Here is a 285,079-nt window from a genome sequence, read left to right as displayed (position 1 = left end):
GTATTGCCCAGGAGGCCAAATATGAACACCAAAGAGTAGAGTGTTGGCACCACATGGGAATAGAATTCTTGGGAAACAGGAGTTTCTTCGGGTTGCGGCGCGTCATCATAGTCAAATGGGGTTGTATAATCTATACCTATGGAACCGTCCATCTTCCTGTTTCCTGTGAAAGAAGAATGTATTTATAGGATATGGATACTACAGTCAAAAACATAATTAAATTAGAATGTGTGCATCAAATATGCATTAAAAGTGTGGTGATTATATAACACTGAATGTTTCAAAAGAGAGAAGGACGTTTCTAGATGATGCTTGAAACACCTGTGCATCTGATTGGCTTCTCCTTCTGAATGCCTTTGCTGGTAATGATGGCTGAGATAACACTGGAAATCTTCCACTGTGTTGCAGAATCAAGTTACCTTCAGAAGAGGAGGGTCAAATCTTTAAAAACAACCGTGGACATCATTTTAGCAACAATAAGACATGAAGTATATACTACAGATGAGAAAGGTCCAAGAAGGAGCCAGCATGGTTGAGTAGCAATGTCAAGGAACCTATAAAAGAGGAAGAGGAAGTCTTCCTCCAGCCTTCTTCAGAATCTGTCTCAGTGACACATGCTTTCTTGTTTGGTGTCTCCCAGCAGCAGGTAAACAAGTCAACAAGGAAGGGTGGTGTGCAGAGCAGCTGGGTGGGCAGCTGTGCCTACAGCCTCTGGCTGCCACAGCAGTGCCCCCCCCCCTCTGCCCGTCACCCAGAGCAACTGATCCCCCATCTCCCCTACATCTGGTCCTGGCATTTGGATGGAAGATCACCAAGGAATACCAGAGTTGCTACAAAGAGACAAGCATAGTCTACTCAAACCATCTATGCCTGTTTCTTGTCTTAAAACCCTACAGAATCACCTTAGGTCAGCTGTGGCTTGATGGCAAAAAAAGGTAGACAACAGATGAAATCCTAGAGCAAATTGACAGATTTCCTAGGGCTAGACAGCATTTCTCAGCCACTTTAAGAATGCCTAGGTATACTATGTCACTCCCTCCCCCAGTTTTATGCAAAGGGGACTGATTTTATTGATATAGCACATTTTAGTTCAAACAAAATTCAGATGTCAAATTATAAATATATGCATCAGCCTTCTGCAGAGAGAATACATAGATGGAGGAGACCTGGAATACATCATGTATTTAAATTGGCAACACTTTTTTTAAAAAAATAAAGAGACACATTAAAGTTTTTCATTACACATTCAGGTGGTTCCAACAATGAAAAGGGTTTCCAGATCCAATTTTGTTGCTAGTGGAATAACCCAGCCAGCATTCTGATTACTTCTTGAGTGGAGTCAGTTACTCAGTCAAACAATCAGGGGAGGGGTGGGGGGAAGCACTCAGGAGGTGGCATGACCCCAGCGCCATATAAATTTAACTTGTGCTGGGAGAAGGGATGTTTATCATGGCATTTATCAAAACATCAAGGCAGGTATGGCAGTGCCAGGGAGCAAGCAACATGGCAGCACGACAAACAGGTGCCAGTGCAGCTGCTGTGGTGGAGCACCACTGGTGAGGAATTTGCACCAGTGCAAAGAGGGGTTTTCTGGGGAACAGAGCCAACATTAGTTGGCTCCCTATGCCCTGTCAGGCCAGGAACACCCATTTTCATGAATACAAAGTTACACTAGCAGCCTATAGAGCCCCCCATTGGCACAGCCATGTCTCCAGGGCTCTAGGCAACTCTGGAACTCACCCTAGGCACTGACCAATGGAGCAGGGGCAGAAGGCAGCCAAGTCTCCTCAGGAGCACCCAACAGCGGAGCCCCCTCCCCCACTTTCAAAAGCACTGGTCCCTCCACACAGGTAGATCACATGGCTTAGGATGCTGTCCAAAATCCACCAGAAGTGCAGACTTAGGACAAGCACAGGGCACCCTTAGTGACAGAACATAAACATGGAGGGTGCACATTCTGCCACCAGTCCAACATAAGGTACTGGGGGCATGTACCTTGGACAGTGGGCCAGCACCTAGCACCACAGATCTAACACAGGGCACAACACCTCTTCATAGACAGCAAAGTCCATACCCCCAGTGTGGACAAGCTCTCCCAAAAGGGTTTCATTTGCAGGTCGGGGTTCTGATCAGAAGTTTTGTGTTTGCTCTCTCTTTTTTCATCTTTACTTCATTAATCATCCAGTGTTTTTTTTTAAAAAAAAAACTGATTTTAAAATAACAAAGGAAGACAAATTCAGGGAAAGTGATTTGATAAAAACTACAGGAGGGTATCCTCCCTGGTCCTGCTGCAGCAGCCAAAATAACAACAAAGAGTCTCTAGGGGCACTTTAAGGACTTAAACATTTTGTGGCTTTAATCTTTAGAGCCCACATCACGAAGCACATCAGGCTCTAAAAAATTTATGCCAGGATAACATTAGTCAGTCTTTAAGGCACCACAAGACTCTCTATCATTTGATCAAAAGTGCTTCACGAGACCATCTTTGAGCTGACAGAACCCAAATGCAACGTATTTTGAAAAAATTACATCACAAATTGCTTTGGTTCACAAAAGGAAAAAAAACACCTTGATTTGTCTCTCCCCATTGGGTGTAGCACACCTATAAGGGGTGCTTGGGAGAGCGTGAACCACCCGGTGCACTTGGAGCTGAGTCTTGAGGGGTTAATGTGTGAAGTGATGGCGAAGGGACATTTCCAGGGCGTTCAGGAGGGCATGGTGGGGGCACAGCCTGTCTTCACATGAGTGGAGCATGGCAGAGGTGCAGGGCGCACGCTTGCCCCAAGCGCAGTTCCCCCTCGCTACAGCTCTGTTTCTCCCAGAATATTACTGTTAGTTTACTCAAAGTTCCATAATTTTATCTTTAATGTAATTTGCCTTCTTCTGGGAAGAGTTTTGAGATTATCTTTGAACTCTATTTGAAGGTGACAGGTGGGAAAAGGGTAATCATCTACCCTTTTCCAGTCTGTCAGCTTCCAATACAGTTGCCAACACCAAGTTGGGAAATGCCTGGAGATTGTGGGGGTGGGGCCTGAAGAAAGTGGTATTTGGGGAGGGGACAACAGGGCTTCAGTGAGGTATAATGCCATAGGCTCCACCTTCCAAAGCCGCCATTTTCTTCAGGTGAACTGATCTGGGTTGCCTAGAGATCAGCTGTAATAGTGAGGAAACTCCAGTCACCCGCTGGAGGTTGGCAACCCTACCTTCAAACAGTATAGTCATACAAAAAGTTTGGACAGTTCAAATCATAAGTGAAGTTTGTTTTACATGACCAGAAAACTATGAAGTTGCACATGTCTGTATGTGTGTTTCACAAAATGTTATACAGTACTCAAGATTTTTTTATTACTCCTTTAGAAGAGTTTGGATTTATACCCCCCCTTCCCTCCTGTGAGGAGACTCAAAGGAGCTTACAACCTCCTTTCCCTTCCCCACCCCACAACAAACACCCTGTAAGGTAGGTAGGGCTGAGAGAGCTCTGAAGAGCTGTGATTCGCCCAAGGTCACCTAGCTGGTGTGTGTTGGAGTGCACAGGCTAATCCAGTTCCCCAGATAAGCCTCCACAGCTCTAGTGGCAGAGCGGGGAATCAAATCCAGTTCTCCGGATTAGAGTGCACTTGCTCTTAAACACTACGCCACTGCTGCCCACCTTTGTCCTTCCAGTGGTGGTTACTTTAGTCACATTCTCCCAACCACTTACCTTATAATTAGTAAAAATCAAGTTCAGGCGGTGAGGATTCAAGGACCTTGGTATCAGAACTGTCAGCAGCTAAGGCTGTTGCAATTGAAATATTTGCCAAATCAGATGGTTTTAAGACAGCGAAGACTTTGGAGCAGTTGCTCAAGAAATACCTAGGGCAACCTTCAGTTTTCTCAGAAGTCAGATTGTAACCACTGATGGCATTTGAGCACATGAATTCTGCAAACAGAAAGGATGCAAGTCACTCAGATTAATGCACAACCGATATGAGGGTTGCAGTGTGATCGAATAGCAAAGATGAGATGATTCAGGACAGGGACCAGTTCTAGAAATGGCTTTGAGACAAATGGCTAGAGTTTTTGACACTAGTGGCTAATTTTACTTGGGGCTTCTATTGCCACAGCTAAGTTTAAAGCCAGCTGTTTATTACATACATACAACAATATAATCATTGTACTGTTATAGCCAGAGGCTGTAGAGAACGGCGCAGTGCTGTGCAGAGTTACTCCAGTCTAAACTCATTAAAATGAATGGGCTTAGAATGGATCACCTCTCCTTAGCAATGTACAAGGTTGGCCTTGCTGGCAAATAAAGGCAGTGGAAACTTCTAAACTGGTATCTCTAACCATCTTTTGTTTCCTTTTGGTGCTTTTTCACAAAGGAAGTGTTTGCGAACATGAAACACTACCCAAAGATTTTGGTAAGGAATGACCCAACCCATTTATTTTCCATTGTCCCTTATGTGAACCTGTGCTCTCCACCTGGTTGAACTAGAGGAGAAGAGTTCCTGTTCCTTTAGATACCTTTTTATTTTATTTTTAGAACAAAACAATGGTCAGGAGGGAGAGTCCCTCTCTCTTGTCTACTTCTTGCCTATTTCTACTCCTTAAGAACATAAGAAAGAGCCTGCTGGATCAGACCAGAGTCCATCTAGTCCAGCACTCTGCTACTCGCAGTGGCCCACCAGGTGCCTTTGGGAGCTCACATGCAGGATGTGAAAGAAATGGCCTTCTTCTTCTGCTGCTCCCAAGCATCTGGTCTGCTAAGGCATTTGCAATCTCAAGGAGATTGCAATCAAGGAGGATCAAGATTGGTAACCATAGATCGATTTCTCCTCCATAAATCTGTCCAAGCCACTTTTAAAGCTATCCAGGTTAGTGGCCATCACCAACTCCTGTGGCAACATATTCCAAACACCAATCACACGTTGCGTGAAGAAATGTTTCCTTGTATTAGTCCTAATTCTTCTCCCCAGCAGTTTCAATGTATGCCCCCTGGTTTTAGTATTGTGAGAGAGAAAAATTTCTCTGTGTCAACATTTTCTACCCCATGCATAATGTTATAGACTTCAATCATATCCCCACTCAAATGTCTCCTCTCCAAATTAAAGAGTCCCAACGCTGCAGCCTCTCTTCATAAGGAAGGTGCTCCAATCCCTCAATCATCCTCGTTGCCCTTCTCTGGACTTTTTCTATCTCTTTTTCACAGCTGCCATGCGTTGAGTTGACATTCCCATGGAACTATCAACTATGACACCCAAATCCCTTTCCTGGTCTGTGACTGATAGCACTGACCCTGTGTATGTGAAGTTTGGATTTTTTGCCCCTATGTGCATCACTTAACATTTTGCTACATTGAACTGCATTTGCCATTTCTCAGCCCACTCATCTAATTTATAAAGGTCCGCTTGGAGCTCTTCGCAATCCTTTGTGGTTCTCACCACCCTACATAATTTGGTATCATCCGCAAACTTGGCCACCACGCTACCCACACCTACTTCCAGGTCATTTATGCTATGTATTTACTCCTTAGTTCTGCTCTTTCACCCACCCACAACTTCTCCTCCTCTTCACCACAATTCTGATCCCGCACTCTAATCTCTCTACTCTGGTGAGCAATAAATAAATAAATATAGGAATAGCAACGCTCATGCTTGTGTTTCGGTATCGCAATAGTCTCTTTCTCCTCCTCAACAGTCCGTCCCCAGGATTCTAACCCATTGACAATGTCTGACTGGGAGCATTCTCAATATATGGCAAATAGATGGGATATTGGGAACTGGCTTTTATTGAAGAGATATGTTTATTAATGTCATGGAAATGCTTACATAAAGGGAATTCTCACTTAAATTAATAGTAGCTCTGTTTAACTTTGGGATGTTGGCATAAAAAGACTTTTGCAATCCATACCTCATTCAAATCTGTTATACAGCTGTAAATAACTATATGTAGAAACCACTCAACTCTAATGGAGCTTTATTAGGTTAAAATAAAAGTAGAATGATTTGTGATTTTCACTTTGCTTATTCACCAGAACCAAGGCAGCAACAACATTTAACATTCTGTAACTTTTATATCAATTGCATCAATCCTATTGTTACTTGGTTAGATGCTTATAAAGTTAGTATGCTTTGGAGAAAGTCTGAAATTTAAATTTATTGTTCTTTTCATTCTACTCATGTAAAAATTACTGGTTTATTGAATTGTTCAGTAAAATGTGTTCTGTTTTATTCCAGATTCTGACTCTTTACTCATTCAAAAAACTGTTTCTTTCTGACTCTTTATATGAGCTACATCCCAAAACAACTGTTTCTGAGCGGCTTATTCATAATGCATTATTATCCTTTATCCATGAAAATGAAAATAATCAAAGGATAAAAAACTCACCAACCTAGAAAGCTTCACATAGATGAGAAAAGAAAGACTCTGGTTTTGTGGCTTAGTCAGATGTTCTATGCAAGTGTTACTGGACAAGGAAACATAAGCACTTCCTGCAAAGTTACAGTCACACATCTTCACTAAATATTTTGCAAGGGTGAAAGAGGAAAGAAGAACAATTATTTTTTGATATCCTCCTTTGCAAATAATATGAAATGTGGCACCCTGTGATACCAGTCAGGTTATGGACAGCAAGTACGTTATTTATTTTATTTTATTAGTTTCATATGCAGCTCTTCTCATGATGGGGAAGCAGCAGAGAGCATCTTCCCTGCTGGAAGTTGCATGGAAGAGAATGGATGGATAAAATGGTGGATTCAGCAAAGACATATAGGCCTATCTCGGTTTCCAGAAATGTAGCAATTCCCACTACCACACGATCTCCATTGCGGGTCTCTCCTGATTGGCTGGCGTGCCATGTTGGGGCGGGACCTTTTTGGGGTGGAAAATTTTCCCCTGCTACTTGCAGCCTGAGGTTCGCTCGTTTGCAAGGATGAATGTTTAAGCGCTTAAGCGTGTTTTCGCTCATTTGGAAAGGTGAACGGTTAATCGTTTAAGCCGTTTTTTATTCTTCTATGCTAACATTCCTCGCCGAGACCAACAGCAAAATTGAAACCCAGAAGAGGCTTTGCACGTATTGCTCAGCGCCCACCGAGATCTGATTGGTTGCTAGACTTTCATCACGCTCCACGGCGGGAATTTTAAACACAGATTGGACTCCTGTTCCTCCCCACGAAACTGGATCAAAAGCGTGCTAAGAGGAAAAGTTGTACTTGCAAGCAGGTTCTGCCAGGACGCAGGATAAGGGGGAGAATGAGCGCCAGAAACGGGATGAATCCCTGTTCGTCGCTCAAGCAGTGGGGAGTTCTTGTTGAAACCTTGATATTTTGTGTGAATATCACGCGATTAATTAACCGTGGGGGATCGACCATAGTGTCCTTTTATGTAGTGTTTCTCCAGCTTGAACCAGTTAATTTCAGTGAGCGTAGACTGGTTGAACTCTTCATGGGACTGTACTGCAAAAATTGCAAAATCCTCAGATATATTAGGCGTATCTTTCTTCTTCTTTCTGAGCTTGGCTCTTGCGAATTTAGGGAGTGGGGTTTCAGTCCTATTTTGTATAAAAGGGAAGAAAGTATGTGATGAAGCTTTGTGGTTGAGGTTCTTTACAACTATAAGCAAAAAAAAAGTGCTGTGTCAGCACTACCAGTAACTATGTTTACTGCTTTTAAGCACTATACATGCTCTATTCACCTTGTTGAGATTATATAGGAGTTTTATGGAAATCCAATCAGCATCTCCATCCATCTTGCAATTTTTTTAGTGTTCAGTGCAAGTAATGGTACCCCAGTGAATAAATTTGTGAATGCTTAACTCTTTGGCTTTCGAAAACTCTTGCTTATTTAGGAATCTCAGAGCAACTGATGGCCAGTTGGATGCTCAAGCCTGGAAATTTACTAGGAAATGCTTCCCACTGAGTGGGTCCAGCTGTTTTAACCTGAAGCAAAGCACAGCCACTAAATGCAGAAATGCACAAACAAGAGGAGGCTTGACTCTTCTGCATCCCACCAATCGCTCAGACTGCAAACGAGTTTGGAATGGGGTTTGACCTGTGGGTGTTGCAAATTCCCTTTGATCAATGTTAATAAATAATAGAATGAAGTCATTTTATTTACCAACTGAAGTGTCTGTTTTCTTTCTCCTGCATCTGCAGGCACATAAATACATAGGAACAATTTTGTGTCGTTCTCTGCTACTGCTACTGCTGCAGCTGCCAGCGGAGCACAGTCGCAATGGTCTTCCATGTCGCAGTTTCCCAGGCTCAGTACCTCAGCAGCAGCCACCACCACCCCTTCTTACGGCCACCAGGAATTTTCTAAGTTTGAAAAACCTGATGCATAGATTGTTACAATGCTATAATCATATTCAACTGCCATTATTATTTTTTTAAGCCTGATTAAGGGAAGAAATGGCTGCTGAGGGGACATGGATGGGGAAATTTCTTCTGTGTGGCCAGGACTAGGAAAATCTGAACGTTCCCAGCCACATGGCAACCATCCAGCCTTCGCTATGAGCATGCCCAAAACTTTGTAGCAAGACAAATTTGTAAAAGACTGGAGGAAAGCTGGAGGAAATCCTGGGGCTGTATATAAGAGTGGACTATATATAAAGTAATTAAACAAAATTTTCAAAGCACAGCAACTAAACTATATGTCAAGGGTAGATTTGGAGGAATAACTACCCTGGAGAAAGACTCCCACTAGCCCAATCTGCCCTGGTCCCACCCTCACACCCCGGAGGACGAGGAAGAAGGAACCTGTCCAGCCTGCCCCCCCACCCCCCTGCATGCCTTGGCTGGGTTCCCCCACTGCTTCCTTCACCTCAGCCAAGCATCTCCTTTCCTACACTGCATGGGGCTGGTTAGGGCTGGGTACCTTCTTCCCCTTGCCACAGGGACTAGGCTGGTCCAGGAACCCCTTCCCCATTTTAAGATTGCCTGCTCAGGGCAGTGGTGATTCACAAACATCCCACAGATGGCAAGAGCGACCACACTCTTGAGACCAGGGTGACCCGGGGGTGGGTAGGCATCTAGGTCATCGGCCCACTGGAACTCTTCCCAGTTTCTTTAATGCCCCACCTTCCCTGGCCAGATGCTTAAAAGGTTGCTGCCAGAGGCATTTGTATATTCACTTCTGGAACATCCATTGTTTGCTTCTTATGCTTTGTGTCTCGGTGCCAACAAACCATCTAGTCCCTGTGCCTATTAAATTCTTCTGTGCAGGATGCTGACAACAAGATCTTTATATCATGGTCTGAGAGATGAGGTCTTAGGATCAATTTTAGAAACTTTTTTCTCTTCTTTTAGCATCCAGTGATACTAACCAGTGTTAGCTGTAGTGCCGCTGCTGTTGTCTTTGAAAGATTCTCTGCATAGTCACCTTCCACCACTGCTGCTGCCCATTAGCTAGCCTTTAAGGATTCATTTGTCCCCATTACCACTGGAACTGTCTGTTCTCTTCTGCTGATGTGGCCATTGATCCCTGAAGGGGTGGACACATCTTAGTTTGGTGAGAAGAGCGTAGAGGTTTTTATTAAGCAGAAGAGTGGTGAAGAAGGGGGTGTTTCTGTTCCAAACCATCAGTTGTTTTTCTTCCTCTGAGGTTCCAGAGGCAGGTTTAGCAAAGAAAACATGCACCTGGAATCCCACAGTTCCCCTTCCCCAAATGTTTCCAGTTCCCCTTCCCCAAATGATTTCCTCTTTTAAGAGTCTGTTTGTCATTCAGTGAATGGTCATGATATCCATCCTAAGCTTCATAATGCTTGCTGAATAAATGGGTCATTCAGCAGAGATTCAGTCTACACCCTGCCATAGAACTCTGACCAAAGAAGGTATTTCAACTAAAGACTATGGGCTGGATCCAGATTAAAATTTCCATCAACAGAATGAACTTCTGGCCTCTCGCCTGACTGGCCATGCCAGCAGGGGCTGATGGGAATTGAAGTCCATGAACATCTGAAGTGCCAGAGTTGGACACCACTGTTGTAGATGGTTTCTTTACTTATATGTTAAGGGTAGGGTGTCCACTGCTGTGAGGTTCTTGTAACACAATAATCCCTCTTCTCTGTTTTAATTTGCTTTGGGGTTGCAGCTCAAAGCCCCCTTTATGTGAGAACTGCTGGGTACTTTGTAGTTGAAGTACCATCTGGCTTACCAGAAACCCCCCAGCCTAAATATAACTGTCCTCATGAGTGCATGTCTGATCTCTTGGAGCTTGCTTTTGAGCCTTCTTGCATGTCTGGGGCTCTTCGACCTTTGTAGTTATGGTGAAGTTCTTGGACGGGTGGAGATGGGGGTGGGGCATTGTCATAATTCTCTTCCAATGTTGCATAAGTATTCTGTGCTGTTGCAAAACTCAACAGAGATGTGTGAGTGTGAAAATGTTGCTCAACTATACCCCAGGAGACAGCCCAATGTAACGATAACTCTCTCAATCCATATGTTGAAACGTTCTCCATTTTAGTTTAAAGGTCGACTTCTTCCCAAATTTAGATGTGAATGAATCATAGAGTTGGAAGAGACCTCAAGGGCCATCAAGTCCAAACCCCTGCAATGCAGGAACACACAATCAAAGCACTCCTGACAGATGGCCATCGAGCCTCTCTTAAAAAACTTCCAAAGAAGTAGACTCCACCACACTCTGAGGTAGTGCATTCCACTGTTGAACAGCCCTTACAGTCAGGAAGTTTTTCCTGATGTTTAGGTGGAATCTCTTTTCCTTCACCTTGTTCCCATTATTCCTGGTCCTAGTCTCTGGAGCAGCAGAAAACAAGTTTGCTCCGTGACCAACGTGACATCCCTTCAAATATCTAAACATGGCTATCATGCCACCTCTTAACCTTCTCTTCACTAAACTAAACATATCCAGCTCTCTAAGTCTCTTCTCTTAGGGCATGGATAGATTCATGTATGAGGATAGATATATTGCTTTGGGGGATTGCCAAATGCCTATTTAAGTGAAAAGTGTAATTGCCTGTAAACCAAGTACCTTTTCTCTTACTGATAGCGGAGCCAGAAGTGAATTTATTCCACTTCTGGATTTTGTTCTGAATAAAGATTGACCAATGTTTTATTTCTGTACTAGATAGGTAGGAGTCAACTGTATTAGATAGAAAATAGGATTTATAGTTATCTTCTGTACCCTCTGTATTTGCATCCGCATGGAACCTCCTTGGCTCAAGGCTGTAATCCACCCCTGCTCCACCTGAGCCTGTCCCTTTCACTTGTAAAGGTCCTTGATGGACGCAAACAAAAGGGGATCCCGGAACAAGCGCCTCACCCCGCCTAATCTCGCCAGCAGGCAGATAAGGGGGCCATCGTCATCAAGTTTCGTTTCCCGACCCCAAACACCCAAGGGACTCTTTGTGTTCTTCCTGCCAGTGCATACGTCATTGCCTCGCCCTACTCCAGCCGCGAAATCCAAGAAGGGGATGCCCATCGAACTCTGATTGGTTCCCCTGCACTGCAAATGCATGATTGGTTACTGTGTATTTTGTTAATGAATGATGGTGGGCTGTCTTGTGTTCTCCTGGACTCCTGACGGGAGAAAATGTATTTAAGATGTTGTAAAGCTGCTACGCAGCGCAGTTGCCGTGGAGCGGAGGTGCTGACACTTAGGTCAGCATCTCAATAAAACCTTCTTTATTCATTATACTCGCTGTGTCGGGTCCCGTTTGTGTTCCCCTGCGCTGCCGAGAGCTGGGTGTTCTGGAGCTAATAAAAGTTACCAGGCAGAGCGGTAACATTACCTGTATAACATTTGATAGGGAGTATCCCTTGGGTGAGGGGTTTAATCAGTCCCTGCAGATTTAATACAAATTAGATGGGAGGTTACAAATAATGAACTGGATCATAGAATGATAAAGAGAATAAACACATGATAATAAGGAAAAGAAAGCATATAACGTACAAAACTAAAATGAACTGGTTTGAAACAAGCCCTTACTGAGAACAGCATGGATGTGCTAAATATTACAGTTGAGTGGTAAGATTGCAGCTCCCAGCCTGCTGGATCTCTTGAGAAATGCAGAAGTCGCAGGAAGTGGTAGAACTGTAACTGTACTGTTTGGCTTTGATTTTTATCCATCTGTTCAAATGGTAGAGTCACAATCTAAGCTACTCATTCATCCATGCATACTGAATATGCCTACTAAGAGCGATAAGAAGTCATCAGTGGATCTCCCATAAAGTTGCCACCTTCCAGGAGGGGGCAGGAGTTCTCCCAGATTTACAACTGATCTCCAAATTTCAGAGATAAGTTCCCCTGGAGGAAAGGGAATATTTCAGCATAGCAACGCAGAGGCTCTGTGTATATGTGAACAGTTCTGTTTGCAGAGTTCCATGGAAATAAGGGCTTTTCTCATTCAATGCAATGCCAATTCTGTACTTTCATTTGCATCCCAGCCTATTCACCTTCCTGTGAATAGAGGTAAATGTTTTAATTATATAAGGCATCACTGTGAGCTCCTTTACATTTCCCACAATCGCTGGGTGGCAGAACAAAGGGCCTTTCCCCACTTTTCCCTTGGCCGCCGTCACTGCGCGCAATTCCCAGCCCGCGGCATCCCTGGTGAGCGTCTGGGTGTCCCCACGACCCCGCGCTCTGCGTGGGGTCATCAAAAGGCGCCCTTTGGAAGAGCGCCAGAGATGCCTCGCGCTGAGGGGGCTCGACAGCAGCAGCGTCGGGGCGGCTGCGCTGTCGCCGCCCCTCTCGTGGGGAGTGCCAGGGGACCCCGCGCTACTCTCCTCAAGTAGCGCGGGTCTTAAGGTAAGTGGGGAAAGGCCCAAAGTTGGAAATCCAGGCTTTCTCCAATTTTTAAGAGGTTTTAATTTTATTTTATTACAAGAAACTTGGTCCCCCATGCCAATCCAGCTTCCTGGATACCTTTCCTTTTGTCTACATGCCTATAAATCCAATGCAGCGGGGAGATACCAAGCTGGGTTGGTTATAACGATTGATGTTGGTTTGAACCTTTGCATAACTGAGTTGCATCCCTGTCACAAATTGACTCAAGCCATCCTGGTTAAGGGAAAATCTTTTAATTTTATATTAACAAATGTGTATCTTCCTCCTAGTCTTGCCAGAGACACTCTCCAGACACAATGGTTATACCTCTTTAACTATCTAAAGAGCCTTGAAGCACAGCATCCCGGGGTCACAATAATACTCATGGGTGACCTCAATGCCAGAGTGGGTGGGAATGAGCAGGATTTTCTTGTGTCCCTGGGGTTAGATAAGGAATTGCTCCCAGAGCTTCTTCTTGCTCCAAGAAACTCTCGCGATCATTCAACCAACCAGGCTGGGAAAAAACTAATTACACTCTCTACCCACTTCAATTTATTAATTCTCAACAGGCTCCTTAGATTTGATCGATCTGGGGAGTTTACCTTTGCATTTCATAAGGGCAGCAGCGTGTTAGACTACGCCTTAATATCCTCCAACTGCCTGGAGTGGGTAAAAGACTTCCACATCATGTTTCACTATCTGAGTGACCATTTCCCCCTCTCCACTACAATTGTCCCTTTCAATCAAACTGACTTCCCATGTGAATTGGCTGATATTGATTCTATTGAATATTTGTCCAGGGGTTGTTGGTACGATTCCTCTGCAACTAGACTTTGGGATCTGCTTTATTCAGAAGAACTGCTGGCAATTAGATCTAGTATCTTGGGAATTGAGGATCCCAGCCTGATGTGTAGCCAGTATGTGCTCCTCACCCAGAAACTTAGGGATACCTTTTGTGGGAGACCAAAGAGGAGCCCTAATCAACAAATTGCCCAGATCAACTTTGGATTCTGTGATACCTGTAGATTATTAAAACGATCTATAGGGGACCTTTATAATAAATACAGAACATGTAATTGGAGTGCCCTACCTCCATCTTATTTCACATTGAAAAAACAACTAGCCTTACAGATCAAAAATAACAGGACGGAAATCATCAAACGCCACTAGAATTCCCTCATTACGGCAACTAGAAATAACTACTCTAGAAAATTCTGGATGATGGTTTCTGGAGCCCTCTGTCCCAACAGTACGAACACAGCCTGCATCTCTAGGGCTAAGTGGTTTAACCACTTCCATGAAATCTTTAATGAAGGGTTGGATAGTGTTGACCAAGGGTTACAGTTGGGAGGAACCAATTGGCCCCCTGTCTCTATACCTGAAGTTGTGCGCCTTATCGGTAATCTTAAGGGTCATAAGGCTGCTGGGCCCGATGCCTTGCCCGCTGAAGTGTTCAAATACTTTGCTGACTGGTGGGAACCTCTCTTGGCTTCTCTACTCTGGTTGATCAGTATGGGATGGTTCCATCTGTTTGGACAAATGCGGTCATTGTACTCATTTTTAAAAAGGGTGACCAGGCCCTCCCTTCTAACTATCGTCCAATCAGCCTCCTCTCCATTGTAGGGAAACTCTATGCCAAATATCTCCTGGAGAAGTTGGATATATGGATCATCGAAAAGAAGATTCTTGGCCCTGAACAGATTGGGTTCCAAAAGGGCAAGTCTACCCTAGACCACTGCCTTGTCCTGAACACTTTAATTTCTAAGTTCAAGGCTAATAAGACCCATCTCTATGCAGCCTTTATCGATTTGTGTGGGGCTTTCGATTCAGTCTCTAGAGCCCTTCTTTGGGCCAAATTGGAAAAAATGGGGATCAATAATAGATTATGGTATTTAATCCAAGTTCTCCATTCCAACACATTCTGTCAAATCAAGTGTGATTCAAATGGTATGCTAACCTCTAAAATTCCAGTCCTTAAAGGTGTCAAGCAGGGCTATGTTTTGGCCCCGACCCTTTTCAAGCTTTTTTTTTGAATGATTTGGCCCCCACTCTTACAAAGTTGAACTCTCATTGCCCCGCTTTAGCTAGGAGGAAAACTCCCTTATTATTTGCAGATGACGCTGTATTACTATCTAGGACAAGAGTGGGATTAAAAAGACTTCTAAAGGGCTGCTTCGACTACTGTACCCGTAACAATCTCCACCTTAATTATGAAAAAACAAGATTCTTGACTTCACCCACAGGTGGAGGCCGGGTAGATGGGAGTTGAACAATAATCTTGTCGAACAAGTAAAAAGTTTTAGGTATCTTGGCCTTAACTTCCACCATCAAGCTTCTTGGGCTACCCATAGAAGTCGAGCTATCGCAGCTGGTAAATTAAGCGCTATGGCCATTGCCAGGTTTTTTTTTTACGGGAAAGGCCATGGATATGTCCCAGCAGCAATCCAGGCCTTCAATGCCAAGGTCATTCAGCAATTATTATGCGGCATCCCAATTTGGATTGGTGCTTGGAACGGCAAAGTGGAACGTGTGCAGTCACGGTTCCTTTATAAAATCCTCAGCCTTCCCCACTTGGTTCCCTATGCCGTTATTTGTTTAGAAACTGGCCAACCGCGATTGGTGATGAGAACCTGGTGCACCACCTTCAAATTTTGGGTGCGTACTTGTTTCAATCCCAACCTGAATAGTCTCTCTTACCATGCTCTTTCAGTTATACATTCCACCAAATGGTAGCACAGGATTGAAAACAAGTTGAGTGACCTGGCGATAACAACTGATGATATAGCTATGCTTACTGAAAGGGAGGCAATCAAAAAAAGACTCCTTGATTTGGATTACAGGGAATTGTTAAACGAGGCCAATAAATTTTGTTCTCCCTCCCTTTCGGGTATCCCATTGAATAATTCAACTATGATATCTGCAACTGTTAATAGAGCCTAAATGGCGACGGGCTATATCACAAGCTCGTTGCAACGTTCTACCTTCTGCTCTTCGACAAGGAAGAAGCTTGGGGCTCCAGCACCACGAGAGGAAATATATTTGTGATCTTGCTTGTGAAGAGACTGTTTGGCATGTCTTATTACAGTGTCCCTTGTATGCGTCTGATAGAGCCAAGTACCTAGCCCCCTTGTTGGTAGACCAAGTTGAGGCAAGCGACGCACAAAAAACTGTATTTCTCCTTAATAATGAGAACAATGCGACGTTGGAGGCCGTAGCAAAATTTCTGGTATTGTTATTTCAATATGATCTTAACCACTCCTTCCTACCAGTATTCTTGTTCTGTTGCTTCTTATGTCAATAAAGGTTATGAAAATGAAAATGAAATTTCCCACAATCAAACAAGTTTTTTCATACATTTCTAACATGAGTCTATTTGTAGCTGAAGGCTGCCTTACATATTGTATTGCAGAAAATTCAAGCTCACTCAAGGGCATGTTACATTCAATCAGAGCCGAGCTTTCAGTATGTGTACCTATTGTGGGCCCATGGCTGATTCCCCACAGTCAATTAATTGTGTGATACTCCAGCAAAATATCAAGGATTCAGGAAGAACTCCCCACTGCCTGACCAACGAACAAGGATTCATCCAGGTTCTGGCACTCATTCTCCCCCTTATCCCGCATCTTTGCCGAACCTGCTTGAAAGTACTACTTTTTAAAAAAACACATCTTTGATCCAGTTTGGAGGGGAGGATCGGGGATCTAATCCTGGTTCAAATTTCCCGCCATGGAGCGTGACACAAATGCCTTACAACCAATCAGTCCATGTGTTGCTGTTCTCGCGAGAGCACGAGAGAACTATAACCAACCAGAAACTTGGTTGGAGGAGACGTGCTGACGTGCTGACGTGTTGAAGTCATAATGTGAGCACGTTTTTGCAGGAGACAAAAAAGGCTCCACCCCAACATGGAACAGCCAATCAGGAGAGACCCGCCAAGCCGATCACGTGGTAGTGGGGATTGTTACATTTCTTGAATCTGAGATAGGCCTAGATGTCTTCACTGGAAACATGCTGCAGTGGGGAGGTTGAAACCTCGATGAAAAGGTGCAGTTTATTTTCAAACTTGGTTTGATCCAGATTGAATTTCCCGGTGGGGATTCGGCCCATGTGTTAAAAAACCTGTTTGCCATGCTCACATTTTATATGTTAAGGTGAACTGTTTAAGAATCACATGTGTCCACCTCTGTGAAGCAATGTGTGAAAGATAATGAAAATCATTATTTGATCATTTCATGTTACTTAGAAAGACCTAGAAAGACAGAGAAATATCAGACTGAATAATCAACCAAGCAGGAAGAACTATGTGTCAACATCCTTCTTAAATAACAGATTCGATCATAAGTCAACAGATGTTACTTCTTGAGTGCAGCTGCCTCTGAAAGCTTCAGATAACTGTCTCTTCCCTCTCTTCCGCCCCAGAACATCTACCATGCTAAGAATTTATCTGATCCCATTCTCTTTAATAGTAGTCTGGGCCAGTCCACATAGCAGGCTCACTTTATGGATACTGTTGTGCAACTACACAAGTGATAGATAAGCGATGGTCTTAGAATGGAAATTTACTGATTACATTGGCATGCCTCATACTTAGATCACACCACATGATCTACCACCGTCTGAGATATAATTGCACTGTTCCCATACAGCCCTGAAATATGGATTTCTCACACAATGAAAAAGTTCCAAAGTTGGACTAATATCCAGAAACAGCCCACTACATGTTAAGGACCAAAACAGAAACTGGTGGAAAACCATTTGCTGTCTTAGCGAAAACCATTCCAACATATCACAAGAGATCTACAATCTACCTTAGAAGGTCATTCCTCACAGCCCCCCTAATCTAAAAGATACTTGCCACCAGCTATGGACCATCCATCAGAAACTATTAGCCCAGAGGACAGACCCAGGTGTTGTTTGCATCCACATATCAAATCAGGCCAGTTTGGTGGCCAGTGCTGTCATGTTGCAGCTGACTTGATGACCCCCTTAGGGCTTACAAGCAACCCTGGACTTCCTTGGTGGTCTCCTGTCCAAGTACTAACCAGGGCCAACCCTGCTTAGCTATATCAGGTTAGCCAGGATCTTCCAGGTTAGCCAGTCAATCCAAGGACTTTCTTGGTGGTCTTCCAATAAAGTACTAATGAAGCACTCACTAGGGCTAGGCCAACCTTGCTTAACTTCCAATTGATGAAACTGAGTTAATAGTTTGGGCCATCTAGTTCAGGGCAGGCAATATTATTCCAGGACTTAATAACATCAGTCATTTTATTTGATTGTGTGCACCTGCATTGCAGGGGATTGGACTTGACGGCCCTTGGGGTCTCTTCCAACTCTATGATTCTATGTTTCCAGCTAGGGTACATTAACCTATTATTGAAAGATATGCAGATATGGCTATCCACTCATGTGATCTATACATCCATCTGTCAATAATGTACCTGTGACTTTATATAAGATGCTGGTGAGTCTTTATGCCACAAAAAAAATTGGACCCAGATCTGAAATGGAAAATGGCAACTTTCAGAAACTGAAAGGAGAACATTTCAACCTACCAACAAATTCTGCTGATGACCTGAAAGTCACTGTTCTTCTACAAAAGGGAGATCCTAGCATAGAACTGCCAAATTAGAATCATCAGTAAAAAACCTTAATTAAAATAATGCTGTTGTTTTCCATTACAGGTATTAAACTAGTCAGAAACATCTATACTCTTTTCCACCAAAAGATGACAGTACATTTGTATATTAATCTGGCATCTCCTAGGCCAGTGATGGCGAACCTATGGCATGGGTGCCAGAGGTGGCACTCGGAGCCCTCTCTGTGGGCACGCGCCCACAGAGTTCATCATGTGGGGGGCAGAAAATCACCCTCCACACACACACACACACACACACACACACATCTAGGCTGGCCTGGGCCACTAAGCACGACGTGCGCGTACCGCGGTGAGCAGGGAGGACTCGGCAGACGGGCCTGTGCTTCAGGTGGCTGCTGCCTGGGGCAGGGGGGGGGATAGGAGGCAGAGATGCTAAAGAGGCACAGAGTGGTGCACATGCACGGGACTTGCTGGACGCTAGAGCAGGCTGGCCCCTGCTCGAGCGGCTGGTGCGGAGGAAGAGGGAGCCAATTTTTTTTTTCTAAACTAAAACCTCAGCATTCAGGTTAAATTGCCGGGTTGGCACTTTGCGATAAATAAGTGGGGTTGGGTTGCAATTTGGGCACTCAGTCTCAAAAAGGTTCACCATCACTCTCCTAGGCCTTCTTTGTAGCAGAATGCTCCATGGGGGTTCTGCTACAAAGAAGGTCCAGGAATGGCAGATTAATATACAAATATATTGTCATCTTTTGGTGGAAGAGTATACGGAGAGTCAGTGTGGTAAAGTGCTTAAGAGTGTTGGACTAGTATTTGGAAAACCCAGGCTTGCATCCCCACTCATGCCATGAAAGCTTTCTGGTGACCTTGGGCCAGTCATACTCTTTCAGGGTAACCTACCTCACAAGGTTGTTGTGAGGATAAAATGTGAGGATAAAATGGAGAAGAGGAAAATGCTGGAAGCTGCTTTGGGTCCCCCCTGGGGAGAAAGGTGTGGTATAAATCAAATAAATGAATAAAAATGAGAAGAGACTGATGCTCTTATGGAATTATTGTTTTCTTTATGTTACGATATTACTGAGCCTTGATGCTATGGACTGTATTTCTTTAATTTCATTCCTTTAGAACCCATAGCTAACCTTGCTTCTCCTATATATATCAGACAGCTGAAAGCACACTTTGTGCACCTGATGAAATGGACTTTTATCAAGTACCTGTCAGTTTTTAGGGTGCTAGAAGGTTCCTTCTTCCAGAACCCCAAGGCAGTAGCCACATAGGGACAGCAGAGGGAGCACCAAGATCTCTTTCCTGCAGCACACTTGATGCTGCCAACCTAATCAACAGATCTGTTCCGCCACCTTTTTGCAAGTGGTTTTGGTTTTTACCTTCCTGTGAGGTGTTCTGAAGATTTTGCTCTGATCTGTGGCTCTTTCTCTTTCGTAGCCTTTTTCTCACATTGCTTTTCTCTCTCATAGAAGCCAAACACAAATTGACTCACTTAAACTCTGAAAGAATCAAGCCATAACGCTGGGCAGGAATTAAGACTTGGATAGGTGAGCAGACAATTCAAGAAGGAGCTGTTTGTAGAATGCATGGATTGTCCAACATGTCCATGGATTTTCCAACATCCAATGCAGCTGACGAAAATGACACAAGGGAAAGGGTTCAATGTCTCTTCAGTACCGCTTCCATAAACAAAGTAGCCCGACTGAGCTGCTTTGAAATAAAAAAAACTAAACAAACCACAGGAGGGGAAGGAGGGGGAGGGGTGGCATGCAAGTGAAAGGGAGGGAGGGAGGGGTGGCATGCAATGGATGGCAGGGAGGGGGAACTAGGTAGGGAATTAGACTGATCAATGACACATCTAGTTTTTATTCAAAGGTAATGGCAAACTGCAGGCACCAGGTCATTACTAACCTATGGGGTAATGTCAAACCACAGTGTTTACTAGGCAGACTATATTTACAAGAGGTTTGTCATGGTCTTCCCCAGTCATTTACCCCCAACATGCTGGGTACTCATTTTTCCAGCCTCAGAAGGATGGAAGACCGAGTCAGCCTTGAACTTATTTTATTTTACTAGTTTCCATTTCATTGGATTAGGTTTTTTGAGTTCTCTTATGAAGTCTTCTGGATTACAACAGGAAAAGGCAATCTGTGATAAAGGATGGTATGGGATGTTATTACAGTGGAATGGTTTCTCACAATCTTTTTTTAAAGAGTAAATAATCTTTTCTATTTAAATGTTCCTACATCTTGTAAAAAAACAAAACAACAACAGCAGTTATGTGGTTTGTGTCTTGTAAGTTCCTTCGAAACTGAGTCATACTGAAATTTGTCCCGACCTATTTTCAGTGGTTTTGCTTCTTCTATTCCTTTGAAACTGACTCATATGTAAAATGCTTAACTTGTTTCTATATACATACTTATACATATTATTTTTGTAACTCTTCTTTGTCTGTAAAAGATAACTTGAAAGAGTTTATAGGAGTGTCACACATTAAATAAAACATTTGATTATATCAGTTTTAATGAACTGGTCAGTGCAATCCAAAGTAGAGTTAAACCTTTTTAATTCTATTGAAATCAAAACACTTTAAAAGTTTGAACTTTCCTAGGATTGTGCAGTAAATTAGTATAAATTTAAATCAGAATAAAAACAAAAGGCCCACATTATTTGTTTTCATGAGGCAAACATATTCCTTCTTGTGTAACAGAGGTGTCTTCTCAAATGGTGACTATAAGTTGCCCTTTTTGCACAAACATTTTTTGGAAATTTGTTAACTTGTCTGATTGATTGGGAGCACATTATTAATCAAAGGAGTTTAATCAACATGCAACAAAACAGCTGTTCACAATGCAGGGACAATAGTCAGCCACTGTAGAACAACTAAACGTTGACTCAACACAAGATAGCAACTATTTTGTTTTTGAAGAACAAATGAATTTTTCTTTTGAAGATAATATGTTGAATCCCATCATTTAATAGCCAAACCTTCCTCTGACCTAAGATTTGGATCCAACCCAATATCTGTAAATTAGGGGTCCTCAACCTATGGGTATTTTTGAACTTTTAAGAACAGAAAGTAGGCAGTACAACAAAATGGCTGCCATGAGGCTGTGTCCAGTCACAAAATATTGAGAGGCTCCAAAAAATGTTAGCAGGTTTTAACCCAAGTATCCGCCTATGATGGTGACAACTCTATCCAAAGGATACTCCCTGCAAATACAGGGGTGATAGCTCTAGGGCTGTTTTGAGAGATGTCCTTCTCTAGTAAAGTTAAGGAAAACTTCTGTTGGCTTGTTGCTTTGCAGAAAAAGCAACTGCTTGCCACAAAAAAACCCTAGTAGACAGCCATATGCCCACAGATACTGCTGGGGGGTGGACAATGCTGTAAATTAACCTCACATTGAAGGGATGTCATGTTGGTGAGGGAGCAAGCTTGTTTTCTGCTGCTCCAGAGACTAGGGCCGTTTCCGCACGGGCGGAATATGGCGGCCTGGGGACGGCAAAAACACCGTCCCCAGGCCGCCATTTGCACAGGGGGCGCAGCTGCCCTCGCGCCGCCCGACCGGCGCAAAGCCAGCATTTCCCAACCTCGCTCGGGGAGCCGGGTTGTTAAGCCACCCGGCTTGAAACTGCTACCCGTGCTGACGGCAAGCGGCTCAAAGGCATGCTCCTCCCTCCCTTCCTTACCACTGGTCTCCCGCCCTCCGGCTGGCGTCGCGGGGCAGGAACCTCCCCTACCCTCTCGCAGGCGCTGAAACGAGCCTGGGGCAGGGGAGGCGTGTCCCCAGGCCCCGGCGACGCGCCAGAGGGCCGCAGGAACGGTGAGTCCACCAGGCGACGGCGCCCAGCGGCGCCGTCTTCCCGGCTCTTTCTGGGACCGTCCATGCGGACTACGCCCGTCCATGCGGACTACGCCGACCCGGCCACTTCCGCCTCCGTGAGGAAGCGGCCTAGGACCAGGAGTAATGGGTTCAAGGTGAAGGAAAAAAGATTCCACCTAAACAACAGGGAAAACTTTCTGACAGTAAGGGGTGTTCAACAGTGGAATGCACTACCTTGGAGTGTGGTAGAATCTCCTTTGGAGGTTTTTAATAAGAGGCTCGATGGCAATCTGTCAGGAGTGCTTTGGTTGTGTGTTCCTGCTTTGCGGGGGGTTGGACTTGATGGCCCTTGGGGTCTCTTCCAACTCTATGATTCTATGATTATTTAATGATTTCATTAATTCCTGACTTTCTCTTAGGAGTCAAGTGAATATTTGGGGCTATCTAATTCAATTTCACAACAACCAAATGAGGTTAGTCTGAGAAACAACGCACTGGACATGATCAATGTTTTTAGTCTCACCCAATTCCCCTCAACACTACAATCCTCACCTCATGTGACTTTTGTATGTGCAGATCCTATGACTTTCAGCAAAGTCTTTTGGACTAGTTTAACCTCTATATTTTCTCACCACTAAAAAGCTGGTTTGATTCAACCCAGCGACTTTCTAAAGGCCTGTGGCTGAAACTTGATTTGAGTGACATCTTGAAAAGGCTATTGCAGAATTAGGATAGTACAAAACAGATTCATAATGTAAATCAAGGAGGAAAGGTTTAGGGCTTTTTAATGCAGAGGAAAGATAATTTAAGGGAGACAACATAAAAGCTTTGTAAGAGTCTTTAAAAGCTTTGTAAAACAATGCAGGGGAGAAACTGGATAGAAAGAATGTTTAGTCCAACTGAATAAAGCAGGGACATTCATCGAAGTTAATCTAATGAAGTCAGTTTAGGACAATGGAAAGGAAATATTCCACCCTTTGACATTAGGGGTCCTCAACCTATGGGTATTTTTGAGAATGTGATAGGTCACAGGACATCACAGGACATCAATGCAGATCATGTTATTTAAAAAAAGATAGATTCATGGGGAGTAGCAGTCTTTCAATAACTATGGGCTATTATGACTTACTGTAGCTTCTATATTCAGAGGCAGTAAACGTGGAAGGCCACTGCTGTGTGATTTACATACCTTCTTGGGGCATATGGTTGATAACTGTATGAAACATTATGACCTGGATGACCACTGATCAAGCAGAGTTCTTCTTCCTATTCATTATCTGTCTGCCCTTCTGGTTTAATTCTCCCATTTGATTTTATTACTTGCCATTTAAAACTGAAATTGCTCTTACTGATATTGCTTTCGAAACTCACAATGCTGAAAAAAATGGAACATTTTGATCTTAAAACTGAATGAGGCCAATAGTACCTGATAGGGATCTCAGTGCATTATCTCTAGGCTTTGCATTCAAATTTACCAAATGATTGCACAACCTAACCACTGAACCAAAAAGGTTATCCCATTTGCTGTAATAATTCAGATGTATTTATTAAGCACATTTTCCCAATAACTTGTTACTATGGCACAAGACTGAGTATGTTTGTCAAAAGATTGACATAGAGATGCTCAATTATTCAACATCCCTGCTTATATCCTGCTTGCAAATGCCAAGTATTCCATGAACTATTTGGCTGCATCCAAGCAGATAACGTGCATTGCAGAAAAAGACAACTGAATGCAGGATTACATGTTTCTTTCTCTTCGCTGCAATCCCCACTCATCACATCTGGGACCAGTTTTTTGCTGCCGCTTGCCATGTTGACGCCTGCACTGGGGCCTATCCAGAACTGGAAAAGGGGAGGCTTCGTTTCCCCCTGCTGCTGCCCCAAAGCAACAGCCAATCAGAACACGAGACACTGGGGATGTTTGTGCATGCGCTGTGTAAATACTTTACACTTTTTACACTTGCTGTGTAAATACAAAAGACCCGGGCTCGTGCAAAACAAACTGGAGTATTTCCTCCCAGTCTTCACTGGATTCCTTCGCAGAAACAGGCAGCCATGCGAAGAGAGAAACCGGGATAAAACAGACTCAGATTGTAAGATACTGATTGTAACCTGGTATAATTGTGAACTGCAGAAACGGCCAGAGTTGTATTTATTTTGTGGATATGATTTGAAGGGGAAAATTCATTTAGAAAAGGATTACACTGGCAGGCATATGCATTTCAAAACTGTTTTTAATTTTTAAAAGTTTGTCAGGTTTTGAAGTACTGCATAATGGGAATACACCTTTAAATTGGAGACTCTTAACTTAATCATGGCTGGCTAGCCTAGGCCACAGTATCTTCTGCTAAACGTCCCTTACGGAAATGTGATTTTGAACTTAAAAATGGAGATATGCATATATAGAGCTATCTCTTAAACAGGAATGGGTTTTAAGCAATTGCTTCCAAATTATCTCCCTTCAGGAAACAATTTATGCATCGCCCTGCCCATTGAGGAACCCCGAAGGGCCTGCCACATAATCTGTGGCATTTTTGGAGGGACCACATGGGTCACTTGGTCTTAACATCACCCCTTGTGAACATAGTGTATGCAGTATAACAGCCTGGCTCAAACACATTCCTCTTGCTGCAGATTACATGAGAAAATAAATGATGAACAGAAAGCTGTTTATCAGGAAAACTTTTGACTCCCATTATTTAGTGCTTTTTGTTCTTTAAAAAAAACACCAAAACTCAGTATATACAATTGCACTGATTTTCACCACTTCCCCCCTCAGGACTTGGGGAACAGTTCCTCCCCCTTCCCCTGGTCTTTGGTACTCAATATCAGAGAGTATCACCACTAAAATGTCTTGTGGTTATTGATTTCTACATCACTGAATCTCTTCTAGGGAGCCCAGAATTCCCTGAAATTCGATTTGGAGACTGCTTGTTTAAAAAATTGTATGAAATGCCAGAGTAGCAATGTTCAAAGTGAAGATGCTGAGGTAAGTAAATCACACTTTCGGCTTATCAAAAAGAAGAGTAAAACTTTGATGCATGGTGAACAAATCCTCCAGCAAGAATATTTACTGCAACAGCACATGGATGTGAAATTTCACTACCCCATTTGCCGATCGTGTATTCGTCACAGTAACAAGTTTTACTGTTTGATCAGAGAGGCTGTCATTGTCTACCTGCTGCAGAAGTGTGTGAGGCTAATAAGGATGAACATGACTGAAATTTCATACTACAATGACACATTCACACCATCTGATTTTGACGACAATTCAAATGCAAATTGGTGTGAAATGGATGACACCTACCGTTTTAGTGCCATGTTCACGGGCATCCTGTACTCTTTGATTTTCCTTCTCAGTCTGCTAGGAAATAGCCTCGTCTTATGGATCATCGTGAAATATGAAAACATCACATCCTTAACAAACCTCTTCATGGTTAATCTTTGCATCGCGGACTTGGCTTTCGCTTGCACGCTACCCTTCTGGATTGTCTACTATTATTACGAATGGAGCCTTGGTGATTTTCTCTGCAAGGCTGTCAGTGCTATCTTCTCTATTAGCTACTACTGCAGTGTTATCTTTCTGACCTTAATGACAATCTTCCGATGCCTGTCTGTGGTAGATCCCTTGTCCACTTTGAGATCACCCACAAAAAAGCGTGGCATTCTGGTGAGCTTGGTCGTTTGGATCATCGGTGTGCTGGTCGTGATCCCTGAAATAATTTATACTGAAGTTGTAACCAACAATGGCCAACAACAGTGTGAGTACATAAAGCCCATATGGAAGTGGGTAGAGCTGTATCAGCAAATTGCTTTCTTTCTGTGCTCCTTTTTCACCATTTCTATTTGTTACATCCGGATGCTTAAGATTCTGCTGGGATCAAGGACTCAAAAGAGGTACAGAACTGTGAGACTCATATTTGCCATTGTGCTTGTCTTTTTCCTCAGCTGGGCACCTTACAATGTGCTTGGTTTCCTATATTTTTCATCAACTACGCGGAAGATCGAACTGGATTGTGAATCCCTTAATCAACTTTTCTTTGCTTTTGACATCAGCCGCAAAATTGCCTTCTGCCACTCCTGTCTCAACCCAGTGCTCTATGTCTTTGTTGGGGTGAAATTCAGAAGGCACCTGAAACTCTTGTTCAAGAAGTACTATTCTTGCCACAGCAGGATTGAACCCTACCCAAGAGCTCATTCTTGGCACATTGGCCTGTATGAGGATGCGTCCATGTACTGAAGATAATGCTGCTGAGCAGGTGAAGTCACCTGAATTGCACCACCGTCTTGGAAATACTCTTCATTTTTTTCAATATTTCACTGCGAAGAGCATAAAATGACCTCGCCTTGAGAGAGAAGACAGACAATGATCATCTGCGTTGCTTGGAGCCCATCTATTTAATTCACGAATAAGACATTTTCAAGCTAATAGATGGGGGGTGGGGCGTTCTATTTTTACTCCTACTAAAAATTTCAGATGCTTGCAGAACTCTATGTGAAAGGGTAAGGAGCAACCTTTTTAAAAAACAGAATATGGGTAGGTTTTTTGTTTTAAATGAATCACATAGCATATTGCTCAAATCTCTAAAATGTTTTAATGATTGACAGTGGATTCCTTTCTAAAGCCAATGACTTCACTGTACTTCAACTGCGCTGTTAAGTATCACGGGACTGATGTACTTGTCTCAGATATTGTCTTGCCACACACGCTTGTATGTATATATCCCAACAAAACTATACACACTATTAAAATACCCAAACTGTATCCATATTTTGCATGCAAAAATTATAGCAAGCATAACTATGTTTCTATGCTGTATGTGCATCAGTGAATCGGAATGCAGGTTGACATTTTCTGTAACACTTAAACAAAGGAGAAATCAGCTACAATTTTGCAGCAGAGTAACTGAATCATATATTGTATTAATTAATTTTCTGCTTCTGAATGGCCTGTTGAGTTGTAATGAAAACCAAAGTGGACTGAACTGAGCCTGCAAAACAACGTGGAATTTCCCCCCAAGATGTTCTAGTTCCATCGTTCCACAATGGCACTGCATATATACAGTTCCTCACAAATCCATAGAAATTATTTTGTTTTGTATAGTTCTGCTTTTATCTTACAAATGTTGAGATCTACCATTTGAAACATTGTTTTTAATTTCAGATTTTAGTGTTTTCAGTCTTTACTTCGTTGTGTATAGGGTTTTAAAAAATACATTGCTGACTAATGTAATTAACAACTGTTTGAAGTCTAGTAGGAAAAAACCACTTGCATTGATTGCTCTGTTCCTAATAAAGTTGCTGAAACTCAAAATAATTGATGTGATCTCTGCAAACTTCCAAGCAGTCTTCTGTGTGGTTACGAGTGTATAACTACCTAGGAGTATATAACTACCTTACATTAATCATAAACAATAAAAACACTATGGCCCATTTTGCACAACACAAAATGTTTTGAGGTCTCAAAATATTTTCTGCAGGATTTCAGCACAGGTTTTAAAACGTTTGGGAAACATTTCATATTTCCTCAAAACGTTTTATTCCAAAAATGCTAAACTAGTGATTTTTTCCCCTGACAATGTTTTGAAAATGTTTCCTGTTTGCTGTGCAGTGAGCAGAAAACGTTTTAATCTCCCCCACCTTACTTTACAGCTCATTTTTGTTTTGTTGCGCCCACCATTTTGTGCTGCTTGTGATTCTGCATGCTGGCCACTATTTAGAGGGTTTTTCCCAGGGATATTTTCTCTGCTGGAATCGCTGCTGGGTGACATGAATCAATTCAACTTTGCCTGCTGATTTCGGCAATGTGTCACTTTCCCTTTTTAAAATTGTCAGAGAGGTATCTTTGAAGCTACGGAGCCTCAAGAAGACTGCATATATGCCAATTCTTGTATCATGTACTGAATTTTTTTAAAAGGGGAAAGCAATATGTTGCCAAAATCGGCAGTCAAAGCTGAGTTGATTCATATATTTAAATCAGTGAAACATCACCCAGTAGCGAAGCCAGCAGAGGAAATGCCCCTGGAAAAAATTCTGCAAATGGCCGGTGGCACAGAGAACTGCAAGCAGTACAAAATGGTAGTTGCAACAAAACAAAAGTGAGCTTTAAAATCAGGTGGAAGGCAGGAAAAAAGATTTTTGCCTGAAACAATTTTTCTGTGCTATGTGGACAAAAAAACCCCAAAACGTTTGTTTAAAAAACGTTTCCCAAATGTTTTAAGTGCTTCAGGTGGAAATGGCCTGTGGCAGTGGTGTCCTTTTGGATTTCAGTAAAGGGGGGGGGGGGTGTCAAAGAATCCCATGAGTGTTGCAGCAAGATTTACAGTGTGATCTTAGACATAATCTTAGAAATATTCAGTATTAATCTGAAAAAAGCACACTCCACTAAGGATGTTTATTACTGTATATTTCTTCAAATCAACATAAATGTTACCAGTGGATGTCAGTCACACAATGTTTTGTTTTAGTCTTTTCAATTAAACGATTGATGTCTGTACACAGTCTTTTCAATTAAACGATTGAGGCACATGACTGTACACAGGTTTAAGAGGCACATGCCACTCAGTGACCTGTTAAGTTACTTAATAAACAGAAACAATAAGCTGACCGGAGAGAGCGGTAGGTGCTCCTATGAAAGAATCATATTTGGTCTGAATCCCAGCTGAGACAGGTAAACCTAACATGCTATCCTGTATGGAATAGGGAGAAAGCCAGCATCAGAAATTCCTGCCAGAATATGCAGTTTGATGAAGCCTTGTTCCCATTACAACTTTGTCAATCACATCTCCCAAATGTCAAATTGCCTGTTGCTCAAGATGAAATTATGCTACACGTGGGGAATGGAACCAGTGTAGGACAGCTGCTTAGTTTTTAAAAAAATACACACAATCAAATAGTCAGGTCAGAAGGTGGACCAAACCATATGAAGGAAACATTAGCCTTTGAACTTTATGAGAGTTAAAAGTACATGTTTGAAAAGCAGAACAAACAAACAAAAACAAACAAAAACAAACAAAAAACAAACATGACAATCCATTTTCTAATGGGAAACAAAAACAGTAACTTGTGGTTGCTTGGCAGACTATCTGTAGTGTTTAGAGAATAAGATGTGGGGAGAGAGAGAACTGGTTCAAATCTTCACTTTCCTATGAAGTTTGCTAAAATGGCCTTGGACTGATATTTCTCAGTCTAACCACACAGGGATGTTGAGAGGAGGAGAGGGCGATATAAGCCACCCTGGAGAAATAGTGAGATACAAATATAACAGACACAGAGATTCCACAGTTTTAGATCAAGCAGTGTTGGACTAGTGGTTTATGGACTAACTTATACAGAGTCAATGCAACTACATCAGTTTTCCAAGTAGACTTTTGGAGTCACATATTTTGAGAGAGGGCAGTGCGATCCATTTAATGGATAGCCAAAAATTCCTGATTCAGGGCATGGTTCCAACTGAGTTGGTGGGACATTTTGTAAGTGATGAGCAAGGAGTGTGTTTTCTACTTCAAAGTAGAAATGGCACAATGCCCATAAGACATTTAGTAGCTAAGAGTTACAAGGATTAGCCAGTATTGGTTGAGACTAGATAAAGTGTTGTTAAGGGTGAAAATCTAAAGGTTGCTTCAATTAGCTCAAGCTATGTATATTTAAAGGCTAATAAATATTAACTTCTCCTCCTTCCCTGATGACAAACTATATTATAATGAACATACAGGAAGAATAAGGGAGGGGGAAAGCATACCAAGCAGGAACATGCAGATAGGTGGAACAAAAAGTCTGTGACTCACCCTTGGCCAATGGGGGAATGGAGAGGGCTTTTCTCGGTCAGGAATAATCTATATATATAAAAAGCTAACAGTGTTTTTGTTGATGACAGTATACCTCAGTAACTGCTGGGCCAATTCCTCTGAAAATTCCCAGCCACTATAGTCAGCCAGGCGAGAGTGTTTTTAGATGTTCACATACCTGAAATTTCACACCTGGCCCAGGTAAAACGCCTTTCTCCTGGCACTCCATGGAGAAGGACATCCAGCTGCCTGTGTGTAACTGTCACTTTTAGAATGTTCGTGCTGCTTAGAAGGTTTACTCAGATGGCCAAATATGAGCAGTGGAAACAGTACATAGGCAGTAACTCCAGTGGAAGTGAAACACATACACACACATATACACCAGAGAGAGGGGAAGGAGGGAGGGAGAGGGAGGGGTGGCATGCAAGGGAAGAGAGGGAGGGAGAGGAAAGGGACGGAGGGGGAGGCATGCAAGGGAAGAGAAGTGAGAAAAGGGAGACAGTAAGGGGTGGCATGCAAGGGAGGGGAGGCAGGGGGCCCAGCATCTTGATATGACCCACCCACCCTAGCGGAGGGAAAGGGAAGGGAGGGAGGGGGAGGGGTGGAATACAAGGGAAGAGAAGTGAGGGAGGGAAGAGAGTGAGGGGCGACATGCAAGGGATGGGAGGGAGGAGCCAGGCACCCTAGATTCCCTGAATACTGCGGTTACAGTTAAGAAAACCAGGCACGCATTACTCAGGAGTAAGCTCGGTACAGCAACTGTGACATACTTTGAATGGCTGCTTCGCGCCCCCCTCAGAGGGTTTCCTCAGAGCGGCACCATTGCCACCAACCAAACTTGTTCCCAGGTAAAGGATCATGACCAGCCAGCCTAGATGTGTGGGAGGGGTGCCTTTCCATTCCCCCCCCCAAGGAATGCGGGCACACACATCAATGACATCGCACAGTATCAGGCTGCGTGTTTGCATGAGCACGTATTGCTGGCCTCTGCAATTGATTTGCTGCTACTGTTCCTTTTCCATTTCACCACAATAAGCCACAGCAACGCGTGGCCGGGCCTTGCTAGTAGGCTATAAATTACCATGTCTGGAATGTTTCGGCGGAGTCTGCCCCGTTTAGGGATGGCTCAACTTTCTCTGCAAATAAAGCTATTATAAAATTTGTTCTGTTGGCTAGATGTTTGGTAAGAGAGAAAGTTGGGCACAACATAGGGACAGAACTGGGCACCAGAGCCATGGTTAGCTTCAGAAGTTAATAAGATGGGGCAGATGAGACAGAGAGAGGATTTTCATATAATTTAACAGTTCCAGAGATCCATGGTTTGGGATTGAAGCAGAATATAAAGGAAAGTTGTTTTAGATAGCCCAAGCATCTGGGAGAGATAGGCTTTTAGACAGTGCTGGGGTGGAGTCAGCAGTTGTGGTCCACATTGGCACCAACGACATTGGGAAATGTAGCCGGGAGGTTCTGGAAGCTAAATTTAGGCTGCTAGGAAACAGGTTGAAGTCCAGGACCTCCAAGGTGGCATTCTCAGAAATGCTACCCGTTCCACAGCACTTAGGCCGAGCTAGGCAAAGCCCAGGAGATACAGAGTCTCAATCTCGTGGATGAGAAGGTGGTGTAATAGGCAGAGGGTTTCCAGATTTGTCCAGGAACTGGGGAACCTTTTGGGACCAGAAAGGTAGGCCTGTACAAATGGGACAGAGCTTCATCTTAACCAAAGAGGAACCAGGCTGCTGGCGCTCAACTGATTAAAAAAGGTGTAGAACAGCTTTTTTTTTTAAACTGCAGTCACTGGGGGAGAGAGAAGCCGACAGGAGCTAGAGGTGACTTAGGTTCGGAATACAGTATCTATGGGGATGCAGACAGAGAGGAGGTTTTTCTAAATCAACCACATACATGAGGAACATAGCAATGTGCATGTGACAAGGGATAGATGTCTACAAAGACTTTTAGAGGGGTAAAGCACACATAAATCCCAGGTTGGGACAGAGACAGAGGTATACAGGTGTCTCTATGCTAATGAAGTAGAAGCATTAGACCTAAAAAATGGGGGGGAGCTAGAGTACAGAGTTTTGAAGGAGGACTTTTTGATATGGAAGTGGAGCATTACAGAGACATGGTGGAATGAGGGAGAACCAGTGGGATGCTGTTATACCAGGCCTACAGAGGCTCTATAGGAAGGATAGGACAGAGCATTGGGGATGGAGTTGCCCTTTACATCAAAGAGAGCATAGTGTCACATAAAATAGACAATGCAGGGGGAGCTGGTTCCCCTACAGAATCACTGTGGATATCAATACCAGGTGTGAAGGACAGTTTAATATTAGGAATATATTATCGTCCCCCTGACCAAAGTGCACAAGAGGATTCTGAGATGGAAAAAAAAAAAGAAATTAGAGAGGCCAACAAAAGAAACAAAAATGCTTAGTGGTAGTATGGGTGATTTTAACTATCCCCATATAAACTGGAAAAATGCATGTTCAGGTCCATAGTAAGGGAAGGCATTCCCTGGATATGCTAAATGACTGTGGCTTAGGAGCAGATGGTTGTGGAACCAACCAGGGGAGAGGAGTGATCTAGAATCCTAATTCTATGTGGGACCCAGGACCTGGTGCAGGAGAGTCCCAGTGTTGTTGAGCCGATAGGGGAACAACTGACTCCCTGACAATGCTGTCAGATTCAAGTATCTCTAGCTTATGCAGAACAAGTGGCAACTACTAATGTAGTTACATTAAAAGCCTTCAGAGGAAATTTCTCTCAAAAGAGATTAGAGGGGGGGATGAGTCATGCTTGGGGGGAGGCTGAAAGGGAGAAAATCAAGAGAGTCAAAACTATCACTTGGGATGCTTGGAGGTTATTTAAAAACACAGGAATAAAGGCCCAGCTGGAATGTGGTCGACCGGCTAGAAAAGGCAGCACCGAGTCCAGAAGAAAGCGACCAGAGGTAACAAGAGTTGGTGAGGAAATTAGCAGAAAAAAGAAAAATGTCTTTTGAAAATGGAGAGTCCAGTTTGGCTGATGAAGGAGAATATGAGAGGGAACACAAATGGTGGCAAAATGGAGAAGCAAAGTTAGCAGCTGTAAAGAAGGGAGGCAAAAAAAAAGGATTATGAGGAACACATGGCTCGCAGAACATCAAGACCAGCAACAAACAGTTCTTCAAAGTACACATCAAAGCAGGGAAAGCCAGCAAGGGAAGCGGTAGGCCGTTAGATGACAAAGGAACAAAGGGTGTGCTAAAGAGATTGGCAGGGAGATTGCAGAGAAGCTGAATGAATTCTTTGCATCTGTCTTCCCTTGGGAAGGAGGGTGAGGGAACATTCCTGCACTTGAACCAAGCTTCTTAGGAGTGCGAATCCGAGGGAACTAGTGAGAGATAGTGATAGACAAGGAAGAAGTTCTGGCAGCCATTGATAAACTGACTGGCCCAGATTGCATTCACCCAAGAGTTCTTAAAGAGCTCAAGCATGAAATTGCTGATCTTCTCACTTTAATATGCAACTTATCCCTGAAATCAGGCTACCCATCCACTGAAGACTGGAAGATGGTAATGTCACACCAATCTTTTAAGAAAGAAAGGATCTAGGGGGGACCGAGGGAAATTACAGACCCAGTCAGTTTGACACTTATCTGTTCCCTGTAGGTAAATTGGTAGAATCTATCATTAAAGAATAAAATTATAAAACATGTAGACAAACAAGACCTGCTGAGGAAGAGTCCAGCATATGTAAACTTTTACAAAAAAAAAAAAAAAAAAATCTGTCTTACAAACTTACTAGAGTTCTTTGAGGGGGTGTAAACAGGCATGAGGGACAGGGGTGAACGGTGGACGTATTGTCTACTTGGATTTCCAAAAGGCTTTTGACAAAGTTCCTCACCAGAGACTGTTGAGAAAACTCCAGCAATGAAGAAGGGAATAAGAGGAAGTCCTCCTATGGATTAAAAACTGGTTGAGAAACAGGAAAAACAAAGAGTGGAGTGTAAATGGGAAGTTCTCACAATGGAGAGATGTAGGGAGTGGTGTCCCCCAAGGAGATCCGTTTTGGGACCAGTGCTCTTTAACCCTATTCATAAATGACCTGGAAGTAGGGGTGGGTAAGCGTGGTGGCCAAGTTTGCAGATGACCACCAGAATTATGTAGGGTGGTAGAGAACCACAAAAGGTTATGTGAAGAGCTCCAAGCGGACCTTGATAGAAATTAGGTGGAAGTGGGCTCCAGAAATGGCAAATGCAGTTCAATGTAGCTTAAAAATGTAAAGTGATGCACATAGAGGGCAAAAAATCCAAACTTCACATACACGCTACAGGGGTCAGTGCTATCAGTCACTGAACCAGGAAAGAGGATTTAGGCGTCTTAGTTGAGGAAATAGTTCCATGAGAATGTCAACTCAATGCATGGCAGCTGTAGAAAAAAGACAAAACTCTATGCTGGGGATCATTAGAAAAGGAATTGATAATAAAACTGCAAAGATTGTCATGCCCTTATATAAAGCAGTGAATGCGACCGCTTTACTTGGAGTACTAATGTCCAGTTCACAATTGGTCGCTTGCATCTCTCAAAGGATATTGAGGAGATAGAAAAAGTGCAGAGAAGGGCAACAAGGATGATTGAGGGACTGGAGCACCTTCCCTATGAGGGAGAAGGCTGCAGCGTTTGGGACTCTTTGGTTTTGGAGAGGCCCGGCTGAGGGGGGATATGATTGCAGAAGTCTACAAAAATTATGCATGGGGTAGAAAATGTTGACCAGAGAGAAATTTTTCTCTCTTTCTCTAACTCTACTAGAACCAGGGGGCATTCATTGAAAATGCTGGGGGGAAGGAAATTAGGACTAATAAAAGGAAAACACTTCTTCCATAGCGTGTGATTGGTGTTTGGAATATGCTACCACAGGAGGTGGTGATGGCCACTAACCTGGATAGCTTTAAAAGGGGCTTGGACAGATTTATGGAGGAGAAGTCGATTTATGGCTACCAATCTTGATCCTCTTTGATCTGAGATTGCAAATGCCTTAACAGACCAGGTGATCGGGAGCAACAGCCGCAGAAGGCCATTGCTTTCACATCCTACATGTGAGCTCCCAAAGGCACCTGGTGGGCCACTGCGAGTAGCAGAGAGCTGGACTAGATGGACTTTGGTCTGATCCAGCTGGCTTGTTCTTATGTTCTTATGTTCTTATGTTCTTATGTTCTTATGAGAGGCAATACCCCCCTAGTAGAACTGTTATAGAGAATGACTTTGTCCTTTAATTACAGAGAACAGGAGATAAGAAAAGAAACTGGCATGAGATTTGGTTGCTTACATGAATCATCCAGGCAGAGAGTTTATTTGCATACTTTACTGCCTCTCTCCTTCATGTAAGAGAGTCCACTGAAGGGGGTTTGCTTTCTGTGGCCCAAAATACTAAAGCTGCACCTTGTCAAAGCTTTGTTTTCGCAAAGACTTTGTCTTCCATTAACTAAGGCTCATTCCGCACATGCAGAATAATGCACTTTCAAACTGCTTTCAGTGCTCTTTGAAACAGTGCGGAATAGCAAAATCCACTTGCAAACAGTTGTGAAAGTGATTTGAAAACGCATTATTTTGCCTGTGCGGAAGGGGCCTAAGATTGGCCAAATGTTAGTGTTTTATTTGAAACAGCATCAATAAAGTTACCGTGATTGTACCAAATTATCACAAGACACAAAAAGAGAAGTCTCTTTAAGACTAGTGAACCAGGCAAATCAAAATGAAAACAGACTTCAGGAAGTGTTTGTGGGGAATTTTTACTTGTTTATATACAATGAAAACAAAGAAAGAAAGATGTGGAAATGAAAGCAAACAGTGACTGAATTATCACTTCTACTAAATGGAATGGGAAGCTTTGGCATGTTCCTCAGAGCTGGGGGAAAAAAAGAAAGAAACTGTTTCATAAAGTCCAAGGCTAAAAAAGACATTGTACTTTGTATTGTCGAAGGCTTTCACGGCCGGATTCAACTGGTTCTGGTGGGTTTTCTGGGCGGTGTGGCTGTGGTCTGGTAGATTTTGTTCCTAACGTTTTGTCTGCATCTGTGGCTGGAATCTTCAGAGGTGTATCACAGAGAAAAGTCTGTTTCACACTGTGTCTGGGGGCCAGTTCCACTTACCGGAGCCATATATGGCAGCAGCCCTGGGGGGGGCAGCAAAGCCGTGCCAAGGAAGACGTTCCTTCCCAGGCTACTTCTAAAAGGCAGCTTAGCGCCGACTGGCTCCCCTCCACCACCCAGGGTGGCGTCAGGCAACCTCTCAAAACCTCCCTCCTGGAGAAGAGGTAATATTGGGAGAATAGAACAGCATGTTCCCACATGGCGCTTGGTCGCGACCGGGGATGAGCCTTGTTGTGGAGCTTCAGCACCTTTGGCTCCTTTGGTGGCTCTCCTCCACCCCCCACCCTGCGCCACAGTTTCCTTCCCCCAGCCGCTCACCTCCTCCTCCTCCTCCTCCAGCAGTTGGCGTGCCCGGCCCAGGATGGAGTACAGGAGGATGAGGCTTCCCTCCCTGACCCAGTCCTGGGCCAGGTGGGACACATTGCCCCATGCTGCCTGGGCGAAGGTGTCTTTCTGCTTCTGGGTGAGGTGTCCCAGGAACACCTGCAATCAAGAAGTCACCCTTTGAGTCCTCTCCTGTCCTGCCCCAGCAGAAGCTGTGGAGGGGGAACTGCCCTGGCCTCCCTCCCCGGACAGCCAGGCTCTTGCCTGGATTCTTTGGCCTGCCTCCTGCCCTTTCCAAATGGAGGCCTGAAACTCCCTGAGGCAGGGACACCCCTCTTCTCTTCCAGGCAGGGCCAGGCATTTTGAGGGGACACGGAATTCAGACCAGAGTCCAGGGATGGCCCTCGGGGTGCCCTTGCTAAGGCCAAGGGAGAAGGCAATTTATCTCTTTGGCCTTCCTTGCCCTGGGGGGGGGGGGAATCCAGAGGCCCCTCTTGGCCCTTCCCTTTCACGAGAGTGCCTTCCAGCACCGCCAGAGACCCTGCTTACCTCACCCACACGGCGATGGTGCAAGTAGCCCTCCTTCCAGGACTGCCCTGGGTTAGCTTCCCAGCGGGGGCCCCTGGTCTTCTTGCGGAGCCCTGAGAAGAGGAAAGGAGGGGTGACCTGGGTTGCCTCACACACGGCAGCCGGCCTTCTTTCTGGCTGCTCGGTTCGAGGTCTCTCTCTCGCCTCAGCAGGGAAATGCCCTTGAGACGAGAGCCTCTCGGCCCAACCCAGACCTCCCGCCTCGCCATGGCAGTGAGGGGAGCGCAGCCGAGTATTCCACTGTGTTCACCAGCCCTTTCAGGTGGGCATATGTGATGGGGCTGTGGGGACTAGTGGGAAGAGCACCATGGGAAGAACTGTGACGATGTGAAGGGAGGAGACCTCCAGCAAGAAGTGGGGCCAGAGGACGTGACCCAGTTCCAGTGAGGTCAGAAAGGTGGGGACCGGCTTCCGGCAAAGACAGCGGGCCTCATCCTGCCCTGGTAATTTACCCCGCTAGCACTGCAGCAGCCTGTGCAGCTGGCCCAGGGTCTCCCTGACCTGTGCCCGGATCCCGGTGTTTGGGTCGACCATGGAGACAGCCAGCTGCACCAGCAGGTTCCCCAGGGCAGCGCTGTCCTGGATCTTGAAGGACAAGGAGAGAAGGAATGGCTCGCTGATCCACGGGGAGAAGAGCAGCTCTGACCAGTTAGCTTTCTGCCTCCTAGTCCCGCCTGTCCACAGCGTGGGGAGAGGCAAGAACACGAAGGCATAGGTGGGAGACGCTCTGGCCCCCAAGGGACACTGGCTCGCCTGAGAGGTGGGCAGGAGACCCAGGGAGACCCCCTTGCACAAGGGGCAGCTGGAGACAAGGAATCCGCAGGGTGGGAGATGGGGGTGGAGGCAGAGAGGCTGGAGTGGGGGCCCATGAAATTCCCCAGCTGAACCCACCCCCAGTGGGGGAGAAATAAGACCCCCATCTCTCGCCAGCCAGTCCAGCACCATCTGCTTGCTTCAGCCCCCTCCCCCATCTTGCCCCGGCCCCCTGCCACAGTATTCCTCTTAGCAGAGAGGGGAGGATGCCCCATGGTCGGTTGGGGGAAGCCTGAAGGCCCAGTCCTCAGCTCCCCAAATGGAAGGCCCAGTCCTCCCCTCCCCAAATGGAAGCAAAGGAGCTTGGGATTCCCCCCTTCTCTTGCTTTGCTTGGTGGCCCTTGGAGAGGCGGGTGGGGGACTCACCTTGAAGGAGGAGAACCCAGGCTGACCCGACCAAGAATGCAGGGGGGGGGAGGCCTTGAGCTGCTGAGGAGAGGCTGACCCCCCCTGGATCGGGTGGCAGGACGGCTGGTCTGCTTCCAGTAGGCCAGGTGCTGTGGAAGCAAGCAGCGTGTTATTCAGCAGGGGCTCTGCCCCTGTGGGGTTGCTGCCTGCAGCCATTCTGACTTTGTGTTCTCAAGCAGGCGGATGGGGGGTGCTGGTTCTTTCCGACAGGAGGTCTCCCTGAGAGGAAAGGGTCACTCTCCACCAGCCAGAATCCGGGGGCCCATTTCAACCCTCTGCAAAGTGCAGCTTGGACTGGACCGCTCCACGCTGCTGGTGGGGGACTGCGTGTGCGGATAGTCCTCAATCCAGGGACGTTCTCCAAATCCCACACCAGAGCGCATTGCTGTCCCCAGGAGGGCCGGCAGGGGGATTCCACTGAAATGAAGAAACCTGATTGGATGCTGGCCATCAGGCACCCAGCAAGGAGGAATTCCTGAACCAGCAGCCGAGATGGGGTCCCAGTGGGAGTGCAGTACGGTTTCTGCTGACACCAAGGAGCCACCACCTCCTGCTTGCCACTGCACCTCCCTTCAGCCCCACCTAGTCTTCTCCACACTTACTTCCAGGAGGCCCACCACGTGCCCTGCAGACTGGTCCTCCCTCAGCAGCTGCTCCAGCATTTCCCGGAGGCCCTTCTCGGCCCTTTCCTGGAGCTCCTGAAAGGAAGGTGGAGCTGGTGTGGGTGTGCTGAATCCACCGCCCTCCTGGAAGACCAGCCTGTTCCCCTCCTGCTGCAAGCAGGCCCGAGCCTTCTGGACCCAAAGAGCGATACTGTCCCAGTGGCCTTTCCTGCCTTGCCTGAGCTGCTCCTCAGCACTCCAGGAAAGACCTGGCCCCAGGCCCCCAAGACCGGCAGGCCACTGTGCCACGCCTTGACAAGGAGATCAGTCGGCACTGAACTTACCAGATGGTGGGGCTGGTTTGGGCCTAGGCTCCCGCTCACTATGAGCCGGACAGCCCAGGTCACGATGGAGCTCCTCAGATCAGGGCTTAGTGGAGGCTGGAACTGGCTGTCAGGAGGGAAGGACAGTTATCAGATTCCACACCATAAGGGAGGGAAAGTCATCCCCAAACCTTGTTCCCGGTCCCTGACGCCCCCTTCTCCCGGGCCCCAGATGCGCAAACTCAGAGTGCGGAGGCCTGGGGGAGGGTACTAGCTCCAGTCTGTCCTATCTGTGTGCAAATCTTCTCATGTTCGGGGGGTCCCTTTCATTCTCCCTCAGACTGTGGAGACCCCCCCGACCAACCTCTTCCTTTCAGGGGATCTCTCTTCTTTCCTGGCTCTGCCCACCGTCCGGCAGCCCTGAGGTCTCCTGCTTCATTCAGGCCTCACCCAGCTCCTTCCCGTCCAACTACTGTGGACAACGGTGCTCTCCGAAAAGACATATCAGCTTTTTGATGGTTGCCATGGCCTCCACGAAGGTCTCTGAGAGGTCGAAGAAGTCCTCCACCATGATTTACTGGGAGTGAGCAAGGGGCAAAGCAGAGGGTCAGGGCTCCTTGGGCACCATCAGCCTTTTCCTGCCCCCACATTCCCTCCCTCCCTCCCTCGTGCAACCCCGGACTGAGCACAAGTCCTCGGAGCAGAAAGGCTCCAGGTGGCTCAGCCTTCCACCAAGGCAATCGGGAAAGGCCCAGTCGGTGAAGCGTCTGCCAGCCACTGACACAACCCTGTAAAACAGCCTCCAACTGGAGGCTGAAGGCAAGGAAGCCTTTCCCCCAGGGCCCTCACGGGATCTTCCTCCCGGCCCTTCCCGCTGCCCTCGGTCTCGCTCACCAGGATCTCCTCCCCGATGGCCTGCTTGCTGAAGGGGAGGGTGCAAAGGCCCCTCCCCTTGCAGGCCTGGCACACACCCCTCACTGCCTGGAGGAAGGCCAGCTCCTGGTTGGGCCCCCGCAAGGAGAAAGAGGGGTGTCGTTAGCAGGGCGAGGGGAGCCCCCAGGTCCCTGCTGCATGGCAGGGGGTAGGAGCTGCGTTTCCACCACAACGTGTAGAAGTCGTCAGCATCACTGGAAACGAATTCGTCCCCGTTCTCTGGAAGGCTGCCTGGCTCAGTCGGGATTGCCTGGGGGCTGATGGCCCAGTGTGCCCTGCCGGCCTTTGGGGAGAGCCTTGACAGACGCTCAGAGCACAGGGTGTCCTGGACAGACAGCAGCCCTCTGGAAGCAAATACCCCAGCCCAGAGGAAGGGAGTGGAGCCCCTCTGAGGGGCCTGCTGAATCACTGGGAACAGCCCTTGTCCCCTTTGCCATGGGAGGTTTACCTTCTTGCCGCTCAGGTGGCCGGCCACAACCAGTGCTGGTGGGGCGGCAGCTGAGGAGAGAGCACAGGGAGGACACAGGGTTGGCTTTGGGACTCCTTCTTCCCCCCCCCCCCCCCCCCGAGCCCTGTCAGCCAGGCTCCCGGACTGGTGATGGGTTTCCAGCGAGTGCTTGAGAGGCCCTGAGGGGCGATCTCCACCCAGAAGTTGGCAGGGGGAATAGCTCCCTGTCGGGCCAATTGGACCTGTTGCTGGTGGCAGCTTTAGGCACGATAGGCCTGGCTTCTCCCTGGGGTCTTGGGTCAGCTCATGGGTGTGGCTGATTTCAGCCCCTCTCACCCCACAGGACCCTGAGGGAGATGGCTGGGGATGCTCTCACTCCACAAGCCGGTTCGTCGCTTCCATCTCCCCACCCTGCCAGCAATGCCACATGCGCCTGGAACGTGTCCTCACCTGCATCCTCCTGTCTGCTCTCTGTCGGGGCCAGAGGGGCAACCTTCCCCCTTGAAAATCTGGCCCGAAGGTGTTGGACCCTGGAAGAGAGCACAGAGAAGGTGAGGAGTGGGCCCCGTGGCCTCCTGTGGCTCCCGCTCTCCAGCCCTGTTTTGTGGACACAGCTCGGCTGCCCTGTGGATGGTTTCCAGTGGGCATCTAATGGGGATTTTGCTGGAATCTGTGGTTTGGGGGCTGTGGGATCCCTCCACACACCAGAAGGCAGGGACAGCAGCAGGAAGCTCCCCCCCCCTTCACAGTGGCCTGCTAGTTTCCAGCAGACCCCATTCCCTCAGGGGTCTCACTCGCCTTTCGGGCAGCTTCCTAGGTACTTACATTTTCAGGTGTTTCAGGAGCATTTTTCTTTCTAACTAACTCACTAATTACCTAACTCACTAACTAACAAATTTTAAACTGAAAACGTATTTACAAAATATACACAATGTACACTAAATATACACTAAAATTCAAAAACACTAAGGAAAAAACTACGCTAATAAATTCAAACAACAAACAAACCAAGAAGAAACTAACTACACTAATAAAATACAAACAACAAACAAAGAAGAAACTAATAAAATGCAAACAAAGAAACAGAATTCCCAGAAACCAACAAAACAACTCCTCCTCCTTCACTAAACAATCAACAACTAACGACAAACACCTCCTGCACCTCTGCCACTTACAAACCCACAGAGGTCACCAACCCAGGCTCAAGGGGTCCAAGAGGGAGGAGACCAGCGGGGTGAGGTGTCCTTCCAGTGTGTCCCGTCGCTTAGCAACTGGGCTCCACCTGCCTGGCTTTTCCTCCCCCCAGCGGGGGGGGGGGCTTTGGGGGCAGGAGGGATCCAGTGATTGGGGGGCGGGTGGGGGTGAGGCAGCCAGATCTCCACCCAACACAGATCCCGAGTTGTTGAATGAGACCTTTCTTTTGACCGCCCAAGCCCACAGCACAAAGCACAAGCCATTTGACTTCAGCAGGATCAGAGGCCCCCAACAGAGCAGACAATTCAACCCTTCCTCCAAGCCTGGGGGGAAAGAGGCCTTTTGGCCTGGCCCTGAAGGCGTGCAAAGAAGGCAGCCGAGCCTCATGGGGGGTGGGGGGGCTGCCACCCCTGAAGAAGCGCTGTTTCTAGTCCTCACCCAGCTCACTCAAAGGCCGGGGGCTGGGGGTGGGGGGTGGGGCAGAGCATAGACAGCAAGGCTTGAGAGGCAGACTTGCAAGAGCTCAACATGGGCCCCAAAGAGACACTGCCAGTCAATGATGGCCTTGGGGGGACCAGTGGCCCCACTCCCTATGGGTTCATGCTTGTGCTTGGGATTCCAGCCCTGCCAAGTGGCTCTAGCCCCCAGAACTGGGTCTCCAGGAACTCAGCAATGGCTGCTTCCTTGAACTTCGGCTATCCCTTTTCATTGGCAACATTGCCCGTTTTTTGCTACTTGTCCCTAGTGAAACTGGATCTTGATTTTGTCTCTGTGTTGCTTTGGGGAGGATTTGAAGGGCTGTATTTCCTTGAATGGTTAGCAAAAAGATGAGAACTTTGCTGTTTTTCTTTCATTCCCTCCATAAACACTGACCTGGCTACAATCCCATTGGTGGTCTTCGACTTTGAGCTCCTAGAATCATAAGAGTTGGAAGAGACCACAACTACCCTCATGTCCAACCCCCTGCCATGCACAGATACACTATCAGAGCACTCCTGGCAGATGGCCATCCAGTTTCTTTTGAAAAACCTCCAAAGAAGAAGAGTCCACCACAGTCTGAGTCAGAGTTTTCCACTACTGAACAGCCCTTACTGTCAAGAAGTCCTTCCAAATATTTACATGGGATCTCTTTTCTCACCATTTGAATCTACTAATCTGTGTCCTAGTCTCTGGAATTGCAGAAAACGAGCTTGTTCTATCTTCTACATGAGCCAGTGTATGTGTGCAAGGAGAGTTGAGCAATTGTACCTTTTCGCCAGGAGGGGGCACGACTGGCTGCTTTTGCTGCATTTGGACCGACACACCAGCGCAGAACTGACAAGCTTGTAGATGTGTGGCTGGGTGGAGGTACCTTTGGCGGTTTTTTTCCACATGGTGTCTTGCTGCCATCTGCACCTGGGTCATTGGGAGCAGTCCTTACCTAAACTGTTCATGTTGCCTCTGTGTTGACACCTCCTCCCAGGTTTCCAGGTTGGGTGGGGGGCGGGGGAAACGACACCTCCACCTGTTTGGGTGGCACATTTATTTTGTTCTACCCAGGCATCCTTTCCAAGACCCTGGAAAGGCCCTCTGAGCCAGTCCTAGTAGGCAGCATTGCAGGGAGGAACCTGTTTTAAGTCCTGCTCCTTTCTCAGGCTGTGCTGCCTGCTCTTTTGAGTTGCCAGCTCAGGGGCACAAACAGGTTCTTACAGCCCTTGCTATTTTGCAACTGCCAGACGAGAGGATCTTCCGCTGGGCCGGGGCCATCCTCACAGTCCCTCTCCCTGTCACATCAAGGGGTCTCCAGTGAGAAAGGTTGCCCAGAAGTCCACATTGCCAGTGTCTCTATGTGGCTACCCCCTGGTTTGAGTTGCCAACTCAGTGGCACAAACAGTGATGAGTTGCTCTTAAGTCTATGATAAATAAACATTGGCATATCATTTCACAGATTTCAGGTTGCACTATACCTCCACACATCGCCCATAGACGTGCTGGTAATAGAAAACAACTTTATTTTATTTTATTTTTATTTATTTATGGGATTTTTATACCGCCCAACCCCCGGAGGGATCAGATATAAGACAAGAAGAAAAGAAAATACCTAACCTTATTGGACACTACAAATGTGGTAAATGTAACTTATGTAGCTTATCATATAATACCAAAGAAATAAGAGACCCTCTTCACAGAAATCGTTTGTGGAGAATTGAACATTTCTCAAACTGTAACTCAAGTCAATGTGTTTGTGTGCGCCTGTCAATTACCATATGTTGGGATGACCACGAGATGTCTGATTAGAAATTTATTTATTTATTGATCTACTCATGAATGTATTGTATTTTATAGGCTTCCCATGTTGACTTAAGGAAAAGGCATGTTCAGTATTATATACATATTAAAAATGGGCAAGCAAATGCGCTGAAGAAATTATATTGAAAATGCAGTCTAGCGCGCAACACATTCTGCCGCTCGCCACTCTGGCTGCTTTTTGCCGTTCCTGGCAGCCTCTGATCGTTTGCCTTCTACTAATTGGATACACCTGAGCACGTCTGCGACAGGATGCCTAGCATTCACTAATGATTTGTAACTGTGAGTACGGCATGACGTCTATGGACTGCATTGTCCTCTTTCTAGTAGCCTAGCTTGAATATATGTGGACATCAAGCTATGGACTTTTTCTATATACAACCCAAGAATCTTTACCACATTGAAAAATATTGATGAGGATTTTGCCCGTTCTTTAGACGATGAACATTGGTTACACAATGACCTTGTTGAGTTGTCTCTCCCATTACTTTAATTATTGTTTTTCATATATATAGTCACGTAGATAATTGTACATATATTCTTTCATGCATGTTACACGATAGTGTTGATATAATATGTAGTTGTTTATTTAATTTTATTATACATGAATTGCACAATACAATATATGCCTTGCAGATTTATATACAGCATGTTGTTTTGATTTCGATAGGGAGAGAAAACCACAAGCTATTGTAGAGGGATGTTATGAGGATTGTTCAGGGCCTGACTGTCCATTATACGGACATAGTTTTTGTTCCTGACACTCCTGAAAAAGGCAGGCCTAATAATTGATGGGCTAATAGTACCAATCTAAAGTGAGTTACACCCTTCTGAAATCAATGGGCTTGAAAGGATGTAACTTTGTTTATGATTACTCTGTGAGCACAAATTACAGACACATATGACCAAAGGCCTCTTGAAGGATCTGGATAATACCCAAGGATTTTGTAATGTGCATCAGTCTGGAAGCTAGGACAACAAAAGGAGAGAGCAAATAAACACAGATTTTAAGCAAAAGAAAGAAAAGCTGACAAAGTAGAGAGAGACTGATGAACTGTGACTGAAAGACATTGTAACTGAAAGCTGAAGTCTAACCTTCACCAGTGGTCATTGGGAATAACTGCAATTTGGGGTTTGGGGTTAATTGTGTTTATTGTGATTCCAGTTACTTTGTTTTGTTTTTCTGATGATGTTAATTATTAAGAAGTAAAATAACAACTGAAGGCTAGATTGCCTGTCATCTTTTAGAAATGGCTGGGAAACTAAGTCATCATAGGGAAACTGTGCGGGTCTCAAAGGATAGAGGAAGACAGCCGTTTTCCTTCTATTCCATTCCTATCCTGAGCTTGATGATGCTTAGTGTGTCATCCCGCTCCTTTTTCTCTGCTTTTTCCAACCCAAGTTAGACTGGTGTTTATTGCCAAGCTATCAAGGCTGCTGAGCCAAACCATACTTCCCTTTCAGCTCCTGAAGCCAAACCTCACTTCCCTCTCATGGTACTGAAAGCAGCAACAAAAAATTACCGAGAAAATTTAATTTATGACAGTTGTCACATGGTCTTGCTTTCAAATCAAATGATAGTGTCCCAAAAGCCCACAGAATTAATTTCCTTACATCGTTTATGAGACAATATAGGCCACATCAAATTATATAGCTAAAATAATATATTTGTAAATCTTGTGTGTCTTCCGTATCCTTCAGCTCTCTGGTCCCAGATAGTGTAGGGCTTCATGGGTAAAACATATTTGAATTTGCTTGAAAATAAACTGAGATATGATGCCAAATTTGCATCAGCTGAAGTTGCCAAACAGTCTTCATGAGCGCTACATGTACACTGCAGATTGGATATAAACCTCGTGGATCTTTGTTAAAGTAACTTTGATGATCTGGCATGCATTCAACTGGCTCACACATAACTGGGAGCCATGAACAGGCAGTGGGTAGAGCATAAAAATTTATGATTTATATCCAATATAATTATGCATGATTAGATTGATAATTAAATCATCCCATATGCTTTACACCCAATGTGGTTTCTAAACCCCATGGTTCTGTGGGTAAAGCATGACCAGGGAAACCACAGAGACATCAGTTAATGATCCTTGATTTTCTCCCATACAAGTAGAAACATGCTTATGAACAAGAATGCCTTTATTTACATTTGCACACATTCCAGAGCTCATCCTGAGGGGTAGCTAGGGCTTATTTTCATTCACAGTATTCATGCTGTCTCCTGGAGAGTTCTTCCAGTGGTTGATTCCTCTATAATTCTTCTCTTTTCTTAATAAGAAAAATTTAAGTCACCTTGATCAATAGACTGTATTTTATGCGAATGCTTAAATATCTTCCACTGACTTCAACTGAACATATTTCTGAATAAATGTACTTAGGACAGCAACTCCTGTCCCCAATATCTGAAAGCTACAGAAACTTTTACACTTCCTAGATAACTTACAGCCCTCCATTTCAAGAACTGTAAAGGCTTGGGGCTTCTCTGCTATGCCCTGAAACATCTCCATCCACCCCCGCCCGCAGGTTATTGTAGTGCACATGTAGCCTACTGAAGAATTCTGAGGAACAGGAAAGCTTTCTCAAAGCTTCTTGACAATTTGACTGTTGCTCATAAAAATGTATTACGTTTCTGGTTGTTTTTGTTTCTGTCATCTCTCTCTCCACCACTCTTTTTCGTTTTAGCTATCCAACCTGATGAAGACTTCAGCCTTCACTCCAAAGCTTGCTCATGGTTCTGCAACATAAATAAAACAAATAAATAAATAAAACAAAAGATACCACACAGCTGCAGTTTTTGGAAGTGTACAATTTTGCAGTGCCATCCTAAATAAAGTTACATCCATTTTAGTGGATTTACAAGGGTGCGGTTCTCTTCAGGAGTGCACTGTTAGTGGCAATTTTTCATGATTCGTCCTGTAGAACTGTGGTGAGGAAGGAGACAGCACCTTGGCCAGCGACCCTTCTTTCTCCTTTCCTCCTGCCTTCAACTATCAGTACATCTTACTGTCGGTTGCAGAGGGGAAAAAAGCCTTGTTTAAGCAACCGTTTAAATTTCCAGTGGGAAGCCTTGTTAATCTGTAGCAATAAATCAGAACTGGAGACTTTTCAGGCGCCCCTGGACGAGAGTTTTGGTGAAGCCCCTCTTTTCACGGTTGCAAAAACGCGTTCATTTGGCAATCTGTATTGCGTGTGAACAACCTTCCGGAATTGATCGTGTCTTCCTTAAAGCAGAGCATAGCCGCACTGAATCATGGGAGATGCAGGCCTCCGGGAATCATGGGAGTTGTAGTAAGCTACCCGGAGCATTTCCCTATGTAATGGCTGCCTGACGTTTAAGGTAATGTACTTTTATTATTTCGGTGGGATATTGCTGGGTTTCTCCGCCGCCTCTTCTGGTCCCGGCAGGTTTCCAAAGCAACGCGGCGGCCTCTCTGGAAAGCGGCTGCTGAGGGCGGATGAGTTTTGCGGCCGACCGAGCTGTAGAAAAAGAGTTCCCGAGAAAGAAAAAAGTAACTTTTCTGCACTTGTTGCATCTCTTTTCCAGCGAACCGTTGCATGTTTTTGTTCCTGTTTCCGAGAGATCCACAGCCAGGCTGTCCAAATGACCCCACTTCAGAAAAACAGAATGCTTAGCATAATACATTCTTAACCGTTTCTCTTGCGTATCGTTGCACGTTGGGGGAGAGAAGCCCGAGGCTGCGTTGGGCTGCACAAAGACCTGTCCAAGTGGGTCACAATCTTTTGCTTTTTATTCTACCCCCATGAAAAGCGACCCGAAGTGTTGCATAATGAGGGCTGAGAAAACCGCTCACTGCTCCAACTTTTTATATTATACAAAACAAAACAAGAGGGAGTGAGATAGGATAGGTAACCCCCCTAATCAATCAATCCATCCATCCATCTATCTATCGTCTGTCTGTCTGTCTGTCCATCCTGATATAAATGGGTGCTCCCTGTTCTTTAGAGGGACTTTTTCAGTTCCATAGAAGTTCTCCCTCACCCCTCCGTGCACTTTGCAAGAACAGCTGTTTTCTCTCTTATTTTGGCTAGCAGCCCAAGCCTAGGCATGCTTCCTCAAAAGTAAGCCCTGCTGTGGTCAATGAGTCTTCCTCACAAGTAAATATTTGTTGAACTGCTGTTAAATGCCTTGGACCATCTCTCTCCCAGCGCTCACTGACTTATCTCCTTGGCTTTCTTGTGCCGCATATCATCTTACTGCAGCGGAACAACTGTTGCCCTAGCTGCTCCCCTCTGTTCACGCCGCCGACCAGCATACAAGCCTGTCAGGTGCACCCAGAGTGACAAGCCAAATCTAGATGTCATATGCATTGAGAACACTGCTTTGGAGGTAACAAAGTCGCCTTTCGCAATCATTTTGTCGGAAGTATCATTGAACCTAAAACAGTTCTTCTGCCACAGACATTTCAATGCTGACATGTAAACAGTCATCAGTTTCCTAATCCCACAAGCCTAGTTTCCTGCAGGCAGAAATGTGGGGCAAGTCCCTGCCCCCAGTGAAATTACCATATGAAGGAATGTGTCTCTGCCACTCCCATCAGTTTTGTTCTTATGATTCATGTCTGATATGCAAGTGCAAAAACAATAATTTTGGTGGACTTTTATGACCAGTTTACGTGTAGGTTGAGTTTTATTTTTTATCAGCTGGCTTGCCGAGTTAGTCGGTAGCAGTGAAATAAAATGGGCATCCTATGGCACCTTACGGACTCATAAAATTTATCTGAGCATAAGTTTCAAGTTTCAGATGCACAAGGGGTTACACTGTTGAAGGGAATATAAAGGCTTATCCTGGAACACATTTTGTTAGGGTGAAATGCCATTAGAGGCCTATTTTGTTTTGCCTTTTTTCTGCAAATCCCTGCTGATTCCCCCCTCCTACCTCTTGTGTGGCTACATTTGGTGTAAATAGAAAAAGACTGTGGAAATCAGTTGATGCCCCACAGTCTGAACAATATCTGAGGCCCAAGTCTACCTCCTTCTTAATATAGACTTCTGACTCGGCTCTTCCATTTCAGATTCTCAAATTCACTTTGCTGTCACAAATGAAAAATTAAGAATTCCAGACTCGTGATGATAGAGGAATGATTCGTTATTTATTGGTGTGCACTGTTTATTTCCTGTATATAGCTAAGTGTATAACAACTGTTGTTCAGTCATAGTGTAACAATACAAAAGTTCATTTCAATGCTGTGTCAAAACAATTAAGAAGTAGAAGAAGAAGAGTTTGGATTTATATCCCCCCTTTCTGTCCTATGGGAGACTCAAAGGGGCTTACAACCTCCTTGCCCTTCCCCCCTCACAACAAACACCCTGTGAGGTAGGTGGGGCTGAGAGAGCTCCGGAAAGCTGTGACTAGCCCAAGGTCACCCAGCTGGCATGTGTGGGAGTGCACAGGCTAATCTGAATTCCCCAGATAAGCCTCCACAACTCAAGCGACAGAGCTGGGAATCAAACCCGGTTCCTCCAGATCAGAGTGCACCTGCTCTTAGCCACTACGCCACTGCTGCTCCTTTTTTAAATGAAAAATTCCAATCCAAACAGACATCAGGAGCTTTTTATAATACTGTTTGGTATGATTACATCACTGTTTAATTTTTGTAGCTTCTGTTTTGCATTTGTTCTGTAATTGGAATGATGGCCTATGGTCTATTCAAAAATGTTTTGTAGTGATGTATCATATCAATTACCTCCAGTTCCCAAAAATATTTAGCTACATCAAGGGATATTTCCTTTCTATATTTATATCTGTCAGAAAATCAGGAGCAAGTAAAGCCTGTAGAAAGCTCAGTAATAAGGAAACAGGTTGATACAGAGATTAATTTAAAACTGGGATGATCAATTATATAGCAAAGCAAATTTTAAAGGGGCAGTGCACTGAAACACTAAAATTGTCAGGTAAGATCAAACAAAAAGGCACATCCGAAGGGAAGTTTATCAGTTTCACTACAAATTGGAGAGAATTCCATAGTTCAGGGGCCACCTTTGAAAAGACCTGTGTCAATATTCCTCACCAGAGACTATTGAGAAAACTCAGCAATCAAGGAATAAGAGGGGAAGTACTCCTATGGATTAAAAACTGGTTGAGAATCAGGAACAAAAGGGTGTGTGTAAATGGGAAGTTCTCACAATGGAGAGATATAGGGAGTGGTGGCCCCCAAGGATCCGTTTTGGGACCAGTGCTCTTTAACCTATTCATGAGTGACCTGGAAGTATCTCAAAAAGGATATCGAAGAGATAGAAAAAGTGCAGAGAAGGGCAACAAGGATGATTGAGGGATTGGAGCACCTTCCTTATGAGGAGAAGCTGCAACGTTTGGGACACTTTAGTTTGGAGAGGAGATGTCTGAGGGGGGATACGATTGAAGTCTATAAAATTATACATGGGGTAGTAAATGTTGACAGAGATAAATTTTTTCTCTCTTTCTCACAATACTAGAACCAGGGGGCATACATTGAAAATGCTGGGGGGAAGAATTAGGACTAATAAAAGGAAACATTTCTTCACGCAACGCGTGATTGGTGTTTGGAATATGCTGCCACAGGAGGTGGTGATGGCCACTAACCTGGATAGCTTTAAAAGGGGCTTGGACAGATTTATGGTGGAGAAGTCGATCTATGGCTACCAATCTTGATCCTCCTTGATCTGAGATTGCAAATGCCTTAGCAGATTAGGTGCTTGGAAGAAGCAGCAGGAGAAGGCCATTGCTTTCACATCCTGCATGTGAGCTCCCAAAGGCACCTGGTGGGCCACTGTGAGTAGCAGATTGCTGGACTAGATGGACTCTGGTCTGATCAGGCAGGCTTGTTCTTATGTTAAATAGCAATCTAAACTCTATATATAACTCTATGGAATCTGAATTCCATAGTTTGGGGCCACCCTTGAAAAGGTTTGGGTCAATAACAATCTGAACTCCTAAATTTAGCAGGCTGTGGAACAGGGCCCAAGGAACATATATTTATTTATTGACTTTGTTTATACTTTTGTCCCCAGCAGGGACTCACATTCTCAGCTTCTTTACTTTATCCTTGCAAGAACCATGTGAGGTAGGTTAGGCTAAGAGTGGGCAACCGGCCAAGAGTCACCCAGCAAGCTTCCATGGCAGAGTGAAGAATTGAACCTGGTTCTCATAGATCTAGTCTAACACATTTAGCCATTATACCATGCTAGCTGTCTCTCTGAATGTCTGGAGTGGGGCTTATATCAAATAAGGTGTTTGCTCAAGGGCCAGACTGCATAGGACTTTGAGGACTATAGAACCCCCTTAAAATGTGGTTGGGAAATATCTATGCCACCCTTTTTCAGTTGGGGAGGCTGGGAAGGTAAGTAGAAGAGAGCAAATGCAGCCAGCTGCTACATCATCCCCTCAGGGAAGGAAAAGGAAGGGCAGCAAGTGCTTGCACAGCCTGCCATGTCAGGCTGGTTATGAATTGGGAGGGGGGGGTAGGCTGTGGAGCTGGTGGGGCTTTAAAAGTGGGCCCATGAGAGATCTCGACCTCACTCCCTCAGGACGATGGTGGCTTGCCTACCCACCCTCCCTTTTGTTGCAGTGGTATTCCTTTATGTTATGTTTACTGGATTACGTTGTTTGTCACTTTTGCCTTGTCATGTTGATGGATTATGTTGCATATAATGTTTTTCGGTCATGGCTTGGTGAGTTTGTGATGTTGCTTTTCTGCCTCAACTTGGCATAAAAGGTTGGGCATCAGAACAGATCCTTTTGGACATCAGAACAGATCCTTTTGGGCTCAGCTGTGCCTGCGTGCCTGCCTCCCCATAAGTGGGAGCCCCAATAAGGAGCCTTAGGTGTGTAGTCAGCCACATGACCAAGTGAGGACAGCTGACTGGCCATACTTCCAGGTGGCAAGACGACCAAGGAAAGACTGGTGCCCACATGGTTCGCATTTTCCTTACCCCTCCATGGGTTTTCTCTCCCAACAGGCAGCCTGGGGAGGGGGTTCATCAGGCAACAGGTGGGTTGCCCCTTGCCAGGATCTGCCCCCATGCTGCACCTCTGCTCCTTCACATGAAATTTAATAAATTAGCTGTGGCCAGCAAATTTTATCAAATGAGAAGCAGGTCTGCGTGGTTTTTCCCATCTGACTCCTCACCACCCATCCCTCCTTCAACCTACAACATATTCCCCGTTTTTGCAAATGCAAGTGGAGCAGAGAAGTGGCCAGCCATTGATTGGCACTCCCCTCACGCAGGACATTTTAGTAAATTGGATGTAACTGCTACACCATCCACCAAATGAGCTGGGCATCCTTTTCGCTTATGCTTTCTCAGTGCTTTCTCCCAATCTACAAGCAGATCTGTGAAGCTCTTCAAGTGGCTTTTATGTGCAATGTGAAGATGTTCTGCAAAAATGGCAGCATCAACTTGTGAATTAGTTTAGAACAAACATTGTTAAAATGGTGCAAAGGAAGTTATACTGGTTGCGGTTGCTGTGTTAATCCTTCCCTCACAAAAATGGAGAGGAGTTATGGTAGAACTGAAATTTTGTGGTAAACCTGTGTTAGTATAAGTAGGACAGATTTTGATCTGCAGAAAAAAGTTAAGATCAATTAGAGCAATTTCTGAGGTGGAAAAATAGAGGGAAAGTGATTGGGTGCTTAATGTAACTGACTTTCTGGAGGAATGATTAGAGGTAGATTGAATCACCTGTAGTGAGTTGATGGCACTTTACACACATACAAGCTAGCCCGGATCTTCTCTTCAGTCAGCAGCCGCTCTACAACCCAGTAATTCCTTTCGAAGTACACTAAACTCACATATATGCTGTATGCAGCATATCAAACAGTGTGCTTATTTGTATATGCTGGTCTCTGACTGTAATCGAAATAAATACAGTAAACTCACACATCAGCAGATGAATCTGTCTTTTACTGAATCCAACCATTGGTCTATCCAGGTCAGTGCTGTCTCCTCAGCCTGGCCATTGCTCTCCAGTCTCAATCAGCGGTCTTTCCCATCATCTACTAGAACTGGTATTGAAGATGTGACCTTCTGCATGTCAAGCCAATGTTCTACCATGGCCCCTTCCCACTCAGAATAAAAAAGACAGTCCACAACTGTATAGCCCTAACAATTTCACAAGGGCAGGGAAGCCCCAGTGACCATGGTGCTCTTGCAATGGTACTCTTGCACAGCTGGGATCCACTTTCTCCCTTCCTCTCCCACATAGTGGCCAGCAGGGTTTCAGGGAAAGGAAAGTAGACCTTCAACTCTGTGTTCCAGCCACTCTTGGTGTTGTCTGTCTGGAGCATTATAGCAGGGACAGAAGTTGAAAGCTTGCTTTCGTCAGATGGTGCCATTTCTTCCATCTACAGGAGGTTGTCTGTGGCTCAGCCCTAGAGCTTCTGCCTTGTATGCGGATGGTCCCTCCCAACCCTCATCATCTCCAGTTCAGAAAAGGAAGAGATGGTAAATAACGTGGAAGACCTCTGCCTGGGACCCTGGGAAGCTGCAGGCAGTGCTTGACTGCATAGACCACTGGTTTGGCCTTATAGGCAGTTTCATGTGTTCCACCTACCAAGTGTTCTGTGTGAATCATGTGGGCTGGGATGCCTTGAGAGCTCTAGATAAATTAGGAGATAAAGACAGTGCTTACAGGGGCTAAACTGATTGAAGAAAGTCCTAGGGACAGAAAGGTAGCAAAGTGGATACTGGAAAAAGAACTACACAGGTAGCATCATATTTAGCATCCTCCCTAATGAGATAGGAATACACTAGGAAAACAGGAATGTTTGCACTAGGAAAACCGGAATACAAATTCTGCTTGTGACCTGTGCCACCACTCCCTCTGTTTAACCCTGAATCCAGTCACAGCTGATGTGTCCCATACTGATCAAAACATTCCAGTGTTATACTTGGTATTCAGTAGGCAATAATTGTCAGTGAAAAGTTTTAAGGAAGGAGGGCATGGGGACCATAGATGAGTGATAGAACACAGTCGTGAGATCTTTCCCCTTCCTTTAAGGACCACCTACTCCCGTATGAACCTAGCCACCCACTGGAGTTTCCAATCTCCAGATGATGGCTGGAGATCTCCCAGAATTACAAGTGGTCTCCACTTGACAGAGATCAGTTCTCCTGGTGAAAATAACTGCTTTGGAAAGTGGTTTCTGTAGTATTATACTCTGCTGAGGACCCTTCCCTCTCCAAACCCCACCTTCCCCAGGCTCTGTTCCAAAAATCTCCAGGAATTTCTCAGTGAAGAGCTGACAGCCCTGCCAACCACTGTGGTCAGCTTGGGGCCCATTGTTTTGGTGCCCTCACCATCTGAGGCTAGATGGATGACAACGTGAGAAAGGGCCTTTTCGGTTGTGGCACCAACATTATGGAATTCTCTCCCCAGGGAGATCCGTCTGACCCCCTCCTTCCGCCAGTGGATAGAGACTAATCTGTTTTGTCTGGCATTTCTTCACTCAGCCTCCTTCCAGTGTATGCATTTTAATTGTGCCTGTGATTTATTTACTTGTTGCTTGTAACTGTTTTTGCAGTCTGCATTTTTAAAGTTTGTTTTAATGTTTTCAGTTGTCCATGACCTAAGCTGGAGGGAAAGGCAGCATAAAAATGTTTAAAGTAAATAAGAATAAATGGATGAAATATCCCTGGCAGCCACTTTGCCAGTAAAAGCTTCCTCAAGCCTGCCTCTTCTCCCCCTCCTCCCTATTGTGGCACTTTGCCCATTTTTGGCTTTCCCGCACAGCTGGGCTGGCTTAGCTGTGTGGTGTAAATGTCTTGCTCTGGCATGACTGCAATGCATGGTCCGATTGCTGTATGCCAGCGCAGTCAGTCTTACGTGCAATCCATTCCTGTCCGTGTGACATAGCAGAGGCTAAGATCATGCTCTTAATTTGGACTGTAAAAGTGAGCTGGCTATGAATAGTTTCTCTGTGAACTTTAGCTTTGGTGTGGTTGTTGAGGTGGGTCTTGAAATGAAGCAAGTGGGAAGTGAAGGAAGACAATAATTTTGCAGACATTAACAAAGTAAGAATCGCTGTGATGCTGTGTTGTCCCTAGTTGTTTGGAAACATATTTTAATCCTAACCTTTTTGCTATTGAGTGGCTTGGGAGGATGGGTGGATCATGAAAGCAAATGCCTTTCAGGGCACTGCTTCACCCTGTAAGCATTTTGCTGCCAATGATCCATCATTCATGGACTGCTGTTACATCTGCTGTGCACAAGTGTTTAACGGACACCATCCTAACTCAGCACATATCAGCAGTGAGTCCCATGGAATTCAACAAGACTCATTCCCTAGTTAGGGTACTTAAGACTGCTGTCAAAACTGCTTTAGGTTTTTGTTTGGGTCATTTTAAATGCTAAATTTCAGTTCTTATCAACAATCCGTTAAAAATCTACTTGTGTAAATTATCAAATTATTCATCAGCATCATCAACAACATCAAATCCATTATGTTAAGTAGCATATCGGGCAACAAGTGTTCTCCAGCATTTCCGGTCTTGGGCTAATGTTTCAGCCTCTTCCCATGCACATTAACAAATTAACAATGGTCCACTTTTTCTTCTTCTTTGGAGAGGCGGCAAATGAATGGATGACCAGATGGTCATGTCTGAACAAGGAAGCCCAAAATAAAAATAACACCAGAGTAATAATATAAAAGCCAGGGAAGCTGCACTTAAATTAGGGACTCATTTTTGTCAATTAATACAAATATGTAGCTTTAAGATATCATTTGGATCCATCCTGTTGATCAAAGCATCCTGTTGATCAAAGCAAAGATGAAGCTGGGTTACTAAAAATCAGATGTTTTTTGTTGGGATTTAAAAATCCAGAACACCACAGCACTACCCACTTGCTGCAGATGCAGTGAACTTAAGTTTTCTTTTCTTTGGATTCACAGATGCTGCAAAGACACTAACCTAATGCTCATCAGGAACACAAGTTCTGTCTTCTTTACGTAGCTGGTTGAAAAAGTGGACGTTGCAGCCCCACAACACCTTTGAGTCCAATTATGGCAGCAAGTAGTGGAGAAAGTCAGCTGCAGAGGATTATCCGAGATTTGCAGGGTAAAACGTTGTTGGCGTGTCAATTTACTCATTCTCCGTGGCATTGCTGTGTCTTGTTTTAAAAAAGAGTAACTGAAAGTAACCAACCAAGGCTTATTTGCATATTATTTCCACCAATGGGCAATCACTTTAAATAGTTCCATTTGCTGGCTATTACAACCCAACCAGTGGCTGGATTGCTAAAATGTGGCTCGTGGCACAGGGATCTGATTCACAGATTAGCTGTTTTCTCCAGCCTACCTACAAATGCCTATTTTTAAAAAAGAATGTGGAGAAAATCTGTATGTTGAGTGGTTACCTTCCATTTTCAGCAGCAGAGTAATTGGTGTCTCTCTTGAGGTTGCTGAGAACCATTATGAATTACCAGGCAAAGATTCCTTTGGGGGCGCTTATGCCACCCCAAATGTCATTATGCAGACAAATCTCATGATTTGCAGTGCATGAATAGGATTATAATAGGTGATCTGTGTGTGTAAAATACATTTTACTCTGTTACTCATACAATTTATGTATATATGCATGTGTGTATATGTATGTGTACACACACACACACACACACACACACACACACACACACACACATCAGTGAACTCAGATCCCATCCCTCCCCTCCAGTTTATCCTTACCATGCTAGCCTTGAGACTCAGAGGTACGTTGTAGAGAGAGATAGTGACGTTACATTACCCCTTTCCTTCCTCTCAATAAAAAGGCCACTGATCTTACAGTTGACACTTTGTCCAGGTCACCTGGCCTAGTCATAGCCCTTTTCAGGAGTTACAGTGAAAGCATTTACAATCCATGTACAGGGCAGTTTTGATTTTTCTTTACATGTGTATTGAGTAATTCTCATGTTACATTAAATGCATGTACAGTTGAACATGTGACTTAAATCCCAAATATATCTAGATATTGACACCTGGTTTCAGTTTCTTAAAAACAGATGTCCACACATACAGGCAGGCTATATGTGTGTTCCCTGTAACACATGAGTGTTGAGGTCTTCTAGAATGCCCTTCCTTTTATTTCAGTGGCCCTGGACCTTCGGAAAGAAACACTGGCTTGGGCATTTCCATCATCCCTATTCTATGCTAGACAGGATAGAGAAAAATTTACATTTTAATCTGTAACTTAGCAGCCTTTTTTTCTTGGTGATTTAAATCACTGATTTAAGTTGTGTGGATTTAAAATCAGTTCACCCAGGTGTTAACACTCCTGATAAATAGTCTGATGAGATATGAAGGTTTCTCGATGTATTTTAAGTTGGATTCACTCCAGAAAAAATTAATCATTTACAGAAAAGGAGTTCCTCTATAGTTCTAGGAGATACAGCATGAACTTTATAGACAGATACATAATTTCATCGTATGGATCTGTTGGTCTGCTACTAGAGACCAGGAATTGATTTACCGGTATGTGGCATCTTAGGTACCTATTTGTTCACACAAGTGATCAACTTCTGGGAGCAGAGTGAACTCTGAAGCCAGAAATCCATGTTCTATTGTGACTAATAATGTATGCATTTCTTCCCTGTACATTATTCCAAGACTTTTGTTTCGCTGCTGTATTTTATTTCAGAGCAGGGCTGTATATCCCATACTAAAACAAAAATAAAATACAATTCTACAAGATGCTGAATCCTCAGCCTTTGTCATTTTCACCCAGCGATGTAGATGTTTGCTTTGTATGAGTTATTATGCACAGTTTTACTCTTTTGCAAGTTTCATCCTGATTTTGCCAGTCGTTGGGATGCACAGAGGTCAGAATCCACTTCCGCAGCTACTGAAATTCTTATTCCACCATACCTGGCTTATGAGATTTTACATCCAGTAACATGTCCTTTCATTTCTTCTGACTCATGTGGAATCCTACATAACAGCCCTGGCCTAAGAAGTTATATGTGAATGCTGTACAACAGTTCTTTAAAAACAAAACAAAAGGATCATATCCTTGGGTTTACTAACACATCAGTTATTCATATTGCTCCTGTTTCCACCCTGTGCAATGTGATTTGTAATGTCATCCAAAGATGCTGTGACGGAACTGAGCAAAGAATTTTCAGGAACGGGAGAACCAATCACAGATGACTGCGTCAGCTTGCACAAGTTTTCCTATAAGCTTGAGTATCTTTTGCAGGTAAGCAATGTTCCCATTTATAGAAGTAGACTTTGTTTCTTAAGCAAAGTTGGGAGTAGCTAAGGTCAATTCTGATGGAATCTGTGCTAACAAATAATTTTCAGGGGACTATTCAAGGAAACCCACACATATCAATGTATTTAAATGGTGTTTTGGCCAAGGAGAATTTTTTATTAACATGAATACCTTGCATAACTTGATTCTGGAAGCCACTTCAGCTCAGAGACTTAAGTACTGATATGAGCTGTAAATACTCTTTTATAAGGGAAGAATTGAAACTGTTAGCTCACATCCCGTCACTCTTTTATCTTGTAATGTTTATGCAGAGAAAGAACTCTGTTTGATGAATTACTCACCAAAAGTTATGCTTTTCCCTTTTCTGCTGCAAAGTTTGACCAAAAGGAAAAGTCTACCTTACTGGGAAACAGGAAAGACTATTGGGATTATTTCTGTGACTGCCTGGCAAAGGTTAAAGGAACAAATGATGGAATACGCTTTGTCAAGTCTATTTCAGAAGTAAGTGATACAGATCCATTGGCTATTGTGGTTAGTCTCTCATTCTGGTATCCCAGAATAATAGTGGTGCAGAAATCCAAGTGGTGCAGAATTCAAGTACAGGATGGGTGTGTCCCCCAGGCTATGTTACATGAATCCCTTCACTAATTCTAGCAGCCTCTCCTTTTTGTACAGGAGATCTCAGTACATCTGGAGTATGTCTAGTACTCCCAAGTATGTAGAGGGTTTACCACAGCACTGATCAGTCCTCTTAATCCAAGCATTTGGAACAGCAGCTTTTGTGAAGAGAAAAGACAAATACCTATGTTAATGTGTGTCATGTATTTGTTTATAGTAGTTTAGTCCAGCAAAATGAACAGTCATGCTCGAAGCATTTCTCTTTGCATTCATGAGAATTCTGAATTGGGAATCCCCGGTCTGCTTTCACTTATGCAGGGGCCACTGCTGCTTGTGCGAGGTTTCATCTGATGCCCTCCTCCCCACCTTGGCTCCTACACCACACACCACTCTGTTCCCCAGCTCTTGCGGAAAGTGGGAGTGAGGAAGTCTGTTCCAATTGTGTACCTCTCTGGTGCTTTGGATTCAGCCCACTCTAAGTCAATCCCGTGGGAAATTTCTGCCTTTCAGTCAATGGAACAGGATTTTGTTATCTTCCTGTTGCAGCCCAAAATTATTCCTGTTCTGGGGGGAAAGGGGACCCCAATAACGCATGAGGTATGAATGATTGGTCTGTAAACAGAGGGGAGGATTGGCAAAAATCACCTCTCCCCTCCAATCCATTAGTGAAAATTTACCACAAAATCCAGCCTGCTGTTTTTCTATTTTTTCCTTCAGAGTACATATATTTTTTTCTTCACATGAGCTGTCCTGACAGTGCCTTGGTATATATTCATGCAAAGAAATGTAACATGAACCAGCAATCAGTCAGCTATTCCCATGATGGTCTTAGGTGGAATATGCACCAAATATAGGAAATGCTGTCAGCCGTATTCATGATCATATTCCTGATATGCCCACATATTTCATTTATTCGTGTGTGTGTGTGCCCAGGTATGATTATACCTTCTCTAATGTACAGAAGATAATGTGAGAGCTGGCACTTAGTGGCCTCCCTATGCATGTTGGCCTTGAATGTTGATATGAGCAGAAGGCTGATGTGGCAGTAGTTTTCCCAGAGATGGCTCTCGCACCTGCTTCCCCACCTTGCTCTTCCACTTTGTGCCAGAACCGAAGTGTGGATTTCTCCCACCTTGATGGCACCAGCCCCAGAAGCCAATAGGAAACCACTGTTAATGATACCACCCTGCAGAGCAAAGTTGGATGCCTTCCTCCAACCTAAGTGGCTGCTCCATTGGAGGAAGAGCCACTTCAGTGGGAGTAAGGCACCATAGGCTGGAGGAAGTTCTTTTAAGCCTAGGGTTGGATACTCCCCAGTGCTGGTTTGTTGCCAGTTACAAAAAACCCCTCAAAAAACAGGTAGAACATTGTTTGCTGTACTTTATTCCTCATGCGTTCATTATAAACACTGCAAATTCTACTTTTACTCAGCTTGCATCGTTCTGTGCCAAGGTTTTTGTTTAATCTTAACTGAGTCATAATAAACTTCCTGAAAACCAATACAAAATAGCTTAAGTCTTTTCCCCGCTTCAAAACACATTTGATTTTAAGCAATAGAATAGTTCCTGCAAGACTGTTCATTGTTGTACTTGGCTCAGATGCAAGCAGAACTAAGGTTATATATCCTAAAGAAGTCGAAAAGGTTTGCCTAAATGCATGGGTTTGTTGACAGTCATGACAGGGAAGGGATGACGCACTTTCCCCCCTTCAGTCAAGACAACCCATGTCTGACCTGCCTCTTATTTTGTTACCTGTTCTTCTTCACAGAGAGGCAGGGGTAGAACCGCGGCTCTCAGATGTTTCAGGGTCCATAATTCCTATCAGCCTCTGTCATCCCCACGGCACTTGGCCAATTAGGCGCATGCTGGTAGAAACTGATAAGGAGAATTGTAGTTCCTGAACATCTGGAGAGCCGCAGGTTCCCTACCCCTGTTCTAGAGGCAATTCTTGACTAACTCTGAAATGCTAAAATGTAGCTTCACTTGAATTCAAAGATGTTCAGAGGCAGAAATCACTTGTAGAAGATGAGATTTGGGATGAACATTGTCACCAGTTAACAAACTTGAAGGAGATTTCTCACCTGAAATTTTCCTTCTCTTCATTATCTTCTCAGTCAATGCAGTTACTTTACTGCAGCGCTTTAGTGGACCTGACAAGGGCCAAAAGGCAGGGGATAAATGTTGTTTGAAAAATTAACATTTTGACTGTTCTCTGTGAGGGTGTTCTAAACTTGATGGAAGCTTCCAAGTCTTTTGATGTTTTCAAACGTTCATAATCTTTCTACGTTTCCTTCATGAGGTCCACCATATCTGCTTTAGGACCCTTGATGAAATTTTTTATTAAGCAATTGGCCAGATCCTTGCATCTTGCCTTTCTTCTTCCACCATCACAGCACTCAAAGCATTCATTTCTGTTTCTTTGATTTTCTGACATCTTGGTCTCAAAGCCCTTGTGTGTACTTATGCAATATAAACCATAGATTGAATCCAGAAGTTCTAGCCATGCCAGGAACCTTCCTCGGGTGGAACACAATCTCGAGCCCTGGAAGAAAGCCCTGTTGTTAATAGAATGGAACCTTTGGATCCAACTCTCTGCATTCATCACATATAAAATAACCTTGCTTCTTATTTTTCCCAGCCCCCAAATCAGGAAGACAAGGCATGCTAGGTGTAAGGATCTGTTACCCCAGTCATCAACAAGACTCAGGAAGATGTCAAGAGCTTAATTGGAACTGTGTCAGCCCAGGCTCAGATAGCTGAAACTGGGATTTAGCTCCCTGACCTCTAGTATATACCTTACAGTTCAGTTCAACCCATAAATCCACCCACCTTCACATTCCCGTAATATCAGCATGTGAAAGGACGGTGAGAATGGCAGTATTGTTTGGGACAGGCCGCTCACTCCTCCAGGAAGGCAGATAGGAGCAAGCGGTTAAGCTCTATTGAACTAGTTTCATGCAAGCAGGGGGGAGGCCTCCATAGCCTTGAGCAATGATAATGGCTGGGCCATCTGTGGCTGAGATGTAGACGTGTGAGCTGGCAGGCCCAGGATGACGCAAGCCTGACACTTGGACACTGACAGTGTAGAAACTCATGTGGTCAATAATCCATTTTCATATAAAACCAGAGGAGACTTTACCTGTTGGCTGCTGACTTCTAGAGCTATATGATGACTAGCTGGGATGATTTAGCAAGCATTAAGCATGGTTCTGGCATGTGCATAGTTTATCAAAGTACATTGTTTGTCATCCTTTTCTTTTTTCCTCTCCAGCTAAGAACATCCCTTGGTAAGGGAAGGGCATTTATACGTTACTCCTTAATGCACCAAAGGCTTGCAGACACTCTGCAACAATGTTTCATGAACACCAAAGTAACTAGGTAATAAATGTTATTTTATTCGGTATTGTTGTGACAGTACCATGAAATCATGGTTTATGAGAATGGAAGAGCTTATGGTCTGTGTACCGTAAATAACAACAAAAAGGTAAATGTCTATTGTTGTTTTATTGCCAAATGACCTTGAACACCACTCAGAGCCCTTCAGGGGTTGCACGGTCTATCAAGTTTAATTAATTAATTAATCAATCAATCAATCAATTAATTAATTAATAAGATAGAGCACTGTTAAAGACGTTAACTAGTTTGCAGAGAGTTAAACTAGTTTGCTGAGCACATGCTTTTTAGAGGAAGAAGAGTTTGGATTTATATCCCACTTTTCTCAACTAAGAAGTCTCAACGAAGCGTGCCAACTTCTTTCCCTTCCTCTCCTCGCAACAGATCCCTTGTGAGGTGGGTACAGGGGCATAGGGGGAGAAAATGGCACAGGGGCAAAACGTGAGGTAAATTTAGCTGACAGTATGTTATCACTGTTCCTGACTGTTAATGGATAAATTTTTGAACAGTAGAACAGATTTACTTCTTACCCTTTCAGTAATGTTCCTTATATTACATCTTTGAGAAAATATGTGAATAATGGCTGTGTGTCCAGAACTAAATCTTACAATATGCAGAACAGAGAGAAAATGGGTTAGCAGCAATGATTTCTATAGGAAAGTTAATTCTAAACTTAGAGGTGCTTACATCATGCTGTCAGAGGGAACATTTTGACAGAGTCATATGAATTTCAGATTACTGAACTTGTGTAAGATGGGAACACTCAAAGCGCTCCTGGATTTCACAATGTGGGCCCCTGACACTATCTAATCTTTCTGAAATTGCTTTAGAGAGAATCTCAAAAATGGTATTTTATCTTTTAAATTTAAGATAGATGAGAGATTATATGTATGTTTTTGTGTTTCTGATTACATTGAGATGCAGGTATTTTGTGTTATCGTGCCTCTGTCATATTTAATCATTTCAAGAGTGACTAGAGTGGTTTTAAGTAAAAATATTAGAAAATAACATGAGTAGTCTTTGACTGGGATACAAGGCTTTTGTTTGACACCAGGAATAAACAAACTTTTAAATTTTGTTCAGTCAGAGGAGTGATAACATGTAGATGTGGACATAGGAAAGAATAATCATGTCAGTTTAGCCCTGTGGTTTACTGCTTAATGCATTGCTTTGGAATAGACAAAGAGACTCTAAGGCCCCTTCCGCACATGCAGAATAATGCACTTCCAGTCCACTTTCACAATTGCTTGAAAGTGAATTTTGCTATTGCGCACAGTAAAATCCAGCTACAAAGTGCATTGAAAGTGGATTGAAAGTACTTTATTCTGCATATGTGGAAGGGGCCTTAGTTTCCATGTGCTTTAAAGGGAATGCTTCCCTTATGGGGGAGAGAGTGACTGACCCAAGGTCACCCAGCAAGTTGAATAGCAGACTGCCAATTCGAACCCTAGTCTGACTCTGCAACCACCGCATCACACTGGCTCTCACTACTGTGTCATTGTGATGGTGCTGCACAACTTTTACTTGCTAAATCTATAAATCTATAACTAGTGTTCTCCGTTCTTCCCCTCTGGGGCATATTATGAACTTTCTGGGGCATATTATGAACTTTCACTTTTCAGTTTCTTTGTTACTTTGAAAGATTCTAACCTCTGCTGCAGTATGCTCCCTTTCCAGAGCGTACAAGAAACAGTTGAAAAGGCAGTGGACATCAGCCCAGCAAAAATTAGTCTAAGTCCTCTTCCATCGTTTTCAGTAGAGATCAGTGGCTGCTAACTGTTGTTGTCTGTGTGCTCTTTAGAGAAATTGGTTTTATTTCAAATGTCTGCTTGGACGAGATAGAAAGATTGCAATCCCATTGAAACTGCATACTTTTTAAAAGTTTGGGCTCTTCCAGGGGGAACAAATGAAAACCATCCCCTGTTAGTGGAAATGTTAGGTGGGCCCCAAGCCTATACCCCATTTTGTTCCACAATCAGAATGAAGAAGGAACGATGGTGGTAATTTTTAGCTGAAGTTTAGCCATTGTCTGCTTTTTGCTTATTAATCATGATGTCCATCTTTGTGTCTTTAGTGACTGGTACTATGCAAGAAGTCCTTTCCTGAATGCTAAACTGAGTTCTGATATTGTTGGGCATCTCTACGAACTAACTGAGGTTCAGTTTGACCTGGCATCTAGAGGCTACGACTTAGACACAGCATGGCCCACCTTTGCCAGGTAATATAAAATAGTTAGGTCTAAAGTACTCCTTGTCTAAATTAGAAACCTGTATTTTATAACCTGTATTTTTAAATCAAGCATGGTCTTTTTGTACTACGTTAAAACTCATAAATTGGTAACTGGATAAGGCTGGTAGAACTATGGCATGGCCTCTTTTGGAGTACTGGGTACAGTTCTGGTTGCTGTATCACAAAATGATAATGCAAAGCTGGGAAGAATATGGAAGAGAGCAACCAAGATGATTAAGGGGTTGAACATAAGAGGAGTTGGCTGGTGTGGGTTTTCTTGGCTGTGTGGCCGTGGTCTAGTAGTTTTTGCTCCTAAAGTTTCACCCACATCTGTGGCTGGCATCTTCAGAGGCATGGCATGGTAAGATTCAGGGAGGACAGGTCCATAAATGGTTACTAGCTATTCTGACTAGAAAGCAATAATCATGTCCAGAGTGAGTAAATCCCTAGAAGGCAACACCAGAAGTATGCTCTGGCCTCTGAGTCCATGTTGTTGACCCTCCAGGGCAGTTGGTTAAACATGATGCTATTCCTGATGGAACACTGGTCTGATCCAGTAGGGTGCTTATGTTTGATGAGAATCCTCAGATTTTGGCATGCTTTAAGAGATAGCCCTTAGAGAGCTTCTTTCTATCCCTCTGTTCTTGTGAATGGTATCCAGTTAAAAAGTTATCTCAAGTAACCTTAAAAGTTATGTTAGAACGTAGCAATAAGTCAAAAAAATGCTAAACCAGAGCACTGGTTTAGTGTGCTTTTGACGTCCCTATTTTGTGTGGTACATTCCAGTTTTATAGAGTACCATTTTATAAAGGCATCTGACCCATCAGATTTCACAACTGTAGTTGGGTGCTGCAGAGCAAGGCACCTTGCCTGAGCCTTCTCAACTGAAGTGGGGAATCACCTATATTGACTGGATGGTTCACAGTGATCCTGCAGTAGCCTCAGTCACCAAGAAGAAACCAGCATAGACTGAATCACCGCTGCTACTCTGGGATTATTTGTACCTTTTGCCTTCTGTTTTCAGGAGGACTTTGTCTTCATATGGCTCCTCTGCCTACCTGTGGAAGCCTCCAAGCCGCAGTTCAAGCATGAGTAGTTTGGTGAGCAGCTACTTACAGGTAATTGTGTTTACACACGAGTGCATGCGCAACCGACGAATGCACGTGCGAAAAATGAGCACTCGTCCTTCCTGATTATGCCCACATTAGGTAAAGTCCTGCCTGGGTTTGGGGGCATGATTTCCACTTTCAAGTATGTGTAGCTTATGACTCTGGTCTTTCTGAATGTCTTAGGTTTTACCGCAGTATTTTTGCCTACTGCTTCTTAACATCTTGGTTTTGGTGGTTGGATTTTTATCTGCTTTTATCAGTTTTTTTCTGCTTAGCTGTGATGTTGCATTGGTGTGTTAGTCTTCCTGTGAGCTGCCTTGAGTGGTTTTGTGGCATTCAGTGTGAATGTTCTAAGTACTAATAATACTTCTTTAGAACAGCAGCATTGTTCTGTCCTGACCCTTATGCATACCATCAGATTTTTTTTTCAGTTAAATGCACATATATTTATAATCCTTTCAAAACAGGTGATCAGCTAGCTACAGGCATAATATATTAAGAAAGCAATTCTCAACATGTCTACTCAGGATCCTCCCCAGGCCTATCCAATGGGCCTTATTCACAGAGAAGAGTTCTTGGGATGACTCAGGCCCCTTCCGCACACGCAAAATAACGCGTTTTCAAACCACTTTCACAACTGTTTGCAAGTGGATTTTACTATTCCGCACAGCTTCAAAGAGTACTGAAAGCAGTTTGAAAGTGCATTATTCTGCATGTGCAGAATGAGCCTGAGTTACAGTGCAATACTAATCAGAGTTACTCCCTCTCAGCCTGTTGGCTTCTGTAGATTTAGAAGGGTGTAACTGCTCATGGGGGTATCCTTCAGTGTAACTTTGTTTATATAATATTCTTTCATCCTTTTCTTTATTCTATTAAATTTTCATCTTGTCTATGTCATTTCTTTATGACTCATTGTTTGCACTGTTTCAATTCACACACACCACATACTCTGATACAACATATATTATATGTACATAACCTGTGGGAAATAGAATTCCCTATAACAAAGAGAAAAGACTGGATAATTTAGTGTTCTGAAATGTCATGAACCGTTCCTAGCTTTCATGCCAGAGTTCTGATATTCTCCTTTTTCATGGATTTAAATAATAATCTTATTCTGTACTTGTCAAGTACATTATTGGCAAGTTATCCTTTGAAATGCCCTCACATGAATAGTTCAGACTAGCCTGATCTTGTCAGATCTCACAAGCTGAGCAGAGTCAACCCTGGCACGTATTTGGATGGGAGACCTTCAAGGAATACCAGGGTTGTGGCAAGGAGACAGGCTGTGGCAAACCACCTCTGAATGTCCCTTGCCTTGAAACCCCACTAGGGATCACCATAAGTCAATGTGACTTGATGGCAAAAAAATATATTCGAAACTAGAAGTATCTGGCACATTCTGATATTTTTGCAAAAACCAACCTTACAGCTAGCAATGTTCAGAACAATAGTATTTCTTGCTTTCTAGGAACTAACTTAAGTCAGTGGACAGATCTGAGAGTCAAAGGTTAAGGTAGTTTTCCGCATTGTAAAGATAACATTCTCTTATCAGTTCCCCAGACTATTTGGATTTCTTACACAACCGTCATCAATGGGCAAGGTGCCCGATGGCCCACCCATGTTCCCTATACATTGCAGACCCGGGGGCAGGGAAAGGAGCAGGGCAAGGGAAGAATCAATACATCACACACAACAGCTTGAGGAGAAATAGACCACAGCTTTAATGAACAAAGTTGCAGAAGCATCAGAGCAGCATAGGGATGGATCCAGCATTGGGTGGCCCTTTGCCATCTGATATACCACACCCCACAGTCCGCTTGCTGGGTGAGAAAGTGCAGAGTAGCAAGCTGCAGGAACTCACAAACTAATGTGCTTGTGACCTGGTGGTGACAGCCCATGAACCAGGCATGCTGCTGAATATCTCTACCCACCCACCCCGACCCTGTAAAGGAGTCCCCAAAATGGGGGGCAGGCTTGCAGGCACAGCCTCCCGCCACTAATGGAGCAGTCCCGGTGCCCAAACCTCCAACCCAGCCATGACAAAAAACGGAGGACAGAGGCAAATGAACCAAAATAGACCTGGAGCTGAATGAGTGGAAGGACCCAGCAGCTGCCTGGCTAAGTAATACAGGGGAAGGACAACCTGCATAGTTAGGCTCACCTGGAACTCCACACCCTCTCCCAGGCCAGCTGTGGCCACCTGATGCCACCTGGGCTGTGGGACCCTTTCTCATTCCAGGCTGCAGGCTGCCAACACAGAGCTGGCATCATTGGCCTCTTTCTGCCCATTCTCGGGCAATTATTATCATAAATTGCGATAAGTTAGTCTGTAAGGTGTTTATAGCATTGTACAATTTGTCCGTTGGATTTTTAAGAAGGGGAAATTAGGTGGAAGAAAAAATGGAATTTACCTCTGTGCACGCATTTTGATTGGTTATGTGAGTTTCATAGGTATCTGAGCTCATTGTGTATTCCCTGTTTAGTTCTATATTGATGGGACCCTATGTCAAAGTCCTAGGTGTCTCATGCTCACTTTACCTGAATGCTGTGGGGATTTTCCAGATAGTTAAACAGAGATTCTTTATTAGCTGATCCATGATTTTTGGAAAGTATAGCTCTGAACAATGTTATCCTTGTAACTCAAGCCTTTGATTTTCCTCTTATTCCTCTTAGACCCCAGAGATGCCTTCCAGTCCTAACGGGAATAACTTTGTAAACACAGAACCCCTCGAGGGCCTTGACGAGATGCGTGCAGAGCTTGATCAGGCGTTGCTGCAGCAGAAGGAGCTTCAGGATCGGATCCAGCACGTGGAGAAGGAAAACCGGGAGCTCCAAGCAGCCGTCAGCCTTGAGAAAGGGCAAACACAGGCTGAGAGGGAAAAGGTCAGCAGCCTCAGCCAAGAGAACTCCAGGCTGACGAAAATGCTGGTAGAGCTCGAGAAACAACGTGAAATCTCTCACTGCACTCAGGACACTGTCCAAGACCTGCAAAAGTGCTTGCGGGCCTTGGAACTGAATTCCCAGGAAAAGCAAAAAGAATACTCTGCAAGACTCGAGGAACTGGCATCCACTAAAAAGGACTCTGACTCCAAGCTGCTTCTTTTGAACAAGGAGCTGGAGAGCGTCAGGACTGCAGTCCGCACAAAGGAGGCCTCGATCAGTGAGCTGACGACCAAACTGAAGTCAGCAGAGCAGAAGAACGAAGAGCTCATTTCCCAAAATAGTGCGTTTCTGGATGAGAGAAGTCAGCAGGCTGCCAGGCAAAAAGAGTCCATGCTGAAGACTGAGGAGTTACTGGATAAGCTTCACAGAGTGGAACAGGAGAAAGCTGACATTCAGCAGCTGTACAGAGAACACCTTGCTCATCTTAAAATCGTGGAAGAGCAACTGAGCCTGAAAGAGGAGGTGCAGAAGGAGCTCGAGTCAAAACTGAACAGCATGCCGGGAACAGGAGCAAAGGAGAAGGTTGACCTTGAGAAGGAGCCGGCAGCAGAAGGCACAGAGATCGCAAACCTTCAGATGCAACTGGAAAATTCATTAGCTCAGGTAAAGTCCTTGGAAAAAAATCTTGAGGAGGAAAGGAAAGAGAGAGAGAGACTTGAGGAGGACTTCACCTGTAGGAGAACGACCATGGAACAGGAAGCAAAGAACTTGACGGAACAACTTGAGCTGCTGGAAAACCGCCTATCCCACCTAAGTGAATATGTGGCAGAATTAGAGGAGCAAAAAACAGAACTCATTTCTGACGGAACCTTTCTCGTCCAAACAATAGAAAGCATGGAGACGAAGGCAAAGCAGCAAAATTCCTCATGGGCAGACGCCTGTGAGGAAAACAAGAAGCTGAAACAGACCAATCAGCAGTTAGAAGACAGACAAAAGGAGTTGGACACTTCTAAATCTTCATTGGAGGCTGAGTTTGCCAAACTGACAGCTTCTGAGAAAGAGCTGCGAGGTGAGATATATGATGCCGTGGTGTCTGTAGACGAAAAGGAAAAGAAAATCCGAGAACAGAACAGGCAGCTGGCTGAAAACCTGCAGAATGCCACTAAACAAAACCAAGTTCTGCAAGAAAAGTTGCACAACATGGAGTCCGATTACCAAAAACTGATAGAGAGAGAAGAAACAATCAAGAAGACCTTGGCTGTGCTGCAAGCAGAGCAAGATAATACCAAAGAGCAAGGCCTGAAAATGGAAAAGGGGTTGGCCTCCTTAAAACACTATAAGGAGTCTCTCCGGCTGCAGCTGAAGGAGAAGGATGATGTTTTGCAAGACTTGGAGAGCCAGCTCAAGCTGCATCAAGAAGAGGCAGAGAGGTACAAAAGAAAAGCAGATGCCCTTGAGGCAGAAAAGGCAGCTATGGAAAAAACTTCCGTCCCTCAGACTGATTCTGCCACTTCTGCGAGGCTGGGTCTGGAAGAAGCGGCCTGTGAGGAGAAAGAAGCCAAAGACCTGAAGGTGAGGCTGGCTCTTTCTGAGGAGCAGCTTCGAATCAACCAAGCAGAGGTGTTGAGGCTCCAGGCTGAACGTATGGACCTTCATGCCAGGCTTCAGCAAGCGACTGCAGAGAAGCAGACGCTGCAAGGCAGGCTGGATGTTGGAGAGACTCTTCTGAGTGAGCAAAAGGCATTGGCCCAGCAGCTGAAAGAGCAAAATGAACTCCTTAACAGAACCCACGTGCAGGAGCTGCTGGAGTGCCGAAATCGAGAGGAAATGCTGAAAGACGAGAGGGACAAGGGAGCCCACCAAAAGGCCGAGCTGGAGAAGAACTTGCTGGGCCTCACCGAGGAATTGTCTAAGGCCAAGCAGTGTTTGGAAGCGTTTAACGCGGAGAACATGGAAATCAAGGAGCTTCTCCACAGGACCAACACCGAAATGGCTGAACTCGGCATTCAGATCTGCACCCTAACATCCGAAAAGTCAGAAGCTGAAGAAAAGCTGTCTTGTGTCACTGGTAAACTCCAGGCTGCCGAAGCAATGGTAGCCAAAGAACGAGAGACTCTGCAGCTCGACCTTTCAAGGCTCAGCCGGGAGAACCAAGAGCTCCAAGAGAAACTCGAGGAATGGAAGAGCTGCGCGGCGGCTGTGCCTACCCTGCAAACTCAGCTGGAGATGGCGGAGCAACAGGCCCAGAGTTTGCAAGAGAGCAGGAAAGAGGAGCTTTCTGCAGTGAAATTTCAGCTGAGCACAGAAATTATAAATTATGAGACAAAATTTAAGGTAAAGGAACAATCTCATCCTTTCATGATGTAACGGTTGTTTCAGTGGGCACCATCATTGTGACTATTCCAAAATGCTGTTCAGCATATCATTTTTAAAGCACTGGCTTTAAAGCATTGGCTTTTGTCCCACCCTTCTGCTCAGCTGTCATGAGGAGACTTCCTCAGTTTGCAAGAGGCACTTTTCGCTGGAGGACAGCACCGTGGGTAGAAGAGCACAAAGGCCGGACAAAAGCTGGTGTTTTGAAAAACAAAAAAATTAGAGAATGTTCTCTTGATGAACACTGTTTGCCGAAAGCTGAGGGTTACTTCTTTCACAGATGTGCCATAGAAACTCAGGGAATTACGGGGAATTTTTTTTTTCACACTTCACAAGCATGAAACTGCAACCACAGTATTGTCAGTAAACAATGTTTCAATCCAGCTGTGTTTAAGGAACTGAGAGGCCTCTAATGTGTTGGTGGAGGAACATTAGTGTAGAAGCGGAAAAGCACCATTTTGAATAACCTGAAACTGGGATTTCAGTTGAGGGAAGAACCATACTTTGGTCTGTGGTTTAGCTCCTCTTTTTCCAGAGATTTCTCTTTAACATTTTCAAAAGGCTAGCAATTGTACGGGAGGACCACAAAACCAAAATTTATAAACTTAAGACATGTAAAATCTTTCTTGGGGGGTTTGTGAAGCAATTGTAAACCTATAGTGTGATATACGCATTTGCTCTTAGCAATACTGTGAATACGTGTGGGTTTAAGTCATTTGCCTGAAGATTTTTCAGGATATAAGCCTGAGGAAATCTGTAGGAGGAGATATGTAGGGTAAAGTTCGAAAGCAGGACAGATGGTCCTGTGTCACTGATATGTTACTCTTAGCCAGCGTTTCACAGTACCCCTTTCCAAGGCCACTGATTCAGTGAACTCAGAAAGGTGTACCATGTTTCCCCAAAAATAAGACAGGGTCTTATAATATTTTTTGCTTCAAAAGATGCATTAGGGCTTATTTTCAGGAGATGTATTTTTCCCCCCATGATTTTGTGCCCCCCCACATGACCAGATCAAGTGCACTGGGGAATCTGTAACTAGGGCTTATTTTTGGAGTAGGGCTTATATTTCAAGCATCCTCCAAAAATCCTGAAAAATCATGCTAGGGCTTATTTTCGGGGTAGGGCTTATTTTCGGGAAACAGGGTAATTCTGATATTGGATGATCAAAATAGAAGAAGCCAGGAGTTCTTTCTGCCTTCACGTTATTTCCTCCAACCTAGAAACTCATCCCCTCATACCAGACATTGGTCTGTCTGTTTCACTGTCTCTCCTTCTGTCCCTACATCCAGGAGTATTCTGCCTACCATTTACAACCATGGCTTTGGAAATAGGATATCTTCTATTTAACTACTCAGATTTATTTTGCTTAGACCCTCTCCTCGTCCTTTTTTATGTCATGAGAGGTGATAGAGTTTAAGGCTGCCTGTATATTATTTTCCTTCCGTTGTTAGGCTCTGTACAGCGCAGTAGCTCTTTGTATATCTTGAGACCGGCTAGTGTGGCTCAATTATGCTTTCTTTTAGTCCTTTGTGGGAATGCACGGTGGCTTTGCAGGGGTTATTTTGGGTGTGTAAAAAGGCATTCTGCACATGCTCAGACTGCATCATCAGGCACGCAAGACAATTTGTAAGGAATGGACAGGCGCCAGGTCAGGTGAGCCAGGGTGCTTGTTTTTTCTTCCCGCTGCTCCCCTTTTGGTGGCCTGACAATTCTAACAGCAGTTTCTTCTCTGCAAACAGAGCAGGGAATCCTGAGAATAGAATAAGTCTCAGATTTTTGGCCAAATGCTGTTACTTGCTACCGCTAACATGTAGGGGAAGAGAAGGCAAAGAAAAAAGAGGGAAAGGAGCAAAGGAGAACAAGTAATGGGAAAAGGCATAAGAAAATTAAGCTCAGTTGCTAAGAGGTTAACTCTCTTGGCTGTTTCCTTTCCCTCCCTATCCTTTGCTACATCTGGGGGTGGGGAGGGGGGGCTGTTTGTACAAGGATAGAAACCTTTCTTTAAAGCGAATGCTGAGAATTCAGAGCGGGGAGACTATATTTGTGGGGAAGGGACTGCCAGCCCCACATGTCCTTGTAGCTACAGACCTGGCTGGACAGTACCAGAATCAGAATTCTGCCCTGGATGGGCCATTGGCTTGATCCATCAGAGCTACTCACGTAAGAACTAAAACAGTTACTTTATCCTTGCTATTAGGATTCCCCTGAGTTTTACTTCCTCATCAGTTTCTGACAGGTTACAATATCCTCACTATAAACTGATCGTGAGAGGGAGAGCAGGAAGGGATGTGCCAGCGCCCAGCTCTTGTGGCCTTTTCTTATATGCCCACAACAATGCCAATCACCACTTTGGGATCAGGGAGGAATTTTCTTCCAGGCCGGTGGGCCCAGGGGTACCTTCCTTCTCCATGTTTCTACCTTTCCTCCCTTCTTTATGTGGCTTATTTTTTTTTTATTTATTGTCTTCACTGATTTGTGAATCTTATTGTACCAGGCTACTTCCATTTTGAAATGTTGGTTAGAATAGCATAAAACATAACCAAAACATAGTATGATTCCTGCTCAACAAAGCAAATCAGGTGTTTCTCGACTGTTTGTCCACCGAAATGGTTTTCCTCAAGTAGGACAAAATTATTTTAGGTGTGGTGCCAGTGGACTGGTCTACACAAACTTACAGTTTAAGAATTGTAGGGGAACCGGGTAGCCTTCTGTTCCATATCTGAGCTCCACACATGCAAGTTATCCAGTGATCACTGGTACCCTGCATAAAGTCTACCAAAACTGGCCACATAATTTGGGTCTACTTAGCTTTTATTCGAACTGTGTCTGTACAGGTGGGGGTGGATAGTCCCAGAGACAAGAAGAGGGCCTACTTTAAGCAAGGTGAGAAGAGAGGCCCTGATCCCACTTCCCTCATGTGTAACTGGTATGATCATCTGAACTAGTCCACTGAATTCCAGTTTCCATTGAAGACAACCTCAGAAATCTTGGTAAAGGAACAGTTATAAAGTATGTCAGTCTTTTGGAGGCCTCCGTTTGTTTATTTACTCTTTGTTATACTTGGTTCCAATACTTGCACTCAGATTTACAGCATTGCCTCTTCACACACACACAGACCCAATATGACATTTCAGCAGATTAATAATTTTTACAGTGGAAATGAGAACGCCTGTTTTAAAATGATAATTGCTAATTAGCGTTTAATGGATCCTTTCAGGCCATCAGTGAAGAATGTGAAAACTTAAAGCGGCAAGTTGAAGAGCCCAGCCGGCGAGCAGATGCTGCGGAAGAGGCACTCAAAGACTTGCAGGTTAGCCCTTGACCCCGATACAAGAAGAACGTGTCAACAACCATTTAAATTTGACACTCTAAAGCAAGCAGACCATCTGGCACAGCTCTCTTTCTCTCTTTGAGCCTGGTCATGTGCTTCAGCAATCATATCCAACAGCAGCCATAGATGAGGAAGCTTAATGCAGGACCTGAGAACACCAGACAAAAAATATGGAAGTCTATGCCCTCGTTCTGCACTTGTTCTTGACTACGTCTTCAGAGTTTTCATCTTAGAAGTGTTTTGCGGCAAGATCCAGTGGGTTAAAGTAGTTAGAGTATTTGACTAGACCAGAAAAATCCAGGTTACACTCTGTATTCAGCCTTATGTTCTTCCCTGGGTGACCTTGAGTCTGTTCCTGTCTTGGCCTCCTCAGCCTCACACTCTTCCATGGAATGCATGCTGTTATCCCCTGACTTCCCACGTGAAAATTTCTCACACCTGAGCATAAACCACTTTTTAAAATTGCAAGTAGTGTAAGTCACAATTTGGGGTTCAGGATGTTTAAATAACTTCTGTCATAGGTGCCCTGCTGGTCTAAGGGTGCTAAACGTAGTCTTTGTCCTGTAAAGAGTCTTTGCAAGTTGCATAGAACTTTGCATCTCACATCTCACAGGGTTGGCTCATCATGCACACCCAGACTACCCTGGGGGTACGGTTGATCCCCCTTCTCTGTTCATAATGTAGGGAATGTAACCAGTCTCCAACTAGCTTTTCTCTAACCTAGGGAGTCTTCCAACAATTTCAGTGGTTCTTCTCCCAAAGACTTCTTAGATGGAGGAAGGCTTCACCCATGAGCTGAAAGGAAAGGTGGATATACATATTTTAATCAATCAGTCAATATATTTTGGGCATGAAGTAGTAGGATGGGGTAGGATCCACTCCAATGGAAGTCCAAAACAGTAGAGAGTTAGAGACTGACAAACTCATGCAGACTTTCCATTATTTTGGGCTCTGACTACCCAAATGTCCCTTGAGTTCCATAGCATCATTACTTCGAATAATAGTGGCTACTGCAATATAGCAGATACTTTAATGTGGATTTTTGCGCTTATTTTGGGTAAATGTGAGAAGACCTTATGTTTTTTGGAACATCTACAAGGTTTGTGTTTTAGACCCTCAGTATTTAGGCCCTCAACTTGCCAAGAGTGCCCTGAAACTGAGTTATGTCTTAGTTTATTGGTAAACTTGAATTATCTTCATAATGAAATAATATTCTGAATAAAAAGCAAATAGCACTTGTTAGACAGTTCTTACAGTTTGTTTTTCTTTTGTAAGGCCATCAAAAGAGACCTAATTCACGAACTAGACCTTGCCATGGATCAAGTGACAGAATACAAAACTGCTAAGCAAAAAAAAGAGGAGGAGGTGGAGCAATTGAAAGCAGACCTGGAAAGGTTAGACTGTGACTTTGCATGATTTGAATGTTCTTTGACTGTGATTGTAAATTGGTACATATGGCAAAAATCAAGCTTTTCATCAAAACAAACAGAATATAAACAGGATACAGGACACTGCAAATTGAATGAATTGAATGAATATTCTTCAGCTCCTTCCAGAGGCGTTCCAGGGGTAAATGGCGCCCAGAAACAAATTGTGTCCAGGAGGCCCCCCCAGCCTCTGCCCACCTGCTCTTGATGCCCCCAGGCTCCACCCCCACTGCCCTCGACCCCGCCCACGTCACCATGGACATGGGCAAGGTCTAGGGTGCCCACCTCCCCCCCAGACTCGCCCTGCCGGCTGGGCTCCCAGCCGGCAGCCAGCAGGCTCTTCTGACCTCCCCTCCAGGCAGGCCAGAAGAGACTTCAATCCCAGCCTCAGAGACCTTCTTTTATAAGCACTGAGGCCGGGGGGTGGGGCTTGGGGATCAGGAAGGGGTTGGGGCACGCAAAAACGAGGAGACAGCAGGACTTCCTGGTCATGTGGGGGGCTGATTTTGCGCCCCTCACATGACCAGAAGAGTGCCCCTTGTCCCTAGGTAGATACGCCACTGGCTCCTTCCCTACATGGTGTTGATGTCTGTGGTGGCTAAGAAAGAATAAGGGGTTTTATAGTCCTGGAAAACCTCTATCATAGATGCTGTGGTCATACCACAGGAACACAAAATAGAATATCGGGTGCAGTATTCACTGCCTCGAGAATCACTGCTTTCCAGTTTGTTGTTTGAAGTCTCCAACCCTTAAAGGTTGTGAAAACAATCTTGCAAGTGTGTGGGTAGTTCTGTGAAATCTCAGAAACCATAGTATGGCTGAACATGATGTCCTGTTGTCAGCTTTGTATTGTATAGTCTTGTATAGTCTTAGGCCTTCCCAATATAGAGTATAAAATAAAAAATAGATTAAAACCCCCGATATAAGTTACAAAGAAGTAGAAAATCAACAATCACAAGGCTGCCACTTAAAATTCTTCTCAGTAGTTGAATAGACAAGTGTTGAAACACTTTTAACGGTGCAACGTTATGCTAACAGGAACTGCTTTCTTGATGCATCCTTGTTTCTGCTGCTTTCTTGATGCATCCTTGTTTCTGATCATGGGGGCTGCCAGTGCAAACAGGGCTATCCCATAGGATGCACAATGTCTGAAAGAAAAAGTTTAGTTTATCGAATTCAGAATAAAACTATATCCCATTTAAAATCCTGGAAAGAAATTTAAACCTCCGTTCTACATACAGAGGGCAATCCAAGACATAGTGAGGTAGATCTTTTCACGGACACAGAGACACTGTTCCAGTGGTTTTTGAGAGTAGCGTCTGGCTAAGTACTCCGTCAGCATTGATTGGAAACATGATGATGTTAGTGCCTTTCTGGTGTTACTTTGTGAGATATCCACCAGATAAGATGGTCTGAGGTGATCTATTTTTATTACTCCATGCCAGAGAGAGAATTTGGATTATATTTTTATCAATTAAGATGTCACCCTTGGTCCCAATTACGCAGGTCAGAATTATACACTGACGCGTGCATTAAATAATCTAGGATGGTATAATTGAACAGAACGAGATTGAAAAAGTCAGCACAGATCTTAACATTAGCTAACACTATCTGGAAACTTTGGTTATTAAGCAAGTCCACATTTGCTGCTCTTTTTTTCTTCCATAATTTTAAGATGACCAAGTGGGCATGGGCTTTAATTGATGGCATTGATCCACTTGATATTTCCCATCAGATGTGCTGATGGCATGGTCTGGAAGTGTAAGATTTAATACTTTCCCCCAATTGAAATTCTGAGTAGTGTGCAAGTCCTTTAAATATCTTTGCTGCATTTCAATCAACTTGAGAGAACCAAGGGGGTTAATTGATGTCCATGTTCTATTGACTGAGTGCCAGATGCTGAAGAGGGGAACATCTGGAGTAGGCTGTTGGCTTCATGCCCTTCCTATGGACTTCCTGGAGGCATCTCATTGGCCACCGTGGGAAACGGGGTAGTAGACTGGCAGTCCTTTGATCAAATCTAGTTGGGCTTTTATTAAGTTCCTAGCACATGACTATTACCTGGTCAGTTTTAATCAGCATGCTACATTTCGCAACCATGAACTATATCAGGATGAATGTTTCTTTTTTCTCACTTCACTGATGCTGACTTTTTCTCGGTGTCTCATTTCCCTTGTGAAACTACCCTGTTCTCAGATTAATGTTGTGCCTTCCTCATTGTTAGCTGCTGCCTTTGGTTTCAGTGTGCTGACCCCTTTTTCACTGGGTGATTTGGAAACTAAAATTGATTTTTTTACTTCAGAAATCTCATAATATCCCTTTAATGTTGATTTAAGTATTAATTGTAGGAAAATAATTTGGTAACCATACCCAAGATAACAAGGGCCTAATGGATTGGTGATGGTTGACTGCATTCTCATTGATTCTATTTCCATAGAATTCTGCTTAGATCAAAACACGCAAGAGGGAAAGATGTTTGGATGCAGAGATGCAATGGAGCAAATCCAGCATTAAAATGGGGGGAGAGATTTCCATGAATGAAGGCCTTCCCATGGCTGGTCTAGATAGAATTCTTAAGTTGTCTCTCTTCTCAGGCATCGCTCAGCCCTTCCACTTTCTTGACTGACATTTTTGTTTTCCAGGTTGATACAGTAAACTAGTGCCATTGCATCCATGAGTTACATATGCATCTTCTATATTGCTTCATAATGCTAGTTATTTCAAGTCTTTAAAATCCAACTCGACAACAGCATGGATTGATAATAGCTGTGTTTGTCACCATTTCTGTCAATTTTCTGTCATTGTTACTAAGTGATTTCTGTCATTATTACTATGCAAGGGAAAACTTGAATAAAACTTAATTTGTATTTAAACAGGGCCCAGGAGGAGGTTAATAAGGCAAATGAGCAGATTCAGGATTACTATGAGAAACTTGGCAAGATGAGGTCAGAACGGGACAGCAGTGACCAGAAGCTGTTGGCTGAACTAGACGATCTTACTAGAACAAAGCAGTTCCTTGAAGAACGGTTAATTGAACTTCTCAGGTTAGTAGAGTGGGTTTTTTACATAGAAACTGGAGGAGAGTATGGATTCCCTTGAAAGTCTCCATGCATCTCCCATTTATCTCTGATTTCGAAGTCCAGTTTCCCAAACAGATAATGAAAACCATAGAGTGAGACCAGGAACAAAGGATAGGCAATGTCCTGTGTATCAGGAGGAACCCCCCAGGCAGGCAGAAGAAAATATCTTTCCTCTTTCAAGCCCCTCTTGTGACAAAAAGAAATTTAAAAGGGGAGGTGGGTACTGTGGTTTGTGCATGAGTCGGGGATGGGTTATGGCCTGAATTTGCTCAGGCACCCAAACCTCACAAGCATCTGGCCATCCTTTTGGTCACAGTAACATTGAATGCCAAAACAATGAAGGGAAGTTGCACCATGCGACTTCAGCTGAGATCCCAGGGGGCAGTGAGGGTGTGCTGGACATGCTGGGCAGAACAGGGTGATGGTCTGAGGGGATTTAAAGAATGGGAAGAGGATAAGGGAATGAGTACGTGGAGAACTCCGTTGCTGAAGGGGAACAGTGAATGCTTTGGGGAAAAGGAAACGGAAGGAGGAACAAGAAGGGTGGGGGGAAGGGAGAAAGTGAGGATCAGGAAAGGTGAAGGATGCTGTCTTAACAGTGCTGATGGACATGATGTGGGGAGAATAAAGGCATGCCGTGGGGAATGGCAAAGTGGATGGCTAGGGAAGTGGTAGAGTAAAAGAGAGGGGAATGACGGAAGGAGAAAAGAAAAAGGAACCCTGTAGAAAAAAAGAAAGGGAGGCAGAGATCTAGTTGTAGAAAAGAATTATTTGTAACTTCCTATCAGTGCTGTAACTGATGTCCCATCCTGCAGTTTGCAATGGAACTGAATATAATGGGTACATGAAAGGCAAGCTGAGAACAATCTGCAGCACTTTGCCGCATGTCCCAGCTTGTTCTGCTTCCTGTGCAAGCTGCAATTGGTTTTCCACCATTGTCACCTCTTTCTCAGTAATGGTATCACACCAGGCTTTTGAAATGTGTTTCTTTGCCACATTTTGGACAACAGCTTACATACTTGTCAAATCCTGTGGTTTGTGGGTCACACTTGACATTTTAACCTGCAGACAAATAGTTTTCCCCTCTGATACTATTTAGTTAGCACAAAAAGGCAAAATATATTTGTATGTGCATTTGTAAGATATATACATCCCATCCTTTTGTGTATGGTTTTTACTCACCTTTATAGATTTATTCTTGCTAACTTTTTAAAAGTGTTTTCTTGGCCTGAAATGTTATGGAGGGGCTGATCTTTTCATTGTTCATGACCATGATTCCGAGGGCTGTTCCACACATTATGTATACACATTACTGACTTGTAGCTACTAGAAGTGAAGCATGCCTGTATACAGTGATTTCATCTCAGGTGGAAATAGATGGCAGGAGACATAGTAGTTCCTATATCCTCAGCACTGTTTTTCACTTGTGAAACCAGTCATTTAAAAGTAGCCCTAAATGAAGAAGATCATGTAAGGACCACAGTATATACCCTTGGTGGCGAACCTTTGGCACTCCAGATGTTATGGACTACAATTCCCATCAGCCCCTGCCAGCATGGCCAATTGGCCATGCTGGCAGGGGCTGATGGGAATTGTAGTCCATAACATCTGGAGTGCCAAAGGTTCGCCATCACGGGTATATACTAAACTTAGGATGACATTTTTTTTAACAAAAGGTTTTTAAAAAAACTTGCATTCCATAATGCATTTTATTTATTTATGTGTTTATTAATCACACTTTTGAAAGGGACAAAGATGCTCTTTGGCAGAAGTCTGATGCTCTGGAATTCCAGCAGAAGCTCACAGCTGAGCGGAGGTGGTTGGGGGATGCAGAGGTCAGCTGCTGTCAAGACTGTCAAAAGGAATTTGGCTGGATGAATCGCCGACACCACTGCAGGTCAGTAAGGGCAGGTTGACTTGTGAACCTTCGCCATTAGACAAGTGGTTAATAGTTGGCACTCGTAACAATTGCATATTTTCACAAAGTTAATTTTATCACACCTTGTTAAGGTAAGAAGGGGAGAAATGGTGCCTTCCCTTGCTAGGGAACTCTCTTGAAACTACCCTGGTAACCCACTGCTGCCACTCAGGACCTCCTGAGAACTTCTAGACTGTCCCACTGAGAAGACCCTCCTCCAGTGCTTATCACCAGTCTCTCATCATTCAATCTAGCACATGGTGACGAGATTAAGAGAAATACCCTAGAGAAATAAGTTCTACAAAGCAAAGTAAAAATAAAGTCTTTTAAAAAGATTTATTGTAAAAAAAAGAAAACAAAAGGGAAAGAGTGGTTGGATTCAACGGGGGGTGGGGCATACAAAATACAGAGGAAAGCACAAAGCAACAACAGCACAGAGATACTCAAATGAAAAGCAATACACTAACTAAGCTAAACATATTACTTATGCTGTAGCTGGTTCCTCAGAGCCTGTACAGCGTTCCTTGCGGTAACAAGAAGTTGAAGAGGTCCTTAACCTCTTCATTGTTTCCCTGAAGACTAAAAACAGGTTTTCCTTTTCTTCCACTAACCACTAGCATGGATGTTCTTCTAGACATAGAATTCCAACAGTTTGGTAAGGCTAATATATCAAGGGGAAAATACATGGTTTATTTCTAGAACATATTTTCCAGGTAGAGCATTCCATCACTGTACTGATAGTTAATAACTGAACTCGTGCTAAAGGGAACATCCTGACTCAAGACTGTTAATGTGTCCCATGTTTTGGTGCCTTTCTTATGAGATTGTAGATGTAGACTCAATCAATACTTTCAGACCAATTTTTCTCATCAGTGCTCTTAGTTTCGACTTTAGTTACCGTATATACTCGTGTATAAGTCGACCCGCATATAAGTCGAGGCACCTAATTTTACCACAAAAAGCTGGGAAAACTTATTGACTCACGTATAAGTCGAGGGTGGGAAATGCAGCAGCTGCTGGTAAATTTCAAATATAAAAATAGATACCAATAAAATTACATCAATTGAGGCATCAGTAGGTTAAATGTTTTTGAATATTTATTTCAAAGAAAAACAGTAAACTGGCTCTGTAAGTGAAAAAGAGGGTCAACAAGAACAATATGGTATCAACAATAACTTTAAAAGTACAAAAACCTTAGCTCAGTCAGCAACCAAGCTAAAACACAAGACTTAAAATCCTTCAAAACTGGATTCCTCATCATCATCTGTATGTCCAAAAGTAACTCAACTTAGATTTTAAGAGGGATATTATCAGAAATGGAAAATCTACTATTAGCTTCCATTGTAAACAATGGGGGATGGGGCACCCTTTTGGGGATCAATAACTTTGGATCCCCTGACCCAAACTTCACCAAACCTGGCTGGTATCATAAAGAGACTCTCCTATGGACCCTCAAAAGGGTAGCCCCATGTACTAATAACTCCCATTGAAAACAATGGGGAATGGGGCACCTCCTTTGGGGGTCCATAACTTTGGACCCCTGGAACCAAACTTTACCAAACTTGGCTGGTTTCATCAGGAGTGTCTTTTGAGGGTACCCTGAAAATTTGGTGTTGCTAGCATAAAAACTGCGCCCCCTGCTGGCCGGCAAAGTAAAAACACACAAAAAATTTTAATGACCCGCATATAAGTCGAGGGGAGCTTTTTCAGCATTAAAAATGTGCTGAAAAATTCGACTTATACATGAGTATATATGGTAAGTGAATCTTCATGAAATACCTTCACTTGTATTGAAATTCTGCAGTCGCATAATAGCTTAATTAATTGAATAAGAGGTTCAAGACAATGTAATTAATTGACTGAAAAGCCTTTAATGGCTTTGACAGCCTTAGTTAAACCTGATGAAGCCTGAGGGACCTTTTGTATTCTGGAGTAAATATATCATGATGATGGTATGTCTTACTGTTATAAGAACTTAGAAGACAGGAGATTTCAACATGTACCCAATTTCCCTGGGCAGCATCCCCTCCCCCTCCCGGCCCCCAAGTGCACTTTGCATTTTGAGTGAGTTCATGTGCATAAGTGAGAGATGGGTTGTTTGGTCAAGAAGGACATATTTATTTGGAGAAGTGAATGTAATATGGCATCTTGAATGTATATACGTTTAAATTAGCTTAATGCTTTGCCATTTATTTAAAAGAGAAGCCTGAAATATCTGATGCAATATTACTGAGAACATGAGGATTTCTTTAATAAGTGTGACTTCATTATGTCAAAAACTGCAGCCTTTAAATGCTTTCATTTAGCAATCGCATGGAGGACCATTTCTTTTGTTTCAAAAATTACCATTGCTTTTAGACTTTGCGGATGCATTTTCTGCTACTACTGCTGCAACAACTATGCTATGTCAAAACACACTGGTAAGAAGGAGCGCTGCTGTCGAGAGTGCCTGAAGAAATCAAATGCTGTCAGCAGTGACTCTGGAGCAAATGCCAGTCAAGAAGAACCTCCGAGTCTGTTCAGCTCACCATTATCTCTGGTTCGTAAAGTTATGGGTGAGTTCCCTTCTCTATAGTCATCGGAGTCAGTTCCCCTGTAGATCTTTTATGGCTGTGCAGAGGCATAGCTGGGCCAGAGTGCGCCCGGTGCGCACTCTGCCCCCCCCCCCCCCCCCCCCCCCCCCCCACACACTTACTTTAGCAAACCAAGCAGGCTGGAGAACAGGCCTGCCTGTTCTGGTGGAAACTACATTTCCCAGGGTCTCCTGGGAAATGTAGTTCCCACCAAATCCTTTGTAGCCTGGAAGGGAACAGGCAGGCCTGTTCTCCAGCCTGCACTGTTTGCTAAAGTAAGTGGGGGGGGTGCCATGGGGGGGAATCATGCCCACCCCCCCGCGACACCCCCCCGACACAAACTTACTTTAGCAAACCGGGCAGGCTGGAGAACAGGCCTGCCAGCGTGGGAACTACATTTCCCAGGACACCCTGGGAAATGTAGTTCCCACCAGAACAGGCAGCCCTGTTCTCCTTCCTGGTCTGTTTGCTAAAGTAAGTGTGTGGGGGGCACTGTGGGGTGGGCACTGTGGGGGGGGGAAATCACACCCTCCCCCCGCCCCCCCCCCCCCCACAAACTTACTTTAGTAAACCAAGCAGGCTGGAGACACAGGACTGCCTGTGTGGGAACTACATTTCCCAGGAGACCCTGGGAAATGTAGTTCTCACCAGAACAGGCAGCCCTGTTCTCCTTCCTGCACGGTTTGCTAAAGTAAGTTTGGGGGGGGGGCGCAGGGGGGAAGGGTCAGGGGGAATATTCCGCCCCCCACGTGACCCAAGCCCATGCGCCCGGTGCTTGGCGCACCCCGCCCCCATGTCCTCTGGCTGTGTGAGAATCTTACATAATATTCCACCCCTGTCTGCTCAGCATTCTCAGTATTGTAGAACTAACCAGGAGTAGTCTCTCATAAGGAAATTGCAGTGGCATTATACAAATCCAAATGATCGCATTCTGAAGCAACTTCTACTGGGTTGGATCCCATCACTTCTTTTGCTCTCTCTCACCTTGTTTCCTCCTTTTTACACCCCCCTTCCCCAATCCCATATGCCTTTTGTCCATGCAATTCTCCTGGTCCTCAAAATAGCCCTTTTGGGTTTTTCAAAAAGGACCCTTCCTCCCATTTTCACCCAAGAAAAGTTGGTTGGATCCAGCCCATTTTCTTTAAGCAGAGGCCTTGTAATATGAACGCACTGTTATGTGTCATTTGGTTGGTCCTCACAAGAGGTATTGTGTGAACTGCATTCCAGGTTTTTGATTATAGTGAATAGCTGTGATACAAATATGAAATGATAGAGTAAAATGTAAAATGATAGAGTAGCAGCTTTGGGAGAAAGTAATGCACCTACCACTAAAGTCCTGAGGCACAAGTCAAATGAAATCTTCCGACCTGGCCAAATTTCTGTGAGAAATCAATTTGGCCAGTTAAATTGTGGCTTCTTTCCTTTGCCCTGCTGTCTCTTATTCTAAGATTGCAGTGCTGCAGATTGATTGTGAGTAATGTGCCTTTGCACAAGAGCATCAAAAAGATAGGTGCTCAGTGATATCTCATGCTTATACCATTCACAGTTATGCTGCATCAAATAGGCTTATATACAGGATGGGCAGAGGCATAGCTGCAAGGGGAAGGGGGGGTGCGCAACGCATCGAGGAGTGCCCCTGTGGGGGTGTGGTGAGAGCATTCTGGGGTGGGGCGGGGGTGCTCTGAGGCGGGGCGGGGCAGAGGACGCACCAGTGCACCGGGTGCTTTCCCCCTTTGCTACGCCTCTGGATGGGGGTGAGTCAGGGTAGGCTACTCAGAAATAGATTCTGCCTTGGCAAGAATCTCATTTTTCCCCCTTAATTCCAATTCAGGTGAATTTGATTACAGTGTTTCTCTGAAGGACAGGTGGATGGATTCTCATGTAGCCAGATTTTGTTCTTGCATGGTAAACTGCCAGAATACAGAATTCTAACTTTGAACAGATAACATTGTCAGGGATTCAGAGTCTTTCCAGTTCTATGAACGCTGTAAAATGTTAACCGCTTGCCTTTTGACGATATTATATCTCCTTTCCCTCTTTTTTTGGTACAGTTACAACTGAAGCTTCTAAGCCCCCAGATGATGCCCCATTTGATATAATCACAGATGAAGAAGTGGGCCAATTACAAGAAGAGGATTCTGCCCATAATGAAAGCCAAACTGAAGAAGAATCCCTGGACCGTAGTATGACAGATCTGTGAGTAAACATGATTAAAACTAAGTCACTAAGGAATCAGACATGATGAAGGAAGCTCTGGGCTTCCAATCTCCCCCCCCCCCCATGCTGTTCCCCCCTCTGCAAATCCACCCCCCCCAAGTTATTGTAAATGTTTTTCCCTTCCAACAAGTGCCAGAATTAAAAATGATGTCAGGTAGGGGCATTTTCAGGGCAGAACTGAAGAGCTCAGGAAAGATAAACTAACAACCCCGCCTTCTAGAGCAAATGGCTCCCAACTTCAGCCTTCCACATGAACTTGGCAAAGATAGGTTTGATAAATTAGTTGGGCAGCCCCATCTAAATGGCGGGGGGGGGGGCACAAGGGCTTAGGGGAGCAGTGTAGCCATGTTGGCACATTTGCCCTCCCTTTGGAGTTATTATACATTATTTACTTTAGAGCACAGACCCAAGCCAGGTCAATTGCATCAGCTTTGTCTCTGAATTAGCAATTTAATGTTAAGGTGCAGATGCACTGGGTCCACAGTTAGGAGCAAGTGAAATTAACAAGGGAAGCTGCTTTTGCAGGAGAAAATTTGCGAGGGGCTGCCGCAGTAATGATTGCGTGTTGCTGCAGCTTGTTTATGTTCCTTCCGGTGATGGTGCCTGCTCCAAGAGTTGTTTTGGCTTCCATATTGCGTTGGTTGTTCTCAATAACAGAAATAAAGGGGGAGACATTTTTTAATTGTTGCTTCAAAATGTAACTGTGCAGTAACACTAGAGCCTTTACATTTAAAAAAAAGTGGATGGGGGGGGGGGCTGGGGGCTGGGTAGTTCCCAGGGGTGGAGCCAACATCAGTTGGCTTCCATCCAGGCTTTAGTCCAGGAATTGTGTAACTCCATTCTGTCCTTTGGAGGGCTTTCCAGGCAGCCAGGGTTTTTTTTTTTTTTTGGTTTTGCTGCCTCCTCGCAGCACCTTCTGGAGGTGGCATGGTAGCCCTGTGGATTGGACTGTAAATTTCATTTAACAGAAGGCCCTTCTGTTAGCAGAACAGAACTTTTCCTGTCTCCCACTGGAACCCACTGATCTCCCCCCAATCCTTCTTTTGGGGAAGGGGGACCCCCAGGAACAGCAGGAGTCTAATTGGAACCTGTAACAGGAATCAGTGCGTGGGGGACACCCCCTTCCCCCATAAACATACTTTCTGCTAACAGAAAATTTGGTCTGAATCTAAAGGTTGTGAACCCAAAGGTTAGGGTTGTGAAATGGGGCTGTGATCAGAGCTGTCCTGGCTGAGAAGATCTTTGTGTGAGACTTTGGTGGTTCCTGCTGGGTTCAGTGGCCAAATAGTTGGCTGCACTTAGCAATTGTGCATTTATTCAAATATTCTCAGCAGAAGGCAGAACTAAATCAAAAAGAACTACATAATGCCACACCACACTTTGGCTTTCCAGGAATGTTTAATGCTAAAAAAATCCATACTGTAAGCATCTTTAAGATTACAAGACTCATGCTTAATTAACCTTGGGCTATAAAAGGAGATACACTATACATTTCAGTATGATCTTAGTATTGGAGTCCCTCATGAAGCTGCACAATCAGTCCTCAGATGATGTCCATAGCAGGACTGCCATGGGATTAATAAACACCCTTGTCATAACGTAAGAAAAGCTTTCACAGAGACCAAAATGAAGCCATGCTCAGGACATTGGGGCATGAGCCTTTTCTGCACGGCCAGAGCAGCGGCTTCCCACCAGCTTTATTTATTTATTCCGCACGGAGCCAGGGTGTTTGCGAGGCACTTACCTTACCTTCCTGCGCAGCTCTGGATGGCTGGAAAGACACACCCACGCTGCTTCCCGTGGGTCGGAGGGCAGCATGGGTGTGTCTTTCCAGCCGTCCAGAGTTGCACAGGAAGGAAAGGTAAGTGCCTCGCAATCACCGGAGGGGCCAAAAGTGGCGCCCTCCCTCCGGTGCGGTTCACACCGCGCCAGTGAAAAGATGCCGCTTTTGGAAAAACTCACTCTCTGAGTGAGTTTCAAAAGGGTCCTTTTCCCTCCATTTCGAGGGCCTGCACACTGTGCGAACAGCGCCCCAGGAACAGTGTTTTTTCCAGCCTTACAGTGGATGTAGGCTTGTTTCTTCTACGTTGTTTGAAGCGGTGTAGGTTTTTGAGCTGTTGTCTTCAGTTGTTTGCCATTGCTTTGCCATTTGTCGATGTTTGGCACACCAAATGTTTGTAAGTATTTTCTTCAAATTCGCCCGAAACTTCACTCCAATGAAAAAATAGAGGACAGGGTTGAGACAGCTGTGGAAATAGGCAATTGCTTCCGTTATGATCAGTGCGTATTCGTAATAGCGGCTGAGGAGGACATGCCGGTCTATGACACGAATCAGTTTCAGCAAGTTGTAGGGTGCCTGCGTGCAAATAAATGTCACAACAATAGCAAATATTATTTTGACTGACTTGTGCTTGTGGAAACCCTTTGCTTTGAGCAAAGTGTGTATAATGGTTAAGTAGCAAAAAAGCATGACGAGCATCGGGCAGAAGAATCCGAGAGCCATTTGAGTGATTTCAATGGATTGTTCCATGTGAAGTGTAGAGTAATTTGCATGGCACACTGCTTTGTCATACCTGGCCTCGGTGCTGTACATGAATTGGGGCAAAGCAAAGGCCATGGAAACAACCCAGAGAAAAACGCAGATTGCTTTGCCCCACATTGTCCTTTTGGATTGGCTGATATGGACTTTGGCGGCTTGGACAACTGCGAAATACCTCTCGATAGTCACACAAGTGAGGGTCAACATAGAGCCATACAGATTCAAGGTGTAGAAGCCTCGGATGACTTGACATGCCAAAGTGCCAAAGATCCACTCCTGAGCGGCAGAGTAGGCCCAGAATGGCAGCGTGCCAAGGAAGCATAAGTCTGCTGTGGCCAAGCTTACTAAAAAGACATCTGTTACTGTCTTCACTTTCTGATGGAAAACAAACACAATGAGAACCAGCGTGTTCCCAGACACTCCAAAGATGCAAGCAGATGTGTACATGCAGATTAGGAAGAGTTTGCTAAACCGGAGAAAGAACTCATCCTCATAGTCGTCTCTGGACACTGAGCTGAGGTACGCGTAATAATCCTCATCGGTGCTCATGCCTGTAATCACATACATTTGAAAAAGTAGCTTGTTAGACTGTTCCTAGAGCTGCAAAACTCTTCATGTTACTGTTTCGGCAATACAGCTATGCCAGCAATAACTTGTGTTTTGTGTGTCTTGTCTTTCACTGAGGCAGTGCATTTTTCTTTTGGGGTTAAATATACAGAAGAATTGAAGCCACACATTTGACCACATTTTGAATACAACGGGGGCGTTTATATAGAGTACTGCAGCTCTTGCAAATACTGGGTTGGGTCCAGATTAAATTTGCTATTAGAGGAAATGGGGGCAATTTCTCCCCTCTTAACCCTGCCCCCTAATTTGTACCTTATACTGCACTGCAGGCCCCTGTCCCCCAGGAACTGCATTATAGAGAGATCATTGGTCTACAGAAAAAAAAAAGGGGGGGGGGTAGACAGGAAAGTTATGTTCTGCCGATTTAGATCCCTTTCATTAGTTGGAACTTTACCTGACTCCAGTACATTTTCATTAGCTGTAGGAACAAGCCAAATTACTTATATTCAAGCAGTAGCCCCTGAACTGACTCAAATCTGTGGTGTGCATACACATTCAATTGGACTTTAACTCCCTTGATGTCCTCTCTGGAGGCTGTCAGTCTTGGGTGGGGGAGGATATGTGGTTAGGTAATATTTTGATAAATGTTTTATTGTGTTTTATTATTTTTTGATGATGTGGAGCAGTCTGATGTTTTTATTGTAGTTTTGTGTTCTGTTGCAGTTTTCAATTTTGTAAGCCACCCTGAGACCTCCGTATAAAGCAGAATATAGGTAGGTAGGTAGGTAGGTAGGTAGGTAGGTAGGTAGGTAGGTAGGTAGGTAGGTAGGTAGGTAGGTAGGTAGGTAGGTAGGTAGGTAGGTAGGTAGGTAGGTAGGTAGGTGGGTGGGTGGGTGGGTGGGTGGGTGGGTGGGTGGGTGGATGGATGGATGGATGGATGGATGGATGGATGGATGGATGGATGGATGGATGGATGGATGGATGGATGGATGGATGGATGGATGGATGGATGGATGGATGGATGGATGGATAGATGGATAGATGGATAGATGGATAGATGGATAGATGGATAGATAGTAAATACATATCTAATTGAATTAAGGAAGTTCACAACCTCTAGAAAGAACAAAGACTCTTATCTCATCTCTCTTTTTATTCCAAGGTGTATGATTGTGTGAAGAATAGCAAGGTGGCAGCCTCTATGAGGAGTTGGGGGATGTTCATGGTTCCATGGATATACCCTGTTCTAGTACAGTCAGGGAATGTACGTGACTATGTCTTGCAGTAAGGCCAGGAGTGTCCAACTCTGGAGTTCCCGATGTTCATGAACTACAATTCCCATCAACCCCTGCCAGCATGGCCAATTGGCCATGCTGGCAGGGACTGATGGGAATTGTAGTCCATGAAGATCTGGGGCACCAGAGTTGGACACCCCTGAGTTTGGCAAAGAGTACAGTGGCAGGATAATACCTCTGAAATTATATCCCATTGCTAAGGCCCCTTTGGGAGAGCCTGTGGCTCAGTAATAGAGTATCTGTTTGGCCTGCAAAAGGCCACAGGTTCAATCCCTGGCACCTCAGTTTTAAAGGACTAGTTAGTAGCTGATGCGAGAGACCTCTGCCTGAGATCACAGAGAGCTGCTGCCAGACCAAGCAGTCGATATTGACCTTGAGAGACCACTGGACTGATTCACCATTCACATGATAGTAACCGGTGATTTGAAATATGGTGAAGTTCAGTGTCAGCATTGTGATTTCCCTTGTTTTTGTACATCTCTCAAATGTTAGTGTGTTCATTCATCTATATAGTAGAGTTGGGGTGGCCAATCTATGGTTGTCCAGATGTTCATGGACTACAATTCCCATCAGCCCCCGCCAACAGGGCCAATTGGAGCAACATAGGTTGGCCACCCTTGTAGTAGAGGGATGTTATTCAGAAAGTGTCCGAGGTGGCATATTTCCTGGAATGTTACACAGCATCATGTGAAGACTGGCCCATGAGATGAAGATGCTGGTAGCCACATCAAACAGCAGCGAGAAGAAAAGCATGTGACATGTTCTATGCAAGGAAGGAGTGAAGGGAGAAAGGACAATCACTTCATGGAGCCTACTTATGAATCGATCAAGCTCTTTTCAGATTTCTCAGAATCCTGTGTTTAACTCAAGAGCAGACACTGGTATACATTCTTCCTACAACTTAAGATGCATTACTGCAGTTTTGCTAATTCACATCACAATACTCAGGTCTATGTTTTGATCAGTTCATTTATACCCCACCTTTTTCCCCATTAGGATCCAAAGCAGCTTACATCATTCTCCCTTCCTCCATTTTATATTCACAAGAACCTTTTGAGGCAGGTTATGCTGAAAGAGTGTGACCGTCCCAAGATTACCCAGTAAGCTTCCGTGGCATGAGTGAACTGGTATTCCTGATACTCTTAACTGGTGCTCCAATACTCTTAACTACTTAATCTTTTTGAGTCTCCATGTATGTATCTGAGTTGCAGTCTCTTTGGATCATGCGTGTTTGTGTATGTTGTGTTTTTGATTTTTGAGCGGTTAGAAAGGGAGATTTTGCTTTTCTAATAACTGAGTTTCCATTGCCACCAGAGACTTCCATCTCCCAAATTCCCTCCAATTTCTAAACTGTTTTTAAAGTAGTTTGGTCTTTATTTGGAGGCCTTTATTTGTGGGGAATTGTTCAGATATTTCTGACAGCTCTCCTTTGATTAGGTTGGGAATATACTTCATAGATTATGCTTTGGACATACCCCAGTTTTCTGCAGCCTTCTCAAATGTAGCTAAGAACATTTGAGGATCATCCCCTTATATACATTAGGTGAAATCTTTAGTTGTTATTTTACGAGGTCTCAGGCTTTCTAACAGCATTTTCTCTTATGTCAACTGTTTCTCCTTCCATCTGTCTTCAAACTGGAGTCTTTCCTTCTCTAATTCCAATGTTTCTTGTTCTAGTTTCAGTTCTCAACCCCACTCTAATTCTTCACGTTATATTTGTTCAGTTTCAAAAGCTTTCATATTGTTTTGTTGCACCAGTATTTCTACAAATACAAGGTCTGTTGATGTTACCTCTGGACTTTTTACAACCCCTGCATTACCCTTATTTTAAACTATAAAATCTGTCGGTATTTTTCTTAGCTCATCTGCAGATTTTCCCTCAATTCCTTAATTTTCTCAATTGGCACAATCTGACTGAATGTTTACTGACTGTAAGCCTTGAGGGTGAAACTTTCTCAGTTGTACTAGTAACCATAAAAATTGGATCACGTTCATATCCTTTTATTCTCTCTCTCTATTTTCTTATCTCCCTGCTGTGGCACCACCTGTTGCATTGTTGACTTCTGAGAGGTTAGAAAGGGAGATCTCACTTTTCTCTAATTTTCTAACAACTGGATTTCCACTGTCACCAGAGGCATCTGTCTCACCAACCTGCCGCTATCCTTGTTAATCAATACATCAGTAGAATGTTTATTCCTGGTCTGCTAGTAGTGTGACAGAAAGGTCAACATGTACGTGGAGTTAGAGGGATGCCTCTGAAGATCCTTTTCTAAAATAAAGAGAAGTTTTAGAACTAAATAAAATGAAGTCCTTATTTCTCCTTATGCTTCCTGGTAGTATGCTGGATGTCTTCAGTCAGGTACCTTTCTAAATTCCAATTCACGTTGTTGCCAAATATTTCAGCTATAATATGCCTAGACTAGTGGGTGAGGAATTAGCCAATTCACTCAGGATTCTACTTTTCACTCACACACACCCTCACACCGCTATACACACAGCCTACTGTGATTTTATCTTCATGCACTTGTATGAGCCCCAAAATCAGGGAGCTCGTTTTTCTACCAAACTAACATTTTTTCTATCAGTTTTCTCAGCCTTTCTCTCCACACCTTTCTCTCATCTCCCTTTCCCAGAATCTATATTTTAACCTCCCTCTTCAACAGCCTCTCCACTCCCTGTTTTTATCTCTCCAATTATCTCTCTCTCTCTCTCTCTCTCTCTCTCTCTCTCTCTCTCTCTTTCTCACTCACTCTCTCTCTCTCTCTCTCTCTCTCCCCACAAGCAGTCAGCAGGGACCTTGCCAGCCCCTTCTCCCCCTCCTTTCTTACCTCTAGAATTCCAATTTTAGGAGCATAATCCACATACACTTCACTTGAAAAACAACAACACTGAATGATTAACTAATAAACATTTTGGAAGTCAATAATCATTATATATGTGTTCATCCTGTAAACTGTGCAGCCTTTGTGGGGAGAGGGGTGGTTTATGCAACAAGAGAAACTCTGCCTTGTGAATGGCAAACTCATCTGTCCAATCCCTTCTCCTTCTTTTAAGATATTGCCCGGGCAGTGGGCACTTGCTTAGAAAACTCTATCAACCATTACAGCGGCTAGATTTTTTTCTCTTATTGAAAACAAAATGAAACAGTCAGCTTGTGAAGATGCTAATATTTATAGCTAATTCCAAATTATGTGCTTGAACATCACTTGCCGGGAATCACAGGATATACGCAGCAGCAATAATAATCTGCAAGTTCTGGGGCCCTTTTCTCATACTGGATGCTGCCTCCATCAAGCTCTCTGAATCCTCCCACTTCTTTCTCAGTTCATCATTTCTCTCTGCTGTTTCTCATTGCTGCTAGCATCTTGGTCGTAGCTACCAGTCTACAGATTATATTTTATGCATTCAGGTATAGCAACTGGGACCCAGGCCACCACCACCAGCTAGCAGAAACACCCAGTTACGGGGTGTGAAGTGAGGGTATAGATCCGTGGTAGCGAACCTATGGCACTCCAGATGTTCATGGATTACAATTCCCATCAGCCCCTGCCAGCACGATGATGAGAATTGTAGTCCAAGAACATCTGGAGTGCCATATGTTCGCCACCACTAATATAGGTTGCCAACTGCCCAGTTTGAATGGGAGAAGAAATTCTTCAGATACTTAGCTGATAGCAATCCTGATAAGGTAATACTGTACTAACACATTTTAACTTCAGATTCTCTTTTAGTTGTGCTCTGATGACACCTTCTTTGAACTGATATTGGGGATTAAGTTACTAGAAGAGACCTAGTTGCACCATTTGACTTGGTTTGGGGGCGTATTCATAGCAAGATTGCTTTCAGATGGCTTATAAGCATGCCCTAACAAAAGATGACTAATACTTTCTGTTTTCTAAACAATATAAAAGATCATAGTTAAAAGGCAGTTGCAGCCAAGAAAACCATTCCAGTATTGAACAAAACAGCCTTACTTTATAAGCAGGGCTAGGCAGAAGCAGCAGTCTCCTGAGTTCCAAGAAAGATGCTTTCTCCTGGACTCTGAAACAAATATAATATGTCTCAAACTGAACACATCATAGCAGAGTAATAGGGAATAAAACTTAACATAGTAATCTGATTGGAGCTCAATGAAGTAGCCAATTAGAAAGGAAATAGTCTCTTGGGCGAACCATTTTTTGTAGCTACACTGTTTAGTGCTATGAAATTGAAGAAATCTTTAAGCAGGTCACTGGAGACCAAGGGGAAATTATGCAGGAATGGGGCAAGCATGCATAGCTAGGAACTGAGATGGCAGCATGCAGAAAAACTGAGAGAGGATCAATAAGAGTTAAGGAGCAAGATTGGAAGAAAACACAGATGTGTGCAAGGCAAAAAAACACTGGGGGCTGGGAGAGGCATGAGAAAGGGAGCAGGGCACCTAAAGCCCAGCAATAGGGAAGGGCCAATCCTTGATGACAAATCCGCCTGCCAATATTTTAGGCCATCTTTTTATTTATTGTTAAGAAAAAAAAATCAGCCAAGCCAGCACTATAGATGTGAACAACTTTTATCTTCCTAATACTTTCTATGGTGAGTGCTGGGGCTTTTTTTATTCGTCCGGTTCACAGAAGAAGTGCCTGAAGTCCAAACTAAGACACCTGTCCAGGTCACAAAAGATTAACAAAAAGAACAGTGTAATGGGAAGAAAAATGTCTGGTCCTATTAAATGTGAACCTGAAAAATACACACACCCAAAGGTGCATGCTCCTAATGTATGCTACCCTGAGCTCCTTGGAAGAAGACTGGGATAGAAATGTTTCTTTTAAAAAGTAGATTCCTACCAACAGAGTTATTTTGTTAATTATTCTATAAAGTAGGGTCTCACAGCGGCTTCTATCTCAAGTTTAAATATCCTGATAGGGTCAGTCTTCAGTTTGAATGGGTGATCCTCAGAGGATAAAATAGGGAAGGCGGGCTGGCTTCCCACTTTGAAGGGAATTAAGAGAAGTGGTATCTTAGCCAGCATCAGAGGCTGTTTATTGCATTGCATAATTTTGTAGGGACAGACAATAGCAAGGGAATAACAATACCTATGTGCAGATTTGTGAGGCCAGGATACATGACTCCAGAAAATGCTCCAAATGCTGTGTGTGTTCTGACCAGACACTGTTTAAGAAAGCATTAGATAAACATCTGCACAGCAACCGACCCACCGACATAGGTACGCTTTTTGAAAGATGCTTGGAAAGTGTAAAAGAGGAAATATCAAAATGTGGAATCAAAGAAAAAAGGAAACAGATCCCTCATTCGAAACACAACAGGCTTGATAGAAGAACTGACTATGTCTTGCAAAGACTTCTGTCTATCCTGTGTATATGTTATAATTTTCAGTTTGAAGCAGGAAGAGATAGACGCTTACCTTGCAGTGGGGGAGTTGTAACTACATGCCAATCACAGTCTGGTTATGTAAGTAGCACAGGGTATTTATATGAATTGATATCTCTGGAGTTTCCTGTTTTGTTTTTTAAATAGCAACACACAAGAAGAGGTGGGGGGGGGGGTCCAAAAGTTTGTTTCCAACACCAGACGGCTACTAATCAAAGTAAACCTATTTGTCATTTGAATAGGATACCCCGATGGCTCTTGTGTCTTCCAATTCTATGATCCTAGGAGTATATATTTCAAGACATAATCCTATGTATGATTGAGTACTTGTATGTTAAATATATTTGCTGCACATCTTCAGCAATAAAAAAAGTTACGCAATATTGAAACACAGCTCAAACAAGGAAGATTTTAGATTTCTTGTAAGAGTTTCCTACATGATTGAGGTTTCTTACATGATAGAAGTTTATAAAATTATGCATGAGGTGGATAAAGTTGACAGAGAAAACCTTTTCTCCCTCTCCTTATAGCTTTAGAATTAAGTTTTAGGACAGCAAATTCATGAAGGACAGCCAGAAGTATTTTTTCACTCAATATGTAATTAAATCATGCAGCTCACTGCCAATGCATGTAGAGATGGCCACAAGCATAAATTACTTTAAAAGGGATGTAGACAGATTTAGCCGTAGTGACTAAGGAGCCTTCACAGTCAATGGCAGTAAACCTCAGGACATCAGTGCTATGAGCTGGCATCGTTGCACACACCCACCCCTCGCCCCCTTGGTGTTTTGTCTCTGCCTCCAAGGCAATTAGACGGCCACTGTGTATACTAGGATGCTGGATTAGATGGACCATTCATCTTGTCCATTAGGGCTCTTTTTATTTACTTGTTTACATTCTTCATACTTTGATCCTTTTCAGTCTGGCTTCCAAACCCGATACAGGCAGAAAGTGCCTTGGTCATTCTGACAGATGACCTATACCAGTCAGCAAAGAGGAGGGTCTATCCTGTTCCGTTCTCTGCAGCTTCTCTCAGCAGCTTAAAACCATTGAATCAGATCCCAAGCAAAACTTCCGCATATGCAACATCTCTTGCTCAAGAAAAAGCACTAAAATTGCTCTTCACTGTCTGCTTGCTCTTCAGTGAAAGCAGTTGTATGCCTACTGCCTTTCTCACATGCAAAAGACCTAACACAAGGTATTTCTTCCAATACTGCTTCAAAAGTGAAATAATCTGACTCATCCTTTACACATACCACCATACCCAAACTGTTATTTGTTAAAACTAGCATTGCAGCCACTGAGCAAATAGAACAGTGGTGGCGAACCTATGGCACGGTGCCAGAGGTGGCACTCAGAGCCGTCTCTGTGGGCACACGCAAACAGAGTGCCCCCCCCCCCCTCTAGGCTGGCCTGGGCCACTGGGCTCAATTATTAGCATTAAACCTAAGACCTAGTTTTGGGGAAGCAGTGTAGGTAACCCTGTTAAGCGCTGTTAAACCCCACTGATTTTCATGCAAAGAACAAAAGCGCAGTCCTTTACCTGGGAGTAAGCTCGGTTGCTGGCAATAGGGCTTGCTTCTGAGTAAACCCTCCTAGGGTCGTAATTCACCCGTTGGAAGAGATGCACGGTTGCTTCAAAACAAAGCCACCGACTACCACCAAGCTTACTCCTGAGTAACGCATGCCTTGGAGCCAACCGTTTTTTCTAAACTAAAACCTCAGTATTCAGGTTAAATTGCCGTGTTGGCACTTTGAGATAAATAAGTGGGTTTTGGGTTGCAGTTTGGGCACTCGGTCTCGAAAAGGTTCACCATCACTGAAATAGAACCTTTCACTTACACGTTGCTGGATACAACTCATTGAGATCAGCATGCTGTTAAAACTCATTTTTGCTCCTGTTTGTTCTTCCTTTTATTTTAGGGGCAGGATGCCTGCACCTGGGCTCTGCTGGGAGAGAGCTTAAGCCAGCCTATGGCTGCAGTTACAGGACCAGCTGAGATTTGCACTTTCATGGTTCTGTCTTTGCCAGGTCTCTCCCCAGAAAAGATGGCTGCCTTTTCTAGGACATTTTACTGTGCTGGCATTTCTGAATTGCATCAGTGGGCTGAGATCAGAGAAACTGCAGGGCAGACGTTGATGGACATATTTCCCCCCAGCAGGCGTTCAAGAAATAGAATTAAGCAGTGCTTTTTCCACCATGGAGATGATGTGAAAATCACCTGTTGAATTTCTACCTACCGTGCAGATTTTAAATGCACACTTTGGGGACCTTTAGTGCTCCAATGACAAGGATAGAGAGAAATCAAGAGAATTCACTGCCAGAAGGAAGGGTGGATTTAGCCTGTGGCATCAATATCATTGTTGCCCTGGTCTTATCAAGGGAGTTGAATGTTCCTTCTCCCCTCTTCCCCATCTCTACCTGCACAAAAATGAGGACGTCCATCTTGCTGCAGTCTGAAGTGGTTCAACCTGGTGAAAATCAGGCCACAGATGTACCACAGTGCTGACCTATTTTTCTTCTTTAGTTGTCACCTTTTGACGAGACACATTTGATCTTTCCCTGTGATTACTTACTGTGGGTTTTAAAAAAACCCACAGGCTCTGTCTGTTCATCATCACCTTTCTTCTTTCTTGGTTGAGCTTGACATTTCAGAGTGCAGCTGATAGTGCTTGCATAGGCAGAACATTTCTTGGAATGAATGTAAGAGGTCTGAATGCTGACACAGTCTTGAAAGGGTCCATTTCTCAAAAGCTGAATCAGTAAAACCAATGTGAATGGAAAATAAACCATTATTGCAATCTGATGAATGTGGGGCGGAGGGGAGGTGGCATAGTCAGATTCTGACTGATATAGGTCATTTATTTTAAAAAGTGGGCGGCTACTGCAAAATCTTCCACTGTTGATTTTTTTTTCCTGTCAGGTTGCAGCCAATTTATGACAACACCATAAGGCAAGGGACAAACATAGGTGGTTTGCCATTGTCTTCCTCTGCATAGCAACCCTGGTATTCTCAGGGCTCCCATCTAAATACCAAGCAAGTTCCCCAATTTGACAAGTTTGGGGTAGCCTGAGCTGTTTAGGTCAGGGCTCCAAAGCTGATACTATTATATTCAGTATATTTTATGTTCACATCCTCACTTAGGCCCCTTCCACACATGCAGAATAATCTGTGCAGAATAGCTAAATCCACTTGCAAACAATAGTGAAAGTGGACTGCATGTGCGGAAGGGGCCATAGGGACACATGATGATGGACAGGTTCTGATGAGCCGCAGTTTACTGAGATTTCCTTGGGTATTTTCACTGTGTGTGGATTTTTCTCTCCTACATGGATATGTGGTTACCGCAATAACTAGCTGCCAAGCACCAGTGTATCCTCAGTGCCACAAATTGTACTTCTTAGAAAAAACAAGGGGGAAAATGGAAGTGGCAGGCCAGTCATTGAGAAAAAATGTATACTGTATAAGCAGACTCAGTTGGGGCATATGGAGGAGCATATACAGGCAGACACACGGACTTGACAGTTTGTCCTATAAGCATGAGCAAACCTAACTTCCAAATACATTTGTTAGGATCTGTCTCAGTGCCTTGTTTCTTTTCTGTAAATATTAACACTTTATTATATTTTCCTGCATCTACTGTATTCACTTTGTCAGCTCACTTCAGAGTTACAACCTAATAGTACCTAATAGTTCATCCATTCCCCAAAAATCCAGTTCAACATCCGCAAAAAAACAACAACCCCACCTCCACTGAGGATCTAACTGGTCCAGCTACTAAAGAATGTTGTTTGATTATGATCTGAAGATTCTAACCTGCTTTTCTGACAACTGGTGTTAAAATAAGTTTAGAGAATCTATAGATTAATTTTTTCTAAGATGTAGAAGTTGGATGTATTGTTGAAAGCACAAATATGAATGGGAATCAGTTATTGGAGTTTGCAATGTGTCCATTTCCAAAATGTTTAATGATCTTTTTTTCCCTCTTTTTTCCACCCAGAAACAGCACCTACAATTCTTCCACTTTTGATGAATCTGAAGAATTACAAATGGCCCAAGATGCAGAGATCTGCTTGCTGAAGTCAGGAGAACTGATGTAAGTAAAACCCCATTGCTAAGTTTCTTTTGTATCCTGCATATGTGAACAGGATTCTAGTGGGCTTCTAGGGTTGTTGGTCACAAACAGATGGCAAAAATCTAATTCTAAGAGCATCAAACCTGGAGATCTTTCAAATAACACAGAGCTCATCAACATATCATCTCCCTTTTTTAGAAATAATGCAGTTTTTATGCTTGGCACTTGCTGTTTCTTATTTACTTATTTATAACTTTTCTTTCTTGCTAAGACGCCAGGTAAATGACAAAATATTGCAAACAAAGAAAAAGAAACCTGTCTAAAGCATGACATACCAGTAATGCAGGAAATGGATTATAAAGACAGAAGACAATATTGTAAAAAGGAACGTGATACCTGTAATACTGCAATAAACTGCAATCCAATTCCCTTATATAAGCATCATCTCAAACTGTTTAATTATACAGCTGTTCTAATTCCTTTATTTAAAAATGCCTTCCTGAACATTTCTGTTTTGTACATCCTATTAAATATTTGGAGATTGTTTACATTGATGTAGCCCCACCAACTTCCATGAGAAACCACTGCTTAATGATAGAGGGTTATAAGTAGAAAGAAAGAACCAGTTTTCCACATAGAAATGCAAGCCCTTGCACAAGCCATGGGCAAAGTTAAATATGTGAAACAGCCTTCCAGATGCAAAATCCATTCTCTGGTTATTTCTTGATTTTCTTTGCATGGGAGTCTTGCACGATGGAAGAAAATGTCTTCCATGCACTCAGAAATACATTTCTGAACATGAAAGAGGATTTTAGGCTCTCCATCAAAGGTGTTTTGGGGCCAAACTGCATGTTCCAAAGTACAGGTGTCCCTCACAGAGATTTGCAATCATTTTGCAGCTGTGAGTTCCCAGTGGGAATTGCATTTTAAAGAACCACAGGCTCCTGCCTCCCTCTCATGTCATTGCCTGAGCCAAAATGGCATCAGGGGAAGGGTTCTTTCCCTTATCATGAGGATGCCAAATACACAATGCTTTCATGTCCAGGCCCTCCAAAGGAAAAATAATGTCCCCTCCCAACAACATTTTAGCTCAGGGAAATGTCATGCTTTTAAATTGAGTTCTTGCTGGGTACTTGCAACTATGATACGGTGCTAATCCCGATAGCAAACTCATCTACATAGTAACATGTAGTTTGGCCTTTTGACAATGTGGATGATTAGTTGATGAAGCGAAGCAACACAGGGGCAAGCCAGGGTCATGCACTGTTGTAGGGTGGATGCGGTATTTGTTTCCAGTAGGTTTCAATTGGAGTAAATGCATAGTGTTGCAGTATAAGATGGAGGAAAATGGATTTAAACACACTCCTCATCTCAAGGTGAACACTCATAGCCACTCTTACCATATAAGGATGTTGTGAAGATAAAATGGGATAATCCTACCTATAGCAAGTTATATGTTGCTTGGAAAAAGGGTGTTCTCTAATGCAATAAGTTAAAGAAGTAGTAAACACAAAGTCCTTGTTCTAGCAATTGTGAAGGGCAACTTAAAATAATAGAGTCATAACACATCAGAGAAGCACTTGTTATTTTGGTTTGCCTTTAATCAGGTATGTCTCTCATTTGCCATGCTCCACCAGTGGTGCACATTCTCTTTAAATAGTGTCTTCCTGTCACATTCTATTTGTTGTGAGGTTTATACCTTATGAAGTAGCATCTGTGGACTCTTTTGCACTGTAGGAGATAGTTTGTGGTTGCCTATAAATAGGTTTGCCAACTCTGGCTTGGTAAATGTTGGGAGATTAGGGGTGGAGACAAGGGAGGGCAAGATTTGGGGGTAGATCAGGGGTCTGCAACCTGTGGCTCTCCAGATGTTCATGGACTACAATTCCCATCAGTCCCTGCCAGCATGGGCTGATGGGAATTGTAGTCCATGAACATCTGGAGAGCCACAGGTTGCAGACCCCTGGGCTAGATGAACCCCAGTGGGATATAATATCACATAGACCACCCTCCAAAGCAACCAAGTAACTGATCTCTGTACTCTTGGATAAGTTGCAGTTCTGGGGGATCTCCACGCCCCACTCCATGGATGTTGGCAACCCAGTCTATAAATGCTTTAAATAAATAGACAGGAATGTTGATATAAGAAAAAAAATAGCAAGCATGTCTCTTGTTTCATTAGTTCATGTGTATGATCAGTTACATTTTGTGCTTTCACATACTGTTTCCACCCCATGTCCTCCCCACCCCAGGATAAAGCTGCCCTTTACTGTGGAAGAGATTTTAAATTTTGGAGAAGCTAATCGGGAGCTGTTCATTAAATCAAACACCTTCAGCATTATTCCCATCACAGTTGAAGAACCTGGCCTTGCAATAAGTTGGATGTTTTCATCTGAGCCCAAGAGTATATCATTCAGTGTGGTGTATCAAGAATCAGAAGAAGCCCCACTGGATCAGTGTAAAGTAAGGCAGTATCTTCAGAAAAGAATTATTTTATTTGGAGTTTGTTTTCTTTGGAGTTGTTCAACTCTGGGCTGGGAAATTCCTGGAGATTTAGGGGTAGATCTGGGGCGGGGTGGGGGGGGGAGGTTCCACCCTCCAGTGAAGCCAGTTTCCTCCAGGGGAACTGACCTTTGAAACGTAGGCCCCTTCCGCACACGCAGAATAATGCGTTTTCAAACCACTTTCACAACTGTTTGCAAGTGGATTTTGCTATTCCGCACAGCTTCAAAGAGCATTGAAAGCAGTTTGAAAGTGCATTATTCTGCATGTGCGGAAGGAGCCGTAGAGATCAGTTATAATTCTGGGATGTCTCTAAGATCCAGCCATTCAAAAGAAAAACCCTACTATGATGCACCAATTTAATTCTGATAAATTATTGCAATATATAACAATTCACCTAAGAGCCTGTTTTTTAGTGGGTGAAATTACTTTTGCTCGGTTGACAGAGGCTGAGGCCTCCAGGCAGAATCATTCAAGCTTTGCTCCGGTGTGTGATTTGTAGGTTCTTATCCCTATGACGCGCTGCAATTCTCATAAGGAAACCATCAGAGGGAACGTGAAAGTCAGGAACTCCGGGATCTACATGCTTATATTTGACAACACTTTCTCTAGGTAGGTGCAGCTGGACATGCAGTGGTGAAATTAGTAACTCTGTGTCCCTTGTGAGAGATCTCAACCTTGCTACTTGCAAATTGGTGTTAAGACTTATTTTGTGTTCTCTGCCTTGTAGCAAGAAATTTAATAACAGCCCAATCCAGAGAGGTGGGGGCCAAGTGGAGTCTTGGAAGCAGCACGTCCTTGCGCCAATGTGGACGCTCATGCTCACCCCACCGATATAAGGGGCAAACATGCAGGCGGGCGGCTGCTGCACAGCTCCATGGTGCCCAAACCCCGAAGAGTGTGTTGCCTTGCAGTTCTACCAATATACGATGCCATGACATCAAAACAGGGGGAGGGTTGGAAGTGTTCCCGGGGTGGTGCCACCTTTAGTTGGTTTCCACTGGGCTTTCAGCCTGGGAACGCCCCCCCTCCCTGGCCACAGACTTAACGCCACAAGAAAGGGTGGCATAAGTCCTCTTGAGCAATGTTTTTTTTAGCCAGCTGAGGTTTTCTTTTTTTGTTGGATCATTTTGTTTTTGTTTGTTTGTTGGCCTTCCTGCACTGCCTGAAGCCAGTTTGGACTGGCCTTTGCACATTCTGGATTGAGCTGTTAAACTTGCATATAGCACCACTTTAAGTATACAACTCAGCCCAAACTTCAAAGGTAATGATACTGCAAGTGCCTGCTTGGCAGAGATTTATATGTTCTTCTGCATAAGTTCTTGGATGCTTTTTAAAAATTATTATTTTATTTTATAAAAGCAGCTACATTCAGCAGTCTGAAGGGAAGACCCACTCAGTGGGAAGAGAAATCCTTGACTTTTCCCCATAGTATTTTCTGCCAAAGCATGTTTTTGGCTCCTACACAGCCTCTTTTTTTCCTCAGCGGGGAAAGCATTCTGGGATAAAAGCAACTTGCTGAGGCTAGAGATTGACCCAAGGGGAAAAGAAGCCGCTCTTGACCCTCAGATGGCCCCTCAGATGTTCCATTTTGTAAAAAATAAAAGTAACTTTTAAAACTGTGTACAGTTCTAGAGGCCTCACTTCAAAAAGGATGTGGGCAGAATGCAGGTCTGAGGAGAGCAATGAGAATGATCAGGGGTCTGGAGACCAAGCCCCAGGAGGAAAGGCTGAGGAACCTGGCAGTGTTCAGTCTGGAAGAGAGGAGGTTGCGGGGGAACATGATCGCTCACTCCAAGTATTTGAAAGGCTATCAGGAAGCTGTTCCTGTTGGCTGCAAAGGAGGGGTGTGCGTGTGCATGTGCTGTCAAGTCACAGCTGACATATGGCAACCTTGTTGGGTTTTCAAGGTAACTATATGTTCAGAGGTGGTTTGCCAGTGCCTGTCTCTGTGCGGGCTGAGTTTTGAGGGAACTGTGACTGGCCCAAGGTCACCCAGCAGGCTTCATGTAGAAGAGTGGTGAATCAAACGCAGCTCTCCAGACTAGCGTCAGTCTCTCTTAATCACTACATCCCGCTGGCAGCAGAGGATAGAACTCACAATAATGGGAAGAAAGAAAAAAATGTTCACAGTGATAATAGTTCAGCAATGGAACTGCTGTCTGGGGAGATGGTGAGCTCTGGCAGTCATCAAGCAACGGCTGGAATGCTCTAATCCAGGGTGTCCAATTCTGGTGCTTGAGATGTTCATGGACTACAATTCCCATCAGCCCCTGCTGGCATGCCCTAAAGCACAGGTGGCAAACTCGTGGCCCTCCAGATGTTATGGACTACAGTTCCCATCATCCCTGCCAGCATGATGCTGGCAGGGGATGATGGGAACTGTAGTCCATAACATCTGGAGGGCTGCGAGTTTGACACCTATGGCCTAGAGGAATTGGACTAGATGGCCTGTATGGCCCCTTCCAATGCTATGATTCTGTGAGGGAGGAGGAAAAATGGAGTGAGATAGAAGAGGCTCTGAGAGACAAATGTAGGTGTACCTCTGCTTAATGGGTTAAATACAGGAATACTGACCAGGAACTGATCGGATCTTAAAAGATTTTGTTCTCTCACAATTTAAGCTCAGCTGATGTTCCTTCTGTTTTTTTCCCTCCAGGTTTATCTCCAAAAAAGTATTTTACCACTTAACACTTCAACGACCAGTGATTTATGATGGAAGTGATTTTCCATAACCTTGGATATAGGCAATATTTACATACAGTATCTTTGTTCAAATTATATTTTTAAGAAACACTGTACATATGAACACTAAGAACAGATGTATTTGAAACCCTGTTACATCTATGCAATAATTCTAAAACTGCACTTACATGTTGGTACACATATAGTGGAAAGTACCTTTATTACTAACACTAATGATTCTGGACTATGTGCCAAAGTTCAAAAGCCATTTTGTTTATTTAAATTAAAACCAAAACAAAAAAAGCTATGCAATGCACACTTGATACATAAATGACTCTGAACCCAGATACATCGTTTTCAAAGAGCTAGGAAATGCTTTTGATTTAACCAATGTAGGTTGAAAAAATATGTATATTTTTAAAAGTTTTAAGCCCTGTTCCTTCTGCTATTTATTTTTAATTTTGCAAAAGGGATGAAATAAAAATTCAGCTCCACAAAATCAAAAGGTAGTTCAACATGCACTGATTCACTCCGAATATGCCCTACTTGCATCCTAGTGGCAATTGGATAGTCGGCAATTTGTGGATAATAATCTCAGTGGTGTTTTGCAAACTGATTGATTTTATTACCTAGCCACTGTGATATTCACATAATACACATGGGCAAAAAACAGGCTGTGAATCAATGTCTATTTAGGCAGCTTGGGGTCTTTATGGCCATTCATGTTGTTAAATCCACCCAGTAATGGAGATCAGTAGCCCATTAAATACAAAGTGGGAGACTCGTTCATGAAACACTTATTTTTAGAGATGGCAGAGTATTTTGCTGTTAATTTTTAAGTCAGGATTAATATAGGAGTCAATGTGAATAGCTTCATTATTGGGAAAGTATTGTGTAATTTTATCAAGAGAGGGATTTTTTTTTTCATCATTGACTTTTGCAGCCTAATTTTAAGTCTATGAATATTTTATCCTGACTGTTACTCTAGCATGGTTTGGGGGCACTGGTTAGCAAATACACCAATTAAAATGTGTAAGATTAGAGCACTGAAAACCATATCCATAACAGTAATAGTATCAAATGAATAGGAATATTTGCTTTCCTAATAGCTATAACAGAAGGTAACTTGGTTGAACTTCCAGACATGTCAACTGAAACATTGGGCCACTACAAACCTATTACTGACACCTAGTGTACACTGAGTTGAATACACTTGAAATAAATCAGAGCAGTAGTTCAAATTACTATATCTAGCTATGGTCTGAAGGCCAGTTGAGAGATTCCAATTTGGAATTCCTTGTAAAAAGGATTCAAAAATATTTGCTTCAAATCTTTCTAAAACATTTAGACAGGTTTGTGCCTATCTGGAAATGAATGAAGTCATCCCATACTTCTGAAACAAGACAATTTTTACACCGACTTTTCAAAGAAACAATTTCATTCTGTTTTTGTAAGGAAGAGTTTAACATGTTTGTATTTTTTTTCCAAATATTTCAACTTGTATTTTTAAAACTTTTCCCACTGGGAATAATTGTCATAAGAGTTAATGATTTCCTGTAAGGAATATTCAGTATTTATAAGTTTGCTAATGCTTAGACACAAACTTTGTAAAGTACTTCTTGAATCTGAGTGCGTCAGGGGATCATTGCTGTGATGCCAGAAGACCTGATGTATATCTATGAAGATGCTGCGGAATTTTTAAATAGCTTACATACGATGCAATTTTTAAGCAATAATATATCGGGTCCAGATGAAGACCTGCTATATCACATGTTCATCGTTTGGATGACTGCTGCAGCTATCAAGCCTACAAGCTTTTTTCCTCCTGCAAGGACACTATAAGCAAGCTTCAGAAAAAGATACATTTCAAAACTTGTGTCATTTTTTACTTTCTTAGAAACAGATAAATTGTAAGACCACCCTAACTGGAAAAAGCAGATGTTTATCCTAAATGATTGACAAGAGAGAAAGATGCTGTTTTTCACTATTGTCAAAAAGGTGATATATGATGTAGGAATTTAATGCTACTATACACAAGAACTATAGCAAATTCCCACCCACACCCTTGCCATCCAGTTTTTGTAACTACCATAGCAACTTAAGGCAGGCAACACATATGATACAAAGCCATCTGTGTTGCACCTACGATGTATACTGTCAGTGCAGAGAATCTGGGATGGGGATGGGTGCTTAGTGAATTGTATGAAATTACAAGTAATACCTAGGCAGGTTTTGAATCTTGGACTGTGGGGTGAAAGAGTGTCACTTATGCCATTTTGATGCAATCCTAAATGGATCTGTGGCATACCCAGCATTATATTTTTAATGTGTTTGAAATAGATTGTATCAAAGGCAACATAATAGAAAGTATGCATTTGCCATGTGATTATCAAATGGCGTTTTTACTGAATGGCTAGTTATATTTTCTTTGCATTTGAGAAATAAGAATTTATTTTATTTCTTTAATTAACCTGAATTTATTTAACTAACCTGAAATACTGTTTGCCATGGACTGTGCAATATCAAATGGATTTTGGATTGAAATCCGCTTACTATTTTGGTTGTGGTTTCCTAGTCTATTTTATGATGGTTTTTGGATAGAATGGCTAATTGTTGCAAAGGTGTCTTATTCAAATTGACATGAAGGGGATTTGTCAAACATTATACTTCTAATACATTATTTTAAATATACAATATACAGTTGTCTGGATATTTTTGCCTATATTTTATTTTAAACTTCTGTTTCAGATAATTACACTTTCAACTATGATCTGTGGATATATTAAGAAATCAGTAAATTATGATCAGTATTATTAGTAAAGAAATTTTGATTGTGCTGTGAATTTATCATCACCAGCAAGGATGTGGGTAAGGCACAGTCCTTGTAAATTCTGTTGGAAGAACAACATTCTAGAAACAGAGAACAAGACACAGCATAGTGATATTCTCTCTTGCTCTGAATAACCAGTGTTGTGCTGTTACCATTGCAAATGGGGTGTGTTGAAATATTGTACCAAAATTATCAAGGCTGCTAAGCCCCACCATCCTCCAGCTATAAAAAGAAGGCTGCTGCAGCCAGAGGAAAAGAGATCTGACCAGGTCTGAGGTGTCAGTTGCTCAGCCCTGCCTTCCTCTGTGCATGAGGCATTGAAAAAACTTTTTTGCCTATTAGCAGAGCCTTGTCATATGAGATTGTTAATGTGGGGCTCATTTATTTACTTCATTTATATCTTGCCTTTCCGTTTGGGCTGCTGCTGTACTTGTAGAGTGCTCTGACCTGGTTAGCCCCAGGCTAGCCTGATCTCTCAGATCCTAAACAGGATTTGCCCCTTGTTGAATGGGAGACCTCCAAGGAATATCAAAATTCTTGGCTCACACTTTTTGCAACTTATTGGGCTTGCTGGACAGCACCACGTGTATTCTCTCTTCTCCCCCAATCCTGCCAGAAGTAAAGAGTGTCAGGAAAGAAAAGGGGAAGCCCTTCCAGCATATGCACAGCGATCCCGAATCTAATCTTAGTTCTTTAAAATCGCCGGGTCTTTTTCACGCGTGTAAACAGACGAACCGTTTCGAGAAGAGTTAACCTATTGAAAGCCAACCTTTTTTTGCAACCAAATCGCAAAAAACTTTTGGTAATCTCAAAGGGCTTTCGAGGTAGCATGGAAAGAGAGGTGGATTGCCATTGTCTGCCTCCGTTTAGCGAACCTAGACTTGCTCGGCGGTCTCCGCCCAAGTGCTAACCAGGATCGACCCTGCCTACTCCATCAGATCTGACGAGACCAGCAGAACAGCCTAACGTACTTTCAATCCAGGGCGAGGACTCGCCTTCCAGCCTGGCAAAAACACTTCCTAAGTAAACCGGAAACCATATTAACGCATGCGCGTGCCTTTGCATCAATCAGACGGTTTACCTGCTCTATAGCCTTCACTTCCGATCACGTGACAGAGACATCTGCCAATGAAGTTTCACGAAGCGCGGACGCGAGGGTGCCGTTTCGTCGCTATGGCAACCGTGGTCCTGTAAATCAACCATCCTCCACGTCTTCGCTTAGCCTAGGCCGGTCATCATGGTGAGCTCAGATCTCTTCACTCCCGCCTGTTGTCGCAGGTATCCCGCCGTGGGTAGGCCTGTGCCGGCAATTGCAGGCATAGACTGACTCGGTCTTAGAGGCGGCCCCCCTCCTTCTCCTCCTCCTCCGGCCGTTGGAGACCGTTAGGAGGCCTCCATGTAGTCCCCGGTCAAGCTTGCGCTGATCTTGGGCTTCCCCCGTCTTCCCCATCACGCACTTTCCAATGTAAAGATGCCACTCACTATCACTCTTTTTGCCTTGCAAACCGCTGTCTGGCCCCTTCCGCACATGCAGAATGATGCACTTTCAGTCCACTTTCACAATTGCTTGAAAGTGGATTTTGCTGTTCCTCACAGTAAAATCCAACTGCAAAGTGCATTGAAAGTGGACTGAAAGTTCATTATTCTGCATGTGCTGAAGGGGACTCTGTGAAGCCACGCAGAATTTTGCTCAAACCATCAATGGACTGGTTTGTTGTTTGTTCATTGCCGGGCTTGGCTGCGGTGGAGAACTCGGCAGCAGAGAATTTGCCTTCCCCACGGAAGGTCCTCGGGCTGAATCCCAGGTTATCTCTTGCAGTTAAAAGAATGATGTGGGACAGAATCTCTGCCTGAGGGAAAAAAGCTGCTTTTCAGAGTGGGAAATGCTGGCTTTGATAGATCAGTAGGCAACTTTTTTTTTTAATATGCAAGGAGAGGGGTTTTTTAATGGAAAGGAACATTGACAGCTAGATACCACCTGTGATCTGGTTGTCTGTCCCACCACATCGTGGCACTGCCACCTCATTCCCTTTTGTGTACACACCAGACCTGCTCAGTTCACTGGGGATTACTTTCAAATAAGAGCCAAGCACAGGTCATTACAGCCTGTGTGCAGTGTTTCGCATGAGCAAAGCATTCTGAAGTTCATTCAAGCATTTTTTCTTGATTTTGTTACTTTACCCTTGTTTCTTTCCCAAAAACGTGTTGCTATTACTTGAACAACAATGAGGCTTAATGGTATGGTATGGTATATGGAATTTATATACCGCCCTCCCCTGAAAGGCTCAGGGCGGTGCACAACAATATAATAACAACATAAATAAATATAACATCGTAGAACAACCATCAATAACATAGGGTCAATAAACATATCATGAATCATAACATAGCATCATAAATATAACATCATACAACAACTGTCAACTCTCAAAGACCAAAATTTTTAATACCTGGCTGGACTGTAGGGGTAGATACCTCTTTGCCAGAGAACAGGGCAGGGGGTTAAGCCCAGCAGGTTTGGAAGTCTTAGGGGGAGGGGGCTGAACCCAGAAATTTTTGCTCAGTTTAGAAGTGCAGAAAACCAGGACTGCTATTTCAGCCTAAGTTGGAGGCCAGCTCCTTACACTGGAGGAAGGCTTCAAACTTGAGCCCCAAGGAAAGGTGGGGCATAAACATTTTAATAAATACATAAATAAACACACTTTGTCCCGCAGAGTGGTAGGATTGGATAGGATCCACCTCACTAGCTGAGGAGATTAAATTTGGCATCGTCCCATACTTTTGTGGCAACCCATCTAAAAGAAAAATAACCTGACTGGTATAAAATTTCTGAACAACTAAGCGCTTAAGCAGCCGAAAGAAAAAGTCCAAACTGATAACTATAATCTCTCTCAAAAAAAGATGTTAGTAGGATTGTATATTTCTCCACAGAACTCAAAATGTCGGTCCTTCTTTGTTGTAGATTGCTTCATCTGGGTCCTAGTGCCCACCTCGCACTGTATTTTTTGAAAGTAAAAATACATATTGGCATTTAGTTTAATTATACAGCGTTGGCCATGTTCAATAACGCACAAAATAATGGTTTTGACAAAAGCAGTGTGTAAAAATGAATGATAATTCTTATGTTCATTCAGGACTATGTTCTAATGCAGAAGCATACGATTTTCTTGACCACAGTACCTCAACGGACTGTACTAACATCTTTTTCTGAGACAGAGCATAAACATCACTGTTGGTTGCCCCTAATCTGAGGGGCAAATCTACACCACAGACTAAATAAGGCTTAAAACTCATTCTCTCTCCACAGAGAATTGACAAGGGGAACTGACTTTGGATTCTTATTCTCTTTCTTAAATAATTTTTATTGTATCATTTGAATTTTACAGTTTATAGTAATTCCCTTCTTCATACATTTTCAAACAATACTTTTTCCTCCTTTTCTCCCTCCCCCCATTACTTCTTCTTCATAGTTTTGTCACACAAACAGCAGTAAGTTCGTTCTCTGTAGCCTCTTCTCCCATATCTCTTCATTGACTCGAGCTTCTTTCAATTGGATTCTTATTCTCAGCCCCTTCTGTACACCGGACCAGTGTGTCTAGGAATGACACTTGAAAGCATAAAAGCAAAAATAAGGACCATTCTGCATCAATAAATAATTTCACATTAATTTGTGAGGTGTTTTTAATGCTGGTTTGAAGGTGGTCTTTGTTTTTTTTTTATTAATTGTGATATCTTTGTTTGCTATATTGTAAGTCATACTTCCTTTTACTATCCTAAAAAAAGCATGAATACAAAGGCTTAAACACCACATGTAAATCTACTTTAATGGTAGTATTGATTCATGGCAAATGATAAGCTAAAATGTTTTTTATTGGTTGACCAGTTGGAGGCCATATATTTAACCAGATAATTGATTTCCATGTATAAAAGTAAGCACGTTTCTTTAGTTGGGAAAACTTTCACTGCTTTAATTATATTAATTAAAGCATCTTAAAAATCAGCGAATAAATCAACTGTAAAACACTGCTTTTCAGCATACCTTTTCCTTTCATAGGCAGAGCTGGGCCTCAATGACCACCATCAGAATGAAGTGATCAACTACATGCGATTTGCACGCTCTAAGCGTGGCCTGCGTCTTAAGACAGTGGACTCTTGTTTTCAGGACCTTAAGGATAGCAGGTACTTTAAGGATGAAGTGATATGAAAACTAACTCAAAGGAAAGCTTTAGCCCCAAACGACAGCTGCCATTCCAAATATTGCGGGGTCTTCTGGAAGAGCAATAAGTGATGTGAAAGGGCCTGCCATGAAATATATAAATCAGGCATAGTCCCTTTATGTCCTTTGCATGTGTTTCACTGCTTCAGCAGGGAAAGGTAGGGTATAAATATAATAACATTAAAATTTTTAAAATTTTCTCAACCCAACTTATTTAGAAGAACAAGTCTAGTAAAAGTTTAACTGCCAATTATCTTGCCATATTTTTTTTTAAAGAAATCATATTCTTAAGGCCTCTTCTAATATTTTTAATTCCTGGAATGGTTCTTTTAACAGTCCTGTCTTTTTTGTTTTTGGGATGATTTTTTTCTGCTCAGGCTTGTGGAAGAGACGTTCACAATCGATGAAGTGTCAGACATGCTGGATGGCTTGCGGACTGTGGTACACAGTGAAGTTGAGTCAGAACTTATTAATACAGCATACACAAATGTGTTACTTCTGCGCCAACTCTTTTCCCAAGCTGAGAAGTGGTATCTTAAGCTACAGACCGACATTTCTGAGCTGGAAAATAGGTAACTATATTAATCACAGAGAACAAATTGCATTAGCTTAGAAAGGCTCTATTGAGAATGATATATTTTAACACTTGAAGTGTTTGTCCTGTTCCAGGAGTTTTGTTAAGTGACACTTTAAATATTAAAAGTAAATTTTAACATAGGAAAACGAATTTGTCTTATGGGAAATTTTTGTCCATCTGAGATTGTCTGAACATGATTTGTTGATAGTATTTTCCATGTATGATGTAGAGTTAATTTTTTCCATTTTCTGTTATTTACTGTGAAAAATGTAATATAGGAATTTCATTTAATGCGAATACTTAAAATGATTTTTGTAATTTTTTTAAGGAACTTATTAGAACAAGTTGCAGAGTTTGAAAAGGCCGAATTTGTATCTTCAACTAAGAAGGTTTGTGTCTAATGTATTGTCGAAGGCTTTCACGGCCGGAATCACTTGGGTGCTGTGTGGTTTCCGGGCTGTATGGCCGTGTTCTAGCAGCATTCTCTCCTGACGTTTCGCCTGCATCTGTGGCTGGCATCTTCAGAGGATCTGATGTGGGAAAGCAAGTGGATCTCAATTGAGATCAAAGATCTCAATTCTGATTCAGAAATCATCATTCTACCAGCAGATAAAGGTAATGCCACGGTTATCATGGAAACAGACCAATACAAAGGAAAAATCAGACAACTTTTGGACCCCACAACATACAAAAAGTTAAAACAGGACTCTACCAACAAAATCACCAGGAAAACCAACACCTTGATTAAAAACTCCTCAATTGATCCAATCATTCGCAAACGTCTCTGCAAATCTGAAGCTCACCCTCCTAGACTCTATGGACTCCCAAAAATCCACAAGGACTCCACACCACTCAGACCTATTGTGAGTGCAATTGGATCTCCTACATATGATTTGGCAAAGTTTCTGGCCACACAACTGCAAATCCATATTGGTCTTACTACACATTACATTAAGGACTCAACTCACTTCATTGAAAAAATCAGCTAACTCAAACTCAACCCCAATGACAAACTGATCAGTTTTGATGTGGTGTCCCTATTCACCAAGGTCCCCATAGCAGACACCATGACACTCATTAACCAGAAATTCCCAAAAGACATCACAGCCCTGTTTCAACATTGTCTCACTACCAGTTACTTCCAGTGGGATAATGAATACTATGAACAGAAAGATGGGGTAGCCATGGGTAGCCCTCTTAGCCCTGTAATAGCAAATTTTTATATGGAACATTTTGAGAAACAAGCCCTGAAAACAGCACCAAAAAAAGCCTACCATATGGTTCCATTATGTGGATGACACATTCACCATTTGGAGCCACGGAGAAGAAGAACTAAACAAGTTCCTGGACCATATCAACAAGATCCACCCAAACATCCAATTTACTATGGAGAAAGAAAATGAAGGAAAACTGCCATTTTTAGATGTTTTAGTCATCCGCAAACCAAACCAGCAATTGGGACACACAGTATACAGAAAACCTACTCACACAGACAGATATCTACACAAAAACTCCAATCACCATCCAGGCCAAAAAAGGAGCACCATAAAACTTTGGTACATCACAAGAAACAGAATTTGTGAACCTCACCTCCTACAAGATGAATTGAATCACCTAAACAGGGCTCTACAGGCTAATGGTTACTCTAATACAGAAATCAGAAGGGCTGCAAGATCAAGAACAAACCACATGAACAAAGATAAAGAGCCATCTAGAGGGAAGGTGTTCTTACCATACATCAAGGGAACCACTGATCGCATAGGAAAACTGATGAAGAAGCACAACCTACAAACAATCTACAGACCCACTAAGAAAATTCAACAGATGCTACGTTCAGCAAAGGATAAGAGGGATCTTTTAGCTACTGCAGGAGTCTATCGCATACCATGCAGCTGTGGACAAGTCTACATAGGAACCACCAAACGCAGCGCACAGACCCACGATCAAAGAACACGAAGGCACTGCAGACTATTTCAGCCAAAAAAATCAGCAATAGCAGAACACATGATAAACCAACCTGGACATAGAATATTATTTGAAAAAACAGAAATTCTGGACCACTCTGAAAGCCACTACGTCAGACTACACAGAGAAGCAATTGAAATCCATAAGCACATGGACAATTTTAACAGGAAGGAAGAAACTATGAAAATGAACAGAACTTGGCTGCCAGTGTTGAAAAAATACTAGGGTCAAGACTGTGTCAAACCAGCTCCACACAAACACAGGATGACCATAGACAAAAGAAACAAAGGCCAGGATACTTCTATTCAGATGCTCCCACCAGTGACCTTGCTATCTACAGGGTTACTCCCAGGCTATAGTCTTCATTGTTACTCATACTTCTATTCAGATGCCCTCAACTATTGACCTGGTTGCCGCCTTTGTTACTCACAGACAAGGTTTCCCCACCCACCCTGGACACTCCTACAGATATATACTCCACTTGCTTTCCCACATCAGATCCTCTGAAGATGCCAGCCACAGATGCAGGCGAAACGTCAGGAGAGAATGCTGCTAGAACACGGCCATACAGCCCGGAAACCACACAGCACCCAAGGTTTGTGTCTGTTTTGAACACTATGTCCAAATGAACTTCAAGCTGTTATGGCTTTGAGTTAAAGGAAAGTGACAAACCAGAGAGAACTTGCTTAGAGCAGGGATTCTCAGTTCTCAGCATAGTTAGTCCCCGTGAATCAAGGCATCTCTTCATGCCTTTACCTATATAACAACTGTCACAGATCCTCCACAGATCCTCTAATCAATCCCTACAGCAAGAGATCCTGCTCAGCAAAACATTGGTGCGTATCTCCCATCCCCTACTCTCCAACTGTGAAGTCAGGATATTTCTCATGTTGTGCTGATATTTGTGAAAGGCAGAAGCAATGAGAGATAGAGGCTCATTCCGCACATGCAGAATAATGCACTTTCAAACTGCTTTCAGTGCTCTTTCAAGCTGTGCGGAATAGCAAAATCCACTTGCAAACAGTTGTGAAAGTGGTTTGAAAGCACATTATTTTGCGTGTGCAAAGGGGGCCAGAGAGAGCCTCGCTGGTTCTCCCTCCTTCAAAGCCCAGACACCCTTATGAGAATGACCATTGGTGTAATCTGCATTTTAGAGAAAAAGAAAAAAATTGTCCCAGAGAATTGGGGAGAAAGCCGTGGAGGGTCAATGTTTGGCAAGCAAAACAGAGTTTCCATTGTGAAACTGGACAAGATGGCAGTTGGGAATTCTGTTAATGTAGCACCAGCAACTCAAACTGTGACACTTGAGAAAAGCAGAGATTAGTGGGAGACAGTCCAGTGAGATCCGGGACTCTTGTAGGTAGCCAGAGAAAAGAAAGGGCACATGTGAGCTGGACACTGCTGTTAAAGGGGCTAAGATCTTTGCCCAGGACTAAGCCTGGGAAGGAGGACATTGAGGCTGGGTGCTTGCAACCTTCTTCCCTCTAACTGAGGCTCCAGAGTGGAGAGTATTCTGCTTCCCACCTTACCTTCCTTACCAGAAACCATCTCATTCTCTGCTGTATACAAAGGATTTTTGGGGAAGGGAGATGTTTGGCAATTACAAATAATGCCTTCGTAATAAGTAAAGCCACAAACAGCCACAGATTATTTGTCTAGCAGCCTTTTTCAGTTCCCTTTAACCTGAACAGCAGGCAGATTTGAAGGATACAGTATTTTGAGGAGGGAAAAGTGGAAAGAAGCAATTGACATATAATCAAAACCCTTGCAGCAATAAATATCAGCTTTCCTTTCCAGTGGTAAATTACTAACATGAGCCCTGAAAAATTGTTTTTTATATACTTATTAGTTAGAAATAGCAGTTTTCCTGCTAGAATTTAGGAAATAATAATTGCTATTGTGTTGTCAGAAAGAAAATATGTATTTGTTAATTAATTCCATTTCTGTGACTTTTTCATTTCTGTGATTTTTGTAGCCCAATCCTGAGCAGGTTAAACCGAAACTTACTCCATTGCATGAAGGAGCATCAGAATTGCTACAAAAGGTAAGAGTACCGTTGCTTATTTATGGAGTCAGCTGAGCCTGTCGTACACATTATTTCTATCTCTGTTTAGAAGTTACCATAACGTAATGCAATTGCATAAAAAGTCAAAGGAACTGTTTTAAAAATCACTGATCTGTATTCAAAGTACCGTAAACAGAGTTCTGAGAAGAGCATTTGTTGTCCATCCCTCTCACAAACTGGAGCCCCACTCTGCACAGACTGTAGTGAAATGGGCAAATTGGTGAAACTATCTGTTTTTAGTAAATGAGATGAATTCGTAGAATGTCACAGATCAATGGTAAGATTTAAGATTTAACCATAAATTATGAAAGGAAAAGATTGTAAAAATAATAAATAATTTAAGATAACTCTGAAAACTAGGATTCTTTTTAAAAGCAAACATTCTTTTTTCTCCATCCCCAGTCCACAGTCTGTGTAAATCAGAAACCTCTGAGTCACTGGTGAATCCAATCCAGTTACATATCACATGATATACCTCAGGAACCCATAAACATGTTAGTTCTCCTGCAGCTTTTCTCTGTCCCTTGTACCAGGGCTTCGGATAAGCAAATGTTAGAGTTCCAGCATAGCCAAAGCTGCCATCTTTGAGTTTCATTTTACATATGTACGTATTAGTGAAACTAGATAGCATGTATCTTTGGAAGAAATGTGGGGGAAGAAACTGGAATGTATTTAAAGACAATGTTTTGTAGTAGAAACTGGGGGCAAGACGTAGAGCAGTTTAGATAAACATATTGCAGTCCTAGATTAAGTAAGGGACATTCTTCCACCAACAGTTGCACATTGATGTTTTGGTCATTTCCCTGGGTACACTCTGTAGAGTTAAATGGACATAGAAGGGAGAGGGAAATAGCGGTAGATTTTGGATGCCAGTTTTGTCTGCGATGTCCAGAAAAAACATTTCTATAAACTCAGTCCTTTAAAATAACCTAGGTCAGTGGTGGCGAACCTATGGCACAGGTGCCAGAGGTGGCACTCAGAGCCCTCTCAGTGGGCATGCGCAAACAGAGTCGCCCCCCCACATCTAGGCTGGCCTGGGCCGCTGAGCTCAATTATTAGCATTAAACCTAAGACCTAGTTTTGGGGAAGCAATGTAGGTAACCCTGTTAAGTGCTGTTAAACCCCACTGATTTTCATGCAAAGAACAAAAGCGCAATCCATAACCTGGGAGTAAGCTTGATTGCTGGCAATGGGGCTTGGTTCTGAGTAAACGCTCCTAGGAGCGTGATTCACCCATTAGAAGAGTTGCACGGTTGCTTCAAAGCAAAGCCACTGACTATCACCAAGCTTACTCCCAAGTAACGCACGCCTCAGAGCCAACTGTTTTTTCTAAACTAAAACCTCAGTATTCAGGTTAAATTGCCATGTTGGCACTGTGCGATAAATAAGTGGGTTTTGGGTTGCAGTTTGGGCACTCGGTCTCGAAAAGGTTCGCTATCACTGACTTAGGTACTAAATAAGCATTTTAATTTATGACTTAACATGGGCTTAGTATTATGAAAATGACATGATGAAAAAGCCGTCATTGTCTAATAGTTGTTGGGGTATGGAAAGCAGATTTTTAAAACATATTTGCCGTCATTTGACACATTAGATATTGCAACATATTTATTAGTATAGGAATATAATCACGTTAAAGCTAACTTTTTGATTATCCTCAGGAAATTGCGAGACTTCAAGAAGAAAACGAAAAATTGAAGACTAGATTAAAGACAATAGAAGGGCAGGTAAATTCAATAGCAGAACAATCTTAAACCTTCTTACCCTCTAATATGGCCATTGAGTCAGTGGTTTAGAAGGGGGTAACTCTGCTTAGCATCGTTCTGTGAGATAGTGAAATATGCATACAAAAGAACCATAATTTTGTTCCTTCTATAAAAATATTACGATTTTAATGTTCAAATCTGTTACAGGCTATGAATGCACTAGATGAAAAATCAAAATTTGAGAAGGCTCTGCAAGATCTACAGATAGTTCAAGCAGATCAAAAGGTAAAATTGGGCCCTTCAGAGTATAGATCAGGGGTCCCCAAACTACGGCCCGGGGGCCAAATGTGGCCCCCTGAGGGCATTTATCTGGCCCGCCAGGCATGGCGGCAATGGCTCCATTCATGTGCAGTGGGGGCTCGAGGGAGAGGAGGAACCGGCCCCAACGGCTGTTGACTGCAGTTACATGATGGCACCCCCAAATCTCCATGAATTTTCTGACCCAGAGTTGGAAACCTTACATGTGGCAACGCCTGCTCCGCCCTTCCCTCTTGGCTACTCCATGTGTTGCTCTCAGGCTTTCTGTTCCGCCTCACTCCCATTGGCATCAGCCAGGCTGGTGAATCGCTCGCTGGCTGCTAGGGAGGAAAGAACCCAGGAAGATACCTGATCCTGGGTTAGATGGAATGCTTCATTGGGAAAGTTCTGCTGTTTTTTTTACAGGGGAAGGTATTTCACAACCTCCCCAACAATATTTGGAGCCCACCCTGTAGTTGACATACTTTGGTCACTGTTCTAAAAATAGACCATGACAGAAAGGCTGAAAGGTGAAATCAAACATTTTACAATCATTTGTGCATAGGAATTTGTTCATAGTTTTTTTTAGTCTGGCCCTCCAACAGTCTGAGGGACAGTGAACTGGCCCCCTGATTAAAAAGTTTGGGGACCCCTGGTATAGATACTGCTTCTTTGCACATGTTGCTACACACATAAAGAGGCTCTTGGGTATTACAGCATAGCAGTAGCCTGTAATAAGGCTTTCAAGTGGATGAATTCTAAAATAAAAAATATTTTGTTTGATTTATGTCATCAGTATTATAAAATGGGCATTCGGATATCTCTCAGTTTTATAAGATTTTATACTTTATTTCATGCCATTTTTCATTCTTTTAATTCAAGTTTCTTTTTGTTTTTCTTTCTAACATGACTTGTGGTATGTATTCTTTAAGACAATATAATTAGTGTTCGTAATCTGTCGTTTTCATAGAGCAGTGTTGTTCCGCTGGGGGTAGTATTTTTTGTTCACAGAAGAAATTACTTGAAGAACTTGTACAACTTTTCAGTGCTTTTTTAAAATTCCCCAAGCTAGCAATGGTCTAGTTCTGAGCTATAGTTTAAGATAAATTAAAAGAACATCTGTGATCAACTTAACTTTCAATTATTATTTGTATACCATTTTGTTAAAGCCATTGCAGTTTGCTAGCTCTAAAATATTTACACTGAATCCATTTATCATCCAACCCTCATTTTCCATATTATAAATAAATCCCAATAAATTGATTTCATGGCAGTTAATTCCCATGCAAGTAGATAGGCTTAGATTTGAAGCTTCAAATGTCTCATTTGGATTGTCAATAGAATTTCTCATGGCATTTTTACCAAGAGTAACAGAGTGAACTCAGCATGCACTAGTTATAGCTATTGAGAAATACTGAATGGTACTCTTGATTCTGTGGAACTAATAAATGAATTCTAAATCATTAGAGCTACCATTTTACTTTCAGGTTGGTATTTGAGCTCATTTTTTAAAAATTTAACAAGAATGCATACCTGAATTCTTGTCTTGCCTTTTAACTCCAAGTGACTTCTGTCTGTAATAGAAGCATTCCTATTCTCAAGCAACAGTTCCTGACTCTAGTTGAAGGAGGCATTGGTTCAAGTAATTTCTTCTGTAAACAATTTTGATTTCTTAGTTCACGTATAATGCCCATGCTCACAATGAACAAAAACTACAACATAAGTATATACTTCCTAGTTTCATTCAGTAAGCAAGGAACTCCTTTTGTTTCACTCAGATACCTTGGGGTATAGCAGGAAGCTGTTTATGAGGGGGGGGTCCCGCCCTCCTAACCCAACTATTGTCAAGGGCATCTAGGCACCTTGTTGCCTGATGGCCTCAGGAATGGTAGAGAGGGGTTGACAGTTACACACACACACACACACACACACACACACACACAAAACCCTTCATGTGAATTTCTGTAGTATTTTTAATAAAAATTGTGTTCTTATGTTTCTTTATTTCTCTTTTCAGTTTGACATAACTCAGGATATTAGTGAACTAGAAAATACAGTGGCTGCTCTGAAATGCCAGTATGAAAAAACTTTGAATGACAGTAGTGCAAACCAAAAATCCTTGGAAGATAATCTGGTGACAACAAAGCATGAACTTCTTAAAGTGCAGGACCAACTAACCATGGCAGAAAAGGTCAGTGGTCATTCCGTTGCATAGCTGTGGTCACTGTTATCTTTTTTAACAATTCAGAGTTCTCTAACATAAGAAGAAGCAGGCAGTGTTAGTGAAGGGGGATACAGAATGTTTCCTTTATTTCACAAGAATAGTATGATCTGCATGAAGGACCATAATAGAATATCTTTTTTTTTTGCTTAGATATTGCTTGGCCTTTGCAGACTGGGATCTGATTAGAGTTAAGCAGCTAGCTAGCTCCAGTTGTCTTTGGAAAGAGTGGCTTTTGAATTTACAAATTTTACAAATTGGGGTTTTTTTTAATCATGTGATGGAAATTTTAGAAGGAATGCCATTTTGAAGGAAAGCTCTGCACTTAGCTGAGTGGAGTAATAGGATACAACTCACTGGCCTCTGTTTGTTTGTACATACCCCATTTTTCTGCCCAGACGGGAATCAAAGCAGCTTACAACACCATTGTCCCCTCTTCCACTATGTCCTCATGACAACACCCTGGTAAAGCAGGTTGGACTTAGACAGGGTGACTGGCCCAAGGTTATCCATTGAGCTTCCAAGGCAGAGCAGAGGATTCAAGCGTCTGTCTCCTGGATAGTAGTCCAACACTATACCAAGTTGTCCTTATTCAAGAATCAACAGAATTTAATCCTAAATTCCTCTAATTTAGAATTAAAGATTTGAAAAGTTTCACTCAGATTAAAAATGCACTTTTAAAAGATTTCAGATAACCTTTATTGGCACAGTATAAAGATTTAAAATGAAATACAAAAATTAAAAGACAAAATGCAAAGCAAAATTAAGATTGTCTGTTTTTGACCGTGCATAAAAACATGGCCGTTTGCTCTAGAGCATCCCTGGATTCATTATTTAACAGATAAACAGTCTTCTGCTGGTTTGTCCAGCACTCTAAGCCCATCAATAAGGTTGAGAAGAACTTTGTTCTGGCCCGGTTATGAAGGGGGCAATATGGTGTACAGTTTCTACCGTTTTCAACGTTCAGATGCAAAAACGCTCGCTAAGGGGTGTTTTCGAGCCTCTTCCATCCCTCAAAGCAGAAGGAACATGCACTTAAAAAGTAGTTTGGAGGATCAGGAAAATTCTGCAGGCTTTCAGATTCTGCCCCCTTTCACTAAATGCAGAGTACTGTAATTCCATTTCTGTTTCTTAGTAATTTTTTTTTTGCCATTACATCCAAACCAGTTAAGCGATGGCTTTTACAAACCATAGTTTGCCTGGAAACCAAAATTGTTTTCTCATTTTGAACACATCTCCTTTTGAACACAGTTCTGATCCCCAGGGTAACAGGGTGAGCTGAGTGATTTGGCCACTGTGGTGAACATTTTATAGAAGATGCATGCAAGGTAATTAAATTTCCAACGCAGTCGCTCTGTGGGTTTGTTTATACAGTGTACAATTCTGTGTATATTTGTCTTGTATTTGAAACTGAATAATGGTGAATTGAATGTGACACAGTTCTTGTTTGAAAGTTGAAAACTACTCAGTGTGTGCATGTTTCTGATGAACAGGAATTGGAAAAGAAGTTCCAACAAACAGCTGCCTACCGCAACATGAAAGAGATTCTCACAAAGAAGAACGAACAAATAAAGGAGTTAAGGAAGAAGCTTTCAAAGTTAGTGGTTCTATCTTACCGTGCCCTTTCTACGTTGCTGTCCAAACTCTCAAGAGCTAAAAAATTTAAGTCAATTAAAAATGAGACTTGGATCATGAAATACTACTTCTCATGCACCAGAGAATTTGCATAATTTTACTGAAAAAATTAACAGTAGATCCTCATGCTGTGTTGCAAGTTCCAAGATATCTGAAAGACCCATCTTTTTGCCTATGTTCCTGGGAATTACAATCACAAAGAGTTCCTGGGAATTAAGACTGCCTGGGAATTAAGATCGCAAGGAGATGCCCTCCTGACTGTCTCACCAATTAAAGACTTTCATTTGCTGGATAAGTGCTAAACATTTCAGACACACAAATAGTGGGAGGGATAATGAGAATTAGTGAGGGAACACCAAACCAAAGCAAAGTCTTGACGCTCTGGTGGAAGGCAGTGATAGAGGGAGACAAATGAATCTCCCTGTAGAGGGAGTTCCAATGTTTTGACCCATGACCAAGAAGGCCCTTTCTCAGATTGCCACCCATCTAGCCTTGGGTGGTGGAGCCACTTGAACCAGGGCCGCTAGAGATTGCTGGAGTGGTTGGATAGGTCTTTAAAATATGCTGGCCATATGGGCTTTAAAAATCAGAACCAGCACTTTGTATTGAGCCTGGAAGCAAATTGGGAGCTGGTATGGATGGAATAAATGGGAGTGAACAGTCTTCAGCAACAGCCATATGTACAGTGCGTTGCTGTAATCTAAGTGTTACCATGGCATGCACTACGATGGCAAGATATTTGCTGCCCATGTTGGTTATTATGTAAGAATATCCAGGGGGAATAGTCATGGGTGACCAGCAAATTGAAAATTATGAATTGTATGTAATTGCCAATGTCCTATGACATCACACAATATAATCTGAAATTTTGTTTATTTCAAAGGATAGATTATTGTTATATTTTAATTTTCTCTATTGTAGATATGAGTCAGATGACTAAGATGTGAAGAGTACTCAGTCTGCTAAGAAGCTGCCACAAAAGAAATTGGAAAACACGATCAATTTTTTCATGATTGCAACTTCATGCATTCTAATGGATTCATTTCCTGTTGTTTTAAAACAATGTTTTATTGTTAGGAAGCAGTTAATAAGCATTGAAAGAAAAGGAAGATGTAGCCTTGTTTTCTCTGTTACTTTGTTTATTGCAAGCAAAAAGTCAGCCAGGTTTTTTGGTAGAGTTTTATTTTTTAAGTGAATGATTAAAAGCTGAGGCATAAGGAGTTCATTCCCTGGATTTCAAATATGGCTTTTATTTATTTTTTCACAATTGTAGTCACAGAAGCAAAGTCACCAAGCTAATTCTGTACTATAGTTTCTTAATTCAGTATAAGCATTATTGGCTCAGTAATTCTCAGTAAAAGATCTGCACTGAAAAGAAAGGACAATGTATTTGCTGTGTAGCAGGAATTGTTTCCTCGTTAGTTAACATTAGTACTCAAATCTCACGTCTTACATTTCTAGTGGAATTTCTTGTCTTAAGAGAGGGTTTTTGCCCTTAAGTCCTTATAATAAAGTTTTAAGGAACAAGCTCCCGATATAGCCTGCTGCACGTCTTTCATGCATTTCACCCAGCAATGTACACAGACTTTCTGGTGAAGCCCCAGCAAAAGGAACAGGGTGCGTGCAGCAGCCATTCCAGCAACATTCAGTAGAATTATTTGGTTTGCTCCAGATTTATTAAGTGGGCAGCAGACTATAAGAAGCCAAATTTCTGTAGGATTTATGTAGCTTTTCTTTTTTTGTGGTGATGTGATTACTTCCCTAAGGCACTCTCAGTCTATATTTAGTCTGTATTTAGCCTCCTTGGTTTTGTCTGTCAGTCTGTGTTATGGTATATTTTGTCTTTATAACATATATGCCAATATGCAATAAAAGTCTTTATTGAAATTTTCTGTTTTGATTACGTGGCTTCTTTACTGGAAGTAAACTGGGACTACATGATTCAAGTCTCTTTGTCTCTTGAAAAATGGTGGGAGTGGAGTGGTTTGTATGTTAACTAATAACTGCTTAGTAACATCTCTTGACCTTATCTGTGAAACAAAAGCAAATCCTGTTGAGATTGGATTGGGATCTCTTTCCATATCGTTTTACTAATGCACCTGTGAATTCTTACTATGTTTGCATAAATGACCAGGACTATATAAAGAGAAGTCAGTGAAAGGAGGAAGGCAGCGATCCAGGAGGTCTGTAGAGACAGGAGAACCAGGAATAGAGAGCATAAGAAGAAATGTGGACTGACACGGCGCTAGAGCTCTGAACAGGCCTCCTTTCACTGTATCCACTTTCAGTGGGTACCTTTCTTCAGAACTACTAGAGATGGAAGCCTGTCTCTCCTCCTGGCAAACTATGATCTATGTAAAATTAGTTTAATATCAGTAGCTGATGAATTCTTAAATTCTGTGTGAATCGTTGGGTTGGATGTTTAAAAGACTGTTGTTTAGACCATGCTAGAGCATAAGCCATAAGTGGAAGAAATAGTTGGTATCACACTAAATGTTCTTAAATTGCCACGCAGCATCCTGTTCATCAAGAAAATGTAGAAAACTCCAAACAGTTTCAGATATATCTTCCTCCCCCACCCCCACCCCTCCTCCCAAGTTAAGTGAGGTTCTCAGGATGCATTTTTCAGGAAAGGTCTGTGGGGGGTGGGGAGTTAAATAGAACAGTGGGGACAGAAAATAACAGGCAAGAAAATGGTGGAAGGACACCATGTAAATCGAGGTGAGTGCTACTGGTGAAGAGTTGTTGGAAATGATAGTGTTGGAAGAGCCCTGAAAGTGTTGGGTGTGTGTTTCTTTAATTGAGAGGTAAGTCACAGAAGAAGGGGGAAGAAAGAAATAATTGGCTGGCAATAGAGGGAGTAAAGGGATGGAGCTTAGAAAGATATAACTCAAGCAGGCGGTGTAATTAGTGGAGAGAGTCTGGCAGTTAGAGGGAGAACAATGGTTGAGGGTGGAAAGAAGTGACCTAACAGCAGTATGAAATGAACACTTTAGACAATCTGGAGAGCCAATTTCTGTTTGACCCCTGTCCTGTGTTACATAAAGCCTTAAACTGTCTAAAGTTTACATGTAGGAGACATTGGGAGACCAGAAAGGGAGTCAGATGCAAAGATGGTCACAGCAGAATAAGATAAAGTGAATCCTTAGGCCAAATCCCCACTGGGAAATTATATCTAGATAAAACCAAATTTCAAAATAAACTGCACCTTTTCATTGAGGTTTCAACCTCCCCACCACAGAATGTTTCTACTGAAGACATCTAGGCCTATCGGATGCAAGAAATGTTACAATCCCCACTACCACGTGATCGGCTTGGCGGGTCTGTCCTGATTGGCTGTCGTGCTGTGTTGCGGCGGGAACTTTTTTTCATGAAAAAACGTGCTCATATCAGCATGTCAGCATGGTATCCCCACCCAAGCTTCTTTCTTCTGATTGGTTATTGTGAGACCTGCACTGTAGGGTCTCGTTAGCGCCTAGTTTTAAATTTATTTCCTGTTTGGATTGGGACAGAGTGCTTATTTCTGCTAAGGCAGTGTAAAGTTTGTTCAGAGGGCTACTCTTGTACAGCTCATAGTTGGCATAGAGGGAGACTCTCTGCTTTATACAATTTACAGTTGGCACAGTTGGCATAGAGGGAGAACCTCATTTGCAGGACTTAACATACCTCTGGATCTTGACATGACAGAGCTGCTGGTCCTGATCCTTCCGTTCTCCTGTTAGATTGTCAGATCGGTTCTCGTTTCCTCGTACTCACGTTCACTTGAACCAAAAGCAAAACCAAAACCAAAAAAAAGTCTGTGCGTGCATCACGCACAACCCGCCACACACTGATTGGCTGTAAGGCATTTGCGTCACTCTCTATGGTGGGAAATTTGAACCAAGATTAGACACACACCCCCATCCTCCCCTCCAAACTGGATTGGAGACATGTTTTTTTTTTAAAGTTCACTTTCAAGCAGGTTCGGCAAAAACACGGGGAGCGCCAGAACCAGGATGAATCTGTGTTCGGCGGTTTGACTGGGGAGATCTCGATGAAACCTGGATAAATCGGGTCAGTGTCACGAGATTAATCACCAGTGGGGATATCGCCTTAGTTGAAGGACAGAGTGAGACAGTAGATGGAAACAAAAGTGAAATAAGTTTACCTCAGTCAGAAATCATTGCCAAATATTGTTCTATTCACTTTAGAAATAAGAACTATGACCTCATTACTTTTTTAAAGAAAGAAAGAAAAATAAAGTTTTAATTGATTTAATTTGGAAGCCTGCACTAGAGAAAATTACAAGGGGTTGCTTGAGAATTCGGACACATTAATTTGGGAGAAGTTCAAAAGAAAAGGGCTTGAAATTAACTTCCTGGTGACTGCATTAAATTCCTTTGACGGGTAAGAGGGAAAAAGTGTTCTCAAATCATACGTGACCCCATAGCAAGAAAAAAGGGGCTGTCACAAGCCCTACTGGATCAAAATGGGCATCCTGTTACCAAAAGTGGTTTGGCCAGAAGTGTCTGTGAAGCCCACGAGCAAGGCAGGAAGACAATCATATCATCATAGAGTTGGAAGAGACCATAAGGGTCATCCAGTTCAACCCCCCCTGCCATGCAGGAACACACAATCAAAGCACTCCTGACAGATGGCCATCCAGCTCATGTTTAAAAACCTCCAACTAAGGAGACGCCACCACATTTGAAGGTCATGCATTCAACTGTCAAGCAGCCCTTACCATCAGGAAATTCTTCCTAATGTTTAGGTGAAATCTCTTTTCCTGTACCTTGAACCCATTAATTTTTGTCCTAATCTCTGAAGCAGTCGAAAACAAGATTGTTCCATCTTCAACATGAACATCCCTTGAAATATTTAAACATGGCTATCAGGTCACCCCTTAACCTTCTCTTCTCCAGACTAAAACATATCTGGTTTCCTAAGTTTCTCCTCATAGAGAATGGATTCTTTTACCATTTTGGTTGCCCTCCTCTGGACATGCTCCCACTTATCAATATCCTTCCTGAACTGTGGGGCTCCTATTGGCTTTCCCCTATTGATTGCCTTCCAGCCAACTGATATTCAACAATATGCTGCCACATAATATGAAGGTTACATTTCACTATGCTGGCCAGGAACTGTTGATAGACCTACCCTGTAATGCTAAGAAGAGTAACTCCATGCTAAATCCATTGACATCAGTGGACTTTGAACATTGTAGTTCTGTTTAGAGAGTTCTGCTAATCTCCCTGAGTGAGTCTCCTTTTAAAGTTGTCTGTAACAACAAGACTTGATGCTATACAGAATAATACCTTTTCTAGGCATCAGCTAGAAGTACTTAATGTTTCATTAATATCTAATGCTTCAAAAACACAAGGAAAGTGAAAGGTTAAACTCTTTGGTGAAGTAAGGCATACATAGTTAGAAAAATGATACAAAACAAACACAAAATAATTTCTTCTCTGTGGCCACCATGCATTAGCACTAATTCTGAGTTGTTTTCATGAAGTACAGCTACTTCAGTTCACTAGTTGTGCCAGATAGTGGAAAAATACTTGTAGGAAAATAATATTTTTCTCCTGCAAGCTGCTTTTGCATTTGTGAAATGAAGCATGTTTTCTGCCAAATTTAGCTGTTAGACATTTCTTGTTAACTGTGATAAAATCAGCAACCAATCTTGGTTCAGTAGGTGGTCCCTAATTGCAAAGATCAGAGAATACATCAACATCCTGGAGTTTAAACATCCTGCTTCCAAGTCAACTTTTCTAAAATGTATACACCAACATAGGTACCTACTGTCATTTTAAAAACGCAGCATCATGTAATCTTTACCAGAGAAAGGCTCCCATGTTATAAAGTCGAACTAGTTTCAATTAGTGAGGATGGTAACACAATGGCTACTGTCTACAGTGTTCCATGCCAATTTAAAAACTACTGCAAGTCCTGGGAACCTGCAATTGGGTAGAATCTGATACTTTAAAGCTCAGGATAAATTGTGGAATGTATATCCACTCAAAACACCACCACAGTTTTACCTGGATCATTCCCTTTCCTTTTTTAGTTCATTTTGAAAGTGTGTGGACTAACGTGCACTTTGGAACTTTGGGATAATGATAAGGACAAAGAAATGAGTCTACCATAAACACTACAGATCACATCTGGAAGTGAGTTCAAAGGACAGACTTCTGCTTCTTGAACACGGTATGGCAGATTACCTAAATTCAAAGAATGCTTTTTATTTTTGGTATCATTAAATTTCTATATTCATCTTATTATTTTGAACAGCCATGGATAATCTATGGTTTACAAGGCTTCTTCTTACTTGACACACTGAGAAACAGTGACCACTGTAGAGACAGGGACTTCCCAATTGTGATTCCTGGGACTATGTTAGCATAGCCCCCACCAGTAGTTAGTTCATTGGTTGACTTTAGTTACCATCTCTCAGCTTCAACCCCTATATGAAAAAGAGGATAATATTTATGGTACTTCACAGAGGTATGTTTTTTTTAAGGATTACTATCTATGTGTGCAAAGTGCTTTGAACTGTTCCCAAAAGTACCGTATGGTTGTTTCTACAATGGAGCTCTTAGTGTTTGGTACCCCCATCCCTGCCATGAACCACACCAGAATGTTTTTTAAACATTAGCATACCATTTTAAAGAATAGCATATAAAGCTTAAGAACATAAGAAAGAGCCTGCTGGACCAGACCAGAGTCCATCTGGTCCAGCACTCTGCTACTCGCAGTGGCCCACCAGATGCCTTTGGGAGCTCACATGCAGGATGTGAAAGCAATGGCCTTCTGCTGCTGCTGCTCCCAAGCACCTGGTCTGCTAACAGTTACAGTTTGTATCTAAATCTGACAGAAAGCTGCAAGATCAGTTGCAATAATAAACACAACTAAAATAACTTGCAGGAGGAACAGCAGAAAGTAAAACTACAGGAGTTATGTCTAACGTCCTGGACAATAATAATTTTTCCTAGCTTTCCAAGAAAAATAATTTGGTGGGCTTTCAGTAATACAATGTAGTGCAAGGAAGATGCTATCACAGAAAAGGTCCTCCTTCCAGGGCATGCAACTCCAGTTTGGCTTCTGCAGGAACCTTAAACTGGCCTCCATGGTAACATGGCAAGTTACTCAGCCTATCTTTATCATATACAGTCATGTTAACAAAGCACTTGTCTCAAGCCATATGGTATTTCCTAGAACATGAGTCTGACACTGGTCTTCTAAGGCTGGGCCAAAAGCCGTGTGAAAACGGTGTGAAAATGGTGTAGAAGAGTTTAAAACGGTGTAAAAGGGTTTATACTGTTTTCACTCCGTTTTCACACTGCTGTTTTTGGCCCATGCGGAATCATCCTAAGTTCACATTTCATCAGGTCTTCTCTATAGTTTAATTACATCCAGGTTTCTGCTGTATCCAGTTGTTTAAAAGCAATCACTGCTGCAGGACAACTGAATCACCATAATGAAATGTGCAAGAATTGTTTTGTTCCCACGAGTCAAAACTGCAAGAGAAAAGCTATTACCTCCAAAGCTGGAATTTTGCCAGGTTTATAAAGTTACTGTCCCTATTCTAGTAAACAGTACCTTTATTGGTCTTTAATCAAGCAGTTAAACTTCGCCCTTTTACACTATGTATAATTACAGGTACAGGAAGGAGAACAGTCAATGTTACAGCAAAAGAGAAACGGGTCTCAGTTCTTGGAGCTAGCTGGCAAAGGAAACAAGGGCCTCTTCTGCAGGCAGAATAATACACTTTCAATCCACTTTCAATGCACTTTGCAGCTGGATTTTACTGTGCGGAACAGCGGAACAGCAAAATCCACTTGCAAACCATTGTGAAAGTGAATTGAAAGTGCATTATTCTGCATGTGTGGAAGGGGCCTAGGAAATAATGAAATAAATGTCTTGGGGACAGGGGCAGAGTGGGAAGTTAACTTGGCTCAGGGGAGAGGCAACCTGAGTGGCCCCTGCAAATAGTTCAAGGCATCACTGCAGGAGCACTTGGTTCAGACCTACCAATGTGAAAGGAGTCCTCACAGGAGAACTTTCCAGCTCAAACCAACTGAGCGATTCACAGATGCAGGTGTCGTTCGGTTAATCTTTATCTCTTCAAGGCTTTTTCCCAGACTGGCACTGAATTCAAATTAACTCCAGCTGTGGAATATTCATTTTAATTCTGCAAAAGGGATGAAATAAAAATCCAGCCCCACAACATCAAAAAGTAGTTCAATGTGCACTGATTCACCCTACACACATCCTAGTAGCAATTAGACAGCGGACAAATTGTAGATAATAATAACAGACATGTTTTGCAAATCGGTTGATCTCACTACCTAGTCACTGTGATGTTTGATGTTCACATAATACACATGTGCAGGAAACAGGCTGTAAATCAACACCTATTTAGTCAGCTTGGAGTCTTCATGGGCATTCATTTGCATTTGATAAAAAAGGTCACTGATTTCTGTTGATTCAGGACAACCATTTTTCAGGAAGGTAATTTGCAAATTGAATTAATTATTTGTAAGGTGGTGAGTGCATTAACCCAAACCATGCTGTGCTGAGAGCCATATCACAAATTATTAAAAACAAGATGTCTTGCCTGCTCCTTGACAGGTAGGAGTAGCCAAAACCCCATGTGTTGTTCCTGGTATTAACTTGTGCAATGTTTTTAACCTGAAGCCAGCATGGGGCACGAAATACCCAAAGGTTAGCTCTTTCCCAGAAACAGCCAGTCAAACCCACTTTGTCCAGAATGCCTGCATGATTGACAGGAGAAGAGCCCGCCCTCTTTACTCCCCACTCAGTGCCAACCAATTGGATTCAAAGGATTGAATGGACTGCTGAAGCAGGGGGAAAAAACAGTCAACAAACTGCAGTCTCACAGGAAAGTTGGGTTTGAAGGGAAAGGGATGGGAGGTATCCTGACAAGACAGGCCATCCGATAGGGAATGTATTATTTTTAACAGGCAGAGTTTGGATGCTGTTCCTTGATAAAAACAGTGAATTGTTAAAGCTTAGTTATTGTCTTTAAGTCTGACATGCTGAAAGAACCAACACTGTAACCATTAGCTATAATGCATCTCAAAACTCTGGGAACCGTGTCAGCTTTCATACTAGAGTGGGAAGGCATTACAGGTCACAAGGTAAATTAATGTATATGGTTTCTTATATGTGACTCCCATGCAGTGGTGGGATTCAGCAGGTTCGCACCACTTTGGCAGAACCGGCTTGTTAAAATGGTGCTTGTAAACAACCAGTTGTTAAATTATTTGAATCCCACCACCGGAACCAGTTGTTAAATTATTTGAATCCCACCACAGCTCCCATTGTTATCCTCAACCCATATATTTATTTATTTATTATTAAACTTTTATACCGCCCCATCCTCTAGGGTGCTTGTATATCCCACTACATATTCTGTTGGATCCAGAGAAAAAGGATCCTGATTTTAGAGGGTAGCCACGTTGGTCTGCCATAGAACAACTAGTCAAGAGCAGTAACACCTCAAGAGATTGACAAGATTTTCAGGTAGAAGCTTGCACAAGCCTGTTGGTACTCAAATCTAGGAGTCTTGATTTGGAACTGATGTCCTCTCTGGTAGAGGATTACGGAATTCTGTGTGTGTAAAAGAAGATACGCTAATAAACAAAGTCCACTTTATCTCACACACCTAAAGTTAGCAGTGCACCTGGTATAGTAATATAACAGAAGGGGGGTAAGGGGGGGGCAAAGTGGTATAAAATAAGATAATAAGAGGTTGTGATAGCTGGTTTTAACAGTTTGATCTCTCTCTCTCTCTCTCTCTCTCTGTGTCTGTCTATCTACCAGCATTCCCCACTTTACAAAGTGCCTGTTAATAAGATTAGTAATTTAAAAGCTCGCTGGCAATTGGCAAGCATGTTTCCTTTAAGAGTTGGATTGGCGCTGTGTCTCCAGCCGGGCTTGAAGAGTACCTGAAGGAGTGACGGCAAAACCCATTTCACTTCAGCCAGTGGAAATGGAGAAGACCAGGCCATTATGGGACAACCCTTTCCAGTTTGTGTTTGCCTGCATCTCTTATGCAGTAGGACTGGGGAACGTATGGAGGTTTCCTTATTTGTGTCAGATGTATGGAGGAGGTAAGTGGAGTTAAAGTTTCTTGATTGCCTCTGGACACAGAACAAGGGGGCATCTCCCTTTATTACTTTTTTTAAAGCCCGGTTTGTCTTTTTCAGAATAGTTCTGGGTGCTCAATAAACTCCCTTCTCTGGAGAAAATAACAGCTGCTTTCATATTTTGTGGAGGCAAGAACAATGCAGAAGATCCTACTCTTAATATGCTGTCCATTTCCCTGTTTGATATCGATGAATGTCCTGTTAGACTGCCAGCTTGTGGACAAGATTTGATCTTTTCCATTTTTTTCAAAGCAAGTTGTTTTTCTGAAAACTTCTCCCACTCCATATGGAGGGAGACTGTTCAACAAATAGTGCGATGTACTAGAAATCAATTCCATTTCTTGTTGTTTTATAGAAACACAGGATTGGAAAAACTTCTAAACAGAGAATTCCTTTTACTAACAAAATTAATCATAGTCATGATTAATCATAGTCACGGAAACAACTGTAATAAATGCATTTCTGTTATATTGGCCAAAATGTAAACCAATGAAAATACCACCCTATAAAAACTGTGCACAAACACCTAATACAGCACATGGGAAACTGCTTTGGAGTCAGACCATAGTCAGTCCTGTTCAGCATTGCCAGCTGGGATTAGCAGTGGCTCTCCAGAGTCTCAGGCTCATTCCGCACATGCAGAATAATGCACTTTCAAACTGCTTTCAATGCTCTTTGAAGCTGTGTGGAATGGCAAAATCCACTTGCAAACAGTTGTGAAAGTGGTTTGAAAACACATTATGTGTGTGCGGAAGGGGCCTCGGAAACAGAACAATCTATCTCAATATCTGTAATCCAGGATTGTTCATTGGAGCAGCAAGTTAGTGAACAGAGGGCTCTACAGCCCTGGATGCGGAATATATCTCATATGAATCTCATCGCATTTTCACGTGGCCTTGGCTAAAGGGTTACAAAATGGTGTAAAATAAAGTAAAAATATTTTTTATAACTCAGTTAAAATTCCCAGAATCCCCTACTTCTTTCACCACCAAGCTTCTTCAGAGGAATCTGTAATGTATAATATGCAAGTATGTTACTGAGTTCTCATACATAATGCTTATTTAGTTAAAATGCATAAATATATAAATCCCATTGCATTAAGCATCCCATTGCAATTTGTACAGTAAAATATCAGCCACTTACAAAACTGCTAGAACTTATGATAGTGTCCCTTTTATTTTCTCCTTGTCTTGGAAAATGGGAGTATGTACCACCCTAATTTGGACAGAGGCTGTGCCCTCTCCTGATCTCATGTGGGTGACAAATGAGATGCATTGATTCCACTCAAGGCTATGAAGGTGCATTGTAATGCAACGCCAGCATGAAAAGGAAGAACTGTCTTTGACTAATCCTATGAAACTGCCCCTTCATATCTACACTTTTCTGCTTATCCTTCTCCTCCATCACCTCCCTTCCTGAGTCTTCCAATCCCATTCCTCCAAGTGTCTCTCTGTATATGTCAGGGGACTTCAGAAAGGATGGAACACTGCTTCTTGCCCCCCTCCCCACTGTATGTCTGTCCAAGGTGCAGCTGGGCCACACAGGAGCAGAAACTGGGAGCAGGGACTCAAAGGATAAGAAGAGGAAATAAAGAGACAAGCCAGAAGTTCAAGAACACCCCATTTATTAACAGTTTTGTTCAAAATCTGAACGTGTCACCATTTTCAATATTTTGAGCATATGTTCTTCAGGTGAATCTGAAGATCTGAAGACATGCCCAGGTTGCTCACAACAATAAAAAAACATTTTTCTCAAGTCGTTTCCTAGGTGGCAGCTACAACAAGCACCTGTGGTTCCTACATTTTTGCTCCGCTGGCTCTTTCATGGTTCTCCAGGAGGAGGCCTACCACTGCAGGAAGATGCCAACATTAGAGAAACAAAGTATAGGCCTGTGATGGCGAACCTTTTCGAGACCGAGTGCCCAAACTGCAACCCAAAACCCACTTATTGCAAAGTGCCAACACGGGAATTTAACCTGAATACTGAGGTTTTAGTTTAGAAAAAACGGTTGGCTCCGAGGTGCGCATTACTCGGGAGTAAGCTTGGTGAAGCAACCATGCAATGCTTCGAATGGGTGAATCACAAACCTAGGAGGGTTTATTCAGAAGCAAGCCCCATTGCTAGCAACCGAGTTTACTCCCAGATAAAGGATCATGCCCAGGCCAGTCTAGATGTGTGGAAGTGGGGTGATTTTCCGTCCCGCCACATGATGGACTCTGTGCACACGTGCCCACAGAAGGGCTCTGAGTGCCACCTCTGGCACCCGTGCCATAGATTCACCACCACTGGTATAGGCACTAGTTCAGTACTTTTACATTTTCTTTCACCAGTTTATCACCTGGAAACTGAGCAATACATTCCTCCAAATGGTTTCCCCAAATGGTTACATCTTGTTGATTGTGCTTTTTTGTTGTGGGTTCAACCATTTGATTTGATTTTTGCTGTACTCTGAGGGATGCAAGTTAAACGTGCTTCCTTCCTTGGGTGATTCAGGCCATTGGGAACTGCTAGTTCCCATCTTTTGTTTCTTTTTTCATATTAGAATTTGTCATGACTGGCTCAAGGTCATGCAGTGAGCTTCATAACTGAGGGATAATTTCAGTCCTGATCTTCCCAGTTTTCATCTGACACACCTGTTTACTACATGGATAAGTCAATTCATACATTACAAAGTTCACAGGGCAAACAGTCTCTTGACCTTAACTGGAAGCTCCTTCTCCCGCCCAACAAAGTGCTTGCTTGTGGTGCTGAGTGAAGAAGTGCTTTTTAAGTTGGGTCTTACTGATGTATCCGTCTGTGAGTCTGGTTGTGCACCCGCACATGTGGGGTGTATTTTGTAGATTGGGTCATAGGCTCATTCCGCACATGCAGAATAACGCACTTTCAAACTGCTTTCAGTGCTCTTTGAAGCTGTGCGGAATAGCAAAATCCACTTGCAAACAGTTGTGAAAGTGGTTTGAAAACGCATTATTTTGCGTGTGCGGAAGGGGCCCTAGTTTCCCAAGGGCTTCTGTTAGTAAAAGGCACTGCTGCAATGCCATGGCTGCTAGGACCTTGAGAATCCCCTTTGCCTGGAAGAAGTTACCTAACTTCTAAACAAAGAGTCTGTTAATAAAGGCACAGCCAGGAGGCAACAAAATAATTCCCAAGGGGGGGGGAAAACAGATTATGGCTAAGCGTCCACTTCTCTGCATCAGTTGCTGTGTTTTCACTGCCTGTTCTAAACAGTCACTGCTGCAAAGAATGTTAATACAGGAGATTAAATACTAAATAATAGATATTTACATAAATATTTTGGCCTGATGTAAAAAGAAAACTGGGAAACACTTCACATACACACACACACACACAACATGTTTTCAGTTTAGTCAGCAGGTCTCTCAGAGGTGATTGCAAAGTCAAACTCAGGGGCTTTTAGCACAATAATGTTTTCCTGAGCGTCACTGGAGTGTCTGGCCCCTTCCACAAATGCACTTTCAATCCGCTTTCAATACACTTTGCCGCTGTGCAAAATAGCAAAATCCTCTTGCAAACAACTGTGAAAGTAGATTGAAAGTGCATTATTCTGCATGTGCGGAAGGGGCCTCTGTGCCACACAGAGATGCTCTTGAAATGGTATCCTTCATAGCAACCTTCCCCTTATGTCATGGTGTGATCAAGAAGTGTAGGGGTCCCCAAATGTGCAACCACACACAAAAAGTGCAGACCCAGGGGGCGGGATTTAAGTCTCTGGCTTTGATGCATCCACATTACCAATTTTGAAGATTTTCTTCCATGCCATGCAGCCATGGATGTGACGCTAAGCAACAGCACCTGTGCACACACCCAAGGAAAATGCAAAGTAGCAGACTGCAATCATATACCAAATTTTCATCTAAAAAAGCCTTTATTCCAGTTACATCCATAATATGTACTCTAGCCCTGAGACCAATCCCATTTACTGGAGGGATTCATCGCTGGCTACATGGTCAGATTGTCACCAAAGTCTGACCTATTTCATTGATAAGGTTTCTATCGATCTCTCAGTTCTGGTTGTGATGCATAGGTACAGATTTCTGAGGAACTGAAACTGTTCTGATAAGATAAAACAAAAGTCTAGCAGCACTGTAAAAAACAACAATATTTTATTTATTCTATTAGAACTAAAAGGTTGGTTCAGACAATCAGGAGTTACCTTCTTTTTCGGATTCAAAGCCCCATGCAGGATGTAGTGAGACCTGAGGATAAAACAGTTTAGAGATGGGGTGCTGTGTTGTTTCTGGGCTGTATGGCCTTGTTCTAGCAGCATTCAGATCCTCTGAAGATGCCAGCCACAGATGCAGGTGAAACGGCAGGAGAGAATACTGCTAGAACACGGCCATACAGCCCGGAAACCACACAGCACCCCAGTGATTCCGGCCGTGAAAGCCTTCTACAATACAGTTTAGGGATGATAATTTTGGGTAAGAAAACAGCTGGAGGGAGCATAATTAAACTATATCATCTCTTCCCAGGACTGGGAAATTGACCTAGGGCCAAGCTGGTCTGATCTGGATACTCCCTGGATGGCCTCATCTTATTAGATCTTAGAAACTAAGCAGGGTCAGCCCTGGCTGGTATTTGGATGGCCAACCTCCAAGGAACACCTCAGTTGTGACACGGAGGCAGGCAACGGCAAACCACCTCCAAACGTTTCCAGCCTCGAAAAACCCCACCAGGGTCCCCATGTCAGATGTGGTTTGACGGCACACACACAAAAAGAGACAAGCTAAGCTGAGTACTTGCAGGGCTGCGAAGGGGGGCTCAGTTTGGACTTGGCTCCTCTTGTACCACTGCCAGTATTGAGCCAACAGCCACTGTGTGCTGCTGGCCAGATCTGAACTGTGGCCCCCTACAGCTCTGGACTCATAGAGCTCAGCTGAACATGCTTCCAGCTAGCAGCAATCCCTCAGGCAGGGGTCCACCAAGGAACTTTCCCTCTCAGCTGAATAGTGAGTCTGCCCTTCCATAAGGTGCTCTCTCCCCTTTTAAGTGGCTTCTGCAGCAGTTATGTTCAACTAAAAAGAAGCACAGAACTTGATATAACAAAACATCCCCCCCTAGCTTCCAAGTCCTGTCTTTCAAGTGGCACAGGACTCTTTTTTCTTCTTCCCTTGGCTACCTTTTAATGTTCTTGTGACATTTAGTTACAGTTCAACAGCTGCTCAGCCTGAACTGTGTGAAAGACTCTACTTAATCACATTCTCTTTCTGAAGTTTCCCTGTCACTCCTTCACTACTAGCTGCACTGAGGCATCAAGCCAAGAAAGTGGGTTCCAAGCATTCTTCCGGTCTCTTAATTGTCTTGAAATGGATTGCTGCTGTTATGATGATCAGGAGAAGATTCAGACATTAAAAAGAACCCTGGAGTTCACTGAGTAGTACAAACAATGCTGGAGGGGATGCTAGACTTGGACCTGAATTGGAGGACCAATCACAACCAGAGATAGTGGCTTGATGGAAGAACCCCTACCTGTTGACATCATTTCCTTGGTCAAATGGCACTGCCATCAGCACTGGCAGGACCATTAAGTATTATGATTGCATATGGTTTTTCTCTATGTATTTTAGTTCTTGCTTATCTTTTATTTATTTTAAACTACAAAAATAAATCACAACGAAGAGTCTATTGCACTTAACAGGAAACAAAACCAAACTGCTCTCAATTTTCAAAATCATAAGTAACTCTTTCAATGTCTTGTGATCTCTGCAATAATGTTAACTTTGACTGTTTCCGTTTATCTTTTATTTTATTTAATGAAATATTCTTTGTTGGCTTGAGCTTTGATTTCCATACCTTAGCAAAGACACCAACTTTGCTGCTAATCATAGAGTCAAAGTGTTGGAAGAGACCACCAGGGCCATCAAGTCCAACCCCCTGCGATGCAGGATTACACAATCAAAATACCCTTGACAGATGACTATCCAGGCTCTGTTTAAAAACCTCCGAAGAAGGAGGCTCTACCACCTTCTGAGGCAGTGTATTCCACTATCAAACAGCCCTTACTGTCAGGAAGTTATTCCTAATGTTTAAGTGGAATCTCTTTTCCTGTACCTTGAATCCATTACTCCTTGTCCTAATCTCTGGAGCAGCAGAAAACAAGCTTGCTCTATCTTCAACATGGTATCCCTTCAAATATTTAAACATGGCTATCATGTCATCCCTTAACGTTCTCTTCTCCAGACTGAACATTCCTAGCTCCCTAAGCCTCTCCTCAGAGGGCATGGAATCCAGACCTTTCAGAATTTTGTTGCCCTCCTCTGGACCCATTCCAGCTTGTTAATATCCTGCTTGAATTGAGGTGCCCAGAACTGAACACAGTATTCCAGGTGAGGTCTGGCCAGTGCAGAACAGAGTGGTACTATTACATCCCTTGATCTGAACAATATACTCCTTTTGATGTAGCCCAGCTATGCTGACTCATGTTCAATTTGTGATCTAATGGAACTCCCAGATCCTTTTCGCATGCACTGTTGTCAAGCCAGGTGTCACCCATCATATATCTGTGCATTTCATTTTTTCTGCTTAAGTGTAGTATTTTACATTTATATACCGTAATAGTAGGTATAGTGCTACACTCTGGTATTATTTGGGATCAGGGAGGGATGGGTGTAGAGCAGGGGCTTAAGCTGACAGGAGTGCTGTTAACTACCTGATGGAAGTAAGGAGCTTATGAATAGATGCCAGAGTCATGTCCTGTTTGTTCCAGAAGGATAGCCGAGCTCCTGCGAGGCCAAGGTGACTTACCTTCCAGGGGTGACTGGCAGAGGGGGTGTTCACAATGTGCTCTCTTTACTTCTTTACACCTAGCTTTTAAATTGCTAATATTAAAAAATTCCAGAAGTGCATGCAGAATTATTCCAGTCTAAATCTATTGATTTCCTTGGGCTTAGACTGGAGTAACTCTGCATAGAATTGCATTACAAATCCAAGTTTGTTGCATGTGATCCTTTGCTTCCCTTGCAGGTGGATTCCTAGTGCCTTATTTAATTATGTTAATTGTGGAAGGGATGCCATTGATATACTTGGAATTGGCAGTGGGACAGCGCATGCGTCAAGGAAGCATTGGGGCATGGAAAGCAATAAGTCCTTACCTCTGTGGTGTTGGTGAGTTCTCATTAGTCTTACTTTTCTGGTCCCCTGGTTCCTATAGAATTCTTCTTGATTCCCTAAGGCACAGGTGTCAAATTCGCGGCCCTCCAGATGTTGCGGACTGCACTTCCCATCATCCCCTGCCAGCATCATGCTGGCAGGGGATGATGGGAACTGTAGTCCATAACATCTGGAGGGCCACGAGTTTGACACCTATGCCCTAAGGAATGGCTCAGCCTTCCCAGATTGTCAAGACTCTGTTGAGCGTGTGCAGAACGTATCACCCTATCTTTCAGATGTGGGGTCTGGAGTTCTCCCAGAATTAAAAATGATCTCCAGGCTACAGAGATTTTTTTACCTGAATAAAATAGCAGCTTTGGAGGGTAGAGCTGATGGTACCACAAAGGTGAAGTCCTTGTGGTGAGAGCCTGGTTGGGTGATAAGACATTTTCTTGGCCTTTACCTCTTCCTGACCTTCTAAAAGACTTGGATTCAAAGCACTCTTTTTTGTGGGTATTGTGACCCTGTTCAAAACAAACATTCCTAGTCCCTCATCCAACCTAAGAATAGCTTTCAGGAATCTTGTTGGAACATCTTGTTGGAACTGAGCTTTGTGATTGTCCATTACTTACTTCAAACAAGCATTCAGGGGGAGAAAAAACAACTTATCTTCAGCTTGCTGAGACCCTTTCTGTATAACACATAATAATTCCAGTCAAATTATCAATGCAAGACAAATCGACTACTTGTTCAGGAAAATTTCCCCTGGCACAAATCTGTCTAAGCAGGATCCTATGATGTTTTTCGGGCAGGTTAATTTACCAGCTCTTAGAAGTACTCATCTCTTTTGATCTCACAGGTGCACTGTGTATTCAATGCCTTTTGGAGTATACTCAGTCTTTTTCAGGCTGCTTCTTGGATTTCTTTTAAAATTTAGAAACTATTTTTTCATACATACCCAGAGAGTCCCTTGAATATGTAGAAATCCTTTCTTTGGCTGCAGATTACTTTCTTTTGAACCCCTTCAGACAAGCACTCAGCCAAAACAGTATTTGAAACTTTCAGAAATATGCTCTGACTTGTCGAAGGCTTTCACGGCTGGATTCAACTGGTTGTTGTGAGTTGATGCCAGCCACAGATGCCAGCCACAGATGCAGGCGAAACGTTAGGAACAAGATCTACCTGACCACGGCCACAAAGCCCGGAAAACTCACAACAACCAGGTTCTGACTTGTTTATGAAAGGCCTACAAGAATGGAGCCTGGCATGCTTAGCAAGGCAGTGAGCTCAACAGCCGGAAAAAAAATAACTCTCCACCATCACTGTTGTAACTTCAGTGAATGAGGCCATGTGGGACCAGACTTCAGTTGCTGATCCACAGGTCTGGAGAATAAGTATGGGCAAGCAGGCATGGAGAAGTGGTTAGAATGTTGGCCTAGGACCTGGGAGAAGTAAGTCTGAATCCCTGCTCTGCCATGGGAACCTGTCAAGTGACCTTGGGCCCATTATACTTTTAGTATGACCCTTTTGGGTCTATCAGACTCTCAGTATGACCTGTAACCTATTCACAGTGAAGGTGAAGTGGAGAAGAGAAGAAAAACATGATAAGATGCTTCAGGTCCCCCAAAAGCAGTACATAAATTCATTAAATAAATAAGCAGCAATAAGTTCTGAGAGATGATTCAGGTGAAGATGATTTCAGGTGAAGGCCAGTGTTCCTGACTTTATGTCTTTGTATTTTCAGGAATTGCCAGCGTAGTTGTGTCCTTTTTCCTCTCTATGTACTACAATGTCATAAACGCTTGGGCTCTCTGGTACCTCTTCCATTCGTTCCAGGTGAGAAATAGAATACTATCTATAAAGTGCACACAACTGTCTTCCTTCCGTCCAAGATTGGGATTATGAACAGCTCAGCAAACGTGTCTTCTTTCAGCATAGACACCTGGAGAACCTGCAATATAAAAGGGGCCACTAAAATGGCTCAGTGGTAGCGCTTTGTGTGCGGCAGGTCCCCAGGTTCAATCCCAGCATCTCTAGTTAAAAAGGAGTTTGTGAAAGATTTCAATCTGAAGCACTGGAGAACTGCTGCTAGGCAGACAATACTGACCAAGGGTCAAGGTTCTTGTTCAGTATAAGTACAAAAAAAATCTTTATTGGCATAACATGTTGAGGTGTGAGTAGCACGAATACTGAATTTAAAGAAAGTTATCCTTGCCATCTATGAATAGTTATACATACCAGCGTCACAGATCATGTATAAAAAACAGATAATGTGAATTAAAAATTTAACAGTTCAGATGTAAAACAAAAGAATTATGAGTCAAGGTACAATTCAATTAAGATCAATTAAGATCAAAATCCGAGTTTAGTATATTTGTTGCAGATCCCTAGTTTCAGCAGGTTTACTAAAAAAGGCATTACCTTCCCCGTGATCTATCTAAGGTGGTATATAATAATTAATAATACAGGGTAATTGAAGTTCAGTATAAGGCAGATTCTTGTATTGATACTATCATATGTTTAGTTGTCTAATTATATTTTTCAAAGTAAGGCACTGTCGCTTATCCAAATATTGCCTCTATATCCAAATATCACTATATCCAAATATTGCCTCTGAATTGAGTATTTGCCAGAAATACTAGTTGTTTGTTATGCTGCGATCTCTAGGTTAGAATGGGGCTTCCTGATATTGATTCATCAAGGTCAATAATATCGCGTACTTTGTCTGATAACTGAACGCAGGACAGAATTGCCCATATGTAGCTAGCTGTCTACTCCTGGTTTACTGACAGGAAATCTAGGAGAGATCTTCAGGAAAGAGAGCTTCAAAGAGCTCTGATGCTTTTTGAAAGCATAAAGGTTGAACAAATTGAAGTCAGCAACATCTCAATATTAGAATATGAATGTTTATATTGTGATATTTTATACTGTGATCTAATGATTGCACTAGAATATGTCAGTGGGCGCTGAATTCAGATAATCTCATCCTTCGTTTTTATTAGAAAGCAAGTTTCTAGCCCTTCTTGATGCAAATAACATTCTCCAAAATGTTTAGCTAAAGTTTGTTTGGAAAGAAAACCAATTATATGTTTAGTATAGAATACTGGCATACAATATTTTGGATTTTATGTATTCTATTTTTAATTTGCACGAGCCACTTTATAGATCTATGTTAAGCTGAAAAGCAAGTTTTATTTATTTTGAACAAGGAAATAGCCTTGCAAAAATGTTTCTAATCTCTTTCAGGATAACAGTAAAATAAAAGTATTTTCCAATAGGCTGTAATTTTTTTCCCTATAGGCATGCACTGGGTTTTATTGATGAGGAGTATCCTTTATAATGTTCTTGAGGTGTTAGAATTGCATAATGACACTTGAACATGAGGTAATATATAACAGCACTAGCAATATACAATCTAACAAGCAACTTGTTAACTTGTAGCACTGACACTGTGACCCCATCCTCAACCCAACCCTCAAAATCAGCACCTACCTTGAAAACACCTTCATCTATGTAGATTTTGTTTTTCAGTTAGTTTCTAGAAATGCTTTTCATAAGCTCAGGGACTAGAAGCAACTCATCTTGCCTGAGTTTAGAGGATGTTTGTCTATCAAAGACTCATAAGAGTGGGAGAATTAACAGAACTTTCAGTTCAACCTGGATCAATCTTGTAAAATCCTTCTGCTGCGGTTTCTCTGAATTGTTGGGTACCATTAGAGTTACCAGTTTCTGTTTGATGCCTGGAGATGTCCCAGCATTACAATGGATCTGCAGTCAGCAGAGACAGTTCCTGTGGGAAAAAAACTGCTGCACTGGCGGGTGGATCCTATGATATTATCTCTCACTAAGGTCCCTCCCTTCACCAATCTCTGCCCCCCAGGCTTCTCCCCCATTTCAGTGGTGTGATTCAGCAGGTTCGCACCACTTCGGCAGAACCAGTTGTTAAAATGGTGCTTGTAACAGTTGTTAAATTATTTGAATCCCACCCCTTCCCATATTGCTAGGAATTTCCCCATGTGGAATTGGCAACCAGAGTTACTGTGAAGGTAAAGATTATGAATGAAATAATGCAGTTTGACTCTGTGTTGTTGCATCTATTCCTGAAAAGCATTCCTTGGAATCCCTTCTGATGGTGTAGGAAAATGCAAGCTCCTAGACTATGCATGATTTTTCATCAGGCAGTTGATTGAGGGGAAGTAGAGAGCTAATCACAAAAATTCCTAACTTTTCAAACAATCATTGCACACTTTGTTGATTAATAGAATTCTGTGGTCAAAATAATGTATTGTATCATCTATGTTTGAAGAGGCAGAGATTTGTGATTAGAACTCATAAGAGCTAAATATATTTGGTTTAATATGTAACTTTTGTTCTGTATATTCCTGTGAGTCATTTCCATTTCCTCCTGCCCAGTTCAGAAGGCAGCCAAACTCAAAAGTCTGTATATTCTCACACCATCAGAAGTTAATCTAAGAATGCCGTCATTTTATGCAAATTGAATTATAACCAGTGTCAGAATATGCAGATTGTCTAGACTTCATAGATTCCATTGCAGGGAGATTGTTCAATGCGTAGTGAAGGATTTATGGTTCACTCCCAAAGTTGATATGGGATGCTGCATTTCATCCAAATTCATCTAACCAGCATTCTTTGCATGACTGCTAACCTCAGTCAACGAATTTACGGGAAAGTGAGCATTCATATCTGCTTTTTATCACAAGGATCCTTTGCCGTGGGCACATTGTCCACTGAATATTAACCAGACTGATTATCTGGAGGAATGTGAGAAGGCATCGTCCACTCAGTACTTTTGGTACAGGAAAACCCTGAATATTTCTCCATCCATTGAGGAAAGTGGGAGCATCCAATGGGAGCAAGCAGGTTGTCTTATCCTGGCATGGCTGGTGGTCTATCTGTGCATTCTCAGAGGAACAGAGTCCACAGGAAAGGTAAGAAGAGTACTGCGACTGATTTAAATTCTAATGAGGACTTGCAGTGATCAGCTTTAGCAGACATGAAGCAAATTAAAATCAGTTTGGATTTAATTCTTCTCTTCCAAAGAAACACCACTTTGTCGTTTGAGTAAAAAATGCAGGAACCCTGATCTGATGATGATTTAAAGGTGACAAAGCTAATGCAAAAGGTAGCATCTCTTGGTTCACAAGAAGCTTCCATGAATTTAAGCAGGGGGCCCTGATATGTACACTCAGTCAAGAGAAATTGTCACCTCTGTCACAATCAACCTGTCAGTTAAACATCAGCGTATGGCCATGTTGTAAATTTGAAGCAATAGCCTGTTTCCTGATATGTCATCTATGTGTTAAAGAATAACATGGGGAGAGTTCTGTATCAAGGACTTAGAATTCTTCTGCTGTTCCCAAGATAAGATTTCACCTTGAGATTTCACCTTTGTATTTCAAAATGATCTGGCTTAACTGCCTTCAGGGATGTCAGATTGGAGGGAAGAATCTTGCTCCTCTTTGAGAATCATCTTTTGGATCATGTTCTTGATTGGCTTATTATCTATCAGCGGTCCAGTTTCCTAAAAGTTAACTTATAACCATCTGGCGCAAGTTTTTCCAAGCCACCAGGACCAGTGATGGGCCAGGGACCATCTTTCTGCCTCTCCCACCTACTGCTTTGATACTTCTGCAGCTTTGCAGCTTTTGCAACTGGCTTGCCTTCATGTATGCAAGTGTTGGTCAGGAAGTTAGATTTTGTTATTTTATTGCACCTGCTAGTCTTTTGCCTTCTGCTTAAGCCTCAATCATTTCTTTAATCTTTTCAAATCAAGCCTGTTGCTTTTATTGGTGTGTTCTACTGTGTATGTGGGAGTCCAAACTCAGTTTAGGTCAAATTGTCAGAAGGAGACTTATTCCAGGGTTCCAGGTTTGAAGTCAGAGAAATAAAATCACCTTTGCAAGGACTTGGTGGGTTGGAAACTCCCATCTTTGGCACATACATACCAAAAAATGCACGTGCAGCTCAGTTTCTTTCAGTATAATGTAAGGGGCACGCTGCATGCAAACAGAGCTATGTACTCACTTGAGCATACCTGGATCTCTCTATTAGAGTGGAGGAAGATTAACAGTGTACTAATAAACTCTCAACATCTACTAAACGTTCAAAATTTGAAATATGGCTTTCTGGGCATGTGCTTTCACAGGTGAATTTGAAGCATGACAATTTTGCCTCCTAAATATTACTTCAGCAGTAACACAGAGCAGTTCTTCCTTCCTCTTAAAATCCATGACTTCTGTCTGCCTCGTGGACTCAAAAGATTATACAGAAAAGAATGGTTGTTTGACAGTAAAGAGGCCTGAAGCCTTTTATGGGTTGAACTCATCTCCAGAGTTAGAGCATGAACACACACAAGATCCTCAAACTCCACTCTAAAGCAGAACAGTTGCTTAACATTTAAAATCCACATCCCACTTTGGTGTAATGGTTAAGAGCTGTGGACTCTAACCTGAAAAACCAGGTTGAATTCCTTACTCTTGCATATGAGGGGTGGACTCTTAACTGGTAAACTGGATTTGTTTCCTCACTCCTATACATGAAACCTTGCTAAATGACCTTGGGCTAGTCACAGTTGTCTCAGAACTCTCAGCCCTACCTACCTCACAACGTATCCAATGTGGAGAGGGGAAGGAGTTTGTAAGCCACTTTAAGACTCCTTAATGGTAAAGAAAAGCAGGGTATACATTCAAACTCTTCCTCTTCTAGGTTTAAGTGGTGGCGTGTGACTAGTAAGTGTAGCTTGTTGGTGATTTCTTTGCAGGTTGTGTATGTGACAGCTTCTTTGCCCTATGCAGTCCTCATCGTATACTTAATCAGAGGTCTGACACTCCATGGAGCTGCAAATGGACTGACGTACATGTTTACACCAAAGGTATGCACTCTGTCAGTTGCTTGACAAATGTTAGAAAACCTTTCAACACAATAAAAAGATACCTTTCACCCCTGTGTGTTTCTTGTACTAGACATTTAGGCCTATGAAAGAGCCAGAAAACCTATCATTCATATAATTATAACCCCACTAGAAAAGAAAATAAGATAACAATAGATGAAATTATCTGAAAACAACCTGGTTTTCTCTTCCCTGGCATCCTTACACCATCTAGTGATGTCTGCAGAAACGAGAGACTTGATAGATGTATACATGGAGGTCTCTCATCCATTTACTTCTATTCGTGGACAGAACCGCATTCTCTACAGATGTGAAATGGAACAGCAGAAATGCACCAGAGCTCTGTGTATACATGTGGAGCATGTACAGGGTTCTGGATCAAAACAATTGATTTGGCACATTAATGTCCTGGTTGCCAACACAAAGTCAGAAGAACTGAAATATGTTTTTAAAATTATATGAGCTAAATACATGGGATCTGCTCTAACATTCATCGATTTTAACCTGGGATTACTTTAATTTTGCATGGCACTTTGAAATGTAATTCTCTGGGGGGAAAATCTTATATACATAGAGGTTCTTATATTGCAGTGGTCTGACTCAGACCTTCTCCTTGCAACAAGATCTAATGAGTTCAGTTATAGGGAATATTATTGAATGGCAAGGCCAGAAGCAGAATTATGCTGAGACCTAAAAGGAAGGAGGGATTTACTGTTGAGTTGGAATGAAGAACTGCAGATTCTCACAATACTTGCTCACAACGCTGAGACATCTGGGACCAGCTTGATTTTATTGGTAGTAAGGTTGCCGTTCTAGTTCAGACTGGTTTGGGAATGAGACCCATTGGACACAGTGGTATTTTCATCCAAGTAAATGTTCATAGGATCAGGCTGTCAACAGCCACTTCAGAAGTAGTCAATTTTACCAGATAGGGAAAGCAGGTTGGCTTCCTGTTACTCATTCTCTAGTCTACATCCATTAAATTGCAGTGATCTGACCTACAGGCACATTGAGAAGATCAGTCTCTGTACAATAATGCCAGTCTCTTTTTTATGGGCCTTACAGCTAGAGCAACTGGCAAACCCCAAGACGTGGATTAATGCAGCCACCCAGATCTTCTTCTCTCTGGGGCTTGGCTTTGGAAGCCTCATCGCTTTTGCCAGCTACAACGAACCAAACAACAACTGCGAGCGACACGCCATCATTGTCTCGTTAATCAACAGCAGCACCTCTATCTTTGCCAGCATTGTAACTTTCTCTATTTATGGCTTTAAGGCAACCTACAACTACGAGAGCTGCTTAAGCAAGTAAGGTTTTTATTTCAATTCCCTGCTTTATATCTGCAAGTGAAAAGGTGTTGTGATTAGCCTGACTGTTGTTTGTTTATCAACAAGATGGCGACACAAACAAAACCAATGGGGGGGGGGATGGGTTTCCACCATCTAATTTGGAGCCCTGGCATGAGATGTTGGAAAGGCAGCCAAATATGCAACGAACCCTTTCAAGATGAGATACCCACTTTCTTAATCAAAGTGTTACACTAATGATTCATTCCGAACTAGTTCCAACCCTTGTGGGTGCTTTCAAATATTGCAAATGCTTACTGAATTGGCCCAGTATGAGGGCTCCTAAAGATGATTTTGCCACACACAGACCCAAAAAGTTTATACATGGTTTTTTTCTGACCATTTTTGAGCCAAGATAGACACTGATAAGAAAGAGCCTGCTGGACCAGACCAGAGTCCATCTAGTCCAGCACTCTGCTACTCGCAGTGGCCCACCAGATGCCTTTGGGAGCTCACATGCAGGATGTGAAAGCAATGGCCTTCTGCTGCTGCTGCTCCCGAGCACCTGGTCTGCTAAGGCATTTGCAATCTCAAATCAAGGAGGATCAAGATTGGTAGCCATAGATCGACTTCTCCATAAATCTGCACAAACCCCTTTTAAAACTATCCAGGTTAGTGGCCATCACCACTAGTGGACATAAAACTGAGATGATCTGCATCTCAATTTTAATTTATGGTTTTCTTTCTTTTTTTAGAAGTCATCGGATCATTTTGTGGTACAAAAACTACTTTATTTGCTTAGTGTCCAAATTAATTCTGTTGACAGGGTGATCTTGCTGCTTATAAATGCTTTCGAACTGGAAGAAGGATCAATAACAGCAACAAACCTTGAAGATATGAAAAGTTATCTAGCGTCTGCTCATCCCAGTGAATATGCAGAACTGTTTCCACAGATAAGGAACTGCAGCTTGGAAGCTGAATTAAATACAGTGAGCTTTTAAATATCTCTCTATAAATGATTTGAACAGAGGAAAACTTTATTTTCAGGCTGTTAATGCATCATGGAAATCAGTTATGGTTGGTGACGCATGCTCTGCATTTATTATGGAGTATCTGCCATCTAACTTTTCTGTGACTCACAAATTTAACTAAGGACCTTTTCTATGCAAATACAACCTGAGACCAGTTTTGTGATGTATAGAAGTATTCTTAAAGCTGCAACTGTAGGCTTGGATGGCAGAGATTTTTCTTTTGTTAGCATCAACCATTCACATGCCGTTATACAAGTTTATTTATCACAGTGTATCTGTGTATGTAGGAGAGTTTGCAACAATGCTCATGCAAAGTTTTGGGCACAATCCAGCAAAAATTAGTGCCCTATAAAAAGGGGCACATTAAATGCTCAACCCCATTTATTTCAATGATGTTTGTTATCATTGCATTGTATCATTAATGTGGAAACAGGCTGACATGGAACCTGACAAAAGAGCACTATGTATATGGATTGCAAATCCAATCTGTTCTCAAGAGTAGAATATTAATCACTGATGGGTAAGTGTGTTGCGAATCGGATTCTCAGCTAGAGTTTTGATCCACAATAATAAAAACAGTAGCCACCAGTTCTTTTTGGCAGGTATTCCTCCTCCACCCCTCAAAGGATGTTTTGAGCATGGCAATGCATTATCCATAATTTTGCTGTTTGGTCTTTCTTTCTCCTGGGCAGGCAGTCCAAGGGACTGGATTGGCATTCATAGTCTATTCTGAAGCAATCAAGAACATGGAGGTCTCACAGCTGTATTCAGTGCTCTATTTCATCATGTTGCTGATGTTGGGGATAGGCAGCATGCTGGGGAACACGGCAGCCATCCTCACGCCTTTGACCGACAGTGAATTCCTTTCAACCCACTTGCCCAAAGAGGTGATCTCAGGTAAGCCAGTTATTTCCTAAACATACCCCAAACAGTGAAAGTCAACTAGGTGACCAGGTACAAATGGATACCTTTGAAACTGTAAGGGAATGTTGAGGGATAACGCTGCCACATGTGTAGCCCCCTAATTGTATGCGCGACCACAGTGGCACTTCCAGACACCTCCTCTTTAAGAATGTGGAAGCCATTCCACCTATGAGTCTCTTGCGCTTGGCAAAAGACAGTCATGCAGCTTGACACCAAGATCTTCCACAGTTCCAAAATGGTCTTTTTTCTGTATGTCTCCTTTCACTTTTGAAAGAGGTACCGGCATGAATGTAATGTTAATAACTCTGACCAACTGCTGAATTACTCTCGTACATTAAGATGGCACCAAACAGCCCAGCATTTGAACACTCAGAATGTGCTTCTGCAGTGTGAATGAGAATGGCTATTTCTAAAGTCTCTTGAGTGTTGTGCTTTCTGTCCTTCTAAGATTCCAATCGCTTGTTTTACTCTCACAGGTGGTGTGTGTTTTGTGAACTGCGTCATTGGCCTTGTGTTCACCCTTGAGGCTGGTAGCTATTGGTTCGATATTTTCAATGATTACGCAGCTACTTTGTCCTTGCTTCTCATTGTCTTAGTGGAAACCATTGCTGTTTGTTACGTTTATGGGCTAAAAAAGTAAGAACACCCTTCACATCATTATACTATTATTCAAACCACTATCCTGTTGCATTTGTATTTTGTGCATCTGCTATTTATACCACAAAAATTGGGAAGTTGGTATTCCTGATATTTCTTCTGTGTTTCTTTGAAAAAAGTGCACAATTTCACATTCCACCGAATACTTATTGACTTATTTAGATCAGGAATGGGAGTGGAACCATTTGAAAAAAAAATACACTGCTCAATTTGTATATACCTCACCTTTCTCAGCCAAAACTTCTCATGACTCTTTACACTGTGATTGCTTGTTGTGCTCAACAAAATGTGTTCTCTTGTCTTTTCTTTGGTAGATTTGGGGAAGATCTTCATGTGATGATAGGCCATAAACCAAGTTGGTACTGGAAGATACTGTGGGCTTTTGTTAGTCCTGTGCTAATTGTAAGCCTATTTATATTTTACATCACAGACTACATCAGCACAGGGACCCTGAGGTACCAAGCATGGGATGCAACAAAGGTATTTTACATACGGCTGTGAAAAAAGCTAACTGGCAGCAGGCTGGAATTTACCAGCTTGGGAAAAGCACAGAAATCAGTGGTGGTAAATTTTGACATCAGAATGCTGCAGTTAACTGTTTAGGTTGTACACCGAAAAGGGCAAGGGGGAACTTGATGCAAGCATATTTAGCTTTTAATATTTAAGACTTCCCGAGGGCTTCTGTTACATTAGAGACAATAATCAAAATATATGAGCAAAATCTGGCAACTGACAATGTAACATGAAGGCCTACTCCCATTAGCAAGCATTCTAATTTATACTTGTTATCGCTATCAGCAGTGTCGGACCCAAAATGTCTTTACGAGGTTTATCAAGCAAAGGACACCTAAAGAACATATGTTGCATGGCACATTTAAACTAATTTATTCTTGCTCAGTGATGCTGGACCCCACAAGAATTTGCAGTCCTACAAGAACCTCCTCTCAAGCTGGGGTCTTTGCACTCTACAAAGGAGAAATGAGCGGTAAAAACAGGGATGGCTATTTCCGAGGTGATACCTCGCCTTTGGACTGTGCTGCCCTTTGAGGCTCACCTGGGACACAGGTTACCTCCCTTTTAATACCAGGCCAAAATATTTTTAGTTAACGAGTGGAACCCATCTAGTTAAGTGTTTTTATGGTTTGCTCCAAGCTCAAGGACTGTTGTTATTTCAGGCTCAACTGTTTATATTGCTTTTATGATTTGATATTGTGTGGTTGTGTGTGCCACCCTCAGCAGGTTGTGAAATGGCAGCATATACATTTTCTAAATAAAATAATGCAAGGCTAGATGCTGTGGAAAGCTCCAGAGCTGTGTGAATATTTCTGCGATGAAGTAGCAGAGATTAGCTCTCCTGAATGAAAGAAGTGCAGGTGGCTTGAAAATAAGTATTTTAAGACACGAGAAAAAGTTGTTCATAAAAGTAGCACATATATTACTTCACTGCATTAAAAAAGTTTGCAATGTTACATTCTGGATAATTGTCTTTTGCAGGGTCAACTGGTTACAAAAGATTATCCCAGTAATGCTCTAGCAGTTATTGGGTTGCTTGTGGCAGCATCCACTATGTGCATCCCCCTGGCTGCATTAGTAACTTTGATCATAAAAAGAATAAAGAGGGGAAATGCATTAACTGCCGAATGACCGTTGACAGCTGGATTTAAGAGAACTTCAAGAACAGCTGCAGCTTCTCCAGTGCACTTAGAAGAGTCCTGCAGATACTACCAGCAATGATTAAACATGCAGAATTTGGGGACTGTCAAACCAAACTACCCTCCTGGCAGCTTCTGTACTGGCTCACACAAGTTGTAGCTGACAGTGGTTCGAGATGGTCTTGAAAAGGTCAGTCTGGAGAATGACAACTTTCAAGAAGACAATCGGTTTTTACAAAGTGGTATACACTGACCAATTTCATCTGCCTGTGTAAGACTTTCTTTGTCTTTGTGGAAGTTTGTTTCTTTTGTATCTCTAGTGCTTGGAAGAAAGGCTTGGAAATCAGGAAAACTGCACTGTGTGGGCTAATGTGGAGTCAAGCTGTGCATCATACATAACTACAAGTTATTTTTACAGTTCATGGAAGGTATATTCCTGATAGATCCTAGGAAATTTCTGTAGAATTTGCATTGCTCACCACTGAGTTATCAATATTCGTAAGTACAGCATTAAGATATTTCAAGTGATATGAAGTCAACAGCAGTTTCCAGAATGTGATAGGCTGTGGGAAATCCTGCAATAACTTAGCTTTGGCTGCCCAGCTACACTGTACAACACCAACCTAGACAGGTGGGACATGACAGAGGGGTAACCCATGTCCCCGGGCACAACTAATCTGGTCCTGTGAGGGACGCGAAATTGGTCCCCCATGAGATCAGATAGTTGTCGGCCCTGTCCCTGTGTAGCCCTGCCCCCACATAGCCCCAACAATGGTGTGAGCGGGGCCAAGGGAGCCCGAAGATGACGTCATTGGGGCTACATGGGGGGGCATCGGGGCTCCACAACCCGCAGGGAGGGGCACCTGGAGGTTTTGTTCCCTGGCACCAATTCCACCCCATACACCTCTGTTCTACTCTGTAGCTGGGATAGAGGGACTGTACTTGATGCTGGATCATAGAGACAGAATGGGGCTGCTGTTGGTTTACTGTTCACCCTACTGCCCAACAACATCCCTGTCCAAGCTGATGGGGGCACTCTTGGAGATGGTATTGGAGGCTTCCAAGACTTGGAGGTCTTCAATCACCATTTTTAGGATGACTCATTCTCATTTTCTTGGGAACTCATGGCCACAGTGACAACCACAGGGCAGTCTGAGTACATCTTAGGCCCAACACATGCAGCAGGACACACCCTCAACCTGATTTTTGTCACCAAGTGGGCAGGGAGTGATCTGTTAGTGGGGGTGGGGGGTATGTTATACAACCATTGTAATGGACAGATCATTATCTGGTGAAATTTGAGACTGTTCGTCCACTGCAGGCTCAATCCATTGTAGTGGTCCGCCCTTGAAGCAAGATGGGATCCGATGGATTTCTTATGGTTCAAGGGGATTTCCCAGCTGACATGTCTGGCACTCCTGCTGTGGCCTTAATCTCCCTGTGGAGTGGCAAGATGCAAATGGCCATGGACACGATCCAAGGTGCCCTTGCTCAGCCTATGGATCCCAGAGGTCCCCAGGGTATACTGTGGAACTGAGGGCAGTGAAGAGGAAAGGGCCAAGGTTAGAGCACAGGTGAAGGAAATCTCTGTGCGAATTGGACCAGACATGGGTAAGAACTCATAAGAGCTCATCATCAGGCCTACCAGGTGGCAGTGGTGAAGAAGGCTGTTTTCTCTGCAATCACTGCATCTGCAAGTAGCAGTTCAGCTGAGTTGTTCTGGGTGGTAAATGGGCTGCTTCTCAGCACTGGGAAAGTAGTGACGATGCCTTCCCTGGGATCCAGCTGTGAAGCATTTGCTAGGCACTCCCAGGATAAAATTGCTCACATTCTCAGAGAGATGGACTCCAACAGGATGAGTGTTCCTATGGAGGTGTCCCGGGATTAGTTTCAATTACTGACACCTGAGGATGTGGACAAGTTACTTGTAGGAATCCGACCCATGGGCTGCACCCAGGATCGTGGCGAATTAAAACTGGCAGGGGGTGGGCCATATTGGTCCAAGAGATGGTTAATGCCTCACTGAGAGGGGGAGTGGCCCCATCCGCCTTGAAAGAGGTTGTGCAGAAGCATGCCATCTATAGGGACATGGGGTCACCCATGTCCCTGGGCGCTCGGGTTTTGGTCACATGACCAAATAGCGTGTGCCCCAGCCACAACCACCAAGCCCCCCCCCCCCTTCCCGCAGGCCGTCTTTTAAAGCCTGAGCTTTTGGAAGCACAGAGGTCAGGGGGGCTTGGTGGCATCCCCAACCCTCCCTGCCTCCCTGCTTTTAAAAGCTGGTTTTCAAAAGACGGCCTGCATGGAGGCCGGGGATGTGGCCCTGTCCCTGAGCCCTGCCCCCTCTGTGCTTTCAAAAGCTCCGGCCTGCACAGAGGCAGGGCTTGTGGGCGGGGCCACACCCCCGAGCGCAGGGTGGCACCCAAAGAAGGAGTTTTCTCCAGGCGCCATTTCCCCCCAATATGCTTCTGGGTTGTGGTCCACCTCCTATTGAAGAGGCCCACCTTGGACCAAAAGGAATTGGGAAATTATAGGCCAATGTCCCCTTTTGGGGCAAGATCCTGGAGTTGCTGGGAGGTCAACTACAGGTATAATTGAAAGAAATGGATTATCTATATCAACCCAGATTCAGGTGGGGGTTCAGCGCTGAAACTGCCTTGGTCACCCTGATGGATGACCTTGTCAGAAAAAGGGACAGGGGTCATGTATCTTAGTTGGTTCTCTTGGCAGCCTTTGGTACCATTGCGCATGGTATCTTGCTGGACTGCCTGCGGGGGATGGGAATGGGAGGCACTGTTTTACAGTGGTTCTCCTACCTCAGTGGGTATTTTCCAAGTGTAGTCATGGGGAATGTGAGCTTGGAACCCTGGAACCTCTACTGTGGAGTTTCCAGGGGCTTGGTGCTGTCCCCTGCACTATTTAACAACTATATGGAGCTACTGGAGGAGGTCATCAGAAGGTTCGGTGTGGATTGCCATCAACAAGCCAATGACACCCAGCTGTTCCTCACTTTCATCTTCATCAGGTGAAGCAGTGCAGGTGTTGGAGAACTGCCTGGACTGGATGGGGGTGAATTGATTGAAGTTGAATCCTGACGAGAGGTGCTGTTTGGGTTGGGTTCTAAGGTCCAGTCCATAGAGGGTCACCTTTGCCTGGACGGGGTGATTTTGCCCCGAAAGGATCAAGTGAGAGATTTGGGGGTCCTCCTGGTAACCTCCAAGTTGGATTACTGTAATCCACTTTACATGGGGCGACCCTTGAAGATAGTCCAAAAGCTGGAGCTGGTAGAGGATGGTGCAGCTCAGCTGCTAACAACCCAGGTTATGTGCATATTACGCTGGTACTGAAGAATCTGCACTGGATCCGTTTGCTACCAGGCTCAATTTAACATGTTGGTTATGACCTATAAAGCCCGAAATGGCCTGGTACCACCCTACTTGCAGGAATGCCTTCTGCCGTAAAGACCGGCCAAGGTGTTAAAGTCACTGGGGAGGGGGGGAGCTCTGTTGGCAGTTCCTTCCCCCAATAAAGTGAGGGGGTGGGAGCTGCAGGGAGGACTTTCTCTGTAATAGCCCCCAGTGACTTTATAGAATGCCCTCTTACTAGAAGTCTGACCAGTGCTGCCCCTATATATCTTTTGGCACCTGGTTAGGACTGTTACTTTCACCCAGGTGTTACTATAGCATCCTGGCATAGCGGGGGGGGGGGGGGCTTCCCAGGTACAGCTGCCCACTTGCCAGCTTAAAAGGCATTGCAGATATGGAAAGTACATACTCTGACAATAGCCAGGTCAACCTAAAATAATTGTTTTGTGGTTCTCATACTCACAGCCTGCTTGTCATGTCAGCACATTTTAGTGCACAGCCAAGGAAGAATGTGTTCTCAATATGATACAGTAGTCCTACTGAATACTCTTTTTCATCCACAAGACTCCTGATATTATTGCCTCCCTTGATTATCTTAACCTAGCTACACCCTTCTGTAACTGACTTTTGACCACCTTACAGTACTCCATTGTTTCTCCAACTATCCACACAAACACCTCCCAGAGGTTGTCCTGACATCCCCCAAGGGTTGGCCTGAACCCCTGGATGTGGTCCTATAAATATCCTACCTCCCAAGACTATTGTCCAGCACCACTGACATCTTTCCATCTTTGTTGCTGTGCCCAACGCGTTGCACCCCCTGCCCCCGGAACCAGACGCTGGTCATTTGGCTCTGAACCCTGGATCTTCTTCATTTCATAAACAGGTCTTGCTACCCATACACCCCATACCCTTTTTCTATTCCAAATCTATTTTCCAACCTATCTATATCTCAATGTTTGCTGGACTGAACGAAATCTTCATGAACCCCTTATCCCTACAATAAAGATTGTCAAATCATATTCCTCTGTGGATTTTCTTTTAAGAGCTGATCTTCGTATATACTGGTATTAAAGATTCCTTGCCCAGCCTCTTGCAACGTTTATAAGCAGTCTGCTCTAAGCTAATATTCCCTACTATATTGAGAGACTGTGTCTCCACTCTGAGTAACACAGGCATTTGAGTGATTGATGCAATCTACCCCCAGCCCACTGGACTTTTTTGGAACTTGTCCTCCATCAACTCCTGGAAGGGTTAGTGAGGGTGTTGATATGTTTTAGGGGGGTATGTGGTTTTTTTTAAAAGGGTGTATGTTTTTGTTTTAGGTATGCTTTTGTTTTTAGGTATGTTTTCAGCTATAGGTATGTTTTGAGTAATTTTTATGCTGTTTTTATTATAATGTGGGAAGCATTTTTAGATGGTTGTAACCTGTTTTGTGTTGCATTTGGAGGGCAGGATAGAAATCATCAACTAAATAAATTTCATTAGATGTACTTCGCACCATTGTCATGCTGTCATGTGTGCAAACTAAATACTCAACACAGAGAAACATGGTATGAACTAAAAAGATAATATGTATACAATTTACCTAACCCCACATCTTCCACTTTGTCATATATGCAGAAGAAATTCCATGATCTATCTGAACCTTTTTGCAAGATCCAATGTAGGTTCCATGGGTCACATGCAGAAGTACATAAACTGGAGAAGTTTTCTATAATTGTTTATTAAAAACTGACACTGAATAAAACCTGTACAAAACAAACAAACAAACCAAAATTGCCTGGCATTTTCAGTGGCTGTAGGGAAATTATCGCCTAGGACCTCCTCTTCCGCGGCCACGACCTCTTCCTCGGCCACGACCTCTTCCACGTCCTCTTCCTGCAACTGAACACGAAAAAGACAAATTTCTTTGAACAAGTGTAGATTTAGCGCATTAAATTGTTTCATGTATCTTAACAGATTTTTTAATTCAGAGTTACCTATGTCAAAACTCAAAGAAATGTGCTAAGTTGGCACAGAGACGGTAAATCCCACACCTCCTTTTGGGTACCAGGACAGATTCCACAACAGCTTAATTATCTGTAGTTCCCTTGTTTAAACAGTGCCTTTCATGAAGATCATAGAAGGACATACTTGGTTGGATCCAAGCAGTTTTACCACTGCCAAAAAAGGAATGGGGGGGGTCACCTTTGATCATCAGGCTATGCTGGGGATCATGGGACTTTCATAAATAATAGCCATGAAGCTGCAACTGAGATGAGTGGCCCAGAGAAAAACTAGCTGGATCCAACACATTGATTTTAAGACTCCTGTTTACAACTGTAACATTCTGTCCTTTGCCCAATAGGGCTCAGCTGAGGCAAGACAAGCATCACAGCAACCCTTTTTAAACAGATACATGAAACTACCCATTTCTGGGAATTTGTCTCATCAGAAGCCATACAGACATTAGACAATTCTACCGATGAGAACCATTCCTTGCCTATCACAACAACTACTCCCTACAATATACAACAGCTGAGTTTAGCGGAAATGTAGCCTGTTCCTTTGGTCACAAAAAAGGGCTTCAGAAAAGAAGTGGCAGTGCTATATGAATACTAGAAAGATACTTAAAGATCATTACTAATTTACGGTATTAGACAGTCATTCCTAACTGTGACTTTAGTCTCATGTAACTACTTGGTATGGTACTCTTAAAACATAATTGTAAAAGAACGACTGAAATTACTCGGGTATTTTTATCACTCTTTTTGAATTTGGAGGAGGAAAGGAATGAACATAAATAGCCAAAAGCTGGAGGGAGGGGTTTCTATAGAAATGCAAGGATGTGTGTGGTTTCTTGTATTTAACCAGATGAGTCTGACCACTAACCGTTCAGAACTGTACTATAAAATAAGGCTGCATTAAGATGTAGTGACATCTCATGGGCTAATGTCACAGGAATTTGCTATAAGAATCTCCACTAAAGTTGAGCACACTAAGATGCTAAATGATAAACAGCAGTTAATTTGCTATTCAATCATGAATGTCCTCTAGTTTGAATAAAAGGGAAACTATTTTTGCCAATGTTATTCAATGGATAAACATACTATTTAAAGACATAATTCATTCTCGACCAAATATAATCTTGGGAGATTTATACAATAAGCATTTGTGCTATCAGTCCTTGGCATTATGAAATCAAATTACTAACCTGCTTCCCTTTTCTTGGATTTGACTTTTGGTTCAACATCCACTAGCAAAGTATCCAGGGGCAAACTGTCTGGCAAAATGAAGTATCTAATATTATTCCCTCGAATACTCAAAGTTTCCAACTGGACAGGTTCTCTGTTCTTCAGAGTCATCTTCACTGCTTTAAGATGTGTGTTCATACTGACATCCACACCTAAAACGTAAAACAGAATTTCCTGTAGCACATGGATTTTTTCCTATTATCTTTGCATATATCATGTCCAAATGGAGGCAACACAGAAGAGGCAAATGTCCTACACAGAAAACTCCAGGTGCGATTTGAAAACTCAGGATAGAAAGAAAATACCAATGCCAAATACTTTTCAAAACTAACTACGGTAGTTTAAATCCTCTTAGTTTTGTACTTTGAGCACCACTAGCTCTGGTCCCCCCCTCCCCACCTTATATTCAGTCCAATTCTCTCAGCATGTATAGAAGACCAATCCCCATCGCTACAATGGCTGAATATAAATGACCCTTCTATTCATGTTTCATAGCCACTCAGCCCCTACCATAGCCTTCCTCTGGCTAAAGTAAGTAAACCAATAAGCATACCCAGAGAGCTAGAAAAGTTATACTAAATACCAGAGAGCTAGAAAAGTTATACTAAATATGCATCCACGGGAGAGTACACAGAGTGTTACTTTGTATATTATAAAGTGTGAGTTTTTTACTTGTAAGCCTCCTTGAACCATGAGGAAAGCTGGCATATAAATATTTTTAAATAAAGAAGTTAGCACACACAAGTTACAAGTGCCTCTTCTCCTGCAGTGCCAATGAAATGCAAAGCAGTTCCAAATCAAAGTACACGGATTAGATCACTAGGTTTGAATGAGAGACACCCTCACTAATATTAAAATACCTTTGAGTAAATTGTGCTCCCTTGGCCAAATTCAACTCATAGAACTAATTAAGGCATAAATATGGATGACCATGTTTATGCCACCCTTACTTTTTGAGAGGTAGTACAGATGAAGAATAAATCAATCAACGGCTCTTCACAAAATCGCAATAAATGTTCCAGTAATCATTATGAAAAAGACAGCTGCTGCTGATGTATTTAGCAATACCAAAGCCCATACCTGTAATTGTTCCATGTACTTGGGTCCCATTCTTCAGCTCAATGGTCACAGTCTCATGGCTAAGTTTCATGAGAAACCTGAAAGAGACCATTAGCATAAAAGTACTATTTTGCAACTAAAACATTATTTATTTGTTTTTAAAGCTCTTGGTATTAACAAGCACCATGATTAATGCCATAAAACAAAAGCATAAAGTATCTTTGTCTTCTGGACCATACCACTGGCCTGGAAAATCATCCTATGAGCAAGTAGGAGCTTTCCTTGCAAATGACTGATACTTCAGTGTATTAAGAATTGTGAAAGAAACCAAACTAACTGCATCACTTGCTGAAAGGAAGAAAACAAAAAGAGGAGGAAACCCACCAGGGAGAGCAGTGTTTATTTACTTTGGAACTGGGCATTAGCTGTCTACTCAAATTCAAAAAGGTAACTCAGGTACCAGACTGCTTATGTTAACAAAATGTAAAATCTCAGCCTCTGGACTAAGGGTTGGACTGAAGACCAGGACAAAAAAGACACAGTTCGGATAAAAGTTAAAAAGTACTTGATTGTGTGTTAAAACAAAGTATTTGCTGTGCACCAGGAAACTTACTTCTGGTGCTTAGTATGAAAAATCCATTCACAAACAAGTCTTTCACAGATGTAAATAATTAACACTTGCTTACATAAGCAGTAAAAAGAACACTAACAGTAAACAGGTATAAGACATTTTTATTAGTTGTAATGATCAGCAGTCTGCTCTGGGGGCAGGGCACGTAGGCAGTTCACAGCAATGAAAAAGATTGTGGAAACCAGTATGAATTCAATGGCTAGGACAGTGGGCCTGCATGTAGGAAAAAGCATGTTCAAATGGTGACTTAGCAACAGGAATGGCCATTTATGACCCCAACAGCCACTACACTCACTGAGTTCTTGCAATTTGTTAAGAGCATCAATTGTACACTGGATGTACATTCTTGATTGCGAAAAGCACACAGATGATTTAGAAAACACACATTCATAGGGTCAAGATGTCATACTACCACTGTACATTGCATTGGTCAGGCCACACCTGGAATACCATTTTTTGAGGACTTGCTTCAAAAAGGATGTGGGCAGAATGGAGCAGGAGCAGAGGAGAACAATAGTGATTGGGGGCTCTATGATGAAAGGCTGATGAACCTGGAAATGTTCAGTCTGGACTGAAGGCTGAACGGTGACATTATTGCTCTCTTTAAGTTATCTGAAAGATTACCACTTAGAAGAGGGCAGAAAGCTGTGCATGTTGGCAGCACAGGAGTGGCAGTGTTGATGGAAAGATACTTGATAGATATTTGTAACTGGCTACCTAGGGATGTGGCTAACAGAACAAGACTGAAAGTTGTCAGATCAAACACTGTTCGTGAACATATCAATTAAGCCCAGAAAGGTTTGGAGTTTCCTATATCCAAATTCTACAGCACTAAGTATTCACTAACACTCTGTATTTACTGGCTGAACAATTGTGTTACAACACCCAAGTATTAACACCCAAGGACTACAAACAGAAGTTGAAAGAACTTGTTGATGCTACCAAATCAATGGGAGAATCTGAACCAAAACTATAGCAAGTTCTTCCTTCTAGTCATAGTATAGCACAACATCCTATGTAAGCAGGTCCAAACAGGGGTGAAGAAGAGGTACATCAGTCATCCCCAACATGGTGCCCGTGGCCACCAGTGTCCCATTGCTTCTTCTCCAAAACTCAGAATCCTGACTTCCTCTACTTCATTATATTAGGGACGTCCAGAGGACCCAGGAGGCATCATGTTTCTGTCCACAGAAAGAACTGTGCAAACAGGTCGTTATACGGCACTTCGCTTGGAACCGTCTGGGCACCATGGTGTTTCGTGGTTGGCCCCAGCTCCCTTAGCAGCCTTGCTATGGCAACACCCACACTACCTGTTCTCAAAAATCCCAGAGTCGACAATGCTGGAGACCCCCTGAGGAACATCTGGCTGGGTCCAGCCCAGGCTGCAAGGCCAATACTACATAAAGGCCTACTGGCACCAAAGAGGCCTTAGCCAAGTTTCTTTTTGCGTTCCGCATCACCTAAACTGAAACGCGTTGAGGGAAAAGAAAGCCCCAAGTGCGGCAGAGAAACGAGGCTGAAGACCCGAGGCAAGAAGCCTGCCCGAAAGGAAAGGAAAGGAAGAAAGAACGAGGCAGGAACGGCCCGGGTGAAGCTAACGGTCGAAGGAGGCGCGAGACAAAGACACCTCCCTGTGAACCGACATGGGAGGAGAAAGGGAACAAATGGCGGGCGGGGCGGCCTTCAGCTGCGAGGCATCCGGCACCCCTTTTGTCGTTCTCTGATTCATTCTAGGCTCACCTGACGAGCTTCATGGCGGCGGAGGGACCGACGCGAAACCGAAGACGCGTGAGGACCAATCGAAAAAAAATTGAGCGCGGAGCAGCAGCAGCCCACGACTAGGCCGCTCCGATACTCGCTAAGAAACGCGACTGGCGCGCGCAATGAATGATCGGAAGCTCCTCCCCTTCCGCCTCCGCTGCCCCGGATTTGAAGAGAACCGCGAAGGGAGGCTTTGAGTGGCAGCCAGCGCCTCCCGTAAGAGGGGAGGACTTTGCGCGCTCGCGCAAAAGAGGAACTGGTCCGGGAAAGAAGGAGGGCAGAGGGTGGGGCAGGCTGTCAGTGTCTCTCACCTGGGCACTTTAGGCGGCTCTTACAAGGTGCTTTGTAGGTATTGCTGACGCTGCTTGCTTGCCCTCTTTTTAAAAGAGAGACCTTTTCCATTTCCAAGAGTAATCTAATGTTTGAAGAGGAAGAGACCTCGACAACCTGTCTGCAGGGAGGGCAATCAAGGGAAGCAGGAAAGACTCTCCTTCCGCATTTGTACAGCGCTTTAGAATAGTTAAGCTGTCATGGCGTACTTTAAAGGGGGAAGGTCGGCCTAGAAATGTCATCAAATAAATAGAAAGAACCATGAGTTTATTGGAAATTGCCCACGTGAAGTGCCACCAAGTCACAACTGTCTTATGGTGACTATATAGGGTTTTCAAGGCAAGAGGCGAATAAAAGAAGTGGTTTGCCATTGCCTGCCTCTGCATCACTTCCTTCAGGGACCACCTGGCTTAGCTTCCAAAGTCTGATGAAATCAGGCTATCCAAGTCAGGGCTAAGAATTCCCTTCCCTGTCCCATTTCACACGAAATAAAGTGTGATGGTTACATTGCTAAGGGGGGGAAGTGAAACCCTGCAGTGGCAAGGGTTGCTAGCTCCAGTTTAGGAAATTCCTAAGGATGACAGGGTAGGGTTAGTGCCTGGGGAGGGAGTTCAGTGGTGATGCTGTAGACTACAACGGTTCCCAACCGTTTTTCACACACATATCCCTCAGCAACATTCCCTAAAAATGTACTCCCATTTTACGAAACCCATTATGTAATTTTTTCATGTACCTCCAATGGCTCTGGCGTGTACTCCTGGGGGGTACACATATCCCAGGTTGGGAACCACTGCTGTTGAATCTGCTCTCTGAAGTTGCATTTTTCCAGGGGAACTGATCATCCTGCCAGTAGCACATGAATGACTAACAAAAAAATTTCTAGCACAAACTTTTTGTGAATATAGCTCGCTACATCAGGGGCACTGACTCACAAAAGCTTAAGTGGAATAAATTGTTAGTCTTTGAGGTGCCACTGCAGTCCAGTCGCATTTTACTGCTATGTACTAATATGGCTACACTCTTGGAATTATCCTAGGTTTGCCAATCTTCAAGTGGGAATTGCAACTGATATCTATGAAACAGAGTGTAAAATCGGCTTCTGACACAGAGATCAGATCCCCCGGAAAAAATGGCTGCTTTGGAGGATGAACTCTGGCACTATACCCTACTGAGCTCTCTCCTTGCCCTTCCATGACTCCTTGCCCATCCTAAACCTTGCCCTTCCATGGCTCCATTCTCAAATCTGCAGGGATTTGCCAATCTTCTTAATTACTGTTTCTGTGATGTACATAGTAACCCAGATTCATCTATAAGACTGCAAACTTCAGCATGATTACTCAGGTGTAAGCATCAAGTAACTTTCAAAAGGTTGAACTGCCAATCTGTCCTGTGACCTTGATATGTCAGGGAGAATGTTATGTGTTCATAGCATGAGAATTTTCCACCTACTTCTCACAGGACAAATTTGGTGTCTCATTTTTACAATTCAGTTCCATGCAGAATTGTTGCAATCAAGGATCATTGAGGTGTTGTTCGGTTTCTGGGCTGTTTGGCCCTGTTCTAGTAGCATTTTCTCCTGACGTTTCACCTGCATCTGTGGCTGGCATGTTCAGAGGATCTTCTGAAGATGCCAGCTATAGATGCAGGCGAAACGTCAGGAGAAAATGCTACTAGAACACGGCCATACAGCCCGGAAACCACACAACACCCCAGTGATTCCGGCCAGAAAGCCCTTGACAATACAAGGACCATTGACTTCAGTGATTTTAGACTGGAATAAACTGCATAGCACTGCAGTTACTCACCCATCTTTTTTCTTTAAAACCACTGGATTCATTCCAGTCTTGTTTAGCTAATATACAACAACAAAAAATAAAAAGTCTCTACAAGAGTATCGTTTTGGCAATACCACTAAAGATTGCCAGGTTTTCAGAAAGAAATGTAAATTTATTTGAAAATCTGATATAATACATTTTTATTTAATAGAAAGACCAAGTGCTTGACACAGCGAGTGCGTAATCTTGTTCACATTTACTAGGCAGTAAGCCATACTGAACATTTTAGGATTTGTATTGTCGAAGGTTTTTACAGCCGGATTCAACTGGTTGTGGTGGGTTTTCCGGGCTGTGTGGCCGTGGTCTAGTAGATCTTAGGATTTATTTCTGAGTAGACCACAGACAATCACAAAACGGGTGCATCCTCATCTTCTAAAGCAGGGTTTTGAGGCAGTGGGTACCTTTTAAATTCTGAGGCAGGGTGGTGGGTGCAGTCAAACTACGGCTGATGAGATAGGAAAACTGGTGTGGTAAGAGTGTCTGGCAGTTTATCCACTTACAAGTTCAAGAGACTAAACAAACGTGTATCATTTGAACTAAAACAGAGAATCTGATGCTGGATTGTGCATAAATTAAAAATTGATGCACGAGCCAGCCAGGAGTCGAACCTAGAATCTTCTGATCCGTAGTCAGACGCGTTATCCATTGCGCCACTGGCCCTGCCTGCGAGAACTCCTTTCTTTGGCACTTCTCTAGCCACCAACCAAAACTTGAGTAGGGGCTCGCATACCCTCATGGAGGTGGAGCTATGGGTGGGGCTCTTCGGCAAAGGCAACCAATCAAACCTTCTTTCCAACGAATTCACTTTGATCCAATGTTCTAAGCCCGCGCGCCACTTTGCTTCTCGGGGGCGGGCACTACATCGGACACCCGTGACCAATCTCTCTTTGACGCTAGAGCGGAATCAGAAGTCTTAGCTCCTCCCCCTTCCATCTCGCCGATTGGACTGGAGGTCGGTGTGGTCCGAGCGGCCCGCTCTGCCAATCGCGGCTCTCTCCTGCAGTTATTCCGCAAGTCTCTTCCTGTATCAGGCGGCCGAAATGCTTCCTGATTAAGTTTGTCCTGCTTGAGGTTCCGTTCCGAAGGCCTTCGAACGCCAGCGATCTGGACGAAAAGCCGGGGCCGGGTGGCGCTTGCAGGAAGAGGCGATGGCGGCCGCTGCGGGGGGAGCCTACGGGAACCTGAAGCTGTGAGTCGCCGGCGTGGGTGGAAGGGAGGGAGGGAGAACCGGCGGCCCGCTGCCCTTTGCCCGCTTCGCGTGAATGCATGGGGGCAGCCCCGGAGGACGAGTTCCCACCCCCTGGCTTATCTCAGCTCCTCCCCCGCTTCGCGATGACCGGGCTCCCTTCTGTCCTTGTCCTCCACGCTGGCTCCGCAGCCCACCCCCCTCTCTTCTGGGTCTCTTTAGACAACTTTTCCCTCCCTCTCAGCCATTCCTGCTCCTCCTCTGAATGTATCCAAACCAGTTCACCTTCCACACACTTCAGTTCCCCTCTTCCCATACATTGGCGTGGATGGGGCTTTGGCGAGATAGCCAAGGGAGGATCGAGCTTCCGTATCATTAGGACAGCTCTCTAAGGAGGCCCCGGACATCCTGCCCAAGTGGATTCGCCACTCATCAGGTGCCCACGGGTGATCGAAATGGTGGTGCATCAGCCTCTGCAGCAAGGGTTCCTTCCTCCTTGCTGAAGCCTCCTTCTTTTTTTTTTGACTGCTTCTCTTTCTCGTTGAAAACAATGTACCTATCTGACCCCACTCGTCATCTGAAGGTTTATTTTTCTCCTTCAGTTCCTGCCACTACTGAAGGGGATCATGTGAGAGGCATCAAGGGAATGCAACACCCTGGGACGCGCTTGCAGCTTCATTGTCAATTTAGTAGTAGGCAGGGACTTCTTTGTTCAGCTTTAAGAATCCCTCACAGGTTACACATTCTTGCCTGGGAGCACTTTTTTTATTAATTAATTATTTATTTATTTATTTATTTATTTATTTATTTATTTATTTATATTTATAATTAGATTTTTAGATCGCCCTCCCCCAAAGGGCTCAGGGCAGTGAACAACATAAAATACAATATGGACAACATGAAATACTTTCCATGCACTTGAGTTGCATGGGTTCTGGCAACTTGAGCTGTTCGCTTCCACTACTCCATTCCCCATGAGTGTCAATGTTCATGATGCCTCTTTTTGTTTCACCCCGAATGATAGTCATGTTGCAGCGTCATTCTTGTAAAACAGGGCAATTCCTTAAAATGGAGACCAGCTCTTCTTGTGACCTGTGCAGCCTACAAGGATAACATGGCTGATTTTAAGGAGACGGTTGGCTAGGTAGAGTTAAATGTGTTAGGAAGCTAGCATAGGGCTCTAGAAAGGAAAGTGATTTGGGATGCTTCATGAAAAGATTGCTTAGAGCACAGGTGTCAAACTCGCGGCCCTCCAGATGTTATGGACTACAATTCCCATCATCCCTGCCAGCATGATGCTGGCAGGGGATGATGGGAACTGTAGTCCATAACATCTGGAGGGCCGCGAGTTTGACACTTATGGCTTAGAGGGACAAGTGGACTCTGGTTTAAATTGTTATGGATGGTGATCTGTTGTAGTTCATTTATCATTATCTAATTTTGTTTGTTGATATTTTTGTGGTCAAGTCACAACTGAATTATGGCAACCCAGTGGGGTTTTCAAGGCAAGAGTTTTTCAGAGGTCACCTTCAGTGATCTAATTATTTTGGCATTTTTCTGTTCAAAGGCAAGATATTCAAAACAATTTGGTCTGTGAGTAGCTTCAAATTCCAACTGTTTGCTTTTGTTTTTGGGTAGGCAAATCTTGGAGGTTTGCTGCTTGGTCCCTTCAGAGTATCTACAGCTTTTAGATTATCATCAGTACATTTCTGATTGAGCTGAGTGTGTTGGGGCATAACATTTCTCATCTAATCTTGCACAATTCTGCACATTTTTCTTCTATGTGACTGAGCCATTTTGCACCTAAGCAAAACTCTTTGATATCAGCTAGGCAAGAAATCACTAAGGTAAGCCTCTGCTCAATAAGCTGAAAAGATCTTGCTACCAGCAGACATTGGTCTGCAATCTCAGTCAAGAATCTCGAGTAGAAGTCATATGGGGGGGGGGGGGCACAGTAGCCATTTCCCTCTCCTCCTGAGCCTTCTCTTCACTCACTGCCCCATTTCTTAAATTTTCCTCAAGGCAGACATTGTCATCAGAAGTAATTTGGTAGGATTTCTCTCTGATATCTTCTGCTGTGTGCTTTTGTATTTTCAAGAGTAGAGAATCTGTTATAAATAGGAAAGCCGAGTAGTGACTGCCTACTAAGGGGTTGTGTTGCTAAAAAGGCATCCAATTTGGATTGTTTTAAATTTAGTTGCTGCTGTTCTGGGCTCGGTAAGTTTGTTCTATTGTTCCTTTTAGTCATTTTTGGAAATGTAAACCATATCAATTAACTCCCAGGGAGGGGGAGTATGAAAGAGAGAGGAAAACAGGAGATAGCTTTAAACTGCTGTAATTGCTTTCTCAAGACAGATTGTGATAGCTGAAAAGACAGTTTCTGTCTTGCAAAATTTAACTTCAGTCCTTTAGTAGAAACTGTAAATCACCTTTAATAACAATTCAAAACAGTTAAAAATAAGATCGGCTAAAAGATAGATATTGAGAGGTTCTTATCTGATTAAGAGTGGAGCAAAGTGCAGCATTCAACCTCTGTGTTTTTAGTGGAATTATTGTTTGTGTGACTTGTCAGTTTAAAATTTCTGATATTAACCGGATGGGAGTAACTTGTAAGTGCCTTTCCAAATGTTCTTGCTTGCTCAACTGCTGAGTGTCTATTTGTTCTTCTCGACCTCTGCAGTAAGCCCTGGTGAAGTAGCTTTTAGCATTTGAACATTAAAACAAAAGGTAGGAAAGCTGCTTCAGTGTTGCAATGTTGCTTAGGAGTTGTGAGTTTCATATATGTTATCTCTGCTGTGCTCTTTCCTGGCTCTGCGGTTCTGTTTCCAATTTCTCTAGCCATGCTCATGTGACCCTGTGAAATGATCTTCGAATGGAACGTTCTGCCTTTTGAGATAGCAAGTACTTTGATAGGGCATTCCTCCGTTTACACTAGATTACTCACTAATATGATGACTGTCCAGAGTAATTTAGTCAATTACTTGTAAGCACCTAGGAACTTGGCTAAGGACTGTAGACAGACTGTTTCAGATGTTAGTTCCAATGAGAGCAATGTTAGTCTGCAGCAGCAAAACCAAAGAGGAGTCTAAGGTCTAACAACTTATTCCAACATAAGTTTTCATCAGTCAGAGTTTCCTTCAGTGGTGTGTACATATATTAGATCTCTGCTTTTAATCCACAATAGAAAGAGAGGATGAAATATTGCACGGACAGGCCAGTATAGAACAAGATCTGCTCAAGAGTTGACTCAGAGCGAGCAAGTGCCATTCTGGTAGACAGCTGAAGTAGGATTAACATAAAATTTAGTGCAAGGTAATCATATACAACAGAAGGTACAGAAGTGTTGCTGAACTGATTGACATCTGTAAAGGGTTGGATATGCAAGATATTAGTACTCGTAGTCCCAGATCCTTGATAAAATGCGGGGGGTAAATAATTGTGACTTGGTTAATCAAGTCTAATTCAGCAAGTTGGACTCTCCCTTTGTAGGAAAGAACCTTTTGATCAGCAACAGAATGCTCTGGAAGATTAAAATGTCTACTCCCTAGGTTTTGGATATTGCCATTTTTAATATCATTTTTAATATCTCTAGGTTTTGGATATTGCCATTTTTAATATCAGGTTTGTGTCTACTCTTTTCTACAGGGACAGACCTCTTTGTCCAGTGCAAAGAGTGGAAAAGCGTTGTAGACACATGATGCTATGTTGGAGGATAAGCAAGTGAATGAGCCAACTTTGTCCTCATATAAACCTAAGCAACATGATCATGTAACCTAATACCATTAGCCAAATCATTTCTGGCTCATTCACTTCATCATATGCAACAAAGGTGCCTAGCTTACTGTGTGCCAGGAAAAATATGGTAAATGTTTAAAATGTAAACAGTAAGTTGTCATTTGTATCTCTGTGTGTGAAGGAAGTCATTCCGTTTTGAGCGGACATAATGCAATAGTGGTGTGAGGTCTTTGATACTTCATGTATGGCTTCATGGGTGTACTTGAGGACTCAGTCACTCTTCAGATACCTGCAATAGCCAGTCTGTCTTGCTTTTATCCAGTGCTTCATGCCAAGAGCTTGGGGCAATAAACATGGCTTTCTGAAAGCAAGCTGTAAAGTGGATTAGACAGAGCAAGCCGTTGACAAAAGTTGGCACACTGAGGGTCATGGCAAAGTAGTGATTTGAATTAGAGTTTTGTTTTAGTCTGGAAATCTGACCACTACATACTACCTCTGACAATAAGTATGGCATCTTCTGGGGGTGGGCGGTGGGGGGCGGGCGGGAAATGGCACGTTCTTGTCTCTTCAAAGAGAAGTATTTGCATTTCCTTACCAACTTGTCAAGAAATATAGACATTTAATATTATAGTGACCACGATTCCAGCACTATTACTAGTGGCAAATCTGCAAATAAATGAAAGAGGTTCTCATGTGAACGTGTTTGTTCCTTCTCTTTCTTTGTCCCCTCCTGTCTGTCTAAAGCAGTAGTTCCCAAAGTAATTTGGGATACCACCCCCTTGGCTCCCAGGCCACATCCCCCACCCCTGAACACACACCTCTTTCTTGGTATTAGGCCTACTTCAACACTCTAAACACATGCATGTATTTCACAAACAAAACATATTTATTGAGCTGTTTTAGCAATATAGAAGGTTATATTTACATCTCATCCATTATGTCTTCACAGTTTAAATAGGATGGATGTCCTTGGTGCAGCTGGCCCAGGAATCCCTGCACCACCCCCCCTACTGCCCCAAAGTCCTAACCTTGATGTTTCCATCTCCCCCAGAGGACCACTTTGGAAATCCCTAGACTAAACATTTTCCTATATACTTTGCAGCCATGAGAATTTGGAAGAGATGATGGAGATCTGTTTTATCACTGTCTTATCCTACAGAAAATCACACCGCTTGCGCTTTTTCATCTGAGAGCAGCATAGAACAAATGTGACTGAAAAAAAAGTTTTCATTATCTCTTTGCTCTGCTCTAATTTACAGATCTGATAAGTTATGTTGGCACTGCAGGCTGGTTAAGTTCACTTTTATCTTCATGCCACAAAATCACTTGAGTGTCTGCAGGCTCTGAAATGACTATTTATTTTAGGCTCCATTAGCAAATCCCTTTATTATATGAGAGCACAACATTCTCTGTGGTTCCTGTAAGAAAATTAGCGGCATTGATCTGTTTGCACTCCGGTGAGGTTTGGCATTTTATCAAGATAAAGATAATTATCTGTCCCTTTTTTTTCTTCTCTTGGCTTGCCTTTTGTATTTTGGGAGAAGTGTTTGTGTTTTGAGATGAAGCTGCCATAAGTAGTCGCTTAAAGTAATACGATAGGGGAAGGTCCAGAACATGTAGTAGGACTTGACCTTGTGTAGTCCTTGATAATTAATAATAGGAAGAAACAATTTTGCAAAGATGCTTTAGAGGGAATACATTTATGTAGTAGATATTCATGTTCTTGTTTTCTGTGCTGCATTTGCAAATTTTTCAGAATATTTTTATGTTGCATCATTTCTCTCCTAGCTTTTTTAGGCTGTGCCATGGATAATTTAATATGTATTATTCTGTTTCCCAAACTCATGATGGGACATCATGTCAGTCTTGGTTCCACTGTGCCTAGCAGCTATCATCCATTTGCATTACGTACTCTGGATACATATACACCAGTTTATCATTTTTGACTAAGTGCTTTGTTCACAAACATAGCCTTTTTGAAAAGTCAGTTTTAGCTCCTGCTTGCCCTGATTTTTCACCGTCATCTCCTTTCTACTTCTAATTACAAATTTGTGCATAGGGTAGAGAAACTGGACAGGGAGAATACTTTCTTCCTCTTATTATACTAGAACTTCAGTTAAGTTGAAGGTCACCCGGATTCAGGCTGTACCAAAGGAAGTACTGAGAGACAGTGTGTTGAAGTGGTTAAGAGCAGTGGACTCTAATCTGGAGAACCAGATGTGAACAAAAGGGCCAACCTCAGCTTTTGATACCTGACCCTTTTATTAACTGATCAACTGATAATTAGGAATGGATTGGGAATTTAAAATCTGTCTCGTACCACTGTGATTGAAATTAAATTATAAGCTGTTGTAAAGAATATTTATTGCTGTTTGGGCAATGCAGATGATTGTCTTTTGGCTTTATTAGTTCTCATTGTTTTGGGGGGAGGGGGAAATCTTAAGGGTTGCTCAGATAATTACAGATTTTGTTTACAATGGCATCGACAGCTACTAAAGACCAAATTTAATTTTGAATGCAGGGCAAAGGGGGTCTGCTGCTAAATAAGTTAATGAGTGTATGTCTACATTCTTGTAGGGCTGGAGAGTCTTCCCTGATGTAGTTAAAAAGAGGGACTCCCACAAAGTCATCCACCTTAATAGGGTATAGCCGTGGTGGTGAACCTTTGGCACTCCAGATGTTATGGACTACAATTCCCATCAGCCCCTGCCAGTATGGCCAATTGGCCATGCTGGCAGGGGCTGATGGGAATTGTAGTCCATAACATCTGGAGTGCCAAAGGTTCGCCACCACTGGGGTATAGGGATGAGCTTAGACTGGCACTTGCTAAATGAATAGAATTGAAATTGGGTTAACTGTTACTTAGAGTTGCCCATGTCCATAATGCACAGTTCTTAATACAGTTCGTCCTCATTAGTACCTTGACGATGCATGCTTTATTTAAGGATGTCTTTTTGGGTTCTCTTTACCGCAATATGTGATGGCTGGCATTCAGGAGTTTTCTGTATTAGGACAGTATTGCGTATTTATGATGGAAATATTGTTGAAAGCAAAGTGCTAAAAGGTTTCTTAAATGCTATTGAATACAGTGCTCCTCTACATACCATTAGAATATCAGAAAGGGAATCCATTATGTCTGTTTCTCTAATTGGAAAAAAGCAAGGTGCCTTTTTAAGTTAACACTGACATAATAAAATCCCAAATGAGTGTAATCATTTCTAATTTTTTTCTCTGCTGCACATTGTTGTTAGAAAACAGTACAAATATTTCATGGCTTAATTTGATATGTTCAGTGTGTACCAAAAATACTGAAGAATTGTATTTCCCTTTAATCTAGAATGAGAATGCAGAATAGAATTTGACTTATTGATTGGACTTACAAATGTTGAGAAAGCTTTGCTTTCAAAGGAAACATTCTTTAATATGTGCAAGAAGAAAATGTAGTCTTAAAAAAGATTTCAAACTTAATAGTTAAACAGTAATAACTAAGGACATGTCCTTTATCTTGAGGTGTGGGATGGGAGAAAATAGCTGGGAAATCTTTGCATCAACAGAATGTGAGGAAGCACTGGGACCAGGGATATTCTTGTACCACAAGAAATTGGTGCAGATGAAAGTGGGTTCAAGGGTGCTCCTGGGCTTTTCTTTCTCTGGTACCACTCAGTCCTTTTCTTTGTGCCCAGTTTTCTTCCAGAGAGGGCAAACTGGATGCTGTGGGAAGCAGCAATTGTTAGACCCTGCTTCAAGGCATGTAAAGTGTTGCTGCCTGCTCAGACAATGTTGTCTATTCCTGTATTTTGCTTACACAAGGGTTTTGAGTAGTCCAGATGGAGTTCACACATGGTTTGCTCTGGAAGCAAGTTGGGATATTTTACCTATAGCCCAATCCAGTCTGGGTGGGCGGGGATGGCGCTGCTCTGGTTCCACCCTGCCCTTTCCAAAGGGCTTTTCCAGGGAGCTGGAAGCCCCCTCCCCAAACCACTAAAACCAAGCAAGAATCCCCTATAGAAGATAGCAGAGATATGCCATTAAAATAATGACATATCTCCTAGGCTGACTCTGCCAGCACACGGGGGCTGGGCAGGCAGTGGAAGCCAACTAAGGTTGGCTCCACTCCCTGATCTGTTTCCGGAAGGCCTAGAAAAATAGAATTTTTTTCTGAAATTCCCCTCCCCTGGTTTTTATTACCCTTTTTGAAAAATGGGAGTAGGGAAATTTGTGGGAGTAGGGGAAAAGCTCTATGAAATATTTCTCTTTTAGAATGAATGAAATGCTTTTAAAGATAAGGTGGGCATGCTGTAGACATATGCATATATTAAATCCAAGATGGGATCATGTGTCTGATTAAATCTACATGATCAAGTTGCAGTGGGAAGATGACTTGCTTGTTTTAACCCTCTCTCTCTTTTTTGTTGTCGTGTCACATCTGACTTATGGTAACCTCTGGTGGGGTTTTCAAGGCAAGAGCTGTTCAGAGGTGGTTTGCCATTGCCTGCCTCCCGTCACAACCCTGGTATTCCTTGGAGGTCTCCCATCCAAATATTTGCCAGGGTTGATCCTGCTTAGCTTCTGAGATCTGACAAAATCAAGCCAACCTGGGCTATCCCTTACCCCCAACCCCATCCCTTACCCCAACCCCCAACCCAAGGCCTCCCTTACCCCCAACCCATATTGCTCCTCTGTTTATTACATGCTTGCTTCTAACTATGACTTAACTATTTTGGCTGATATTTCTTGTCAGTTCTGTTCCTTCCTATTTTGGGGTTCATTAGCTTGTGAAGTAACTAAACTGAAACTGGGAACTTCTCACCCAGGAGTGAGGAAGTTGAAGAAATTTTCAGTTCTGGTTTACAAATTACCCAAGGGCTGTCCCCTGGGATTCATTCTCATATGAGTGTCGTGTATGATCTAAGCTTTCTGAAGCTTCTGAGATCACCCTTGGATGTCCCATCACTGTTCTGACAATTGCCGCACTTTGTGGAGGTTTTGATTTGTGTACATTGGTTCTCTGCACAAATTCACCCAAAAACAGCGGAATGCATTCAGTGGAGTTGTCTTTATAACATATTGACCCTCACCGATTGAAAAAGCATAGTTTGCTCTTCACAATTTTCTGGATAAAAGGTAGACCAGTATGTTCCTTGTACAACCCTATGCCATTTTGATGTGATGTTCTGTGTATAGCACATTTTCTTGGCTTGTAGAACTTCAGTTCACGGTTTGATGAAGCATCTACCTCTGGGACTCAGTTCCTCATTTGTAAAAATAAAAATACCAAACAAACCCCAAAAACCCTTTGTTCAATCACCCGGTAAGATAATTTCAGAGGCTTCAGCATCATTAGTGTACAGAAACCCAGTCCGATAGTATTGTGAAGGCTAAAAGGTTTGTTTCGTAAGCTTTCATGGATAAATGCATAAAGTAGGTAAGTGAATTTGTAGTTTGAATACAATGATGTGACTATTTTGTTAAGTATTAAGCCTTTTGTCCTTACCTTCACAAAAGCGCCCCCCCCCCCTTTATTTACTGTGTTGGAGCCAGACTAAATTTCCAGCATCCCATGCCACTGAGCCCTCTGTCATAAAATGCTGTTTCTTAAAGATGGGGGACCCTGAAGAATGACATGAGGGCTATGCAGTAGGAAGGGGGAATCCGCAAAAATGTCTATTAATGCGGACATTTTATTCTGGATTCACACCACTATGTTTCCTTTGGCATTTTTTCCTGAATAAGTGCTGTACAATTTTTATCTCAACTATCTTCATTCTTCCCCCGCACCTCTGCCCATGGTATTGTGTCTCTGGTTCTTACTATCTCTGATGCCTTGGGAGAATGAAAAGGGGTGGTTGACTGGGGAGTGCAGAGAGCTTGAAAGCAAAAATCCTGTCTAAAAAAGGCATGCAGTTGTGAAGATGGAATGAGGTCAGGTGTCTGAAACCGCCAGTGCCCTCCTCATTTTTCCCCCCATTGCGTGGACCTAGTTTAATCATCCTGTCAGCAAAGGAGTATTTCCTGTAGTTCTGAGTGCCTTGTAATGAGATGTCTGTCATCCATTATGCCGAGAGATGATATCTGAAGCTGTCTCATAAATGCAGTGGTTTTTTTATTCCTCCTACTCCTCAAAGGAATAAAACCTTACATTTTCAACATTCTTTCCTCTTAAGATAGAGCTGGCTTCAGCCAAATTCTGACTGGTGAGAACAGGAGAAACTGTCCCCCTCTGACCACCAAGGAAGGCTGTGTTGGGAATCTTGGGACCCATCTGGGCAAAAACCTTGTAAAGTTGTCGCTGCAGTAAGGAGGAGAATTAGGTGAGATTTTAGAGGGAAATGTTGTCTGGATCCAGTACATAGCTAACAAGGTTTGTTCCTGTCTCTTAAATTACCTACTCAACCTTGTATTGCACAGAGCAAAACTACATGTTACACTGCTCTAGAAACCTTCAACAGAATCCCAGCTGCAAGTTTCCTGTGGGAATTCCATAAGTAGAGGCCCGGTTCTTTCCAGGACTGAGATGCAGGGGGATTTCTGACTCTAGTTACCCTAAGCTGTTTTCCTAACCTGAAGCTTATTTGCCCCACTGAGGCTGCAGATGGAAACATTTAGTGCCCCCCCAACAGGGCAAATAATGCCCTTTTGGAGTCATTTTGGTCAGGAAAGCAGTACAAGGCAAGTCAAGAGCCCCTTCTCTCCCTAAACTGCAGTCCCAGCCAGGATTTGGCTCCTGTGATGCTTCTATGTGGAATGTGTAACTGGCATCCTGTTGTGAGTTCCTGGGGAAATCACATTGGAGGTGGTTTGAACCTCAGTTGAAGCTCTCGACAGCTTCCCTTGTTCGGGTGATGATAAAAAAATGGGGTTGTATGTTTTCCTTGGTGAAGGTGGCAATGAGTTAACATTTTTGCTGGATCCCTGCCATTTGCTATGAGATGTCAGTATTTGATCTTCTCTCAGAATAATGCATTTTATGCCTATCTGTCCCCAGAGTCATGATCTAGTGCATTCATTTTCAAGCTTTTTTGTTTTGAGGAAAACAGTGGAAAGACTTGTGACATTTTAAAGTGTGCAAGGCCACCTGAAATATAGCAGGGATGATATTTAAACCGGAGGCTTCCTGACTCACAGCTCTTACTCTTCGCCATTGTAGTAAATTAACCTCTCATGCAACCGGTTGCTGGTATAGTGATCACTGTTGACAAGAGGGTGAGGTATAAGCAGGGAGACATGACTCTGGATGACATGAAGTAGAAACAGAGGGAATCTGAAACACTGAAAACAGGACTCCGGGGCGGGAGGTTAGAAATATAATGGCAGCAAAAGAAGGAAAAGACAATTCCAGCAGGTTTCTATTTATATATTTTTCTACTGTCGAAGACAGTGCAAGGCAAGTTATAGACAGTGTCATGTTTGATTTTGATCTATATCAAATAGGCATTTATTGTCCTTGTCAAACCAAAATACTTTCACATCAGAGGCAAATTGAACTGATGCTGCCTCACCTCTGCCAGGAGATGGGAGGATCAAATGAATTGGGAATAGGTGTGTGGAAGGACTCTGGGGGCTGCCGTAAAGCAAAGAAGAGCTGCGGGGGGGGGGGCAAGAAAGGGGACAGCACAGAATTGGGGGGGGGGAATAGAATGGACTTGGGGAGGAGGAGGTCGAAGTAGGGCAAGGCTAGGAAAACCAGGAGTGGGCAAAGAATTTGTGGATGCATCCATTTGTCTGATTATAGAGTGGTTTAGCTCTATCTCTGGAAGAGAAGAGATGGCTTAATTGTTAGACCAGTCTCTGGGGAAAGGACAGGCTGGTGTGGATGGAATCCTGTGTGTGAGAGAGGATCCAACCCAGTGGCTAGTCAACAAAAGCCTGTTTGTGCCTGAAAGCATTGTAGAAAAGTCTAACCGAAGTCATAAACAGTTTAGATCTGTTATACCTGGCCTGAGCCAGGTTTCTGCTTTGTCTACCTGGAAACCTGTGCTACCAGGTTGTTCTTTTAAAAACAGCCTGTAAATAAATGAACCTTCTTAGTTGTTTATATAGTAATCCAGGCTCAGTGATCTCAATCATCTCCTTGAATCTCAAAACCTACCTCCTGGCAGCGAACCCAAAGTCTATGCCCTTGCTACCTGTAGAATGCCTGCAAACTGAGGGGAAAGTTTATAGTTCAAAACAAACCTAGGTCCCAAAAATCTTAGTAGGCCCGGCGTATCTTCTCAATGGGGGAAAAAGGCCTCTCACATACACTGACTGAATTTAATGACAAACGTGACCCCAAGGCATATTGGACAAAGCACCTGTAGCAACCAAGTGGCTGCTGAGCAGCTGCAAAGTTGCTTTCACAGCACAGTACTGTGCTTGCGACTGACAACACCAGGGAGTGTTGAGGTGAACCCATCAGGAGCTTGCTTAACATGTAGTCAAGAGAGTTCAGGCAAGACATGAGTAAGTTGGCTACCAAATTCTCACTGCTTGTTGAACTGCATGTTGAAACCATCTGCAGCATAACCAGTCAGACCTAGCATAAGACTCCCATTCAGATTCTTAGTGAAAAGGGTCTGATGGGAATCGTAGTCCATGAACATCTGGGATGCCAGAGTTGAACACCCCTGGTCTAGAAGGACACGGGAGCTGTGGGAAAGTTGTTTTCATCACATTAGGGTGACTGTCTTTTGGGTCTAACAATGGGACCTAGCTGACAAATTGGTCAGAGCTGATAAAGTGAACCTCTGGTCACAACTACTACCAGCATATTGGAAAACCCAGTTCTTTTTAAAGTGCAGGCAGGCTGTGGGAAATGTTTGGGACAGCATGGTAGTACTGGAAGACAATGGATAGCTGGTGATTTCATTGTAAAAATGTACCCTTACATTCATGGGGCATATTCCTATCTAGTAGTTCGTGTTTCACCACTTTTCATCCTGTTTTGAAAGCAGCTTGTATTTCAGATTAAATGTCTTGCTGCCATGCACTTTGGAGGAGGGCTTTTTAAAAAAAAAAACTGTGGGTGATTGATATTCTTTGACTTCCTGTTGTTGTCTTCCAAAACAGATATAGAATAGTGATTCCAATAACAAATAGCAGTGCAACTCACATTGCACCGTGGCATCATAGACTGCTTGTTTAGTGACACTATTTTATATTCCTCTTTCATTATAGGCACATAACACCCGAGAAGTTTTATGTGGAAGCTTGTGATGATGGAGCCAATGATGTCCTGGCCATTGACAGAGTCTCCACAGAGGTCACTCTTACAGGTATCTCTTTCCCATCACTTTGAACACTGTCTGCTGTGGCATTTGTTTGATCGACAACTACAAAGGCAACATGAAGGCTCTTATACCTGGTTTGTTGTAACGTTCCCTCAGTTATGTTTTATTATCTCCCATCAGGTGCGAGATCCTGTATTTTGCCAACAAATTAATAAAAACTGTTATTTTAATATCTTGTACGCTGTAGGAAAGGTAAATCAAGATAACAAAAACTGGTCAGGTTGATTATATATACACATCCTGTGTTTTGGTAAATTTGTTTTGTCTAAATAGTTAGTCTTGTGCTAGAAACGTTTTTTGAAAGCTTGGTTTCTGCCAGACTTCTTGTGTTGTGAAGGGATTTTATTAATGTGAAGTGAGCGTCATATTTCCTGGCTCCATTACGTCAATAGCAGGAGGGGAGAGTACAGGGTTGAATGCATCTTTGCTCAAGGAACAGAGAAGGATCATTGATGAATTACACACAAGCCATTATCACATGACAGGGTGATATATTTTAAAAATTCTAGTCTGTCGTAGGTATGTTGAGCCCTGAGCTCGATGGCCCAGGCTAGTCCTATATTAGACGCTAAGCAAAGTCAGCCCTGATTATGATTTGGATGGGAGACCACCAAGGAAGTCCATATAACCCTATGCAGAGGCAGGCAGTGGCAAACCACCTCTGAATAGCTGTAACCTTGAAAACCCTATGAAGTTTCACTAGAGGGGTGTGTGTGTTGGGAGGAATGGCGCCCGGGGCAACATCTGCTCCGGGTGCCCGCCCCCGCATCCCACTTACCTTAGCTGTCAGGAGCCTGCTGCTGGGCTGCCCCTGGCGGGGCTGGGCCAAGGGGAAGGGTGTAGGGGCGATTCTCTGCCACCCCTCACGTGACCTGCTGGCGTGCACCCGGAGACACATGACCCCATATGTCCCTGTGAGCGCTCTGCCTCTGGGTTTCGCCCTGTGCATTGGCTATGACTTTCTAACAACCACAAGATATGCCAAAGGATTAAAATGGATATTACTGTTAATATCAATAGACTTGCTGCATATTTCAGTGGTTTAAAAACCACATATCGCTTGGAGAGAGAGGGAGAAGACTTATTTCTCACCTGTCTACTCCCTCCACCCCCTAGTACTTTTCTGGTTGTGTTCTGGCTTTGCTCTGTTGCCTTCAACACTGACCCAAAAATAAATAGAATCCTTCCACAAACCTTCTTCAAGGGCTAGAGGTTAACTAGAAAGTGTATGAAAGTATTGGAGTCAAGTGCTACCTACCGTGTTTCCCCGAATATAAGACAGTGTCTTATATTAATTTTTGCTCCCAACGATGGACTATGTCTTAGTTTCAGGGGATGTCTTATATTTCTGTATTCTGTTTGTCAGGCATGCTTCCAAACAAAAACTTTGCTACGTCTTACTTTTGGGGGATGCCTTATATTTCGCACTTCAGAAAAAACCTCTACTACGTCTTATTTTCCGGGGATGTCTTATATTCAGGGAAACAGGGTAGTATAACTCTTGATCTTGGATTCTTAGCATCTCAACAAGAATTTTATTCTGATTTCTGTTGGCAAACCGGCTTATGAAAACTGTGTGAATGATTGTAACATTATTAAATAAGTAAAATGTTGATGAAGCATTGCTGTGTGCTGAATGTTTACATTTTTGATTTGGGTTCCAGAAAAGTGCTCTTTATACACACAATTTGATTAAGATTTGCAGCTGGGCTGCATGTGTTGCAGATCTAATGCTAATCACAATGTCTTTCCTTTGCAGTTAAGAAAGATATTCCGCCTTCATCCGTTACCAGGCAAATATATGGTATTTTGGGAACAATCCGTCTAGTGGCAGGTAAAATTTTCTGGATGAGTGAACAGTCATTGGCATAACTATGTTAACAACTGTGACTTAGGAGGAGGGAGAAGGTATGCGTTAGTGAGTGAGCATGCAGTAGAATCTATGGAAAGTCTGCACTTGCAACATGATGTGTACCTTAAATGTTTAGCATTTGGTTTCAGTACACAAACTTGGCCTTGCTTTTTGATAACAAAGGCAGGAAGAGAGTCTGAATTCCAGAGATGTAGAGATAAATAGGGTTAAATTAGATGTAACAAAAGGTCTATGTGTTGTATATGTATCTATTCATCTGTGTCTATAATAGAGGCTGCTAAATTACATCCCCCCTTCCCCAAATTATCTTACTGAACTTTGGGAGAAAAATGTTGAAAGCAACAGTCTGGCTCTGGGGCTGAGTATGTGGATTGTCTCCCATCACATCTACTTTGGCCACAAACTGAATTTTCTGATGTTAGAACTTTAGCGTGGCTCTTAAGAAGGTCCTGTCTAAAGACCCAGATTAGTCATTTAAGATGACCATATGGTGCAGTTCTGCTGGGTTTGCACCACTCTGAGCTGAAAATTGGGTACTGCACACTTTATTGCATTTCTCCTGTGTAGCTTAAAGAGGAAACATGCATAGTTCATTGGGTGAGTATGTTTCACTTAAATGATAATTTTTTCTGAGCTGAGGGGGTTCGTAGCATGGAGGCATACAGAAATTTTCAGAGCCCCCACCTGAAGTCTTCTGGAACACTCATCCTTGATCAGAATGTGGAAATGATGTCTTATATTGAGGTAACCATGAATCTCATGAAAACTGAAGCAGGAAGCAATAGAAGCTTGTTTGCTAGGGGTATGAGAGTACCTATAGTTTGTAGTACACATGAATTAAGTCCAATGCCATGGTTGTTGTGGGGGGAGGTGTGTGTGTGTGTGTGTGTGTGTGTGTGTAGACTCTTGAGAATATGATAACAAAACACTGTACTCTGAGGAAAAAGAACTTGCTTGCCCATTCATGTTGTCGGTTACAGATTTTCCTTTACTTTTTGAAAAAGTGATTTCTGTAACAGAATTGTATCTTACTTTTTTTTAAAACAGGCACGTACCTTATCGTAATAACAAAGAAGAGAAAAGTAGGAGAATTTTTCAACCATTTAGTTTGGAAAGCAATGGACTTTGACATCCTCTCCTACAAAAAGACAATGTTGCATTTAACTGATATTCAGGTTGGTGTAGATTTGTCAACAGAAAAATACCTTTAGAAATCCCAGCACTGTATATTTACCACTGTGGGTCCTTTTTTTTATCTGTGTTCTTAACATTCATTCAGTAACATGAAAGTTGAACAATTATTAACAAGTTAACTCTCGTTTAATGAGCTTGACAAACTTTGGGGGCACAAAGAGATACGTTTCTGCAACCTTGCTCCTTAAAATGTTGTTCCTGAAGGCTAAGTATATATAGAGCAGAATTTGAAATTGGAAAGGAAAACAGGTGCAGTTGAAAGGAATCAACTGCACCAGTTTTCCTTTCTTCCTGCAAATGGAAGTGGTTTTTACTTATGATTGGGGTACTTTGGATTCTGATCATAATCTTGGAGCTTTTTCTGAAGATTTGAAAGGAAGGCAAATGTAATACTACCCCTTTAAAAATAGTGCACACGTATATTTTGTATATAAATATAAATTTATGTATAACAATACACCATTTTTAATTACTGTGTGCACTTGTAACTTGTAAGGTAATGTAATACTATCTCCATCTTTTTTTTTGATAGCATACCTGCAAAAAAAAGTTATTTTTCCTTTTGAATAAATATAACAATGCTTGATGATCATGTCACATTTGAGCCTGCCTTTTCTTTTGACCTGCAAACGAGCAAAAAGTAAACGGAATTGGCAACAAAAGGATAATGGCAACAAAACTTTTTATGAAATATTCATATTTTGGTACACTAGACATTGTTGTCTGCCTTCTATTGATTCAAAGCCAAAATGAGTGGTATGTTTCTCTGGTGACCATTGATGAGGGCAGAGTTGGGCTATAGCATAAAAGCAGAATTCAGTTATTGTTGTTGTTCCGATTATGAAAGAAGGTCTGTTGAGATTTTCTTTATAAGGTTTTAAATATGATATTATGGGACTCTTGTGTTCATTGGTAGAACAAAAATGAAGTTAGAGGAAGTTAGAGCTTAATAAACTTGTAAATAATCCCCTTTTCTTTATAGTTACAGGACAATAAGGCTTTTTTAGCAATGATTAGCCACGTGTTAAGTGTGGATGGATTTTATTTCTCTACAACATATGACTTAACGCACACCTTGCAACGGTTGGCTAATACAAGTCCTGAGTTTCAAGAAATGAGCTTGCTGGAGAGGGTAAGAATGTTTGACAATTTTTGAAAAAAACAAAAACAGTACATTTTCATGATACGGATGGTGATATAAACCTACAATAGCCTCCCCTCCCATGAGGTGCTAAAAAGGTCCCTCATTTTATTGAGGAGGGTCAGGGTGATGAAGCAGCTGAACCAGTAGTTAGCATGCAAGTGACAGAAACCTCAGAGAGAACTTAACTGAATACAAGTGAGAGAACGTAAGGTGCTGTCAACCTTACTCCTGAAAATGCCCCAAATCGAGCTATTTGGCGAAGAAAATGTCAGTGCTAATCCCCTCAAGGGGAATATTGCCCAAGAAGAAGAAGACCAGGGAGAGAACGTTGTCATGCCTTGAATGTTGAGGGGTTAGAAAGGGAGATCATATGTTTTTTCTTCTTTTATAATAAATGGGTTTCCTGTGCCACCAGAAGCATCTGCCTCACCAACCCCTTCTCTATCCCTCTTAATCAATAAATCAGAAGAGTGTCTGTCTATTTCTGTTCTGTCACATCAGTCAGCACGAAGGTGGAGTTAGAGCAGAGGTGTCAAACTTGTGGCCCTCCAGATGTTATGGACTACAGTTCCCATCATCCCCTCCCAGCATGATGCTGGCAGGGGATGATGGGAACTGTAGTCCATAACATCTGGAGGCAGGGGCGTAACAAGGCAGCCCTGGGAAAACTGTAGTCCTGGGCAAAACCTGAGTTGGATGCCCCCATGGGCGGCCACTCCACCATGACCAAAACATTTTTTGCACCAGGACATTGGTGGCTGCAGGGGGTGCATTTTTAGACAAATCAGCACCACAATTTCAGCATATCGTCAGGAGACTGTCCTTATGCTACTCCCCAGGTTTAAGGTGAGGTTTGGTTCAAAGGAGTCCAAAGTTATGTATTACTCTCCCAAAGGGAGGTGCCCCATCCCCATTGTTTCCAGTATGGGAGCTAATAGGAGATGGGGGCTGCCACAGTTTTGAGGGTCCATAACTTTGGCTGAACCAAACTGCACCAACCTTGGGGGGTGCCATCATCTCCAGATGATACCCTGAAATTTTGATGCCGATACATCCAAAAATGCACCCCCTGCAGGAACATCCTAGAAATTTGCCCAAGAATCTTTGTTCTGCATTGAGTTTTCTGCATTGCTGTCAATGGGGGTTGCAGGCTGTGGGGGGCACATTTCTGAAGGCACAGTCTCAAAACTTTCAGGATCTATTCAGGAGACTGCCCTAATGATAACCCCCAAGTTTGGTGCAGTTTGGTTCAGGGGGCCCAAAGTTATGGACCCTCAAAACTGTAGCCCCCATCTCCTATTAGCTCCCATTGGAAACAATGGGGGATAGGGGCACCCCCTTTGGGAGTCCATAACTTTGGACTCCCTGAACCAAACCTCACCAAACTTGGGAGGTAACATAAGGACAGTCTCCTGATGATACGCTGAAATTTTGGTGCCGCTAGCCTAAAAACTGCGCCCCCTGCAGGCCAAAAATGGAAAACCACTAAAATACCCAAAAACAAACCCAGCATTTTGATGCCCCCCACAAGGTGATTAGCTGCCCACCTTGCCCAATGGGCATTACGCCAGTGTCTGGAGGGCCATAACATCTGGAGGGCTGCGAGTTTGACACCTATGAGTTAGAGGGATGATGCTAAATATCCTTTTCTAAATGAAAGAGACATTTTTGGACTAAGAAAACGGAGTGCTTTATTTCTCCTTATTTTTTTCCTGTACAGTATGTTGTCAGTCAAGTACCAATCTAAAGTTCCAGTTAATGTTGTTGTCAAAGATTTCAATTATAACATGCCTAGGGTTGTAGGTGAGGTGTTATTTTAGAAGTCTACTTTTCCCTCAGATACACCCTCATACCACAATTCGCACAATCTACCAGGATTCTATGTTTGTTCACTTGTATGAGACCCCAATCAGGGAGCTGTAAACACTCTACTTTATTCCACACAGGAGCTCTCAGTCGTATATTTTTCTGCAAAACTAACAATTTCCTCAGACTTTCTCCACACCTTTCTCTCGTCTCCATTTCCCAAAGTCCATATCTCCATCTCTCTTCTTCTCCACTCCCCTTTTTCCTTCTTCCAATCAGCAGTCTCTCTCGCCACAACCAATTAGCACTCACTTTGCCACCCCACGCCCTCTCCTTTCTTATCTCTAGGACTCTTAACTTTGGGGAATATAATCAACATACACTTAACTTACAAAAACCCCCAACACTGAATTATTAATTGATAAACATTTTAGAAATAAATAATCATTAAAAGCAGGTTTGTGGTTATGAGGTGATGCTCTGTCCTGGCCTACAGTTACAAGCTCAGGTGATTTCTGTGGTATGTAGCCCCTTTATCAGCTGTGACTGATCTACCTGCTGAACCAAGTGCTTGAACAGTGTCATTTGGTCATGGTGATCTATGCTGTGATCACATCCCTCTTAGATTACTTCAGCACACTTCATGTGAGACTACCTTTGAAAACTGCCTGGTAGCTTCAAGTGGTTCAAAATGCCGCAGTTGGGCTGGAAATGGGAATTGCTTTCCCCCTGGACTTCATGATCTGCTGTGGCTGCTGATTTGCTTCCAGGCACAATTCAAAGTGTGAGCTACCTTGAGCAATTCTCTGGAGAAGTAACATACAAATCGCAGCGTAAAGATAGTATTGCGACGCAACTTTTTATCTTTTAAATCGGTTCAGGAATAAACTTTGTGAGCCAAGAGATTATCTCTGTGAAAAGACCCATATGTCTCTCAAGCTTATGTGCGAGCGAAACAGTGTTGGTTTTCTGTAACTTCTTTAAAACATTTTTTGAAAAAGAGATGCTTTGTGTTGTAATTCTATTCCATGGTTCAATTTCTTACAGGCAGATCCACGATTTGTATGGAATGGACATCTTCTTAGAGAATTTGCTGCTCAGCCTGAGGTAATGCTTATTATCATCTAGTTCAGTGGTTCTCAACCTTCCTAATGCCGCAACCCTTTAATACAGTTCCTCATGTTGTGGTGACCCCCAACCATAACATTATTTGTGTCTCAGGTGACCCCTGTGAAAGGGTCGTTGGATCCCCAAAGGGGTCGCGACCCACAGGTTGAGAACCGCTGATCTAGTTGGTTATAGTCTCTGAAATATAGATAGTAAAAGATCTTCTTGATGCTATAGCCATGGTTCTTACCCCTGGAGAAATCAGTGATAACACTTGGCATCTTCAACGTTGTCTACTAACAGTGCTGTAAAAAAAACACATTGAAGCAGAAGCCCTACTAACAATGTAACGTCTTACAAATGACTGTTTAATATTCTGGTGAGGTGGAATAAATAATGCAGTGTATGCATTTTGTGCTGCATGTAGTTGCTACAGAGGGCTAGTAACAATTGAAGGTGAGGAGAGTAAGAAAATCTTACCCTATCTGAAACTCTGCTGATAGAGTTCATTCTCTTGGTTGGGTCTGGTCCCTTTTCCATGGAGCTGCTGTCATTATTTCTGCTGCTTCAACTATGATTGCTACGACAGAATTTACTTAGGATCTGTGTGGGCTGGAGCGAAGATGTGAAGAAGGACAGTTTTGATGATGGAGGTTGTTAAAGAAGACTAGCTGGGAATAGTCAGGCCAGAAAACTGAAGGCTGTTGCCCCTCAGTGAGGTAAAATAGATGGAAGCAAAGAAACCTGCCTTAATTGTTAGGTAACTAAGGCTGGAAGAGAATGGCACAAGAGAATGAGTCCCTTCATGTTATAGCAGCAGTTTTAAAAACAGATAGCGTGTTTCCCCTAGTATAAGACAGTGTCTTATATTAATTTTTGCTCCCGAAGATGTGCTATGTCTTATTTTCAGGGGATGTCTTATTTTTCTGTGTTCTGTTCATCGGTTATGCTTCCAAACAAAAACTTTGCTACGTCTTACTTTCGGGGGATGCCTTATATTTTGCACTTCAGTAAAACCTCTACCACGTCTTATTTTCCGGGGATGTCTTATATTCAGGGAAACAGGGTAGATGACTGATTCCTCCAGCCACCCCACCCCAACTTCTGTTTTAAAACTATATCCTGAGTACACGCCTGTGAGAGTTCAAGAGCTCTTTGCTTGTACACTCTTCATAAAATGTTGGCTCACTAGATATCCCTTCTGATTCACTTTTGGGTTTTTTGCCAACTGAAATGTTAACTTAAACTTATGCCAGCCTGTTTAGCTGTGTGGAACAAAATTCATTCAATCGGCGTCTTAGGTGGCTTGTTAAGAATAGTCTTCAATTATGCATGCTAGATACACTGTTTCCTGGCAAAGACGGAACAGATAGTTCTCAGTTCAGCTAGCACCCTCATTCCTTTCAGCTACAGATAGGCAGCAAACTAAATTAATAATAATAATGTCCTTTCCAAGTATATTTGAATGAGAGCTGTAAAATGTTTGATCTCTTTGGAGAGACGTGACAAATGTCTTTGAGAAGTTCCACAGCAGCTGTTGGTAACCTAAAATAATTCATTGAGACTTTTGGTTTCACTGAATAGCAGCTTGTAAAACTGCGATAAATTGCTGTGTTATCTTTAGTGATGGGGAAAAGTGTTCTTTCTAGTTTGAGTATCGATTGTTAAGACTAAGTAATCCTGCAGTGGTCTTTGCCAAACTGAAAAATCCCGCCTCTGTAAAGAGTACAGCTACTCTCGCATAACCCCCACTCTGATTATTCAGTGGCTTTTAACTGGGATCAGCCTTTTGTTCCGTTTTCCTTGCTCTGGCTGAGTGTGCAAGATGAGCCAGTAAGTTCCTGATTGGAGTTTCGCCTTGGGCCTTGACTGGCTAGGTGACCAGGAACTCTTCCCCATACCCAAATTAAGTGCCGGCTAAGTGAAATGCCTTAAAAGAGTGTCAATGCCCATTTTGAGGCAGTGTTCTTATAACAGAAAAGGGTTCTTCTTTCACTTAGGTACCTGTTGGCTTTAAGTTTCTACGTTCCTTGCTTTGCAACTGTCTACAATATGGGACTGATAACTCTCTCTTGTAAGGCGGTTCTATGACATAATGTGCATAAAGCACTGTAATAGATAAACTTGGCAATTATACTGTACTTGCCTGAGGCTTAAGGCTGTAAGCGTGTACGGTATGAGCAGGTCTCTTTAATCAATACATACAATATAAATAGAGTGCATTCTCTTGAAAGTATGACCCTGAAAATGTGCAGTGCATTGTTTTATCATAAAATGCCATAGCCCGAACCATTGGTATTTTCAATGACTAATATTTGGTTGATTTTTGTGACTCTTTTACTGTGCCAAATTTCTTGTTGTGTGTATTGCAGATTCATAGGTTTGCTACACCAGTGTTGCATGGATGTATCCTTTCTTAATTCTGCCAAATAGTACTGTTTGGTTAACGTTTGGTGTGTATGTGCCTGTGTGAACATATTGCCGCTGCATTGATTTCGCAAAGTAAGCTTGAAATGCGGATAAATACCTTCACAATGTACAAGTGGAAGTGGAAAACTTAAAGCAGGCTTTTGGGCTTATGTGCTTAGACTAATGTGGAGAGTGTAAAAGAAAGTTCAAATTCTTCAGCCTTTCCACTTGATCACTTGCTTGTCCTGCAACTTTTTGAACTCTTATGATAGCCTTTTTGAGATGGGTGTGCACTTGACTAAAACAATGCAGCATTCTAACTGTAGCTGCACCAAAGATTTTATTCAAGTATTTTGCAGTACTGGCTGTGCTGTTTTCAGTCTTTTTCCTAATGTCCCCTGATGTTAAATTTACTTTCAATTATTGCACAGTGAACAGATGTTTTCATGCGCTTTCTCACTTTTGATGCCCGGATCCCTTTCCTGGTCACTCTCGGCCACTTTAGACTCAAGTTAACGAATATGTAGATTTTTGGCAAAATTCCTAATGTGCATAACTATATTCTTGATTGTATTTCACTCTCTTTTTTCATGTTGTTCCTCACTGACCTGTTCAAACAAACCCTTTGGAGCTCCAGTCTTGACTAATTTGGTGTTATCCGCAAATCTGGTTACAGAAGCAATCCCTAATAAAGATCCCTATAGAACACTACTGTTCGCTTCTCTCCATTGTGAAAGTTGTCCTTTGACTCCAGTCCTCTCCTGTTTAACCAGTTTCTAATCCACAAGAAGGCCTGTCTTCTTATCTTATTACTTCTAAGATTACTCAGGGAGCCTTTGGACTCAGTTAAGAGTGTTTTGGAAATGTGGGGGTGTGTACTGTCTACTATATTATCTTTATCCGCATACTTGTGAACACCCACTAAGAATTCTAAAATGCTGGTGAAACAATTGGCATGGATTCTGTAATTCACCATTTATCAGCAGGGCTTGTTCCTCCATATGTTTAATAATTCTATACTTAATAGTGCCTTCTGCCAGTTTATATCTAACAGATCTTGGGCTAACTGTAACTTCCTGGTTGCTTTCAGGATCTCTTGTTAAAAGTCAGTGCTAGCTTTACTACTGCGTAATAGTTTGCTAGTTTGTTTGCTAAGTTTCTAGTTTTGTTTGCAGATCGGTAGTAACATTTGAGTTCTTTTGAGACCTCTCAATGTATGCAATACAGTTAACTTTAGCCCTTAACATCTGGGCTACAACTACATCACTGAGACTCGCCATGCCCCCCCCTTCATCGTCGGGAGGGAGGGTTTTTATATCATTAGACCGCTGGCCGCCACTCTATATCTTGAATTTTAACTACATCTAACTTTGGGCTGTAATTTGTGAATGCATTGGGAGTTTTTATCGCTGCTTTTAAATGTTATTTAATTATACTGTTTTAAATGCTGTACACCGCCCAGAGCCCCTCGGGGATGGGGCGGTATAAAAATCGAATAAAATAATAAATAAAAATAATAATAATAACTTGCTGCTTTTAATTTTTTTCATCTCTGAAATATCTCCACCTCTGTGTGATTCATTTCTTCACCCTCCCCTAAAACAAATTCTAGTGACTGTACTTTCCAATACGTTCCAAAGTGATCCCGATTACAAATAATTCATTCACTTTCTACAGTTTCTCCATTTCCTTTTAGCAATCCTTTCCTTCCTTCTTTCTTTTAACAATCCAACTGCCTCCTTGCTGCTGGTGCAGCTGAAGACAATTTTGTTTTTCAGCAGAGTGCATCTGAGATTCATTTTTAACCTTTAAGCCTGATAATTTATTTTTCTTCTGCCAATGCTTCTGTTCTTTCTTGATTTCATACAATATTAATTATAGCATGCACAGATATAAATGATCCTTGTAGCTACTTAGATTTTTTGAGTATTTTCCTCAAAGATGCGTCAATTACTATCTAGAACTACTACCTTCTCTGTAATGCTGTCAGTATCTGCATTATAGGTCAAGCATTTTTTACATTAACAAAACTCTCTCTCTCATTATCCTCTTTAAAATTCTTTATTGAACTAGAAATACAGGAAAAACAGATGTCCCCTATTCCTGCTGTCTCTCCCAGACAAAGCAAAATAGTACTTTCCCCTTTAAAATCATGTGGATATTTCTAATTTAATTGTTGATTCTTAACTTTTGGTATCAAGTTCCCATCAGAGAAGATGTATTCTTCAGGTCCGTAACATTAATGTCTTGGTAATTGTTACCCCTTATTCTGAGTGATGTATCATTGTAGTGTGTATCCAGATATATTCCTTAACATGTTGCATTTTATCAGTTATTACGATGTATTCTTGCTCCATTAATGGGAAATATTTTGACTGGATTCTTATTTCCCGAAGAAGTTGTTTCAGAGCTGGTGTGCGCTATTATGTCAGAGGTAAGGCAAGAAATGTGCAATCGCTGTATGAAACAAGTCATTCTTTTGGCACTTTGTTAATAGCTATCTTGTTCTGGTACTTCACAGACAGATGCAGATTTTGTTGCCTTTGTGTTATATGCAAGCTATTTTGTTTTGAGCAAAACAGCAAACTTTGTGCTGCTGCATTTAATTTTTTGTTTTTCGATGTAAGCTAAAGTGAAGAAGTGGTAAATTAAACCTTCAATTTTCCAATGCCAAGTATGACTTGGATCTGGAAACAACAATGTCAGAGCTTCACACCTGGCTCAAAATGAACTGGGTGACCTCATGCAAGGAGCCTTCTCTTCTCTCCTTCCCATAATTCAGGGTTCTGTTCAGCCATTTTGATCTCAGTAGTGGAAGGCAAAAAATATTTTAAAAATTGATAAGAAGAGGAGATAGGATTCCTGCCCAGATGTTCAAATGCCCCTTGTACCCTTTGAATGCCAGATCCTTCCTCTTGCCATGGCTGCTGTGCCACGTGGGGGAGCTTAACACTCTCTCAAAATACATTGGCATTGTTTCCAGAAGTGACAAAACACTGCATAATTGTCCCATTAGTCTTTTAGGCAGTTCATTGATATTATTCACTTTTCTAGTTTCTTCTTGATCAAAGTGTGTAATAGAAGCTCATGTAGAAATAATGCATGGCTAGGATTTGAAAGAAGGCTGGGGCTGTAGGTAACAAGCTCTAATTGAATTGGTTGTGGTGGGTTTTCCGGGCTGTGTGGCCGTGACCTGGTGGATCTTGTTCCTAACGTTTCGCCTGCATCTGTGGCTGGCATCTTCAGAGGTGTATCACAGGGGAAAGTCTGTTATGACTTTCCTCTGTGATACACCTCTGAAGCTGCCAGCCACAGATGCAGGCGAAACGTTAGGAACAAGATCCACAAATACATAACCCGGAAAGCCCATCACTGTGAGATGAATCAAGCCATTAAGCCTGTGACAATACATCTAATTTGACTCTCTTCTCATATTAGGTATTGATTCAGAAGGACACGCGGCGAACTTTGTAGAAACAGAACAAATTGCGCATTACAATGGGAGCAAAGCTTCTTTTGTTCAGGTAGGATTCCCCTCCCCCTTTTTTTATATTGGATTGCACAACTAGCTTTTGTTTGGCAAGCAAGTAGTCTTGGCCCCTCTTTTCTTCAGAGGAGCCTGTGCTGATGTTCAGAGTTAGGTTTTCACCACCTTGTCTCCCCCCCTCTCCCCCACCCCGGTTTGTTTTCCAGACACGTGGATCAATTCCTTTCTTCTGGTCACAGAGACCAAACCTCAAATATAAACCAAAGCCACAGATCAGCAAATCAGTAAATCATGTATGTTCATATTTCCCTGTTTTTTGATGGGATGGGTCACTGCACAGTCTGGTCTGTATTTATGTAGAAAGGAGGGAAAATGCCTTCCTGTGTGGCCTCCCCTAAGATTTCCTGGGAAGCTAATTTGTTTTCTGAAGGCGGCAAAAATCTTGGTTTTGCAAAGGACTGATTTCAAGCTTCAAGAAGTATACTTAAAAAGCCATGTTGATGATTAAATCCAATAGATGAAGATCTCTGTGTTAGTTGTAATCTTTCTGTCTGGCTCTGGAGATGCTCATTCAGTAGAGAAATAGTTTCACTAAAATATTATGGCAATATTAGCCATGTACTTCTTTTATGCATCCCTGTTTGAGTCACAAACAACCACTCCAGACCAGACCAGCATGTAGTTCAAGAGAGAGATGCTTAGCGCAACCTGGCAAGAACTAAAGAGGAAAGCCTTCCCATTGAAAATGCTCAATTCTTATCCAACTAGGATGTGCGCACTGTTTGAAAGGGGAGCTAATCAGTACCAAAGCCAGAGCCTGCTCTGACCATTCTTAGACCACTTCATGAGTACCAGCAAAGGTGTCTCAGTGTCAGGACTTAACACTAAAGTAGTGCATTGCCTGGGTTAGCTGTTCATGTACAAGTAACAGTTCCATCATTGTTATCTCTGAGCACATGCACTCTTCAAAAAACTCTACAAATATCCTGAGCACCCAGCAGTGTGTTAACTGGCCACGGGTTCGGTAGCCCTAGGCATTGTGTTTCAAAGAGGTGGCCTGCTATGTTGTTAAAGGTGTCACAAAATCACCCTGGTTTCAGGGCAGGTGAGCCAGCAGCCTGGCGAGACAGAGCAAACAAGTGTCTTTGTGGAACTGGAAGAAGCAGAAGATGGGCAGGGGAAATACTGAGACCTTAGCTAGGGTTAGGATTTAACTACTCTGAGCGCATTTAGGTGTAATCTTGACATCTACCATCTTCTTGAAAATTATGCACAGTGTGTTTAATCCACTTGTAAGTAGAATGACTTGTTGGATTGGTTTTGAAAGAACTCTGCTATGATTTCACAATATTGAGCAACTTTCCTATTCCCTCCTTTAAGGATGCTTATAATACATGTGATTTTTTTAAAAAAATACTCTGAGTACATATATGTACTGTTTTCTTTTTCAGATGGATGGCTTCCAAAGACACTTTGACTCTCAGATTATTAGCTATGGGAAACAAGTGATTGTTAATCTGGTATGGTCTTAATTTGTATACCTGGAATGAAGTTCAAAGGAGTGCATTTGTTGCCACTGTGTGTAATTTGTGTATGTTTGTTCCACAGGTTAACCAAAAGGGCTCAGAAAAGCCTCTTGAGCAAACGTTCTCACAAATGGTAAACAGCTTGGCAAACGGAATGGTCAGGTACTCGTCAAGTGAAAAGTGTTTGCATTAGCATTGGAAATGGCTGTACAAAAAACTGAATAGTCAGGTTCTGTGTGATTAACATGCTTAAGGGAGATGCATGGGGTCCCCTTCCCAGGATTTTGAATTAATCTAGCTGCTTTGCAGATGTGCAGCCACATAAGAGCAGGGACAAAACTTGCCTCCCCGTCCCCTAGAAAGTGAAAGTGCTCTTCCCAGCTTGGCACATAGCAGCCAAAGCTCTGTCCCTTTACTGAAATGGGCATGGGCAAGTTCTGATTATTCCTTTATGAAGAACTTAAAGGTGAGAGATCTGTACAGTAGAATGATGACTCACAATGCTGGACTGGAAGAGGAGTGCAGAAGACATTGAAGCTATCTGTCTGCCTGGAATGATGTGGAAGTCCTCCAAGGAACTATGGCAGTAGGAGTGGTGAATTTGCAGGGTGATGCCCAGATGTTAGTGTTTGATTGTGGTTTGCAGTACTGCTTTGATGTGGCTTCTCATTTGGTAATAACTTTAGGAATGTTTGTATATGTGGGAGGAGGGGGTTCTCAGTCCTAAGCAGAGGTACACCGTTCATTGATTTACATTAGTGGATTTGTTCTGAAGTCAGTGGACTTGGAAAAGTGTAACTGTGTTTAGGATTGTATTAATAGTCTGAGATACGTGAAGATAAAGACCTGTTTCTGGAGACTATAAGTGTTATTTCCATGGAAACATTGTGTTGCAAATGAGGCTGACAAAGTTTGTCTTAAATAATTTGTCTTGGGTGGGCAACGGGCTGGGTGCTTTTTCTAGTTCAGTAACATACACACACACACACACACCCCTCCATCAGCTATTATCTTTTCACTGCTTCTAGCAGAAAATTGTCTCCTGCTAAGTGAAATGCCCTTAGTGAGTACGTTAACTCATGTGTGTGTGTGTTTTTCTGTCCCAGATACGTAGCATTTGATTTCCATAAAGAATGCAGTCACATGAGGTGGGATCGGCTGCAGATTTTATTGGATCGGCTAGCTGAACAACAAGATGAATTTGGGTAATATATTCAACTGCAGTGTGCAGGCATTTTGTTGTGGTTAGTAGAAGTTACGTAATAACTAGATTATGCACAGCACATACCTGTAATAAAATGTTGCTTTATGCTTAGTGAAAATTGCATTGTTCTAGTAATATTGTAAGTTCCGTTGATCTGGGCTGTAATCCAAAACCACTTACTTGAATTTAAATTCTGTTGAGAGTCACTGGAGATCACTTCCTTTTGAATTTTTCTAGTTCTGGGTTCCAAAGAGCTTTAGAGGCTTTCTGCTCAGCTCATGTAAAAGAACATTTGAAAAAAGCCACACAGCTTTTTTCAAGATCTAGTCTATTGCATGATGCACTTCTCAAATTTGACGAGACTTGTATGAAATAACGAGACACAATACTGTCGCAATTGATTGTTCAGCTGGCAGTTATTTAAATGTCCTGATTGTTGAATTCCCTTCAGTTAACTGCTAACAATGATCAAAGTTATATCCTTGTTTTGTTAAGATTAAATTAAGTATCTCCTGTGGAAAGGAACTTCTTTGATTTTGGGGAGGGGGAATTCATTAGTCAGAGAGGAAAACGTTTTCTTTTAAACTGTTGCTTCCCTGATATATCAGAATGTTGCAGCTGCAGAGCAGTTGGAGATAATCGTGTCTGAAGGTACCACCTCATGTTTTGTTTAAATCTTCCTTCAATTCTGCTGGCAGACCAGGATGAAGCATTTAACTGCAGTTACTTAATAAAACTCCTCCTTATAAAGGTCGTGTAAACCTAGGCGGTGTGTGGGTGTCACAGAGCTTTTTGCAAAGTTCCATTATGCTGAAAGACCAACTTTTATAGCAAGAATTCCTTGAAGCTAGAAAAGCCAAGGTGATGAATCAGAGCATCTGCAATCCTAAAAGACAGAATTGATCTTTCTTCCTTTGTTAAATGCCCCTGGCACAGCTCAAAATAAGAGAAAATGGAGTCCTATAGTATAGTTGAAAGCAGCATTAAACGGGGCTCAGTCGCAACTGCGTTAGATCAGTGCCAAGATGGTTCAATGCAGCAGGGTGTGACCAGCCATTGAGTGCTGCCCTCTTCTGCTTGTGTTTCAGGATGTTAGCCCAGACCACAGTTAATTTAGGTGAGGTTTGTGTGGAGTCATGGAACGTGGCTTGTAATTCTTCGACTTCTGGCTAAAATGTCGGGTATAAGAAAACATTGTCAAATGTCAAAGCAACATAGGATCTAAATGGCTAGCCACTTACAACTTCAGTAATTCAACCAGAATCCATTTCCCCCATATTGACTTTTGGTAAGCCTGTGAAGCCTGTGGGAATACTTTAGATCAATTTGTTTCATCAGCGTTAACAGCCGTAGGAACTTTCCAGCACTGCAGTGACCCTGCGTGTAGTAAGTGCGGAGTTGTGCTCTCTGACCCAAGCTGCATTATGTGTTTCAGCTACTTTCTGGTTGATGCGGATGGCAAGGTGGTAATACAGCAAGAAGGAATCTTCCGCAGTAATTGTATGGACTGCCTGGATCGGACGAATGTGATTCAGAGCCTTCTGGCCCGCCGGTCTCTCCAAGCACAACTGCAGGTTGAGATTCTTCCTGGGCTTCTCTTTCTCTCAAATCCATGTAAAGGCACAAAGTTGGTGGGTTATGGAGGGTGCGAAGCCTACCAGCCCTTCTCTGGCACAAGGGAGGAGGGTCCTGCCTTGTCCTTCAGAGGCCGTCTTGGAGAACTAAAGCAATGCAGGACAGGGCTTTCAGGGCAGAGAAAACTGGGCAAGATCGAGTGTGAAAGCTGGTTAGGTCCCTCCCAGAATGAACCACCTTTGAAAGGGGATATGCTGGAACTAGGAGAACAGGCTTTTTCAGACAGAAAATGCTCTTATCCACGTGCAACTACAATGTTACATTTCTAATGAATGTTTAAGTGGTCTTTTCTCTTCTGTCGTTGTAGAGAATGGGTGTGCTACATGTCGGTCAGAGAATCGAAGAGCAAGCAGAATTTGAAAAACTGTATAAAAATGGTAGGTTTCTGTCCAGGTTGCCTGGTAGAACACGAGGGGCTGCTTGTTCGCTTTCCCTCTTTTAGCATGTACACTTAAAGCTTCTGTTCTCTGTTCACAGCATGGGCCGACAATGCAAACGCTTGTGCCAAACAGTATGCTGGAACGGGTGCCTTAAAGACAGACTATACAAGGCAAGTTTGAGCCCATCTTGCTTCAGAGCCTGTTGCTATCATCAGTATCTTAGTATTCACTTCAAGTGTCTTAGTATTCACTTATGTAAGTGGGCTACTGTAGTTGTTATAGACCAAATGTAAACAGTAAATCCTCCTTATTAAATTCTTGTCCTCCCTTCCTCCAAGGGACTTGGGGTGGCATGCATGGTCTCCAAACCCCCCTCCCTCCCCCCAAATTTTGATCACAACAACCCTGGCAGGGAGGATTGGGCTGACAGAAAGTGGCTGGCAACCAACCACTCCGCATGTGTCCTGCAACCGTGAAGATTTAAAAGCGGCTCTCCCTTTTTGTAGCCTGATGATCTAACACAGGCGTATCAAAGGAAATGGATGAACAGTGGTTATTTTTAAAATATAGATTCCACTTAACCATCTAAATTGGGCTCTCAAAGCTTCTTGCAAAAGTTTAACCAGGTTTTTTAAAAAACCTAGAAAAATCAAGCCTCAAATGTAGAGCAATAAAAGCTATCTCTGTTAACTGCTAGTAGACTGCATTTTGTTTGAAATTAGGGGGTCTTGCAATAGATCTGTTTTGGTCAACCACAGGCTCTGCAATACTTAGTTGCTTACCTAAAGGTCTGATAGGGTAAGAAATTGGGTTGAGCCTCTGAAGAGGAAAGTGGTCATAAAATACCAAAAAGTTTCAGATTTTTCTCAAGGACCCAAAGCCTGTACTTTGGCTCTTGGGAAAGAACACTTAAAAACTCCACACCTGCCAACCTCAGACCAGATCCTGATCTGATTCTCCAGCAAAGTTATGAGAGGCAGATGGAAGAAGACTGTTTTGAATTCTTTTTTGGATACCCTCAAGTATTTAGGACTGATCTTTTCTAATTTCTCCTCGGAGATGCTTACTTTATTTTATAATATAATATAATTATTATTTTATGATAATTTAGAACTGGGAAGAGAACGCAGTGGGGTCTAGTAATGGATAGCTGGAAGTCGCTCATACGTTATTACAAGAACAACTTTTCCGACGGCTTTAGACAGGTAAGAACGTTCCAGTCTTCACGCTTACTAGTTTTTGTTGGTTTCTCTGAGAACCGACAATGTGTTGTTTATTACTTTTTTTGTTCTAATCATATTTGATAAGGAGAATTCCGAAGTAGGAGAAAGGGTGGGGACTTCCAGTATGTGATATGGGTGTAAAGAAAGAAGAGTGGCAGTAAATGACGAACTGGAGCAGGACTCATATGGCATGGAAAAGGTTCCATTAGATATGTCTTAAGGAGGAGGAGGAGGAGGCGTGTGCGTGAGGGAGAAGAGGACTGTGGCAAAGCTGCTGATGGAGAGCTGTCCTGGGCATAGGCAGAGGCCAAGTGAAAGAAGGATAAAGGGGATCACTGCTCATTGGGCAATACAGATCAAGAAGGAGGCAGGGCCTCTGTGTGTGTGTGTGTGTGTGTGTGTGTGTGTGTGGCAATAATGTCCTGCCCTTCTGTTTGTGGAGCTGTTAGTGTCATTTATTTATTTAATCACATCAAGCCTCTAAAGAAGATCAGGCAGAGTTAATCCATAGCAGTGGGGGCGAAAGCACACTTCAATTTCTTAGCTGCTGAGGAGGTGTGGTCAAGTGAGGAAAGAGTGGCTGAGAAAGGGGGTCACAACTTTTGAATAATTTTTCTCACATGAAAAAACAAACACATACATAGACACCAACAACAGCAGCAGCAGCAGCAGCAACAAAAACAAGTTAAAACACAGCAAGGAGGTTGCAACTTTTTATACTGGAATTGCCCATAGTACAGACAGGCTCTGGACTTGGCTTTAGCTACTTGTGCTTTGGAAGCACCCAGATCAGACTAGTATAATATCAGGTTTTTATGGAGCTGCTGATGAAGACACTTTGGAAACTATCTCTGGCATTAAGTGGAACACCCCGGTTATTAAATGGGATTTGTCACAAGGGCCATTTCTCCCCTATATTGCAGAAATGATACCGGTTCAGTTTGTTTCCATGCACAAATCAAAGTGCAGTTATTGACCTTTAAAGCCCTCAATGACTTTGGCGCATGATACATTTTTTTGAACACATGAAGCTGACATATACTGAATTGGACCATTTGGTTCATTAAGGTCAGTGTTGTCTGATTGCCGGTGGCTCTGCAGCTAATGCCTGGTCCCTTTAAGTGGAGATGCCAGGGATTAAATCTGTCATCTGCATGCCAAACAAGTGCTCTACCTCTGAGCCACAGCCTCACACTAAGGGACAACCTGTGGCCCTAAGAACATGCGTGCAACTTGAGCTCTTGGGAGCATCCACAATCTCTATGGCTGGCCTTGCATAAAGGGAGATGGTGGGCACATATCCTTTCTTTCAGTCTAGAACTCTCGCCCTCAGTGATGGATACCAGAAATCAATGAAAGCATTTCTCTTTTGAAATGTCTCCCAAAATAATTAGGCTATTTTCCTAACTGTATTGTTGAAGGTTTTCATGGCCAGAAAAATCTGACTGTTGGGGGTTTTCCAGACCACGGTCACACAGCCCAGAAAACCCACAACAGCCAGTATTGTTCCTAAAAGTTTTCAATTTGTGGTTTGTATTGTTTGTCTCTTTAATCATCTTGCTAGTTTTAAAGTTGTCGATTTAAGTTGGTAAGGCTTTGGTATACTACTTGGGTTTATGATAGTTACTAGTACATTTGGTTGTGTGATGATAGTGTTGCTGTTTTCAATGTTTACTGTGAGAAACTTCCAGAATCCTGTGAAGATACAGAACCTAATTTTAAACTTCTGACTTCTTTTTTTGTAGGATGCAATAGACCTGTTTCTTGGAAATTATTCTGTGGATGAAGCAGATTCCGTCAGTCCTTTTCGTGTACAGAAAGACTGGAAATTCTTGGCTGTAAGGAAAAGAAGTTTCAATCAGATTTTTTGTAACATTTCTAACATCACTGAAATGATGCTCAGATGACTAGCAATATAGTGTGTTATCTTTGTTAAACATGGGGTTACCTGTGTCCTTACAGATTGAACTGGAACCAGCTCAGATAGCGCATTCAGGATCCTGGGTCGGGGTGTTGAAATAGCTCAGGAGTCTTTCATTTTTGTCACTTTATGCATGCAGAAAGCAAACACACAAGCTCATTCTGAGTTTCGCTACCCATGGAGTGGTGCGAAGTGGGCAATATTACCTGAGCGGTTCCTTAATTTGAGTTTGGAATGAACCTGATGAGCCACGAAAGAAGGTTGGAAGTAGCTCAAGGAAGCAAGGGAAGAGATCATGACATTGGGAGCAGGTGGAACTTTGGAGGGCTGCGATCCAGCTTCTCTCGGGCTTTCCCTTTTTTTGTACAGTACAATCTTGATGTAATCCACCGCCTTTAACATTGGTTCTGTCCAAACCTACTCTATTCCATAAGGGTCGATTGTACCAGCAGTCTGAACATTGCCAATTGTATGTCTGTAGCTCTGCTAGAAACTTGTTTAAAAAGAAAATAACACGTTTCTCTGTTCATTAGTGTACATACGCGTTGTAGAGTTAATGAACAGTAACGTACATTTTGGAAGGGTAGCAAGATCTAGCAGCGCCTTGTGATATTCTAACCCGTGGTGGCGAACCTTTGGCACTCCAGATGTTATGGACTACAATTCCCATCAGCCCGCCAGCATCTGGAGTTCCAAAGGTTCGCCACCACTGTTCTGACCGCTCACAAATGCACTGTGGTATAAATATCCATGGGCTGGAACCAGCTGCGTTTGAGGAGCCAGCTCTGGTCCAAGAAGTGACTGGCACAACCACCTGTCATCTTCAGAGAGTTGTGGGGTTCTTGTGTGTAAGCATTCCTCAAAACGGAGGTGTGTTGGTGATTTCTTCTTAGCCTCTCCCTGGTTAGATCAAGTTATTGAAGAGTTTGCAGAACAACATAGACTGCAATTAGCATGTAACAGCTTTGGGGTGCTGATTACCTAATGTTATCATTTAACGTCATGTGTCTTTTTTCCTTCCCAGTTGCCTATTATCATGGTCGTTGCTTTCTCAATGTGCATTATCTGTTTGCTCATGGCTGGTAAGTGATCACTCAGCTTGTGTGTGTGATTCATATTGGGAGGGAAGGGGGTGCTGTCAAGTCACAGTTGATATCTGGTAACGCTGTAGGGTTTTCAAGGCAAGAGATGTTCAGAGGTTTGCCATTTTCTGCCTCCAAGTCATGACTGAGGTGTTCCTTGGGGTTGCCCATCCAAATACTAACTAGGACTGACCTTACTTAGCTGTTGAGATCAGGCTAGCCGGGTCTATCCAGTTCATAGCTGTTTATACACATCTAAATAAATAGCTTAAAGAGTTGATGGTTACACATCCCCTCCTTCTAGAGGTATCTGTCTTCAAGGCCAGTCTGAGGTCAACTCAATTGCAGGTCAATTCACATCTTCCACATAGCTTAGTCAGGAATTCCAGAGTTCCTCAGTATTGGTAACTGCTACAGAGATGATACAACTTGCAGAATTGGCAATTACTTAGTAAAAATGGTTATCTGGGGTTGGGTGGCAGAGAGAAAACTGTAGTCAGGTCATTTCTTTTAGGGATATTAAATGACAGGGTTTGCTTCAGGGACAAGGAGAATCAACCCATGACACTCCCAAACTTTCTGCCAGATAATTTATTTAATTGGAAGAATCTTTTCTTTTTCTTTGAATGGCACGGTGGTAGTTGATTTGTTCATATCTTGTTCATTTCAAGGCCATGGGCATTGTAGACCAGTTCTTCACAACAGTTGGCTTTGACTGGATGCATGTTCAAAAGTGTAGTGTGTTTAATACTTTATTTTTGAAGGGTGAGAATTTTCAGCATTATATGCATTGTCAAGGAGGAGTTTTCTTGGGGGATGAAGGAGAAGGTTAAGTAATCTTGTGGAGGAAGGAATTTCTGTTCCTTTTAACCCCACCCCCAGCCGCCGCCTGGTACCTGTTTAGTTGCATCTCAATTGATTGAAACTTGTTTACAATGGGTGAACTGTTCAAAAAGCCTTCTGGGAAGTTCTTGCTAGTGGCAATCTCTCCTCCATTGGCTGCCTTCTGTAACCAAATAATAGTAATTTGGAGAAAGCCCTTTTCTCTTTAATGTGTTTACCTTTTTAATTCATTTAACAGAGCCATCTAAACTTAGTTGTCCCCTTTGATTAGTAAGAGGTGCACACAAATCTCGTTCACATAGAATAAACTGACGTGGACAGATGTGGGGATATGAGCTTGTTCCTAACTTCATGCAAGGGAGACGAGTCACATCTCAACCGTCTATACCAGGGGTCTTCAAACTATGGCCCTCCAGATGTTCATGGACTACAATTCCCATCAGCCCCTTCCAGCATGGCTAAGTGGCAGGGCTCATGGGAATTGTAGTCTATGAACATCTGGAGGGCCATAGTTTGAAGACCCCTGGTCTATACATACTATCCATTCCACACCGTAGGTCCTCTGCATCTAACTCACAAGCTGAGAAGCCAATTTTTTGTAGTCAAGACAGGAATGATGCCAGTGATACTCATGTGTTTATGATGCAGGCAAAAGTCTGCTTTATGTTAATCAGATATGAAGCATTACGTCGGAATTGTTTCACACATCAGCTGTCGGGTGGCTATTATGATTCCAATATGGTTTTTCTTGTGTATAACGAAAGGCTGTTCTGTTCCGCAGGTGATACATGGACAGAGACGCTGGCCTACGTGCTCTTCTGGGGAAGCGCAAGCTTTGGAACTCTCGCGATCATCCTTTACAATGGCAAGGATTTTGTCGATGCGCCTAAACTAGTCCAAAAGGAGAAGATGGACTGAATTTGTGTGTGTGGAAAGCGGCTTGGTAGGGATGACTCCTCAGGCCACTCCTGGAGCCTCTACTGACCTGCTTTCCACACCAGCCTGTGGTCTTTTTAGCTGTCATCTTTGCAGGGTGAAAAAGTGAACCCAGCTTTTTGCTTGGTGGAGATGATGGACTGATCTAGTCACACTGGTCTCTGGGATATTGCGTTCGCCGGGGAGCTCACACACGCCACATTGGGGACACAAAAGATGGAAATAAATTCTTTAGTCCTGCTGAGTGTTAACTGTCTCATTTAGAAGGGCCTACTGAGTTTTGCTGCAGCGGTGTATCGTTCAACCTGTCAGAGCTGCAGAAGAGATGCAATTGTGCTGAAAGCTGGCTGCTACTGGATTTTGCTGAGATACATTTCTCTGATAGGAGAATCCTTTGCTTGTTAACAGTAATGCATCTTGCTGCTTAATTAAACTCCGGTGTGGGCACCCTTATAGACAGGAACTCAGCAATAACAAGCGCAGGATTATACCCCCTCTCCCCACCTATATATATCTAAAATATCAGCATAGCCTGTGAGACCTCCGTCTTCCCCAACCCCCCCTCCTTCAAGTCTCCTCTATTAATTTTCGGATTGTTGATGCAATATTACGTTTGCTGGGAGGATGAGGGTACCATAGAATGTTTGGAATGTGTCTTGCAATGCTTTAATGACTCCAGTCCTTAGATGACAAATGTCAGTATGATTCAAATGTTAAAATTCAGTCTTTTTTTAAAAAAAGAGGGATGTAAATGGAATCAAAGAATGTAGAGCTGCTTCTTGGTCCCTCTTATGCTAAAGGTCCAAATGCTTTCTTTCTTAAGAGTCACAAATGTAGAATTTTTCTATAGATTGGGCAAACCAGATGCTGCTTACGGTGCCTTGGTTTTAGTGGGGATAATATGCGGAAAAGCGAATACATTTTTTGATATATTTTCCCTGGCTAAATTCCTTGTTTGCCCTTGAGATCAGCATCGGCTTGCTTTTTGTGCATGATGTAATTATATTTCTCTTCAATTGTAATGTTCTAAGCTATTAAAAAAATAGCCTTGTGCTGGTTACTAATAAATGTGTGTCTTAAATTTAGTGCTTCCAAGCTTTATATTAATACTAGATCTGAATCAAGGACCAATTTTAAATGACTTGGTCATCCATTTTCTATTACCTGTATTCAGAACCAGACAGGAATCTGCTTCAGGTGCTGTGCAATTAATATTTCCCATAACGACAGCTGTATATTCAGGACTGCAATTATGAAGTTTAAACATTAGGGAAACGGGCAGAGTGCTAGGCCTAATGCAGGTTCGCCACTGCAAGCTAAAACCCAGCATACTGCGGCAGCGTTTCCAGTATGATTGTATTGTATGTATTCACATACTGTATAGTCTTTGTGAAGAACAACAGTTCATTTGGCCTCTTTCGGTTTGTTTAAATATCCATTCACAATCACTTGTAATATACAAAGCTCCTGTTTAGAGGATGCAGTGGAAACAGAGTATGAAAATCAAAAAGTCTTAAGCCATCAAGTATGCAGGGAGTGTAGATCCCGTGAGTTAAATGTTTAATGGCTTTGCTCTCTTGGAACAGTTGGTGTTATCCTGGTTTGTTTCCTGTTAAGAACTGTGTGCATGGAGGAAGGCTTAGGAAGCATGCACCGCAGGAACTAACGTAGGCCTGAAACTGGGAGGAGATCTATGTCCGTGGCTTGCAAAGAGGTTGAGTTTCATACGTCCACGTACAGTGTACTCAAACAATAAAAAACTACAGTCTTTTCTAAACTTTGACTCCCGCTCTGTGTTTGTATCATGAATAAGAAAACATGAAGTCTGTGGTGGAGGGCTGTGGCTGAGTGGCATGCGTATTCAAAAATCGGGCCCCAAGGCTCTGTGGCCACGTTCAGTTCAGCTGCATCATGAATACGAATATGCCTAATTTAAAGACTGCAACAATAGGAAGGGATGCTGTTTCTATTAAGATGAAAATATGGTGTCTCCCTAAAGTGATCTCATAAAAGATAGTGCCTACCTGGAACTGAAGTCTTGCTGCTCTCCCAGTCCTCTGGAATCTTATAACTGGAGGGGGTGACAAGATACCCAGGCTCGAGGAAATGATTTTCACCACTGAAATAATTTCCTGGCAACCACTGTAGTAACGATTGACCTTAGGGTTCTCCCCCCCCCTTTTCAAACAAAGCATGGTTTCCGGGCTACAATTTTGTGCTAAAGAACCAGAGATCTTTGCTACTATCTGGATCAGAAGTCTGCAACCTGCAGCTCTCCAGATGTTCATTGGCCATGCTGGCAGGGGTTGATGGGAATTATAGTCCATGAACATCTGGAGAGCCGCAGGTTGCAGACCCCTGATCTAGATTCATTTCTATCCTCTGCTTTTAGTCAAGTGAAAGTTTAAATTACATAAAAGCTCCCATTAATTTTTAACTCACATATGGCAAAGAGGATGACATGTAACAATGATGTGGAGGTTTTTTGCAAAGAGAACCACAGCCGCAATGTCCAGGCTGTCTTGATGCCACTTCGGGATTCCTCTGCGTCCCCAGTGGGGCAGGCGAGGTGCTTTTCAGTCAGTTTCTTTATAGTTAGACACTTTCTCTCCCTAAACAGAATATGTTGCTGGAAACCTGAGCATTGTTTTTTTTTTAATCAGTCTTGTTTTAAAGACAGTTCTCCAAAAGCTGCGATTACAGTAATTACAACATTATGGTGAATTAATGGGTAACTTTATGTAGTCCTGTTAAAATTGAAAGCTTCTCACAATTGATGCAGAATAAGTTTATTGGCACTCAAGCCTAGGTTGAACAGAGATAATCAACTCATAGACTTCTAGCAAAAAACAGTTTTATAGGTTGAGAGGTATCTGTTTCATACTCACTCAAGCATTAGCTACAATATATATATATGTATATATACACACACAGTCAATAGTACACATATTTATTTAACACACTTAACTGGGGACATGGTTTAAGGCATAGGAGTTTAAAAGAGAAAAACAGCCATTTTCTTGCTAGAAAGACAATGTCCAAGACTGTATTATTGAAATTACACTCCATTTAGCAGTCACCCCACACAAGTCAGAGATAGGTAGTGACAGGTAGAACAGACAGTCAAGGTTACTCTAACAATCTCAAGTTATTCCCAGTGCTCCAAGTAATAGATAATGAGGAAGAGAAAGTGGCATATTCAGTCTTGATCTGTCTTCAACTTCCACTGTAGATGCTGGAGCACCAGGACCAGCTCGAAGGACTTGGGTTTCCAAAAGGCAGATAAATCTCTCACCAGTACATAAATATTTTCAGTGTTTGTGCCTTCTTTTTAAATAGAGCTTAGCAGCTACTGGGGGAAGACAAGGAATACCTCCATTGAATAAGGTTAGCTTCACTCCCACCTTCTGGAATCCTAGCTGCCATACTTTAAAATTAAAAACACACTTACCGTATATACTTGTGTATAAGTCGAGTTTTTCAGCACATTTTTGTGCTAAAAAAGCCCCCCTCGATTTATACACGAGTCAGCTGTATTTTAAAAAATATTTTAGGGTTTTTACTTTGTCGGCCACCAGGGGGCGCAGTTTTAGGCTAGTGGCACCAAAATTTTAGGGTATCATCAGGTGACACTCCTGATGATACCAGCCAAGTTTGGTAAAGTTTGGTTCAGGGGGTCCAAAGTTATGGACCCACAAAGGGGATGCCCCATCCCCCATTGTTTCCAATGGAAGCTAATAGTAGATGGGACCACCCTTTTGAGGGTCCATAACTTTGGACCCCCTGAACCAAACTTCACCAAACCTGGGTGTTATCATCAGGAGGGTCTCATAAAGATACTCTGAAACGTGGGTACTGCTAACATAAACATTCCTCCCCTGACAGGTTGTGTGAATGTCCCTTCTAAAATGACACCTGCCATGTGCAATTTTAAAAATATGTACACTAAAAATAATAAACTATTCTTTTAAAAAGCAGGGTAGTTTTAAGTCACAGTGAACAGGCATGTTCATTCCAGTTTTTATTGTAAGATCCATTGTTTAAAACCCTTCCTTACAAAAAAGCTAAGGTTTTTGTACTTTGAAAGTTATTGTTGATACCATATTGTTCTTGTTGACCTCTTTTCCACTTCCAGAGCTAGTTTACTGTTTTTCTTTGAAATAAATATTTAAAAACATTTAACCTACTGATGCCTCAATTAATGTAATTTTATTGGTATCTATTTTTATTTTTAAAATTTACCAGCAGCTGCTGCATTTCCCACCCTCGACTTATATGCGTCAATAAGTTTTCCCAGTTTTTTGTGGTAAAATTAGGTGCCTCGACTTATATGCAGGTCACCTTATACACAAGTATATACGGTAATAAAGCATGTTGATGGCCTTTTTCTATGAATGGGAGCCATGAAGCAAAAAGCTCAATAGATGCTCATTACATCGACTACCTGATGAGGGCAATGTGCATTTCCACAACAAAGGTCAGATGTAGACAAGACCTACAGATCGAGGTATCACTACATACTTGTGGCACTATGGGGAGGGTGGGTGTTACTTAAGAGCACAATTTGTTGTGATTTTACTCACTATAGGCCCAATCCAGATGGCGGAGTGGAGGGAGAGCAAAACAGACTGGGGGAATGGAAGTGGCCACCGCCAAGGAGCTATGCCAGTATCTGACTGGACACTGTGCGTGCATTGGGGGGGGGGGCATTACCAGGCATAGAGCTGACTTCAGTCAGCTTCCACTGTGCTTCCAGCCCAGGAACAGCCCCCTCCGCAGCTACAGACTCACGCCACTGGAAAGTGTGCTGTACGACTGTGTGGCCTATGGGGTGGCAGGAAGGTTTTTCACTTCCCCTCCTTTCTGTGCCATCTGAAGCCCCTTTGGATACAACACTGCCTTGGCTTCGCTGTCCCAGGCCACCACATAGCTTCCCCCACCCCCACCTGGACCGAGCTGTCTGTATCCTTTCCGTATTAGAAGAATAATCCATCCACTCTCAACTTCCTCACAAGAACCCACAACTATTGTGTCTGCTTTGTCAAAAATATCCTCCGTGTAGAATTCCCTAGCACATAAAGCATGGGACTGAGCCTCTTAACAGCAAGTTGCCAACTGGGAGCAAACGAGCACCTCAGACAAAATGGCTGGACAACGGCAGTTCCTCTGCTAGCCTTCTGGGGTGGGTCTCCCATAGACCTGGCTAGTAGTGATGCCTATATGCAGCCGCGGGAGTCGAGCCTTTCTCTATGTGAACAAGGTGACAGGCATGGCAAAGCAAATGGTCATCCAGGGGATAACAGCGATGCCCGTCTTCATCGTTCAGCTCCATTCCACAGTCCTACGCAAGAAAGGGGAAAAGAAGCCAAGGGGCAGGATTAAAACTTCATGTGTGTTTTTGCTTGGAGATATCCAAAGCTTAACAAACAAGCGAGGATCAAAAACAGAACCACACTAATAGGATTGCCACAAAATTCTGAAAACACTCAAAAAACTATTGTTCCATACATGCTTGTGTAGCATTTTTTTAAAAAACCACTTGCCTTTCTCCCTAATGGAGATGCAAAGCCGCTTACATAATTCTCTCCTCTGATTGTATCCTTACAACAACCTGTGAGGTAGTCTTAGCTGAGTGCCTGTGATTGGCCCAAACTCACCCAGTGAGCTTCCACGGCAGGAGTGAGGATACTAGTCTGAGCCTCTTCACCGCTACGCCACACTGGCTCTCATTCTTACTAAGAATCCATTCTCATTGCCCAGGAATTACTACGCCATATGCAATTTAAAAACTTCATACAATGCTTTTCCATGTGCACAACTGCAGGCTCCTCAGAACAGAACTAGAAGCTGATAAGTTGTGACTTTCAGCCTTGTTAAGAGTCCCTAGGAAAATTATCCCCCACAAATCTTCATGAAGGTAGTTCATGGGAATGGGCAAATTCTGAATATATACCAACAGTGGCTTACTAGTTGGCTGCCCACACGACAATGAACACCACCAACTATGCAAACTTAAAATACACTAGAAATGCTCATCATTTTAAATAGGCTACTAATCAGTATGAGCACATACAGTATCCATGACTACAATGTAGTGGTTGAGAGTGTCAGACTAATATCTGGGATACCTGAGTTTGAATCCCCACTCATGCTCTGGAAGCTTGCTGGTGACCCTGGGCCAGTCACACACACCCAGTCTAACCTACCTCACAGGGTGGAAAAGAGGAGAACAATATAAAATGCTTTGGGCCCACACTGAGAAAAAGGTACAAATGAATTAAATAAATAAAATAATAACAATACATACATGGCCTGAAAGAGGTCTACAGTGTGAATAAGGTACATCTGGATTTTCACTGGTCTATAAAGACTGCAGAATCACTACAGGTGACACTTGCCAGCCCCAATAAGATCTGACAATGTGAGTTAGACCCTGAAGGAACTCTAGCCAGTCTCACATGACAATCCTCGTAACAACCTGTTGGCCAACCTAGCCTTCATCTCAGATGCTGGAGCAGAAAAATAACTTACCATATACCAGGGGTGTCCAACTCTGGGGCTTCAGATGTTCATGGACTACAATTCCCATCAGCCCCTGCTGGCATGGCCAATTGGGGCTGATGGGAATGTAGTCCATGAACATCTGAAGCACCAGAGTTGGAAACCCCTGCCATATACAATTCAGTGTCCAAGGCTTTCAAGAATGGCATTTGAGCTTATTGGCAGCATGGTTCTAATAATAATAACGAAAACTAAGAAAAATTAACTTATGTGAATCCCCCTCAACATACTGAATTGTATCCAATGGTCTCCAAATGAATTCCTGTGTATGCAGTGAAGAACGTCTGCAGACAAAAGGGATGCCCACCTTGGCAAACAGGACACTCCTCTAGCTTAGTGGCTTTTAAGGAATGGCTTCCAAAGTAAGAGGACCACCAGCAATAAATCCAGAAATAAGCCTCACCCCAACTCCAAGCTTTTGGACACATCTAAATTGCTGCTTGGATTACGATCAATATTCTCATTGACCAGAAAAACAGGATTTGTAATAATATTTTTATGCAAAGGCCCTAAAAGCAGGCTGGCCTACCTCGCAGTGGTAGCACTCCACATGGTAATCCTGGTCCATTGACACAACACGAATAGTTTCATCAGATCCCTGGAAGCAATGACAAAAATCCAAAAAGGGAAGAATTATTCAGAAAATGAGTGATGAACAGAAGTGGAATTTGCTCCAGGCTGTCTGAAACTGTGGCGGCCGATATATTGAGATGGCTGCTGGGGGGCAAAGCGAAGGCTGAAATACTTAGGCTGCTGCTGAAAGCGGGGACGCAAATACCATTTGGAAAAAAATCCTACGGGCAAAATGTGTGCAAAGCTTCTGAGGCCTCCCCAGATAAGAAGACAACAGGCCACAGACTAACTTCTGAGCATACTGATACAAGGGAAGACAGAACGGAGTATCACTGGAATCCTATGGATACATTTGTGAGAGTAACAGTGAACCATTTAACATTGAGTGTGATTTTTTTAAAAAAAAACTGTTCCCAAGCACATGTTTATACTTTGGATTTTATGTATTGAGAAACAACAACAACAAAGAAGAAACCTCACGTTTCAAGTTCCATGCCAAACATCACATTATATGACAAGAATTTTGCACAGTGTATTGCACCTTTGCGCCACTCCCCCCATTCAGCTGACCTTACTCATGGAAAAGCTCCCAGCCCTCAACACCAGGTGGGACCTCCACCCCTGCTGCCACAGCCCGGACTTCCAGTTTTTCCAGCAGTGGGGCTGTCGGAAGGATGGCCTTTGGCATGTTTGCCCCCTCCATAGGGGTAAGTGCCCCAGGGAGGGCAAACCTTGTACCCCTTTCGCACCCTTCACCCTTTGAATAGGGCTGCCAGATGTCTTCTATGACAGAAGAATTACTATGCTTTGACATGTACAGATACTGAGATTACTGAGAAGCTCACTGTCAACATATGCAGGCTGTAGCACACTTGAACAATGGGATGAGTAAATAGAAACTCTTACCTCGCTTGGCAAAATAGGAAGTCCACATGCTGCACATTTTGGAGCCAAAACCCTGCATAAAAATATTGAATTACAGAGATTAATCCTAGCTTCAATTTTAAAATCAGTTTAAACTGATGTGTATGTGTGTGTATGTGTGTATGTGTGTCCGTGTGCTGCCAAGTCACAGCCGGCCAATGGTGACCCCATAGGGTTTTCAAGGCACGAGACATTCAGATGTGGTTTGCCACTGCCTGTTTCTGCGTGGGCTGAGAGTCCTGAGAGAACTGTGATAGGCCCACTCAAGCAGGCTTTGTGTGGAAGAGTGGGGAATTGAACGCAGTTCTTTAGATCAGACTGCTGTTCTTAACCACTACACCATGCTAGGCTGACATTATTTCTCCCAACGTACGTTTTATGAAGAACCTGGGAGGCCTACTAAAGGTCCCTAGTATTCTTGCAGAAGTACAAACCTAGGAGCTCCTTTGAGGGAGGCTGTAACTAATTAGCTTTTCCACTGACTCAGCCAATTCCCTCCTTACAACAGCTCCTGTCACACATGGCTTTTGAACATGTAGTTCTAATGATGCCAGCATAGCTTTTTTTTTAGTGGCCCTTGATTTTCCAGCAGCAGAAATGCTGGTTGGATCCACACCCAGGACAAGAAATTCAGACAGAAATCCTAATTAAGTCCACTCAGAGACCTATCCAGGTCTATTCAGGGAGACTTACTCCCAAGAATGTGTTCTTCAGTTGGCATGTCAGGCCTATACAGCAGACATCACCTTCACAGGTCTGATAGCAATAATTTAAATGGCCCATTGTTTAGGCCCTCACTCAAAACATCCCCAGCTGTCCTTCAGGATTCAGAAATGATCATAACCTCATGTCTTTAGGTCAATCTTAACATGATGTACAAGTTCCTTACAACAGATCTCTCCTGAAATTAAAAATAAATAAACAAACTGATGTGTAGCCTCACAAAACAGTGTCAGGATGCTAACACTTTTCTCCTTTGCCATTTTGTTCATCCATTAATTGTCTGAACTCATTAGCTTTTCAAGAGGAAACAAGACAGCTACAATGTTAACCTCATTACCATCTTTAAAAGTAAATCACTTGAAACCATCTTTCACAGGAGCATTAACCATCAGTGCAGTATTTATTGTATGGCCAAAGGCCATTACAACCAACCACACAGAGACCATAGGAACGCTTGTCAATCTGCACATAAGTGAAGAAAATGCTGTGGTTCAGGGGCAGAGAAGCTGCTTTGCGTGCATTAAATCCCAGGGTTCAAACTTTGGTAACTCCAGTAAAAAGGATGAGGAGGTATCACTATCTTTACCATACTCTGTACTCTCTCATTATTAGCAAGGCCCGCAGTTATCCAATATTTACTTGGAAGCAAGTCTCATGGACTCATTTTCTGCTGCCTCAGAGACTAGAACATGGAGTAATGGATTCAAGGTGCAAGAAAAGAGATTCCACCTAATCATTAGGAAGACCTTTCTGACTGTCAGGGTTGTTCGACAGTGGAATTCACTACCTCAGAGTGGTGGAGTCTCCTTCTTTGGAGGGAGAAGGTTTTTAAACAGAGGCTGGATGAACAAATGTTGGGAGTGCTTTGATTGGCCCTTGGAATCTCTTCCAACTCTATGATTCTATGATTTCAGTAGAAGTTACTTCCAGATATCTCCGCTCAAAAGCTGCACGCTTGGAAGTTTCTCCTTGAACTTGTTTTGTATGCTTACTTGTGGTAATCTCGAACACAGTAGATTTTGTTCTCATTGTCTACTGTAAACGGCACTCCATCCAGACACTCATTGCAGATCACGCAACGAAAGCAGCCAGGATGGTATGACTTCCCCAGGGCCTGCAGAATCTGCAAGATGAGACAAAAAAAGCACATACAAATAGTTTTAAGTAAGTGTCATAAAGAAACAATTCCCAACTGAGCAAGCAGTGCAACTTTAACAATCTTCAAAGCAGAATGACAACAGGCCTTGAAAGTAAGATGTTCTAAGCAAGGTAGAAGGAAGCGGAAGTTCCATGACACTGACACTGCTTATATTCAGGTAAGTTGCAATTTTTTTGTTTTGTATAGTCTCAAAGTCAATCCAATTCAGAGTTTCTTCGAACAGCTTCTACTCAACAGCTGCCCCAAACAGTAGCTTTTGAATGGGCTGTACCCAGCTTTCCCCTACAATGTCACCCATTTCCCCTCCTTAAGACAGCACCAGTCCCACTTGATTTTTCCACCTGTGGGTCCCAAGATCCCCAGCATAGGTTTCTTTGGGGGCAAAAAGGGATTCTTCCTTCCTGTAGAAAAACTGGCTGGATCCAACTTATAATATGGAAAGCAGGGTCTCAAGACCCTGCAATGGCAGCAAGGACTTTCATGGGCAGTAGTGATATAAAATGTCTCCATGCAACAGTGGTGATCCCAGTGGTTAGCATCTTAACATGCTACAGCTGCCGTATGGAAGCAAGTCATCACGGGAAGCTCTTTTGAGCAGATTTCATGCTGCTCTAACATGCAGGCTGGGTTTTGGTCTTACTGGATCCTCACGCATGACTATGCTCCAATCAAGAAAAATTTGCTTGGGTTTTCAATTTGATGGTTCAACTGGCATAGTTGTTTGTGCGTTTGGAATAGAACACCACTGGGATTTTTCCCCATTTGAGGGGTAGTAATCCACAGTGGTTAGAGCGTCAGAGTATGACAGACAGATTCAAATCACAGCACCACAGAAGCCTGCCAGGTGGCCCTGCAGAGGTCACAACCTGTTGACCTAACCTACCCTTGCAAGTTTGCTGTTGTGAAGATTAAGCAGACAGGGGAAGAACAAAATGAAAAGCCACTTGGGGTCCCAATCAGGGAGAAAAGTGAGATCTAAATTTTAACAATAAGCATAAGCAAGCAAGCATTTTCCTCTACTCATCAAAATACAGATGAGAGGTTTGTTTTGCTGTCCTTCCCATATTGGACTTCATTCTAGTACCTACCATGTTTCCCCAAAAATAAGCCCTACCCCAAAAATAAACCCTATAAAGATTTTTCAGGATTTTTGGAGGAGGCTTAAAATATAAGCCCTACTCCAAAATTAAGCACTACCAGTAGTTACAGATCAGGATCATGTGATCCAGCAGGGTGCTCCCTGCCAATGAAGATGCAACTTGCATCACACCTGACGGGAAAGCAACGGGGCTGCCGAGAGCCCGCCTTAATGAATTGTGAAGGTATCATATTTCCCCTAAAATAAGCCCTACCCCAAAAATAAGCCCTAATGCATCTTTTGGTGCAAAAATTAATATAAGACCCTGTCTTATTTTCGGGGAAACATGGTAGTTAAAAGAGGTTCTAAACATAGCTTCTTTTCCACTTTGCCCTGTGTCTCAGATCACTTACCATGTCCATTATCAAATGTCCACAAACGAAACATCTATCAGCCGATTGCTGGAAACCAGAATACTATCATTGGAAAGAAAGAGAGAGAGAACTAGTTTTAAACTTCTGCATGGTCGCATCAAATCATATGCATTTTGATGGACTGGGTTCACATTGGCTGTCAGAGGTTCTTGGCCACTCTAATACCTCCTCCTATGACATATTCTATGACTTCAAAAAATTCCTCCACAAAATTCCAGAATTCATGCTTGTCATTTCTGTCCTTATCTGTCTATGCAAGAATAAAACACAGGCAAAGTTGCAATTATGAAGAGATGAACCCTTGATACTTACTGCCTCATTTAAGAGCCTCATCTTTCACAAAAAAAGGGTTTCATCAGAAACATGATAATTCACCCTATAGTTCACTAACATTTTTACTAGGACACATTCATCAACAATGCAGTAAAGATGCCCCTAAAGAATACCAAACCTGACCCACTGCATTTCAGTGCTCAACAGTGCCTTTCCCCTCTGAGGCAGCTTTTTCCTGCTCTGTTAACAGATTTCCTCCTGACTAACTGCAAGGAACAGGCTGCAGGGACACTCACCAGGAAGTCTTCTTCACAGAACACCTTCCCATTCACAAAATAAAAGGCTTTCCCTCTCAACTTTCGACCTGGAGAAAAACAAAAACAAAGAGGGAACTAAGACCACTGAGTACATTACCTGGCACGATTTACGATAGCCAGCAACAGAAATGCATTTTTTTTGTCTAGCTAAGCAATGACAAGAAGCCATGATTTAATCCCACAATTTATAGCAACTGTTCAGGGAGAGGTGCCTGGAAAATTAAATGATGCCACTTCACCTGTTTCAGCTTGCAGTAAACTATTTTGCTGCTTCAGCTTAAAAATAGGGTGGCGAAAACTGCGGAAAATTTCTGCCACCCATCTAACATCTTAGCTTTTATTTTCTTGGGTTTTATCAAAGGCATGAGACAGGCTTGCTGGCAGGCTGTAGCCTTGGATGAGCCAACCCTCTGGATCCAGGACAGGCCCAAGATATTGCTGGTCGTTACACTGTATTTTGGTTTTGTGGTAAGCCACTTTGGCTCTTCACTAGAGAGAAAAGCAGGGTATAAATACCTAAATCAATAAACAAAACTTCTTGCCAGGGTAGGAAGAGGAAGCTTGATCCTCTCTGCTTTTACTCCTTGGTTATCTGGGAGTTTAGGAATGCCCTGCCAAGTCAGAAGGCACGCATCATTTCCTGTTACAGAATAGGAATAATCACCCCACATTCTAGAAGCAAGGAATGGCACCAATTCCATATCATGTACATATCAGCCTGCAACTGGTTTTTTATTTAATATTTTATATATTGACATAGCTCTTGTGTTACAGGTTGAAGTTAAAGCCTTTTTATATAGCGTATGTCTTTCCTGTTCTTGTTCTGATCCATTTCTCTTGTCCTCCACCATTCCCCTTCTTTAAAAAAAATTAAAAAACAGATAGACAAAATAGTGGAGCTGCCACTGGTACAAATTATTTTAGGTCAGAGCCCAACCCACCAACTTAAGGCTAACGCTTTAAACTCCTATACCAGGCGAACCAGAGCAGGGGAGGGGGGGGGTCACTTTACAATGCATCGACACCAGAGGGCGCCTATAGAAAAGACAGAGAAACATTGATAAGGTATTCCACAGCAAAATCTAAAATATTTATGCACATCTACACCAGCTTAAGCTGCTTTCAACATTCTTCATTCCATGTTACTAATTAAAGACCTGACTCTAAAGATGATCTCTGGATGCACTTTCAGCATCACTTAATAATGGATTCAACTAAAATTCCAATCTGTGAAATGGAAGGCAACACAACAAAAAGGAAACTGGTCAGACAGTGAAGCACCTCAGCAGTTAGAACAAGCACAGGTATACCTGTTCTTAAAACAAAACTGATGCACACCTTGTTAAAGTGCTAGTTGGGTTCCAAAGCAGGTCAGAAGCCTGATCTTGGCATTATTCCCTCTCCCCCTATACAGGTTCAAAGTACCATAATACGGCCTGAATTTCTAAAAAGGGAGGCACGAAAGCCCAGCCCAGCCTAGAACTGACCCTAAACATGATGGTTGCAATTCCTCAACAATGAAGAAATGTTCATATCAGCATTCTACCACTACTTTTAATATATTCCTAGTGCTTAAAATAAGTTTACTGACTGAGTTTTCAATAGTCCAACTCAAAGTAATCTCCAAAAATGCATGCTTCACTTTGAATGAATGAAACTCCAAGCAGGTATTGAAGCAAGCACACATTCTTAGGTGAACAGGAATTCTGCATTGTGTCTATTTGTGAAAATGTGGCTGTGGCACTGGGATTATGACAGGGTGACACAATTTACACCAAAGGTGTCGAACTCATTTGTTATGAGGGCTAGATATGACATAAATGTAACTTGTTTGGGCCAGGCTGGGGTGGGGATGGGGTAGCTGCCTTAGTTGACCCTAGAACAGCACTGGGGGGGGGGGGCGCTTAAACTGGTGAGCCCACTGTGGTCTGCCTTCAAAGGGCTTATCAGACCCACAAGCCTCAGTGGGCTCATGGGCCTGATAAGCCCTTTCAAGGGGCCAGCTCTGTCCCACCCCCCCAGGCAACATGTTTGACACCACTGTTTCACACAATGCATCCTTCTATCTACAACCACTGTCAGGGAAGGCCACTGTAGTTTTGTTAAAATGTTAATTTGTTAAAATGTTAATCCTTTGCAACACTCCTCTATATCATGAACAGAAATATGCGTGAACAGGACAAATTGAACTATCAGTCCCCAAACAGTTTTGAGATAAATACTGTTAACCCCTCCCGCCCAAAACAAAACTAAAGTAGTGCTCCAGAACTGTGCAGAATGTTCTATACAATTCTGTAGAATTTAAAAATAAGGAATACTATTTATTCCTATGGATCTACAATATTCTCTTGAAATAAGGAGACACTTCATTCATATTACATCAGACTTGCTGTGTGCTCCATACCAGCCCGGAATACTTATTTTAGTATTTAAAATCCACTTCTCTCCCAAGTGGGGACCCATTGTATCTTACAACACCATTCTCCTCTTCTCCATTTTCTCCTCACAACAATCACCACATAGGGCAGGTTAGTCAGAGAGAGTGTACAACTGGCCCAAAATCATCCAGTGAGCCTCCATGGCAGAGTTGGGATATTAACCTGGGGTCTCCCAAATCCTCCATCATTCTAACCAACAACTACCTTGGTACCTTCTTATAAACAGTCATCTGATCACATATAATTCATGGATTATATTATAAACCAACTACCATTGAAGAGCAAGTGGTTCTATATTCAGTTTCTGGCAAGTTTGGTAAGCTCATCCACCTCAGCACTACCCAAAGTTCATACAAATGGATGCTCTGGAGCATCTCTGCTGTCTTTTTTACAGGCCACAATTATGGGACATCTCCACTTCCCGCTTGCAGCTTATAATTAAGATCTTTGATGCTTGTACTTTGAGTATAACTGGTTCACCTAAAGACAGGGGCCTTTTAAATATACCACTCTCTCTTCCTGCTATTTAAAAGACTGCAGCAGAATATGTTTATGTTCCTGAAACCACCCTATAACTAGTGGACAGTGCTACCCATATAATCAACATGCATTTACACTTTTGACCTCTACAATAACAAGGGATGAGCCCTGCTTCTTGTAGTTTACCAACAGGAACATAACTCCACTGAGCTCAAAAGTACTGGTTTTCACCCACTTGGAAGGACATCTTGGCATAACATTCTGGACTGAACATAATCATGAGCCAGTACCAACCGGTGATAAATTGATAGTTGGAAACTTCCATGTGTCCTGCATCAATCTCTTGCTGTTTTGACTGTTTCCTATATTTGTATTGGTTTCCCCATGCTCATTATGCTAACTCAGAAAGAGATTATTAGGGTAACAAGATCAAGGCAAAAATGAGCTGACAGGAGCTTTTGTTTTTATAAAGGAACTACAATTGTAATTTACTGCACTAGTGTAGGTATTATCTTTTTCTCAATATGTTGTTTTCTAATTTTTGTAAGCTAGCTTTGTTTACAGTATGTTTCATACTGTTTGTATTGAACTGTTCTGTAATTATGTAATTTACCCAGCATCTATGCAAGAAAGGTAAATGAATAAATATTTGAATCAGATCTGAGTGGATATTAGTACAATTGTCCCATTTAGCCAACATACTTCTCTTGCTGTCCAGTTGTACAGGGGAAATGATTTCGAAAGAGAAAAAAAGATTCTGGACACAGAAGAAATTATTTTAAAGATTACTTTTTGCACAATCTGAAACAGGCGGACGTATTCCAGTTGAATCCGGCCACGAAAGCCTTCGACAATACATCAAGGATATTATCAAAGGTCTTGGTTGACAGACTACATCTGCTGATCGACTGGCTTCAGCAGAACTCTCCCTATATCCCAACGGGTTCTTAGTCAGTAGCTTGGGAACATGTGAAGTGGCTAGAAACGTATGCTATGTTCTGCATTACAAGCTATTCTACTGCACAGAAAGTATGCCAGTGTAGCCTAAGGTTCGGGGATCATTCCACAAAAGCACTGAAGAAGAAAAAGAAATGTTATGAAATGTTAAATGTCAACACATGTTTCACATCAAAAGGATCTATTATTAAAAAGAATACATCATTTACTAATCCCAGATATAAACAAAAGCAGCCAGAAACGCTTTGAAATCACAGCCACACACTGAACTGCAATTAAAGAGTATGTGGTATTTCTGCTGAGAATTCACTATTGCCATTTGTTAATTAAAAAGCACAAGATTGCATCAGTACATTTAATGTTTACAAATGAACAAATTCACACAGGTGAAACTCAGTATAAAAATGCCCCCATCTCTGCTGAGAAATGTGCGTTATTAAAAAGACAACTGTCACTGACGATGCTCAGCATTGCACACAACAAAAATACAATAGAATTACAGCAGCCATGCCAGAGTTAAAGTAAAAAACATGCAGAAAAGATCTGTTTCGGTATTTATAATATAAACATGGGAGGAGGGTAATCCCTTACTTGCACTTAAATTGTATTGTAAGGAAATACTGGTCAGAAGCAAAAGTATATTATGTGTTAAGATGTTGTATTTATAGTTTTATATATTGTTACAATTTATGTTGTAACCCGCCCTGAGCCCTGCGGGGAAAGGGCAGGATACAAATTTTAACAAAATAAATAAAATAAAGATTTCTATTCCACACTTCCTCAAATGATTTCAAAACACCAAGATTAGGCATGAATGAGTGACAGCTATAATGTTAACTGGACGGCCCTTGCATTGCAAATCAACCAATGGGCAAATGAACCACAGTTTCATAAATCCAAACCCAAAACTCAAGGGCTTACGCTACAATGCTGCAGTACAGAGAAGTTCTACTGCAAAACTGGGCAACATCTCCTGGATAAAATGTTTAATGAGATACAAATGTGTAGTTGAGACTTGAGAGCCCCTCCTGAGCAGTTTCACTGCCTTTATAGAAGAGGTCCTTTGGAAAGTAAGGCTTAAAAAAAGGCAAGGGTCACATCCACAGTTCTCAAAGGTTGATTATGAACAAGGTGTCTGCCCTGCTGCAGGGGTGAATGTTTGTTGCAACAAGATTTCTTGTAAGGACATCTTTTCTCTAGCCCTGCTTTCATTTTCCATTCTCTCTGCAGCAAGCAACACCACTTCTAGCATGATTTTAATTTGCTTTGCCACCAGAGTGGGAAAGATTTGCCAGAGAGCACAGCTTTGCCCCAGACAACTTCCCTTCACCAGTGGTCAGCCTACATGGCTTCTCTCTTCCCACTCCCTCACACTGCTGTCCATATTTCCCCTCTCCCCCACTTCCATGTTGCCGGTTCCTTCCTGCTTCATACTCATCCTGCCAGCATCTTTGATTAGCCAGCAAGTAGAAATCAAAGAAAAAAAGCTCAACAACACGGGCATAGCCAAAATACACCCACTTCTACATTCTCATATCGATATCTTGATTTAATAATAACAGAGTGCTTGGTCTTGTCGAATACCCGATGTTGGCATGCACTCAGTCCTGCCCCCTATACCTCATTGGTTTAATACAATAGCAAGCTTCCCAGGGAGCAGTTGGGGTTGTAAAGTCAGGAAAGATCACAGTCTGTATGCAAACAGTCACAGATTCAGTCAATGGCATGACCAATTAAGGGATCTCCAGCAGCAGAGATACATTAAAGAGCTTCAGAATACTCTCTTTTCCAAAGAATTACTGCCGCAGTAGATGATAATGCACGATTAGCTGCAACAAAAATATTCATAGGCACAAAGACCGGCTATTCCGAAAAAAGAAGTCCCTTGAGAAAACTTAACTGAACACACAGGAGGGATAAATAAACTTATCTTCCCCATATCATTTTGCACCTTTATAAACTCCTGTGACTCACTGGTAACTATTTGACCTGGTTTCTGTTCACATTCCAAGATCATGCACTATCTCAGAAACTGATTGTTTGCTTCACTCTTCTCATTTAAAAGTGCTAAAGGCAAAAATTATGCTATAAACTACCACTGGACTTGGAGCGTGTGTGTGTGTGTTAAGTGCCATCAAGTCACTTCTGACTTACGCTGAACCTATGAATTCATGTCCTCCAAAGTGACTTCTCATTAACAGCCCTGCTCAGCTCTTGCAAACAGGGCTGTGGCTTCCTTCACTGAGTCAATCCATCTCATATTGGGTCTTCCTCTTTTCCCACTGCCTTCCTCTTTTCCCTAACATTGTTGTCTTTCCCGGTGACTCTTGTCTTCTCATTATGTGACTAAAGTATGACAGCCTCAGTCTAGTCATTTTAATTCTAGAAACAGTTCAGGCTTGATTTGATCTAGAATACACTTATTTGTCTTTTTGATTGTCCATGGTATCATAAAACTTTCCTCCAACACCACATTTCAAATTACCATATATACCCGTTTATAAGTCGACCCGTGTATAAGTCGAGGCACCTAATTTTACCACCAAAAACTGGGGAAACTTATTGACTCGTGTATAAGTCTAGGGCAGGGGCGGGGGAACTCCAAACCAGGTGGGGGCAGGGAAGAGCCAGGACGCCCACTCCCCATCGGATCTCTCGCTCACCCACCACCTCCCAGATCTCCACAGCAGCCCCAGCCCAGGCAGAGCATTCTTAAGCAATCTTTGGAGCATTGCCCTTTTAAGAAAATCATAGAGACAGGCTGCCCGAGCAGCAGCTTCCCTGAAGCCGAGCCTCAGAGCCTGCGGGGAAAGGAAAAGATGAGGGAGGGAGGGAGGGAGGGAGGGAGGGAGGGGGACAACGGGCGGTGGTGGTCAGTGGCTCACGTATAAATCGAAGAGGGCTTTTTCGGCACAAAAATGTGCTGAAAAAGTCGACTTATACACGAGTATATATGGTAATCAACTTTCTTCCTGTCAATCCTGAACAATTTCTTCACTGTCAACCTGAAATTTTGTAGTTTCCCCAGTACATTTGTCTTTTTGTCATTACTTTTGTCTTCCTGATGTTCAGCTGTAATCCTGCTTGGCACTTGCTGCTTCAATGTTCACTAGGAGTCACTTCAAGACTATTTTCTGCCAGTAAATGTGGTATAATCTGCTACATTTGAAACAGACTAGGGATCAACAGCTCAATACTGATTTAGAACAGTGTTACTCAGTGGCTTGGGAGCCACACGTGGCTCTTTGACATGTCACTGTGGCTCTTCTCAGTAGTTTCTTAATGTGGCACCTACCCCGCATTTTATAGAAGTGGACAGTGCTCTTACCCAGTAGGGTGTGTGGTTATCCGGTGGCTCCCACTTTGAAACAGCCACTGCAGAAGGGAATATACGCTGCAAGGATCCCTGAGGTGCAGGCCACGTGAAGGAGATGAAAGTAAACGTGGCTCTTTAGTTTGATAGTAATGGCCCAAGCGGCTCTTTTGGAACTGCAGACTGAGCACAACTGATTTGCAAGAATGGAAGTGGATTTGGATTTTGAACGGAAGTGGATTTGTACCTAAACTCATTTTTTGAGGTTAAGGTAGGTAAGGGGGTTTTTTCTTGGGTTCAACCCCCCCATTACATGTCCAAAGCTTCGCCCCGTTTGTGTTTTTTTGTATTTTTAAAGTGTTTTTTTTGGTTTTTGGCCTGCAGGGGGTGCAGTTTTTAGGCTAGCAGCACCAAAATTTCAGGGATTTGTTGAGAGACTCTCCTGACACCCAGGTTTGGTGAGGTTTCGTTCAGGGGGTCCAAAGCTATAGACTCCCAAAGGGGGTGACCCATTCCCCATTGTTTCCAATGGGAGCTAATAGGAGATGGGGGCTACACCTTTGAATCAAACGTAACCAAACATGGGTGGTATCATCAGGAAAGTCTCCTAAAGATACCCTGAAAGGTTGTTTGGTGCTGCTAGCTTAACAATTGCACCCCTGACAGCAGGCACCCCCCAAATTTCCCCAAATTCTCCTTTTAAATCCACTCCCTTCGACATGGATTTAAAGGGAGAATGTGAGGTTCCCAGTTTAAACATTGATAGTGATGCTGTTTCAGCATCACTTTCAATGTTGTTTTAACTGGGGACCCCAGATTCTCCCTTTAAGGTGGATTTAAAAGGAGAATCTGGGCTCCCTAGTTTAAACACCATTGAAAGTGATGCTGTTTGGGGGTGGATTCCAGCATCACAGTGGCCGCCCATGGGGGGGGGGGGTGCGCGCAAAACTCAGATTTTGCACTGGGCTCCATTTTCCCTAACCACGCCTCTGCCCAGAGGGGAGGGCAGATTGGACTGCCAACTGCTGGCTAGGAGTCCAGCTGTTGGGGCGGGGGGCAGGGCAGGGGAGTCTGCCATCCCTGGCCTCGGAGAGCTGCTTTTATAAGCACTGGGGCTGGGGGTGAGCTTAGGGAGGCTTGGCCACACCCCCAGGGTGGGTGGGGGTGGGCCCCTGCCCCCGAACCCCCCCATAACAAATCTATACCTACGTCACTGGGTTAAGAGAAGTGTTTTTAAAAAGTCAATTTCAATAGAATATTACACCCATGTTAGATGTTATATATAGAAACACACAAGACAGTTGTTGAAAATGTATCTCATTTGTGTATCTCATTGATTTTATTTAACATCTTTTGGTCCCATTCAAAAATGTAGTCTTTTTCGTAATTTTTCATTCATCTTGTTAATGAAATATTCGGTGATGATATATTCTTTGAACGTTACTTTATTAAGGTAAGTAAAGGAGAATAATGGTCCCTTGGAAATAGAATTTGCCCGAGTTTATTTTCAGCTACAAAGCAGTTATCTACAAAGAGGCAAAATATACAACTTTCTTGAAAAACAACCACAATGCATGAACAAGATTGAAGCCTGGCACTCTGAAGATCAATAAAGATTTCCAGGGTATGAGCTTTCAAGAACCAAGCTCCCTTTTTCAGATAAGCTATCTGGTGGAAGAAGCTTTGACTCTCAAAAGCTTATAACCTGGAAAACCTGTTGGTCTCTAAGGTACCAGTAGACTCAAACGCTGACCTTCTCCTGCAGAAAAACACAGCTACCCACCTGAAGCCACAGTGAATGGTTTAATCTTTTATGGAATACTGCATTATTCACAAAATGTTATCATCAAAAGATCCAAATAAATAATCGTCAGTGTTCTCTAAAGTTTATCGAATGCTGGGTAATGTTCATAATGTCCAGGAAGGTAAGAGAGAAAGTGTTTTCTTGTTGTTTTTATCTTCTATTTTTTCAACTATTATAAGTTTTTAAAAATAACTGTTCTCATGTTTTTCTTTGTAACTGGGTGCATATTTTGAAATCTTAGTAAAAGAAGAAGTGGTCTGATGGGACCATTTCTTTGAAAAGGGCTTACTGTAAAGTAGTTGGGACCACTGAGGGAAGACTGCCATTTCAGAACACTGCTGCTATAAATTCTCCAAAACACATAATGGAACATGATACGTTGCTGTGACTTGGCGAACACACACAAAATCAGCAGCACGTCTCTTTTCCGCAAGCATAATTTTCACCTTTGCTATTAAGGCACCATTAAGGCAACAGAAGGCCAACATTCTATTTTTACTTGCTGACATAACTCATTCTTTCCCAAGATTAGCGCTTCTCTTGGCCCCAATTTTGGATTTTATTGCTTGTCTAACATCTGGAACATCCTTTCCTACTCCACCTCAATTGAAACAAAGAACTTTTTACCTTGCCTTTCAATCCTTTCAAATACTTCCTCGGGTTTCGTTTGGCCCTCATCGTTCCCATGATGACCTCACGCTTCACACAGCTCAAAAATACGGGAACCATATGATACAAAATTGCCAAGCCTAAGAGGTGGGAACCCAACTGAAAAAGCTTCATGTTGGAAAAATGTTGGTAGAAAGTGTGTGAAGCGAGGCTACAAATTTCTGAAAGACTAAGGACCTCTGGCAGATGACACTGCATATTGTGTAATTTAAAATGCTTGCTTCTTTGGCAGTATACAGTACATTTAGAACACGCTCAAGTTACAACAGCATATGTTACTTAGTGGTTAAGGTTGCATGTCTACTGTGACTCTGGGTAACACCAGAGCAAAAATGATTACTAGGTGAAGTGCAAATCTGAACCTATATAGCAGTTTAACCTTGCTTCTCACGTGTCATGGCACACAAAAGAAAATCACTATGCACGTGAAGTATTCACCCTGAACTCCAAAGCGCAAGGCCCCAAAATAAACACCAGTTAAGCATACTTTCTTGGAAATAAATGGAATTTACATCCACGTGTTTTGCTTATTTATAGTAGAGAACTTAGAACTTATTTGTAGCTCTGGACAGTTAAGCCCGCTTATTCAAATATTTTAAAACAGAAGCCTGGTCAAGATGGAGACAGTTTAGATTTAAAAAGGAAACGAGGATATTGGATAACACAACTCATGCCAATGCACTAAACAGGCCAATAAGCATATTGCAAATGATCTGAAAACATGGGATGCCAGAGAAAAGATTAGTCTTCAAAAACATTATCGAGTTCCCCCTCTCTAATGTTTACCAACCTTCTTGTAAATGAATTAACTATTTACAAGTAAGAATGAGTTTCTTCTAACTTATAAGAGGTTCTTCAAAGTTTGTATGGTTCCGTTATTAGCCAAGTCCAACAGGGCATCCTAAACCATACACCAAGATACTTTGCAGTTTTCAAAAATTCTTGGCAGAGAAGTCACCACATAAAGATTCCTGGAAGGTAATTTTGAAAATAGTATTAAGCCTTTAAAAGCTAAAGGTACAAGAATGGGAGTTTCAGGCTTGCTTGGTTTTTAAATAGTTACTTGTAACACACTCTAAGTTTACTTACTTCACAGATTCACAAATCTGCTAGTGTAAATCATTTTACCTATCATACTGAACCATTCACTGTGACTCCACAGAGAGAAAGGAGTTTCTATTTTGAAAGGGAACAAATATCTCAAGTCAGGTGGTGTTTTCTTCTTTGGATAGATATGAATAAACATCACTCTAAATATAGGTGAGCAATTAGCATAAAATCTACCTAAAAAGAAAAACAAGTGATACAGCAGGTATCTGAGTTTTATTTTCAGCTCGTTCACTGAACGGTTATGATGACGTTTCAGCAAGTCACTTTCCACGTTGACTCCCTCTCAGACTTTTCATTTTAAATGTCAAATTAAATTAAAACTTTCATTTTAGCTGGGACTTGACATCTCTTTCAATGCCAGGCTCAACCCACGGACACATTTGCTCCTCTAAAGAATGTGCAGAGGCTCCTTTTCTCAGTCCCAGGTGACTTCCACAAATTGAATATTACCAGACAGCATCAGTTTCAATTAAGTCCCAGGAACTTTCTTGTTTTGTTGTTTACCAGGGGATGGAATGAAAAGTTTCTATTATTAGAATTAAAACAACACTCTGGCAACTTGACACAAAATGAACTGGAAGCAGAGAACTTTGTGGACACTGAAAAGTATCACAATTTATAATTCCTGCAGAAGACACACAATCTAAGTAGGACCAACACCTAACAACGTAAGATTTACTCTGGCCACTAATTTGGCAAAAAGGCAGTACAATGACTGGCCTTTGAACAGACAAGCAGAGATAGAGGAAAGGAATGTAAGACAGAACCAACTGTGATATACCAGCACATAAAGTCAGACAAATAAAACCAGTTTTAGGCCGGTACTCTTTTTTTGCACATATCTACAAGATGAGTAAAAGCAACAATAATGCAAAATGTATTGTAATATTAACAAATTTCCAGCCCCCGGGCACCTGGCCGCACAGCCCCCCACTCCCACACCCGGGGAGGCTTTCTGGAGGCTGAAAGGCCTCCTCACTGCTGGGAAGCCTCCACTGGTCTGAAAAGACTTATACCACCTTTTTGGTGCAATGGGGCCAATGGCTGGGAGGAATGTCGGCTCCTTCCCTGGTCACACCCCTGCTCTGCCAGAGAAGGGGGTGCAGGAACACCCACATGGTGTTTCGTACCATGTCCCGCTGCTGGGAAGGGCAGCAGTGGCCACACACTGGCAGATCGGTCCATTGGTTCACTTACCGTGAAGGGGCCTTCTCTTGGACGGCAGAAAGGCATCTTGTTGGGTGCTTTCCACCCCAGCTCAGGGAGGCAGGAAATAGAATTTTGTCACTTCCTGTCGAGGCTTGGACCCGCCCCTTGCCAGTATTCGACTGACTGGGCAGATGGAGTAGAGAAACTTAGAAATAAATAACGAGGAAAAAGAGACAAGAACATGAATAACAGAATCTCTCTATCCTGAACAATGAGAGGCCTAAACAATTAGCCCGTAACCCATAAAAGGGGAAGGTTCCCAACCTATATACATGACTCTCTGGAGTATGGCTGAATAAGGACTGGAACTAATGACATAGCGAACGACGCAAGGGAGGGTCAAGATGCCTTTCTGCCGTCCAAGAGAAGGCCCCTTCACGGTAAGTGAACCAATGGACCGTTCTCTTGGAGGCGAAAGGCATCTTGCTGGGACCTCCCAAAGCAGTGTCCCTAGTAGGGAGGGCTGTCGTTACGCCTCTATGATATGTTCCAGAACCCTTTGGCCGAACACAGTGTCGGCCGCCCCCCAAGACTGTAGTCTATAGTGCTTGACAAAAGTCGAGGGGTTGGACCAGATCGCTGCTTTACAGATCTGTTCTACAGAAGCGTTATGTCTGAAGGCAGCATTGGTCGAAGCTGATCTGGTAGAATGTGCAGTGATTCCATCTGGCACAGGGATGTTAGAAGCCCTATAAGCCTCCACAATACATAATCTAAGATTTGAACTAATGGAGACTTTGGACATGGGAAGACCAATCTTGGGATTGGAAGTGTTGATAAATAGGGTCTGAGATTTCCTAATGGACTCTGTTCGAATGATGAACGCTTTAAGGGCCCTCCTAACGTCTAGAGTGTGCCAGGAGCATTCTCTAGGGTGAGACAGACGTGGACAAAAGGAAGGCAATACAATGTCCTGTTGTAGGTGGAAAGCGGAAGCCGCTTTGGGTTTGAAGGTAGGGTCCATTCTAAGGACCACTCTGTCATCGTGGAAGATCACAGGTTGGGGTCAATGGACAGGGAGCTGAGTTAAGAACATAAGAACATAAGAACTAGCCTGCTGGATCAGACCAGAGTCCATCTAGTCCAGCATTCTGCTACTCGCAGTGGCCCACCAGGTGCCTTTGGGAGCTCACATGCAGGATGTGAAAGCAATGGCCTTCTGCTGCTGCTGCTCCTGAGCACCTGGTCTGCTAAGGCATTAGCAATCTGAGATCAAGGAGGATCTGCATTGGTAGCCATAGATTGGACTTCTCCTCCATAAATCTGTCCAAGCCCTTTTAAAGTTGGTCCAGGTTAGTGGCCATCACTACACCTCCCCCCTGTGGCAGCATATTCCAAACACCAATCACATCGCTATGAAGAAGTGTTTCCTTTTATTAGTCCCAATTCTTCCCCAAGATTTTCAACGAATGCCCCTTGGTTCTAGTATTGTGAGAAAGAGAGAAAAATTTCTCTCTACGTCAACATTTTCTACTCCCATGCATAATTTTTTTTATAGACTTCCCAATCATGTCCCCCCCCTCAGATCGCCTCTCCAAACTAAAGAGTCCCAAACGCTTGCAGCCTCTCCTCATAAGCAAGGAAGGTGCTCCAACCTTTCCAATCATCCTCGCTGTCTCTCTGCACTTCTTTTCTATCTCTTCTTCGAGTATCCTTTTTTGAGATGTGGCTTAATTCAGAACTGAACACAGTACTCCAAGTGCTAAGCACGCATCTAATGGCTTTGTATATAAGGGCATGACAATCTTTGCAGTTTTATTCCCTCACCTCTTTCCCACTATCCCCAGCATAGAGCTTTGCCTTTTTTCAACCTCACAAGCCATGCATTGAGTTGACATTCCCATGGAACTAATAACTAAGACTCCTAAATCCCTTCCTGGTCTCAGACTGATAGCACTTCGACCCCTGTGAAATGCGCATGTGAAGTTTGGATTTTTTGCCCCTAATGCGGCATCACTTCTACATTTCGCTTACATTGGAACTGCATTTGCCATTTCTTAGCCCATCTCACCTAATTTTATCAAGGTCCGCTTGAGCTCTTTCGCAATCCTTTGTGGTTCTGTACCACCCTACATACAATTTGGTACCATCTGCAAACTTGGCCACTACACCACCCACCCTCTACTTCCTGGTGGTCATTTATGAATAAGTTAAAGAGCACTGAATCCCAAAACGGATCCCTTTGGGGACACCCACTCCCCTACATCTCTCCATTGTGAGAACTTCCCATTTATACTCCAATCCCTTTGTTTCCTGTCTCCTCAACCAGTTTTAATCCATAGGAGGACTTCCCCTCTTATTCCCTTCCATTGCTGAGTTTTCTTCAACAGTCTCTGGTGAGGAACTTTGTCAAAAGCCTTTTGGAAACTAAGTTTGCGACAAATGTCCACTGGTTCCCCTTATCCACATTACGTCTGCTTTACACCCCTCAAAGAACTCCTAGTAAGTTTGTAAGACAGGGACTTGCTCTCTACAAAAGCTTGCTATGCTGACTCTTCCTCAGCAGGTCTTGCTTTTCTACATAAGCTTAATAATTTTATTCCTTTTAATGATAGATTCTACTAACTTACCAGGAACAGATGTCAAACTGACTGGCCTTGTAATTTCCTCGGTCCCCCCCCCTAGACCCCTTCTTAAAGATTGGTGTGACATTGGCCATCTCTCCAGTCTCTGTGGGATGGGAGCCTTGATTTGTGGGATAAGTTGTATATTAATGTGAGAACACTCAGCAATTCCCCATGCTTGAGCTCTTTTAAGAACTCTTTTGGATGAATGCAATCTGGGGCTTGTAGGATTTGGTAGCATTTAGTTTATCAATGGCTGCCAGAACTTTTCCCTTGTCTTACCACTTCAATCCTCGCTTAGTTCCTGGATTCACCTCCTAAGAAGCTTGGTTCAGGGTGCAGGGAATTTTCCTCACTCTCCCTTCTCTGGGTGAAGACAGATGCAAAGAATTCATTCAGCTTCTCTGCACTTCCCTGTCACCTTTTAGCACACCTCTTTTTGTTCCTTCATCTGCCTAACGGACTCTACCGCTCCTTCCTAGCTGGCTTCCCTGCTTTCTTGATGTACTTTGAAGAACTGTTTGTTGCTAGTCTTGATGTTCGGTGAGCTAGCGCCTCTCATGGGCAATCCTTTTTTTTGCCTCCCTCAGTAGCTAACTTGCTTCTCTTTTACTACCATTTGTGTTCTCCTTTCTGGTATTCTTCTATCAGTTGTTGGACTTCCATTTTCTAAAAGACATCTTTTTTCCTAATCATTACCACCTCAACCCTCCCTTTGTTAACCATGGTGGCTTTTTTTTTGACTGGGCGCTTGCCTTTCCTAACTCCAAGTGGAAACACATTCCAGCTGAGCTTTTAAGACTGTGTTTTTAAATAACCTCCAAGCATCTTGGGACATTTTTGACTCTTCTTGATTTTCCCTTTTCAGCTTCCCTCAAGCACTATCCCTCTCTCATCTCTTTTTTGAGAAATTTCCCTTTCTGAAGGCAAATGTAACTACATTAGTAGTTGTCACTTGTTCGTGCATGCAGAGATAATTGAATCTGACAGCATTGTGGTCGCTGTTCCCTTTATCGGCTCAACAACACTGACTTCCTGCACTCCAGGTCCTGGGTCCCACATAGAATTAGATCTTAGGATCACATCTCCCCTGTTGGTCTCTACAACCATCTGCTCTAAGCCACAGTCATTTAGCATATCCAGGGAATGTTCTCTCCCCACTACTATGACCTGAGCAATGCATTTTTCCAGTTTATGTGGGGATAGTTAAAATCGCCCCATTACCACCTACATTTTTTTGCTTTTGTTGGCCTCTTAATCTCTTCTTTTCCATCTCAGAATCCCCCTTGTGCACTTTGGTCAGGGGACCCATAATATATTCCTAATAAGTTAAACTTCTTTGCTTCAACTCCCTGGTATTGATATCCAGTGTTTGTAGAGGAATCCAGCTCCCCTTGCATTGTCTATTTTATGTGACACTATGCTCTCTTTGATGTAGAGGGCCACCCCACCCCCAATACGCCCTGTCCTATCCTTCCTGTAGAGCCTGTAACCTGGGATAACAGCATCCCACTGGTTCTCCTCATTCCACCATGTCTCTGTGATGCCCACTATATCAATGTCCTCCTTCAAAACTCTGTACTCCAGCTCCCCCATTTTAGGTCGAATGCTTCTACTATTAGCATAGAGACACTTGTTCCGAGTTCCGAGACCCTTCTGGCTAAGGTGATGGCTGTCAGAAATAAGGTCTTCATTCTGAGCCATCTCAGATTAATGGTTTGAATGGGTTCAAAAGGTGACTTAGTAAGTGCCGAGAGAACCGTGTGTCCAGGATGGGAAGCAGTGACAGGTGGGAGGTTGTGATTGTTGAACCCCTTTTAAGAACCGGATGACGTCCAGGTGTTGAGTTGCTGGGAGGCCTTGGAAGGGATGCCATATAGTGGACAGGGCCGCGACCTGTCTCTTAAGGGTGTTACTACTGAGTCCCGACTCAAACCCTTCCTGAAGGAAGTCTAAGACTGAAGATAAGGGTGGATCTTCTGGATCAATGTTTTTGTTCCTGGCCCAGGTGACGAATTTCTTCCATGTGTAATTGTATATTCTGATAGTGGACGGGTGTCTAGATGCCATCAGGGTGGAGGTCACTCTCCTGGAGTAGCCCCTGTTGGTTAATTTTCTCCACTCAACAGCCAGACGGTCAGCTTGAGCCAGTCTGGGTTGGGGTGCAGGATTGGGCCCTGATGGAGAAGATCTGCGGAGACTGGAATCTGGTATCTGGGACCTATGGCCAACTCCTGAATTGCTGAGAACCAGGGTCTCCGTGGCCACAGCGGCGCCACTAGGATCACTTGTGCCCTCTCTGACATGATCTTCCGGAGAAGTTTGGGGATGACTGGGATGGGCGGGAAGGCATACAAAAGTTTCGTGGGCCACTGGCTGGATAGGGCATCTATGGCTAGTGCCTTGTGGTGGTAGAACCGGGTCATGAACAGCGGGACTTGAGCATTCTGTGCCGTGGCGAACAGATCTACCTCTGGCTGGCCGAATCGGCGTGTGATGTCCTGGAAGACTCTCCTTTTCAGGTTCCACTCCGCTGGGGATAGGGTTTGACGGCTCAACCAGTCTGCATTCAGGTTCAGGGATCTCTTGATATGTTCTGCCTTGATGCTCGGAACATTGAGTTCGGCCCAGGCAAGAATGAGGGATGTCTCTTTGGCCAGCCTGGAGGATCGTGACCCTCCCTGGTTGTTGATATATGACTTGGCTGTTGTGTTGTCCGTCCGGATCAGGATGTGATGTCCTACTATGAGGTGTTGAAAGGCCTGAAGTGCCAGGAGGATGGCCTTTACCTCCAGAACGTTTATTGGCAGATTGGACAGATGTTGATCCCATTTGCCTTGAGAGTAATGTAGGTCGAGGCTGGCTCCCCAGCCCTGTAGGCTGGCGTCCATGAATATCTGTAGCTGGTTGGGGTACAGATAATGTTTGCCCTGGATCAGGTACTGTGTGTGTAGCCACCACCGGAGTTGTTGTTTGGTGGTGTGGGGTACCATGATGAGGCGGTCCCTTTTGAGGATGATGTCCTGCTGAAAAGGTCGAAGAATACGTTGCAGGGGGCGTGTGTGGAACCGGCCCCACTGGACCAGATCCATGGCCGCGATCAGCGTGCCGAGGAGCTTGACTAGGAAGAGTAAGGAAGCTGTTCTGGGAAGCATTATTGAGGTGGTCAGCTTCCGGATCTTGGACATCTTCTCCTCTGGGAGAAAGAGGGCATTGTTCCTGGAGTCTATTATGGCTCCTAGGTGCAAGATTCGTTGAGTTGGAGTGAGAATGCTTTTCTCCTTGTTGATTAGGAACCCGTGGAGCTGAAGGGTTTGCATTACAAGCTCGAGGTCCTGGACAGCTTCCTCCTTGGTCTTGGACCGAATTAGCAGGTCGTCCAGGTACGGGTGTATGTGAATACCCCGTTGCCGTAGTAGGGTGACCGGGGCCAGAAGGACCTTGGAGAAAATGCGGGGGGGCTGAGGCAAGCCCGAATGGGAGAGCCCTGAATTGATAGTGTTTGCCTTCTATGGAGAACCTTAGGAATTTCCTGTGTGCAGGCCTGATGGGGATGTGCAGATAGGCTTCTGCCAGGTCCAGGGAAGTCATGAAATCTCCTGGTCTGAGTGCCTCTGAGATGGTCCGGAGGGATTCCATCTTGAACCTGCGAAGCTTGAGAAATTTGTTCACAGTTCTGAGGTTGAGGATTGCTCTCCAGTCCCCATTCTTTTTGGGGACGGTGAAGAAGTGAGAGCAGTGTCCAGAAAATGCCTCTTCTTTGGGAACCATCTCTATCACTCTGATAGATAGGAGATGTTCTACTGCTCGTAGTGTTCGTGCAGCTTTGTCTTTTTGCTTGCTGAGGGGGGAAGGGAGGAACTTGGTGGGAGGAAACAAAGTGAATTCTATTGCGTAGCCTAGTGAAATGGTCTCCTTCGTCCAGGCGTCTGAATGATCTTGATTCCATGCCTGTTGGAAGAGAAGGAGACGGCCTCCCACCGGGGGAAAGTCAGGACTTGGAGGCACCGTCAGTCCTATTGGTTTTGTCAAACTTGGTTCTGAAGTTCCCTCTGCCATGAAAGGAACTAGATCCTCTGTTGGTCCAAGAATTATTCTTGGAGTATCTGGGAGTCCTGGGGAGAGCCCTATGGGAACGGAAGGTAGAAGGTCTGGTCCAGGGTTTGTTGCTGTCCGAGCGGAGAAATTTGGGAAGGACCTTTTTCTTGTCCTTGGTGTCGATGAGGATGTGTTGCAGGTCCTCACCAAACAAGGATTTACCTTGGAAGGAGTAGCTGGTAAGCAAGGTCTTGGAATGCGTGTCGACCTGCCAAGGATCTGACCCATGCGTTGCGGCGTGCCACCAAGGAGGAGGACATGGCGCGGGCTGAGAGGATCACAGCATCTAGGGTAGCATCGGCAATGAAGGCCGCACCTGTTTTAATGCGGTCTAGTCCCTCTCTGACAGCGACCAATTCAGGTGGAAGGAGTTCTAGGGCACGGTTAGCCCAGACTAAGAGAGCTCGTGCGACGGTCGATGCTGGGGCCAAGGCCTTGATGGAAGCAGAAATGGCTTCATGTGATCTTTTCAGCATAGCATCCGAACATTTGTCGAGGGGATCTCTGATGTTCCCTTCACCCTCTTTAACCAGTAGGCCTGCTGATTGGATGGCTACAAGGGGGCGTCTGCCGCCGGGACTTGGAGGATGGAGTCCACATATTCCGGGACCAAATAACGTTTCTTGACTGAGGCTAAGGCACGTTTGTTAGCCGCTGGTGCTTCCCACTCCTTCTTGATCTTTTTGATGAAATATTCTGGGATGGGGAAGACCAGTTGTGGGTCTTCATCCTGAGGGAAGTAGGGTGCTTCCTTTAGGGCATCCTTTAATGGGCGGGAGCGAAGCTGCGGCCCCTGGAACCTGGGCATCTGCTGCATCATGCTGATCCAATGCAGAGATGGTTTTGGCTATAAGGAAGGCTAATTCCTCATCTTTGAAGCACTTGTGAGAATTGTCTGGAACAGATGGGACTTCCTCTGAGTCTGAGAAACGTTCTCTGTTTCCATCCTCCTCTGCACTGTCTCTCTCATCTCCAGGGAAAAGGAGGGGATCCAATGTGGGGGATGGAGATCTGGATCGAGATCTAGGATGTTCATGGGGAGGGGGGAGGTTCCTCCTGGAAGATCTGATTCTACTGGAAGTAGGTCTGGGGTAAGAGTCTTCTGGAACCGGCGATGGGGAGCTAGGGTAACCCCTAGACCCATGCGCATGAGATTGGTGGGGCCCCTGTATGGACAGGGTGGAAGAGGCAAGCTCCCCAGCCCTGTGAAATTGCTGCAATTTGTCCTCAATCGCCTTATTGAAGAAATTGGCAAAGTCTGAAGGGGTGAGAGACTGCCAATTAAAAGGGGCCTCGGCATCCACCAAAACTTCCCCCTCCTCCATGTTGCAGGATGCTTCCCCCTCTCCAGAGCGATCCAGTCTGCTGGTGCCTGGGGGGGGAATGTGAGTGGGGAGCGTCGTTTCCTTGCTGTGGCGCTCCGTCTGGCGCCTGAACTGGGTGAGCCTGCCGGGGGGAGGGGGGGGGACGCGTCAATCGAGCGACCTGATGTATGGGCGGGAGAACTGGCAACGGCCGGCGGAGCGCTCAAGGGGCATTCGGAATGCGCCTGGCCTGTTCGTTGAGTTGGCGCCGAGGGAGAGGGGGCGGAGCCGGAGCTCTTCTTCTTGGCCGGCTCGTTAGTTGGGGCGCGATCTTTTTCGTTGCGGCTAGAAGCCGTTCCACAGCTCCTTGGGTTGGTGTCGAGAGGCTCTAGGGACCTAGAGGAGCTGGAGCGTTTCCGCGCAGACCTGGAGGCCTTGGCTGCAGATTTATGAAAGTAATCCCTAGACGGGGAGAAACGCTGGTCGGCCATATTGTTGCTAATTTTTGGCGGGAAGGGGAGTGAGGGCGGGGGGAGACTCCAAGAGATCTCTCTATAATAAGCCACCTGGGGCCCTCAAACACTTACCCCTGCCACGAAAAACAACAGACAACAGACAAAGATTCGACAGGAGGACAAATAGGCTGAATAAAGGTAGTCAAAAGGAATTCTGTGCAGAGAGCCAGAATTTCGTGCACTCCCTGGCAAAGGCAGGAAAGAATACTGGCAAGGGGCGGGTCCAAGCCTCGACAGGAAGTGACAAAATTCTATTTCCTGCCTCCCTGAGCTGGGGTGGAAAGCACCCAACAAGATGCCTTTCGCCTCCAAGAGAATCTCCTATCCACCGTGTGCCACTCCCACCAGAGGATTCGGCCCCCTTTTGGATGTGGTTATTAAGCTCCTCAGATTAAACAACAGCATTTGATTTCCATCTCCATATTATTCAATATAGGGTGACCAACACCCCACAGACCACCACCACCATTTATTTCTTCCAAGTTCCCCCACACTTTTTTGCACCACACCCAGCAGGAAACGAGAAGCGATCATTTGCTGCTTTGAAGGGGTTAGTGGCAGGCTCCCTCCTAGCATTGACACCCTAGAACAGGGGTAGGGAACCTGCGGCTCTCCAGATGTTCAGGAACTACAATTTCCATCAGCCTCTGTCAATTGGCCATGCTGACAGAGGCTGATGGGAATTGTAGTTCCTGAACATTTGGAGAGCCGCAGGTTCCCTACCCCTGCCCTAGAATATGCACACATTTACCTTCTGACACTACTATTCTTCTCGGTAATAAAACACATCTCCTGCAAGTCCCAGCATAGTCTTTAAGCCAAGAAGAATTTCCTTTACAAGGACACTTACTACAGGCACCGCAGGTGAAGCATCCGTCATGGTAGAGATTCCCCATGGCCTGACAAGCCTGGTTTGCTCCATAAACACCTTTGTTACACTTCACACAGGACCCTTTAAAAGAAAACAGATCAGATATGAAGAAATCCAAGAAAGGAAGAAATTTCTACACTCCCTCAGTGAAAACCCTATTTGGTGGTACACACAATAAATCAGAAACAGACACAAAAAACAAACATTGAAGGGAAATGAGAAAAGCCAGCAGTATAAATTCTTTAGCAACAGAGGTATCAGATTTAAAATATTTCGTGTGATGGACAGGTCACTGTCCTGCCTCTGAAGGAACAGCCGTTCAGCCGTGCCTATGGGAGTGCTCTCCAGCAAGCAAGCATTTTTCAGAAGGGGCATGACATGTTGGAGGGAATACAGAAGTTGATTTCTGCCTCAGGGAGAGACAGCTCAGGTCTGGCTGAGGAAGAAGAGGAGAGTCAAGGCTAGCTCTGCCTGGTAGTGAGGCAGAGCAGTTCAGCTCTATTTCTGAGAGAGGAGAGAACGTTTGATTACCTACCGCCAGGGAAATAAAATGTTTTCACTGGATTCCGAAAACTTTATGTGCCACGGAAATAACAGGGAGCAGGTTCAGAGGCATTGTGTCCCAACAGAAAAAGCTCTGTCTTCATAGCCACTTAACTCACTGAAGGGGAGTATAGGAACCTGCTGCAAATATTAATTGTTTCAGCATCTTACTGCCGCTCCTTGTAAAACAGTTTCAACAAGTGGCATAAGAACTTCCACATTCCACTACTGAGCAGGTAAATGCACATACTGTTGGGAGCATGCGTGCATAATTTTAACAGATAAAACTGTTTTACTAATCTGAAATGGATTCTGTTAATTTCCTCTCCCTTCTGCCTTCCCCAATGATGCTCAACGAGAAGAAAAGGGTATTTCCTTGTCAATGCACTTGATATAAGCTTGATAATATTGTGCTAAACCAAAAAATTCTACCAGCTGCCAAAAGTTTGAACCTACTCAACAAGAAGGTCATTTTTTTGGTCTTACTAAAGGACATTATTATTTCTAAAACCATCTGCATTTTGAAACCACAATAGGAAACAGTCCACTAGTTCTACAGTTGTTTGTTTATTTACCGTGTTTCCCCAAAAATAAGACAGGGTCTTATATTAATTTTTGCACCAAAAGATGCATAAGGGCTTATTTTCGGGGTAGGGCTTATTTTAGGGGAAATATGGTACTTTCACAATTCATTAAGGTGAGCTCTCGGCAGCCCCGTTGCTTCCCCGTCACATGTGATGCAAGCTGCATCCTCATTGGCCCGGAGCACCCTGCTGGATCACACAATCCTGATCTGTAACTACTGGTAGGGTTTATTTTTGGAGTAAGGCTTATATTTTAAGCCTCCTCCAAAAATCCTGAAAAATCATTATAGGGTTTATTTTCGGGGTAGGTCTTATTTTTGGAGAAACACGGTACTTCATTTATACCATGTCCTTCTCTCCAAAAAGCACCTAAAGCAGCTTACATCATTCTCCTCTCCTGGTGTGAGGGACTGCCCAGCAGGGGGAGCTCTCCTAGGTGGCTCAGTTCTGCTCAGTGGTTGGGAAGTTTTAGGAAGGATGGGGAAAGATTAGACGGACTATTGTCTGATACTCATCTCTAACCACTACAGTTTCATCTGAGAGCTCCAACTAAAAAGTGCAAAAAGGACCAATATCGAGTAAGGTCATAATTTCACCAGTTGTTCCGACTCAAAAAGCCATTTCCAAGGACTGCATTGCTCCAAGGCCTTCCTCAAAGCTCATCTCTGCCAGCCATCAGCCACTGGAAACATGTTTTTGTTCCCCTCTGCTCTTCTATGCCACCTGCCCAGATACCCCATATCAGAAGGGAAGATATTCTAGCCTCTGCTAGAAGTCTAAGGACAACTGGATTGATGCAGTCTACCCAGGAAATAGACCACAACAGCATGATATAATCTTTTCTTTGTTTGATTCACTGTCATGACCAATCTCTCTCCTCTAACTTTCCTTCCACTTCTCTTTCCTTGTCCTTTGGTTTGCAAGCTTGGGGCCTGACTAGTCAGGAGACTAATATCTCCTGACTAATGTCAACTGTTTTGGAAGACTATTATTGTTTGTAATGTGGGGGTATCCACCGGTGAGATGAGTTCCGAACGATCTGTTCTGCTAACAGTGCAATATTCCTCTGGTAGAACATCCACTTGTCCCACATAACCACAGGGGAATGCTCTGTAGACCTCTCACAAGTGAGAGAGGCCCCAAATGAGAAAGACCACCCCCCCCACCCACCGGCAAACCAGTGGTAGCTACGTTGCCTACAATAAATCCGCCTAGGCCCCTTCCGCACATACAGAATAATGCACTTTCAATCCACTTCAAAGCTGGATTTTACTGTGCAGAACAGCAAAATCCACTTTCAAACAATTGTGAAAGTGGATTGAATGTGCATTATTCTGCATGTGCGGAAGGGGCCCTAGTCAGGGGGCCATTGTAATATCAGAGCACCTCAGCCATCAGGGCTGAGAGAGAGGGAGAGAAAGAGGGAGATAGAAATCCCAAGATAAGTTCAAAGACACTCACAACCTGTTTATGTTCAACAGTACTTGGCTAGTTAACAACAAGAGATATGCCTGCTCACCTACATGCAAGCTCACCTACATGCAAAACACTAAATGCAAAACGCTAAGATACAGGTGTTACTTTATCAGCAGCTTAAAGCAGTGAAACTATTGTGGGAACTGTTTTCGTGCTTGCTTTTGCCACAACGTTGGGAACTTTCTAAGAACTTCCCCTCCCCTCCCTCATAAAACATGTTGTTCAACAGGGTAAAAAAAACCCTCATAAACTATCTGTGTCAATTTGATGGTGCTGAAGTTTTCAATTACAGGTCCTTTATAAATTGCCATGTGTCCCCAAAACAATGAGATTTTATATTGTAGTAAGAAGCTACAATGGCAACCAGTTTTAATACACCCTTCAGTATTTTTTAAAGTCACTTAGGTTTACAGTCTAAAATGTCATATGAATGGAAAGTTGCTATTTTTTTTGCTACAGAGATATTTGCCATGAATTAGACATGAGCTCTGATTTTAGGACTATCCATTTATAAAAAATAAGGCCTGAGGTGTGTCTGCTACAATCTGAGTTCTTTAGAAGGACGCCTCCTCTGCTTTGTGCTGCCATTATTTCTAGAGCACGTAACAGCTTTGGAACATCCTTCTCTGGGACATCCCCTGTTTTGATGGCAGGTAAAATGTGAGTCTGGACAGGTTTACTGAGGATAACCAGGTGTCGACTTCAACATAAACGCAAAACTATGCTGTTTAATGTATTAATACATTTTTCATTTCTTACACAAACTGAACTGCTGAAGGTAGGAAAGGGGTTAGAAATGCAAATAGTCCCATGCATGGGAACACATGAGTACAATGCTGTGTACGTCTAGTCAGAATTAGGTACCACCAAGTTCAATTAGACTTGCTCCCTAGAAAATGGATACACCAAGAAAAGTTAAAACAAAATATTTGACTTTGGTTCATTTCATATAAGCACAGAATCCGAATCTGTCAGCAAGACATGTTGAAGACTAGCCATGATGATAGTTTCCATTTGCTTATCCTAATAGAACATGTTGTTATGATTTTGTCTTTGTTACTGAGACATGGACATAAATAGATCCAACAGCTAAATAACAGCCTTAAAACTGATCCCACATATTGAGGCTATGGATCTGCAATAGAAGATCCTGTCATCTTTTCAAATGTAATTAATCAGTCCCTGGATACAACCCCTCATATATTTCATTCAGTGTCCTGAATGCTACTTTAATCATCTGAGTCCTCTCATTACTTTTTGAGCGGGGGCAGCTGCTAATAATGTTTAAAAACTACTTTTCCCCCATGAGGATTCTCTTCCCATTATGTTTCAGGGATGGGATTCTGGTTTTTCAGCACACATCTAAAAAGTCTTATGCAAACAAACACTGACTGTGACTCTGCCAAGTGTAAACTTGGTGGCCAACCCAAGTTTGTTGCAACATAACGTGTGAGCCAGATGTAAGGGAAATACTATCCACAACTTGGATTTCAGACTGTACATTCTGATTACCTTAACAATAAAAGAAAAATACTTTCTCCCCCTCCCAATTTTTCTTCAATTATTACTCTCCCAAAATCATGACTGAGGAACAGCTTGCTGTCCATAAGTGGCTACTGAAAGCACAGATGTGAATTTCCAGAGAATGGAGGAACTCCTTCACAGGGACCCAGAGTATCTCACACAAGAGACTTGTGGAAACTAAAACTGTAATCCAGGGAGTGGCACGAAGATTCCCCTAGAGTCATTTACTTTAAATCATAATTTATCTCCCTCCAACATTTGATACTTCTCAACAAATCAGCCAGTGGGAAACACACCAACTCCACAGTCCTTCTCTTTCCCAAGCAACTGCTGAAAATGAAGTTTCAATATGACCCAATATCTTGTGCCAGATTATTCCCCACCCTGCGGTTCTATGATGAACTCCATCTGGAAGAGCAGATGTCCTCTGCTGATGGCAGTGAAGTGAACTTGAATGGACCCAGTTCTCAGAACCAATTATTGAATGATTAGTCAACATTCTTATGGACGGATTCAACTCGTTTGTCACAACTCCAAGTTACTGCGATTACCCTTCAGTAAGATCACTGTAACAAGCAACTTTCATTTTATGTTCCCACTGCCAGACTAATCCTTCACCCCTGCTAAAGACCAATTAAATAGAGTGCGCGGACAACTATACCCAGTTCTACATTTGCACATTTCACACAATGAATCCAACTCATTACAGCTACACATATGACAATGTTTTGCTTCATAAGGAAGACTTAGGCAAACAGTAAACCAGAACTATTAATTCTTTAATCTGGGTTCCCCCTGGTTGTTCAGAGCCCAGATGGATATTTTAGCTGTAACTATTCCAGGTTTAAGATTAAGCCACCACTAAAAAACACCAACTTTGGAACATACATAGCAATACTACATTAGTAAACCAGTCACAGTATACTGGTACATGGTGTATGTGTAATTATGAGCCAATTCAAGTTGCTCAATAGTTAGGCTAGTTTTTACAATTAAACTTGACACAATGACAGGTGACCGTAGCAAATCTTTACTGTTCATGGGCATGTTTCTGTTCTTCTCATGTAGCAAAGGAAGAGTTGGCCATCTAACTACTGTTTTGCTCATTCATCTTTGTACTGTTTTCTGCATTGATCAAGCGAAAGAATGTTATAATAAAATGGGCCAGTAACTTTGGGTAAAAATATATAAATGGATCAATGGGAAATTATGTGCTTAAAGTTCCAATCGCAAAGAAAATTTCTAGAAAATTTTACCGTTTAATTGTGACCTTAAATAAAGCTTTAAAAATTGGATACAAGTACATTCAATAATGCAGTCCGGGATGTGTGTGTGTGTGTGTGTGTGAGTATGTGTGTGCATGCGTGCGTGCGTATGCATGCGTGCATGCATGTACAAGACTATCTACAGTGGCCACCCCAGGCTCTGGATTGGGCTGTCCTATACCGATTAAACTAGAGGCTTATATTTTGGGTCTTATGGACAGATACTTTTTAAAAAAGATACAGAACTCTGGTTTTACATATGACATTGACATCAAGAGTACTGTATGTGCAAAAATGGAAAACTTCATCTAAAGAATTGATTGTGTAGATCCTGAAACTGGCTGAGGTGGCTGAACTTACTTTCTTGATTGGAGAAAATAATTTATTGATTGGAGAAAATAATTAATAATTTAACAGTTTATTGGCAGCTGGAAACCCTTGATAGAATTTTCTTGCTCAAAACAGAAAAAAGTAAACTGATGATCAGTGATCTAAGGACTAGGAGAATAAGAAAATGGGAATAATAGAGAAAAGAGTGATTGGTATTTAATTAGTAACAAGTAATAATTGAATTTTATTTTTGTATATTTGAAACGAAAGAGCAAGTGGTGAATTTTCAATTGTGTTTATATTTGATGCAGAAGAAATCAGAAGCTGACCTTTTTATGACAGCATTCTTGTCTGTGTGTACGTTTAGTTGTTGTCTTTCAAAACTGTAATAAAATTATTTGTTTACACAAAAAAGAAACGTTGCAGCAATTTTTCTTGAACACCATAGTGGGGGGGGGGGGGGGGCAGAAATTGTGTTATAACAAGCCCAAACTTCCAAGATCTTGGACAATCCTTTGTGAGAGGAGGGGGAAGAAAGTTACAAACTGTAGTTCCAGAAGACCTGGACCAGCTAAAAGTACATTTTGGTCTTTGTGGAACAACTATAATGAGATCCAACGAGTCAGCTTCTAGCAGAGTTCATGAGGCCTGAATTCTTACATTTGTTAAGTTACACAGACTGAAAAGATATGCAATGTGGAGAACACATAGAGACACAGACAGCACTACAGCTGAAAACAGGCATCAATTTTCTTAACATGACCACAGTTGTGAGTTCAGCTGAAGAACATTTATTGCCAACACATTCAGCCAAAGTTCTGTCTCAAAACTATTATATGAGCAATGCCAAACCACAATGAGATTAAAATCCACAGGCCAAGAAGAAAGCCGACATAGATTAGGAAGCTCTTCTTCTAGTCCAGGGGTCTTCAAACTACGGCCCTCCAGATGTTCATGGACTACAATTCCCATCAGCCCCTGCCAGCATGGCCAAGTGGTAGGGCTCATGGGAATTGTAGTCAATGAACATCTGGAGGGCCATAGTTTGAAGACCCTTGTTCTAGTCCAAGTCACCGTGTTTTCTAGTATAGAACTCCAGAGTCAGAATTTTATCAGTTTCTCTACCAGCATGGCCAATTGGCCATGCTGACAGAGGCTGATGGGAATTGTAGTTCCTGAACATCTGGAGAGCCGCAGGTTCCCTACCCCTGCTCTAGTAGAGTTAATTACCAACATACAGGCAGAACCTGGAGTTCTAGAATTCAAGATCCAGCTTATGTGTTTGTATATTATTATTCTCTTTCCTGTGTTCTTTTCTACTTTTCTGCTATGTTGTTGTGCTTTGTTTAAAAAAATTATGTTTTTTAAAAAGAGTTGTTAAAAAATATTTTTGACTACTTTAAGTTCCAAGCCCAAACTTTTTCCAGGTGAAAGTGCCCTCATGCATTCACATCGTCATATATCTGAAAGGGGGAACTCAGAATGGGAGCTTCTCTCAATTTGCAGAAGCCACCAGAGAATGTCTGAGCATAAGCAAAGACTGGCTGAGATGATAAAATGGAAAAATAAGAAAAAGCCAACCTCTTTGTGTTTTCTTCATTAGAAATGTATTCATTCTTCAAAAGTCTTGACCAGGTTTTGGTCAGGCTTTAGGATGTGTCTGTCATATTCTCCTGATCTTCGGGGGAGGGGGGTGGCCTATACTCTGTTTCACACAAAGACATTAGTAGATAGTATATTCCTCTGCCACAAAACAAAGCATGCTGGACCTTCTTTGTTGTAGAATGCTCTGCCTAGGCCCTAGTGCCTACCTCACCCTGCTCCCCTCATCTGTTGGAATGCAAAAATACATTTTCGCTTAAATGCTCTTGTATCAAAGTACCACGATCAATACTGCACAAAAGAATGGTTTTGACAAAGGCAGTGCATAAAAGTGAATGATAATTCTCATATTCATTTGGGACTATATTCTAATGCGGAAGCACACCATTTTCTCAACCACTGCATCGCGACTGACCGAACTTAACATGTTTATGTGACATGAAGTATAGAACAGTTTACTAAAATTTTGCACAGAATATAACAGTGTGTTGTTGCTAGGACACGGGAACTTTCCTCCATTGTTCCCATGGTCCAAGGAAGGGAAAGGGGCAGCAGCATCTAGAGACACTGGCCAGCAACAGTATTGCTGAGAGAGACAGTTTGCTCTTTCCATAAAAGGACAAAACACACTTCTCTTGAGATTTAGCAGAAGGAGTTCTCGATTAACATATGAGAAGCTTCACAGGTTGTCCATGACTGGGAAGGAATTATTTTAGCTGATTGCCCTCCTACCCATCCACCAGCCCACCTCCTGGAGCATTCTGCCTTGGCCAGCAGTCCATCCAGCAAATCTGACGCGCTCACAGGCCTGCTGTGATAGGGCAATTCAGCCTGCTTCTCCATGGCTTGGCAGCGAGGATGGTGTCCCTGCCGAAATAATAGATCTCCAGGGCAGCCCATCTGCTCTCTTTCTCTGTGTGGAGAAACCAGAGGCACTGGCCATGTGGTCCCAGTGCCTTCCCACTGAGCCATGCCTATCTTTGCAATGTGGCTAGTGATGATGTCAGGGCTGCAGTGGAGTGCCTAATGCTCCTTTGCATTTGCCTTCTTGGCCCAGTGGTTAGAACACTAGGCTATGAACTGCCACTGTGTCATCTGTGCTTTGCAGGGGGATGTGTTATTTCCCCCACCCATGAGGAATTGACCATCACACTGTTGTGTCTTCACCCCACAGGATCTGGCTGTAAGATACCTTTACCCAGAGCCACCAAGACTAGGGGAGGCGGAGAAACAGTGGACATTCTGGGTCACCCCAGGAACAAGGCAAGCCATACAATTTATGTTCATGGTGACTGGGTTGGGTCTGGGTGGGCCAGACGGAATTCTCACTGAGGGCCCACAGAGCAGCCCTACCTATTTTCTACACTGTACTCACAGCTAAATATAGTAAATTTTGTGCTCAAGCACTCTTGGCTATAGGTGTGCGCATAAAAAGTGAATAATAATGTGAATGATCACATTTGTCGTAAACAACTCCAGAAATAAGTGCATAAACAAAAAGGAGACTTGTGGTTCCTTAAGGATTCACAAATTTACAGTGCAATCCTACACAAGGTTGAAATCAATGAACTTAGACTGGAGCATAGGGCTAAACAGTGGGTATAATGCCTAAGGTGCCAGAATATTCCTTTTACTATGCAGAGTTACTCCTTCTAAGCCTCTGATTAGCTACATAGGATTGCACTGTGACTATGATCATGAGAAGTTTTTCTAAGTAAGAGTCAAGGCATGGAGCCTCGCCCCCACTCACTTCATTCTGAAGAGGGGCCAGTGGTGCTGGGTGATCTCCCGCAGCCTCTGCTACCAGCTGGCCCGACTTGGGCAATGGTTCTGGTTGCCATCAGATGACCCAGGGAGGGGAGGGAAGATGAGGCAATGCCAGCACAGGGTGGCTGGGTAACAATGCAGATTAGGAGAAGGAAGACTTCTGGGGGACTCCCTGGAACAGGGAGGGAGCCAGCAGGACAAACACAGCCCCAGGAAATATGGGGTGGGCCTTAACCACGGTGGAGGGGCTAGGAGAGCCTTTGAAAGATGGAATGGAAATGGTAGGCAGGAGAGGGTGGAGGGATGACAGCCAATTGACTGGAAAGACAGTCACTGAAGGGTCCTGGGATACATTGGTGGGAGCTGGGGAAGTCCCGCTTCAGGTACTCCTGTATAAGGTAGCCTAAAGACAGCCAAGAAGGAAGGAGGTTAGTCTTGTCCTCAAAGGCAGAAGACAGGAAGAGGCCACGAAGAGAGGGTGTGAGAGTACCCCCCATCCATTGCTGAGGAATTGCTCACAAGCATGCTGGAAAAAGACAAGCTGGAAGGCGAAGTCGTCCCCGTCCCCTGCCCTCAGGACTCTGGCCCCTGACCAGCAGAGTATGACAGTAAGGTAATGCAATACTGCAGTAAACTACATATAGCCTTCAAGTTAAATATGCTTTCAAAGCACATATAATTAACCCCAAGATTCATCAGAACCCCAACAATGAAAACAAGACTGTGCAAAGCCAAGAAATAAGAAGTTCTTATCCCTTACCCCCCCCCCCCTTCAGTATCTAAAAGTCATTTTAAGAACATTTCTTAAATGGCTGCTGTGAGGCATCTCACATTTGTCGTAAACAACTCCAGAAATAAGGGTATTACTTCACAAATAACAATTTATGTGTCTGCCAGCAATATCATAGCATTTGCCACATTCACCCAAGAGGTAACACAAACTACTTTGATTACAGGAGTGACAAGATACACCCATCCTTCAGCTCAATATATATTTTTCAATGGTGGCTTGCAAAATTATTAGACAAACTGTCCGTTCTAATATACTATCCGTGTTTCTGGCCAACTCTCCAGCCAACAGAGGCATCTTCAACAGAAATGACTCTTTAACTGCTGCACAGCTGCCTTGCATGTCAGGCATGCAAAATGGAACATACCATTCTTGCTGCCTCATATAATCCATGCATCTCCGTGAAACTGACCAAGCACCAAAAAAATGTTGGCACAGCAGTGTTCAATTCAGCAGCACATCTCAGTTTTACTGTTTTTAAAAATGCTGTTGCCATCCACACAGCACAAAAGAAAGATAGACCGTCACTCCCATTTCCAAGACTCAGGAGACAATATCCAGAAAGGATAAATGCAGCCCTCAGACGGTGACCTATCTTCCTGAAATGCTAGATGGCACAAATGAATTCAAGGCAGCTTCAAGGAGTATGCCTCTAGCAGGCCAAACCCTTCTTCTCTTCTACACTGCATCTATTCTGCACCTTTCTGACAACAACTGACCTTGTCCTATCCCCAATCCTTGCTACTCTCATTCCAGGCCTAGTGAACAAAGTGCAGTGACTTCATTGTAAATAAAATTCACAACTTTTTAAACACTTGCAGCGCAACCCTAGAGTTACACCTTTCTAAGCCTATTGACGACAGACTTACAGAGATGTAACTGCTTTAGGATTGTACTGTTTAACCATGCAAACTTTGAAGAATTATATAATGCCATCTTTTTTTTAAAAGGCACCAAACTCATATATACAAGAGCCATATAAAAAAGAATTCAAGACATATTGAAAATTCCGGCCGGGGGGGGGGGGGGGTTTAAGTCAAAAGTGTTAATGTCTAAATCAGTATTTGTAAGGCAACAGTCTAGAAATTTAGTGAACAGACCGAAATGAATGGCAGGGGGAAAATTTACACTAAGATACAAGAGAGTTGATCTTTTCAGATAAGACTGAACATCTTCATCTTTTCCAGGTCTTTTAGTTTGATGGGACTGCTTTTCTCCATGAATAAAGCTGATAGGTAGGTCTCAGGGGGTTTGCCATGCAGAGATCACATCTCCTTCTCATAAGGAATGCAGATTTCCTAGCCTTAGTAAAGGTAGTCAGTCCCCTGTGCAAGCACCCAATCATTATTGACCCAATGGGTGATGTCACATCATGACATTTACTAGACTATGGTGACAGGGGACCATGCCATTAGCTTTCTGCACTTTACCCATCAGCAACCTGAGTACTCATTTTACCAACTTCAGAAGGACGGAAGGCTAAGTCATCCTTGAGTCAGCCATCTGAAATCGACTTTTGCCAGGATTAATCTCAAGTAGTGAGCAGAGCTTTGACTCCAGTACTGTGCATATCTACATTGACAATATTATGGCCACTGGAAGATTGCAGCTCCATAAGTGCTCCACCTGTATTGAGCATCACTTATTTGGCAATCAAAGGATCAACATTTTTTTTAATTCTCAAAGGAATTTGAATTCAAGATTTGCTTGGAGAAAAGTCTTATAAATCCTTGCAGTGCTGAATTCGGTTTCTGATACTCGGTAACTTCTGGCAACTGCAGACAACTGCTATAATTAACATCAGGTATTTTTCCTCTTGTGGTTGTGTATGTATGGCTGTTTGTTTTTTTAAAGGGCACCTACAGTTTAAGGAGTATGGTTGTTTGTTTTTTTAAAGGGCACCTACAGTTCAAACATTTTGCAAGACTGAAAACCATCAACATGGCTTCTTTTCAGAGCACTACTACTTTAAGAAAATAATGACATTTCCCATGCCCATATGACAACTATATGCCAGACACTCTCGTTTCATTTCATTAACCTTTAATAGGCATAAATCAAAATCCACAGACACCATAATCTAGTATAATCATCTAAAGAGTCTGCAATCTGGTGTGGAGGGAGAAAGGATAAGTGATTTACTTCTCAAAACAAGGTGTTTTCCTTCTCACCCCCTCCTCTGGGCCCAAAGCAATCTAACCTAAATGGATTTGCAAGGACAGACACATGCAACTACAATGCTATGCATTCTCTACTTTCTGCTGCCAGTACATATGTGGGTGCCTTTGAAAGCTGAATTTTCCACCACTCTGCTATCAGCATGAATGTCTTCTTGCTTCTACGTTACCAACAGAAACCAAACATGAAACATAGACATTCTGTCCTGACCTGGACATGGTGTTTTGTTTTATTTTATAAGAGGGGGGAAATGCTAAAATCTAGATTCTTCAGAATCTGGGTAGAATGTCAGCAACATTTTGCAGGAAAAAAGAAACAAGTAATAACGTTCACTTTGGGTTCTAGGGCAATCTGTTCCTGCACAAAGATGCCTCTGTTCCCTTTAGCATCATGTGGAAAGTAAATGCTCGACTTACATCTTTGGTTGCTGAACAAGGGAACCTTTGGGAGAGGAGCTGGGCTGAAAACATGCTTTGTAAGTCATGCCTTAGCTCTTATCAGAGTTGGTTTGTTTGCCATAAAGCACAAGAAATGTTGCCACCGGAAAAAGCCCCGCCGCCCGAGGCCTGCAAGTCAGCAGCTTTACAGCTGACAGTAATGTAGCCCAATCCTCCAAAATATTTAAAAATGTCAGTCCCACCCATAAAGCTAAGACAACTTGATTTGAGTTGCTGGATTCTGAAGTTTTCACATTTATTAGAGTAGAGATCTTTGTAAATCAGATGTCTGAAGATCAAGCAACAATTGTCCTGAGCAAAGAACAAGGACTGAACACGACTGATTGGGAGCATGGTAGACTGTGAATGACAGTTTTATTAACAAAAGTGTTTATCTGAAATGGTTTCATAAAGATAACAGCAATACTGCAAACAGTCAATTGCCCAATCCCTGGTAGCAAGCAGCAGCGGCCTCCTAAAGACTGGGTGAGCAAAACCAAATATGTAAGCACAGAGCTTCAAGGTTGTCTGCTTGGCTGTCTCAATATGCACTGAAATACCACTGATGCATTATGGTGAAAGGGAGACCTCTACACAAGCCACATGGCACTACTCGCTCTCTACTCACCTCCCATGCACAAGGAGTAACTGCTCCTGCTCAGGGCAGAACATTCCCAGTGGGCCAATGCCCTGGGGCATGATGCTGGCAGGGGATGATGGAAACTGTAGTCCATAACATCTGGAGGGCCGCGAGTTTGACACCTATGCCCTGGGGGGTCACTCTCACACCAGAACTACCTGGCACCCCATGCAAGAGGTGGTCGTGGTGGAAGGCAGGGAAGGGCTTCCCCCTTCTCTCCTCCAACAGAGGAAGGCGCCTTTTTCCAGGGCTGCTTTTGCCTCCCGGTCCCTGGCCACTGCTGCACCCTTCAGACCTGGACGTTTCCCAGCTAAGTCAAAGTCACTTCTGTGCTCCACTCAGCTTTGCTAATAAGAAAGCAAGCTCAGAATTGCCACCAACTATTTTAGAGGTGGAAATCTGCCAGTCCAAGCCAAGCAGTGTGAAAGGGCTGGGGGAAACAGGCAGCAACCAGTGTATAATCCTCAATATTTTTTGAGGTCCTGATATATACATCATAATAGTGCTGTACTATCTAGCTATGCCAGACTCTGAAGCAGAGAGGATTGTTCAGCTTACAGACTAGATTTTAGTAAGAGTCATCGACACCTAATTTCCCTAAAGTCTTAAAAGTCTACAGAATCTCAGGAATCTTTAAGATAACTCTTTTAAGGAAGGCATGCTTCTTTGAAGGTATAGTCCATTTCAAAACTATTTCTTTCGCTACCTATTTTCTTCCAGGTTCAAGATATGGGTTTCTAAACTTGAGATCCACAACCTGAGATCCATATATCTGAAAGTCTATATCTCTGTAAAAGAGTACCCACAACAATTATATTCCAGTGGCCGAGTATACTCGTGATATCCCCTCACAAATATTCATGTTCCTCCACTGCTCAAGCCAAGATCTTCTAGGCTATACTGATTGTATGGAACAACCTACAGATAAGGCTCAGAGGGCATCTTTACCATCTGTCTTTAGGAAGGCATGGAAGACCATTCTATTTCAGAAAGCTTTTAATAGAAGTTGCTGTTATTATGAGTTATGGCTACAGGCATCTACAAGGCCGTAAAATAATTTCTTAATTCATGTTACTTGTGGATAAGCAGATCCAGTTTCGTTTAATAGTATTCCCTTTGTAAGAATGCTGTTAGCTGTCTTGAATCCCTTGAGAAAGGATGTAAAAATAAAAAATGGTATCTGTATTTTGCAAATAAGAGACTAACAACAAAAACACCCTAACTCACCAAGAGCCTCCCAGTGAGTTGGAGATGCAAGATCTGCACCAAGACTTTAATGACACTGATAATATTGATATTATCCTGGGAAAATATTGTTATATGTATTTGTGGAATGCTTTTCCATTTGAGGCGTAAGAGAGATTTATTGATAGTGGCTGCTAAGCAGTTCATATAACCCCTAGGAGATCCAGAAAAAAATCACCAAAAGATCTGTTCTAGGCTTTGAAAAAGCTGTCATATCAATGGGATTTTTGTCTCTGCTACTTAGAACATAAGAAAGAGCTTGCTGGATCAGACCAGAGTCCATCTAGTCCAGCACTCTGCTACTCACAGTGGCCCACCAGGTGCCTTTGGGAGCTCACATGCAGGATGTGAAAGCAATGGCCTTCTGCTACTGCTGCTCCCAAGCACCTGGTCTGCTAAAGCATCTGCAATCTCAGATCAAGGAGGATCAAGCTTGGTAGCCATAGATCGACTTCTCCATAAATCTGTACAAGCTCCTTTTAAAGCTAGCTGGTAGCTTCATTTCCGGTGTGCCTCCTAGTATACCTTCTGTTACTAGGACAAATGCAAACTTGGCAACAAACCTAGGATAACAAGATGGGCTGCTTCTCAGGTATCCCTGCCCAATGGCCCGCCTAAAAGGGTGATTTTGGCATGACAGCGTCCATCCTCTGGCAACAGCCTAAAAGAATTGTTGTCCAGTTTTCATGCTCTCAGCTTGTTTGCCATATCAGCATATTTTCAGCCTCACAGCCAAGGAAGAATGTGTTCTCAATATGATACAGTAGCCCTGCTGAATGAATACTCAGTTTCAGCCACAAGAAGACTCCTGATGTCATTGCCTCCCTTGGTTATCTTATCCCAGATACTCCCTTCTGTAACTCACAGTACACTCCATTGTTTCTCCAACAATCCACTTGGACACCTCCCAGAGATTGTCCTGACATCTCTCAAGGGTTGGCTTGATACCCTCAGAGATGGTCCTTCCCCTAATAAATCCCCCCCTCCAAAAAAAAACCCTTTGTCCAATGCCTTTGACATTTTCCCGTCTCTGTCGCTGTGTTCAATGCGTTGCGCCCCCCTATTCTAAGATATTACAGAACAGGACACATTCTAGTCATGACAAGAACAAATCCTACTGTGGAAAGGTGACCTACCTGCCACCCTACAGCATTTAGATCTTAATTGAGTTATAAGATGGTAAGAAGGCAGAATGGGAGGATGCTTAATGGTACAGGGATATCCCGCCTCCTTCTCATGACTGTATTGGTGGTACCTGGGCATAACCACAGCTGTACACATCCTTAATGTTAGGGTATAAGAAACATGGTTCCCTGATTTAAGGAACCATGCGCCAAGGCCTCCCATCCATAAATCCTACCATCAATGCCACCTGCAGCATCAGTAAAGTCAATCCTTCACAAAGCAGAAAAGCCAAAACAACAGGTGTGTAAAAATGTACTTATCTATTAGTTTTTTGAAGTAACATTTATGTCCACTCTAATTTTTCTAGAGTAGTGGGAACAAAAAGTTGTTCAGGTCCCAGGGAGTGATTTTCTTTCCCTCTTTGCAAATTTGGTCCATAAGCCAACAGGATGACAGTTGTGAAGAAAGAGAAAGCAAAATAAAGTTAAAGTCAACTGTTTTGTGTTTGGAACTACCACTTTTATCTGTACTTAACTCTTTACTGTCATTTTGTGATGATCAGAGACCAGAATATAGTTCTTGTATCTACAATATCTCCTCAACAGAAGGCTATTTAAAGTTGACCAGATAGTGTAATAGCTACTTCATTATTTCCTTTGAAAAGCATTTAAACAGGAGATTAAGTGGCGACTTCCACCATAACAGGCCTACTGGTAGAAGTGCTTTGAAGAGGGCTTTGTTTTGCCACAGAAGCTTGAATAAATATATGTTCTCATCAGATTCAGTAAACTCTGACATTTATACATAGATAGCTGTCATGTGAGAAAGGAAGAAGAGTGCTTGGGGAGAGAATTCTAGACAGTACTCTATGACATCAGGAAAGATACATGATCAAGACACTACATTTCTTCCAGCTCCTCTAATCATTGGTCCTTTCTGCCCCAATGAGGAAGAGCAGTGAAGAGGAGATCTGCCTTTAGTTCAAAAGAATACTTCTGAAATTAAAATGTTGTGGGTTTTCCGGGTTGTACGGCCGTGTTCCAGTAGCTACTGGAATACGGCCATACAACCCAGAAAACCTACAACACCCTAGTGATTCTGGCCGAGAAAGCCTTCGACAATACTTCTGAAAGTGATCCTCCCCCATTGTCTTCCACCAGTATAGCCTCAATAAGAGTTACTGGCCACCTTCCCTGATTCTGAGGTTGTTTATGTGCTTTTACTTGTTCATTTTATAATTCTATGTTCTCTGTAATCATTCAAGAGCTTTACTATTTTTAATGTTTTTCGCCTTGGGAACCCTGATTGGGTGGAAAGGTGGCACAGAAAATGTTTCAAATAAATAAGAATTATTCTGAATGCCAGTCTTCACAGCAATTCTGAAAGAGGCCTGGAGTCAAGTATATTTTCTCCTTTACAATTTAACTCCCCCTTCTTGGTGTCTAGAATTGGCTACACTTTCCACATCCTTCTCGACTTTATTGCTGGAGGGTGTGGGGTCTGGCCATCAGATTCCATTGGGACTTAAGTAGCCTCAGCTCTCCTCTTTCCCACAAGGGTATCAATTAAAATAATCCTGCGCACCCACTGTCTAGACCTCCAGTTACCAAAATTACTACTGTGTGGTATTGCATCCAACATTTCCAAGAAGATCAAAGTATATTTCTTGTAATACTGACTATCTAGTGAAAGGCGAATATTAAAACTCACTCTCTGTTACATATCATTCCCTGCACAGATTTATTTACTGTGTTTTGGAAAAGGAAAATTCAAGTAAACATTTGCTTTGATACAGTTGCTTTGATTAAGTGTGCAATGATCTTAAGATTCACTCGGGTTCTCGTTCACATGACAACTTCTGATCACTGCCAAGCACTTTTTTATCCTGCTCATGATGAAAAGACCGTCTGACCTGACTGCCAAAACACATGACAGAGTTTTGCTGTTGCCCCATGCTGCAAATATCTATGATAGGACTGAGCAGCTGGAAGCAAACTGCAAAATATGCTAATCCAGATTGGGAGAAACACCAAGAAGTGATGGAGATAATTGGGCGTAACTTGAAAGACAGTTCGGATTGGAGTACCACAGACAAATCAGGAATATTTATATTGCTACACACTGCTAAAAAGTTTAGGCTTGAAATTTAAACTGGACAGTGTCACAAAAATCTGATAACAACACGGGGGGACCATCAACCTCACGCAGTGTGTATCTTGCTCTCTCATTAGGCATTTACAATGTACCTACCAAACATTACAATTTCATAGAGAGAGAGCTTGGAGGATGAGACAAGAGGGGCACCAATGCTGCACGTGCCATGATGCTACTTCCGGGTAAAACCATAGTTTCTGGCAATTCCTAGAGCAACATGACATCACCTGTATTTTTTGATTCTCCTGTCACTGCTCATAGTGTCAGAAGGCAACAAGGGCAATGGGTGGGAGATCTCCTGTCATAGCAGAACGCTCATTATTTATTTTCTAAGGTATATTGTGGAGAATGAGGAGGAAGAATAATAATTTGGATTTATATTCTCCGCTTCTCTCCTGTAAGGAGACTCAAAGGAGCTTACAATCCCCTTTCCCTCCCCCTGCCCCCGCACCAAAAACCCTGTGAGGTGGATGGGGCTGAGAGAGTGCCAAAGAACTGTAACTAGCCCAAGGTAACCCAGCTGGCATGTGTTCGAGTGCACAAGCTAATTTAGTTCACCAGATAAGCCTCCGCAGCTCAAGTGGCAGAGCATGGAATCAAACCCGGTTCTCAATTAGAGTGCACCTGCTTTTAACCACTACACCACGCTGGCTCTCAGTAAAGCAGTAAAATAAGTCTAGGCTTGGTAAAGAAGCAAATACTATATGTATTTCAGTTTTTCCCAAGATGTCCAAAGCTTGAAAGTCTTCAGAAATGCTCCATCTCTGCTGAATAATAAAAATTATCTCACGGTTTGTCATCATGCTTTGCATTTCCCTGACCCTGTTCAATATTATTGGTTACTACTGGAAAACAACAGGAAAAACTTGAATATAATGACCTGAATCAAGTTAAGTTGTTCAGTGCATGGTGGGTGGAGTGGCTGCCATTTTCTTTGGAAGCATCAAATGTCTAACAACATGCAGTTCCGCCCTAGTAGTCAAAAGATCTTAGCAGCTGCAAGTCACAAACATACCGAGACCTGCCAAAACGCATAACAGCACAAGTTTAATGATAATAATAAGTGCAAGTGCTAACCTCATTCACTTATTCTTAGAGCTGTTTTCATTTTTATTATTAAGCTATGGAATGGTCACTTGAAGCTGCTTCTTGCTGATTCGGACTCTAGTTGTATCAAGGCAAATACTACTAACTCTGGAGCTCTGAGGTCTATTTCACATGGCTGATTTCTACTAGATCCTTTAACTGGAGATGCCAGGGACAAGACCTTTTTGCAAAAGAAATGCCCCACCGTTGAGCCATGGTTCCCACCCATTGGCTTTGTTAAATTTATCAAGAAGTCATTGTCAACCTTGCAATGATGCAGATGGAAACCCACAACATATTAGCATCAGATGAAATGTGTGAACAACCCACTAAAATTCCATGAGAATGCTGCCCAATGATCAAATGATCATACTTTTCTTGAAGTATGCCAAACGCCTGACAGAATTTGCAGGCACAGATGATGTTCAAATAAAATCAAGAATGACAGCCAATCAGTTATTCATTTAATCTGTTCAACAACTACCTGCCACACACATACACACGGCCTTCAGTGCTACCACTCTTCCGTTTATCCTTCAGAAAGTTACAGAAGAGAAAAATGAGGAGTGCATAAAGTGAAAGAGCACCATACAACTCCTTCTGACCCAGCTGGCTTCCCCACATAGAGAATGTACCTTCGGGTCTCTAAGCAGGGCCCAATCAATTTCTCCACAGCAGTCATATCCTCTCTGCAGAAGGATGAGTGGCAGCATACAACTTTAACAGGACCCAATTTCTAGAAACTTTAATTGGTTCTTCTTAATGTTTTACAGATGCCAGCTAATCTTCTGATGCTTGATACTGCTTCTTCCACAATTAGCGGCTGGTTATCCTACTTAATTACACTTTATCTACAGCCCATGAGAGAGAGGCTGGAACTTCTCTCTCATCATTCATTATGTGTAACAACTTAATCCTAATCCTTTCCAGTCCCGTACATAGAAAATCCACATCTGAAAGATTTATGGTGGGATTCACACCAAGCCCCAATTCACACCAAGCGTTTGCCCCAATTCCTCCTTTTCCCTCCTCCTCTTCTGGAAGCTTCCCTATAGCATCTGAAGAAGTGAGTTTTGACTCACAAAACCTGATGCAGAAAAGTGCCACTGGACTTCTGTTTTATTTTAATATGGCAGACTAATATGGCTACCCTCAGGAATTGTCCAAACCTGCCAACAGAGCCTCCAGGGTGTAAGAGAACACATTTAGACCCTAGGCCCTTCATCTAATGCTTATGGTATACATTAGCTGCCATTCAGAGACTCAAGTCAATTTCCCAACTAAAGTACCTTACAGTGCAATATTGGAGAGCCAGTGTGGTGTAATGGTTAAGGTGTTGGACTGGGACCAGGGTAACCCAAGCTTAAACCCTCACTCACACCATAGAAACTTGCTGGATGATCTTGTGCCAGTCACACACTCCCAGTCCTGACACTGGTTTTATTTGGATGGGAGTCCTCCAAGGAATACCATGGTCATGATGTGGAGACAAGCAATGGCAAACCACCTCAGATTTTCTATGGGGTCTCCATAAGTCAACTATGACTTGATGGGGAAAAAAGAACAAAAGAAGGACAATAATAAGAACACTTTCCTGGACATTAACCCCACTCAGTACACCTGAGCAGGATTTTGGGTAGTCCTACATAGCACTTTTCTCTGAATAGACTTAAATCCTCGTACTTTTAGGCTCAGCTAGGTAGCAAACTCAACTGCAAACACCTAAAATAACATCAGAATACACCCCGCTAATCGCATTCATTTCCATGGAACTTTGAATCCTCAGGTCAACCAGAAAGATCTGCAACGACTTTTAGACACAACCCCTTGCACTTATGAATTTTTACTGTCACTGAAAAACAATTTAAGCAATACCCCATGCCAGATTTGTAAACCATAGTCTACCACACACAAAAACCTGGCTATAATTCAGCACGCAGCAGAAATAAACCGTACAGTGAATTACAGCCTTTGAGATGCTGAAATTGGCATATCAATTTGCTTCTAAACACATGCCTTTAATTCATTTTCCCCCCAAGCTTGTGATTTTCTCCATAAATTGGTAGATTAAAATTGTAGCTTTCAAAAATATAATAGAAAGTATTAGCGGCCTCCATGATTAGTGACACGAGTGAAAAGAAAACATGTCCGCAGGTGCACATATGGTACAACTGAACATCAGTAATAAAGAACAATATAAAAAATATATATCTACCAAAGTAGTCAGCCTTGGGACACGCATCCATCTCCTGCTCTAGACGCTGGGTAAGAGCTTCTAACTTTAGCTCCGCTGTGGATGGCCCTTGTTCTGGTTGTGGAAGGAGTGTCTGACAGGGCAATTTTATTTTTGAAGAAGCGGAGGTTTCTTGGTGACCAGAGTCATGCTGAAGACTAGCAATGCCCTCTACAAAGGGAGATTTTGGAACATTGGAAATCATTGGTCCGTGAGATGCTACTCCGATGGAATTCTGCTCAGGACTCATGCCAGATCCAGCACAATTAAGCCTGTGATTTTGACCATGAACGACAAAATGGCCTGTAGGCTTTGGCTGAGTGTTGGCTTGCTGATAACCTACACTTGGAGGCAACGGTGTAGGAAGTGAACCAGAAACCAAAGAGGGAGAACTCTCACCATGCCTTGACTGGCTGTCAACAACGTTTTTACTTGGGGAGCCAGTAGCCGATATCTCAAGTCCACAGTTTGGATGAAAGGGCTCAGACGGATTCAAAACTGTTTGAGCAGGGTGTGCAGAGAATGAGGAAGATCTTTGTTTTGGAAGTCCCACAGACAATTCATCACCGAACCCAACAGAAGAGGACAAAGAGGTACAACCATGTGAAAAAGACGACGTTCTTGGGCAAGCTGGGTTTCGGTCACAGCTCTGATTAAGTCCAGCCCCTTCCTCTCCACTTTCCAGACTTCTACTTTTGGAGGGTCTGCAAGAACTTTCTGACGGCTGGTATAGGTGGAGATCTGTTTGAAGTTTGGTAGGACTTCTCTGAGGTGCATCACTATGATTCATATTTGACCATTTCTGGCTGGAAAACTTATCAGCGTCTCTTCCCCAACTGTGTATAGTTGTCCTGTTATCACCATTATTGGGCTCTTCGTGGGAAAGGGAAGAAAACGATGCTTTGGTACCACATTGACTAGCCTGACTTTCTCTGTGATAACCTTGTGCACGAGGAACTTCAAGACCCCCCAGACTCTCGCTATATTCATGTTCACTACTGACTCTTTTGCCATCTTGGTATAACTTTGCTCGCTCTCCGTCAGTATGAAGTTGGGGTTGATTTGGAAAGGCTAGCTGGTGTCCTGCGCATACCACTGACGATGCAGCCAAAGGAGGCTTAGCAATATTTTCTCCCAAATGCACTTTGTTTGTTCCTGTGGCAGATCTAGCTAAAGGAGGGCCTGGAAACTGATGAGTACCAAAACCAGCACTGCCATTTGGAGCTCCTGAGGCGGCTTTCATCAGCTCCTCTTGTTCTCGCTGTTTCTGAAGGTGGATTTTGGCCATCTTCGTAGCAAACACTCGTCTGGTTTCTTCAAATTCCGGGTTGTTCCCAACCACTTTGTCCACCCGAAAGAGGCCATCCTTGGAGGCTTCATACATACTAAGGTCTTCTAAAAATTTACTAGCCTCCAGCCCCAGATCGTCGTATTTATCCATTTTTTTAATTACTTGTGGTACCAAACAAGCAAATATCCAGAAGGGAAAAGGCAGTTTTAAAACTGCAGTTTTAAACACTGGATTCCGTTGGCAATGTTCAGCTTAGATTTCCTCTCAGCAGTCATTTAATTTTTAAAAGGCCCTCTTCACAATCCAAATTGAGACTGGAGGTCAGACCGGACATCTGTTTTGAGCAAACCTGGTGTATCTTTCTCATGGACAATTTTACACGCCAAGTTGACTCCAAATTGATGAGATCCACCTTTTATATGTCATGTAACCACAAAACCTCCTCACATCCCTCTGACTTGAGCGAAAATGCCTGAATTAAGGAAGGAAAAGAACTACTTTAAAGGAATCTGTTTAAAAACAAAACACATACCCCTTGACTTTCCGTCACCGACTTACTTCCTAGTCAAACAGCAACCTTTCCGTCAGACACGTTGTCAACGTGTCCGACGGGGGTTGCACAGAGCAGTGGAATAAACAGGAAAATAACAGTGCCCCCCCCTCGAGGAAATAGGGAGAGGGTCAGGACAGCTGCGCAGCAAAGAAATGAAGGGATTTCTTACTTTCTCCCCGCCCCCCGGGAAAATCTTTGCAGCTCGCACGTCCTCCCCACCTTACCCTTGGAATGGAGGATCCCGTCTCCTTCCGCCCGCAAAAGTGACCCACCCCAGGCCGCGCGACCTCCCCAGCTGGAAGGCGACTTGCACGCCCGGCCCCCGCCAACTTGCACGGGACGTTGCGAGGCGCAGGAGGGCAGGCCACGCCGCCTTCGCAAGCGCCCAGCCCGGCCGAACGGGGCAGAGCCAGGTGGAAGGAAGCTGCAACTTTACTCACTCCAGGGGTGCAGTCTTACTCGCTCCGAGGCGGGAGCTGCCCGCTCTCCCGCGCGCTTTCCTCGCAACAGTTCGCCTGCCCGACCAGAAGTTTTCTCGTGGCACTTTTGCGGGCAAGTCCGAGGCGGGCCACGGCCGCAGCTGCCGCTGTTCAGCGCCCGCCCTCCGCGGCTTGCTCGTCCTGCCGCCACCCTCCCGCCCCGGGCTGCCGCTTCTGCCTCCTCCTCTTCCCTTTCTCCCGCTTCTTCTCTTATGGGGCCGGGGAGGAGTTCCTTCCTTCCAGGCCGGTCCCGCGGAGTTTGCAACGTGGTGGAGGGAGGAGAGCCCGAAGCGTGGCAGCGGCCGTCGACAGCCGCCGAGCTCTTCCAGCAGGACTGGACTCTTTCGGTGGGGAGGAGCCAGCCCGAGTCCCCCTTCCTCCCCTCGGAGCCAAATGAAGATACTTTAGGCACAGGGCATGGGTTTTGAACCCTAGGCTCAGACCCGTCCCCAGTGGCACCGGGCGTAGGCGCAGAGTGAAAGAGGCTGCCTCTGAGGGCATTTCCTCCACAAGAAGGTGCCTGCCGGGTCCTGAATGCAGGCCCGTAGCCGTAAAATGTTCATCGAGGAGGCAGTTGAGTTCAGTGGTGGTCAACCTGTCATTGTTTATTTTCTTTATTCTTTTCTTCATGCTTTGTTCTTTATTTGCTAATTTTGCACTTGAGGCTCAAGGTATATCCCATAGTGCAAAGCAACCTCAACAAATAGCATGAGGGGTCTAATAAGCAATGCAAGAGATCTAGGGTTACAAAAATTAGAAAAGTGTAAAAAAAAAAGTTTCTGACATCCGGTGTCACTCCGGGGCTTTTAAATTAGGACACTTCAGCCCTTCTAACTGCTAATTCTGTTTTAGCCAGTTGCCCAGAGAATTCATATTTGGAAGATTTATGATAGTAGTCACACCTTTTTAACTCAGCTCCTTCCTTTTTTTCACTTGGAGAATTTACACTTGAAACCCTAGTGCTGGTTGGAGGGGCGTGACAAATGATGGAAGGGGCACAGCCCCCTTTTGCACCACTGTGGCTATGGGCCTGCCTGGATGTGTTTCCAGGTGTGAGCTGGTCCTCCACGCACACTTTCAGAAGCCCAGAGAGGCCCAAACTACTTCCAGCTTTAGCTCTAATAAATTTTTTAAAAATGACTCGTGAAGAAAACATAAGGTGTCAAAAAGGTGTCATGGCTTCCAAGGCGCTCACTCACTTTTGATTTCATAAATAATTCTGACTAGCTCCACTACTTAGCCTGACTGCAATGGCTGCCCCTTGAAGGAGCTGCTTGCGCTGTAAACTGGTCAGTATTATTTGTTCCCTGCTATTCTCCTCCTATTGGATCTCCTCCAACTGAACACTAATATTGCTTTTCCCATGATGTCCAGACTATCTATTACTGTCCATCACTTTTTTATTTCACTTTTTTTGTGTACCTAGAGCTTTGAGTGGTAGTATCCCTACTTCTCCCTTCTTTTTAATCTTACAGGAACCTGGTGAGGTAGATTAGTGACTAATCCAGGGTTTCCCAGAGAGGTGGTCTGAACCCATGCCACCTCTGCACCACTACTGACATAGACCCTAAAGTTGCCTTCCCAGAAATCATCCAAGTTTTTCCTCCAGTGTACAAACAAAAGTGCATCTTGTGAGCAAGCTTGTTATTGTCTTCCTAGTGACATTTCCTTTTACAGAATAATTGCTGCCCTTAAATAAACCATGATTGATTGTATTTAAAAAGTTGTCTATGATAAATCAGAGGAGTTTCCCGTGCACTGAATTACTAATAGCAAATAAAGGGGGAAAAACACCTGGTTTCATTGTACGATGGTTTCTCTAGAAGAAAACATGCACAAACAGCTTCAAGTCTGTGCTTGAAAACTAGGAGGGTATTTAAAAAACCACAATTTTATTCACCTCTGGAAATCTGCCTCAATTAAAAATTAAGTTGCTGTCTATACATCTAGATGAAATGTGTGTATATCTGGCATAAAGTACACACTGATCTGTGAATCACTGGTTACAATTTGCTCACCCCAAGTGTTTATCTCTATAGGAGAAAGATACCATGGCATCACACCCACAAACAAAAAATCAACTTGTGAGGAGAATGACCAGCTAAAAGGAAGTGTGATCGAGTTCTGCCTTCAGATTCCTATGGGCCTTAGAGATAAGATTTATAATATGCATCAGGATTCCCCCAACATGACTTTGATGCTGACAGATATCAGGAGCAGGGGAATATTATGTCTTTATTGATGTAACAATCCCACAAGGTCTCAAAACTAGTACAAGAGAATGGGTCAATATCCAGGGATCCAAGTCTAACTCAGGTTCTTTTTTTATACTCTCACCAATTCCTAGCCCACATGTATCATCAGCCTTCTTATTTAAAGGGTTGGAGGTGAATCTCTGTGGTACAGCATCTCTTTGCAAACATGAAGTCTGCAACAAAACCTCTTCTTGTAGCTCCAGAAGGATCAGTTGGTGGGTGATATGAAAGACCTCAAACTCTGGAGAGCTGCTGCCAGTCAAAGGAGCCCAAACTGGCCTTGATAGACCAACAGTTTCTGCACATGCAGAATAAAGCACTTTCAAACTGCTTTCAATGCTCTTTGAAGCTGTGCGGAATAGCAAAATCCACTTGCAAACAGTTGTGAAAGTGGTTTGAAAACGCATTATTCTGCGTGTGCGGAAGGGGCCTTAGATTCAGTATAAAGCAGCTTCATGTGATCACGTGGGATAAAATAAAAGAGACTTCAGTAGCGTCATTCTTACAACAATGGCTGGCAACATTTTTTTCTCTTATGCCAGAGGTTCACCAAAGGCTGTGGACCTCCCACTGCCTGACACCAACTTTGAAGTTGGGAAGATTTATTATTGGTGCTGGCAGACCCTTCTTTCAAGCACCATCAAGCCAAACTTTATAAACTGTCTTCCTTTCTACTTGAGAGCTTCACAACTGTAGCAAGCTCCTTTGTTTTCCCATATGGCAGGAAGACCACAAAAAATGCACAGAAAACCTTTAATTTGCAAACAGTATTTATTTGATAATCCCAATGCGTTTGGTGTCAAACAGTTTCCTCAGGGTATCAAATCTTACTTTCAACTGAAAATGTTTTTCAAAATACATTGCAGTTTTGCATTGCAGTTTTGATATGTTTCGTGTCAAAACGCTTCCTCAGTTTGAGAAACCTTTTCAGCTGTTGTTGAAAGCAAGGTTTCATCCCCTGAGGAAGATTTTTGACATGAAACGCATCAGGATCATTGAATAAATGCTATTTACATATTGAAGATTTTCTGTGCCCTTTTTGTTGAGTCTTGTTTTCACAGTTTCTGTTGCAGCCCATCTGAGCAGTCCTTCAATTAAGTAGTAAGGAAACAGTGCAGTTGTTGGGGGGAAAGTTTCTGAGATCACTGAAATAAATAATATGAAGAGTATTGTTGAAGGCTTTCATGGCCGGAATCACTTGGGTGCTGTGTGGTTTCCGGGCTGTATGGCCGTGTTCTAGCAGCATTCTCTCTTAGGAGAGAATGCTGCTAGAACACGGCCATACAGCCCGGAAACCACACAGCACCCAATATGAAGAGTGCCACTAAATGAGTCTTTGCAGTGTTGTGTCACAGTGCTGTATCCTATTAAGGATCAGCCTGCATGTTTATAGCAAAGGCCCACATATCTTTCTCTTACATAAGTTTAACAAACTTCATTGACCACTGTAAAGAACTAGTGCACAACTTCCCTGCCCTACTACACATGAGCATTTTTTTTGTTCTGGAGCTGAACACGTAAAACTAAGGGTGACAAAAAAAGTAAAAGAATTGCATATTCTCTTCTGATCTCATCCCTAGATATATAAACAAAATATAAGAACATACAAATAAAAGCCAGCTTCTCTCAGAATTTTTATTAGAAGCCCATCTTCTCCAGACTCATTCTGGCTTCTTCACTTGCTGTAGAACCAAGAAAGGATTTTCAGATTAAGAAGCAAATTACTTCTCCAAGCAAGACATCTCATGGTTTAAAAATAGCCATTACAAAGTTCTGCACATTCCTCTGTGCACAAAAAGTGATGTTCTGATGCAAACGTGGCATTGTTTTGTTTTTGAAGCTTGGCTTGTTATGCCCTATGGCTGCAATAAATTGTTAATTACTACTGATGTTAGAATGCTTCTTAAAGAGTAAGTGCTGAAAGCAGAAGGCAGAGTATTACAGAGATTAACCGTTGACTGGCATGTAAACTGCTGAATAGGCTTGGGTATGCCTAGTGACACTGTTGACTTTTTAATCTATGATCAATTGGCACACATCCACGCACAACTCCCCTCTGTTTTCAACGGCTCATACCACCTGGCATGAGAGGAGCTGTTGATCAAGAAAAAGAAGCCCAAAGCCTCCTCAGAAGATGGATGGTACAACTTAATATTTCGTTAGATCCTGATTCTGCATGTCCAGACTGATCTTTCGTTAGAAATGTCGCATGAACACGTGAAGCTGCCTTAATACTGAGTCAGATTATTTGGTCTATGATCATTGTCGATATGGTCTACTCAGTCTAGCAGTGACTATCCAGGGTCACAGGCAGAGGTGATTTGTATCCCTTTAATTGATCCTTTTAACTGTGGATAGCTATTAACAGATAAGGGGTACGAAGGACGAACGCCTTATTGGAGGACAGTGTCTCCTGACTGTGCCAGTGTATGATGTGCGGTCGTCCAACTAAGTTTGAGGCACAGGGGACATGTAGGTGTTCCAGTGTCACACTGAAATCTTATTTGCAATACAGGCTTCTTGGTGGTCAGCCAAGCAGAGGCTTGTGGTGACAGAACCAATATTTTGGCTGGGGACCACTGTATGTCTTCTGGAAGGGGACAATCTCCAAAGTGAGGGGAAGTGTGCTTTGGGGTGGTCCAAAGATTGTTTATGGGTGCAGCTGGGCCCTAGTGTATTTGTCCTGGGGACACACACACCCCTTTGAGCAACTTGCACAAGAACTGGGCTTTGGAACAGAACAAGCATATGTCCTCTTGGAGGGCAGAGTTCCCTGAATGTTGGACTATATTATATGTGGTATTCCAAACCTTATTTTGGTGTACAGAGCGTTTAAATGGTCCTCAAAATGTGTCATTGAATTCAGAACTAGGAAATGCAAATTGGGAACTGGGAACAAACCAGGAACTGGGAAAAGCTTCAACTTCATGGGGTAAGAAGGATTCTGGTAATTAACCCGTACAAGAATACTTCATGTACTGTTCAACTAAGAGCTAGATTTACTGACACCTAATCCAGAGTGGATTGGTGGGTGGGGATGCAGGCACTCTGGCACCTCCTGCCCTTTCTAAAGAACAAAAGAAAAACCCCTTCAAAAATCCCCCACAGGGGATAATGGAAATACACCACAATAAATGAGGCATATCTTCAACGCCAGCTCCGTCAGCGCACAGGGGTTGGGCATGCAGTGGAAGCTAAGGTCGGCTCCACCCCAGCCATACCGGCACAGCTTTTGCGGCTGGCGGGCCTAGGAACAAGCAGCAGCTTCCAGGTCAGGTGCCGCAGATGTGTATGGTACCTGGCTGCCCAGGTAAGTTGTCCTTTCACCGGCGGATTTGCCCCTTGTGCCAGCTCCATTCCGGATTGGGCTGTGAGTCTTCCAAGCAATTGAAACAGCTAAAGGGGCCTTCCGAGGCATCTTTTCTTTTAAACTAGTGTGTGAGGACTGTGCATCATCCACATTTGTTTCATGCACAACGGATACTTGGATACAACTGATACTTGGATAGCTTTTTGTGGGGGGAGGGGGGGTAGCACCATTTAAAGGAGAAAGGTGATCCTTTCTCTTACCACCCAAGTTCTCTAGCTCCAAATCTCAGCTCCTTTCCCTGGGAAAGCACCCACTGCACTTTTACTACACTCACACATGTAGTGTATAGGTTGGCATAAAAGTTAAGCACTTTTAAATTTTACAGATATGAACGGGAAAGCTTGTGTTAGCTTCCTCCCCTATGAATACTCATTTCAGAGTAACTAGTACTGAGCTGAGTCACTTACAAATATACATATGCATTCAGGCTTTAAATCTCTCCACTAAATAATCAGGCCTTAGAGTTGCTAATATAGCTAGTTCATTCCCTTGGTTTACTGAAAAGTAGATCACACAATTCACACACACACACACACCAACATTAAAATGGTGAGAAATGCTCTGTGGCTTCCTTTATTTTTCTCGTTTTAACATGAATCACAGCAGCTTTGCACTTCTTTCCTTTCCATCTGAAATATCATGCAGAGGTTTCTATTTCAAGCTCAGTCTGCAAGGGCGCTTTGCTTGCAAAGGAAACAGCCATCTTATTTTCTGTCTTTCCCTGACCTTGTTGGCCTCAGTTAACAATGTGCAATACGTTTCCTTCCTGTTAAAAAAAAGGATTAGATCGACCATGCATAAGACAATATGTACACAGACAACACAGCAAACTTTGCATCTCATCTCTTCACATTTGACCTACCCAAATGTCAGCCTTCACTGTTAGTACACACATGCACATGGTACAATATTCCCCATAGTTATTAGTATAAAATGCTATGATGAACCCAAATGCTGAGGTCCGTTTACTTGTTTTTTGCCTTTTCTACTAAACTGACCTATAACCTACATTCTGCTTGAACTAGATTGTAATGCACTTTCATTCTCAGACAAGAAACTGAAAAATGCCTTTTAGGATTTCAGCAATTCTAATTTGAATGTAAATCCTACATTAGCAAAACATCCCACCCTACTTCTCCAAACCCTTGATGGAGCAAATGGGAAATGCGTTATTTTATCTTCTTTTGAGATGTGGGACCTTTAAAAGTCTAGGCCATAGGTGTCAAACTTGCGGCCCTCCAGATGTTATGGACTACAGTTCCCATCATCCCCTTCCAGCATGATGCTGGAAGGGGATGATGGGAACTGTAGTCCATAACATCTGGAGGGCCACGTGTTTGACACCTATGGTCTAGGCCAGGGGTAGGGAACCTGCGGCTCTCCAGATGTTCAGGAACTACAATTCCCATCAGCCCCTACCAGCATGGCCAATTGGCCATGCTGACAGAGGCTGATGGGAATTGTAGTTCCTGAACATCTGGAGAGCCACAGGTTCCCTACCCCTGGTCTAGGCAGTTTCCACTAGGCAGAAACCTGGCAGCCTTATATAGTGATAAAAGTTTCCAACCAACGTTGAATCAATTTAATGAAGTAATCAACTAAGGCCAGTTTCGATGAATGCATCTTCTGAATGTTTTAAGTTGGCTGGAACCATGGCTTAAAGGTTATGTCTGTTGATTTTTTTAGGCTATTTGGGTTTGAGTTCTAGTGAAAGTATGTTGCAACTGGCTCTTGGTAACCACATTAAAGAGCTTTCAGTGTAAATAAGAATGGTTTGCCATTGCTTTCTTCTACAGAGCCTTTCTTGGTGGTCTCCCATTCCCGTGCTGGCCCTGCTTAGCTTCTAAGATGTGACAAAACTGAGCTATACCATACCAGTTCTAGTGTAGTGGTGGAAAATGCTATCAGGTCACAGATTACTTATGCGAACCCTGTATGCTTTCAAGGCAAGAGATAAATAGAGATGGTTTTCCATTTTTCCTGCCTTTGCATAGCGACCCTGGACTTCTTTGATGGTCTCTCATCCAAGTACTGACTCTTCTTCTGAGATCTGACAAGATTGCACTAGCCTAGACCATCCAGATCAAGGTGTAGGGAATGAAAAATAATGTTAAAGTTGCCCCTGCAAATAATGGGTTGTTATTGGTTTAGTAAATTGTAAGTCAGCTTATAATGAATGAACTTCAGTGGCTCAAAAAGATACTTATGTTGATGTTTCACTAGTTTCAGGGTTAAATTTAAAAAGCAGATAATTAATCACCTAAAATTCTTTAATGGAATGGCATCTCCAACCAGTTGCAGTCTAACATTTCTCTTGTCTACAGATGTGTGGTACAACTGCAAAATTAGGCATCATAAAAATCACAACTTACAGTTTTTAAAAACAAAGATATACACTTGTGCAAATAAGTTGGAAAACGTGTGCCAAGTGTTGCATAAAACTCCCTTGTGGACCAGATTCACCCTATGAGCTGCCAGTCAGTTATTCCAGTATAAGATAATACAGGTATTGGTAATGCAGGTAAGGTAATACAGGTCCATGATTGTGGTTTCTTCTTAATTTGCAAAGTCCGATTGGTTTAAGAGCAATTTTTAATCACATATATTTTTGAAGCTTCCACTGAAACATAGTTGGGAGTGTTGTCCTTTTGAAAAGCAAGGCATGATTGGATGTTTAAGGAGCTCAGCTGAGTATGATTTCCATAGAGTAAGAAGTGAGATTTCAGTGTTTTACACAACAGAATACTCTAACCCCAGATTGGATCCAGACTAAATTGGCAATTTCCACTGATTCCCAGTTCTTGTTTCAGACCTTCCTTGTGCCATTCCTTATATTTCCCTGTGCCTGAGGAGCAGCACTTCATATACTGCACTGGGTTGCAGGAAAGTTCTGTTCTGCTGATGGAAAACTTAGCTTGGGTTCAGCTCCCTCCCTAATGCTAAACAGGTACAGAATACTGAAGTTATTCAAAAGAACAGTGTAATAGAGATATTACTGATCACACAATATAGATACAAGTGTACTTAACTTGCATAATTTATTCCAGCTTTGCTGTTTGTGATACAAAAGTTGTATTTTTATTTTGAGCAAATGTATATGCAATCATGTCAAAAGATACAATAACCTTTTACTTTTCTCTCTTCAAGCTTCCGTTATCATTAAGTTGCGCCAAAACAGGAAGAACCATTCCTTTTCTTATTACCCTAGTGACCGACCTGCAACTGAAATGGTCTACTGATAATTAAAAGACTCAGTATATCCTTCTAACAGTTAAGTACAATCCTACATGGGAACACAAAATAGTCCAGAGAAGGATTTAGTGTACTATGGCAATGTTTCCATTTTAACCCTGAATCAAACAATGTGACCCTGTCCCTATAAGGAATTTGAGGAATTTCCCTTGTGTCCTGAAGGGTAGCCTATTGCAGTCTCCTTGCTTCAGTTGCTGCTGAAATGAACTGAAATGTATACCTTGGCATACCAGAGCATACCAGGCCGAATTATATATTAAATTATCCTGACATTCTCTCTGCATCCACCACAAAGACTTGCAATCAGATATGCCTTGCCAGTTCCAAGCATGGAACTCTGCTCCCAGGCCATGGCAGCATGATTTGGATTGGGAACATAGTGCTTGGGGAGAAGGGACTCATGCCTCCCTCTGGTGCCATTTTTCCCTGAAACAGCCTTGGGGAGCCACTTCACTGAAAAAAAACTTACATAGAACCATCAATTCACACATGGCTTCCTAGTGGAGCAAATATTTTTTGATCAGGGAAATGGTGGATGTGGAAAGTTTAGGGCCTACCTCCACACATACTGTGCTTCTGACTTGAATCAGGCAGGCCACATTTTTTGGAAACTTTAGTTGCAAGCATAGAACTTGTAAGGTACATGTAATGGAAAATTCTTGCAGGTAACCCAGGAAGCATGTGATAATGTTATGTACAGTTTGGCCCACATTTAAAGAGCCCAGACTCCCATGAAACCATTCTCTGATGTGTATTTATACATTGGAGGTAAATACCCACTAAAGCATAGGTGTCAAACTCGTGGCCCTCCAGATGTTATGGACTACAGTTCCCATCATCCCCTGCCAGCATCATTCTGACAAGGGATGATGGGAGCTGTAGTCCATAACATCTGGAGGGCCATGAGTTTGACACCTGTGCACTAAAGCATCACCTCTGATCCACCAAGTGATTCATTCAATTTTTGAAATAATTTTCATAGCTGAAAGAGACATTACATCATACCAATGCGGGACCAAATCTATGCAGCATATATTCATCAAATACAGAATAATCGTGGTCTAAATGGTAAGCAGGGAGCAAGTTCAGTCTGACTTAATTGCAGATCATTTTAATGCTCGTGTTGATGTAATTAGTCTTTTGAACATTTGAGAACAACAAATAGGGCGCAGTGTACCAGAATCATATAGGTAGAAGTGACTGTTTAAAAACTAGCTGGGGGAAAGTGATCAGTAAAGTGATGCAAAGATCCTCACTAAGGGAACAAATATTTGGCTATTCACATTAAATATGTACTTTATAAAATGAAGGTATGTAGAACTCATGGGAGGTTGGGGTCTTTAAATATGGGGCAAACTGTACATTACATTATCACGGGCTTCTTGGGTTACCCGCAAGGATTTTCCATGGAGGTATGCAGAACCTGTATGAAACCTATGATTCCCTCTTGCTAATTCAGTCCTTCAAATTCTTCCTGCTAAGTATTCCTGAAATGGGAGAAAGGTTCCTCCAACATAAAATGTCTTGCTCCATGGGGACATTCTCAGGATACAACTTTATGGAAGAGAGTTACAAAATTAAACCCAAATGATTTATGATTTATTTACAAGACCCTGAATAGTCTGTTAGTTTGTTGTTTCATTGTTTGATAAAGATTCTGTTTCTCATACTGAGTGTTCCAATTCTTCTACAACGAAGACATTATCACTTAAGGTACAAAGTAATTTTAGGCAATTATGATCTTATATTCATTTTTCCAAAAGAGGACCCATTTCTGTAAAGTAGAAAGCAAATCTTGTTCATTTTGGGCTATTTTGCTTTTCTCTGAGACTTTTTGTATCCTAAAAAAGCTTTGAAAAGCTTTCAGTTATAATTTGCTTGCCATTACATGCACACAATTGCACAGAAAAAATTAGTCAGGCTGTGCATTTAGTTGTGTTTTTAAAATTGGCTGGACTGAGCTGAAGCAGCAATTACTGTTGAGATGGAGTATGGGAATAAATTAATGAGGCTTCTTTAATCAGTTGTAGGTTTCTAAGATTTTACTCCATACGGTATGACTTTAATATACTGTGAAAGCTGGAGGGAAAGAGAGACGGAGTAGTGGAAACATTTGGGGAAAATATTTGGATGATGATGCTAGCGCACAAGACAGACCAATAAGACTGGGCAAAAATCTCACAGTGTCCTTGCGCTGTCATGCAAAACAGTGACACCATGCACAAAAGAGTAATGACAATAAAGGTAAAAGCAGGAATCATCTAGGTGGCATGCCCCTTCATTATATACGATCATAATTGCCACACATCTTGGCTTTGGGAATAATTCTAATCAGTTGTAATCAGAAGTAAGTCCCATGTTATTCAGTGAGGCTTACTTCTAAGAAAGTGTCCTCAGGATTGCAGTCTGTTGCTGAACTTTATGAATGATGTGGCTTCCTCCCCTTCTACTTCTGTTGTCTTCTTTTCATACATATCTAGGTCTTGCACTTGCTGGGTAAATGAACTACCGAACAGGACCAGCTATTCCTGTCCACCTGGACCCTTTGTGGATGTTTGGTTGCTTCCACATGGAAGCTTTGCTCTTCCTTTGCTTCCACAACGGGGTGCTTCTTGCCCTTCTCCCCTTTTGGAACATCCATTTTCCGTTTTTCCCTAGTTTGGTCTTTCCAGACCTGCTTTGCTAAAATGTTGTTTTGAAAGAATGCAGCTCAAGAATATCCGTATATCATCTGGAAAGGAAGGTGCACATGTTTGATACTTTCTTCCAAATTGGTACCATTTTCCTTCTGTCGGCTCTCATTTTCATCACCATCCTGCTGGAGGGCTTTTTGAGAAAAAAAAATCTTATTGTGCTACAATCAAATAAAATTATAACATCTATTGCCATGATCTACCAGTTCTTCCAAACACCCAGGTTTAAAGGAAGTAGCTAGCCTTTTTCATTGCAAAGATACAAGGAAGAAAGTATTTGTCCAAATTGCCTGGACAGGAATTGGGAAGGGAAGCCACAGTATGGCTGGAGCAGAATGGGAATTCACTGCTCAACTGATTATATGAGTGCTCTGTTGCCACTACAAATGACTCTGCATTCTGTGTTGCAAAGAAAGCAAAATCTGTGGATGCAGATTTTGAAACTCTTGTGAGTCAGTAAATAACTTGTGCGTCACTGCCACTAACTCTCCTACTGTGATCTCAGCCAAAGAAGTCACAAGGCCAGTATCCACACTGGCTGCTTTGGGGATAAAGTGGAAGCTTCTTTCCTATATTCTAAGGTCTATGGACAAAACTGGGAAAAATGAAAGTGTGATGGAATGTACTCATGCTAGAGTTTTGGCTGAAAGTCTTGAAGTCTTTTCCATCAAGAGATGGAATTCTTTAGCTAATTGAATAAGACAGATTCTCATTTACACTAAGAGTTTCTTTTTCATCTCTCTGACATTATAGCAAGATTCAAATGTTAATAAAAACAAGAGTTTGAGGAATGATTACATTTCCCTTGAGAAACAAGCTTGGTTTCCATTCCGCGGGGGTGATGGGAGTTTTCCCTCCATTTGTTTTTCCTGTGGGAAGATTTGAACTCGCTGAAGGAATGCAGCAACCTTGTCCATGCTGAGTGGGCTAAGAATGTGAAGGAGGATGAAAAAAATGTTTTCGGATAGGAACAGAAAGTGAATGGATTGATCACAGCAAGAAAAGCGAGGTCTAAGTGAAGTGGCTGATGCTGGGCTCTTGGCCACTGAAAGTGCCTCACCAAGGTGAAGAGGGCGAACATCTGACCTGCCTTCAAACTGACAGGAATGTGCTGAGTTGTCTGTTTCCCAAACAGCCTGCCTCAGAGAACCCTCCACATTCCTTTGGAAGGCTTAACAATTCATCCCTTTGCAAAACCAGCTTTAGCGCTACGCATGGCACTACTGCAGCCTTCTAAACAATGGAGCGGGCCTTTCCAAATTCCTCGAAACAGCTAAACCTAAACACAAGCATTAGATAATACCTAGATTGCAGTGAGAATTGTTCAGAATTTCTTGATGAAGAACTCAGTTTATATGGGTCTAATCTCTTTATCGATTTATTTTGGAGGAGTTTTGAGGTCAATCTTCCCCTGCTTATTTGGACATAAAAAAGCAACTCCTCTGTCATGTTCCTCCAGTTGTTAGGTAAACTAATTAAAAAGTGCAGCACTGTCAACCTATATAGGCCCTGAAAGAATCTGCAATTTAGAGCTGAGCTGAGGTAAAATAGGAAAACTCTTACGTATTTGTAAAAATTAAATTCCAAGTGCTTGTCTCAGCAACTGCTGTTTAATAGGGAAAAAATCATGCTGACATTTATTTGCAAGTTTTGGATACAAGTTTTGGATACAAGGGCACAATTTTTAATTAATGCAGAATCTTAATTGCACAACAGGGAAAATGAGGTTTTTTTTCTTTCAAACGCAATAATGCTCACAGTTCAAAATAATGACACACTTTTAAAAAAAGAACCCGTTTTGGACCAGTTTAAAGAAAGACTATCACGTTTTCCATGGTAAATTTTATTTCAATATTGAGGAAAACATTACACAAGTGTATTGGGGGTGAATTAATTACCCTAAAACAAATGCTGCTGTACTCAAATGCTATACAAATAATATGATCTAGATTTACTGGCAAAAGTCTGAGTGCTTCACAACTCCCAAGATCTGTTTCAAACACCCCAAACCTAGTTATACAATTTCACATGAAGTGGCACGATCCAAGACAGTGTAGTGGTGTAGTGGTGAAGTGCGGCAGACTCTAATTTTGAGAACCGGGTTTGTTTCCCCACTTCTCCATATGACTGGAGGACTAGTGAATTGGGTTTGTTTCTCTGCTGCTACACATGAAGCCTACTGAATGGCTAGTCATAGTTCTCTTTTAGCTTTCTCAGCCACACCTACCTTACAAGGTGTCGGTCGTGGGGAGGGGAAGAGAAGGCGATTGTAAGCTGTTTTGAGACTCCTTAAAGGTTGAGAAAAGCAAGGTATCAAAGCTACTTCTTTCCCACCCATTGTGCATATTCAAAAACTCACACCAGTTCTGTGGAATGTTACATTGATATCTTTCTATGAAAGCAAGGAGCACATAATAATGCTTCTCTGGATCTATGTTTTTAGAAAAGTCAGTCTGTCAGTCCTCATTACAGCCAAGAAGCCATACCAAAGTATAACAATGGTTAATTCATTGTCTAAAAATTATATCTGTATGTATATCATTCCACCAAGTACATCAGATAATGAGAGGTTATCAGACTAAATTATACATTGGAAAGTATCTCATGTTTTCATAACAGCAGACAGAAATTTAGCTAGTGATTCTTTACTCAACTCTAGCCAATACAATCTAGCTCAAAATTATTATTTTTTAAATCATGCCAAACAGGTTGTAGTAAATCTAAGCATGATACAATGAAATAATGCATGAGCCCAGTATTTTAGAAAAAATCATATGTCAGAGGGGTGTGTGTGTGTTACTTGTTTTTGTTGTTACCCCATAACATCTGGTAAGTTACATTTTGGGGGGGTTAACACTCCCCATTGTAAAATCAATTGTTTTATTGTTTATGTGGGAATTATGTTATGTCCCAGGTACTTTCTTGTTCACAGAAAAATAACTAAATGGCAAGTAGCTATACTTTGTGGACAATATCTTAAGTGGAAAAGTTGTAGAGTCAGTTCTCTATGCATTTTGCCCCTAAAAGTGCAAATCAGGGAGAAATAGCACCACAGGAAATTGGTTAAAAAATAATGACACATAGAGTGCCTCTTTCACTACACTTAACAATATCAGATCTTCAGACCTGTTTCTATAAGTGCAAATGGATAGGAACAGTGTGGTTAAGTGATTAGTCCAATCAAGGTCTCTTAACAGCAGTATTCTTTCTTATCAGTTAAGTGTCTATAAAGAGCTAGTACATAAGTAGCTGCATGAAACTAAAATCAATGTTAAGCCTTGGTCCTAGGTTTTTAATCTAGGGAGATGTAAATCACAAGGAAAGGTGGGGGGAGGAGGAGATTGAGGTTTAGAGAAAGCAAGGGAAACAAGGCATTAAACTGCTTTATACTGACGGACAGACCAAATGTTACTGTTTTTTAAGAGCTAGGTCTGGATTCCCTGGACTCAACTTGCAGTGGTATAGCTACAATGAATAGCACCCAGGGCAAGCAGTAAAATCCTGCCCCCCCCCCCCCCCCGTCACCAGTTTAACACTGAAGGTCCTGGTCCTGCTCCTGCCCTCTCTCACTTGCTGTTGTTGTGGCAATTGTTGCTCTACGGCTTCTCTGCCTGACAGGGCGCTTCACTGTGTGCAAAGTGGTGGTGATTGCTCAGGGGAGGGGGAGGGCTCTGGCTGGCCCAGGTGCAGTCGAAGCAGCTGGGAGCCCTCAAGGTGGCCAGGAGCCAGAGCAAGTGGGGGGCTGCCTGTCGAGGACTCTGCTGTGCCCTTCCCCTCCATGAAATGGAACCCAGGCCTGGTCTATGGCTGTTGGGCATCAGAGAGGGCTGGAGGTGGACCAGGCTGGGCAAGCAGTGTGGCAGACTGGGCAAGTGGGGGCAAGAGGTGATGGATGTGTGAGTGGGGCAGGTGAGGGGGCAGATGAGTGTGGTGGGCTGGGCAAGCCATGACAGGCACGTTTGGCTGGGGGCTGGGGGTAGGCAGGCAAGTGACGCTGGCCAGGCAAGCAACACAGCCTGGTCCAGGCAGGTGGGACAGGGGAGGCAAGTGGCGGGTGAGTTGGGCTGGGGGCTGGGCAGGAGGGGGAAAGGGATGCAAGTGGCACAGGCCAGGTGAGCGAGGTCTGGATGTGGGGAAAGGGGGCATGGGGCCAATATGCACCCCCCACTTGACCCAGATGAATGGTGCCTGGATCATCTGCCACCTTTCCCCTCTAGATACGCCATTGTCAACTGCATCACACAGGAGCTTCAAGAAGCTTATTTTTAAAAAAGGAGAGCCCAAAATATTCGGAACAGCGATGTGTTCCCATGTGAAAACCACACAGGGCAGTGCCAGTTTTTCTGCTCTTTCTGCACAGATACTCTACATGGAGCAGTAAAATTGGGGAAATAACTTCCCTCCTAGCACAGTTTTCACACAGGAAAGTGGCTGGGCAGGGTGGGATGAGGCAAGAGCCTTCCCTCTTCCCACAGCACTATTCCAGGCACTTTTGTTTTTAAAGAAAAAGAAGAAGAAGAAGAAGACTTTGGATTTATATCCCCCCTTTCTCTCCTGTAGGAGACTCAAAGGGGCTTACAATCTCCTTGCCCTTCCCCCCTCACAACAAACACCCTATGAGGTGGGTGGGGCTGAGAGAGCTCTGAAAAGCTGTGACTAGCCCAAGGTCACCCAGCTGGCGTGTGTGGGAGTGTACAGGCTAATCTGAATTCCCCAGATAAGCCTCCACAACTCAAGTGGCAGAGCTGGGAATCAAACCCAGTTCCTCCAGATCAGAGTGCACCTGCTCTTGGCCACTACGCCACTGCTGCTCCCTTTATATTATACATTATACACAGACACTGTGTGACTGTGGAGGGAATGAATTATACACAGACACTGTGTGACTGTGGAGGGAATGAATTAGGTTCAGGGAACCTGGATCCAACTCTTAAAATCAGTAATGTTTAGTTTGGCCCTGAGTCAGACCCTTAGCCTTTCGTGGTCAATACTGTCTACTCAGACAAGCAACCACTTGCAAGGTCCTCAAGCAGAGGTTGTTCACTTCTCCAGCTACCTAAATCTTTTTAAACTAGAAATGCTAGAGATGGAAACCAGTACCTTCTGCACACAAAATGGCTGCCTCAGCCCTTTCCCTTCTACTCAGTTGGGCAATACCTGAACAAAAACATAAATCTTAGGAAGCTGGCGAATACATCTACAGTCGCTAAGACTGTAAAGTGTCAGTGAAGATGCTAGAATTCTATGGGTTGGAGGCCCAGTTTCAGCCCCTCTCCACTCCCCCAGCCAAAGGGGTGAGAGTTAGAAGACGAAGCGTTGGTTTTCATACCTTGCTTTTCTTTACTTTTAAGGAGTCTCGGAGAAGCTTTCAATGGCTTTTTCTTCCCCTCCCCACAGCAGACACCTTGTGAGGTAGGTCAGGTTGAGGGAATTATGGGAGAGCTTTGACTGACTCAAGGACACCCAAGAGGTTTCATGTGAAGGAATGGGGAAACAAACCAGTCCACAGGAGCAGGGTAATGGGAAGAAGAATGGGTCACGTTGTCTATCTGTAGAACTGGAGCTAGGCAGCCCAGTGTAGTTGGGGGATGCTCTTAGGGGGTGACAGAGGGCTGTGCCAACATGCTTCTTACCCCCTCTGTTGGTACAAGGAGCACCCCGCCGGTGGATCAGATGCCCCATAGCTCTATGGCAGCTAAATCAAGAAGTCACGGCTGCTGCGGGCAGCGCCAGCAATTGTTTGGATACTGGCATGTGTGGGGGATGCAGCCTATTCGCAGCTATTCGGTAGAACCGGTTACTAAAATTTTCTCAGTTCAGAGAACTGGTTATTAATGATTAACTCCACTAGGGACAAGGGGGTAATCTCTGTCCCTGGGTATAACAAATCTCGTCAAGTGGAGGATGCAAAATTGCCCCCCAGGGCCCCCTGCGGCCCCCCGTGGCACCCCCCCATGTGTGCATGAGGTGTATGAAATAATACAATATATAGTAATTCTATTTTTTTTGTTCATTGGTATAAAGGTTGGGAAAGTATTATAGGTAAAGATTTTTCATTTTCTTTTTCCCCCTTGAAATTTATATTGGAAAGAGAGAGTTTAAACTACTCTTTTAGATTAAGGATTTTGGATCTCTCCCTCTGTTAGTTTTCTTTCAAGTGGAATAGATAAAGTAGTTATAGGAATCTGAAGGGGAAGTAGAAAGTAGGGAGGGAAGGAAATATGGGAAAGGAGGGAGGCAATATAGGACGTTTTAGTTGGGGAGGGGTTGAGAGAGATAGGCAATTAGATATGTTTGTAATATGTTAACAATTGTAAACAGTTTTTGGTTTCTCTCCTTACTTGAATCCCACCACTGAGTTCGGCTGATGTTAGGAATGGACCTGCAGATTTATGCTGCACAGAAGTGCGATGTAAGCCTATTTGGGCTATGGAGTGATTTGGGTGATGGGAAAGGTTTTTGTTTTCCCTTCCTTCTTCCCCACCCAAAGCCCCTTCCCCACCCACCCAAAGCAGTGCTGTCTTCGCCATACTGCATCCGGCCGCCTCCGTGCCCCCTCCCACCTGTATTGCAGTGTTAGACATGCAAACACCAGAGCTCTTTCACTGTTTACACAGTTGTATAAACTGTGTGTGGTAGCATTCCTAGCAGGGAGGCTTTGTGATTATCGCCAAGCAGAAAGCTGTTTTTGCTTTTGAGACTTACTCAATATCATGTTTCACTTTCCCTACAGGTTTGTTCTCTCACCATCAACAGCAGCTGGATCGGTTGCCCTATCACGTAACACCACCACAGCAGCACTTCATTAGGCCAGATTATTGTTCTCAGCCACTCCAGGATTATACTTGCCGAGTCTTATCTCCTTTGCAATCCAGAGACCTTCTTGTTATGAGATCTGATCTGTGGGAACACAGAATTATCCCAAACATTTTGCACAACTATGCTGACTACAAAAATGGTGCCAATTCTATTCCACAGTACATTCATTTTGCTAATAAGATATAATGCAGTGTTTGTGTGTGAGCTTACTTTTACTTTTTTAAAAACTTAGTTCTCCATGATCTTTGGCTGAAAAGGCTGCCAGGCCATGTGATATCCTGCGATTAATTCAGTTCAACAGATTCAGCATGGGTTTAATAGATACTGTTAATACATCCCATTACTGTGATGCTGATCCCATGTTTTTAGAGTGGGAATCTGTTCCATTTATATTAATAGAATATGAAAAGGAGGACTTCCCAGTGGATTTGGCTCATTTTTAGAACTGAAAAATACTGTTTTGCCTGTTCACCACTGAAAACATACATTTCTGAGCTACATTTCTAACAATCCTTTCCCATGATCACTGATACCATTTTAGGTCATTGTAAGCTAATATCCTTTTCTTTTATATTAAATTTAATTTCCTGTTGAAAGCCTCTTGCCTTTCATTCCTCACAAGCTAATCCGTAATACAGTCATCTGTTGCTGTGTATATAATATTAAGAGGATACACCTTTTGTAAACACCTTTTGTTGTTCTCTTAAAGCAGAAGTGCAGTTCCTATTTTATTTTTTATTTGAGCTTTTAACTGTCCAAGGTGGACCTCATTCGAATTTGATGTACACAGTGAGGGAAGAAATCTCGATGTTTCAAAAAATTGTTGCAATTAACTATTATAATTTTGAAATACAGGAGTCTGAGATACAGGAATTTGAGATTTGGCAGTTGTTGGTTTTTCATCCCATGCTTCTGGGTGCATCCAGATCAGCTGGCAATACAGGAAGCGTTGCACAGATTTGCCCAGTGCGGTTGAAGTGGTGTTTACACAGTCTCGGTGACTTTGTCCAATAAAAAACACAACAGATCCTTGAAAGAAAACTTATCTTCAAAACGTCTCTTCGAAACTTATCTTCAAAGCTTTGCTGAGCTGAAAACCCAACAGTCTCAGCAGGAGTTGTCGGAGTGTTCCTGACATCACGATCTTGTTCCTAGCAGAAGAGAATTTGTGGTTCCTGAAAGCCTGTTTCTGTCTTCTCCCATTTGTACTGCAACCATAATGCTGATGTTCTATTCCCCCTTGCCCCTGCCCGCTGGAGCTGAAAACTACAGAAAAACATAAAGCCCATTTGGTGACCTTCCAGCCTTCCATAATCAAGCACGCTGCTTACCATGCAAAGTCCAAGCTTTAGCACAATACAAGAGAAATCCTGGCTCTTTCAATAACACACTGTAATGCTGCAAATCGCTCAGGGAACCGGACAATGGGGAAACAGCTAATTAACATTCTTTTCCAGTTCATTCTGATTACTGGGGAAGAAAAGGTTTTGTGAAAAAGGGATTTAGTGGGGTTCATCCTACTACGACAGCTAACACTGCTTGAATTACTACATTCCAACTTCTCTCTTGCTGCATGGTGGTGAGAAGCTTTCCAAACAGGAGGGGGGAGGGTGTCGGAGTTTTCAGAGGTTGTTTGCTATCCTTAAAAACGATAAAGTCCTCTTAGTTTTTGAAACTTGTGGCTTTTAAATATGGGAACACAAGGCAACCTAATAACCATTTCCATCTTGCTGTAAAGGGTGATTGAGGCAAGCAAATGACAGAACTTTTAAATCCCAACTGTATGGCACGCCAGAAGAGAGCTCCAGAACGTATTGGTTCGTGTGGTGCAGGGATTCAAGCTTGCAGGAGAGCTGTTGACTACCTGATGCAAGTAAAGACCTTATGAACAAAAGACAGAGTCATGCTGTTTGTTCCAAAAGGGTGGCCATGTTCCTATGAGGCCAAGGTGGCTTACCTTGCAGGGGTGGCCAGAAGGGGGGCACTCACACCTGGTTGTGTGATTAGGGGTAGGTTACATGGTTTTGAAAACACAGGAGTTACCTGCCAGCCTTGTAACCATCCTGTTTCTAGTGCAATCAGTTATCAGTAACAGGTTTGTAGAGATAAGAGGCACCTGATAAATGACAGTTGGGGATTAACCAACTTTCATGGGGATTTTTTCTCAGCCTGAAGCATAAAGGGTTAGTTTTTTCTTCCCCAGTGAAAAAATAAACACTTGAATGAAGGAAAGTAAACTAGGTGCAAATAAATGCTTTGAAGCCAGGAAATTATGGCATTAACTTTTTGTTAACATATTTTTAGCATTAGCTGTTATATCATAACCTGCTGTAGGTCCTCGTTTGTAGCCTGCATTAATATTTGCGCCTGTGTGTATTTATTCGCATAGATGTTCACGAGTAATAGAACGACCTCTATTTAGACCCGTTCTTTATTGAAATAATGGACTCATCAACAGATGTTTTACAATTAAAGCCACATGTAGAAATAACCCACATCAGGCATCACAAGCAGAGCAAAATTACAACTTAAAAAAAGAAGCACCCAATGATAATAAATTATTTCCCAACAAAACTCAAAAGTCAGTCAGGTTCTCAACCTGAGTATAGCACAATAATCAGCTTGGCTGCATTGATAGATGAGCTGTGTCCATTTATTGACTGGAGTCTGTTCCAGTTGATTCTCCTATATATTTTGGTAGTGTTTGACATTCCAAAGAAAAGTATCCTTGACTGGCCCTACTAAGATATGTTAAGAAGACTTGGTTTTATGCAGGCTATGATTTGTTGAAGGCTTTCGCGGCCAGATTCAACTGATTGTGGTGGGTTTTTTGGGCTGTGAGGCCATGGTCTAGTGGATCTCGTTCCTTACGTTTTGCCTGCATCTGTGGCTGGCATCTTCAGAGGTGTATCACAGAGGGAAGTCTGTTACTTCCCTCTGTGATACACCTCTGAAGGTGCCAGCCACAGATGCAGGCGAAACATTAGGAGCAAGATCCACCAGACCATGGCCACACAGCCTGGAAAACCCACAACCAGGCTTTGATTGTTGCTATAGAGTAGGTTGGTCTGTTGTGATCCACAGCTGTTGCTTGATGTGCTCAGCTCAGTTCCAGCGTGTTCCCCATACTATTTATTGTCCTCAGTAAACCATTAAAAGAGATCATTCAAAGATCTGGAGTTAAGTATTATCAATATAGTGATGATGCCCAGTTCTATCTTTCCTTTCCAACAAAATCCATTGGAACTGTTCAACCCATGCTTGGAGACTTTAAAGGACTGAATGATGGTCCACCAAAAGAAATTTAATTCTGACAAGATGGTTATACTATGGCTTGGGTGTCAAGTTAATACAGGATCAAGTGCTCTGCTCACTCTAGTCAGGGATTTCAAACGCACTCTGGAGCAAGCTGCCTAAAAGATCCTCATCATCATGACTCAATCAAGAACATTTTTTGTGAGATTGCTGTACTAAGAAAGAAAAAGAAGACTCTTGAACATGCAATTATGTCTGTACTGAATCAAATGAGCAATATTCAATGTGACCAGAATTTCCATATAGACATCAGAAGTTGATTTGTATTTTGCCAAATATAGAAATAAATTGTGGGTCGGTTGTTCAGTAAAGTCTGAATGGACAGTCTAGGCTTGTCTGATCTTGTCAGAGCTAGAAAATTAAGCAGGGTCAAACTTGGCTAGCATTCCGATGGGAGACCACCAAGTAATTCCAGGGTCGCCATGTAGGGGCAGGCAATGGCAAACCACCTCTGCACGCCTCTTATCCTGAAAGCCCTGTGGGGCTGCCATAAGTCAGAATGCACTGATTAATTTTAACACCATGCTTTTATTTTAGTGTCAGTCTCATTTTTACTGAATATAGGACTGGAGCCATACTAAATGTTTTGCTAATAGAAGGCGCTTTCAACAGAGAACTTTTCTGTCTCCCTTTGCAGTCATTAACCTCCATGAAATGCTGCTCTGGGGAAAACATGGGGTCCTTAAGAATAGTACTAGGGCCAATTGGGGGTGAGGCAGAGGCGTAGCTCCAAGGGGACAGTGGTGGGCGGCGTGCGTGACGCACTGGGCGCATGCCCCTGTGGGGGTTTGGTGAGGGCATTCTGTGGGGTTCCGGGGCAGGACGGAGGCGGAGGACGCACCAGTGCATCGGGTGCTTTCCCCCCTTGCTACGCCTCTGGGGTGGGGTCCGCAGCAGAAAGAAGTTGGCAGAAATTACACCTAGAAATTTTAGCCTAGAAATAACCCATGGACCCCAAATACTTCCAAGAGTCTCAGCCATTGGTAAAGAAAATGCTCCTCTTGATATTATTTCTGATTTATCATATTTTATCTTAAGCCCAGAGATTATACCAAAAGCATCATGTTGTATTTGAAGAAAGGAAGCTTCCAGGGGGTAATATAATGGACATTATTTTCAGCAAAGATGCTGACCTAGTCCCACATGAAGATATTCTGTAATACCTAAAGTATAAGCTTAAACAGACCAAAAGGATGCCCTGTACAGGCGTGACATCAATCAGCAGAACATCCTGTGATGCAAACAGATCTATTTATGAGTAAATGTTACAGATTGGGAGTAATAATCCCAACATCGGCCAGAAGGGTTTCGGTCACGAACCCGGGGCCGGGGGGGTGGGGTGGCAATGTTCATCCGTGATTCTATCCCCTTCAGGGCTGCCCCAGTCCCGGAGATCTCTGGCATGGAATGTGTCGGTTTTGAGTGGTTGGCCTTGGAGAGGTTGGCTGTTCTCCTGGTGTACCGGTCGCCTAGCGCACCGGGAGACAGCCTGCCGCGGCTGCTGGAGGTGGTGGCAGACTGGGCATTGCGGTACCCTAGACTTATAGTCTTGGGCGACTTCAATGTCCATGTCGACACCGCCTCGTGAGCAGCTGCTGCGGACCTAGTGTCATCCATGGCGACACTGGGCCTCTCCTTAGTAAATTCTGGCCCCACCCATGAAGCCGGTCACAGGCTAGATTTGGTCTTCGGGCTGGGGATTGATATGGTCGTGTCCATTGTCGATAGAGTGCCATGGTCCGACCATTACGCCCTGAGGGTTCGGGTGGACCTGCCACAACACTCCCGTCTAGGCGACGGGCTGATTTATGCCCGCCCGCGGAGACTTATGGATCCACTTGGCTTCCTGAATGCTCTGCGGGATCCTGCCCCTGCCGGCACACTCGATGAGCAGGTGGATGACTGGTATTCCCGGCTTTCCGATGCCATCGATGTTGTTGCCCCCCGGCGCCCTCTGCGTCCCCGTGTTCGGCGGGCTCCATGGTATACGGAGGAGCTCCGCCACATGAAACGGGCACTCAGACGGCTTGAGCGAGTGTGGAGGAAATCTCGTGACGGAGCCGCGCGAACATCTTATAGGACGCTTATGAAAGCCTATGAGATAGCGGCAGAAGGAGGCGAGAACTTTCTTCTCCTCCTCTCTCGCATCTGCTAGCTCACGCCCAGCACAATTGTTTCGTATAATTCGGTCCCTGACCTCCTTATCGGAAGGCTCTGTAAATCATCAATTGGCTATTAGCTGTGAGGCATTTATGAGCTTCTTTGCAGACAAAATCTCTCCACTTTGACTACAATGAGTGAACTGGAGGCTCCCTTGCCGTCTTCCGGCCCTTGTTTGGCCCAGTTCTCCCTGCTCTCCGAGGCCGCTGTTGACAGGGCCCTGGCTGCTGTTAGACCTACTACCTGCCCTCTGGATCCGTGCCCCTCCTGGCTTATTAAAACCTGCCGGGCGGAGCTACGACCCCATCTGTTGAATATCATCAATAGCTCCCTTGAGCAAGGAGTTTTTCCGGATGGGTTGAAGGAGGCAGTGGTCCACCCACTCTTGAAAAGACCATCGTTAGATCCAGGGGATCTGGCCAATTACCGCCCCGTCTCGAATCTTTCGTTTCTGGGGAAGGTAATTGAGAGAGTGGTGTTGGAGCAGCTTCAGGGCTTCCTGGATGACACATCGGCCTTTGACCCCTTCCAGTCCGGCTTCCGTGCTGGGCACGGGACGGAGACGGTTCTCGTCGCCGTCACAGATACGCCCCGTATGCAGCTTGACCAAGAGCCGGATCGGCGCTGCTGGTTTTGTTAGACCTTACCGAAGCGTTTGATGTAGTCGATCACGACCTTTTGACCCACCGCTTCGGCCGTTTCCGGGATACAGGGCACTGTCCTTCAATGGATTGCCTCGTTTCTCCGGGACCGTTGCCAGCAAGTGTGGTGCTTGGGGACCAAGCCTCTCGGAGGTGCCCACTTCAATGTGGGGTGCCTCAGGGAGCGCTGCTGTCCCCGCTATTATTTAATATCTATATGCGACCACTTGCTCAGCTGGTACGGAGCTTTGGGCTGATTTGTCACCAGTACGCTGATGACACTCAGCTCATTCTGTTGATGGAGGGGGGAGCTGTCACGGCCCCTGCAGCTCTACAGCATTGTTTGGAGGCGGTCGCTGGTTGGTTACAGCAGAGCAGGCTGAAACTGAATCCATCGAAGACGGAGATCCTTTGGCTGGGCCGCAGGGGGGAGGCAGGGGATTTCCAGCCGCCCGGAGTGGGAGGGGACCATTTTGGCGCCGGCCCTCTGTCCGCAGTCTGGGGGTCCACCTGGATTCATCTCTTTCAATGGAGACCCAGGTGGCCCTTGTAACCCGGACTGCATTTTTCCCTCTCTGGCAGGCCCGGCGGCTGGCCCCCTTCCTCTCTCAGGCAGACCTGGCCACTGTGATCCATGCAACGGTCACCTCCAGGCTTGACTATTGTAACTCACTCTATGCGGGCCTTCCCTTGTGTTTGATTTGGAAACTGAAACTGGTCCAACATGCAGCGGCGCGTTTGCTCACAGGGGGCGCCTTCTGTGATCATATTCAACCTGTGCTGCGCCAGCTGCACTGGCTTCCAGTGGAATCCGAATCATCTTCAAGGTGTGGGTTTTAACCTTTAAGGCCTTCTGGCGGCCTGGGACCCTCGTATCTGAGAGACCGCATTACCCCATATGCCCTACTCGGCCTCTGCGATCAGCAGAAGCCAATTTGCTGGCGGTTCCTGGCCCCTCGATGATGCGGCTGGCCTCCACGGGCCAGGACCTTTACGGCCCTGGCCCCAGCCTGGTGGAACACTCTTCCTCCAGCTGTCCGGGCCCTGCGGGACCTTGATGAGTTCCGCAGGGCCTGTAAGACCGAGTTGTTCCACCGGGCCTTTGGAGTGTCCAGTCGCTGAGTGGCTTCCCCCTCTCCTTCCCCCCCTGCATCTTCTTGCACATACCATCTGTTGCACTTTACCACCTATTATCCTCCCAGAGAGGAACCTGACATCTCCCTTTTCTTTTACTGGGGTGATCTAAATTGAATTGGCCATAATAGGGCACCTATTATGATGCTAACCGCTGTTTTTAAGTAGCTTTTAATGGTTTTTAGTATTATATTGTTGTTATCGATTTAATTAATTGTATATGTGAATGTTGTTCACCGCCCAGAGCCCCCAGGGGATGGGGCGGTTTATAAATCGAAACAATAAATAAATAAATAAATAAATAAATAAAATAAATAAAAGTATTCATTTACCTCCATCAATTCTCCCATAACAGATGTCCCACAAATGGGGTTGCCAACTCTGGACTGGGAAATTCCTTGAGATTTTGTGGGTGCAACCTGGGGAGGGACCTCAGAATGGTATAATGTCATAAAATCCATCCCCCAAAGCAGCCATTTTGTCCAGGGGAACTGATTTTGGTCAGCTGAAGATCAATTGTAAGAGCAGGAGATCTTCAGGCTCTATCTGGACATCAGACAGCCCCACCCACAAGACCATTGTTTTCAAATGTGAAGATATTCAAGGTACGCTTTTTTGAAAAGTCAAGCCCAAATTGGAATGTGACTAGAGTTGTTTGCACGACTTCACCTTTGTTTTAAGCTACAGCTATGAAATGGGTTCTGTTTGATTTGGTCAACATGATATAATGCATTCAGTTGCATATATCAGTTGCTAGGAGGGTGTTGTTGATCAATTCTCGAGGAAATAATAGCTAAAGTATTTACTCTTTTGAGTTAAGAGATGCTGGCCATGCACTTTGGGGCTGGTCTGGTCTCCAAACAGTCAAGATATGCAGCTTATTTATTATCTATATATAGCTTACAGTTTCTGAACTGTAAAAAGAAAGAAGATCACACA

General features: G+C 43.0%; 9 protein-coding genes and 1 non-coding gene across 15 annotated transcripts in view; 5 read left to right on the top strand and 5 right to left on the bottom strand.

Annotated features, from left to right (window-relative positions):
• LOC125441020 (C-C chemokine receptor type 2-like) overlaps nucleotides 1–6,440 on the bottom strand; it is a 7,603-nt gene extending 1,163 nt beyond the window's left edge. The window contains exons 1-3 of the mRNA XM_048511273.1: nucleotides 6,371–6,440; nucleotides 3,701–3,919; nucleotides 1–163 (exon numbers count right to left, since the gene is read on the bottom strand). The exon at nucleotides 1–163 is cut by the window's left edge and continues 1,163 nt beyond it. Of these exons, the coding sequence (XP_048367230.1) occupies nucleotides 1–152 (152 nt within the window). The 5' untranslated portion in view covers nucleotides 153–163; nucleotides 3,701–3,919; nucleotides 6,371–6,440. The remainder of the gene's footprint in view (nucleotides 164–3,700; nucleotides 3,920–6,370) is intronic.
• Nucleotides 6,441–25,384: 18,944 nt separating this feature from the next.
• Nucleotides 25,385–27,188, top strand: XCR1 (X-C motif chemokine receptor 1). The gene has a single exon (XM_048511725.1). It carries the CDS (start codon nucleotides 25,396–25,398, stop codon nucleotides 26,425–26,427), a length of 1,032 nt encoding a protein of 343 aa, XP_048367682.1. The 5' UTR covers nucleotides 25,385–25,395; the 3' UTR covers nucleotides 26,428–27,188.
• A 20,101-nt stretch (nucleotides 27,189–47,289) lies between these two features.
• Nucleotides 47,290–107,114, top strand: FYCO1 (FYVE and coiled-coil domain autophagy adaptor 1). Of its 4 annotated transcripts, none has more exons than XM_048511139.1 (20): nucleotides 47,308–47,368; nucleotides 48,253–48,379; nucleotides 53,379–53,472; nucleotides 55,920–56,085; nucleotides 58,112–58,218; nucleotides 58,609–58,734; nucleotides 62,122–62,228; nucleotides 64,318–64,461; nucleotides 65,497–65,590; nucleotides 68,258–70,801; nucleotides 74,058–74,150; nucleotides 75,447–75,565; nucleotides 78,475–78,642; nucleotides 80,426–80,575; nucleotides 82,955–83,151; nucleotides 85,221–85,365; nucleotides 99,157–99,252; nucleotides 101,484–101,694; nucleotides 102,236–102,345; nucleotides 104,393–107,114. In XM_048511139.1, the coding sequence occupies exons 4-20, from the start codon at nucleotides 56,031–56,033 to the stop codon at nucleotides 104,466–104,468; spliced, it is 4,542 nt and encodes a 1,513-aa protein (XP_048367096.1). In that variant the 5' UTR covers nucleotides 47,308–47,368; nucleotides 48,253–48,379; nucleotides 53,379–53,472; nucleotides 55,920–56,030; the 3' UTR covers nucleotides 104,469–107,114. The 4 variants fall into 4 exon arrangements, with proteins under 4 accessions (XP_048367098.1, XP_048367096.1, XP_048367097.1 ...); XM_048511140.1 differs by lacking the exon at nucleotides 53,379–53,472 and adding an exon at nucleotides 47,576–47,757; XM_048511138.1 differs by lacking the exon at nucleotides 53,379–53,472.
• Nucleotides 87,443–93,830, bottom strand: CXCR6 (C-X-C motif chemokine receptor 6). Its single transcript, XM_048511142.1, has 2 exons — nucleotides 93,762–93,830; nucleotides 87,443–88,476 (listed from the first exon to the last, which is right to left on the bottom strand). Exon 2 carries the CDS (start codon nucleotides 88,472–88,474, stop codon nucleotides 87,443–87,445), a length of 1,032 nt encoding a protein of 343 aa, XP_048367099.1. The 5' UTR covers nucleotides 88,475–88,476; nucleotides 93,762–93,830.
• Nucleotides 107,115–108,357: 1,243 nt separating the features above from the next.
• Nucleotides 108,358–123,817, top strand: LZTFL1 (leucine zipper transcription factor like 1). 2 transcript variants are annotated; one of them, XM_048511859.1, is made up of 10 exons: nucleotides 108,358–108,488; nucleotides 111,303–111,427; nucleotides 111,842–112,036; nucleotides 112,370–112,430; nucleotides 115,982–116,050; nucleotides 117,733–117,798; nucleotides 117,985–118,062; nucleotides 120,092–120,265; nucleotides 121,789–121,892; nucleotides 122,852–123,817. In XM_048511859.1, exons 1-10 carry the CDS (start codon nucleotides 108,486–108,488, stop codon nucleotides 122,868–122,870), a joined length of 894 nt encoding a protein of 297 aa, XP_048367816.1. In that variant the 5' UTR covers nucleotides 108,358–108,485; the 3' UTR covers nucleotides 122,871–123,817. The 2 variants fall into 2 exon arrangements, with proteins under 2 accessions (XP_048367816.1, XP_048367817.1); XM_048511860.1 differs by having other exon boundaries at nucleotides 108,364–108,488; nucleotides 120,107–120,265.
• An 8,039-nt stretch (nucleotides 123,818–131,856) lies between these two features.
• On the top strand, nucleotides 131,857–153,810 carry SLC6A20 (solute carrier family 6 member 20). Its single transcript, XM_048511199.1, has 11 exons — nucleotides 131,857–132,042; nucleotides 139,063–139,203; nucleotides 140,933–141,024; nucleotides 143,910–144,137; nucleotides 145,970–146,080; nucleotides 147,164–147,405; nucleotides 148,211–148,373; nucleotides 149,108–149,312; nucleotides 149,816–149,975; nucleotides 150,311–150,476; nucleotides 151,491–153,810. Exons 1-11 carry the CDS (start codon nucleotides 131,922–131,924, stop codon nucleotides 151,638–151,640), a joined length of 1,779 nt encoding a protein of 592 aa, XP_048367156.1. The 5' UTR covers nucleotides 131,857–131,921; the 3' UTR covers nucleotides 151,641–153,810.
• A 2,910-nt stretch (nucleotides 153,811–156,720) lies between these two features.
• Nucleotides 156,721–161,849, bottom strand: SNRPD1 (small nuclear ribonucleoprotein D1 polypeptide). The gene is made up of 4 exons (XM_048511711.1): nucleotides 161,680–161,849; nucleotides 159,330–159,406; nucleotides 158,210–158,401; nucleotides 156,721–156,900 (listed from the first exon to the last, which is right to left on the bottom strand). The coding sequence occupies exons 1-4, from the start codon at nucleotides 161,691–161,693 to the stop codon at nucleotides 156,824–156,826; spliced, it is 360 nt and encodes a 119-aa protein (XP_048367668.1). The 5' UTR covers nucleotides 161,694–161,849; the 3' UTR covers nucleotides 156,721–156,823.
• A 2,603-nt stretch (nucleotides 161,850–164,452) lies between these two features.
• TRNAR-ACG lies at nucleotides 164,453–164,525 on the bottom strand. Its single transcript has one exon. It is a non-coding gene; the product is annotated as a tRNA-Arg (tRNA).
• A 263-nt stretch (nucleotides 164,526–164,788) lies between these two features.
• On the top strand, nucleotides 164,789–203,602 carry SACM1L (SAC1 like phosphatidylinositide phosphatase). The gene is made up of 20 exons (XM_048510706.1): nucleotides 164,789–165,054; nucleotides 177,943–178,040; nucleotides 179,815–179,889; nucleotides 180,976–181,103; nucleotides 182,105–182,254; nucleotides 185,120–185,179; nucleotides 187,552–187,585; nucleotides 189,921–190,022; nucleotides 191,027–191,112; nucleotides 191,282–191,368; nucleotides 192,527–192,595; nucleotides 192,684–192,763; nucleotides 193,708–193,806; nucleotides 195,241–195,379; nucleotides 195,748–195,817; nucleotides 195,918–195,990; nucleotides 196,932–197,025; nucleotides 198,789–198,881; nucleotides 199,989–200,046; nucleotides 201,671–203,602. The coding sequence occupies exons 1-20, from the start codon at nucleotides 165,014–165,016 to the stop codon at nucleotides 201,805–201,807; spliced, it is 1,773 nt and encodes a 590-aa protein (XP_048366663.1). The 5' UTR covers nucleotides 164,789–165,013; the 3' UTR covers nucleotides 201,808–203,602.
• A 2,473-nt stretch (nucleotides 203,603–206,075) lies between these two features.
• Nucleotides 206,076–258,882, bottom strand: LIMD1 (LIM domain containing 1). 2 transcript variants are annotated; one of them, XM_048510704.1, is made up of 9 exons: nucleotides 258,463–258,882; nucleotides 256,161–257,941; nucleotides 235,179–235,280; nucleotides 213,847–213,914; nucleotides 213,257–213,319; nucleotides 211,599–211,729; nucleotides 209,866–209,917; nucleotides 208,916–208,984; nucleotides 206,076–207,166 (listed from the first exon to the last, which is right to left on the bottom strand). In XM_048510704.1, the coding sequence occupies exons 2-9, from the start codon at nucleotides 257,617–257,619 to the stop codon at nucleotides 207,029–207,031; spliced, it is 2,082 nt and encodes a 693-aa protein (XP_048366661.1). In that variant the 5' UTR covers nucleotides 257,620–257,941; nucleotides 258,463–258,882; the 3' UTR covers nucleotides 206,076–207,028. The 2 variants fall into 2 exon arrangements, with proteins under 2 accessions (XP_048366661.1, XP_048366662.1); XM_048510705.1 differs by lacking the exon at nucleotides 258,463–258,882 and adding an exon at nucleotides 258,247–258,342.
• Nucleotides 258,883–285,079: the final 26,197 nt, after the last annotated feature.

The sequence above is a fragment of the Sphaerodactylus townsendi genome, linkage group LG11 (assembly GCF_021028975.2).
Source record: "Sphaerodactylus townsendi isolate TG3544 linkage group LG11, MPM_Stown_v2.3, whole genome shotgun sequence".
NCBI classification, from domain to species: domain Eukaryota; kingdom Metazoa; phylum Chordata; class Lepidosauria; order Squamata; family Sphaerodactylidae; genus Sphaerodactylus; species Sphaerodactylus townsendi.
Note: the sequence above shows the minus strand (reverse complement) of the source record. Positions and strands in the feature narration are given on the sequence as shown.

Bases quoted from the DNA above. Each gene is read 5' to 3' on its own strand.
- XCR1 (XM_048511725.1), top strand. From the start codon at position 25,396: ATGAACATGACTGAAATTTCATACTACAATGACACATTCACACCATCT.
- LIMD1 (XM_048510704.1), bottom strand. From the start codon at position 257,619: ATGGATAAATACGACGATCTGGGGCTGGAGGCTAGTAAATTTTTAGAA. The intron at 235,281-256,160 runs GTAGATATATAT...TTTCTTTTAAAG, and splicing joins TCCCAAGGCTGACTACTTTG to GGTCCTGTGTGAAGTGTAAC. The intron at 211,730-213,256 runs GTAAGTGATCTG...CTCATCTTGCAG, and splicing joins GACATTTGATAATGGACATG to ATTCTGCAGGCCCTGGGGAA.
- CXCR6 (XM_048511142.1), bottom strand. From the start codon at position 88,474: ATGAGCACCGATGAGGATTATTACGCGTACCTCAGCTCAGTGTCCAGA.
- LZTFL1 (XM_048511859.1), top strand. The intron at 116,051-117,732 runs GTAAGAGTACCG...GATTATCCTCAG, and splicing joins CATCAGAATTGCTACAAAAG to GAAATTGCGAGACTTCAAGA. The intron at 117,799-117,984 runs GTAAATTCAATA...AATCTGTTACAG, and splicing joins TAAAGACAATAGAAGGGCAG to GCTATGAATGCACTAGATGA.
- FYCO1 (XM_048511141.1), top strand. From the start codon at position 56,031: ATGGCAGCAAGTAGTGGAGAAAGTCAGCTGCAGAGGATTATCCGAGAT. The intron at 85,366-99,156 runs GTGAGTAAACAT...TTTTCCACCCAG, and splicing joins GACCGTAGTATGACAGATCT to AAACAGCACCTACAATTCTT. The intron at 101,695-102,235 runs GTAAGGCAGTAT...TGTGATTTGTAG, and splicing joins CCCCACTGGATCAGTGTAAA to GTTCTTATCCCTATGACGCG.
- SNRPD1 (XM_048511711.1), bottom strand. The intron at 158,402-159,329 runs GTATGGGCTTTG...TTTACGTTTTAG, and splicing joins AGTACATGGAACAATTACAG to GTGTGGATGTCAGTATGAAC. The intron at 156,901-158,209 runs GTTAGTAATTTG...TTTCGTGTTCAG, and splicing joins ATCCAAGAAAAGGGAAGCAG to TTGCAGGAAGAGGACGTGGA.
- SLC6A20 (XM_048511199.1), top strand. From the start codon at position 131,922: ATGGAGAAGACCAGGCCATTATGGGACAACCCTTTCCAGTTTGTGTTT. The intron at 148,374-149,107 runs GTGAGCTTTTAA...TCTCCTGGGCAG, and splicing joins TGGAAGCTGAATTAAATACA to GCAGTCCAAGGGACTGGATT. The intron at 150,477-151,490 runs GTATTTTACATA...TGTCTTTTGCAG, and splicing joins AAGCATGGGATGCAACAAAG to GGTCAACTGGTTACAAAAGA.
- SACM1L (XM_048510706.1), top strand. From the start codon at position 165,014: ATGGCGGCCGCTGCGGGGGGAGCCTACGGGAACCTGAAGCT. The intron at 191,369-192,526 runs GTATGTTCATAT...TTTCTTTTTCAG, and splicing joins TCAGCAAATCAGTAAATCAT to ATGGATGGCTTCCAAAGACA. The intron at 192,596-192,683 runs GTATGGTCTTAA...TTTGTTCCACAG, and splicing joins AACAAGTGATTGTTAATCTG to GTTAACCAAAAGGGCTCAGA.